General features: G+C 34.9%; 1 long non-coding RNA gene across 1 annotated transcript; it reads right to left on the reverse strand.

Annotated features, from left to right (window-relative positions):
* Positions 1–74,173: 74,173 nt before the first annotated feature.
* Positions 74,174–210,562, reverse strand: LOC127538672 (uncharacterized). The gene is made up of 4 exons (XR_007947752.1): positions 210,426–210,562; positions 92,429–92,511; positions 92,029–92,125; positions 74,174–74,403 (listed from the first exon to the last, which is right to left on the reverse strand). It is a non-coding gene; the product is annotated as an uncharacterized LOC127538672 (long non-coding RNA).
* Positions 210,563–288,358: the final 77,796 nt, after the last annotated feature.

The following is a 288,358-nucleotide window of genomic DNA, read 5'->3' on the forward strand; positions in this document are numbered from 1 at the left end:
GTCACTCAAATAAGTAATTCTTTTTTTTTTTTTTTTCTGAGGCAAAAGAAGTGTTAAGTGTTTTAGACCAGATTTAAACTCAGAGCCTTCTGACTTCAGGATTAGTGCTCTATCCACTATGCCACCTGGCTGTCCCTCAAATAAGTAACTAATAAGGAAACACAACACACATAGAGTGGAAAAAAATGAATGAGTGACTGAAAGAAGTATTTATTCAGCATTGGACTTCTGGGGATACTGAAAAATTAGATAGTCCCTGCTTTCAAAAAACTCACATTCTAATAGGGAAGAAAACATATGGAAGGTTTCAGCTGCAAAATAGATGAAAGGTTCCATGACCCTTAGGGTGTAGTAGCAAAAGAAAATGGCAATACTTCTTCTTTAATGTCATTTAGGCTAATAAAATCCTATTGGTTTCTGATACTGACAGTGTCATCTGACAGTGCCAAGGATTTTAGTGATAAGAACTTTCTATTGTGGGTACTTACAGGAGCAATTGCCAGGCTGCATGTCTATGAGCATTACTTTTCAGAATGATGGCTGAGGTTCATGGTCCTGGACTATCTCCATCATGTTCTGAGAGGAGATAGTGATCAAGATGGTGATGATGGTTTGATCTGCCTTCTAACACTCCCTCATGGTGCCTTTTTGCTTTAACTAGACTTGTTTGTCTGCACTGTGAGTGATAGTTGGTTGGCATTTTGCTGGGTATGACTGGTCCCTTCTTCATAGGAGTCATTTTCCCAGATGATGACCATCAGGCCTGACCTGGAAGCAGAAAAAGGATTCCTGCTCCTCTCTAGAGTTCTGGTAGCCAAGGACTTGAGTCTGGGGAATAATAGGAAAAATAAAGAGCAACAGCACATGGCTAGGCTATTTAGTTGATACCCATGAAATAATAAAGGCTTCCTTTAAGAGAATTTCCCACCCCCCCATTCCAAAATAATTTAATATTTATTTCATAATATTCTGTATTTACTCATTGTAAACATGTTGTTTTTCTCCAGTAGAATGCAAGCTCTTTGAGATCAAGGATTCTCATTTTTGTATTTGTGTCTCTAGCAACAAGTTCAGTGCCTTGGCACATAGTAGGTACTTAATAAATACTCATTGATCAATTCCTTGTTTAAAAGAACCAAAGAAAGACCTTTATTGTGTTAGGCGAATTATGCTTAGTTTCTTTTTCTTTAAATTTTTTTTTAGGTTATAGATGAACATTCCTTTTTTTTTTTAACTTTTTATTTTCAAAACATATGCATGTATAATTTTTCAACATTGATCCTTGCATAGCCTTGTGTTTCAGATTTTCCCCTTCCCCCCCCTCAACCCCTCTCCCTAGATGTCAAGCAATCCAATATATGTTAATACATGTTAAAATATATGTTAAATCCAATATCTGTAAACTTTTATAAAATTCTCTTGTTGCATAAGAAAAATTAGAACAAAAAGGAAAGAAAATGAGTAAGAAAACAGAATGAAGGTGAACAACATGAAAAACAAGGAGAAAGTTATGTTGTGATCCACATTCAGTTCCCATAGTCCTCTCTCTGAGTATAGATGGCTCTCTTCATCACAAGATCATTGGAACTGGCATCAATCATCTCATTTTTGGAAAGAATCATGTTCATCAGAATTGATCATCATATAATATTGATGTTGCTATGTACAATGATCTCCTAGTTCTACTCATTTCACTTCACATCAGTTCATATAAGTCTCTCTTGGTGTCTCTAAAATCATCCTCCTGATCGTTTAGAACAATAATATTCCATAACATTTACATACCATAATTTATTCAGCCATTCCCCAACTGATGGGCATTCACTCAGTTTCCGGTTTCTTGCCACTACAAAAAAGACTGCCACAAACATTTTTCACATGTCTGTCCCTTTCCCACTTTTAAGATCTCTTTGGGATATTAGCCCAGTAGAAACACTGCTGGATCAAAGGGTATGCAATTTGATAACTTTTTGAGCATAGTTCCAAATAGCTTTCCAGAATGGTTGGATCCTGAACATTTCTTTTCTCTCTCTCTCCCTCCCATCTTCCCTCCCTCTCTCTTTCCCTCCCTCTCTCCGTCCCCCCCTCTCTCTTTACATATTTCCATATGAGTCATGTTGGGAGAGAAAAATCAGAACAAAGGGGAAAAAACAGAAGAAAAAAAAGGTGAAAATAGTATGCTTCAATCTACATTCATTCTCCTTAGTTCTTTCTCTGGATGCTGATGGCATTTTTTTCCTTTTTTTAAATTATGGCTTTTTATTTACAAGATAGATATATAGGTAATTTTTCAGCATTGACTCTTGCAAAACCTACTGTTCTAACTTTTCCCCTCCTTTCCCCATTCCCTCCCCTAGATGGCAGATAGACTAATACATGTTAAATATGTTAAAGTATATGTTAAATACAATATATGTATACATATCCATACAGTTATTTTGCTGCACAAGAAAAATCCAACTTAGCCATAAGGTATAAATAACCTGAGAGGGAAATCAAAAATGCAAGCGGGTAAAAACAGACGGAGTGGAAATGCTATATTGTGGTTCACACTCATTTCCCAGAGTTCTTTTGCTGGGTGTAGCTGGTTCTCTTCATTATTGAACAAATGGAACTGATTTGGTTCATCTCATTGTTGAAGAGAGCCACATCCATTAGGATTGATCATCATATAGTATTGTTGTTGAAGTATATAATGATTTCCTGGTCCTGCTCATTTCATTCAGTTCATGTAAGTCTCTCCAGGCCTTTCTGAAATCATCCTGCTAGTTATTTTTTACAGAACAATAATATTCCATAACATTTATATACCACAATTTATTCACCCATTATCCAATTGATGGGCATCCATTCAATTTCCAGTTTCTAGAAAGAACCACACAAAGGGCTGCCACAAACATTTTTTGCACATACAGGTCCCTTTCTCTCCTTTAAGATCTTTTTGGGATATAAACCCTGTAATAACACTGCTGGATCAAAGGGTATGCACAGTTTGATAACTTTTTGGGCATAGTTCCAAATTAATCTCCAGAATGGCTGGATGTATTCACAATTCCACCAACAATGTATCACTGTCCCAGTTTTCCCATGTCCCCTCCAACATTCAGCATTATCTTTTCCTATCATCCTAGCCAATCTGAGAGGTATGTAATGGTATCTCAGAGTTGTCTTAATTTGCATCTCTCTGATTAATAATGACTTGGAGCATCTTTTCATATGGCTAGAAATTGTTTCCATTTTTTTCATCTGAAAATTGCCTATTAGTATCCTTTGACCATTTATCAATTGGAGAATGGCTTGATTTTTTTTATAAACCAGAGTCAATTCTTTATATATTTTGGAAATGAAGGCTTTATCAGAACCTTTGACTGTAAAAATGTTTTCCCAGTTTATTGCTTCCCTTCTAATCTTGTCTGCATTAGTTTTATTTATTCAAAAGCTTTTTAATTTGATATAATCCAAACTTTCCATTTTGTGATCAATAATGCTCTCTAGTTCTTTTTTGGTCACAAATTCCTTCCTCCTCCACAGGTCTGAGAGGTAAACTATCCTATGTTCTTCTAATTTATTTATAATCTCATTCTTTATGCCTAGAGTTGATGGCATTTTGCATCCAAAGTTTATTGGAATTGCTGAGAAGAGCTAAGTCTATCATAATTAATCATCACATAACCTTGCTGTTGTTGTGTACAATGTTTTCCTTGCTCTGCTTTCTTCATTCAGCATTAGTTCATGTGAGTCTTCTCCAGGCTTTTCTGAAAGCAGCCTATTTATGATTTATTATAGAAAAATAATATTCCATTATATACTTATTCAGCCGTTCCCCAGTTGATAGGCATCCACTCATTTTCCAATTCTTTGCCACTACAAAACAAGTTGCTACAAATATTTGTGGATCATTTTCCCTCTTTTATAATTTCTTTGGGAATACAGACCCAGTAGTGGTACTGCTGGATCCAAAGGGCATGCACAATTTTATAGTCTTTTGGATATAGTTCCAAGTTGCTCTTCAGAATGTTTGAATCAGTTCACAACTCCACTAACAATGCATTAGTGTCCTAGTTTTCCCACATTCTCTCCAACATTTATCATTAGAAAAGCCAATGAAAAATATGGAAAACATAAGATGAAAAAGCATGCAAAGAGCTGAGATTGATTGCAGTTAGGTAGATTTTGAATAGTTTGAATGTCTTAACCCCAAAATGAATCATTTTATGATGGTTTGTAAGACCACTTCTTGTCTTCTAGAGGGAAGCTTTAAGAAGCTGAAATTAGTTCTCTTTGTCTAACCAAAAAAAAAAAAAATCAGTGACTAGGACAAAAGCATAGATGGAATATTTATCTGAATGGGAGATAAAATAAAGCTAAGAGCAAGATTTTGTACATTGGGGGCTGGAATCAGGCTCTGAAAAGATCTTGGCAGGATTGATCACTGACTGAAACTAATAACATCAAATTGAAATACAAAAATTTATTTTAGAGAGAAGAGATAAGGGAGATAAGGGAAGAAGGATAAGGTGAAACTATTGTCTGGGGGTGGAGCCAAGATGGTGGAGAAGGCACACAGGACTTTCTAAGCTCCTCTCATATCCGAATTACCCATTTCTAAAATCAGCCTCAAAAATAGTACTTGACTGGTAAAATTCACAAAGACAGGAAGTACAACAACTTACCAGCTGAAGATAATCTGGAAGATCACCAGAAAAGGTTTGTCCTGAGTGGCGGGAACAGACCAACACAGGCAGGGATAGAATGAGAGCTAGCATTTGGGGAGAAGCAGGAGTGGGGGGGGAGGTAAAGGGGGGCCCTCCATGGTTAGAAGGTTTATAGAGAGCTCTCTGCCATACCCTGACTGCTTTGCTTTGCTTGCAGAATAGTGGATCAATAGAGAAATTAGAGCCTAGGGTAGAGGGTATTCTGAAGAATGCCAGAGTCTAACAGGTCTGGCTGTATCCACCCTGGATTGGAAATGACTCAGCGTAGACCATAACACAGCTCTGCAGTGGCATTCTACAGCTAGGGGTTTTTGTGGGGGCAGTCACAAATCTGCATGGCAGGGGGCACAGCCAGGGCAACCTCTAATCTGCATCTTGTGGGGCTCGGCCTGGGGCAGTGAAATTTCTCCAGCTCAACTACACTCCCCAGGCAGAGACACTTCCAGTGGTGTGAGGGATAGGCAACTGTTAATACCCAAAGCAAGCTTTTTCAGAGCAGGGCCGGGGTGGGGGGAAAAGGGGAAAGAGGAGTGATACTATTGCTGCTCAGCCTCTAGCCCCAAGGCAGTGCTAATCTTCATAGCAGGGCTCCTTGCAGGGCACTTCCACAGCTCAGCCTGTGATACCCAGGCCTAGTCACTTCTGGTGTGGAGCTTTTCCCAGAGCACTCCCACACCTTGGTCACTCTTTGCAGCCTATTGGCAGGACAGCTACTGTCCCTACACCTATCTCTGCTCTGCAGCAGAAGCTGGTAATCTCCTTGCCCTGAAGGCCCTAAAGACTTTTTAAAAACTGTGTAAAAAAAATCAAAAGGACTATTGATAGCTTCTATACAGAAAAAGATCAGGTTTTCAACCCTAAAGAGACTAATAGCAGATAGTCTTCAGACAATACCCCAAAGGAGGATATAACCTGGTCCCCAACACAAAAGGCTCTCCTAGAAGAAACTATAAAAAAAATCTTAAAAGAAAACTAGAAGAAAAATGGGGAAAAGAAAGAGAAGCTATGCAAGAGAGCAACAACTTCCTGAATTGTGAATTGGAAAAGGTAAAGAACTCCCAAGAAAGTCGAATTTGTAAATTGTAACTCTCCAGGCCTTTCTGAAATCATCCTTTTGATCATTTTTTGTAAAGTAATAATATTCCATAACATTCATATACTATACTTTATTCAGCAATTCCCAACTGATAGACACTACAAAAATTGCTGCTACAAACATAAAACATTATTTTTTTTAAAAAAGAAAGAAATGTTATCTGGCATCTGATACACATTAGACATCAGGAAGAAGGATCAATGATGACATTCTCATATATCATAGATCTTAGAGCTAGAAGAAAACTCAAATTTACGTAAAAAATAGTGAAATGGAAAAAAAAATTCCATTGAGCAAAACAACTCATTTAAAAACTTAATTGGACATATACAAAAAGAAGTTTAAAAATCTTATGAAGAAAATAACCCGTTAAAAATCAGAACTGAACAAATAGAAATGACTGATTCATTGAGACATCAAGAATCAGTTAAGTAAAACCAAAAAAATGAAAAATTAGAAAAAATGTTAAGTTACTTGGAAAAACAACAGATCTGGAAAATAAATATAGGAGAGATAATCTGAGGATCATTAGACTTCCCAAAAATTATGATAAAAAAAAGACCCTAAATACTATTTTACAGGTATCTTCAAAGAGAACTGTACAGATGTAATAAAATCATAAGGTAAAATAGACACTGAAAGAATTCATTGAACACCTTCTGAAAAAGACCCTAAAATAAAAACACCAAGGAATATTGTGACTACATTTCAAAACTATCAAACTAAGGAAAAAATATTACATGCCAGGAATCTGAAATTCTGAAAGGCAAAAGAACTTGGAATGCAGCCAAGAATAAACTACCCAGCTAAGCTGAGCATTTTCTTCCATGGAAGAAGATGGACATTTAATGAAACAGAGGAATTCCATTTGTTTCTAAGGAAAAAAAAACAGATCTAAACAAAAAATTTGATCTCCAAACATAGGACTCAAGAGAAGCAGAAAAAGATAAAAAGAATTCTTGAGAACTGTATTTCTGTTATGGATATACATAAAGAGTACATGTATAATTTGATTTTACTAATATAACATAAAAAAGGGAAGTAGAAATGGAAAGGGGATAGTGTCAGGAAAAGGAGAGATAAAAAGAGGAAAACTACATCCCACAAAGAGGCAAAGGAAGCCTATCATATCTCAGGGGAATTTAGAGAGGGGGAGGAACATTGTGGGAATCTTACTCTCATCAGAGTTGGCTCAAAGAGAAAATAATTGACATATTTGCTTTACAGAGAATCTTCTCTCACTTCATTGAAAAGTGAGAGAAGAAAAGGCAAAAGGAAAAGTGTAATAAGGAAGGGATTCAAAGTGGAGAGGGAAGGATCCTAAGGAGGGAGAGCTGCGAGACGCAAGTGGTGCCCATAAGTTTAATACTGGGAAAGGGGGTAAAGAGGGGCAAGAAAAAGAAAAGCATAATCTGGGGATAATAAGATGGCAGAAAATGCAGAACTAGTAATTTTAACTGTAAATGTGAATGGGATGAACTCTCCCATAAAGCAGAGGTGGATAGCACACTGGACTAAAAATCAGAACATTATAATATGTTGTTTACAGGAAACGCACTTGAAGCAGGGTGATACATACAGAGTAAAGGTAAAAGGCTGGAGCAGAATCTACTATGCTTCAGGTGACATCAAAAAAACAGAGGTAGCTCTCTCAGATCAATTAGAAGCAAACATTGATCTAATTAAAAGAGATAAGGAAGGAAACTATATCTTGCTAAAGGGTAGCATAGATAATGAAGCAATATCAATACTAAACATATATTCACCAAGTGGTATAGCATCTAGCTTTCTAAGACGAAGTTGCAAGATGAAATAAACAGCAAAAACTATAATAGTGGGAGATCTCAACCTTGTACTCTCAGAATTAGATAAATCAAACCACAAAACAAATAAGAAATAAATTAAAGAGGTAAATAGAATATTAGAAAAATTAGATATGATAGATCTTTGAAGAAAACTGAATGGTGACAGAAAGGAGTATACTGTGCATGGATGTTTGTGGCAGTCCTCTTTGTAGTGGCCAGAAACTGGAAACTGAGTGGATGCCCATCAATTGGAGAATGACTGAATAAATTGTGGTATATGAATATTATGGAATATTATTGGTCGGTAAAAAATGACCAAAAGGATGATTTCAGAAAGGCCTGGAGAGACCTACACAAACTGTTGCTGAGTGAAACGAGCAGGGCCAGGAGATCATTATAAACTTCAACAACAATATTATATGATGATCAATTCTGATGGACCTAGCCATCCTCAGCAATGAGATGAACCAAATCAGTTCCAATGGAACAATAATGAACTGAACAAGTTACGCCCAGCGAAAGAACTCTGGGAGATGACTAAGAACCATTACATTGAATTCCCAATCCCTATATTTTTGCCCACCTGCATTTTTGATTTTGTTCACAGGCTAATTGTACAATATTTCAAAGTCCAATTCTTTTTGTACAGCAAAATAACAGTTTGTTTATGTATACTTATTCTGTATCTAATTTATACTTTAATATATTTAACATCTACTGGTCATTCTGCCATCTTGGGGAGGGGGTGAGGGGAAGGAGGGGAAAAATTGGAAAAAGAGGTTTGGCAATTGTCAATGCTGTAAAGTTATCCATACATATAACTTGTAAATAAAAGGCTATTAAAAAAGAAAGAAAGGAGTATAGTTTCTTCTCAGCAGTTCATGGAACTTATCCAAAAATTGACCATATATTAGGACATAAAATCCTCAAAATTAAATGCAGGAAGGCAGAAATAGTAAATGCTTTCTTTTCCAATCACAATGCAATAAAAACTACATTCAACAAAAAGTACCAAAAAGTAATTGGAAACTAAAATGATCTCTGTGGATGAAACAGCAAATTATAGACACAATTAATTATTTCACTCAAGATAATGACAATGATGAAACATTACACCAAAATTTGTGGGATGCAGACAAAGTGGTAATAAAGGGAAATTTTATATCTTCAGAGGCTTACTTGAATAAAATAGAGAAAGAGAAGATCAATGAATTGGGCTTGCAACTTAAAAATCTAGAAAAAGACCAAATTAAAAATCCCCATTCAAATACTAAACTTGAAATTCTAAAATTAAAAGGAGAAATTAATATTGAAAGTAAAAAAATAACTATTGAATTAATAAGTAAAACTAAGAATTGGTTTTATAAAAAAAAACAATAAAATAGATAAACCTTTGGTAAATCTGATTAGAAAAAGGAAAGAGGAAAATCAAATTGTTAATCTTAAAAATGAAAAGGGAGAACTTTCCACCAATGAAGAGGAAAGTAAAGCAATAAAAAGGAGTTACTTTGCCCAACTTTATCCAATAAATTTGATAACCTAAGTGAAATGGATGACTACCTCCAAAAATTTAGGCTTCCCAGATTAACAGAGGAGGAAGTAAATTGCTTAAATACTCCCATTTCAGAAAAAGAAATAGAACAAGCTATTAATCAACTCCTTAAGAAAAAATCCCCAGGACCAGATGGATTTACATGTGAATTCTACAAAACATTTAAAGAACAATTAACCCCAATGCTATATAAACTATTCGAAAAAATAGGGAATAAAGAAATCCTACCAAATTCCTTTTATGACACGGACATGGTACTGATATCTAAGCCAGGTAAGTTGAAAACAGAGAAAGAAAATTATAGACCAATATCTTTAATGAATATTGATGTTAAAATCTTAAATAAGATATTAGCAAAAAGACTACAGAAAATCATCCCCAGGATAATATACCATGATCAAGTAGGATTTATAGCAGGAATGCAGGGCTGGTTCAATATTAGGAAAACTATTAGTATAATTGACCATATTAATAAGTAAATTAACAAAAACCATATGATCATCTCAATAGATGCAGAGAAAGCATTTGCTAAAATTCAAAATCCATTCCTATTAAAAACACTTGAAAGTATAGAAGTAAAAGGATGTTTTCTTAAAATAATCAGTAGCATCTATTGAAAATCATCAGTAAGCAGCATATGTAATGGGAGTAAACTGGAGCTATTCCCAATAAGATCAGGAGTGAAACAAGGTTGCCCACTATCACCACTATCACCTTTACTATTCAATATTGTATTAGAAATGCTATCTTTGGCAATAAGAGTTGAGAAAAAGATTAAAAGAATTAGAGTAGGTAATGAGGAAACCAAATTATCACTATTTGCTGATGATATGATGGTACACTTAGAGAACCCCAGAGATTCTGCTAAAAAGCTATTAGAAATAATCCACACCTTTAGCAAAGTTGCAGGCTACAAAATAAATCCACATAAATCATCAGCATTCTTATATATCACTAACAAAATCCAACAGTTAGAGTTACAAAGAGAAATCCCATTTAAAGTAACTACTGATAGTATAAAATATTTAGGAATATATCTGCCAAGGGAAAATCAGGAACTATATGAGCAAAATTACAAAACACACTGTGCACAAATAACGTCAGATCTAACCAATTGGAAAAATATTAAATGATCTTGGAAAGGGCGAGCAAATATAATAAAGATGACAATACTACGTAACCTAATCTATTTATTTAGTGCTATACCAATCAAACTCCCAAAAACCTATTTTAATGACCTAGAAAAAATAACACCAAATTCATATGGAAAAAACAAAAGGTCAAGTGTTTCAAAGGAATTAATGAAAAAAAAATCAAATGAAGGTGGCCTCACTGTATCAGATCCAAAATTATATTATAAAGTAATGGTTATCAAAACCATTTTATATTGGCTAAGAAATAGACTAGTTGATCAGTGGAATAGATTAGATTGAAAGGACAAAACAGTCAATAACATTAATAATTTAGTGTTTGACAAACCCAAAGTCCCCAGCTTTGGGATAAGAACTCACTGTTTGACCAAAAATTGCTGGGAAAATTGGAAATTAATATGGCAGAAACTAGGCATTGACCCACACTTAACACCGTACACCAAGATAAGGTCAAAAATGTGTTCATGACATAGGCATAAAGAATGAGATTATAAATAAATAAGAAGAACATAGGATAGTTTACCTCTCAGACCTGTGGATGAGGAAGGAATTTATTACCAAAGAGGAATTAAAGATCATTATTGATCATAAAATAGAAAATTTTTATTATATTAAATTGAAAAGGTTTTGTACAAACAAACCTAATGCAGACAAGATTAGAAGGAAAGCAATAAACTGGGCAAACATTTTTACAGTCAAAGGTTCTGATAAAGGCCTCATTTCCAAAATATATAGAGAATTGACTCTAATTTATAAGAAATCAGGCCATTCTCCAATTGATAAATGATCAAAGGATGAACAGACAATTCTCAGATGAAGACACTGAAACTATTTCTAGCCATATGAAAAGATGCTCCAAATCATTATTAATCAGAGAAATGCAAATTAAGACAACCCTGAGATACCACTATACACCTGTCAGACTGGCTAGAATGACAGGAAAAGATAATGCGGAATGTTGGAGGGGATGTGGAAAAACAGGGACACTAATACATTGTTGGTGGTATTGTGAATACATCTAACCATTCTGGAGAGCAATTTGGAACTATGCTCGAAAAGCTATCAAGCTCTGTATTCCCTTTGACCCAGCAGTGTTACTACTGGGCTTATATCCCAAAGAGATTTTAAAGAAGGGAAAGGGACCTGTATGTGCAAGAATGCTTGTGGCAGCCCTCTTTATAGTGGCCAGAAACTGGAAACTGAGTGGACACCCATCAATTGGAGAATGGTTTGGTAAATTGTGGTATATGTATGTTATGGAATATTGTTGTTCTGTAAGAAATGACCAACAGGATGATTTCAGAAAGGCCTGGGATACTTATATGAAATGATGCTGAGTGAAATGAGCAGGACCAGGAGATCATTATATACTTCAACAACAATACTATATGATCATCAATTCTGATGGACTTGGCCCTCTTCAATAATGAGATGAACCAAATCAGTTCCAATAGAGCAGTAATGAACTGAACCAGCTACACTTAGGAAAAAAAAAACTCTTGAGAGATTACTATGAACTACTACATAGAATTCCCAATCCCTTTATTTTTGTCCACCTGCATTTTTTATTTCTTTCACAGGCTAATTGTACACTAATTCAAAGTCTGACTCTTTTTATACAGCAAAATAACTGTTTGGACATGTATACATATACTGTATTTAACATATTTTAACATATTTAACATGTATTGGTCAACTTGCCACCTCGGGGAAGGGGTGAGGGAAGAAAGGAAAAAGTTGGAACAAAAGGATTTTCAACTGTCAGTGCTGAAATATTATCTGTGCATATATCTTGTAAATAAAAAGCTATAATAAAAAAAGAAGAAAAAAGAAAAAGAAAAAAATAATGTATTGCACAGAAAAAAAAGCAACTGGCTTTATTTTGACGGGCCCAAATAAATTCATTACCCATGCTTTCCCCTAATACAACAGAACATTCCCTAGGGAAAACTTGCTTTCCACCAGTCTAATGGTTTTTCTTTTCTTTTTGGTTTGATTCTATCCTGTTTTCTGCTAACTAATGACCTGATAATAGATCTTAAATCATGTGGGACCTAAATGTATTTTAAATGATGAAGAGGCATTTTAATAAAAAGTGAGTGGCATTGGAATCCACCCCACAGTATTGGAGCTTTCAGTCTCATAAAAGCTGCCAAGTCCATGAAAACAGCTTTTGTACTTCTCCTGTTCCAGTGTGTCAGAGAGGTCCCAGGTTTCCTATGAATTAGGAGGAATGGAGAAATTTGGCTGTGTGAGGTGACACATACCAGGTCTTTGAATCGCCCATAAAATAAGGGTATTTAGCAAGGGATATTTAATGTGCCAGCAAAGAGAGGAATACTTTCTTTTTCTCTTTTTGACTGGTTGTTTGAGAAGAGAGCTACATAAGATAGAGATGGGAATCTATGGCTCAGAAACATCAAAGGAGAATTTAAATTTAACTTTTTGATGGATGCAGTTCAGTAGTTTTGGAAGGATCAGAAACTTCACATCAGGCATAAGCTTAAAAAAATTTATATCTATCTATCTATCTATCTATCTATCATCTATCTGTCTTTGCAATGACAAATAACCCATATAAATGTTTTTTTTTTTCATTTGCCAAAACCTGTTAAGCTGCTTGACATGAACCTCCTTTGACCTTCCCACTTTGCAAAATGATCAGCATTCTGGTACTCATTTCTTTGGCCATCTGCTTTGGGACAGTTTATCTTGACATGATCCGTCTCTCACTTCATTGCATTTAACAAAATTGGTTTCCCTATTTTGCCTAATGTCATCTCAATATCCCTCCTAGTTCTTTCTCCTATTGGCTTAGGCAAAAGCTTTCCCCATAATTGCTTCTACCTTTGAAATTCCTCAAGTTGGAAAGGGGCAATTAGGAAGAATTAAGTAATTAGGCAAAAAGGGAAAAGAGAGCCAAGATCCAAATGGGTCCCACTGAGATAGTTTGCTATGGCAATGGAGATATAGCACTTGGTCATGGGCCTGAATGGGACAGGGTTATGGGTGATATGTGGATGACCTTTATCTCCTTACCCCATGTAATGAATTGTACTCTTATGAATATATGCTGGTTTTACTGTCCAATCCATTGGAACATAACCTCCAAAAACAAAGAGGATATAGTCCACTTGTGCATTCTCTTAGTAGAATCGCAACAAGCATTTTTGTATACAATTGTAGAAAGGAATGGAAAACTCCAAACTCTCTCAATTTATGTTATAAACTCTCACAATTCATTTTAGGAGAGGTTCTGTGTGATGATTTGGGATCATATAATTCCTATTAACCTATATGCAGAAAAGCTTAACAGAGTTTGTCTTTGGGAGAAATGTGAAGCTAAAGATATGCCATCTATGAAAACTAGGGATTCTGAGAATCAGATTGAGTAGATAGCCAATTAATTGCCTAGAAATCATGGAATTCTTAACCTATTTTGAATCAGGGATCCTCCTTTTCAAATTAATATTTTAAAATACATAAGATAAATTATATAGAATTATAGAAGAAACTGACTATTTTGAAATAGTTTTCAAAAAACTTACAAGTTTATGGACCCACAAGTTAAAAGACCCTGCTGGAAATTGTTCTTATAGATGTATTTTAGTCTTCTTTTCAGGAATATGTATCAAATCTCAAAATTAGATATAAATTCCCTATTTTCCCTAATAGTAATAACTAGAGTGGGATGGCAAAAGAATCATCCATTAGGGCACCAAATTTGGAAATTCTTGACAATAATTGCAATTTTCAAGCAATGCAGAAGCAACAGAACTTGGAATCTAATTAACAAGAATTAGGTGGTAATTGTGAGTGAATGATGCCCCCTATGCTGCCCCAAATGATAGTTTTATTGGCAGCCTTCCTTCAGCTCATAATAGTGCCCTTTTGATTTCTCTCTTCCAACTACAGTGGAATCGCCTTCCTTCTTTCTCTTCACACTCTCCACTGAAGACATGCTTCAATTGCTTTCTCCCACTTTTAATAATTCTTTTAAAAAATTCTCTCTCATGAGACATTTCAACAATAAAAAATAATAAATTTCTTTTTCTGGAGAGAGACAAGGTAGCATAATAGAGTTATGGCCTTTGAATCAGCAAGATTTGGTTACAAATCTTATCTTTAGTTCTTTATAACTATGTAATCTTATGCAAATCACTTAACCTGACTTATTTTTCCACCTGTAGTAACAGTAACAGGAAATAGTATAGTTAAACATGGATTGACTGGAACAAAATTAAATTTTTATACATATTGACATATAATAAATCTTATAATAATTTTATATCTTAAAATAATTTTATGTATAACATAATACTACTAATAATGATATTATCTTATTTTATTATTATTACAATAATCCTAGGAGATAGGTATATTATAATTCTCATTTTTCATTTGAGGAAACAGAGGAAGAATCTAAATGACTTGCCTAGGCTTACACAACTAGTGTCTGAAATAGATTCGAATTCACATCTTTCTGACTTCATGACTGATTCTATCCACTGTACCATTTATTTACCTACATTATTTCATAATTATAATCAAGTAAAATATAATTTGACATAAAGTTCATGAAATCTGGCACATATTCTTTAATTCATCATGAATGCATATCTTTATCACAGTGAATATCAAATATTCCTTTCACAAACAATCTGGTTTTTGGAATCTAACCTTGATTAGAATCTATTTCTTTTTTTAAAGAACATTTTTAAATTTAATTTTTATTTTCAGTTCTAAATTCTCTCTCTCTAGACACCCTCAATCCCACACATCCCCCATATTTTATAAGGCATGAAATATGATACTCATTATATCTATGCAGTCATACAAAACATATTTCTACATCAACCATATTCTGAAAAAGTAGACAAGAAAAATTTTAAAAAGAAAAATATAAGCTTTAGTCTGTATAATAAATCTATCAGTTCTCTGTCTGGACATGGATAGAATTTTTCATCATGACTTCTTTTGTAAAATATTAATTTATTTAATATTTTCCTCAGTTACAATTTAAAACAAATTTTTTTCATTACTTTTTAAAAAAAGTTGAGTTCCAGACCTCTTGCTTAATCCCATCCCTTATTAAGAAATCACATGTGAAGTTATTGAAATCATTCTAAAAAAAATCATGTTTTAAAAGAAAACATAGATTGCTCACCCTAAAAGAAAAGAAAAAACCCTCAAAGAAAAAAAGTTAGAGAGAAAAAGAGAGAGAGAGAGAGAGAGAGAGAGAGAGAGAGAGAAGAAGAAGACAAAGACAGAGAGAGACAGACATAGAGACATGGAGAGACAGACAGAGAAAGAGAGACAGAGACACAGAGACACAGAGACACATACATACAGAGAATGTTTCAATCTGAATTCAGACAGAATCAGTTCCTTCTCTGGGTAAGGAAAGAATTTTTTATCAGAAATCCTTCAGAGTAATAGTGGATCATTGTAGTGCTTGAGAATAGCAGTCATTTACAGCTGATCATCCCAGAACACTGCTTTTGTATTTTGCTTGAGTTTATGGAGAATTTTCCAGGTTTATCTAATGTTCATCATTTCTCATAGAACAATAATATTCCACTGCAATCACATACCACAATTTATTCAGTCACTCCCCAATTGATGGACATCCCCTAAATTTCCATTTTTTTGCCCCGAGATGCAAGCTGTTATACATATTTTTGTACATATAGATTCTTTTCCTTTAAAAAAAAAAAAAACCTTTTTTGGGGAGGAGGATTTTGGGAAGATGATGGAGTAAGTTGGTAAATTTCAAGCTCTCCCAATTTCCCCCACAAATAAAACAAATTTGCACCTCAGGGTGAACATTGATGAAAAACCAAGAAGCTTTGGGTTAGAACAGGGGTACTCCTGATACCACTAGACAAGATCTGAAGAAAGACCCTGGTTCAGGATTAACCTGTCTGAAGTGCTAGCTTCTGGGCTAGCTCTACAGAAACATCAAATACAGACTTTCACTGATATGGCTGGGATCCCTCAGCAGGAACCAAAGATACTTTCACCTCCTGGACTATTTATGGAATGAGAGTTTGAGTTGTGGAAGACAGAGTGAACCTCAACTGATTGGAAATGTTAGGCTCTGTTGTGCTGCTGAGATGCAGCCCCGAGCAAGAAAGAACTAGCACTTGGTGAATGCAGAAGCAGAAAGGCAGAGGCACTGCTGGATGTGGGCATATGTAGGAGAATGGAACTCTTGGTTTGGGGTTTGGGGTCAAGTGGAGAGCTGAAGGGAAGCTTGAGGCATCATTCCCCTGTCCCTCCCCCCTCTGCCCCCCCTACTCCTCTCCACCCCGGCCTGCGATTGCAGGTGCTTAGGCTAATATCGCTTATTATTTTTTTTTTAAATGAACCAGCAAAAAAGAAAGAATCCTGTCATTGAAACATACTGTGAGAATAGGGAAGACTGGGATTCATCTTCAGAGGAGGACACTTTAGTAAACTTATTATGCTAAAGAGTAATGTGAAATGGCTCCATGCCCAGAGAGAATTTATAGAAAAACTCAGAAAAGAATTCAAAAATTAAATTAGAGACACTGAAGAAAAATTAAAGAAAAAATTAAAATCATCTAAGAAAAATAAGAAGGTTATGGAAAAAAAAAGTTAACCAATTAGAAAAGAAAGTAGAGTCTCAAAGATGAAAATAACTCTTTGAAAATTAGAATTGATCAAGGGGAAGCCAGTGAAAGAAACTATGAGAGACCAAGATATAACAAAACAGATTATGAAGAATAATAAAATAGAACAAAATGTGTCTCATAAGGAAGACAGATCAAGAAAAGAAAATATAAGAGTAATTGGACTGCTATAAAGTTATGCTCCAAAAGAGAACATGGAGACAATAATGCAGGAAGTAATCAAAAAAATTGTCCTGGAGTGATAGAATATGAGGGGAAAGTAGAAATAGAAAAAATCCACCAATCACCCCCTCAAAGAGATCCTTTGTGAAAAACACAGAGGCATATTATTGCCAAATTTTGAAACTCCCCTATAAAAGAGAAAAAAATTGCAAGAAATAAGAGAAAAACAACACATAAATTTCCTGGAGCTACAATTAGAATTGTATGAGATTTATCAACAGGTAGGTCTTAGAATCATATCTACAGACAAGCAAAAGAACTATTCCTGTGGCCAAAAATATATATCCAGTAAAATTATCTATAATTTTCTTTTTTTTGTTTGCTGAGGCAATTGGGGTTAAGTGACTTGCCCAGGGTCATATAGCCAGGAAATGTTAAGTGTCTGAGACCAGATTTGAACTCAAGTCTTCCTGACTTCAGGGCTGGTGCTCTCTCCATTGTGTCACCTAGCTGCCCCTTTTAATTTTCAGTGGGTAAAAATGGACATTCAACAAACTTGCAGATATTCAGGACTTTCTATCAAGCAAACCTGAACATAGCAGAAAATTTAACATATAAGAACTAATATCAAAGAACACTAACTTTTTAAACATAGACAAATTGTTTATGCTTTTTCTACATGGGAAACGAATACCTTATTTTTAAGATTTATGTCAATAATACAATAAGCTCAAAATTAGGACTGGCAGAGTAAAAGTAAAAATGATAATCATGTTAAACAAATGAGGTGCAGAGGAAGAATAGACACAGAGGCATTAGAAGGGAGAGGAAGGCTTGTAGTTCGAAAACCTAACTCACATCAGGAATGGGTTCAATAGACACCACTACATATATACCATGAAGAATATAGTACCCCACAAAATCTATAAAGAAATAAGGGGGGAGGATGGGGAAGCAAAAGGTAGAGAAAGAAGATAAGGGAGGAATCCCTGAGTAGGGAAGGTTAAGTAATAGTAAACCAAGTTATGGAGCAGAATTTAATGAAAAAATCAGCAGGGATAGGAAAGACATATGCATCTGGTGTGTGTGTGTGTGTGTGTGTGTGTGTGTTTGTGTGTGTGTGTGTGTAAGTGTGTGTATGTCAATATATATTTACATATGTATACATAAATATCTTTTCTTAACTGGAGCTTGCTTAGGTATAGTGAGTTGAATGAAAGGGAGATATATGTGTCCATGTGTATATATATATATCTACATATGGCATATATATATATACATATATATATATCCTTTCTTAATTATTGCCTGCTTGGTAGGGAATGAAAATGGGAAAAAAGAGTAAAGTAAATGAGTTGCGTAACAGAGAAGAAAAGAACAATTTACAAGTAAGTAAAGAAAAGATAGACATTTGTGAATATAATTTCTTCTACTAACATATATGTACTTTTTAAAATTGCTATTTGTTGTCATATATTTTGAATCTTTCCAGATGTTCTGCTGGGCACATGATAATGTTCTCTTTTGTTTTGTTTCATTTTGTTTTATATTGCTTTTCTGTTTTTTCAAATTAAAAAAAAATTAAAAAATACTATATTTGTTTCCAAAGCCAAAAAATAATCTCCTTTTGGATTCATGCCTAGTGGTAATGTTGTTAGTTCAAAATGATACATGTGAATTTATAATCCTTTGGACATAGTATCTTTTGATCATTTATCAATTGGAGCATGGCTGTTAATTTTTTATAAATTTGACTTAGTTATCTATATTTCAGAAATGAGGCCTTATCAGAGAAACTTGCTTCAAAATTATTTTTACAATTACTATAACTAACTGTATTCCCCTGTCTCCCATTTATTCTATTCTTTCTCTCCTTTTACTCTGTCTCTCCTCATAAATGTTTTGCTACTGATCACTTCCTCCCTCAATATGCCCTTTCTTTTATCATCCTCCCCTTTTCCTATGTCCTATTCCCCTCCTACTTTCCTACAGGATTAGATAGATTTCTATACCCATGTTGAGTGTGTATGTTATTTGCTCTTTGAGCCAATTTTAATGAGAGTAAAGTTTACTCACTCTTCCTCTTTCCCTCCATTGTAAAAACCTTTTCTTGCCTCTGTTTTTAATTGTACAACACAGATTTATTCAAGGGAATGAAAAGTTTCCCAATAAATTGTAATAATAAAAAGATACCAATAAGATAAAGGGGACCTATTAGCACCTAAGACCCCTTGGGGAAAAACAAGACCCCCCAAAACTATTTTAGAGTAAAAGTCAAAATAAGGGAAAAAAAAGTAAAAGAAACAAGAAAGCTCCAAGGAATGGAACCCATTTCAATAACAATAACAACAAATAATAATAACAACAAATACAAAGTTTCTCTCCATCAGATAGATATGATATCCAACTTTAGAGGCAAAAATGTAGCATGACTTCCAATGTCCCTCCATTACATATGCTAAAGAGACAAATGCCCAAAGCACACACAGAATAAAAGAACTATATGCCAAGTATCTCTAATTTCATTTTCATTTCTTTTCTCTTTTTATGGAAGATCATAGTAGCAATCATAGTAGGAATGGTAGGAAATTACCATTCCCCTTCTCCCTTAATTTCATTTTTTTAAAGATATTATCTCTTTATATTCAACTCAGAACTGTGTCCTCTGTCTTTTTAAAATTATAATAATAATAAGAAAGTTCTGAGTTACAAGTATCATCCAATGTAGGAATGTAAACAGATAAACTTTAATAAGTTCCTTATGATATCACTTTCTTGATTACCTCTTTATGCTTCTACTGAATCTTATTTTTGAAAATCAAAATTTCTATTCAGCTCTGGCTTTTTCATGACAAATGTTTGAAAACGTTCTATTTTACTGAATTTCCGCCTTTTCCCCTGAAGGATACTTGTAACTCAGAATTTTCTCATTATTATTACTCAGTTTTGCTAGGTAGGTAATTCTTTGTAGGTAATCCTAGCTTCATTGCTCTTCAGAATATCATATTCTAAGTTCCCCAGTCCTTTAATGTAGAAACTCCTAAATCTTGTGTTATCTTACTACTTGAAATGTTTCTTTCTAGATGCCTGCAATGTTTTTTTCTCTACAAGGGAATTATGGAATTTGGCTATAATAATCCTGGGAGTTTTCACTTGGGATTTCTTTTAGGAGGTGATTGATGGATTCTTTCAATTTCTATTTTTTTCCTCTTGTTCTAGAATATCAGGAAAGTTTTCCTTGATAATTTCTTTTTTAATACAGTTTTTTATTTTCAAAATATATATATTGATAATTTTTCAACATCGATCCTTGCAAAATCTTGTGTTCCAAATTTTTCCCTTCCTTCCCCCCACCCCCTCTCCTAGATGGCAAGTAATCCTATATATGTTATACATGTTTAAATATATGTTAAATCTAATATATATATAAGTATATATACATATTTACACAATTATTGTGCTGCACAAGAAAAGAGATTAAAAAGGGAAAAAATGAGAAAGAAAATGCAAGCAAACAACAAAGAGTCAAAATGCTATATTGTGATCTACACCCAGTTCCTACAATCCTCTTTCTGAGTGTAGATGTCTCTCTTCGACACAAAATCACTGGAATTGGCCAGTCATGGAATGGCCATCTCATTGTTGAAAAGAGCATGTCCATTAGAATTGATCATTATATAATCTTTTGTGAATGTGTACACTGATCTCCTGGTTCTGCTCATTTTACTTAGGATTAGTTCATGTAAGTCTCTCCAGGCCTCTCTGAAATCATCCTGCTGATTGTTTCCTATAAAACAATAATATTCCATAGCATTCATATATTGTAACTTATTCAGCTATTCTCCAGTTGTTGGGTATCTACTCAGTTTCCAGTTTCTTGCCACTACAAAAAAGGCTGCTACAAACATTTTTGCAAATGTGGGTCCTTTTTCCTTTTTTAACGATCTCTTTGGGATACAGGTCCAGTAGAAATACTGCTGAAGAAAACTCCTTTAAAAATAGACTTGATGAAATCTTTCAGGGAAAAAGATGGACATTCAATGAAACAAGTGAATTTCATTGATTTCTGATGAAAGGACCGGAGCTGAATAGAAAATTTAATCTTCACATATACTCGAGAGAAGCATAAAAAGTTAAAAAGAAAATAAAAAAAAACAACTTTCTTTTAAAAGTTAAAAAGCATATATCCCTATATGGGAAGATGATATGTTTAATTATTGAGATTTGTAATTCTGATTGTTATAGGTATACTTAGACGGTGCAGGTATAATGTGATTTTATTGTGATGATTTAAAAAAGAAACCAGAGGAGGAAAAGTGATTCTATTAAAAGAAGAGGAAAATGAGGAGGCAAAAATTTGCAATTGAGGGAAAGAGGAGAGGGGGGTGAGCATTGTGTGAATCTTAGTCTCATTAAATTTGGCTCAAAGAGAGAATATCAGACACATTTAGCTTCACAGAAAAACTTGTTTCATCCTATTGGGAAGTAGGAGGGAAAGTGGGAAAGAAAGGGGGGAAGACTAATAAAAGGTAGAAAAGAAGTAGAAGGGGAAAGGTATAAAAAAGGGGATAAAGCTGCAAAATGGGAGGGCTATTTGAGGGAGAAGATGATCACTGACAAAATAATGGGGAGGAGAGAAAGGGGGAAAGGGAAGAGGAAAAATAAACTGGGGGTAAACAAGATGGCAGGAAATAGTTATTTTATTTGTGAATGTGAATGGGATGAACTCTCCCATAAAATGGAAGTGGATAACAGACTGGATTAAAAGCCAGAATCCTACAATTTGTTGTTTATTAAAAAACTCATTTAAAGCAGAGTGATACATTTAGAGTAAAGGTCAAAGGCTGGAGCAGAATCTATTGGACTTCAGCTGAGGTAAAAAAAAATAGAGATAGCAATCCTGATCTCAGTTCAAGCAAAAGTAAAAATAGATGTAATTAAAAGAGGTAAGGAAGGAAACTACATCCTACTTAAAGGTACCATAGATAATGAAGTAATATCAATACTAAACATACAGGCACCAAGTGGCATAACATCCAAGTTCCTAGAGAAGTTAAGAGAGATGCAAAGAGAATTAGACAGCAAAACTATACTAGTGGAGGATCTCAACTTTGCTCTCTTAGAACTAGATAAATAAAACCACAAAATAAATAAGAATGAAGTTAAGAAGGTAAATAGAATTTTAGAAAAGTTAGAGATGATAAACCTTTGGAGAAAATTAAATGGAGAAAGAAAGGAATATAATTTTTTCTTGGAAGTACATGGAACTTATTCAAAAATTGAACATATATTAGGACATAAAAATCAAATGCAGAAAGGCAGAAATGGTAAATGCATTTTTTTTTCCAGATCACAATGCAATAAAAATTATATGCAATAAAAGGACAGGGAAAAATAGGCCAAAAATTAATTGGAAACTAAATAATCTGATCTTAATGAATGAAGGGGTAAAACAACAAATCATAGACACAATCAATATTCATCCAAGAGAATGACAACAATGAGACAACATACCAAAATTGGTAGAATGCAGTCAAAGTGATTATTAGGGGAAATTTTATATTTCTAGATGTCTATTTGCATAAAATAAACAAAGAGAAGATCAATGAATTGGGCATGCAACTAAAAAAAAATAGAAAAAGAACAAATTAAAGTCCCCAATTAAATATCAAATTTGAAATTCTAAAAATAAAAGGATTAATAAAATTTAAAGTAAGAAAACTATTAAATTAATAATATAACTAAAACTTCATTTTATGAAAAACCAACAAAATAAATCTTTAGTTAATTTGATTAAAAAAGAAAAGAAGAAAATCAAATTGTTAGTTTCAAAACTGAAAAGGAAGAACTTTTCATCAATGAAGAGGAATTTAGAACAATAATTAGGAGTTATTTTGCCCAACTACATGTCAATAAGTTTGATAATCTTATAAAGGGCTGAAACTCTTAAGTCGATGTATTGAGGTTGGTTCCAGTACTTAAGGCTAATTACTGATTGGACAATACTCTATAAGCATATGCTTGGAAAATGGTCCTTCCCATTATCCTGTGCTGGCTTGATAATTGGTGTATACAGAGAATTATAGGAGGGACTAGGGGGTGGAGTAAGACTAGTGAAGGTCACTTCTGGGTGGGAGACAAGAAAGGAAGTCGAGGAGATTCTGCTTCCACCCAATTCAATCCTACCTCTAAAGACCAAGAATAAAGATCAAGGACTTTTGCTTATCCTGACTCTGGCTGATTCTAAGGTATCCGGGCTGCTAACACGGTCATCACATTTGGTACCCAACATGGGACCAAGGACCCTACTTTCACTGAAGAAGTCCCCGGTGACCAGGACATAGGGTGAGTATTGTAACAGACAAACAGGGAATTTACTTTGTTAAGGGCTAAACTAGTAATTTTTTCTAGCTGAAATGGGGCTTCAAGAAGCATACTCAGACTGATAAAGAGACAGGGTTTAATTATGACTTGGGAGCAGATTGATGGATTCCTGGATACATTAGAACATACGTCTCCTTGGTTCTTCAATGAAGAAGATATAAGGCCAAATAAATGGAAAATTGTAGGAGATCAACTATGTGAATATTATAATGATAATGGTTCCAATTCAATTTCCAAAGAAACATTCTATATATATACAACATAATACAATTGGCCTTAAATAATCCTGCAAGTTATAGAAAAAAGAAAAGTTTTCAGAACAGCCAGATAAGGAAGTGTGAGGAAAAAGAGAAAGACAAAGAACAGTTTAATGACCAGATCACCAGAGATAATTGACATGCCCCCATCAACTAAAGGATAGTTGATCCCTCCCTGGATAGAGGGAGGAGGAGTAGGAAGAAGGACAGTGATACCACTAGCACCACCCTCCCAGAAATCACCCCCTCCTATGAGTAGATTGCAAAAGGCACTACTTAAAACCATAGAAGGACATAATGCAGCTGATTTGAGGCTAAAAATGTATCCTATAATTCAACAGTTTAACTCTTCAGGTCAAGAAAGTAGAAGATACACTCCTTTTGATATAGAAATCCTCCAAGACCTGAAAAAGGCTTGCACTCTTTATAAGGCTACATCATCTTATGTTAAGATGTTATTACAGAATTTGGCTTATGAAATCTTAACCCCTAATGACTGGAAACCTGTAGCAAAGATATGCTTAGAACCTGGACAAACTTGTTGTGACTTTCTGAATATAGTGAGCTCTGTAGGATACAAGCCCAACAAAATAGTCAAAGTGGAGTTAATATTACAATCACCTATGACCAATTAATAGGTGTAGGTTCTTATGCAGACATTTCAGTACAGATTAATTATCCCATAGCAACATATGAACAAATTGCTGCTACTGCTATCAAAGCATTGGGCTTTTATCCCCAATAATACTGACAAGGGTCAGGCCTTCACAAAAATTGCACAAGGATCAAATGAACCCTTTTCTGATTTTGTGGGATATTTGCAGACAGGTATTATACAAACTAATGGTGAAAACACAATAACAGACATTTTGATAAGGCAACTTGCTAAAGAAAATGCTAATGAGGCTTGTAGAAGAGTTATACTAGGACTATTCAAGGATGTTCCTTTAGAGGAGATCATAAGATGCTGTGCCAGAGTGGGCACAAATGCCTTTTATAATAAGGTTGTCATGCAGACATCCCAAGATCCCAACATAGAAAGGCAGGGTCCCTTTTGCCAATGGATTTCCAGAAGAGACTCATCAATGCTTTCAATGTGGTTAAGTAGGGCATCTGAAAGCCCAATACTTGGCATAGAGACAGAATGAGAAAACAGGGTGGGAGAACAAGACCCAATACCCAATGTCCAAAATGAAACAGAGGCTTCCATTGGGCCTCAGAATGTAGACTGATTCAGGGAAACAAGATGAGGGGCCCAGCTCCAGGGCCCCAGGCAAAAAAAATTGGGGTATGATGGTAGCTGATGGTACACTAGGGAGTGCCTAGAAGTCCAGTACCCAGATATGACCAATCAGCCAGGAAGCCATCTGATGGGGGAAAGGGATTATGCAATCAATCAGCCAGGAAGTAATCTGATGGGAGAAAGGGGTTACAATTGGGGAGAATAGAGTTGTATGAAGCTGGGACAACTGAGATACCCCCTGGAGAGGTGAAATCTGTTCCTCTCCAGCCTATGGATCCCTTGCCTCCAGGCACAATAGGTTTGACCATTTCATCTCCTGAGAGCACTTACAAAACAGTGTCTATCCATACACTGATGTGGGAAACTGGGGAATATGTAGATAATATCCCAGTCACTAATACAGGTAGACAATATGTGACTTATCAACCAGGAGAAGTAGTAGCATCAGGTTTACTGATACAGACTCCTAATAACCAATCTGGTGATAGTCACCCAGATTCTGACTCCAAACCACAAAATCCAGGAATATTCTGGACTGCAGATGTGACAGCTGACTGACCTATGCTCACTATCTATATAAAGGGCTTATGATTACAGGGATTGGTAGACACGAGTGCAGATCCTACAGTAATTAGAGGTGCCAACTGGCCCAGTCACTGGGCAAAGATTAAGGCAGACACCTACATGTCTGGCATAGGAGGATCAATAGCAGCTAAAGTTAGTGCTATCCCTTTGAGGTGGACTTTTGAAAGTGAAACAGGAGTTTTTACTCCTTTTATAGTTGAAAAATCCCCATCAATCTGTGGGGAAGAGACATTTTACAACAATTAGGGTTACAAATGAGTACTTTGCTTTTTAGGCAGGGCTGCTGTTGAAGGCTTGCCAACACTTTCACCTGTTCCTATCCAATGGAAAACTAATACACCAGTGTAGACAGAACAGTGGCCTTTAGCTAGCAATAAAATTCAGGCCTTATTAGATATAGTACAGAAGCAACTTGCCCAAGGACACTTACAACCTTCTGTAAATCCTTGAAATTCCCCAGTATTTGTTGTAAGAAAGAAATCTGGAAAATTAAGGATGTTGATTGATTTAAAACAGGCAAATGAACAGATGGAAACCATGGAAACTCTTCAGCTTGGACTTCCATCTCCTATTCAATTGCCTGGGAATGGCCTCTTTGGATTATCGATATTAAAGATTGTTTCTATTCTATCCTTCTAGATAAGGAGGATATGAAAAGATTTGCCTTTTCAGTGCCCAGCATTAACTTAGCTAAGCCTTATAAAAGATATGAATGGACAGTTTTGCCACAGGGAATGAAAAACAGCCGTATTATGTGTAAAATGTATGTTGTTGCTGCTTTTACTTCAGTAAGAAAAGCATTTCCAAAAGTAATATTATTATATTACATGGATGATATATTGGGATGTGCACCTGAGGAACAAATGTTAGAAGCATGTCTACAAAAGACCATAGAAACACTATGGAACTACAAATTGTATATAGCTCCAGAAAAAATTCAAAGACATGCTCCTTTTTAATATTTAGGATATGAAGTATATCCTAAGGTGCTTACATAATCTAAGAGAAATGGAGAGATATCTATAAAAATATGGACTTCCCAGATTAACAGAAGAAGAAATAAATTATTTAAATAGTTCCATTTTAGAAAAAGAAATGGAACAAATTATTAATCAACTCCCTAAGAAAAAATCTACAGGGCCAGATTGATTTACATATGAATTTTACAAAACATTAAATTCCAAACAATTAATTCTGACATTATGCAAAGTATTTGAAAAACTCAGAAAAGGAATACTATCAAATTCCTTTTATGGCACAGATATTGTGGTGATACCTAAACCAGGTAAAGTGAAAACAGAGAAAGAAAGTTATAGACCAATTTCTCCAATGAATATTGATGCAAAAAATCTTAATTAAAACATTAGCAAAGAAATTAGAGAAAATCATCCTAAGGATAATATACACTATGACCAAGTAGGATTTATACTAGGAATGCTGGGCAGGTCCAATATTTGGAAAATTATTAGCATAATTGATTATATCAATAACCAAACTAACAAAAATCATATGATTATCTCTATAAACACAGAAAAAAAAATATGATAAAAATCCAACAACTATTCCTGCTAAAAACACCAGAGAGTATAGAAAGAAAAGGAGTTTTCCTAAACATGATCAGTAGCATCTATTTAAAAACATCAGCAAACATCATATGTAATAGGGATAAACTAGAACAATTCCCAATAAGATCAGTGATGAAACAAGGTTGTCCACTATCACCATTAATACTTAATATTATATTAGAAATTTAAAAATAAGAAAAGAAGAAAAAGAGATGAGAGGAATTAGAGTAGGCAATGAGGAAACCAAATTATTACTCTTTGCAGATCATATGATAATATATTTAGAATCCCAAAGAATCAATTAAAAAACTACCAGAAACAATTCACAACTTTAGAAAAGTTACAGGATATAAAATAAATCAATAGTAAATCCACAATCATCAGTATTTTTATATATTACCAACAAAATCTAGCAGCAAGAGATACAAAGAGAAATTCCCTTTAAAGTAACTGTAGATAATGTAAAACAAAACCTGCCAAGATGAAGTCAGGAACTATATAAACACAACTACAAAACACTTTTCACACAAATAAATTTAGAACTAATTAATTGAAAAAATATCAAGAGCTCATGGGTAGGTTGAGTAAATATTAAAATGACAATACTAACTAAATTAATCTACTTGTTCAGTGCCTTCCAATGAAACTCCCAAGAAATTATTTTATGGTTGTAGAAAAAATATTAACAAAGTTTATCTGGAAGAACACTAGATCAAGAATTTCAAGGGAATAATGAAAAAATAAATGCATATGAAGTTGGCCTAGCTGTGCCAGACCTAAAACTATATTACAAAGCAGCAGTTATTAAAACCATTTGGTAGTAGCTAAGAAATAGTTAATCATTGGAAAAGGTTAGGTTCACAGGACAAAATACTTAATGATTATAGTAACCTAGTGTTTGAAGTTGGCCTAGCTGTGCCAGACCTAAAACTATATTACAAAGCAGCAGTTATTAAAACCATTTGGTAGTAGCTAAGAAATAGTTAATCATTGGAAAAGGTTAGGTTCACAGGACAAAATACTTAATGATTATAGTAACCTAGTGTTTGACAAACCCAAAGACTCAACTTTTGGGATAAAAATTCACTATTTGAAAGACTGCTGGGAAAATTGGAAACTAGTATGGCAGAAACTAGGCACTGACCCACACCTAATACTGTATACCAAGATAAGGTCAAAATGGGTTCATGATGTAGTCATAAAGAGTGATATTATAAGCAAATTAGAAGAACATAGGATAGTTTACCTGTCAGATCTGTGGAGAAGGAAGGAATTTGTGAACAAAAAAGAACTTGAGTTCACTATTGAACACAAAGTAGATAATTTTGATTACATCATGTTAAGTTTTTGTACGAACAAAACTAATCCAGACAAGATTAGAAGGGAAGCAATAAACTGGGAAAACATTTTTAAATTCAAAGGTTCTGATAAAGGCCTAATTTCTAAAATATATGCAGGGGTCCTCAAACTTTTTAAATAGGAGGCAGTTCACTGTCCCTCAGACTGTTGGAGGGCCGGACTATAGTAAAAACACAAACTTTGTTTTGTGGACCTTTTAATAAAGAAACTCCATAGCCCTGGGTGAGAGGGATAAACATCATCAGCTGCCGCATCTGGCCCGTGGGCCATAGTTTGAGGACCCCTGATATAGAGAATTGACACAAATTTATAAGAATTCAAGCCATTCTTCAATTGACAGATGGTCAAAGAATATGAACAGACAATTTTCAGATGAAGAAATTGAAATCATTTTTAGTCATATGAAAAGGTGTTCTAAGTCACCATTGATCAGAGAAATGCAAATAAGAAAACTCTGACATACCACTGCACATCTCTCAGATTGGCTAAGATGACAGGAAAAGATAATGACAAATATGGGAAGTGATGTGAGAAAACTGGGACACTTGTTCAACCATTCTGGAGAACAATCTGGAACTATGCCCAAAGAGTGTTTCTACTGGGCTTGTATCCCAAAGAGGAAAGAGACCCACATGTGAAAAAAAATGTTTGTGGCAGCTCTTTTGTAGTGGCAAGAAACTGAAAACTAAGTAGATGCCTATCAGTTCAAGAATGGTTGAATAAGTTATGGTATATGAATGTTATGATATGTTATTGTTCTACAAGAAAAAATCAGCAGGATGATTTCAGAGATGCCTGGAGAGACTTACATGAGCTGATGCTAAGTGAAATGTGCAGAACTAGGAAATCATTGTACACGACACCAACAAGATTATATGATGATCAATTCTGATGGACATGGCTCTTTTTTAACAATGAGATGATTCAGATGAAAAGGATATCTACACCCAGAGAGAGAACTGTGGGAACTGAATGTGGATCACAACATAGTATTTTAATATTTTTGTTCTTCTTTGTGTGCATCTATTTTCTAATTTTTTTCCTTTTTGATTTGATTTTTCTTGTGCAGCAAGATATTTGTATAAATATATATGCATATGTTGAATTTAGCATATATGTTTACTGTGTTTAACATATATTGGATTACTTACCATCTAAGAGAGAGGATGGGGGAAGGTAGGGAAAAATTGGAATACAAGGTTTTGTAAGAGTCAATATTGAAAAATTATCCATGTATATATTTTGAAAATAAAAAAAAAACTTTAACCAAAAATTTAAAAAAATGATTGGATCAGTTCACAACTCCACCTACAATGTATAACTGTTTTAGTTTTCCCACATCTCTTCCAACATTCATTATTATTTTTTCCTGTTATCTTAGCCAATCTGAGAGGTGCAGTGGTATATCAGAGTTGTCTTAATTTGCATCTCTCTGATCCATAGTAATTTAGAGCACCTTTTCATATGACTAGAAATGGTTTCAATTTCTTCATCTGAAAATTGTCTGTTCATATTCTTTGAACACTTATCAATTTGAGAATGGCTTGAATTCTTACAAATTTGAGTCAATTTCCTATATATTTTAGAAATGACTCTTTTATCAGAACCCTTTAATGTAAAATTTCCCCCTAGTTTATTGCTTCTCTTCTATTGTCTGCATTAGTTTTGTTTGTACAGAATCTTTTTAAATTAACATAATCAAAATTATCTATTTTGTGTTCAACAATGTACTCCAGTTCTTCTTTGGCCATAAATTCCTTCCTTCTCCACAGCTCTGAGAGTTAAACTATCCTTTGTTCTTCTAATTTGATTATAACATCACTCTTCATGTCTAGATCATGAACCAATTTTGATCTTATTTTGGTATAGGGTATTACATGAGTGTAAAGTCTGGGCTAGCTGCCTGGAGACCTCAGAATCAGCCAGTTACTATAAGCAAAAGTCCTTAGTCTTTAGGGGAGAAGTAAAGGAGATGGACAAAACTGCCAGGAGTTTTGCCAAGAATCTAGAATTCAGAATCTCCACTCTTTTGTCCTCTCTGTCCCGCAACCAAGTGAGTTTGGCCCATCTCACTCCACTTCCTAATCCCTCCTATGATTATTTGTATACACCAAAAAATCAAGCCAGCACAAAATAGTGAGAAGGGCCATTTTTCCAAGCATATGCTAATAGAGTTATTGTCCAATAGGTAATTAGCCTTAAGTGCTTGGTTGTCTGATTCAAGCACAGCTTTTAAGAGTTTCAGTCCTTTACATCTCCCGCTTTCTTTTGTTTTAGAACACAGGTGGTCAAGCCATCCCCTGACTTCTCAGAGAAAAAGGTAAAAACACCAAAAAGAAAGTGATCACCCCTCCCCCCACTTCTCAGGAAGGGAGGTGAAAGCATTAAAAAGAAGATGATTAATCCCTCCCTGACTTCTCAAGAAGAGAGATGAAAAACACCAAAGGGAAGTGGGAGTCAAGCCAGATATTGTTAGTGGGTTTCTGGGCTGAAGGATTTTAACTAAAAACAGGTATGCACAAACCCATCAGCATGGAAGGTATTACTCAAGCACATAGGAATAAAGCACAGGCTATTAGTGATGATTCTCCCCAAAGCCGGTGCAGGCTCAATGTGGGGTAACAAACATGAATTCTACATGCAAGTGGTGATATAATAAACAATATAAATCAACAAAGTGTTGTAAAAGATTTCCTGAAGTCCTACAAGGAGGATATGTAAACAACAATCACACACATACACCTCCTTCAGCAGCCAAGAGAGTCCAAAACCAATCTATTGTCCACTTCTTCACGTGTCATGGAATCCAATGATCCCTGGAAGTTTTTGAAGTCCTGCAACAGATGTGTTAGTGAATCCAATGATTCCTGTAGATTTTGAAGTCCTGAAACAGTCTTATCATTTCTCAGAAAATCCAATGATTCTTGAAGGTTTTCAAGTTCTACAACAGTATTATCATGTCTCAGAGAATCTAATAATTCCTGAGGGTATTCAGATCCTATAACAGTCTTATCATGTCCCAGAGAATCCAATGATTCCTAAGGGTTTTGAAGTCCAACAATTTTTGATGTCCATGAGTGAATTGCCATAACTGCCATACTCTTTCAGTGGTGAGCACAATCAGCGATGGAAACACCCAATGTTTCTTGGGTTTTCTCCTTCATTTCAAGGGTCTGCTCCATCTCTCTCCAATGGACAAGGTGAATACGACTCATTGACACCCATCGGATTCCTTCTCCATTTGTAGAGATACAAATAAACCTTCTCCCCCAAGCAGTTAACCTATCTGGTCCCTTCCATTCACCACTTTTTGGATCTCTCCACATCACCTGGCAATTATCTAAAGATAGTGGAACTGCTTACACTGGACACTGCCCTTCTGGTGGGTTATAAAACCTACCGGAGCCAGTGCATCTTTGTCAAAAATCAAGAAGTTAATAGTATAGATAGCTAGATTTAGAAGTTCTCTAGGGTTACCTGTGACTCCCCCTTTCTTTTGTTTTTGGAGGAGCTTCTTAATGTCTCTGCTTCTCCTCTCTACTATTGCCTATTCTTGAGGATTAAAGAATATGCCGGTGGTGTGTAAAATCTTATCTTGTGCACAAAAGTGTGTAAAATGTTTAGAAGTATATGGAGCACTATACCAATCAGATTCCCAAAAAACTATTTTAATGACCTAAAAAAATAACAACAAAGTTCATATGAAAAAACAAAAGGTCAAGAATTTCTAGGGAAGTAATGAAAAAAAAAATCAAATGAAGGTGGCCTAGCTGTACCTGATCTAAAACTATGTTATAAAGTAGTGATCACCAAATCATTTAGTATTGACTAAGAAATAGATTAGTTGATCAGTGGAATAGGCTAGGTTCACAAGACAAAATAGTCAAGGACTATTGCAATCTAGTGTTTGCCAAACCCAAAGAGTCCACCTTTTGGTGAATGCATACCCATCAATTGGAGAATGGCTGAATAAATTGTGGTATATGAATATTATGGAATATTATTGTTAAGTAAGAAATGACCAACAGGATGATTTCAGAAAGGCCTGGAGAGACTTACACGAACTCATGCTGAGTGAAATGAGCAGGACCAGGATATCATTATATACTTCAACAACAATACTATATGATGATCAATTCTGATGGACCTGGCCATCTTCAGCAATGAGATGAACCAAATCAGCTTCAAGGGAGCAGTAATGAACTGAACCAGCTACACCCAGTGAAAGAACTCTGGGAGATGACTAAGAACCATTATATTGAATTCCCAATCACTATATTTTTGCCTGCCTGCCTATTTTTTTTTTTAAATTTCCTTCACAGGCTAATTGTACAATATTTCAGTGTCCAATTCTTTTTGTACAGCAAAATAATAGTTTGGACATCTAAACTTATTTTATATTTAATTTATACTTTAATATATTTAACATGTACTGGTCATTCTGCCATCTAGGGGAGGGGTAGGGGGAAGGAGGGGAAAAATTAGAACAAAAGGTTTGGCAATTATCAATGCTGTAAAATTACCCATGCATATAACTTGTAAATAAAAAAGCTATAATTAAAAAAAGAAGTATATGGCAATCCATTATCTATTTTTATTGCTTGTGACACACCCATAATTGCAAATGCTTGTATAAGAAATTCAGTGACCACTCGGGCTATTTCTTTTGCTACTGGTATTGCAAAAGTGAATCCTGAAAAGGTGTCTACCACAAAATGGATAAAAGACAGACAACCAAGAGATTTATAATGGGTCACATCCATTTGCCAAATTTCATTGGGTCTCAAACCACGAGGGTTCTTCCCTGGAGGCAGTGTAGGAGTGTGGAAAGGAAAGCAAGCTGTACAGGTTTTTATTATGCTCCTAGCTTCCTCTCTTGTTATTCCAAATTGTAAACATAAAAGCTCAAGCAGACTGATGATATTTAGAATGAGATTCCTGGGCTTCTTGGAATAAAGGAGTATTGACCAACATAGTTAGAAGGCTATCTGCCTTTGAATTACCATCAAAAATAGGACCTGGAAGTCTGCTATGAGAGTGGACATGCAAAATATAAATCTTAACTGGATGCTTTCTCACTTGCTCTTGAAGTTTCTTAAAGAGCTGATAATAATAGAAACTACAAATTTTATTTGGGCTGTGGCAATTCTTTGTATCATGCCTACTGAATAGGCTGAATGAGATATTATATTTATATCTCCTGGATAATAAGTAAGAGCTAGAATGATTGCATACAATTCATTCTGCTGAGTGGACTGAAAAGGAGTTCTAACTACTCTCTTTATAGTTAAATCATGAGAGTATACAGCACAAGTATTATGTTTGGATGCATCTGTAAAGATAATTGGTCCTTTAAGAGAAACTTTAGAAACCTTTTCTTCAAGAACCCATCACCAATTATGTAATAGTCTGGTTATCTTTAATGGAGATCTATGTGTAAAATTTGGAGCCATGGCCAATAAAATTTGCTACTCTGAGATGATTTCACAGCATACATTAATTTTTTTATAAGTGCTTAAAATTTTTTTTAATAGCTTTTTATTTACAAGTTATATGCATGAGTAATTTTACAGCATTGACAATTGCTAAACCTTTCATTCCAATTTTTCTCCTCCTTCCCCCCACTCCCTCCCCTAGATGGCAGGATGACAATACATGTTAAATATCATACATTAATTTGTGCATTAGTATAAAAGGTGTAGATCTTGTCAGGTTTTATCCCAGATAATTGTACTGCTTGCTTAAAGGCCATTAGTAAAATTCTAGCCACAAACATTAAGTAAGGAGTAAGGCTTTGTTCTGGTTGTGCTGGCAGGTTCACCCACTCTATCACACTGTCTCTTTGATGAAGGACTGCTGTGGGTGCCTCTTGTGTAGCAAAAAATGATATTTCCAAGGGCTTTTGAATGACTCTTTCAACCACATTGCATAAAGCCTTCTCTCAACTTCTCTCAAAGACTTTTGAGCTTTTGTAAGCTGGTGTGGTGAGTTGAAAGCACTACTCTCCCTAAAATGTCATATAATGGTTGTAATTGATAGGTAGTCAAGCCTAACACTGGACATATCCATTGGATATCTCCTATCAATTTCTGAAAGTCCTTTAAGGGAAAGTTTTTTGCCGTAAGCACCTTAGGCTATACTTCATATCCTAAATATTGAAAAGGAGCATGTCTTTGAATTTTTCTGGACCTATGTGCAATTTGTAGTTCCTTAGTGTTTCTATGGTTTTTTGTAGATATGCTTCTAACATTTGTTCCTCCCCAAGATATCATCTATGTAATATAATAACATTAGTTTTGGAAATGCTTTTCTTACTGGAGTAAAAGCAGCAACAACATACATTTGACACATAGTAGGGCTGTTTTTCATTCCCTGTGGCAAAACAATCCATTCATATCTTTTATAAGGCTCAGCTAAGTTACTCAGCACTGAAAAGGCAAATCTTTTCATATCTTCCTTATCTAGAAGTATAGAATAGAAACAATCCTTAATGTCTATAACCCAAAGAGACCATTCTCTAGGTCACTGAATAGGAGATGGAAGTCCAGGGTGAAGAGTTCCCATAATTTCCATCTGTTCATTTACTTTTCTTAAATCAGTCAACATCCTCCATTTTCAATTTCTTTCTTACAACAAATACAGGGGAATTCCAAGGAGTTAGAGAAGGTTGTAAGTGTCCTTGGTCAAGTTGCTCCTGAACTATAGCTACTGTACTATATCTAATAAGGCCTGAATTTTATCTCTAGCTAAAGGCTTGCCTAAAAAACTGAAGTACTCATTTGTAATTCTAATTGTTGTAAAATGTCTCTTCCCCACAGATTGATGGGGACTTTTTCAACTATGAAAGGAGTAAAAACTCCTGTTTCACTTTCAAATGTCCATCTCAAAGGGGTAGCACTAACTTCAGCTGCTATTGATCCTCCTACGCCAGACATATAGGTGTCTGCCTTAATCTTTGCCCAGTGACTGGGCCAGTTGGCACCTCTAATGACTGTAGGATCTGCACCTATGTCTACCAATCCTTGTAATGGTATGTCTTTTATATAGATAGTGAGAATAGGTCGGTCAGCTCTCACAGCTGCAGTCCAGGATATTTCTGGATTTTGTTGCTTAGATTCCGAATCTGGGCAACTGTCATCAGATTGCTTATTAGGAGTCTGTATCAATAAATCTGATGCTACTACTTCTCCTGGTTGATAAGTCACACAGTGTCTATCTGTATTAGTGACTGGGATACACAGTCCCCAGTTTCCCACATCAGTATATGGATGGACACTGTTTTGTAAGTACTCTCAGGAGGTGAAATGTGGTCAAGCCTACTATGCCTGGAGGCAAGGGATCCATAGGCTGGAGAGGAAAAGATTTCACTTCTTCAGGGGGTATCTCAGTTGTTCCAGCTGCATACAATTCTATTCTCCCCAATTGCCATCCCTTTCTCCCATCAGATGGCTTCCTGGCTGATTGGTCATGTCTGGGTATTGAACTTCTAAAGGCTTATCTTGGGGCATTGGCTGCCATCATGCCCCAAGTACTTTTTTGCCTTGGGCACTGGGGCTGGGCCCCTCATCCCATTTCCCTGAATCAGTCTACATTCTGATGGCCAATGGAAGCCTCTCTTTCATTTTGGACATGGGGTTTTGGGTCTTGTTCTTCCACCCTGTTTTTTCACTCTGTCTCTATGCCAACATTGAGCTATCAGATGCTCTACTTTACCACATTGAAAACATTGACAAGTCTCTCTGGAAGTCCCTTGCCAAAAGGGACCCTGTCTTCCCATGTTTGGATCTTGGGAAGTCTGCATCATAGCCTGGCTATAAAAGGTATTTGTGCCCACTGAGGCACAGCATCTTATGATCTCCTCTAAAGGAGCATCCTTATGTAGTCCTAGTATAATTCTTCTACAAACCTCATTAGCATTTTCTTTAGCAAGTTGACTTATCATAATTTCTGTTGCTACATTTTCACGAATAGTTCATATGAAAGCTATCTGCAAACATCCCACAAAATCAGCAAAGGGTTCATTTGTCCCTTGTGCTATTTTTGTGAAGGCTTCTTCTTTGTTCTGTTTACCTGGGATAAAACCCCATACTTTGATAGCAGCAGCAACAATTTGCTTATATGCTCATATGCTCATATGGGGTAATTAAACTGTACTGAAATATCTGCATAAGAACCTACACTTGTTAGTTGGTCATAAGTGATTGAAGTATTAATTGCACTTTGACTATTTCATTGGGCTTGTATCCTACAGAGTTCACTAAATTCAGAAAATCACAACAAATTTTGTCCAGGTTCTAAGCATGTCCTTGCTATAAATTTTCAGTCACTAGGGTTTAAGACTTCATAAGCCAAATTCTGTAATAACATTTTAACATAAGCTGATGTAGCCCCATAAAGAGTGCAAGCCTTTTCAGGTCTTTGAGGATTTCTGTTGGAATCTTTACAAATTGCTAACTCATGATCTTACAAGAAGATGTTTTGGCCAGAACCTGAAACAAGGTACTAAGTAGAACTAATTAGTACAATGCTTGTGTTTACACCTTTACTCATCGGAGTTCACAAGTATGCCAGATTCACAAAGTAAACTTTCTAACTTGGTGAATTCACACCTCCCTTAAAGCACTTAGGGCCAGAGAGCACTATGGGAGAAACCCCATAATCCCATTCTCTCAGAAGAGTCTTATATAAGGCCAGTGATGAGAGATCTATTCGAGAATATTTTCCACTTGGCTGGCTGGTGGCAGAAGAAGAGTTTTCAGAGGAAGAAGCTACGAGTGGAGAGTTCAGTGGACAACCAGATTCATCTTCATCTCACACCACTGTAATTGGTGGCTGGGCTCCTGCACTTTCCCCACTGAGACCAAGCTGGTCTGAAAGACTCACCAGAAAGCTAGCCGAACCCCAAGTGAAGGAGACAAGAGATTCATTCCATCTTTGTGCTGGCTGGAGGCAGAAGAAAGCAGAGGCAGAGGCTGAAGGACAAAACCCTTGGATTTGGAGATATTTGGAGGGCTCTAAGCTAACTGGGCTATATTGGAGATAATAAAAGATCTGAAGAAGATCACCACAGATTTCTATATCAAAAGGAGTGTATCTTCTACTTTCTTGATCTGAAGAATTAAACTGTTGAATTACAGGATACATTTTAAATTCCCAAATCAGCTGTATTATGTCCTTCTGTGGTTTTAAGTAGTGGCTTTTGCAATCTAGTCATAGAAGGGGGTGATTGTTGGGAGGTGCTGGTGATATCACTGTGTCTCCCACTCCTCCTCCTCCCTCTACCCTAGAAGGTGAAGTTGATGGTGTGGTGTCAAGGACTGCTCTGGTGTGGAAGGAGTTGAAGCTGGGCTGTGAGAGTGAGAATCATCATGCCCTTCAGGTTCACTTAACTCCTCATGCCCTCTGGCAATATTGCCATGAATCTGTTTTGTTTCTGGCTGTTCTTAAAACTTTTCTTTTTTCTATAATGTGTGGGATTCTTTAAGCCCAATTTTATTATGTTCTATATATAGAATGTTTCCTTAGAAATTGAATCAGGACCTTTATCATTGTAGTATTCACATAATTGATTTCCCACTAATTTCCAATTATCTGCCTCTATTTCTTCTTTTTTGAAGAATCAAGGGGACATGCATTCTTATGTATCCAAGAATCCATCAATCTGCTCCCAAGTTACAAGCAAACCTTGTTTCTTGATCAATCTAAGGGTGCTTTCTATAGCACTAGCTCAGGGAGGGGGTGGGGTTGGACATGTGGGTAGGGAGACAATCTTTTCCTATTATCTGCCCCATTTGAGTTAGAAAAGGTTACTAATTTAGCCCTTCACAAAGTAAGTTCCCTGCTTGTCTATTCAAATATTCTCCCTATTTCCTAGTCAGCTAGGGCTTCTTCAGTGAAATTAGGGTCCTTGGTTCACAGGTTGGGCACCAATAAAGTTTGGGTTAGCTCCCTGGAGACCTCAGAGTCAGGATAAGCAAAAGTCCTTGGTCTTTAGGGGGAAAAGTGAAGGAGATGGACAAAACTGCTTTGCCAAGGATCTAAAGTTCAGAATCTCCACTCTTTTCTCCTCTCCATCCTGCGACCAAGTGAGTCTGGCCTGTCTCATTCCACCCCCTAATCCTTCTTACAATTATATGTATACACCAAAAGATCGAGCCAGCACAGAATAGTGAGAAAGGCCATTTTTCCAAGCATATGCTAACAGAGTTATTTTCCAGTGGGTAATTAGCCTTAAGTACTTGGTTGTTTGATTCAAGCACACCTTTTAAGAGTTTTAGTCCTTTACAGGTGTGGGTTAATGCCTAGTTTCTGCCATACTAGTTTTCAATTTTCCCAGCAGTTTTTGTCAAATAGTGAGTTCTTATCCCAAAAGCTGGGGTCTTTGGGTTTGTCAAACATTAGATTACTATCATCATTGACTATTTTTTCTTGTGAACCTAACCTATTCCACTGATTGAACACTCTTTTTTTTTTTTTTTTTTTTAAGCCAAAATCATATAGTTTTAATGACTGTTGCTTTATAATAACATTTTAATTCTGGTAATTTCATTTACCTTCATTTGCATTTTTCATTAATTCCCTTGAAATTCTTGACCTTGTGTTCTTCCAGATGAACTTTGTTATTTTTTTCTAGATCTATAAAATAATTTTTTGGGTGTTTGATTGTATGGCACTGCATTGACTTAGGTTTAATTTAAATGGTATTGTCATTTTTATTATATTCACTCAGTTTACCCATGAACACTTGTTATTTTTCTATTTGATTAGATCTGACTGTGCAGTGTTTTGTAGTTGTGTTCAAATAGTTCCTGACTTTGCCTTGGCAGATAGAGTCCCAAATATTTTGTAACATCTAGTTATTTTAAATGGAATTTCTCTTTATATCTCTTGCTGCTGGACTTTATTGCTAATATATACATTAAATGCTGATGATTTATGTGAATTTATTTTGTATCCTGCAACTTTGCTAAAGTTGTGAATTGTTTCTGCTATTTTTTAGTTGATTTTCCAGAATTCTAAATATTCCATCAAATAATTTGCAAAGAGTGATAATTTCGTTTCCTCATTACCTATTCTAATTCCTTTCATCTCTTTTTCTTCTTTTCTTATTGTTAAAGATAACATTTCTAATGCAATATTGAATATTAATGGTGTTTTTGTTTGTTCTTGTTTTACTGGTCTTCTTACTGTTCTTCTAGATTCAAGAATTCTATGCTATACTGTGGAGAAGTTAATAACAACTTGTTGAGTTATTCTAAAAATTTTTAGTCATTTTCCAAGGATTAAGCAGTTTATTTTATAGTTATGGTTTGTGAGTTCATTGAAGTGTGTTTTTAAAGAATTATAACTTCTGAGTTGTGGGAGCCACCTTAAAAAAAACACAGAATTGAAAATATGAAAAAAAGGAGGAGAATTAAATTAATATATGTTCAGAACAAAATCAAGGACTCAAATAAAAGAGAAATAATACAAAATGGGAAAAACAGCTTAATCCAGCCTCATCTAAGAAGAAAACCAGATGTTTTGAGCCAACCTAAATGATAGAATAACACACATATGGTCACTACTTTCATAAAAATAAAACAATATTAAAATTACTTGACCCAAGTAAATTCAAACACCATTGTAATAAGTAATGTTCAATTAAAATGTGAAACATTTTACTTATAACATCTTATAAGTTGTTGATACTCAAAACATTTATGTTAGAAAGAGGATTTTTATTATCCCCATATTAAAGAAAAGGAACTGAAACTTATAAAAGTCAAATAATTTTCTTAGGGTCACATAACTAGTAACTGTCAAGTTAGATTCAAACTCAGATGTTCCTAGTTCAAAAGCTACCAATCATCCCCTACATCAGCTAGTTACAGTGGTGTTAGGAAGCTCAAATGACTCAATATGTTTAAAGTGCTATATCAATGTCAGCTATTATTAAATAAAACTTTTCCTTTCTGCTGACTGTTCTAAGGAAGAAAAATTATAATTCATTGATAGTAATGATTTTTGAATTCTTATCTTTGCTTCAAGATTAGGCTCATTTCAACTCCCCCCCACCATTATCCCCATAGTTTAACCTTGGTGAATATACCCATTTCACACATTATGAAATTTTAATCTTGTTCCTCTGATGGAGGCAATATTTTCATTTGAATTTTGTAAGCAAGAAATCAAAATGATAAAACTGTAGGTTTTTCATTGTACATTAATTTTCTAGTGTGGTCTTAGCACATTATCAAAAACAGAAATAAATGAATATTTCATTTACTACCTTGAACTTCAAATCAATAAGTTAAGGAGGAGTAAAATATAAAATTAGAAAGATGCAAAGAGTTCAGAATATTAAAGACTTTAATTGATAAATGAAATTTCTTTAATTAAGGAGGTCATTTAATAATCAGACCTGCACTTTAGAAACATTATTTTGGAAGATGAGTGGAGAATGTAATGGAATTGAAAAAGCCTTGAGTTTGAGGGTGGGGGTTACGTGAATGTAGAAAAGGCCATAGAAAAGAAATGATTAAGAAATAAAAACAAGAAAAAAAAATTACCTCCGCTAATTGTTTATTTCTCCAGTGGAATGTAAGCTACTTGAAGGTAGGTACAATTCAATTTTTGTCTTTGTATTCCCAAAGCTTAAGGGATATTGTACTTACATATAGTAGGTACTTTATGAAATGCTCCCATGCTTTCTAAAGAACTCTGTTACAGCATTAACATCATCCTGTTATTCTTATCTTTTCATCTTTCCCTCCTACTTCTCTTCCTTGGACCTTGTCTTCCTAATGCCTTTCTATTCCTTAAGAAAGAGTTCTTATTATTGGCTTGGCACTGTCCATGATGTTGTGCAGGGCTATGTGCTTTTATGGCATTGCATAAAAATTGAATAACAATAAATAACTACAAGAAAGGAGGAATATTACAGGCTGGGGATAGCAAAAATGCTGAGCTCATTATTTGAAGGCCAATCTCAGGGTTCTTGGCTATCCCCTTCAAAGAGATTTGTTTGCCAGCTGTATTGAAAAATATACTTTCCATATGATGAGCTAGAGATGGAGCCAGTTCCTTCTTCCCCTTTCCCCTCCCCACAAAACACTTTCCTCTATCCCCTTGTGAGTAACCAGAGTTGTTAGTGGTGTTTGGGAGAGGATAACCCCTCAAGGATATGCCTCCTTGGCAGCTGGGCCAGAGAGAAAAGCCCTGGGGAGCATGGCTGTAGTGAGATGATGAATATTAGGGGCATGGGATGGATCCTTCTTTATTGCATTTCATTTCCTGATTGCATGTGCAAAAAAGGCAGCTTTCCAGGCCTTTAATGGAGGTTTGAAGGTCACTGGCTTTTATCTTTGGAATTACCTTGGCCTAGAGAGGGCATTTCTTTTTTAATATGTAACTGAGGTTCAGCATGTCAATCAGAGGCTATCATCCACATCTTGAAAACTGGTTTTTTTTGTTTAGTGTTTATGAACAAGTTAAGAGAGACAAATGAAGTCATAAATTTCAAGTGCAAGGAAAACACTGGGTAAATATTTGCAAGGTTTGATCATTAGAGGAGTTGGGAGTTGGAATGGCAATATGCAAACCAGTTGGACATATGGCCTTTGTAGCTTGGACCAGCCACTGGCCTGCCTTGCAGAGGCTGTATTTAGTCAACATAGCTAATACCTTCTTTATAGCATGATCAGAATCTGAGTTCTGGGCTGGAAATGTTTCTATCATTTGTGAACAAATAGTTTTCATTCACACAGAATGTCACAGATGAACGATGCACAGGATGGGTGAGACATTCCAAACCAGTCTAGAGCAAACAAGACAATTCATCACTTGTCCTCCAGCAGACAAAAAAAAAAAGGGAGTTGGAGTTTCCTCTATCCTCATTGCTAAGTGGCTGCTAGATTTGGCCCACTGTGGGTACAAGATGAAAAGGTGTGGGGGGGAGGGGTGGTGAGGAGAAAGGAAGATGAAGACAAATAGAAATGTTGATTTTAGCAACAGCAGCTCAACACTGGCTTCTTTGGTTTCAAGGCTGAGGAAAAATCAAAGCATGTGTTTAGTTGCTCCTCAGCCTTAGCTGGCAGCAGCTGGTGCTGTTTGGGTTCTAAGTAGGAGGGGTATTTGGCTGTAGAATGTAATAGATTTTGAAACCAGATTCAAGAGGATCAAATGGTTTCATAGAGAATCACAGGAATATAGATTCAGAGCTTTGAGAGCACTTTTAGGTCACCTGGTTCCAATCCTTTATTTTATAAAAATAAATAAATAAATAAATAAAATTTAGGAAAAAATAAAAGGTTGACTTGTCTTCACTGAGATGGTGAGTGAAAGAGCCAGGATTCAGACATAGAACTATGGCACCAAATCCTATTCTACTGGACCACACGTTGGAAGTCACATTATATTACCTATTTTGGCTTATTTATCAAATTCAGGTTCTTTATTTTCATTAAATAGTTTCTGAAGCAAAAAAACTATGAGAGTTTAATGTTCAGTTCAGACATTATATTTTGATTATTTAGTTTTATAGATGATCTTTTCTCTCCCCATCATCATATTCATTTCCCAATATACCTTATATATGTGGAACCCTTCCTTGTAATAAAGAAAAAAAGCAAAACTATTTAATAAAGCAGCTATATGTTATTGTACATGTCACATTCTACACTCTAAGATTCCCTCTCCCCTCCTCCTGTATAATGAAGAGAAGTATGTCTCATTATCTGTTCTCTGGGACTGGCTATTGCAATGAAGCAGAATTGGGCTGTCTTGCAGCATTTTGGAGAGGGGTTGTTGTTTGATTCATTGTGTCTTTTGGTTCTGATTTATTTTGTCTTGAGGACTGTGTTGGAGTCTTCCTATGTTTCTCTGAGCTCCTAACATATGCTATTTCTCACATCACTCTAATATTCCATTGCATTAAAAAAAAAAAAACACCATTATTTCCAGTTATTCCCTAACTAATGTTTGTTTCCATTTCTTGCTGCCACAACAGGACACCACATTTGAAGAACAACAGAGAAGCTGGAAGGAGAAAAATTAGAGTAGATACTGAAGCACAAAGTACAGAAATACTACCTAACAAACAACACACTATAAAATTGGAATGAGCTGCCCTGGGAGCCCTTTGCGCTCTCAGTTGAGGCCTTTAAGAGAAGACTACTCGCTGGGGATTATGTAGAATAGTGATATCAAACTCAAAGATAAATAGGTATCATCAAACCATATAAAAGGATCTGTTAGACTACATATTGACTTAGTTTTAAACTGTAATATTGTCTTTGTTTTACTGTATTTTATTTATTTTGTTATATGTTTCTCAATTATATTTAAATTTGGTTCTGGCTATAGTCAGGAGAATTGTGGGCCAGATATAACCTATGGGCTGCATGTTTGACACATATGATATAGATGGATTCTTGATTATATGTCAGATGATGTAGATTCTTCGACTAAATAGCTGTTAAGGATTCTTCTTATTCCAAAAGGTTGGGAAATTTGCCATAAAGTTCAGAGTAGTTGTGGAAGATATTGAAAGTATACATATTATAAGAAGGCCAATTGAAGAAACTAGTGATTGGGTTTTGAATATTATCTCATTTGATTCTCATAATAGTACTGTTTTTATAATAATAATAATAATTATTATCATTTTTACAGATGAAGACATTGGGGGAAACAGTTCAAATGACTTGCTCAGGGTCTCACAGCTAATAAATATTGGAAGCAAGATTTGAATTTAGGACTTCAAGATCAGTATTTTATCCAATTAATGTTCTATCTACTATTACATCCAGATGCCCTTAAAATAGAAGATTTACAAAGGATATGACAGATATCTTCAAATATTTTTTAATGTGAAGTAGAAGTCTTCATGGTATACTGTCACATTCTATTTCTTGTGATTATTGTTTTCTTGGACAAGTTATTTAATGTCCCTGAATCTCAGTTTCTTAAGCTATAAAATGAGATAGTCAAACAATATGGTCTCTGAAGTACTCTGTAGCTCCTTTTAGAGTTCCAAAGAGCAGGATTAAAATAAAATGAGTGGAAATTTCTGGGTTTCCAAACCTGAGAATCAGTTTTAGAATTACTGGATAATTCTGATCCTTAGGAATTAGTGAGTTTCTTCTCATTGGAAATACTTAAGCAATCACTGCTCACTACCTATTAGGGAAATTCGAGGGGGAAATTTCTCCATTAAATGGAAGGTTGGACAGTCTGACTTTAAGATTTTATTAGCTTGGTACAAAGAATATCTTTTGTGTAAAGAAGTTCTGCCTTAGTACTAAAATGCTTAAACCCTTAACTCTAATTAGAAGAAATATCACTGAAATAGTTGAATTTACAAGTTTGAATAACATGTTTTTTTTTTTTTTAACAGGAAAAGAAATGATTGAGATCCCAGTGATTTAATTATGTTCTATTCAATTTGTTAGCATCTACTATGTGATAATAATTGCAAACCTAAAAATAAAGATTTGATCTAAAATTGAATATTGAAATGATCAATTGTGAGAATATAATATAATAACATAATATATACTGTGATAATATAATATACATTTAAGATAATTTATTTAAAAATGTAAGAGAATATAGAAGTCATGTAGTCTAACCCATCATGAGGGAACAGTGGCCCATGTAGAGATTAATTGATTTCTCTAGGTTCACAGAAATAATAATGAAGAGATGGGATTCGAACTCAGAACATTTGACTCAAAATTCATCATGTTTTCACTGTATCATGTTGCTTCTTATATTCCATGCTGCCTCTCATAGATGTATATCCTGAAGGGATCCCAGAGGCCTGTTCTCTAATATAACAGTTGAAGGAACTGAGTCAAAGAAAAGAGGATTTACCCAAAGTCACTTTCATAATATATTTCAGAGTGAGGTTTTGAACTGAGATCATCTAACTCCAGAACTAGGGTTCTTTCCATTGTACCACACAAGTCAGTGAAAAAAATGTCAATCCATTTCACAGACAAGGAAAGAAAGACAACAAAGAGAAGAATGAATTCGGACACTGAATTAGTGAGAAATCTAAGATTATTCTTTAAACTCTCTGACTCCTATCAATGCATACCAGTACATAAAATAAAAGCATATATCAAAATGAATATTGAATGTGAACGATATTATGTATTGTTCACTTTATACATTGAGAAGAAGAAATTAATAGTTTGATTCTTTCTCAGGATGTTTTTTCACTGTACAAAGTCATGAGAATGAGTGCTACATTCTTAATCAATTTTTGACCAAAAACATAATGATGTATGATAGAAATTCCAAGGATTGAAATCCCATGTAACCCAATGGTTTCCATTCTTATCATGCTAGTCATTCTTCATAAATCTATTTGAGATCCTTGTCTGTTTCAGTAAGTAGCTGTTGTGCTGCATAGAGTGTTAGTTTTTGAGACAGGGAAAACTAAGTTCAAATTAGGAACTTCTTTTAGCCTTCATTTTCCCACCTATAAAATAAAGATTTTTAAAAAATTTCATAATGTTCTTGTGAGGTTCAAATAAGATTCTATGCCTGCATAATCTTTGTATAACACCTTAAAGTTTACAAAGGTACATACACACACACTCACACACACACACACACACACACACACATATCTATGTGTGTGTGTTTATGTATATATATAATTTAATGTAGATTAATATTTCTCTGATATTCCTCTGTCGATATATTTCTATATCTATATAAACACAATCATGTAAAGATATATGTAAAGATTAAATATATACATATCTACTTGTAAAGATTAGCTATATGTATGTACCATCTAGATAGTTATTTTGAATGGAGATATATCTTAAAAACAAGCTTTAAGTTGTCATGCAAATATTACATATATATGTTTATATAAGACCTCTATGTATCTACATATAGATTATATATATATATATATACTTACATATAAAGATATATATTTAAATGTGTACATATATAAAGAACTTGCAAAATTTAAAGTATTATAGAAAGGTCAACTATTATAATATTAGGACTGTTGAAATTTAAAACTTGATATGGGTGAAGAAAAGTGATTTTTATTCCATTTTAGTCTTTGGCAAAATATGAGCATGCATATACTCCCAATATGAGTCGGCAAGTACATTGGAATAGTCAAAAAAGCTGATACAATTTTGGACTTCATTAAAAGAGCCAAAGCTTTCAGGAACAGGGTGAAGATAGTTCTGTTGTTTTCTGCTTTAAAAAAAAAATAACATATATGAAGCATTGTAATATTGTGTTCAGTTGTGAGCACCATGTAAAAAGTACATTGATAAATTAGATAGTGTCCAGAGAAGGACAATCAGCTTATTGATTTCATCCATGTTAGATGAAATTCAGTTGTAGAAATTAGGCATATTTAGACTAGAGAAAAGAAGACCTAAGGGGAGGTTTGGGAGAGGGATCTTCTCTAAGTATTTGAAACATTGCCATATGAAGTAAGAATTAGACATATCTTCTTTGGACACAGAGGTCCAGATGATGAGGAGAAATCCCAAATTTGGTGAATAGAAGGGAATTAGGTTAACTGCTTGGGGAAGAGAATCTGCTTATATTTCCACAGATGGAGAAAGAATCAGATGGCTGACAATGAGACTGTTAAAAGGACTCTTAAAATCTTCAGGAATCATTGGATTTCCTAAGACAAGATGAGACTGTTTCAGTTCTTGAAAAAACAGCAAGAATCATTGGATTCCTTAAGATGAAAAATTGTTGATGAGACTTTTGCAGTACTTCAGAGCTTACAGGAATTATTAGATTCCTGGCACATGAACTAATGGACAATGGATTCCTTATGGACTTTTTCTAGGACTTATGGATATGTGTAAATTTTCAGGTTGATTCATGTTATTTGTTACATTACTACTAGCCTGTGTTATAGTGCTATGTGCTTATGTAAATTATGTGTAATGCCTCCCATATTGATGGATTTATGTATACCTATTTCAAGTGAGCCCCTTCAGAAACCCACTAATCTGATTTGATTTCCTATTTCCTTTGGTGTTTTCATCTCCCTTCCTGAGGTGTCAGGGAAGGCGTGATCACCTTTTAGGTGGGGTCAGAGCCAGGGCAATGGAACGAAATTTCAAAGAGTACAATAAAAGACATGTTGTCAGATAAAACTTCCTATCAAGCAGAGATGTCTCAAAATGGAATGTATTACCTCGATTGGTAATGGGTTATTTTTCCTTGACTTCAGGTTTCTCAAGGGGCAAATTTGCTCTGATTCCAGAGTATTGCAGTTCTGAATATATCATCCTCTGGTCCTTGTAAGTCTTTAGACAAAATGAATGGCCACTTATTTGGAATGTTGTAATGATGATTAGTTTTGGATGAGGGTTGTACTAGATAGTCACTAAGGTCCCTTCCAGTTTCCAAATTATGTGATTCCATTTTCCTGTTCCATACATTGAAGAAAACAGGAGCCTTTCCTTCCTATGGGTCAATAGGAAAACCTTGCCATAACGATAAATAGTTTTTCCCATGTTAAGTTATTCAGGAAAAAAGTATTTTGTTATACATAAGACCTTTTTTGCCACCCCAGAAATCATACCAAGTGAGTGGTCATCTACTTATATGGCTAGGATAAAGGCCTGAGCAGACTCATTCTAAGTGGAATGTATATGCAAAGCTGATGGGGAAAAATGTTTTCTCTCTCAATGTATATGATGATGGGCCTGTATTGAAGAGTCAATTCTGTGATAGGAGGAAATAAAGGAGATCTTTACTTAATTGTTCACATTTATGTAGGCACCCATTTGTCCCTGTATTCAGGCTTAGCTTAGCATGGGACAGTGAGGACAGGTGAAATCTGGTTATTCAGGTTGTTGCCAAAATAACAGATGGACTTGGGTGTGGCTCTCAAATCATCTAAAGGGGGAGGCAAGGTTCCTGGAGCATGGATTTAACTCAATTCAGTTAGGCAATCCTCATTATATCAGCTGTTTTAAGTTTACTATTAGTATTTTCATTTGTTACCATGTGCTAAGTAATAATTAACAGAGGAAATTTTTGATGAAATGACTTTAAGCCTTTGGGGATAAAAAGTACTCAAGCAAACTTCCTCCCTGCCCTTCTCCCCCTTTTCTCTTTTCCCACCTCCTGTTCTCTGCCACAGTGTTGACAGGTAACTTATTTATGTTACACTAGAAAACACTGTGACAGGTAAATGTTCTTTAGTATATTAATTTACACTGGTCGCCTTCCAAAGGGGATTATGGGTAACCAAACTCTGAATTTGGAAGGAGAGTTATATGTTCCCTGAAATTCTTATTTCACATAGCTAATAGACACTAGATGTATGTGCCAGAGGATTGTTGTTCGGCTGCTGCTCTTGGGTGGCTGCCTTATGGTTTGTACTGGAAACAGAGCAGAAAGTACAGATGTAGTTAGGTCCTTTTTAGTATCCAACCCCCATCTGAAAAGCTCCATTTGGCACCATTATAGGAAGAGGGCCTCTAGTGGCCAAGTTCATTGCTCATCTGTGAAATCTGCTTAGAGAAAAAGAGAATCTAATGACTAACCTTATATTTGTAGGTTTTGAGGTGAATCCTTAAAACATGAAAAATAATGCTTCCTCTCCCTCCTCTCTTCCCTCTTTGCAAAAGTACTATGGGTATAGAATGGGATATTTTCTCATCCTCAGTTATATATTGGTTAGTTTTGCTGAACTGTTTCCTTTCCCTCTTTTTAAATTTGTTCTTTGTTATAAGAGATGACTTGATGGGTAAGGAAGTGAAAAGAGGGCAATTCTTGGCCATGAAGATGACATAAAAGATACCCATAAAATACTTTAAAAGAAAAAAAAAATCATGCTTCTACTTTCATTTTCTCTCAGTGAAGTTTCTCTTATTTTGGTTAAAACACACATTTGATAGCCATGGAGAAAGCAATTAAAATACAGATTTAAGATGAACATATGTGTAGAAACAAACATATATAAATTTGCTTTTTCATAAAAGAAGTTCTTAGAGACTGGGAGGGAAAAAAGAGAGAGAGAAATAGAGAGGGAGGAGAGAAAGAGAGAGAAAAGGAGAAAAAGAGAGAAAAGGGGAGAGAGAAAAAGAGGAAAAGAGAAAGAGAAGAGGGAAGAGAGAGACAGAGACAGAGAGATATAGAGACAGAGAGACAGAGACAGAGACAGACAAAGACAGAGACAGAGAGAGACAGAGAAAGAGAGAAAGGGGGAGAGAGAGAGAGAGAGAGAGAGAGAGAGAGAGAGAGAGAGAGAGAGAGAAGGAAGGAGGGAGAAAGTGAATAAAGGGATTTCCTTAAAGTAATGAATTCCTAGGTTCAAAACCTGCCTCTGATACATATTAATTATAAGATTATGGTCAAATCACTTAAGGCAATAAATTTGAGATGGAAGACAACTCAGAGGCATAAACTCTAATTCCATCATTTTCCAACTGAGGATCACAGAGGTTAATGACTTGTCTAGGATTTCATATATCTTTTATGTTTGAGCTGATATTAACATTTCCAATCTACAATAGTCCTCCAAGACTTTAAGTTGCAGACAAGTTGGCAATCAACACCAGTAGAAACAGTTTTCATATTAGGAACTCCTAAAGAAGCTTATGAAATTTTAGGTTCAAATGACCACTTCCTATTGTTGCCCTCCTTCTTCCAAATTAGAATGAGAAAGGCAACAAGAACTGGTGGGAGTCCAGAACTCTGACTTGAGATTTAAGTGCAAATTGTGATCTTAATGGTAAGACCATGGTCACTTCGAGATTCTTTTTTTTTTTTTTTTTCTTTTATAAAATGGATTTCCAAGTTTTTTTTTCCCCCCAAGCTCTAAATTTTATGAGCTATAAAATGGCTAAAATAAGGTTAACATTACCTATCTAAATGGCACTGCTGTGACTGATTGCATTGTTAATTTTAGTCTCATATATGTAAGAGTAGAGTCAGAAACTATGATTTCCTTAGTTTAAAGGACTCTTAGATGAGAAACTTCCTCTACCATTAGAAGCTGGCATCTTCTTAGAGAATTGCTTATGGCATTGGTAGGCTAAGAGACTTGCCTCTCCTCTAATTGATGATCTATCTGAAATTTTTATTGTGAGGAAGTGCCCAGACTAACCATTCTTCATTCCACTCCTTTTTTAATTTTTTTTTTTTTCCTGAGGCAACTGGGGTTAAGGGACTTGCCCAGGTTCACACAGTCAGGAAGTATTAAGTGTCTGAGGTCAGATTTGAATTCAGGTCCTCCTGACTTTAGGGCTGGTGCTCTATTCACTACAACAACTAGCTGCCCCCTCCACTCCTCTTCTGATCCACTCTCAAGCCTCTAGGCTTGTCCCCCCAGCTCTATGCTTCATTTTATTTGTTGTTATCCTCCCTTAAAATACAAGCTTCTTGAGTGCAGGACTATTTTTCTTTTTACTTATGTTTGAATGGTGCATGGATAAGCCTAGCCTCAGCAAACCTGAGTTCAAATCTGGTCTCAGACACATACTAGCAGTATTTATATAATCCTGTTTTCCTCAGTTTCCCATCTGTAAAATGACCTGGAAAAGGAAATGGCAAACCACTCCATTATTGTTGTCATGAAAACACCAAATGGAGTCAAAAGGAGTCACACACAACTGAAATGACTGAACAACTAAAATAAATACTTTTGGAAATCTAGATGATCTTTGCTTTTCCTTACTGGGGGCAAGGGGAGGGAATCAGAGAAGAGATGATCCAAGACAGTTAGCACTCATTAAAGGACAACAAGGGAAGCTTTTCTTCTGTTCTTTTATCTTACTCTGCTAGTTTTGTCTTACTTCTTCAGGACATCCATGAGTCCCATGAGAACACCATCTATTGACAGAGAGAACAACTCTTCCTCTTTCTTTATGTGAGTTGTGGCTGAAAAATAATTATTATCAAATGATTAATCTATTACTGATATGCCTTTTTGACATTAGGCTAGTTAGCCCTTGAAAATTAAGGATCTCTTTCACAGAAAATCATAGGGTTTTCATTGCTATAGTTAATAATAATATGTATTATTTTTCAGCTAAGATTTGTAATTTCTTTTTTTTTTTTGAAAAAACAAAAACAAAACAAAACTCCTTTCTACTGATGTAGACAGTTGTTCTGTAAGTAATAATATTAGTTGCATGATGGTCATAGGGAGATTGGAATTTGAACCTGGATTCTTCTGATTCTAAAACTGTCACTTTTTCTAGGACAGCATACTACTTAGAGAAAAGCAGAGTCTAGAGGGCTAGATCTGGAGCCTTAAACATCTAAGTGTAACTCCTATCTCATTTATTCATTGAATTACCTTGCATAAGTCATTTGATCTCTCCGATAATCAGTTTCCTTATCCATAAAATAGGGATGATAATAGTGTCATTCTCTTAGGGTTGTTGTAAAGATCAAATGAAATAACATAATAAAACACTTTGCAAACCTTAAAGTACTATGATATGATATATCATATGATATCAAATGATAGTTACTATAACCTTATTAAAAATTGCTTATCTAGAATTCTCTTTAAAAGTCATATTTTGCTGAGAAAAGCTAAATTATTCACAGTTGTTCATTGTACAATACTGTTGTTACTGTGTACAATATTCTTCTAGTTTTGCTCACTTCACTCAGCATCAGTTCATGTAAGTCTTTCCAGGTTTTTCTGAAATCATCCCACTTGTCATTTCTTATAACATAATAATATTCCATCACAATCATATGCCACAGCTTGTTTGGCCACCCCCAACTGATTGCCATCTCTTCAATTTCCAATTGTTAGCTACCACATAAAGAGCTGCTATAAATATGTTTGTTTATACAAATAGATGCATCTCTCTTGTCCTTCCCCCTCTTTAAAATCACTTTGGGATATAGACCTAGCAGTGGTATTATTGGCTCACTGATGTTAGGGAAGGAGGGATAGAATTTGGAAATCAAAATTCTAAAAATACACCAACAAATGTTAAAAATTGTTTTAACATGTATTAGGGAAAATAAAACATTATTTTCAAAAGAGCATAAAAATCAGATGCCTTGCTTTTCACTCAATAAGCTGGAGAACTAATGAAAATCATAACCTTTAAGCAAGTAGTTGTGATGATCTATGTCTCTGATCTATGTACTCTGATAGAGTAGAAACAAGATAAGGCTCTTGTACTTTTGCAATGTTCTATATGATATTCTAGGGAAAATTCATAATCTTGTTCTATTTTTTGGCTCCTGACACTTTTAAGATAAAACAACATCAAAAGTACAAGAACTGTTGTGCCATTTGCTAAAATAGACATACAGGCTTTTAAATGGTCAAATATATAAATATGAATATATGGGTATCCAGAGATACTATGAAACTTGTCTTGTTGAAATCAGTGATTATAATCCAGGTATTGCTTATTTGCATTTAGGCCATAGTTGTCTATCTTTGGGAGCGTAAATTCTGAAATTCCAGAGAATAAGCCATGGTGACATCAGGGACTTCTTTATTCAGAGGTTTGAGCCAAAGAATCAAAGAACTGGAAGAGACCCAAGAACACAGAAGACAGAATGTCAGAGCTAGAAGTAAACCTAGAGGTCATCTAATTCCATGGTGTCATTTTATAGATGAAGAAACTGAACCTGAGAGAGAAGTGACATGATTGTAGGCAGACTTTAAGATTTTTATGAAGTTTAAAAAAGAACAAAAGAAGGTTTGTTGAGGATAGATGTAAATAATAAAGGAAGTAATGTGGGCTAGCTGGATGAAGATCAAGAACCTCGATAGATCACTATTTGTTTTATGGCTTAAATTTCTTTGTATTCAAACCAGAGTGGATCTTGGAAGAGTCTAACCTTAAATTAGATAGCTTTGAACAAGAGGAGGGGAGATCTTTCAGGATAGTTGTGAAAATTGAGGAAAGGCTTCATCTAATTCAGAGTTGGAATAGGCCTGAAAGAACTTGAGCATTGACTCAAAGGGCATACCTAAGTTCCCTTCCAGCTATCCTCCTATGACATCATTTTCTCCCTACTTCAATCAGTTTTGGGCAACTATGTATTTATTAGCCAAGTTCAATTTCTTGGGTAGTCCCCGCATTTAGAATGTAAGACCCTCAGCCAATGAGGATGATGGTCAATGGTAGGAGGGGTGTTTGCTTTAGGGACTATTTAAGGTGTAAAACCTGTCCCAGAAGGTGCCTTCTCCCTTCATTTCCTGCTTGATGGGTGGGACACCCAATTCTCCCGAGAATGTACAATAAACTTTTGTTTTGCTCCTAGAGATCTCTCCAGCTTTTTATTAAGTGGTGACCCCTCACCATTCTGAGCCACACAGCTTCCTATAACAGGAAACTTCCATTCTATACATAGACTAAACAGTTAAGTGGCACTATGAATAGAACCCTGGGTATGAATTCAGGAAGATTTGAATTAAAATCCTACTTCAGACACTTTATTAGATATGTAACTTTGGTCAAATCACATAAACTTTCTGGGCCTTAGTTTTTTCATATGAAAATGGGGATCATAGTAACAATAACCTTTCAGGGTTATTGTAAAGATGAAACGAGATAATATTTTTAAAGTGCTTTGCAAGGTTTAACACAGTAGGTTTTAATAAATGATAGGAGCCATCATTACCATCATCATTATTACCATTATCATCACTTTCATCATAGCAATTGAAAATATTTTTACTTTTTCCAACTCTTGTTAGCTATGACAAAATAGTTGTCAATCTATCCTGAATAAGAGCTGTGGTTTGGAGATTTTTGTCCCTGGGTTAGCCATTCTCTCAGGCCCATGTGCTGCAAGGCCAAAAGGTTATAGAATGAAAGCTTGAAAAAGCTTTAAAGGTCATCTGGTCCAAATCTTCATTTTAAAGAGAGTAAATTGAAAACTGACTTGCCAAATGTCTCACAAGTAGTAAGAGGTAATGTTTTAATGTTTGAATCTGAGTTCTCTGACTCCCAATCCAATTTTTATATCCTTAAAATGCTGCTTCTTATGACTCAAGATGACCAAGCTGCTAAGTGAAAGAGCCAAGAATAGATATCTCTATGCATGGTATTTCATGTCCCACCTCCATGCCTCTGCACAAGCTGTTCTTCATCCCTGAAATGCTCTCTCTTCTCACTTCTGCCCTTGGGGATCCAAACATCCCTTCAAGGATTGGTTCAATTGTCACATCCTATTCAAAGACCTTTCTGATCTCCCTAGGTATTGGCGATCTCCCTTAACTACAGAATTGCATTATGTTCTATTCTATGCTATTCCATTCCATTCTATTCTACTCTATTCATATGTGGGTATATTTGTTGCCTCTTAGCTATTTAGTTCCCTTCTTCCCTGACCCCTCAAATTAGCTTTAATGTTAGCTTTTTGTAAGCAAGGGCTGTTGTTATAATTTGTTTTTATATCATTAGTCCATAGCATAGTGACTGGCATAAAATTAGCACTTGTTAAATTCTTTTTAGAATTAGAAATTTATTATTTATTTTAAACATTTTTCCTTTTAAATTTTGAATTCCATGTTCTCTCCCTCCCTCCCACCTTTCCTCTACAATTTGAGAAAGCAAGTAAGAGGGTATCAATTATACATATGAAATTATGCAAAATATATTTCCATATTGTCATGTTGCAAAAAAATAGGCAAAAAGAGAAAAGTGAGAAAATTATTCTTGAATTCGCACTGAGATTAACCCATTTCTTCTGATTTCAAATATGGATATCTTTAAACTGCTTTATGTTTGAAAAAAGGAAGTGATAATTTTGTATGCATTGAGACTATTCCTTTATGGGGGGAGAAAGTATTGGTAGAAGAAGGGACCAGATAAGGAAAGAAGAGAAAGGATTAGTTTGCTTCCATGAAAGACAATCAACAAGCATTAAGCATTGTACTAAACTGGGGAAACGAAGAAATGAAAAAAAAAAAAAACAGTTCCTGCCCTGAGGATGTTTGCAATCTAAAATAGGGAACAATATGCAAATAATTTATAGATTGTAAAAGGTAGAAATAATACAGAAAAAGGCACTAACTAGCATTGAGATTTTCCATAGGAAGGACTGAGAGAAATTGAAAAAGGATCCTTGTGGAAGAAGAAATTTTAGGTGGAAGGAAGGGAAGCCAGTAGGCAAAGATGAGAAACGAGTCATTCAAGAAGACTTGATGATTCATATCACATTTCTCCTGGGATGAGATACCCATATTCCAAGTTCCAAATATCTCTTTCTATAGTCAAAAACATGGTACCAGTTGTTCCCAACATATGAAAACAGAACTACTGTTTCTCTTATCCAGTGCTTCGAACAGTTTAGGCCTAATTAGTTCTCAAGAGCATCTGGAAGGTCAAGCACCAGGTGCTCCTTTGGCCTTGACAGAAATGGTCAACTCTAATGGCCAAATTAAAAAAAAACTTTTTTTCATTTTTAAATGAAGCAGGGGGAGAACATAAAACTCAGAGAGTACTTTCAAGATTTGAGAATTTTATAAATAAAGTACATAACATTTGTAATGAATGTGTGCAACAGATATTCACAGCTGCATCTATATAACTGACTAGTCCTAAGGAGAAAAGGACATACACTGGCTATTTCATTCAGGGGGTGCTTTAGGGGATAAGGAATAGATTTTTTTTTTTTTTGAAGAGTGAGAAAATATTAACATTGATTGTCATTGTGATTTCTCTGCTTTCTTTAAGTTTTACAGAATGGAACCATTTAAAATATTTATTCATTTTTATGGTTCCATTATGTACTTTTGAGGTACTATATTATCCTGGATAGACCATTTATTATGGCAGTAAGAAAACCTGGATTTAAAACCAATCTCTGAGGCTTACTGTGTGATCTTAAGCCATAGAAGCAACCTAGGTCTCTGTTTCCTTATCTGAAAATGACAAAGTTGGACTAAATGGTTTTTGAGAGCTCTTTCAGATCTAAATATCATCTCATGGTCTTTCAAATTTTTATTTTAAAATTTGATTTCTCAAATGGTCCTCATTTAACCTACCTTTTAAATGAAATGGTGAAGTTAAACCACAAAGAAACTATGTAACAGAGGCATAGACAGTGTTCAACAATGTAGTCCCCTACTTCTCTAGAATGGAGATCCATTTCATCACCTGTTCTTCAAGACTAGGATTGATCCTTACAAGTCACAGTACTGTTTGTGTTTATATTATTGGGTAAATTGTTCTCCTTTTGTTGAGTTTGCATTTTTCAGTCTTTCCGCATTTCTCTGAATCCTTCTGGGGCCATTACTTTTGAACTTGTTTCTTTATTTTCAAAAGGGATGATTTGACCAGAGGTTTTAAATTTAGGTGGCCAATGCAAAGGTTTTAATTAGGATTTATAATGCTTATTTAAATGGAATATATAATACAAAGGGACAATACTAAAAATCTTTACTCAAAAGGATTGCTTTTATATTCATAACTTTAAAAATGTGAGGAAAGAGGATATTTTTAAAAATATCAGCAAAAAATTCTATTGTTAGTAGATACTAATAGAGTAAGACTAACTTTTCTCTATGAAAGGCAGCTTGCTGAAAACTATTGAGACTTATCCTTTGTTGTAGAAAACATTTAGGTTCTTTTAAAAAGAATAACTTTGTAACTTTGTCATGTATAACTTATCATTATTTACAGTTATGGGTTGTTCTTATGAAAAATGTTACACTGATTGAAAATATAACTCATAAAAGCAAAGTTATTTGGGAGGTGAGATGGAAAGAGGAAGTATGCAGTGAGAAAAGTATTAGAAAGATTTCAGAGAAGTGGGTTTTAATATCATCACTAAAATTTACCAAGTATGAGAACCCAAAGATTGGAAGATCCAGATCTAGAGATGGAAGAAACTCTAGAAGTCATCTAGTCCAATCCTCTAATTTTAGAAATGAGGAACCTTTATGGAAATATGTCATAGAATCAGGATTTGAACTTATGTCTTTTGACTTCAAGGTCAGCCTTGAAATTGCAACACATTTTCTATTGACACTATGTATCTCATAGACTAAAAGTGCTTTGTAAACTTTAACTTTGGGCTATAACTGTAAGAAGCAAGGTACTAGCTCCTTTTTATCCCATATGACAAAAAAAGGAAGATGATCACTATTGGAGGGGATGAGAGAAAACTGAAATATCAATGCACTATTGATAAGAGTTGTAAACTGATTCAAATATCTTGGAGAGAAATTTGAAAATTTGTTCAAAGGATTATAGAATTGTGTATACTCTTTGATGCCACAATTTTGTCTATATCCTAAAGACATATATATCCTAAAAAGGGAGCAGAAAAGAAAAGAATCTATTCATGCAAAAGATATATAGCAGCTCTTTTTTGTGGTGGTTAAGAATTGGAAACTGAGGGGATACCCATCAATTGGGGAATGGCTAAACAAGTTGTAGAATGATTTTAATGGAATATTATTGTGCTATAAGAAATGATGAGCAGGATGACTTAAAAAAAAAAGCTGGAAAGATTTACATGAACTGATACAAAGTGAAGTGAGCAGAACCAGGAAAACATTGTACACAGTAACAACAGTATTGTACAATGAACAACTTGTGTATGACTTAGCTAATTTTTTTTTAACAATACAATCATCTCAAAGAGATGTTTGTCTGAATACAAAGACTGATGTTGTCTAAATACAAATTGAATGAAGTTTACTATTTTCCATTTTTTTTGAGGGGGTTTGAATTTTCTTGTATAAAATGACTAAAATGGCAATCCTTTATATAATTTCACATGTATAACCTATATCAGATTGCTTACAACCTCAGGTAGCAAGGAGAGGAAAAAGAGAGGAAATTAGAGAATTTGGAACTCAAAACTTAAAAAAAGAAATTTGTTAAAAATTGTTTTTTACATATAATTGGAGAAAAATAAAATATTATCTAAAAAGAATTGTATGTACTACCTACACAGTCCCTTTTTGCATTAAATTCAATCCTTGCTCTCTCTCACCTCCCAAATGAAATCAGTTACTAAACCTTGTCATTGCTATTTTCACATTCTTCTAATATATTCCCTTTTTCCCATTCATGTAGCCACCACCCTACTTTCATCCTTTCTAGCCTGGTTTATTAAAATGTCTTACTAAATGGACTCCTTGCCTCTAGCCTCCTTCCACTTCTACTTATCTTCCATATAACTACCAAAATTATTTTTCTGGATCTGTCCATTTTATTCCCCTATGAAATATATTTCATTTATTCTCTTATTTTCTCCTATGTAAAAGATAAGCTCTGGTCTTTAATGTCCTTTATAGCTGAGCCACAACTTACTTTTCTAGATTCATAGTACATTACTTCTCTTTGCTATTTAATGAGCCAGTCAAATTAGCTTTGATGCTTCTTATATGTGGCTGTATGGAAGGCTGGAAACCTCCCATTTCCATACCTCACTGCTCATCATCCTCTAAACACAAACTGTGTCCTCTTTTTACTTCTTCCTTTTAAAATTACTTTATTGAAGAGACCCTACCCAAGCACTACTTTCTGTATGGATCTTCTAAATGCTATTAATTCCTCTGACTACTTTGTATTTATGTTGTACATACTTGTTTAAAGGATATCTTACACATGTATAGAGCACTTCATATAGTATCTCCCCATGTGGAGAAGCCAAGGAGCCTATTGCAGAAGGGAATCAGTATTTTTTTTTTTTAAGAATGGGAGAGCCTAGGATGGAGCAGACATAAATGTTCTGTAACTGTTTCCTTTCTGCTAATCATGTGATTGGGAAAATTTATTTTGATTACACGCATAGCCAGAATTGTGAGCATCTTAATTAAAACTGAATCAGTCTTTCTCTAGACTGTGGCCATTTTTCTCTAGCAACCTGCAAATTAAGGCATTCAAAAAATAAAATTTTTGGATGGAGAAGCTCTCTACCAATTCCTAACAAATTGATCAGATCATAAATCCACTTGAATCAGGAAAAAACCCAGCAAGAACTTCCTAACAACTAAAGCTGTCTCAAAGTAGATGTGGTAGCTTTGTAAAATCAGGTGTTTCCTCTCATTAAAGATGTTGAAGCAAAGATTAAATGTCTACTTGCCATGTATACTTCGGTAGAAAATTCTGTCAGCTATAGTTTGAGCTTCATTATTAGTGGGATGCATTCAGAATTTGAAATTCTGTTATTCTACAGTGATTTCTATTTTCTAGTTAATGGTTGAGCCTAGATCTAATGGCTCTGTCCATCTGAAAAATATACTTGAACAGATCTTTGGTATCTGCCTTGAAAGAAAAAAAAAAGATCCACTTTTGCTTTTGATTTTAAGATGTGCTTTTGTCCTTCCCTGCTACTATGGAGGTAAGCAGATATTTCCACTAGATGACCTCTTTCCTTAGTTGATCAATCTGTTCTATGCTCTTAAGCACACTTAACTGTCAAAATATTTCACAAGGAAAATATTGTTATGGGCCAGAACTTTGTACTTGAAACAAGAACTCTTAGTTAGCAAATAATGGAATTAGTAAGACAATGATTGTCTAGTTTAGCATGGTGATTAATAGTTCTCTACTTCAGTATGATTGATTTAATCTTACAACAAATAATGATTCCCTAATGTTATAATGATCAGTTTATACTCAGTATACTGTAAATGATCTAGTTATAATAGAGCATATAAACTAGGACAAACTCAGCCAGGGCAGACTCAGAGACACATTTGTTCCATTTCCCACCTTTGTGGTGGCTGGAGGCTGGAGCACAAGCCCTCCGACTCAGAGACAGATTCACTCCATCTCATATCACCGTGGTGGCTGGCCTGTCCTCCTGCTTCCGCCATTGAGATCAAGGTTGGTCTGAAGGACCTCCAGAAAGCTAGCTGAGTCCTAGACAAGGAGACAATAAAAAATTTGGACTCTAATACTTGGCTATTCTTGTGGTGATTAATCTGTTAAAACGAAGGCTGGTCCAGAGACTTCCAAAAAACCAACCAGAACACTACAAAATATCATATGAGAAAGGGCAAAGCTGATGAAGTGAGATAACATGCTAACAAGCTTTGCTGAAAAGAGTAATCTCTTTTTTTGGAGCAGAGATACATCAAAAAGCCTGCAGGTTTCTGGATAAGTCCACAAGTCTGAGGCCTAAGGGGAAGTCTGGGTTCTTGCAAGAGCAAAGGATCACTGCCACCTGTGTACAACAGCTAGCATCAACCTAGGAATACACAAAGACTAATGTCTGGGATGGACATTTGCTCTTCTAGGCAAAGGCTTTTTGCAGTCAGATGAACTATTGAAATGTGGCTCTTTTTGAGTTTACTGATATGGTCTTTTCCCATCATACAATTTCACGAAGCTGGATTATTACTTAATAATTTCTTAATAATTATTAATTTATTAATATTCATTAATTATTAATTTCTTAATAATTATTAATTATTACTTAAAACTTAATATTCAAAAGCAAAAAGGGAATATATCCAACTTTTATTTGAAAAGAATTCCTTCCACCACATATACGAAGGATTGTCACTTGGAAGATTATACAAATTCTGCTTAGTCCCAGAAGACAAAACTAAGGCAACTGGGTAGCAGTTACAAAGAGGAAATTTTAGGTTTGATATCAGGAAAAACTTCCTAATAATTAAGAGTTATCCCAATTGATCACCTTAAGAGATAGTATGCTCTCTTTCAATTTAATTCTTTAACTAGGGGTCCAAGAACTATTTTTAGGGTGTGTTGAAGTTGGAGCTCTTGTTTATTGAATGAATGAAAAAAAAAAAACATTTAACTGCTTACTTGTGTATCAGTCACTGTGTTAAGTGTGCTGGGAATAAAAATGCAAAAATGAGACAATCCTTGCCCTCAAGGAGCTTAATTTCTAATAGGGCAATACAGTAGATATAGGAAAGTGGGGACTGGGAAGGGAGATTTTGTATAAGGAATCACAGGGAGGACAAGTTAATCCATACAACAGTTAACTGCTATATACTGAATAGAAACAATTATATCATCTATTTAATTATATCAGAATGACATCAGAAGGTGATGTCGTAACATGCAAGTGAATTGGATTTAAGTGAGGGAGGGCTGAGCAAAGTCACCTGCCTTACTTTTCCCTTTAGAGCTGTCTTGGGCCAGTGACAAGATGATTGGAGATGGCTCTGGGTGAAATGGAATACCTTGACCTTTTAAGCTAAGGTCTTCAACAGGTCTGTTTGACTGAGGTGGCACTCCATTCAATGATTAAGGTTAGGTTGCAATTGAAGCAGAGAATCTTCTCTTTTATCTAGTCCAAAAAAAATCTAAATAAATAAATGAATCTGGAAGGGTTTTTGGCCAAAAGTAGAGAATGACTGCTATTTACATTCAATTTGAGTCAATCAGTACCCAAACCATGACCAAATGGGGCTTGGCCTAGGACCTATGAATGGCCAATTAGAATTGGATTAGGTGGTATGGGAGTAGGATAGGCTGGGAATGCTTGCTGTAATATGAAGCATGCTTTTGATTTGAATTAAGTGGTTCCTAGGGTACTGTCTAGCTCTAAAGTTCTGTGGTTCTATGCTATAATACTTTCTGGAGTGAATTCAGGTCCTAGACATGGGCTACTTTATATAAATTAATGGAATCTAAGCAAAAACTTGACCTAGGATAGTGACAGTGTAGGTGGTCTGATGAGTTCAGATTTGAAAGATTCGATGAAAATAGAAGTGGCAAAATTTGGCAGATGATTGAAGACTCAGTTACCTTGTCTTTCACTGTCATTGGCTAAAGGGAAGGTGAATAATGGAGAAGAAGTCTATAACTATGAAAAAGATTCATGACTGGGTATAAATTTCTTTTTGGCAAATTTCTTTATGTGCCCTTCAGCCTTTGGGTCTCTAATTAACACAGACAACTATCTCTATTATATTTCCTTCAAAGTTCATCTTTTTCTAGAATACCCTATTTATGTCAAAAGTATTGCTATTATTCTACACTTCCTACTTCATAGTGTTGATATTATCCTTAACTCTTCATTCTGCCTCACAACATATATCCATCATCTACCAAATTTTACCATTTCTATGCCCTTCTGTCTATTGCAATAACCTACTAATTTGTTTCTTTTTCTAGTCTCTCCCCACTCTAATCCATCCCCACCATGGGTGCCAAACTGATTTTTCTAAAGTAGAAGTCTGGTAAGACACCCCCTGTCTCTCCAAATCCAACTAACTAGTGGCTTTCTATTTCCTTTGGATAAAATAAAAACTCCTTGATTTATAGTTTAAAGTTCTTCACAACTTGACTGCTACCTGTCTTTCCAGTCTCAATTATACATTAATGTTTTAATCATCATAAAGAGTCCAAATGAGGTTTCTTAGTGTTACTTACACATTCCGTTTGTTGTTTTCCTACCTTTATTATGGTTATACAGCATCCTCACATCATAAAATCCTTCACTTCTTTTGAGACATAGTTTCTACAAGAAACTTTTCCTGAGATCCAAATATATTAGTGATTTCTCTTTTTCTTTATCTGTGTATCAATGGGGTTAAACCAGGGGTCCTCAAACTTTTAAAATAGAGGGCCATTTCACTGTCCCTCAGACTGTTGCAGGGCCAGACTATAGTAAAAACAAAAACTATGAACAAATTCCTATGCCCACTGCATATATCTTATTTTGAAGTGAAGAAACAAAACAGGAACAAATACAATATTTAAAATGAAGTAAAGTTAAATCAACAAACTTACCAGGATTTCTATGGGAACTATGGGCCTGCTTTTGGCTAATGAGATGGTCAATGTCTGGTTCCATATTTGTCATTGCTAGTCGTAACAAGTGATACAAGTATGCAAGTGATACAAGATTTCAAATGTTTCATTTTAGAAAAAGTCTGTTCACAGACATAAGTGCTGCCAAAGATAGTTGCCATTTTGAGTGCATGGTTGCTATGTCTCAGAGGGGAGAGATGCATAGAAATTATGAAGGCTGCTTGACTTGAATGTGTCTTTCAGAGAGTTACAATTCTACAGTTCAGCCAGTTCCATTTGGTAAATTGTATCCACATTTTCAATGTCAATAGAAAATGGGTTACGAAAAAGCTGTATGTCCTGTTCATGGAAATGAAGCTCTTTAAATCTAAATTGGAACTCCTTTTGCAATTTTTCCAGTGAATCCACACATGTGGTGTGGAATTCAATCAGTGGTTTTTCCACTAACAGATTTTGAGTTGTGGGGGAGATGGCAGAAGTTTATCTCCTTCACTTGTTTGATGAGGAGGCCTAATTTTACTTCAAATGCTTTGACATGTGATTGCATATCACAGATGAGCTTTCCCTTTCCTTGAAGTTGCATATTGAAATTGTTGAGTAGCTGTGTTACATCTGTCAGAAAGGCAAAGGGCCATTTCCATTCTGCATCATTGAGCTCTGGTACTTCTTTGTTTTTTGAAAGCAGAAAAGTTGTAATCTGTGGAAGTAAGTCATAGAAATGTTTCAAAATTCTCCCTCAACTCAGCCAATGGACTTCTGTGTGATATAGAACATCTTCATACTCAACATTTAGCTCAGACAGAAATTCCTGAAATTGTCTGTGATTTAGTGCATTAGCCCTAATGAAGTTAACATAAGATACCACAATTTTCATAAGTGAGAACCATTTCAGTGATTTACTACACAGCACTTATTGGTGGATGAGGCAGTGTATGGCTATTGGATGGGAGAATGATTATGTTTGTCCATCTCTTAGTTAATGCGAGCAGTTACTCCTTTCTTAGATCCCACCATTCTAGGAGAACCATCAGTTGTCATGTTGGCTAGTTAAGCCCAATCCAGCTCCAAACCATTCATAGTTTGGCAAACCTTTTCATGGATATCCTCTCCTGTAGTTGTTCCTTTGATGCTTTGCAGTGCAGCAAGCTCTTCTATAACTTCAAAATAATCATTCATCTCACGAATAAAAATTAGAAGTTGTGCAGAATCATGAACATCATTGCTTTCATCAAGTGCCAAGGAAAAATATGAAATTTTTTTTATGGAGTTTTGCAAATGCTAATGCAGATTGTCTCCATTTCTTCAATCCTCTGTGTAATTGTAGGTCCTGAAAGACTCACTGTACTAAATAAATCAGCTTTCTCTGGACACATCTCTTTGGAAACATAAAGAAGGCATTCTTTAACAAATTTTCCCTCCAGGAATGGTCTGGCAGTGTGTGCTATTAGCTTGGCAACGTGAAAACTCGCTCCCAGTGATGAAATATTTAGCTGCTTCTGCTTTACAAAAGTATTTTGCTGAGTTGTCAATGTATTTTTCAGTTTTTTTTTTAAATTTTATTTTATTTAATAATAACTTTGTATTGACAGAATCCATGCCAGGATAATTTTTACACGACATTATCCCTTGCAATCACTTATGTTTCGTTTTTTCCCCTCCCTCCCTCCTCCCCCCCCAAAAAATGGCAAGCAGTCCTATATATGTTAAATATGTTGCAGTATATCCTAGATACAATACATATTTGCAGAACCGAACAGTTCTCCCGCTGCACAGGGAGAATTGGATTCAGAAGGTAAAAATAACTCGGGAAGAAAATCAAAAATGCAAATAGTTCACATTCATTTCCCAGTATTCCTTCTTTGGGTGTAGCTGTTTCTGTCCATCATTTCTCCAATGAAACTCAGTTAAGTCTCTTTGTCAGAGAAATCCACTTCCATCAGAATACATCCTCATACAATATCGTTGTCGAAGTGTATAATGATCTCCTGGTTCTGCTCATCTCACTTAGCATCAGTCCATGTAGGTCTCTCCAAGCCTCTCTGTATTCATCCTGCTGGTCATTCCTTACAGAGCAATAATATTCCATAACATTCATATACCACAATTTATCCAGCCATTCTCCAATTGATGGGCATCCATTCATTTTCCAGTTTCTAGCCACTACAAACAGGGCTGCTACAAACATTTTGGCACATACAGGTCCCCTTCCCTTTTTTAGTATCTCTTTGGGGTATAAGCCCAATAGATACACTGCTGGATCAAAGGGTATGCACAGTTTGATAACTTTTTGGGCATAATTCCAGATTGCTCTCCAGAATGGTTGGATTCGTTCACAACTCCACCAACAATGCATCAGTGTCCCCGTTTTCCCGCATCCCCTCCAACATTCATCATTATTTTTTCCTGTTATCTTAGCCAATCTGACAGGTGTGTAGTGATATCTCAGAGTTGTCTTAATTTGCATTTCTCTGATCAAAAGTGATTTGGAACACTCTTTCATGTGAGTGGTAATAGTTTCAATTTCTTCATCTGAAAATTGTCTGTTCATATCCTTTGACCATTTATCAATTGGAGAATGGCTTGATTTTTTATAAATTTGAGTCAGTTCTCTATATATTTTGGAAATGAGGCCTTTATCAGAACCTTTAATTGTAAAGATGTTTTCCCAGTTTGTTACTTCCCTACTAATCTTGTTTGCATTCGTTCTGTTTGTACAAAGGCTTTTTAATTTGACATAATCAAAATTTTCTATTTATTTTTCAGTTTTAATATTTTTTCTTTTCTCACTTCTCCAACCAAACAATCATATTTGTCTTTATGTTGAGTTTCATAGTGTCCAAGCAAATTATATTCTTTGAACACAGACACTATATTCTGGCATATCAGACATACAGTCTTTCCTTGTACTGCATGAAAAAGTAATCATAAGTCCATCCTTCTTTGAATATCCTACACTCTGAGTTAGTTTTTCTTTTTCTTGACATCATTATTTCCTAGGGATTCCAAATTGCTATTAGTAAAATACATATATATATGTGTGTGTGTGTATATATATATATAATATATATATATATATATATATATATATATATATATTGCTACAAAAACAATATACCAGCAATAACTTTGCCCACACAGAGACATACAGACTGCAATGCCCAACTTCCTTCAAGCTGCCTCTGTGCTGTGATGCCTCCATTTCCTGCACTCTCTCTCCTGCTCTTTGTGTTCCCACTTCCAACCTTCACTGCTGCAGTGAATTCCCCCTGCAGCAGCTGTGACATGCGCAGCATGCACTGTACATCCCCCGCGCCTGTCTGTTGTGGTAGCTGCTGTTACAAGGCCACGGGCCGTCAGTTCTCTGTCTTCTGCAACTCTTTCCCTTCCCCACACCACACACCCCAGCCTGGGAACTCACCTCAACTCAGTATCACCTCACACTCTGTCTCCACCACCTCAGCCCAGTGCTGGGTGTGCGTTTAGGTTGAATGTCACTTCTGGTCTGATTTTGTCACAATCTGGAGGGCCACATAAACGTCCTCAGTGGGCTGCATCTAGCCCGCAGGCAGTAGTTTGAGGACCCCTGGGTTAAACCAAGAACATTTGCCTAATATTTTCCTCATTGGTGATAACACAGTATGTCTTCTTGAGGGGTAAAGAATTGGTGAGAGAATTTGGGAGAGGAGATTCTTTCATGAAGAGAGAGACACAGACAGACACACTGAAAAAGAGACACACACATAGAGAGACAGACAGACAGACAAATACAGAAAGAGACAGAGACAAAAAGAGACAGAGAGAGGCAGAGAGAGATAGAGAGAGGGAGGGATACAGATACAGAGACAGAGACAGAAAGACAGACAATGAGACAGAATGACACAGAGACAGAGAAACAAAGAGACAGACACAGAGAGATAGAAACATGAGAGAGAGAGAGAGAGTGGGTGAAGAAGGGGAAGTCAGATAGAGGCAGAAGAGAAACAGAGACAGCAAGAGGAAGAGAGGGAGATTGGGAATTAGAGGAGCCAACACCTCAACATGTGTCTGATTTCTACCCTACCACCCTGGAGACTGGGGAATTTCCCTCTGGGTGAGATCAGGGACTCTTTAGGTACTTTGGCATATTATCCTGTATTACTTTTCTTATTTCTACTAACTAGTTGCTTGAACAAATGTTTACCCACTTTTTATTATTTGGGATGGTTGTTTGTATAAGTAGCAGTTTGTGGAAAGTGATTAAGCCTTCAGATATAAGTTTGAGCCACACCTTCTTCTCCATTGGAAGCTTGAACTAAGAAAAATCATTTCCCTTAGACTAGAAATTCTTTTTTGAGGGGTGGTGCATATGTATATAATATATAATATAATATAATATCACATATATATATATATTTCTATTAAAATATCTTTTTTTTTCCCTGAGGAGATTTGAGTAGTTATCCTTGTATTCCTTCTCCTGATCCTATTCTGACAAGAAAATGACAGTCTCCTTCCTAGAGTGGTGAGTAAGATTCCAGAGAAATAATACCGGTACACATACATGTAAACTACGTAAACAAACTCCCCCTACACATACATACTTGTACACTCCCATATCCCCATCCCCACCAAACATACACTCACACTTTTTCTCCTCTGATCTAATGTCAGCTATTTGAGAGTAGGCACTATTTCATTTAAAAAATTCCTATTTACAGCTCTTAGTACAATGCTTGGCATATAGGATGCACTAAATAAATAAACACCTTGATTGATTAAATCTTCCTCTGAGAGTTCTGGGTTGCCTGGACTGTTTAGTAATAACTGAAAGCTAGCAACATGTGAGATTAACTCTATGAAAAGGCCATCTACAAGATGTGCTGCCACTTTCCCTTCTCTCATTCTCTTTACAATTTAGCTTCCAACTTTCTTATTCCACATACTCCATTCTCTTTCTAAAACTGCTAATGATCTCTTAATTGCCAAATCCAATGGTTTTTTCCTCAGTCCTTTTACTTCTCTCTAGTTCCTGATACTACTGATCACTTTCTTTGGTACTCTCTTCTTTCAGGGTTTTGGAGGTACCATTTTCTCCTGATTCTCCTCCTATCTTTCACTCCTCTGCCTCCAGTGCTGGCATCTTCTAACTGGAGGTGTCCCTAATGGTTCTGCCCGGAGCCCCCTTCTCTTCTCCCTCTGTTTCCTTCCTTCATTTACTGATCTCATGCATTCCTAAGGATTTAATTACAACTTCTATGCTTATCATTCTTAAATTTATTTGCCCCAGTTCTTTACCAACCTCCAATCTTGCATCTCCAACTTCTTTCAAACATCTCTAACTGGATGTCCAGTAGACATCTTAAGCTCAATATGTCCAAATAGGGATTCATTATCTTTACCTCCCCCCAAAGTTCACTCTGCTCCTTTACTTTTTACTATGCTTTTTTAATGAGAACTTTTATTGTAGAAACAACACCATTCTCCAAGTTCCTTAGGCATGCAACCTCAAGTCATTCTTGACTCCTCACTAACTTTTACTTCCCTATCCAAGCTTTGTTAAAGCCTATTGATTTCCCCTTTTCAATGTCTCCTGACATTGTTATCTTCTCTTCTCTGACACTGTCACCTCTCTAATGGAGGCCTTCATCACTTCAAACCTGGTTTGTTGCAACAGTTTGCTGGTAAGTCTGTCTGCCTTAACTCTCTCCGCATTCCCATCCATCCTGCTATTCAGCCATTAGATTTTATTAAAGCACAGATCTTAAAAATATCAATAAAACTCTAGTGTCTCCCTATTAGCTTTGGGATCAAATTCAGAATTCTTGGCTTTCAGAATCCTTCTTTTTACTTTATACTTTACTTCCCAGCATGTACTCTTCAATACAGTGACAGTGTTCTTTTTGCTATTCCACCAACAAGGTACTCTATCTCTCCACTCCATTTTTGAGGGCTGCCTTTCATGTCTATACACTTTTCCTCCTCCACTATGATTTAATCTCAACTAAAATCCCATCTTTTACTGGAAGCCTTGTCATGATGAATTTTACAAAAGACAAAAATCTAGCTTGGTCTATATAAATTTAAACTGATCTCCTACACTTTCTCTACCTATATCTACAATGACATACTGAGAGGTAGCATCAGGTTGTCTAAGGAGAGGTCAGAAGACCTGACCTCTAGACTTCTTAATGTGACTTGGTTTCTTTGTCATCCTGGATTAAATCATCTAACTTTCCAGGCTGTCAGTTTCCTCATTTGTTAAGTGGAAAGAATAAGACAATACTACTGTTCTCGCAGAGTTAGAATGAAATAAATTTTTTGAAAACTTTAAAGAATTAGAGACATATGTTATCATTATTATGTTGCTTAATGATCACTTATGTTAAGAATAATGACCCTAAGAAATAAAAGCATTGGGGCAGTGAAGTGATGCAGTGGACAGAGCATCAGCCCTGAAGTCAGGAGGACCTGGTCTCAGCCACTTAACACTTCCTAACTGTGTGACTCTGGGCAAGTTACTTAACCCCAATTGCCTCAGGGGGGAAAAGAAATAGAAGCATTTAGTTGTCTTTATTATAATTGTAATATAGGTATAAATACATACAGATAACTATAGATATTAAATAGCAAAAGTGCAATTTTAGGCACATTTTTCCTAAGTGTTGAGATTTTTTTTTAGCCAAGTTTCAATTAGTCAGAAATTCTTATTAGTCAAAATACCCACTTTCTGAGCATCCCTATGGACTGGCATTTAAAAATTATATTTTAGATTTTTAAAAGAAATTTAAAAGTCAATAATATGTGAATATTATCTTTTGGGAATTATTTGCCTATATCCCTTATATGCTGATCAGCCCCCAACCACAAAATAAAGAATCTGAAATTTAATTCAGTTTTGCTGTTAAAAATGAGTGTAGTACAAAAGCAAGCAGATATTTTCATGGCACATAAAATTTGAAATGGTCTCTGTTTTAGACATTATTTGAAACACAGGCATGAATCTTTTCAAATATGATTTTTATCCAAATGGTGTGCCTTTAAACCATGTATTAACACCCAAATGATCCCCAGCTGTTCCAGCAGATCAGCCCCTGCTGTGTCTATTTCTCAACACATCCCATATTCCATCCATAAATATTCATGACGCAGTATTCACGCTACCCCAAAGGGGGAAGAATTCATTTTTTATGAACTCCTCTCAACTGGGATTAGCATCTTTCACCTATTACCCAACTGCTGAATTACTATATTATGATGCTGCCGACTCCATTTTCTTTCGTTTCGCTGATATCTGAGATGGCTGTGCTGAGCCCAGGGTGTTAGAACAACTGCTAATCCCAGGAAGTTTGCACAAGGGGTATACAAAATCAATTTTTAAATACAAGATCTTATTCAGATATTACATACTAAACTGTGTGAAACCATGGCTTTTGACTTTGCCAGATTTCCTAGGCAGAGGGCAATGCTTCTGCAAGTGATCTGTGATCTTAGCTGGGTTGTAGGCGGTGGGGGGCGGGAGGAGAAGGGGGTGGGAAGGAGAAAGACTGTATCATTTTTACAAAGAGTATGTGTTCTGGTTACAACTCCCACACTCCAAATGGCTTTCTGCTTTTTGGGCTAATAAAATTCATATATGTCTGTCTGTCTATCTATCTATCCATCTATCTTTCTATTGTTCTATGTATCCATCATCAACCTATTTTCCTTCCTTCCTTTTTTTCCTCCCTCTCTTCCTTCCTTCCTTCCTTTCTCTCTCTTTCCCTCCTTCCTTTCTTATCTCTTTTCTCTTTTTCTCCTCCCTCTCCCCTCTCTTCTTTTTATTCATCTATTTCATTAAAACTAGTAAAATTCAAAGATTTTTATTTTATTATTAAAGATTTTTATTTTCAAAACATATGCATAGATAATTTTCAACATTCACCCTTGCAAAACCTTGTGTTCCAAAATTTTTCCCACCCTTTCCTCCAAATGCTCTCCTAGACAGAAAATAACCCAAAAGATGCTAAACATATGCAATTCTTCTATGATATTTCCATAATTATCATGCTGAACAATAAAAATCAGACCAAAAAGAAAAAAAAAGAGAAAGAAAACACAATGCAAGTAAATAACAACAAAAAGATCCACACTCAATTCCCCCAGTCCTCTCTCTGGGTACAGATGGCTCTGTTCATCACAAGATCATTAGAATTGGCCTGAATTATCTCATTGTTGAAAATAATCAAGTCCACCAGAATAGATCATTGTATAATCTTGTTGTTGCTGTGTACAATGATCTGGTTCTGTTCATTAATTCATATTCATATATGAATCAATTCATATAAATCTTTCCAGGCCTCTCTGAAATCATCTTGCTGATCTTTTCTTATAGAACAATAATATTCCATAACATTCATATTCTCCGACTTATGGACATCCACTTAGGTTCTTGTCACTACAAAAAGAACTATAACAAACATTTTTGCACAAGTGGGTTCCTTTCCCTCCTTTATGATCTCCTTGGGATACAGGCCCAGTAGAAATACTGCTGAATCTAAAAGTATGCACAGTTGAATAGCTCTTTGAGCTTAGTTCCAAATTGCTCTCCAGAATGATTGAATCAATTCACAACTCTACCAACAATGTATTAGTGTTCCAGTTTTCCCATATCCCTTGCAACATTCATCACTATCTCTTCCTGTCATCTTAGCCAAACTGAGAGGTATATAGTGGTACCTCCAAATTGTCTTAATTTGCATTTCTCTGATCAGCAGTTATTTAGAGCACCTTTTCATATGACTAGAAATGGTTTCAATTTCTTCATTTGAAAATTGTCTGTTCATATCTTTTGACCATTTATCATTTGGAGAATGAATTGAATTCTTATAAATTTGAGTCAATTCTGTACATATTTTAGAAAAGAGATCTTTATCAGACCCCTTGAATGTAAAAAATTTTTCCTAGTTTATTGCTTCTCTTCCAATCTTATCTGCTTTGGTTTTGTTTATGCAAAACCTTTTTAATGTAATATTATCAAAATTATCCATTTTTGCATTTCATAATCTATTCCAGTTTTTCTTTGGCTACAAATTTCCTTCTTTCTCCACATCTGAGAAGGTTAAGCTATTCTTTGTTCTTCTAATTTGCTTATAATATCACTATGTCTAAATCATGAACCCATTTTGATCTTATCTTGGTATTGTTAGGTGTGAGTCAATACCTGGTTCCTTCCATACTAATTTCCAGTTTTTCCAGCAGTTTTTGTCACATAGTGAGTTCTTATTCCAGAAGCTGGGGTCTTTGGGTTTGTCAAACACTAGATTACTAGATCATTGGCTAATGTGTCTTATGAACCTAACCTGTTTTACTATTTCTTAGGCAGTATCAAATGGTTTTGACAACTGCTACTTTAGAATATAGTTTTAAGTCTGGTTTAGCTAGGCCACCTTAATTTGCATTTTTTCATTAATTTCTTTGAAATTCTTGACCTTGTGTTCTTCCAGATGAACTTTGTTATTATTTTTTTCTGGCTCTAAAATAATTTCTTGGGAGCTTGATTGGTATGGCACTAAATAAGTAGATCAATTTTGGTAGTATTGTCATTTTTATTATTTTAGTTTGGCCTACCCATTTCTAGTTGATTAGATCTGATTTTATTTGTGTGGAAAGTATTTTGTAACTATGTTCATATAGTTCATGACTTTGCCTTTACAAATTCCCAAATATTTTATATTATAGACAAATATTTTAAATGGATTTTTTCTTGGTATCTCTTGCTGCTGGGTTTGTTGGTAATATATAAAAATGCTGGTGATTTATGTGAATTTATTTTGTATTCTGCATTTTTTCTAAAGTTGTGAATTATTTCTTGTAGTTTTTTTAGTTATTCTAAATATACCATCATATAATCTGCAAAGAGTGATAATTTGGTTTCCTGATTATCTATTCTAATTCCTTTCATCTCTTTTTCTTTTTTTTCTTATTGTCAAAGCTAACATTTCTAATATAATATTGAATATTAATGGTAATAGTGGGCAAACTTGTTCCATCCTTGATCTTATCGTGAATGGTTCTAATTTATCCCCATTACAATATGATGCTTGCTGATGGCTTTAGATAGGTGCTATTGATCATTTTAAGGAAAACTCCATTTATTCCTATATTCTCTACTGTTTTTAATAGGAATGAGTGTTGGATTTAGTCAAATGCTTTTTCTGCATTTATTGAGATAATCACATGATTTTGTTAGTCTGGTTATTGATATAGTCAATTATGCTAATAGTTTTCCTAATATTGAATCAACTCTGCAGCCTTAATATAAATTCTATTTAATTGTGGTGTATTATCCTGGGGATAACTTGCTATAAACTTTTTGCTAAAATATTCTTACTTTTAAAAAACTAGTTTCTTCCCTCCTTCCCCATAACAGGTGTTTTTTCTAAATTAGAATCTACATATTTTAAACATCTCTTTTGAAAGGCCTGATATTGGAAGGCATAATGTTGGAGACTTGATATAAGGGAAAATGAAAAAAAGTGTCCAAGAGATAGAGCTATACAAGAGTGAAGCAGGCTCCCTTGGGAGATAATGGGTCTTTCTTCACCTGGGATCAATATGCAGAGGATGGATGCTAAGGATTCTTTTCTGGGTACAGGTTGAACTAGAAGACTTCTAATGTGTCTTTCTACCCTGAAAATTCTATTTTTATTATTCAGTGTTTATAAAGTGGTGGAAGTGCTGGTCTTGCAATCTGATAACATATGAATTTCTACTTCAAGCTCTGATACTTACTAATTAGGTGATCTTGGTGAAGTCATTTTATCTCTCTGAGCCTCTTCTCTTACCTGTAGAAATAATATCACCTGCCCTATGTTGTAATGATTGCAATTTGCTTCTATTTATGAAACATTTATTAAATATTTAACTATGTGCAAACCTTGGTTCAGCTTTTTCTTTTTTCTTTTTCTTTTTTTTTTTTGAGTTTTTTTAAAGGAGCCATTCCTATTCCCAAAGGGATTACATTCCATTGGAATATTATAATGAATGTTAAAAAAACTACTCTACAAATATGAGTTATTGATGCACAAAAGAAAACTAGAAGACATTTGCCCCTTGACTTCTTTAGTTATAACTTTCTTTCCTAAAACAATACCCAAAACAAGGATATCTTTGCCAAGTTGTTTTCCTTTTTCTTCTTTACCAATAGGATGAAGAAAATCAAAGTTGTCGGCTGGCAATGGAAAGATACAGAATGAAAATAGGTAGACTTCAAAATAAAAGCACAGAATGATTTCCTAAAATATACTGTTAAAAATGAAGCCAGTAATATGACTGCTATGTGGATTAATTTACTATCTCTGTAACTTGCCAAACTCCCTTCACTGTCCACTAATCCCTTTTATATGTTGCCATTCTACTTTAAAATATAAGCTTGTTGAGGCCTGGGATTATCTTCAATCAATCAACAATTTATTTACACACATTTATTAAATACCTACTATGTGCCAGTCATAGTGTTAAGGTTGGGGATACAAAAGAAGGCAAAATGTATTCTTTACCTTCAAGAAGCTTACAATCTAATCTTATTTTTTATATTTTTCCTTAGCAGAGTAAATACTTAATAAATATATTTTCATTCTTTCATTTTTTAAACATTTCTAAATTTCAGTCATGAGATTCAAGGAGGTTCTATACGATAAACAAGTATGAAAATAACAAAGTAAACCCTTGCCTTCTACCCATGTATACACATACACACACACACACACACACACGAATATAAGATATTTTGCTAGTATAATAAATGATAAATGTCTGAGTAGCAACAAAGACAAGTCTCTCAATGATTATAACACAAAAATGTATATGTGAGTTTACTCTACTTCCAGAGTGAGGAAGACAAAGAGAAGGTGGCATGTGGATAAAGCTTTCCTACCCAGCTTCCTCTTTCCCTCTCTGGGCAGTTGGGTCCAATTATAAGGCCCTTTTCTGACTTGTTCCATTCCAGCTTTCTAAGGAACATTGCGATTTCTCTTCCTTTTCTTTTAGCTTTTGAGAAAAAAAATTGGTTGGGGGTAAAGCAAACTTTATTTATTTTTCTGTCAACAGGGCTAAGCCTTTCTTCCCTTTTCCTCTTCTTGCCCCACTGGGGCTAGGAAAGATTGTCAACATAAATAAAGCAGTGTAACTTCTTCCTCCTTGGCCTACACAAACAGCAGGAACTCTTAAGAAGCCCCATTCAGCAAATCAGGGCCTTTCATAGATCCAAAGGAAGCCGGAAGATCACATCTCACTGTTTTCTCTTCAGTCTTTCTAAGATTGGATTTTCTATTAGTATACACTCTAGACAGATCCTAGCTGTTTGTAACTCTCCCAGAGTTACATCCATCAACTCTTAGCTATTTTCAATTCCCCTAGGAGCATCAGTGGCCAGCATCTCAAAAGACTGGGCTAAAATTGGGCTTTATAGGAAATCAAGATGTCCAGTTTTAAGTAATTTAATGTGACTCCAAATACAAATTGGTTATCTTGGTAATTTGGGTCCTTCATTATCTCTTTCTAATTTATCGTTTTTATCTTCTACTGTGATCCTTTATCTATTTTCTGGCATGTGCAAATCAGGCTACTCTCTGTCCCCAATAATTTTCTTGTCAATTCCATTTCCATGTCTTTTCTCTCAATTTCTTCAAGATCCAAATCAAAGAATCTATCTTTTAAAGGAGGATTTCCCTGAATATTGACTTTTCTCTTCCTCCCCCAAATTAAAATGAACTTTTCCTTTTCAAATTTTTTTCTACTTATCTTCCTGAATCTTTCCTTAGCATTAATCTCACTCTCTCTTATATTATAGTTATTTGTGTACTTTACCTTATGCTTGATTAGGCCATAAACTACTTGAGTGCAAGGCCTGTGTTTGTCTTGGTAGTCTCACAACAAGCATAAGTCTATATTAGATTTTGAATAAATGTTTTCTTTTAAATTGAAAAATAATCAGAAGTAATTGATCAACACAATGACTTCATATTTGTAACTTTTTTTTTTGCCTCTTCTTTGGGTAAAGGAAGGAGAGAGGAAAGAAGAGAATTTTGAAATGAAAATAAAATATAAATTTAAAAAGTAACTAGGAGAGGCATCAGGAATATAATATCAATTATTCATATGAAATCATTCAAAACATATTTCCATATTTGTTTTATCATGTCAAAAAGTGAGAAAATAAAGTAAGAAAACTATATTTCAATTTTCCCTCAGAGTTCATCAGTTTTTTCCTTGGTTGTAGGTAGTATTTTTTTAAATCATAAATCCTTAGGAATTTCCTTGGATAATTGTATTGATGAGGCTATCTAAGTCTTTCATAATTGATCATAATTATAATATTGCTATTACTGTGTATAATGATCTCTTGGTTCTCACTTCACATTGGTTCTTTAGATACTCTCTTGTTCTTTTGAAACTATCCCCTTTATAATTTCTTATAGCACAATAATATTCCATCACAATCCTATGCTGTAACTTGTTCAGCCATTCCCCAATTGATAGGCATTATCTAAACTTCCACTTCTTTGCCATCACAAAGGAGCTGCTATAAATATTTTTGTACATATATGTATATCTTTTTCCAGATTTAATTTTATTGTTGGATAAAAGATTCATAGTTCTTAATGACTCTAGAATGGTTGGATCAGGTCACAACTTCACTACTAGTTCATTACTGTACTGTTTCCCCTTATTCTTTCTAGCATTTGTCATTTCTGACAGGTATGGGGTGGCACCTCAGAGTTGTTTTAATTTGTATTTCTCTAATCAATAGTGATTTAGAAGATTTTTTCATGTGATATTTGATATCTTTCATATAACTTTAATATTTCATATGATAATTTGATATTGGTAATGTCTGAAGGACCTCTGGATCAGCCTGAATCCTTGGTCTTAGTGGAGGAGTGAAGGAGGCAGGAGAGTAACCAGCGAGACTGGTCAAAGATGGAGTCTGGTGTCTAAAGTCTTCTCTGTGTCTGTGACAGTGATTCTTCTTCTGTGTCTGCGGTTGAGAGAGTCCTCTGTATCTGAGACTCCCTTAAATACCTTAATAAGATTACTTCACTACAGCACACTAAGCATGCGCCAACCATTAGAAGAGCCATTACATTACCATATCACATGAAGTATATTTTTAGAGAACCATTATCTTACACTGAGTAGGTGCTTAACTATAAGCACTCTGTTGCCCTTGATTCAAGAGTTCTGGCCCTCATAGATATCTTCTGAAAATTACCTATTCACATCCTTGACAATTTATCTCTTGGAGAATTACTTTTATTTCTTTTATTTTATTTTTATTTATTTAGCTACAACTTTTTTTTTTTTTTTTTTTTTAATGTTACTTTATCGTCTATGGTATCTTTTATTCAAAAGTAGTTTCCCTGATTTTTGCTTTTAACTAAGTCTATTTTTGCTTTTGTTTTTAATAAGATTGTGATTATTCTTGACTTTTTTCAGCTGAAATAGATCCTGTTCTATCTTTTATTTTAGTTCTGCATGTATGTCTTTCTGTTTCAAGTGGGTCTCCTACAAACATTATATTGTTGAATTCTAGTTTCTAATTCATTCTGCTATCCACTTCCATTTTATGGTGAACACATCCTATTCATATTCAGTTGTGATTAGTAACTATATATTTCCTTCCAACTTATTTTCTTATCTTATCTTTTTATTCTATCTAACTTCCTTCCCATTTATCATCTCCCTATCTCCACTTTTATCTCTTTCCCCTCCTATTAACTTTTTGGGTAAGATATATTTCTATATGTGTGCAAGTATTTGAATCAATTCTGTTTTTTCTTTCTTTTTTTTTCTTTTGAGAGGCAATTGGAGTGACTTGCTCAGTATCACACAGCTAGGAAGTATTAAGTGTCTGAGGCCATATTTGAAGTCAGGTCATGAACCAATTCTGATGAGAGTAAGGTTCAAAAATTGCCTACTGTTCCCTCTATTCCTCTATTTTTCTCTTGCTTGCAAAGTCTCTTTTATGTGAGATAATTTCCCCATTGTACATCATCCCTCTCCCTTCTTTTAATGCATCCTTCTTTCTTACCTCTCTTTTTTTGAGATTATCCCAATATATTTGACTCACACCTGTACCCTCTATGTAAGCTGTTTCTATGGTAAAGTTCTCAGGAATTCACATATTATCTTCCCAAATAGAAATATAAGCATTTTAACTTTATTACTAAATATTACTAAATAATATGATTTTTATGATTTTTCTTTCTTATTTATACTTCTCCTGAGTCTTATGTCTGAATGTCAGATTTTTATATAGAGTTCTAGTCTTTTCTTCAGAAATGCTTGAAAATTCTTGATTCCATTAAATGTTTATTTCTTTTATCCTGGAGGATTGTACTTAACTTTATTGGGTAGATGATTATTGATTGTTATCATCCAGCTCCATATTTCAAGCTTTCCATTCCTTTTATATGAAAATATTGTGTCATACTGACATGCCAGAATATCTGAATTCTTTCTTTTTGACTGCTTGAAATGTTTTCTCTTTCACCTGGGAGCTCTACTGTTCATCTCTCTCTCTCTTTTTTAACTTCTCTAATAATTCTTCTTAGCTTATGTTCAATTAGCACTTTTCTTTGAGATTTTGGTTGTACCTGTTATTACATCTTCTTTTGAATTTGTGTCTTGGTTTTTCTTGCTACCATGGTAGCTTTTATGGTCAATTTTGTTGTTATTGTTCACTCATTTTCTCAGCCTATTTCTTGACTCTGATCAAAGTTCAGCTCTACTCACTTGGGGCTGGAGAAGCACTATCCTGAGTTCAGGCTTTTTTCATGTTACTGTTTTCAAAGGTAATTTAGGGGGGCTCTGAAAGATGTTGAGATTTTCAGGGTGACATAATCTAGGGAGAGGTATGACCACTGTTTTTCTGATCTGTAATCTGGGTTTGGAATGGCCCCTGCTTTTCCTATAGCACAAGTGCTAGAGCTCTTCTCTACCTTGGCACTGTGACTATAATCTTTGCTCACTTGTGATCAACTGCAAAGTATTTTCTCTGCCCTGTAACTGTGATCCAGAACTGCAGATGGACAATATACTTTCCAATCAGCACATTTACTGCTAGCAAAGCATTCCCTGTATTCTCTTTCTGATCAGTTGTCTTACCAACTCTGACTAAGAATTCCTGAAGCTGCTGCTGTTATTGCTGCTGCTATGGTAGCCTGCAAGACTCTGCTTGATGCTACTACCTTACTCCTGGCAGGGCCCCCAGGTTCTCAAGAGGCTTCTGGAATCCCATATTGTTGTTAAGAAACAGCTGATCTCATAAGATTTCTTAGATTGGAAAAATGTATAGCCTTGACTTTTTATTGGCTTTGCTGCTCCAAAATTGGATTTGAGATATTATTTTAAAGTTCTTTAAAAGGGATTATTGGGAGAGATTGGATAGGTTGCTGCGTTAAATCCACCTTTTTTGGTTTCAATTTGTTGTATTCTTGAACTCTGTTGATAGGGAACTTGCCTTACTGTTTAAAGATAAAATATCTCATAAATAAGACTAATGTAATTGCTTGAGAAGTTAGGTACCATTGATTGGAAAATGATAAACTTTGGTTCATGAATCTAATCAACATTATGAAGGTTAATAGAAAGAGTTCAGAAACACAAATTAAGTCTGATCTAACCAACTGGAAAAATATTAAATGCTCTTGGATTGGGTGAGCAAATATAATAAAGATGACAATACTACTTAAATTAATCTATTTATTTAGCACTATACCAATCAGACTCCCAAAAAACTACTTTGATGAACTAGAAAACAACAAAGTTCATATGGAAAAACAAAAGGTCAAGAATTTCAAGGGAATTAATGAAAAAAAAAATCAAATGAAAGTGGCCTAGCTGTACCAGATCTAAAATTATATTATAAAGCAGCAGTTACTAAAAACATCTGGTATTGGCTAAGAAATAGACTAGTTGATCAATGGAATAGGTTAGGTTCAAAGGACAAAACAGCCAATAACTTTAATAATATAGTGTTTGACAAACCCAAAGACCCCAGTTTCTGGGATAAGAATGCACTATTTGACAAAAATTGCTGGGAAAATTGGAAATTAGTATGGCAGAAACTAGGCATTGACCCACACTTAACACCGTACACCAAGATAAGGTCAAAATGGGTTCATGACCTAGGCATAAAGAATGAGATTATAAATAAATTGGAAGAGCATAGGATAGTTTACCTCTCAGACCTGTGGAAGAGGGAGGAATTTATGACCAAAGAAGAACTAGAGATCACTATTGACCACAAAATAGAAAATTTTGATTATATCAAATTGAAAAGTTTTTGTACAAACAAAACAAATGCAGACAAGATTAGAAGGGAAACAATAAACTGGGAAAACATTTTTACAATCAAAGGTTCTGATAAAGGCCTCATTTCTAAAATATATAGAGAATTGACTCTAATTTATAAGAAATCAAACCATTCTCCAATTGATAAATAGTCAAAGGATATGAACAGACAATTCTCAGACGAAGAAATTGAAACTGTTTATAGACATATGAAAATATGCTCAAAATCATTATTAATCAGAGAAATGCAAATTAAGACAACTCTGAGATACCACTACACACCTGTCAGATTGGCTAGAGTGACAGGGAAAAATAATGTGGAATGTTGGAGGGGATGTGGGAAAACAGGGACACTGATACATTGTTGGTGGAATTGTGAACACATCCAGCCATTCTGGAGAGCAATTTGGAACTATGCTCAAAAAGTTATCAAACTGTGCATACCCTTTGATCCAGCAGTGTCTCTACTGGGCTTATACCCCAAAGAGATACTAAAGAAGGGAAAGGGACCTGTATGTGCCAAAATGTTTGTGGCAGTCCTGTTTGTAGTGGCTAGAAGCTGGAAAATGAATGGATGCCCATCAATTGGAGAATGGTTGAGTAAATTGTGGTATATGAACGTTATGGAATATAATTGTTCTGTAAGGAATGACCAGCAGGATGAATACAGAGAGGACTGGCAAGACTTACATGAACTGATGCTAAGTGAAATGAGCAGAACCAGGAGATCATTATATACCTCAACAATGATACTATTTGAGGATGTATTCTAATGGAAGTGGATCTCTTCGATAAAGAGAGCTAATTCCGTTTCAATTGATCATGGATGGGCAGAAGCAACTACACCCAAAGAATTCTGGGAGATGCATATAAACTGCTTGCATTTTTGTTTTTCTTCCCGGATTATTTATACCTTCTGAATTCAATTCTCCCTGTGCAACAAGAAAACTGTTCCATTCTGCACACATGTATTGTATCCAGGATATACTGTAACCTGTTCAACATGTAAAGGATTGCTTGCCATCTGGGGGAGGGGGTGGAGAGAGGGAGGGGAAAAAATAGGAACAGAAGTGAATGCAAGGGATAATGCTGTAAAAAATTACCCTGGCATGAGTTCTATCAATAAAAAGTTATTTATTTATTTTTTTTTTAAAAAGGAAGAGTTCAGAAATTGTGAATAATTTTATAGCAGTTTAGTATATTTGTGTCTTTCAGAGTGCTTGTATAAAAATAAAAAGAACCCTTCCCCAAAAGATTGGTTGCTTTGCTTTAGTGGTAAATAGGTCAAATAGGGCACTAGCTTTTCTAGATTATGACCTACTAGGTCAGATAACAGATAACCTGTTATCTATGAACTTAATTTTTTTTTGATAATGATAATAATAATAGTTAACATTTATATATGTTATATATATGCAAGGCACTGTGCTAAGCACTTTCCAACAACTCTAGAAGATAGTTGCTATTAATATCTCCTTTTTACAGTTGAGAAAATTGAGGCAAATAAAGTTTTAATGGCGTGCCCAAAGTATTAGGTGTTTGGGGGTGAATTTGAACTCATATGTCCTTTTGATTCCAGGCCAAATGCTCTATCTACTGTGTCACTTAGATTCTAATATTATTGGTTTCCTTTGTTCACATGTTTATTTTATTTTATGTATTTTAAAAACATTATTCTGAGAAGAATGAGTTTCACCAGGCTACTAAAAGGCTCCATGACACAAAATGTTTAAGAACCTACATTATCATGGAGTAGGCATAAGAACTTAATGAACACTCAAACATATTGTCAAAATTAATTGTAGAACTCCCAAAGTAAGTATATTGTACAAAAGTGGTAAATCTAACTCTTTATTGAACATCTTCCTCATCAGTATTCATCATGGTGGGTGTATCACCTAGTAGAAGAGTAAGGTCACCTAGTCCTTTGATGACACAGTTCTAAAATCAGATAGTTAATGATGACACTATGTAGATTGGGGAGCCTTGGAAAAAAGCAACAATCTGATTGAAAAGGCAAGCCTTTGTAGTTATATTTCTGCAAAAACAAATTCTCTTCAGAAGGAAGTTTAAGAGAATAGATTACCCAAATTGGTTTTGTTCAGTGCCAAGGCACTGTTCCATTCATGTCTGAATAATTCATGTGTAGGTAATGATTTTTTGGTATGATTTCTACTATTATTATTTCTTAGGAAGACTACTAGTGGTATTTTGTGCTTCCAGAACGCTTAAGGTTTTCACTGAATAAGGTCTACCAAAGCATAGCGGCTTTGAGTCACATTAGACTTCAAAGGGAGTAAATACAATCCTATTATTTTCATTGTCTCTTAACCATTCTGTCAATATAATTTATATGAGATTATAATTATATGCTAAGAGGTGTCACATTATAAAAGGTCAAAGAGTTGCCCTTTAAATCAGGAAGACTTGAGTTTAAGTCCTGTTTAGGACATATAATAGTTATGCAATTTTAAGCTATAATTCAATCTTCAAGGTGCCAAGAACATTCCCATCTGCATTAGTGGAAGAGTTTCCTCACTGGGAACTAATTACACCAACAAAGTCAGGGTCATATCCAGGTATATTTATAATTATACATTTATGTATTTGTAACTTTACCTAAACTTTTATTTATATATTTGCCCATTAATGTTTTTATCTTTATATCATCTCTGTCCATGTCTAAATCTATATCATTCATTTCCTATTTAAAGCTCTATGTCTACAGCTACAGTAATATACTTATATCATCTATATATTTCCTATACCTAATCTAAATATCTATTATCTCTAGGAATCTATATCTATACCTCTAGCTCTGTACCTATATATCTGAAAGGAGATAACATTTGTGAAATGCTTAGCATAGTGCTAAGGATCTGTGAAGAAAATAATTGGCAATCTCTGAAGAACTATGTAAATATTAGTTATTATGCATTAAGACCCCAATGTTGACTGAACAAGTAACTTAAGAATTCTCATTTATGATAGTGATTTCAAACCTGTGATCTTGAATCCAGTGATGATCTACATAAATTCTACAATTAGTCTGTGAACTAGTCTCAGTAACTTTTATCTGAAGCAGTCTCTAACTTATACAAAATCAACTTATCCTTATGTCCACTTTCATCACTATTATTAAACTATTGCTATTAAAACATTTCCTGCATCGTAGCTATGAGAATATTAGCTTATGACCAGCCCCTACTCTCATGGCCAGATCTGCACAGGCCACTGCTGTTGTCTAGCTACTGTTTACTTTAATGATGAAGTCTTGCCATCAACTTCCTATGGAACTTTCCCAATTCTCTGAACTTCCACCTACCACCTACCCTTACTCATCCATTTCAACATATGAGAAGGTTTAGGGATCAAGTTGGAAGAAACTCTCAGAGCTTTTTGGGGTTTTGGGTTTGGATTTGTAGTTATTATTTTCATTCTCATCAACACCTCTCTCCTGCTATTGCAATAGCATCTTAATTGGTATACTATTTCAAGTTTCTCCCCTCTCTAATCTATCTTTCACATTAAAATAATTTCCCTGAAGTACAGGTCCAATTGCCTCTAGAAATAGATATGACCTCTTGCCTTTCGTTTTTAAAGTCCTTTACAACCCAGACCCAACCTATCTTTGCAACTTTAATCATCCCCTTTTCTATATTTAATATATCCTGCAGAGGTTCAGTCAAACCAATCTTCTCGGTGAGCTATCTCACCCTACCCTGCACCCACCCGCATCCCCAGACATACTACTTTGCACTGGCTAAGCCCATCACTAAGCTCCACCTCAAATGACACCTATGTGAAACCTTTCCTTAGCCTTCTTGCTACTAGTACATCCCTCCCCTCCAAAGAATTACTTTGTATTAAATTTGTAGACATTTGTTTTTTGTATTTTGCATTTTTTTGCTCTTGAAATTTCCATTATTTGTAGTTTTCAAACTTTTATAAAGTTTTATAAAATTTTGAATTCCAAATTTTTTTCTTCCTTCCTCCTTCCTCCTCGCCAATACAATAAACAATCTGATATATATTATGTATATATAACCATGTTAAACACATTTACAAATTAGTCATGTTATAAAAGAAGAATCAGGTCAAAAAGGAAAAAAAACACAAGAAAGAAAAAACAAAAAAGTGAAAATGGCATGTTCAATCTGCATTCAAACTCCATAGTTCTTTCTCTGTATATGGATAGCATTTTTTATCATGAGTCTTTGGGATTATCTTGTATTATTGTATTGCTGAGAAGATATAAGTCTATCATGATTTCTTGTAGAACAAATGTTTTTCCATTACATTCATATACTACAACTTGTTTGGCCATTTCCCAAATAATGGACATTTTCTTAGTTTCTAATTCTTTGCCACAACAAAAAGATCTGCTAAATATATTTTTGTGCATGTGAGTCCTTTCCCCATTTTTGTAGATATTTCACATATATTTATGTTAATGTATCTTGTTTAGTGTAATATAACCTCTTTGAGACAAAAGAGCATTTTATCTTTATTTTTGTATACACAATGCCTAACAAATGATAATTATTTAATAAATTCTTCTTTATTGATTGATTATGTGCCAAATTTTTCTGTTTAGCTTTTTTTGTTAGCTGAATATTATAGCATTCTTTTATAGGAAAATGTCCTTTGAAATTCAAACAGACTTATAAATGGCCTTTGGAAACAAAGTCAGAAAATGCTTATAACATAAATAATGGTTACAGTTTTATATATGACATGAAATAGTAAATTATTCACAATATCTTTTCAAGCCACGTTCATATATATGCACATACATACATACAAACATGCATGTACACACACTTATCATCTCTCACCTGGCCAATTGCAGTAGCAACCTCTTAATTTGTCTTTCTACCTCTAAACTTTTCCTCCAGTTCATTTTACATACAGTTGTGTATGTGTGTGTATGATTTTTGTTTTAAATCAATAAAGACATAGAAAATGTACTGGGCTATGCAGAGCTATGATTTCCAAAGTAAGAGTCTTGGACTCATCCCAAATGAAGGTGATCAATCAGTGAGAGTTTGGGAAGATGGGCTGCATCCTACCCTCCCCAGAGAAATGATGGGTCTACTCAACAGCACAAACAACCAACACAATCAGTCTTCAATTTCTCTCAATTTTCCCTCCCTCTGCTGTATGTGTATCAAACCTTTTCTTCTGAGTTTAGGATTAGGACCTCATAATAGTTATAACCTTACTACTTCATGGGTACCAATAGCAAGAAATGTCCAGGTATCTTTTACAAATCTCCTTTTCCTCTTTCCCCAAGTCCAGCATACTCATTGCCTAATGCCCAAATAACCTTGTGCTTTCAAAAAGCATCCTTGAACTGTTACAGTCTGTAGTTGTCACAGAGCTGTAACCAAAAGCAAAAGCTCTGTCTTCTTTGTTCTCTCTGCATTTCTCATAACAACTAGCCTAGAGCCATAACAACAATAATAACAATTACAATTATAATAGCCTAGAGCCATAATAATAATAATAATAATAATAATAGCATTTATATAGTGCTTTGAGATGTTTTATATATATTAACTTATTTTATCTTCAAAACAATGCTGTGGAGAATTTGTTATTTATTCTAATTATATATTTAGGAATTCTCCTCCCCCTTTTTTACTACTCACACAACTTCTACCTGAGTCTAAGTCCTTATCATCTTTCACCTGGCCAATTGCAGTAGCAGCCTCCTAATTGGTCTTTCTACCTCTAAGCCTCTCCTCCAATTTATTTTACATACAATTGTCAAAAATGTAGATTGCCTAACACACAAGTCTTACCATTTCCAGTGGTTTCCTATTGGCTCAGGAATAAAATATTATTTCTTCTTTATCAAATCTTTTTATTGTTATGTTGTGTGTTTCATAATGTATGTAATTAATAATAAAAGTGGTATAGAAACAGTGAGAGTAAGTGAAAGTGAATGAAAGAGTGAGGGGAAATGAAGAGATACTAAAAGGGAAAGAGGGAAAAATAGAGAAAAGGAGAAAGAGAGAGAGAGAGAGAGAGAGAGAGAGAGAGAGAAAGAGAGAAATAGAGAAAGAGAAAATAGAGATAAATAAGGAAAGAGGGAGGAAGAGATCAAGGAAGACAAAAACAGAAAGAAGAAAGGGAAAGGGAAGAAAGAGAGGCAAAGTGAAAGAGAGAGATTCAGAGACAGAAAGATAGAAAGAGAAACACAGAGAAAGAGAGAGACAGAAAGCAAGAGAGAGATAGAGACAGAGAGACAGAGAGACAGAGTCAGAGACAATGATGGAGACAGAAATAGAGAGACAGACAGAGAGACAGAGAGAGACAGAGACACACACACACACACACACACAGAAAAAATAGACCAGGAAAAAGAATGTGCTAATTATTTTTTCCTTGTATAATGATCTCTAAGCATCCTTTGCACTCTTAAATTCTGTCATATTCTACTTCTGCACTCATATTATTAAACTATTATTTAAACTGAACTATTATAAGCACTATCCATTTGGTACTTATACATTACTTGGATTATTATTTAGCTTTTCTTGATAAACATCTTGCAAAGTAGTTTATAAATGTTGAAGAAATCATTTTTTCTTTGTATCTCCTACAGCAATTAGCCTGGCATTTTATGTATATTAGATGCTCAAAAATATGAGATTAATAATCATGCTATCTTTTTAGAGTCTTCATTATTCTCTCTACCTAGTTTCAATCAATGAGAATGTTAAAAATTAAACATAAACAGCCATGTGTAGTCTTGTAGTGTAGTCTTAATAAGCAGATGCTACTTTAATCAATCAGAGCTGCCAGTTTACTAAGGTATATGTAAACAAATTGTTGGAACAAATTCAAGATGAAATGATAATTTTGGGCTATCCAAACTGTCATCCCTCGTACCATTTTTCATGCTTTTGATGATTCATCATATGAATGAATGAATCAAAAAAAACATCACATGATTACTATGTACAAAGCATAGTATTATGTTCTGAGAATGAAAAAGAGAAAAGGAAGACAGCCTCTGATCCCAAATAGATCATAATTTAATGGGGGAGACAACATATATCAATTGTAGTTGCAAATAGTACAGAAAAGTCCCATAGTCCTTAGGGTTCAGTGTTCAGCAAACAGAAATGAAAAACCCTTAATGCTATTTCTACTGATAAAAATATTTTTAATTTCTGGTACTGAATCATTTGATGGTACCAAGGACTTTAGTAACCAAATTTTTCTTTTCTGGATAGCTGTGACTAGTTCCTAAAGGAGCAGTTTCCAGGTAGCATCTCTACCAGGATTTTTGCCCAGGACAATGGCTATGAGGGCTGCACAATAAGTGGACCTAGTCATCTGAATGGCATTGCTCTTCCCAAAGCTATTTGGTTCAAGATCCTGGATTATGTCCCTTGGGGTCAGAAAGGAGATAGAAATTGATATGCTGGTGGTGGTTTGATGACTTGATACATATCATCTTCCATCTTTCTTTCAGGGTGCCTTTTTACTCCAGCTAGATTAGTTTGCTTACAATGATTTTTGTATTGCATATTATTGTCATTTGTAGTTGTATTATATTCCACTTTTGTAGATTTGGAGCTCAAGGAGGACAAGAACAATTTCTTGTTTTGGAAACATGAGTTTTTTCTTTGCAGGCAAGTGTGTTCATGATATCCACCAGCTGTACTATTTCCCAGACAGCATGAGTCTTGAAGTTTTACTTATTGGAGTTGACCAAGATAATTAAAATGTTTTTTGACATATTACTTCTGACTTCTTGGAAGCTTTTCCTCCAATCCTGAAGAAACATCCTTCTTCCAATCTCAGCAAAGTCAATGAGTATGGCTTCTCTTTTTTCAAGGAAGGAGATAGTTTTGAAACAAAGAAGAGGATATCCTACCCCATAAATTATCAGAAAGTTATCTCCTCAATTCAATCAACCAGAATGTAATAAGATTGATGATCTTATTTGGAAGGTGAAAAAGTGAGACAAATACTGGAGTTTCCAGGGTTTTATAGTTTGATAACAAGAAGTGAGCCAATGAGATTTTTATGAGAGGTATCCTGCAAATTATACTTGGTTCCTCATTTCTGGAAGGATGCTCTGACATCTGGTTATATCCTAAATACACTTTGCAATTATTGCAGGCCTTAGTATAGACCTTGGTACATAGATGCTGCCCAATAAATGTTGAATACATTTGTTATAGTTAATCATGTAACAGTACCTAATAGTGACTATATTCAAAGTGGTTCTTTTCCTTAAAAGATATCCTCTTATCTTCAGGGGATAATGATATGAGACAATATGAGAGAAAAGAGTCAGAATAAGATTATGTCCTATAATATAAATAAAATACAGGAAAAGAGATTTCTTAAAGAAGATTTTTAAAAGGAATAGGAAGTATGCTTAGAAAAAGGAAGAAAGAACCAATTATTGGTTATAAAAAATGTAATTTAAAAAATCATCCTGCATATTTATATGACTGACTTGATGAGTTCATAGGATCATACATACAGTTATAGATCATAAGTTTAGTGTAAAAGGTTCCAACCCTCGAGTCTGATAGTTGGATAGCACCACAGTGCACAGTGTTGAGCCTGGAATCAGGAAGACTTCTAGAATTCAAATCTAGCCTCAGACATTTACTGGCTGTGTTACTCTGGGCAAATCACTTTATTCTGTTTGCTTCAGTTTCCTCATCTGTAAAATGAGCTGGAAAAGGAATGGCAACCTACTCTAGTATCTGCCAATAAACCCTCCAAAGAACTTAAAAATGACTGAACTGAATGAGTGAACTGTTCATTTTTGAACTGATGATTGATTTGCCCAGGGTTACATAGCTGATAGTATCTTGGGCAGAATTTGAATCCACGTTTTCCTGATTCTAAATCCAGTATTCTATCCACTGACTAAATTTGAATAAACCCCTTGAGTTGAATTCAACTTGAATCTACCTGATTTAATTCCTAAAATGTAGTAGCCAGCAGTCAGTTCTGTTTGTTAGTTATCTCTTTGGTTGATAATTCCTGATTTATCTTTATATAATCTTGTTTATCCACAGTTGTTTGCATGCTGTTTCTACTATTAGACTCTGAACTCGCTGAGATAAGGGAAAACTTTTTCCCTGAGATATATATTAGTGTCTTCTGTCTGTGGTTCAAGGTATTTTACACCCTTTGCAAACCTCCCTGTTATATTATTGGAAGGGAGTCTCTGGGGGAATAGGTAGGGATTGGGGGGAGGGGGAAAAGGTGACTTTACTATTGACACATGTATACTCATAGTTTTTTCTTTCTTTCTTTATATACTCAGGGCTTACCCCACTGTCTGGCACATAGTAGTTATTTAATAAATACTTGTTGAATGGTTAACATGGAAATATGCTTTGTATGACTTCACATGCATAATAAATATCATATTACTTATCCTTTCAATGGGTAGGGGAAGGATTTGAGGAAAGAAGAGAATTTGGAATGCAAAATTTTAAAAAAGTGGACTATAAAAAGATAAATAAAATCGACTTCTATAAAATTTCTAAAAAATTACTTGTTAATTGACTGAGATAAGTTGTACATAATGAGAAATTGCCAGCATACTTAATTTAAGTCTAAGTTAGAAAACTAGACTTGGCTTTTTCTTTCTTTTCCCTTTTCAGCACCAAAACAACTAAAGTATGTTCTGAGAGTTTTCCTTCCCATGCTTAGCATTCTAACTCTACAGTACTTTGCACTGACAGACCAGAATACCTATGTGCTTGGGGGAGGACTAAGGTCATATAAAGTAAGGCAAGAATGAAAACTCTATTTCCTAATCAAAGAAACATTTTTTCCTGATATAGTAGTATCTTCTGTCTATGGCTCAAAGTGTTTCAACCCTTTGCAGACCTCCCTGTTATATTATTGGAATGGAATTTCTGGGGGAATAGGTAAGGGTGGGGGGGAGGGGAAAAGGGTAACTTTACTATTGACACATGTACACTCATAGCATCATAGATTTAGAGTTGGATCTTAAGATTGGGCCTAATTATTCATTGGACAGGGAACCTATTATTGTAGTGTGAGCATTTGTTTCTCAGAAATTGGCAAATTCCACAAACCAAGACTTGATTTATTGTTTTGTTTATTGTCTAGGTTGAAGAAAGTTATGGAGAAGATGCTAATAATGTATATTAAACTTAAAAGTATGCTGTACATACCTTCTAATTTTTTTTTGTGAGACAGTCAAACATTTACCAATATGCCCCTGCTTATATATGTATTAAGTGGCAAAACTATAATCACTAGTAAGAAAGTATAGAGGATTAAAATCAGACCTTTTCAAGACCAGTCTAAAGATTTGCAGGGGGCTTTATTTTCCTCTTTTCCTTCAATTACAGATTTCATAATGGCAATGACCTTCTATTAAGAGACCTCAGGAACATTTCCTTCTCTCAGACGGAAATGCTCAACATACCCAAAAGTAATATTTGGGCATTCAAAAATGCTTGAGAAAATACTTGAGAGAACTAAGTAGTCTATCCATATCAACAACCACCTCTCCATGAAAGTCTTGGTCAAATGGCCCCAAAGCTACTGCTGGGACTCTATACCAAAGTAATTGCCCATTTATCAGCAGCATGCAGGCCTTTTCATTTAGCCATGGTGAGATGTATAACTGAGCCTAGAAGGAAAACACAAGGGGAAAAAAAAGACAAATCTGGTCCCCATCTAGCCCCCAGCTCACCCTCCCCCTTTTATCTGTAATGCTGGAGAAACTGAGCAAGATAGAGATTAGAGAGTATTTAATAATTTATTAAATGGAGAGATATACTGGAGCCATTGGATCCATGTCTTGATCCCAGGGCTGAACGAGACTATCATCTCCAAGAATCCAGCAATCAAGAGTTCTCAATGACATATATACACATGGCTCAGACGCTGGGGATAGACTAAGGCAGGGGCGGAGTCAGGGTTCTGAGAGTGGGAATGGTATTCTGACAGGGTGGGGTGAGCCTCTGGAGAGGGGGATGACATCATCAGGGGGAGGCACCCCAGTCATGGGAGAGGCATCTTGATAAGATGATATCTGACATTCCAGTAGTTTGGGATGGGGAGAGGCATTTTGATATTCTAAAACATAAGATCTTTTATCTTTATCAAGTATTCTAATAAAGAGGGAAAGGGAGGATTTGCAGAACTGAGAAGCAGGGAAACTGAGGCAGGACTGAGTCAGGATAATTAGGGAAATTGAGTCAGGACAATAAAAGAGAATTGTGGCATAACATATCCTTTCTGAATTTTAATTCTATTCTTTAAAAATGAAAACAAAACTACCACTCTGTTTTTTCTCTTTGGGTAATCCCCTGTCAAAAAGCTGTTTGTCACTTTTTCCACCTCAATGAAAATATTGTCAGTTCTTTCATTTAAAGTGTTGATTTGGGAGAAAACCAGTTCTCATTTGGGTCTTAATGTTCATCTAGAAAGGTTTTAAAACAAAATTTAAGACTTGCAGGTTTATACTCACCAAGTATCCCATGCTCAGTGGGCCAAAAAGGTTAGGTAGAATTGGCCTCTCTCTCACTTAAGCATTCATTGATTTGATACAGTTTCTTTTGTTACTTCTGAAATTGGAACAGGGAAAACTTGGATGAATAAAAGCATGAAATAAAATACACATGTAAAATGTGCTAAATTACAAGGGAGAGTATGGGAGGTGAGAGGCACAAGGATTGAAGAAACTAGGCTGTGTGAATGTTGAAGTTTCTGTGACTGCTAAAGTAGTCTGTTGAGAGGGAATTATAAAATACAAACTCATCCCCCCAAAAAGTCACAGAGAATGTGATATCCTTGTGAATTGCTTAAGGCACACAAACAAAATCGTCTTATAGGATTCACAGGTGAACTAAGATGAGCTGGTCCCTTACCATGTTTTCAACATTCATCTGTGAAAGTTAAAGGCACTCCAACAATGTTGAGTTTCCTCATGGTTACTGTTGGAAAGATGCTTCTGTCAAAAAAAAAAAAAAAAAAAAGATAGGCTATCTAATACCTTCTATTCAAGCATAATGGATTACTTGTAAAATAATGTTATATGTACATATACATATACACATATATGCAAATAAAATAATAATATATTTATTTGTTTAATAATAGCTTTTTTATTTTCAAAATACATGCAAAAGATAAACCATTTTAATATTAATCCTTGCAATTTTTTTCTCCCTCCCTTCCCTCTACCTCCCTCCCCTAGATAGCAAGTAATCCAATGTAGTTTAAACATGTACAATTTTACTAAATATGTTTCCACATTTATCATGCTGCATACACACAAAAAAATCAGATCAAAAAGGAAAAAAAATGAGAAAGACAAAAAGCAAGCAAAGAGCAACAAAAATGGGAAAATACTATATTGTGATCCACATTCAGTCCCCAATCTCTTTCTGGAAGCAGATGGCTCGCTCCATCAGAAGTCTATTGGAATTGGCCTGAATCACCTCATTGATAAAAAGAGCTGTCCATCAGAATTGATCATCACATAATCTTGTTATTGTGCACAATGTTCTCTTCACTTAACACCAGTTTATATAAGTCTCTTCAGGTCTTTATGATATCAAGCTGCTGATCATTTCTTATAAGAACAATAATATTCCATAATATTCATATAATGTAATTTATTCAACCATTCTTCCACTGAGGGGCATCCACTCAGTTTACAGTAAGGATCATATGTTTAGAAATGGAAATAACTTCAGAGGTCTCTTGGACCAATATTCTTATTTTTCTGATGAGGAAATTAAGAATCTTTTGATGGAGGGACTACTGGACCTAGAGTCAAAGAAACCAGAATTAAAATCTGCCAAAATCACTAGATGTGTGATTCTGGGCAGGTCACTTAATTTCTGTTTGTCTTAGTTTCATCATCTGTTAAAAATGGTAATATTAGCAGCACTTCCTTCCCAGCAAGTTGAGAGAATTCAGTGAAGTAATGTTTAGAAAACCCTTAGCAGGTCACCTGGCACATAGTTGGAACTTCAATGTGTGTTTCCTTCCCACTTTGCCAAAGGTTACAGAGGAGTAAGTGGCAGAACTGGGAATCAGACCCATGTTCTTTGACATTAAATCTTCCATTCGTGCTATGATATCACAGCAAAATGCACTTTTTCTTAGAAAGCACTATAAAATCCAACAAAACAAAGTTCACTCTCAGTTTATAGGAAATGATGTTTCCAATAATGTAATTTAGATCTTATCACTACTCATCGACAGACATTTTTAAAGTGTCCATTCATGCAGACCTGAATTCTAATGTTGGGTGACACTGGGAAAGTCCCAACCTCTTTGGACAAAAAATTCCTTTGATTACAAATCACATAGATAGAATTCTTGCCTTCTCTAGTTGTCTTCAGTTGAAGATGGGTGATGCTGATAACATTAAGCTTGGGAAAGGGTAAACAGACAGTTAAAGTGGCAAGTAATTTAGGGGGATTGATGTACAAAGCCATCAGGTTGTTTTCTGATAAATGAGATATGTAAAGGACATATCCCTTCCCTAGCTATAAAATCCTATAAACTGAAAAAAAAAATTAGTAGGTTTGCCTAATTGAAGTGGATGAAAAATGTTGGAAGTAAGTTTTTGAAATTTAAAAGTTTGGAGTTTAAAACTTTGTGAGAATAAAATGAAAGAAAGTTGTTAGTTTTATGGACTAGAGGATCTGATTCTTTGGGGATTTAGGGTGAGATAATTAAAGCTCACTTGGAGAAGTAATTTAATTAAGAATCATTTCATAAATTCAAATTAATTTCTCCAAATACATTTTTTTTTTCCTATGCAGAGATGGGCACTGTGGGTATATATACTGAATATATTGTTCAAGGAGATTAATGCAACAAGTGATTTTTAAAAAAAATTTTTTTCACTTGAACTGGGATGGGGTCATTTAACAAGCACATAACTTAAGTGGCTACTCTATGCCAAGCTGTGGGATAAGTGCTGATAATACAAAGAAAGGTAAAAGAAGTCCTTGCTTGGAGTCTATGAGGCTGAGATATCTAGAAATAACAATGATAGTGAAAAGCACCATGAAATAAACAAGAATAAAAATTTTAAATGGGTACCTTCATGGAGGTAGAGAGGAAGAAAGTGAATTTATAAAATTTCTTTAGCATAAATTCAGTCACTGAAGATTCCTAAACTATGGGTGAAGAATTTCCAAACCTCTCTTCTCAGCAATTTTCTCATAGATTCTCACTGGAAACTACTAAATTCATTTTCTTTCATTTTCATTTTAAAAGGCATATTTATAAGAACCAGTCCAGCATCACCTTCACTTAAGAGTAAAAATAAATTTCATTCCCTCATCTTTTATTACTCTTTGAGAATTCTTTTTTTTATCCAGTCTGTTCACAGTTTTTTCTTTGTAGCCATATTCTCAATAGTTCTCTAGTTATTGCAATTAACATTAAGTAGGGATTATGCCTTTTCACATTTTTGTCACATCTTTTATTTTTATCCTTAACCTTGAAAATATGTGCTTTCCTATGTACATGTATATCACTTTTTTTTTTCTTTTGGAGGATATGTTTGGTCATTTAGCCTCTATTTTGCAGACTACAAAATAAAAAACTAAATATTTGGAAATCAACTGTCTAATATATGGGTCAAATAAATAAATCAGGATAGAAAAATCTTAGGCTCAGAGTCAAATAGGAAGTTTGTCAATTGGCCTACCAAGTCATCTGCACTTTCCCAGAGGCAAGAAAGCAAAAATATTCTGCTGTCCTTGGAAGCTCTGCTTAGTGACTTAGCATTGTGAAAAAAATTTTTTTCCCAGGGTTTTTCTTTTCTTTTTCTTTCTTTCTTTCTTTTTCTTTTCTTTTTCTTTTTCTTTTTCTTTTTCTTTTTCTTTCTCTCTTTCTTCTTCTTCTTCTTCTTCTTTTTTTTTTTTTTTTTTGGTGGGGTTATTTGACCTAGGATTGAACTATGATTTGGCAATGTCCATTGATCTGGATAATTCTCAAAATATCTCCTGTAAAATTTTGTTTTGTAAATGTAGCCAATATCTGCTTCTATGTGTGAAGTGAAAAGACTTTTGGCTGCTTTTTTCAGCTCAATGTTCCAAAACTGAGCTTGTATTCTGAACTGGTGTTAACTTTGGCAGCAACACCTTTATGGCAGGAAGATCATATGTTTGCTATTTTGAGCAATCATTGTGATGATTGCTTTCTATCAGTTAAATTTCTCTAAAAAATAATAAATGCCTATTTTTATTAATTTCCCAATTTTTCAGTCAAAAGCTTATTTAAATACATTGGGATAAAACTATACTTCTTAAAGATGAGGACAGTTTTGTCCTTTTGGTATTGATTTTTATTTATAGTCTCACTGAGCAACGATTTGACTATACACAGATAACTGATTTGGAAAAAAATTTCCACTTTGACATCAGTTGCTCCTTTGTATCAAGATATATTCAATTTTTCTCTTGTGAGTGGGATCATGTTAAATATCCATAATAAGTGTATCCTAATTAATTTTTTAATGAAAATATTAATGGTATATAGGTATCAGATTTTAGGAAAATCAACAAACTATTGGTTTCTTCCACTTGCTAATATCAAAATAAATGTTTATATGTATATTTTACACAATATTGTACATTTGTTTTTCAAAGCATTGGTCAGCCTTGACATTTTCCCCAGAATTCTACAAAGTAAATTAACATAATATTAATTCATTTTTGCTGTGAGATCCTGTGATAATAAATATTCTTTGATATGGTCAGGGAAAAACCCCAGTTTGACTCTGTTGACCTTTTTTGTTATCACTCCTTCAACTAGACTTGTTCTTTCTGGCTCTTCTTTGAAATTTTCCTGTCTTCTTTTGTATAGGGAATCATTACTGTTTAACTTTCATTATTCTTACCGATTCTTTCTTTTTAAATTCATTAATAAAAATAATGTTAGATGGATGCTAAAAAAAAATAATAAATTTTCTTTGTCACAATTCACATGTGAATACATTAATTTCAGTGTCTAAAATAAAATAACTTTCAGTATTTCCTCTACTTCAGAATGGTTCTTGCTCTTTTTCTTTCCATTCATTTTCTTTCTTATATTGTTGTACTTAGTACATACTCTATTCTTTTGGTTCACCTTTTTTTATATTTTACTTTGAGTTATTTCATAAAATTCCTTCCAGATTTGTTTATGGTTCTTAAGCTCAGTGATGTTGAAAGTATGATTGTATTCCATTACATTTTATACATCATATTTTAGTTAACCATTGCCATATCATTGGGCATTTAGGTTGCTTCCAATTTTTTGGAATTTCAAACAATGCTGCTTAAAAATGTGTTTGAAGAGATAACTTTAGAATTTCTTTTGAAAACATTCTCAGGGTAAAAAGAACTTCTAAAACTTTCTTTTTATAAACAGTCTCAGGGTAAATAACCAACAGTGAAAGTATAGGGTAAAAAGAGTATGATTATTTTTATAACTTTGATTATATGCAGCCAGATAATTTCCAAAAAGACTTGTAATTCCATCAACAATGACTGAGTATATCTATTTGTTTACAGCCGAGAACATATTGATTCTTAGCTTTTGAATATTAGTGCCAATTTAGTGAATGTGATGCATTTAAGAGTGGTTTTAATTTGTACCTCTTTAATTATGTATCAAATTGACCCTATTAAAATTGAGTATTAACAATTTGAGTTTTCTCTTTTGTAAGCTATTTTTATATCCTTTGACCACTTAAAATCAGCAACTAAGAAATGTCTATAAAATTTTAATAGTCCATTTTATATTGTCATTTTTTTTTTGTATTCCATTGGATAACAATCTCTTTTTCCATATGATATTTTTCTTTTTATTTGAATCATATCATTTTATGAGGATTTTTATTTTTAGTTAAGGCTATCTATCTTGTTTCAAATAATTCCTTCTGAGTTTTTTTTTTTTTTTTTTTTTTTTTTTTTTTGTATTAACAAACTTATCTTCCTCCCCCTGAATTGAGATAAACACTTTATTCCATTACTAAGACTAAGTTGTCTGAACTATGGATCAAAATCCATTTCATGAATATTTCTAACCAGGTTTCCCAAACACATATGTTAAGTAATAAATCTTCATTTTAGTTTTTACTTTTTATAGGGTTATATAAACCATTAAAAAAAAAAAAAAACCTATGTTGGATAGCTGACATCTCTTCCTCTCTTTTTTCTTCCATTCTTCTTCTTCCAATACCATGTGGCTTTGATGATAACTTCTTTATAGAGCAAGATTTGTTATTTCACTGATATAAGGAAACTTTACAAATGCAGATCCTTTGTGACTTCTAATCTTAGAGAGTTGATCTTTCTTGTGGATTAAGTGGCTTGTTCAGGATCACAAAAAGACAAGACTGAACCTATGTTGTCTTCCTGACTTTGAAGTCATGTCTCTATTCCATCCACATTGTTATCCACATTTTTATATATCCATATCTTTATATGTTCGAAAAGTGAGGCTTTTATCAGAGATACTTTTTGGGGTCTGCTACCAGTTTTCCATTTTCCTTATAATTTTGGTTACAGTTTTGTTTTTGCAAACCTTTTTTAATTTAATATAATCAACATTGTCTGTTTTACATTTTATGATACTCTGTATATCTTCTTTCTAAATTCTACCTCATTTCCTCCCTCATTCATAGATCTGACATAATGGGTTTATGGTATTAACCTTTATGTGCAAATCATGTACCCATTTTGACTACACACACACACACACACACACACACACAATATAACAGTTGGCCTAAATCTAGTATCTGCCATACTTATTTCCAGTTTTTGTTCCAAAAGTCTGGACCTATGGGTTTATCATATGGTAGTTTATTATGGAAATTTAAGTTTGTATCTAATTTATTCCACTGATCTATTACTCTATTTCTTAGCCAGTACAAGATTGTTTTGGTAATCATAATAACCATTTTGTAATAATAATTACCATTTTTGCTTAAACAGTTTGAGATCTGATACAGTTAGACTACCCTTTTTTCATTGATTCTCTTGATATCCTTGAGCTTTTGTTCTTCCAGAAAAAAATTTGTCATTTTTTTCTAGCTCTACATAATGGATTTTTGATAGTTTGGTTGGTATGGCACTGAATAAATAGATACTTCAGGTAGAATTGTCATTTTTTATTATATTGGTCAACCTACCCATGAGCAATTAGTATAGCTTCAATTGTTTAGATCTGACTTTATTTGTGTGAAAAAAGAGGGATGGTTCAATATCAGGAAAACTTTTGTATTAAGCATATCAATAACAAAACTAATAGAAACCATCTGATAATCTCAATAGATACAGAAAAAGCTTTTGACAAAATTCACCAACCATTCCTATTAAAAACACTTGAGATCATAGAGATAAAGGGAGCTTTCCTTAAAATAATAACCAGTATCTATCTAAACCAACACCAAGCATTATTTATAATGGAGAGAAATTGGATTGATTTCCAATAAGATCAGGGGTGAAACAAGGATGCCCATTATCACCACTATTATTTAAAATTATGCTAGAAATGTTGGCTTCGGTGATAAGAAAAGAAAGAAATTTTAAAAATTAGAATGGGCAGAGGAGATAAGACTACCACTCTTTGTAGATTATATGTTATGTTTAGGGAATCCTAGAAAATCATCCAAAAATCTACTGGAAACAATTAACAACTTTAGCAAAGAAGCAGTATATAAAAAATAAACCCACACAAATCAGCATTTCTACATATTACTAAACAAAATTTAGCAGGAAGAGACAGAAAGAGAAATTCCATTTAAAATAATGGTAGACAGGGCAGGGGTGGGGTGGGGTCAGAGCCAAGATGGCAGAGAACAGACTGATCTTTATCTGAGATCCTCCTAGTGTTCCTCAGATCAACAACAAATCAAGACAAAATTCACAAATATATTGGAGTGTAACAAATTTTCAGCAGAAGATATTTTGGAAGAACTTCAGAAAAGGTCTATTTCAATGGGGTGGAGGGAGGGAGCAGGGAAGGGGTAGGCAGCCCAGTCATTTGCAACACAGGGACCCAAGATGTTGTAGGAATCTACTTTGGAAACTGTTAGACAAAATACAGCAACATTGGCTACTCTGTCCTGATTAGAAGCCAGTGGATCAGCAGGTTAGCTGTGAGATATCCAACACAAATACAAAAGGCAATTAGTAAGCCTCTTAACACCAAAATAACACAGGACTTGGCCATGCCCATCCAGAACCAGAAGCAAGTCAGCATCAATGGTCCAGGGCACCATAAAGCTGCTGTCACTTATAGAAGAAGCTTGGAACAATCTCCCCTTTGCCTTAAAAGCAGACCTCAATTTAAAAAAAAAAAGGATGAAATAGGAAAAAGAACTCTGACCATAGATAGCTTTTTATGAAGAAATAAAAGAACAGACCTTAAACCCTGAGGATCCTAAATGCAAATCATCTCCAAATGAAGACCCAATAGGTGATACGAGTTGGTCCCCATCTTACAAGGCTCTCTTGGAAGAATTTAAAAAGGATCTTAAAAGAGAGTTAGAAAAAAAATGGGGAAAGGAAATGAGAACTTTTCAAGAGAGTTTAGAAAAGGAAATGCAGATTTAGTGAAATGGAAAAAATCATATAATTCCTTACAAAATAGATTTGAAAAAGAAACCAATTCATTGGAAAACAGATTTTGTGAAATGGGAAAAAAATTCAATAAACCAAACATCCCATTTAAAAGTTTAATTGGTCAAAGGCAAAAGGAAATAAAAAAATAACTAACTGAAGAAAATAATTCACTAAAAATTAGAATTGAACAAATGGAAGTGAATGATTAAATGACATGTCAAAAATCAGTCAAACAAAACCAAAACAATAAAAAGTAGAATAAAATGCAAAATATCTTACTGGAAAAACAACTGATCTGGAAAATAGATCTAGGAGACAGAATCAAAGAATTATTGGAATTTCTGAAAAGCATGATGAAAAAAAGAGCCTAGACATCATCTTTTAGGAAACCATCAAGGAAAACTGTCCTGATATCCTAAAACCAGAGGGTAAAATAGTCACTGAAAGAATTTACCAATCACCTACTGAAAGAGACTCCCAAACTTTACTTCAAGGAAGATCATACCTAAATTTCATAATTATCAGATCAGGAAGAAAATATTGCAAGCAGCTAGAAAGAAAAAATTCAAATATCGAGGAGCCACAAACAGAATTACCCAGGACCTTGAAACTTCCACTTTAAAGCATCCAAGGGACTGGAATTTTATATTATGAAAGGCAAAGAAACTTGGATTGCAACCAAGAATTGACTATCTAACAAAATTAAGCATAATCTTTCAAGGAAAAAGATGGACATTCAATGAAACAGTGAATTTCATTCATTTCTGCTGAAAAGACCAGAGCTGAACAGAAAATTTGAACTTCAAATAGAGAACTTGAGACAAGCATAAAAAGGTAAAAAGGAAAGAAAAAATAATTTTCTTTTAAAAGTTAAAAAATATATAGAAATATATATATAGTTAAATATATTTTTAAAAGGAAAAGACATGTTATGGAAAGATATGTTTTACTCTTAAGATCTGTATCTCTGTTATGGGTATATTGAGAGGATGCAGGTAAAATTTGATTTTATTGTGATGATATAAAATAGGAACTAGAGGAGGAGAGGGAATTCTACTGGAAGAAGAGGGAAATTAAGTTAAAATGGGGTAAATTATATCTCATGGAGTGGCAAAAAAAGACCTATTACAATTGAGGGAAAGAATGGAAGGGAATGAGCATTGCATGAATCTTACTCTCATCAGATTTGGCTCAAAGAGATAATATCAGAAATATTTAGCTTCACAGAGAAACCTGTCTCACCCTATAGAGAAGTAAGAGGGGAAAGGGGAAAGGAAAAGGAGAGGCTAATAGAAGTGAGAATAGAAGTAGAAAGGGAAAGGTACAAGAAAGGGGGAAAGGTTGTAAAAGGAAAGAGCTATTCGAGGGAGGTAGTAGTCAGAAGAAAAATACTGGGGAAGAGGGAAAAGGGAAAAGGAAAAAAAACATAACTTGGGGAAAACAAGATAGTGGGAAATACAGAGTTAGTAAATTTAAATTTATGGGATGAACTCTCCCATAAAACAGAAGCAGATAGCAGACTGCATTAAAAGCCAGAGTCCTGTAATAGGTTGTTTACAAGAAACACATTTAACCAACAAAATCCAACAGCAAGAGATACAAAGAGAAATTCCATTCAGAATAACTGTTGATAGCATAAAATATTTGGGAATCTATCTACCAAAGGAAAGTCAGGAATTATATGAACAAAATTACAAAAAAGTTTCCACACAAATAAAGTCAGACTTAAATAATTGGAAAAAATATCAAATGCTCTTGGATAGGCCGAGCGAATATAATAAAGATGACAATACTCCCTAAACTAATCTATTTATTTAGTTCTATACCAATCAGACTTCCAAGAAAATATTTTAATGATCTAGAAAAAATAACAACAAAATTCATATGGAACAATAAAAAGTTGAGAATCTCAAGGGAATTAATGAAAAAAAATCAAATGAAGGTGGCCTAGCTGTACCTGATCTAAAATTATTTTATAAAGCAGCAGTCACCAAAACCATTTGGTATTGGCTAAGAAATAGATTAGTTGATCAGTGGAAAAGGTTAGGTTCACAAGACAGAATGGTCAACTATAGCTATCTAGTGTTTGACAAACCCAAAGATCCTAACTTTTGGGATAAGAATTCATTATTCGATAAAAACTGCTGGGATAACTGGAAATTAGTATGGCAGAAATTAGGCATGGACCCACACTTAACACCATATACCAAGATAAGATCGAAATGGGTCCATGACCTAGGTATAAAGAGCGAGATTATAAATAAATTGGAGGAACATAGGATAGTTTATCTCTCAGACTTGTGGAGAAGAAAGAAATTTGTGACCAAAGATGAACTAGAGACTATTACTGATCACAAAATAGAAAATTTTGATTATATCAAATTAAAAGGCCTTTGTACAAACAAAACTAATGCAAACAAGATTAGAAAGGAAGCAACAAACTGGGAAAACATCTTCACAGTTAAAGGTTCTGATAAAGGCCTTATTTCCAAAATATATAGAGAACTGACTCAAATTTATAAGAAATCAAGCCATTCTCCAATTGATAAATGGTCAAAGGATATGAACAGACAATTTTCAGAGGATGAAATTGAAACTATTACCACTCATATGAAAGAGTGTTCCAAATCATTATTGATCAGAGAAATGCAAATTAAGACAACTCTGAGATACCACTACACGCCTGTCAGATTGGCTAAGATGACAGGAAAAAATAATGATGAATATTGGCGGGATGTGGGAAAACTGGAACACTGATGCATTGTTGGTGGAACTGTGAATGAATGCAACCATTCTGGAGAGCAATCTGGAACTATGCCCAAAAAGTTATCAAATTGTGCATACCCTTTGATCCAGAAGTGTTTCTATTGGGCTTATATCCCAAAGAAATACTAAAGAAGGGAAAGGGACCTGTATGTGCTAAAATGTTTGTGGCAGCCCTGTTTGTAGTGGCTAGAAAGTGGAAATTGAATGGATGCCCATAAATTGGAGAATGGCTGGGTAAATTGTAGTATATGAATGTTATGGAATATTGTTCTGTAAGAAATGACCAGCAGGATGAATACAGAGAGGCTTGGAGAGACTTACATGAACTGATGCTAAGTGAAATGAGCAGAAGCAGGAGATCACTTTACACTTCGACAACAATATTGTATGAGGATGTGTTCTGATGGAAGTGGATTTCTTTGACAAAGACTCAGTTTCAATTAATAAATGATGGACAGAAGCAGCTACACCCAAAGAAAGAACACTGGGAAACAAATGTGAACTATTTGCATTTTTGTTTTTCTTTCCGAGTTCTTTTTACCTTCTGAATCCAATTCTCCCTGTGCAATAAGAGAACTGCTCGGTTCTGCAAACATATATTGTATCTAGGATATACGGCAACATATCTAACATATATAGGACTGCTTGCCATCTAGGAAAGGGGGTGGAGGGAGGGAGGGGAAAAATTGGAACAGAAGTGAGTGCAAGGGATAATGTTGTAAAAAAAAATTACCCTGGCATGGATTCTGTCAATATAAAGTTATTATAAAATAAAATAAAATATTAAAAAGAAAAAAAAAAGAAACATTTAAAGCAGAATGATACATTCAGAGTAAAGGTAAAAGGCTGGAGAAGAATCTATTATGCTTCAGCTGAAGAAAAAGAGCAGGGGTAGTGATCCTGATCTCAGAGCAAGCAAAAGCAAAAATAGATACAATTAAAAGAGATAAGGAAGGAAGTAATACAGATAATGAAGCAATATAAATACTAAACATATATGCACCAAGTGGTATAGTATCCAAATTCCTAGAGAAGAAGTTAAGAGAGATGCAAGAAGAAAAAGACAGCAAAACTAAACTAGTGGGGATTTCAAACTTGCTCTCTCAGAACTAGATAAATTGAGCCACAAAATAAATAAGAAAGAAGTTAAGGAGGGAAACAGAATGTTAGAAAAGTTAGGTATGATAGATCTTTGGAGAAAATTGAATGGAGACAGAAAGGAGCTTACATTTTTCTTGGTGGTTCATGGAACCGGTACAAAAATTGTCATGTATTAGGGCATAAAATCCTCAAAATCAAATGCAGAAAAGCAAAAATAGTAAATTCATTTTTTCAGATAATGATGCAATAAAAATCACATACAATAAAAGGGCAGAGGAAAAAGACCAAAAATTAATTGGAAATTAAATAATCTAATCTTAAGAAATGAGTGAGTTTTTACAGCTAGTGTTTCTGCTAAAAGTCTCATTTCTAAAATATATAAAGAACCATGTCAAATTTATTAGAATGCAAGTCATTCCCAAATTGATAAATGGTCAGAGGATATGGATACATAATTTTCAGATGACAAAATTAAAACCATCTATATTCACATGAAAAAGTGCTCTAAATCACAATTGATTAGATAAATGCAAATTTAAACAACTCTGAAGTACTATTTCACACCTCTCAGATTGCCTAAAATAATAGGAAAAAATATTGATAAGTATTGGAGTGGATGTGGGAAAACTGGAAAATTGATACATTGTTGGTAGAGTTGTGAAATGATTCAACCATTTTGGAGAGCAATTTGGAACTATGCCCAAAGGGCTATTAAACCCCTTGATCCAGCAGAGCTGGTCCCCTGTATTCCAAGGAAATCATGAAAGAGGAAAAAGACCCACATGTGTAAAAATATTTGTGGCATTTCTTTTTGTGGTAGCCAATGTTATGCCACAGTTCTCTTTTATTGTCATATCTTAATTTCTCTAATTATCCTGACTGAGTCCTGCCTTGGTTTCCCTGTTTCTCAGTCCTGCAAAACCTCCCCTCCCTCTTTATCAGAATACTTGATAAAGATAAAAGATCTTATACTTTAGAATATCAGAATTCCTCTCCCAATCCCAAGCTCATTGGAATGTCAGATACTGTCTTATCAAGATACTCTCCCCATGACCAGGGTGCTTCCCCCTGATTATGTCATCTCATCTCCAGAGGCTCACCCCACCCTGTCAATCCCATTCCCGCTCTCAGTACCCTGACTCCACCTCTGCCTCAGTCTACTCCTTGCATCTGAGGCATGTGTATATATGTCTTTGAGAACTCACATTGTTTGCTGGATTCTTGGAGACTAATGTCTCATTCAGCCCTGGAATCATGGCTCCATTGGTTCCAGTATATCTCTGCATTTAATAAATTATTAAATACTCTCTAATCTCTATCTTGCTCAGTTTCTCTGGCATTACACCAAGAATTGGAAAATGAGTAAATGCCTATCAGTTGGGATTGGCTGAACAAATTGTGTTGTTTCCAGACTAGTTCTCTGGAGAATCTCGGGGGCAGCCTGAATCCTTGGTCTTAGAAGAGAAGTGATGAAGTGAGACTCATGAATGGTCAAACATGGAGTCTATTTATTACAAATTCTCTCAGCATTATATACCCTAATACCCTTATGTAATTATAACAACACTGTGCATGCACTAATTAGATACTTCACATGCAGGACCACATAAACAACTTGCTATTGTATGTAGATGACTCTTTGCCACTTGGTATCACTCTGCTTTAATTACAGCACAGGTTGTCACTACCTCTGGACTTCTCAGGAAGGCCAAGAGCCCTTAGGGAAGATGGGGAGCCAAACTAGACATTGTTAGCAGATTCCCTCTGGTCTGGAGGGTCTTATATCTCACCCAGAGTTCCCCCACTAGCTGTGGCCCTTTACAAAGTTGTAGTATGTGAAGGTAATAGAATATTATTGTTCTATAAAAAATGATGAGCAAGCTGATTTTAGAAAGGTCTGGAAAGATTTACAAGGCTGATGCTGAGTGAAATAAACACAATCAGGAATACATTGTACCCAATAAGTGCAAGAATGTGGGATGATCAACTATGAAAGACTTGGTTCTTTTCAGTGGTTCAGTGATCCAAAGCAATCCCAATAGACTTTGGATAGAAAATACCATCTACATCCAGAAAAAGAACTATGGAGACTGGATGTAAATCAACACATATTATGTTCCACTTCTTTTTTCTGTTTTTTTTTTTTTTTCCTCTCTCTTGTGATTTTTTTTTTTTTTTGGTTTTGATTTTTATTTCCTGAAATGATTCATAAAGAGATGTGCATTAAAAAATTAATATACATGTAAAAAAAAAGAAATTATGAACTGGTTTATCTCTTCTGAAAAACAATTTGGAAATATATTTTAAAATATAGTCTTTGATTCATTAAAAGATATGGTAGGCAAGTAGCCCATATAAGTTAAAGACAGAGAAAAGGGTTAAATATATAAAAAAATTGTCTGTAGCAGAATCTTTGTAAATAACAAAGCTTTAAATCCAAAATACTCAGACTTCCATTGATTATCCAACAATAGGTTTCAGGCCAAGCCTCAAGTGGTCATGATTTGGATTCTGATTCACTCAAGAGTGAATGTAAATAGCATTCATTTCCATTTTGGCCAGAAACCCTGAGGGTCTTCTCCTTCCAGTTTAATTATTTAGGTTTTTTTTTTTTTTTTTTTTTTTTGACTAGGTGAAAGAGACCTTTCTTTGCCTTAATTGCTTCCTCATCTTAATTACAAAATAGGTGTGGCCTCAGTCAAATTGAGACTCCTTAAAGATTTTATCTTAGAAAGATCACGGTCTCTCACTGCATCTTTGGCCATCTCTAGGCTTCCTGATCTAGATCTGGACCCAGGTGACCCTGGAGGAGAAAATGAAGCAGGTGATCTTGTACAATTTGGTGAAAGTTTTAATATTATAGCTTAAAACTTTTCAAACACCCTAATGAAACCTTATACCATAAGAAATAGCATCAAACAAGAGGATGATGGGCAATGATATTGAGAGAAATTATTATTAATAACTAATGATTTGAGGAGATTCAGAGTTACCCCCTTTTTCTAAAGTTCTCATTTCAAAACTCTATCTCTGAAGGTTGAATTAATTTTTCTTCTCAATCTTGTCAGACTCCACCCAACTTTACAAGGAATTTAATCCAAGGTGAGGAAGCCTATTGTGCTCTTCACAGGTTTGGCTGGTGACAAATACTTTGAACAGATTGCTGGTCAATTTAAAGGAAATGACATAATCAAAGTTCTTTAAAATAAATTCAATTCCTCCTTATAATATTTTCTTTTATTACTTGTTAACCTGTCAGAATTGATCACCATTCCATGGAACAAAGACTTAAAAGAGCATTCTAAATATGAGTATACCACTGTGGGAATCTTTGGCATTGAGAATGCCATTGACCTTTTTTGTTAAAATGCTAATGCCGTGGTCTAAGAGAATAATTGCTGCTTCCAAATTATGTGATTTAGGATTTAGCACCAAATAATGAAATTGTAGGCACTAAATGTTGGGGTTGGGTCTCCTTGGGAAAAGGTAAGTTTATTGAGGAGACACTAGAATTTGTAAATATGAAACAAAGTTGGAAAAGCACATAGCAAGGAAAGGGGTTTTAACAATTAATGATGTAAAAGACGAGTTCTCTAATGGAATTCAAAATTAACCAGGAGAAAGGGAACACCCTATAAGGTTGGAGTATGCCCTTACCTGGCAGGCTAAATCTATAGAGAAGTTTAGCACCCTAAAAGAGCTAGTTAGTTATAAGAAGATACCATGAGGCATGGTGAAGTGAGAAAAGAGAGCATGAGGCACAGTGCCATGGACTGACCCAAAAGGGATTCAGCATGGATGGCATGAGCCACGGATAGATTTACAGAGGAGATTCAACCTCAGAGATTTGATATAACTTGGAATTCTGACCAGACTTAGCAAGATAGGGCTGCCCACAACCTCCACAGAGAATGGGACTATGAGGCTAAACTGATCCCAACCAGTGCTCTTCCCTGCCTGCCTTAGGGAGCAATTCTATTAATAGTCCAGTCCCTCTCTGCCAACTATAGCAACTACTCATGATATTATCACTAGTATCATTAATAAAATGACCAATTATCCAGAAATTATGTCTCTTAAACTTTAAAAATGTCACAATAAGTACCTCATACTGTGGTACTCTGAAATTTTTTTCTGCTTTGTGTTACATGTGAAATGGACAAAAGACTGGCCCCCTCATCCCTGGGTCAAGGGGTCTCAGGCTTATAGGCAGATGTTGCTCAAACTAAATTTAAGGGAAGTGTTATGTTCAGACTGGGCCCCATCCCCTGGTTCATGAGACCCTAGAAAACATTGCAAAACATGTTGACAGGTTCCATTGTGTGCTCACTCCCATCCAGACATTTCCCTATTGTAAACCAGAAACTGTGTTAGTGATTTCCAAAATCTGTAATCGCAAGGCTGTACCAGGATGTGGTAAGTGCACTTAAAAGTGTACCTCACTAAAGGTTTGGGGCTGATCTCTTCTAGCCTGTCTAGTGGAGGTCAGTCCTGGCAGGCCAGCTATTAAAGGATGCTTTAAATTAAATAATCTGGTCTGAGCTATCTATGTTATGTCTGTCCATTTCATTTGTCTTTGGCTCAGTCTAATGGCCAGTCCCTTTCCCTGAAGGGTGAAAGAGGTTATGGATCCTAGGGGGTGGTCACCGAGAGATGTCCTTAGCCCCAGTTTCCAGAAATCTCTTTCTGCAGACCAGGAGAGTGAGACCCAAATTTTTGAATTCGGTTCAAAATTGGCACACAACATCCTAAAAGCCAGTTCTGGTTAATAAGATTTTGAAGAGCCCCTGCAGCTGCTGTAGCAAGTGGGATAAGCTGGACGCAGCGCTAAGCCCTCTTGCCGACCTTCACAGGATGCTATGTGATGGTCATGGGTGTTTAAATCTGGATACTTCTGGTCTGATCTGATTTTGAGTGCCTTTTGATGGCACTCTGCTAGTTATATGTGTACTGTGTGATTTGTCTGTCTGTTTTGTTAATTTAAGAGCTCTGTTAAGTTTTAAGAACAATGATTAAAAAATTTGGGAATTGGTTATTTGAAAATTTGCTTGTGATTTTAAACTTTTTAACCTGTTGTACTAATTTGTAAGTAAATGGAACATGGCCATTCTAAACTGACAGGAAAGTTTTTTTCCCCTTTAAAGCAGTTTTCAGAGCCTGCTAGTGTAGAGGGCAATAAAACCTTATCTGATTGAAACTCAGAAAGAAAAAAAATTGATTAGGAATATTGGGATGATTCTGAAATTATGGGAAATATAATTTTACTATTGCCTTTGCATATCTATACCTTTATTACTAAAGAAAAAAAAGTACCTGATTTAATTAAAGAGGAAGAGAAAGGGCAATACGATTCAAGCTCTGACTGGACAGATAAGAGAGATGCTAATTGTGGTCAGACAAACACTCAGGCAGGAAAAAACAAAGGAAGAAGAAGAAGTTTGGTTTGATTCAGTTTAAATGTTAACATTGTTAGTTATGTTTTATGGAGTTATCTAGCTATTCACTATATTGTGAATCTTAAAAGTTTTGAAGAGAACTGGAAAGAAGAATGCAGGTGATTTATGAAGGACTGGTTTGTAGGAACAATTAAAGGTTTGCATGATTTTAGGAAAAGAAAGGTTTTTGGCAGCAAGAAGAAGAGGTGTGGGAGAGAGAAATGGGAAGAGGATATTTTGTCTTCAACGATAAAGATTCAACTCACCCACCCGCCACTGCTTTCTGCTACTTTAGCTAGTTAAAGTTGTTGGAGACTGTTTAAGTATGTAGCATAAGAGAAGGAGAAAGTTGGGAAACTGATGGATTTGGGAAGAAACTTGATTTTGGGAGAAAATAAATAAACTGATGGGTTAAATCTTGAGAAGGATTCCCATGTAAGAAATTGAGTAGGGAATCTGAGGAAATTTTTGTCTAGGAGTACAGGAGTGGGAGAAGGATGGCCAATTGGAATCCTCTCCTCCTCTCATTTCCCTAAGTGTGTTCCAGCCATTTTTTAAAAAATCAAGTTACTGCCAGTGCAGCAAACTAATTTAAAGGGACAGACTTACTTTTAGGTTAATTGACTGAATATTTGTTTCTTGATACATAATGGTTTTCTTGTTTGAGGAAAATGGTCATAAATGGGATCCATACTTTGGTAGGAAGTTTTAACTGGTTGTATTGGGTCATCCTGAGGTTATTTAAAGGGCCTCTGAAAATTTTCTTTGTTCTTTTGAAAATGTTTCTGTTATGGACAATATGCAATTTGGGATATTTTCTATGTATTGGATATTTTAAAAGCAAACTGATTTGTATGTATAATATTCACTTATGAAACATCGACTTGGATAATTGTTTAAATTGTGAACTTATTGGGACAAATTTCTTACTGTTATCACTATAAGGTTATGGTAAATAATTGTTTAGGATTTACCGGACATTTGATTAATGGAATCTGTTATTGGAGAAAAAAAATTTCTTGGGCTTATAGTTAATTAGTTAATGCTTTATGGGAGTTTTAGAGCACCACTCTCTGACAGTTAGGAGGACTATTTATTGGAATAAAACTGGGTTAAAGCTATTTTATCCTGTATGTGCTGAAGGTTCAGTTTTGACTGCTTATGTTATGCTATAGTTAAGTTCTTGCAATTTTTCCTCCCATAACTGATTTCTATGGTCAGAGCAATGGTCAATAGGATTGTTAATGCAATTCAATTATGTCATACCTTGTTGTGTTCAGTCTTACTATATATAATCGTTGTATCCTAAATGCTTAGGCAAATAAGTATTTAGCCTGGTCATCTGTCTGTTATTGGGTATTTGTGTTTTGTTTTTCTTAAGGTTTCTAAATGATAAGAGGACACCTGACAATGGTCTGTGAGATCTAACTGTTGTTAAGACTTGAGACTACAGCTGGTGCCTGTCCTGTAAAGCAGTCATCTCTTTACATAGGAAGCTGCTGGCTCTTCACATTCTGCAGCAGTCTTGTGGACCAGTCTTTTTATCTCAGACTGTTCTAACCTTTATTTGTGAGATTTGTGTCAAATCATGGATATTGACTTGTTTCTGGGACCTTGATCATCTTTGATTGTCAGCATGGCACACCTACCCTCTGCATGGACTGGGAGCCACTGACCATCTTCGCCAGGATGCAGTTTCAACTGAGAAGCTTTGTTCCCTCACACCTGATGGACTGATATGGGGAACTGTGGGAATGGTTGATGATTGACTGTTAAACCTTACTGGGTCATCTATTACTGTGTGTTTAAGATTTGGGATGAGATCTGTTAAAACTATGCAACTGTTGCTGTTATATTTGTGGGATTTTTAGGAAATGCTACTGTACTAGTCTGTTATGTATAGGGATTTTGATTCACTCTTGGGATTTATATGTGGAATGGTCATTTGATAATTCCTTTCCATGAGAAAAAAAAGGAGGATGAGATAGAACATTGGGGAAACTGGTATATTTTTCTAAAAATACCTGACAGAATAGGAATCCCTTATTCTGTCAGAATTGTCCTGGTGGACTCAGTTCTTGGGATTATTATTATTATTATTATTTTAGAAACAACCAGAAATCAGACACCTGTCTTGGGACTGGCAGTCTCTCTGATCTGTTTTTCCAGTTCATTACTAGTTCATTAGCTCCAGCTAATGAGTTACATTAGCTCATGACCCCAGTAACCCCAGTTCATTAATTAGTATTTCAGCAATCTCAAAGGACCTTGTAGTTTGATATCAGGCTCTAAAAGTTGGGGGTTTGCCTGCCTTGATGGTCTAACTGTGCATAATCTGCTCTGCAATCTGATCATTTCTGCAGCCCTGTCTGTTCCTCTGGGTGGGGACAGGTGAAGCTGCTCCAAGGCTCACCCTTCTCCCGTGGAGCAGGTTGCCCCTCTGAATGGACCTTAAGCCTTTGAGCCCTGCTGCATTGTAAGCAGATACTGAGTTAAGTGCAGAAATGAAAAATCAGTGGATTCCCTAGCAGAAGTTGTGCTGCAGAACCACCGAGGGTTAGACCTGTTGTTCATGAAGCAGGGAGGTTTGTGTATGGCCCTAGGGGAGGCTTGTTGTTTCTATGCAAATCGCTCAGGTATTATTAGGGAGTCTCTAGCTTCCCTAAGAAAGCGGTTAGATGACCCGTGAGGCTGGTCGCAAGGCTTCAGTGCCTTGGCTCGCCACTGTCCTCTTGGGGATTGCGGGTCCTATTCTTCTGTTCCTACTCCTTCTCCTCATAGCCCCCTGTGTTATTAAGTGTCTTGTCACCTATGTCCAGGACCGTATACAGGCTGTCAAGTTATTTACCCTCCATATGACCTATTCCCCTGTGGCCTTGGATGAGTCACATGTCTGACCATAAGAAGGGGGGAGTGAAATGGATCAAGGGGCCTCAGGCTTATAGGCAGACATTGCTCAAACTAAATTAAGGGAAGTGTTATGTTCAGACTGGGCCCCATCCCTTGGTTTATGAAACCCTAGACAACATTGCAAAACATGTTGACAGGTTCCATTGTGTGCTCACTCCCATCCAGACATTTCCCTATTGTAAACGAGAAACTGTCAATGATTTCCGAAATCTGTAATCGCAAGGCTGTATCAGGATGTGGTAAGCGCGCTTAAAAGTGTACCTCACTAAAGGTTTGGGGCTGATCTCTTCTAGCCTGTCTAGTGGAGGTCAGTCTTGGCCGGACAGCTATTAAAGAATGCTTTAAATTAAATAATCTGGTCTGAGTTATCTATCTTGTGTTTGTCCATTTCACATGTATCTTGGAGTTGATGAGTATTTGACATGGTAACACCTATTTCTAACTCTTCATCTAGGACCACTTCCCAACTCAAAGCCTCTTGATTAAAATTGGATAGTGATTTTAGACTAGAAGTGATTTCTAATTGAATCAAATAACCTAGAGATAAAGTTCTCATTTCTTTCCAGGTTGTTCTCTGGATTTCTACCATGTTTCAGCTCTTCCTCCTGAAGCCTCATTTCAGCCTTGGAATTTTCACATTGTATGGGCAGCAATGCCTCATTTCTCTAAGGATGGACTCCAGTCTTCCCTAGGGGCTCCTGTATGAGACACCTTCCTTTCCCTACTGTTCAGCTTCCTTTTATGTGTTATTATGTCCCATTAGAATGTAATCTTCTTGAGGAAAAAGACTCTTGTATTTCAATTCCTAGCATAAATGCTGTTGACTGATTGACCAGAAACCACAATAAAAGTAAGTAAATCTTGAACAGTTGATTAAAAGTAAACATCTTTTAAGTATCCTCCTTTCTTAGGGAAGTCATTTAGTAATTAACCTATGCACCAATACCATCTCAAATTAATTTTAGGTTTATAAGTATATATAATAGTGTTTCACATATGACAATACTGCCATATTAACAATGCTGGTGAAGTAGAAAGGTCCATGATGTGAAAAGAGTTCTGAGAAATCAGTGACACAAAGCTAAAAACATTTCTCATCAGGGTGTATTTTAATAAACTATAAAGATTTTTCTATCCCACTTTTCAAATTCAGGAAAAGACAAGTCCTAAAAATAACAAAGAATTCAGGTTAATTAGAGCCAAAACAGTTTCCTTTCAAAAACATTCTATTTCCCAAATGATGCCTCTCATGTTCAGAAACTAGAGTGTTGAATTAACAAAGAAAGGCTACTCCAAATTCATTTTATTATAAGTTAAAGCATCAATCTATTGTTTAAAAAATAAGATTTCTTGAAATATCAAACTACTTGTTTTTTCTTATTATCTAAAGATTTTTACAACAAATAGAATCATTGAACCTTAATGCAGTTCTCAAGTATTCTGAACTTGACTTAATAAAAATGTTCTGGGTCTTATTGCTAATGTAAAACTGCCTTCCCAAGTAATCACCCCAATTTAATGATAGGAGAAAAACTCTGGAAGGGGATGGAGAGAGTTTTAAAGTTATTATGCTTATTGGATGCTTAAACACAACAGGTTTCAGATAGAAAGAAGATTGATGATCACTAGTTAAGGCTATTGTAGAAGACACTGGTGCACTGATCACATGATTGGACTTGATGAGAAATTGTCAAACATTTTGGTCTCAAGGACTCTTTACATTCTTAAAAATGATTGAGGATCTCTTATATTCTTAAAATTATTGGAATTTCGGGGACTTCCGGTTAAGATGGCGGAGAGGAGGCACACAGTTGTGTAAGCTCCACGCTTTCTCTCACTATCCACCTCATTACAAGCCTCTGAATTAATGCTTGACTGAAAAAAACCCACAAATAGTTACCAAGAGAAGCCATCCTTGAGATTCACCAAGAAAGGTTTGTCTTTACTGGAGGGCTGGGATGGTTTTAGATCGGGCGCAGTCGGCGGGCAGCGGCAGTGAGAGTACGGGAGCAGACTGGAGAGGGGGTGGGGAGTGATCTCAGCCGTCTCTGCGGGGAGAGCTTCGCTACAGGTTTGGATACTTTGCTCCGGCAGCAAGTCAGCAGCCCAGCAGAGAAGCTAAAAACACCAGGGCTGACGAATACAACCCCAAACAGCTGGAGTCTCTCGGGACCTGGCCGCCCCCCCCTTCCCCTGCCACAGTGACTCAGCACGCTCTGGGATCTCAGAGCGCAGGCGCACACAGTCCTGCTAGTGCCTCACTGCTTCCCCCTGCAGTCTGTAGAGGAAGCTCGATAACATACCCAGCCCCTCCCCCAAAGAAAGACTCGAGTTTTTTCTGTTTTTCTTTGGTAGTTTGTCTCTGATTATTAGACAGAATGAGCAAGAAGCTGAAGAGGACTTTAACCCTTGACAGCTTCTATACAGATAGAGAGCAGACTCTAAATCCTGAGGAGACTAAAAACAGACAGTCCCCAGGTGAATCCCCAAAGGAGGAGATCATCTGTTCCTCAGCACAGATGAACCTCATAGAAGTAATTAAAAAGGCTCTCACAAGGGAGCTAGAGGAAAAATGGGGAAAGCAGAGTGAGGCTTGGCAAAAGGAGAGGGAAGCTTGGGAAAAGGAGAGGGAGGCTTGGCAAAAGAGCCTGGAGAAAGTTAAAGAGAGAGTGGATAAAGAAGTAAAATCCTTGAAAAATAGGATTAGTGAACTGGAAACAAAAAACAGCTCTCCAAAAAACAAAATTGGCGAAATGGAAAAAAATTCCACAGAACAAAAGAACTCAATTGGACAATTAGAAAAAGATTTTTAAAAAGTGAGTGAAGAAAATACTTCACTGAAAATCAGAATTGAACAAGTGGAATTGAATGACTCAAGGAAACAAGAAGAATCAGTCAAGCAAATGCAAAAAAATCAAACAATGGAGAAAAATGTGAAATACCTTCTGGGGAAGACAACAGACCTGGAAAACAGATCCAGGAGAGACAATCTGAGAATCATTGGACTTCCAGAAAAACATGATGAAAAAACGAGCTTGGACACTATTTTCCAGGAAATTATCAAAGAGAACTGCCCAGAAGTCATAGGAACAGAGGAAAAAATAAACATTGAAAGGATTCATCGATCACCCACTGAAAGGGATCTTAAAATCAAAACACCAAGGAATATAGTGGCCAAATGCCAGAACCCTCAGATGAAGGAAAAAATATTGCAAGCGGCTAGAAAAACGCAATTCAAGTATCAAGGAGCCACAATAAGGATCACCCAGGATCTGGCAGCATCCACATTAAAAGATCGAAGGGCCTGGAATATGATATTCTGAAAGGCTAAGGAACTTGGTATGCAACCAAAAATAACTTACCCAGCGAGAATGAGCATCTTTTTCCAGGGAAGAAGATGGACATTCAACGAAGTAAGCGAATTTCATCTATTTCTGATGAAAAAACCAGAACTTAACAAAAAGTTTGATCTACAAATATAGAACTCAAGAGAAATCTAAAAAGGTAAAGATTAATCTTGGGAACTATATTTTGACTATATAGATGTATAAAGAATACATGTATACCTTGTTCTAGAAATTGATGTGGAAAGGACATTGTATCAGAAAAAGGGTAAAGTGGGGGTAGTACATCTCATGAAGAGGCATAGGAAACCTATTATATCTGAGAGAAAGAATGGAGGGGGATGAATATAGTGGGTATCTTACTGCCTTCAGAATTGGCTTTAAGTGAAAAATCTTAAGACATATTCAATCTATGATGAAACTTCTCCCACCTCATTGAAAAGTGAGAAGGGAAAAGTGAAAAGGGAAGGAATAAGCTAAGCGGAAGGGAATACGGGAACTGGGAGGGAAAGGGGTAAGATAGGGGGAGGAACTCTAAGGCGGGGGGAGGGATACTAAAAAGGGAGGGCTGTGAGAAGCAAGTGGTGCTCACAAGCTTAATACTGGGAAGGAGGGGAAAAGGGAAAGAAGGGAGAAAAGCATAAACCGGGGTTAACAAGATGGCAAGTAATACAGAATTGGTCATTCTAACCATAAACGTGAACGGGGTAAACTCCCCCATAAAGAGGAAGCGGTTAGCAGAATGGATTAAAAGCCAGAATCCTACAATATGTTGTTTACAGGAAACACACCTGAAGCGGGGAGATACATGCAGGTTAAAGGTAAAAGGTTGGAGCAAAATCTACTATGCTTCAGGTGAAGTCAAAAAAGCAGGGGTAGCCATCCTGATCTCAGATCAAGCTAAAGCAAAAATTGATCTAATTAAAAGAGATAAGGAAGGACACTATATCTTGCTAAAGGGTAGCATGGATAATGAAGTACTCTCTATATTAAACATATATGCACCAAGTGGGGTAGCATCTAAATTCTTAAAAGAGAAACTAAGAGAGCTGCAAGAAGAAATAGACAGTAAAACTATAATAGTGGGAGATCTTAACCTTGCCCTCTCAGAATTAGATAAATCAAACCACAAAATAAATAAGAAAGAAGTCAAAGAGGTAAATAGAATACTAGAAAAGTTAGATATGATAGATCTCTGGAGAAAATGTAATGGAGACAGAAAGGAATACACTTTCTTTTCAGCAGTTCATGGAACCTATACAAAAATTGACCATATATTAGGACATAAAAACCTCAAACTCAAATGCAGTAAGGCAGAAATAGTAAATGCATCCTTTTCAGACCACGATGCAATGAAAATTACATTCAACAAAAAGCAGGCGAAGTAGACCAAAAAATAATTGGAAACTAAATAATCTCATACTAAAGAATGATTGGGTGAAACAGCAAATCATAGACATAATTAATAACTTCACCCAAGAAAACGATAATAATGAGACATCATACCAAAATGTATGGGATGCAGCCAAAGCGGTAATAAGGAGAAATCTCATATCTCTAGAGGCCTATTTGTATAAAATAGAGAAAGAGAAGGTCAATGAATTGGGTTTGCAACTAAAAATGCTAGAAAAGGAACAAATTAAAACCCCCCAGTCAAACACTAAACTTGAAATTCTAAAAATAAAAGGTGAGATCAATAAAATTGAAAGTAAAAAAACTATTGAATTGATTAATAAAACTAAGAGTTGGTACTATGAAAAAACCAACAAAATAGACAAACCCTTAGTAAATCTGATTAAAAAAAGGAAAGAGGAAAATCAAATTGTTAGTCTTAAAAATGAAAAGGGAGAACTCACCACTAACGAAGAGGAAATTAGAGCAATAATTAGGAGTTACTTTGCCCAACTTTATGCCAATAAATTCGACAACTTAAATGAAATAGAAAAATACCTCCAAAAATATAGCTTGCCCAAACTAACAGAGGAAGAAGTAAATATCCTAAATAGTCCCATCTCAGAAAAAGAAATAGAACAAACTATCAATCAACTCCCTAAGAAAAAAACCCCCAGGACCAGATGGATTTACGTGTGAATTCTATCAAACATTTAAAGATCAATTAACTCCAATGTTATATAAACTATTTGAAAAAATAGGGATTGAAGGAGTCCTACCAAACTCCTTTTATAACACAGACATGGTACTGATACCTAAAACAGGTAGGCTGAAAACAGAGAAAGAAAATTATAGACCAATCTCCCTAATGAATATTGATGCTAAAATCTTAAATAAAATATTAGCAAAAAGATTACAGAAAATCGTCACCAGGATAATACACTATGACCAAGTAGGATTTTTACCAGGAATGCAGGGCTGGTTCAATATTAGGAAAACTATTAGCATAATTGACTATATCAATAACCAAACAAACAAAAACCATATGATCATCTCAATAGATGCAGAAAAAGCATTTGATAAAATCCAACATCCATTCCTAATAAAAACACTTGAGAGCATAGGAATAAATGGACTTTTCCTTAAAATAGTCAGGAGCATATATTTAAAACCATCAGTAAGCATCATATGCAATGGGGAAAAACTGGAACCTTTCCCAGTAAGATCTGGAGTGAAGCAAGGTTGCCCACTATCACCATTATTATTTAATATCGTTTTAGAAACACTAGCCTCGGCAATAAGAGTCGAGAAAGATATTAAGGAATTAGAGTAGGCAATGAGGAAACCAAACTATCACTCTTTGCAGATGATATGATGGTATACCTAGAGAACCCCAGAGATTCTACTAAAAAGCTATTGGAAATAATTCATAATTTTAGCAAAGTAGCTGGCTACAAAATAAATCCCCATAAATCCTCAGCATTTTTATACATCACCAACAAAACCCAACAGCAAGAGATACAAAGAGAAATCCCATTCAGAATAACTGTTGATACCATAAAATATTTTGGAATCTATCTACCAAAGGAAAGTCAGGAATTATATGAGCAAAATTATAAAAAAGTCTCCACACAAATAAAGTCAGACTTAAATAATTGGAAAAATATTAAGTGCTCTTGGATCGGCCGAGCGAACATAATAAAGATGACAATACTCCCTAAACTAATCTATTTATTTAGTGCTATACCAAACAGACTTCCAAGAAAATATTTTATTGATTTAGAAAAAATAACAACAAAATTCATATGGAACAATAAAAAGTCGAGAATCTCAAGGAATTAATGAAAAAAAAATCAAATGAAGGTGGCCTAGCTGTACCTGATCTAAAATTATATTATAAAGCAGCAGTCACCAAAACCATTTGGTATTGGCTAAGAAATAGATTAGTGGATCAGTGGAAAAGGCTAGGTTCACAAGACAGAATAGTCAACTATAGCAATCTAGTGTTTGACAAACCCAAAGCCCCTAACTTCTGGGAAAAGAATTCATTATTTGATAAAAACTGCTGGATAATTGGAAATTAGTATGGCAGAAATTAGGCATGGACCCACACTTAACACCACATACCAAGATAAGATCAAAATGGGTCTATGACCTAGGCATAAAGAACGAGATTATAAATAAATTAGAGGAACATAGAATAGTTTATCTCTCAGACTTGTGGAGGAGAAAGAAATTTGTGACCAAAGATGAACTAGAGACCATTACTGATCACAAAATAGAAAATTTTGATTATATCAAATTAAAAAGGCTCTCACAAGGGAGCTAGAGGAAAAATGGGGAAAGCAGAGTGAGGCTTGGCAAAAGGAGAGGGAAGCTTGGGAAAAGGAGAGGGAGGCTTGGCAAAAGAGCCTGGAGAAAGTTAAAGAGAGAGTGGATAAAGAAGTAAAATCCTTGAAAAATAGGATTAGTGAACTGGAAACAAAAAACAGCTCTCCAAAAAACAAAATTGGCGAAATGGAAAAAAATTCCACAGAACAAAAGAACTCAATTGGACAATTAGAAAAAGATTTTTAAAAAGTGAGTGAAGAAAATACTTCACTGAAAATCAGAATTGAACAAGTGGAATTGAATGACTCAAGGAAACAAGAAGAATCAGTCAAGCAAATGCAAAAAAATCAAACAATGGAGAAAAATGTGAAATACCTTCTGGGGAAGACAACAGACCTGGAAAACAGATCCAGGAGAGACAATCTGAGAATCATTGGACTTCCAGAAAAACATGATGAAAAAACGAGCTTGGACACTATTTTCCAGGAAATTATCAAAGAGAACTGCCCAGAAGTCATAGGAACAGAGGAAAAAATAAACATTGAAAGGATTCATCGATCACCCACTGAAAGGGATCTTAAAATCAAAACACCAAGGAATATAGTGGCCAAATGCCAGAACCCTCAGATGAAGGAAAAAATATTGCAAGCGGCTAGAAAAACGCAATTCAAGTATCAAGGAGCCACAATAAGGATCACCCAGGATCTGGCAGCATCCACATTAAAAGATCGAAGGGCCTGGAATATGATATTCTGAAAGGCTAAGGAACTTGGTATGCAACCAAAAATAACTTACCCAGCGAGAATGAGCATCTTTTTCCAGGGAAGAAGATGGACATTCAACGAAGTAAGCGAATTTCATCTATTTCTGATGAAAAAAGCAGAACTTAACAAAAAGTTTGATCTACAAATATAGAACTCAAGAGAAATCTAAAAAGGTAAAGATTAATCTTGGGAACTATATTTTGACTATATAGATGTATAAAGAATACATGTATACCTTGTTCTAGAAATTGATGTGGAAAGGACATTGTATCAGAAAAAGGGTAAAGTGGGGGTAGTACATCTCATGAAGAGGCATAGGAAACCTATTATATCTGAGAGAAAGAATGGAGGGGGATGAATATAGTGGGTATCTTACTGCCTTCAGAATTGGCTTTAAGTGAAAAATCTTAAGACATATTCAATCTATGATGAAACTTCTCCCACCTCATTGAAAAGTGAGAAGGGAAAAGTGGAAAGGGAAGGAATAAGCTAAGCGGAAGGGAATACGGGAACTGGGAGGGAAAGGGGTAAGATAGGGGGAGGAACTCTAAGGCGGGGGGAGGGATACTAAAAAGGGAGGGCTGTGAGAAGCAAGTGGTGCTCACAAGCTTAATACTGGGAAGGAGGGGAAAAGGGAAAGAAGGGAGAAAAGCATAAACCGGGGTTAACAAGATGGCAAGTAATACAGAATTGGTCATTCTAACCATAAACGTGAACGGGGTAAACTCCCCCATAAAGAGGAAGCGGTTAGCAGAATGGATTAAAAGCCAGAATCCTACAATATGTTGTTTACAGGAAACACACCTGAAGCGGGGAGATACATGCAGGTTAAAGGTAAAAGGTTGGAGCAAAATCTACTATGCTTCAGGTGAAGTCAAAAAAGCAGGGGTAGCCATCCTGATCTCAGATCAAGCTAAAGCAAAAATTGATCTAATTAAAAGAGATAAGGAAGGACACTATATCTTGCTAAAGGGTAGCATGGATAATGAAGTACTCTCTATATTAAACATATATGCACCAAGTGGGGTAGCATCTAAATTCTTAAAAGAGAAACTAAGAGAGCTGCAAGAAGAAATAGACAGTAAAACTATAATAGTGGGAGATCTTAACCTTGCACTCTCAGAATTAGATAAATCAAACCACAAAATAAATAAGAAAGAAGTCAAAGAGGTAAATAGAATACTAGAAAAGTTAGATATGATAGATCTCTGGAGAAAATGTAATGGAGACAGAAAGGAATACACTTTCTTTTCAGCAGTTCATGGAACCTATACAAAAATTGACCATATATTAGGACATAAAAACCTCAAACTCACAGACATTGTTTAATCTATTTTATCTATATTGGAATCTCTTCAATCTCTGACTTAATAGAAGACACCTGAAATCTCATATCTGCTTCTTGATTTCATCTTGATTTCTTCTTGATTTCATCTATTGGGATATGTTAATTTTATTGAAATAAATAAAAGCCTTACTCATGCAAATATGTAGTTGGAAAATGAAGCAGTTTAATAAGCAAGCAATGTCTTTGTATTAAGAAAATAATTTTGACCTTGCCCATCCTTCAAAAAAATCTCAGGAACCCCTAAAGATCCAAGGATTATACATTGGGAATCACTGGACCATCCAACTTCGTGAGTCTTTATTTTATTACTTTTAATTATTCCATTACATTTCACATATGTATATCATATATCCCCCAATTTTATTATAGGGGAAAGGAAGATCTATTCTATATAACTATTATTTGTTTGACCTTAGACAAGCATTTAACCTTTGTTTGTCTCAATTTCCTCATTTGTAAAATGGAAATAATAAAAGCACCTACCTCCAAAGGTAGTACCTGTGACCTATAATAACTGTAATGTACTTAGCAGAGTACCTGAAACATAATAAGCTATATGAATGTCAATTAAAATTATTATTATTATTATGTTTTAAAGCCTCTCATGAAAGAGAGCATGTAGAGGATAATGGCTACAGGATTAGCCTTGGAGTCAAGAAGATCTGTGTTTAAACTGTACCTCCTAGGCTTATGATTGTGTTTCTGACAATGGGCAAGTCATATAACCTTTCAGTACCTTAGGCAACGAGCTAACACAAGTTACAGACACATTGCTATTGAGTGTACATGGAGGGAGTTTATGCACTTGCAATTCCCTAAATGGATGAAATCAGGATGGGATTGTTCCACACAGATCTACTCTTCACAATTTTATTTATGTGGTAGACATTTAAAAGATACAATTGTTAAATGGCTATTGAAAGAATGAGTTATCTTAAATAAGACATTTTCCAATGGAGAAAGGTTTGAATTCAGTACAGCATACTTATTACTCTGTGGAAAATGCTTTTTGAAATCCAAATGGCAATCAAATGATGGTGGCCTAGCTGTACCAGATCTAAAATTATAATAATGATTTAAAAAAATTTATAATAATAAAGCAGTAGTTACCAAAACCATTTGGTATTGGTTAAGAAATAGACTAGTTGATCAGTGGAATAGGTTAGGTTCAAAGGACAAAATAGTCAATAACCTTAAAACTCTAGTGTCTGACAAACATAAAGACCCCAGCTTTTGGGATAAGAACTCACTGTTTGACACAAATTGCTGGGAAAATTGGAAATTAATATGGCAGAAATTAGGCATTGACCCACACTTAACACTGTACACCAAGATAAGATCAAAATGGTTCATGACCTAGGCATAAAGAATGAGATTATAAATAAATTAGAGGAACACAAGATAGTTTACCTCTCAGACTTCTGGAAGAGGAAGGGATTTATGACCAAAGAAGAACTAGAGATCATTACTGATCACAAAATAGAAAATTTCGATTATATCAAATTGATAAGTTTTTATACAAACAAAACTAATGCAGATAAGATTAGAAGGGAAACAATAAATTGGGAAAACATTTTTCACAGTCAAAGGTTCTGATAAAGGCCTCATTTCCAAAATATATAGAGAATTGACTCTAATTTATAAAAAAAAATCAAGCCATTCTCCAATTGATAAATGGTCAAAGGATATGAACAGACAATTCTCAGATGAAGAAATTGAAACTATTTCTAGCCATATGAAAAGATGCTCCAAGTCATTATTAATCAGAGAAACACAAATTAAGAAAACTCTGAGATATCACTACATATCTGTCAGATTGGCTAGATTGACAAGGAAAGATAATGCACAATGTTGGAGGGATGTAGGAAAACAGGGACACTGATACATTGTTGGTGGAATTTTGAATACATCCAGCCATTCTGGAGAGCTATTTGGAACTATGCTCAAAAAGTTATCAAACTGTGCATACCCTTTGATCCAGCAGCATTACTACTGGGCTTACATCCCAAAGAGATCTTAAAGAAGGGAAAGGGACCTGTATGTGCAAGAATGTTTGTGGCAGCCCTCTTTGTATTGGCCAGAAACTGGAAACTGAGTGAATGCCTATCAATTGGAGAATGGCTGAATTAATTGTGGTATATGAATGTTATGGAATATTATTGTGTTTGGTAAGAAATGACCAGGAGGATGATTTCAGAGAGGCCTGGAGAGACTTACATGAACTGATGCTGAGTGAAATGAGCAGGACCAGGAGATCACTATATATTTCAACAACAATATTATATGGTGATCAATTCTGATGGCATCTTCAGTCATCTTCAGCAATGAGATGAACCAAATCAGTTCCAATGGAGCAGTAATGAATTGAACCAGCTACACCCATCGAAAAAACTCTGGGAGATGACTAAGAACCATTACATAGAATTTCCAATCCCTATGTTTTTGTCCACTTGTATTTTTGATTTCCTTCACAGGCTAATTGTACAGTATTTTAGAGTCCGATTCTTTTTGTACAGCAAAATAACTGTTTGGACTTTGTAATGACTGCATATTTAAAATCAGCCCGAGTCAGGAATTCAGGTTAAGGGAAAAATCTTCAATCTTTATTGAAGTGAAGAGATGAATAAGGATTGCGATAGCAATATGGGCAGCTGCGATAGGAAGCCAGCTAACAGAGGGAGATCTGAGCTGAAAGGTCATCGCAGTGGCAAAAGCAAGCAGTGTCTCCTTCCCCTTCCTTTTCCACTCCCCTGCCTCCACCCACCAAAATCGTCATTTCCTATACAACACATCAGGACTTGCACAAAGAGTGGGCGGGGGCCATTCTTTCTCCGAGCTTATATATTAATAGAGTATGGTCCAATTACTATTTAGCCTCATGTGCTTGGGACCTCAGTGCATCAGCTCAAGCCCATTACATCTCCCACTCCTACACTGCCTCCAGGGAAGAACCCTCGTGGTTTGAGACCCAATGAAATCTGGCAAATGGATGTGACCCATTATAAATATTTCGGTCGTCTGTCTTTTATCCATGTTGTGGTAGACACCTTTTCAGGATTCACTTTTGCCATACCAGCAGCAAAAGAGAGCCCGAGTGGTCATTGAATTCCTCACGCAAGCATTTGCCATTATGGGTGTGCCACAAGCAATAAAAACAGACAATGGTCCTGCATACACATCCAAACATTTTGCACACTTTTATGCACAGTATAAGATTTTACACACCACCGGCATACCCTTTAATCCTCAAGGACAGGCAATAGTAGAGAGGAGAAACAGAGACATTAAGATGCTGCTCCAAAAACAAAAGAAAGGGGGAGCCACAGGTAACCTTAGAGAACTACTAAATCTAGTACTTTACACTATTAACTTCTTGATTTTTGACAAAGATACACTGGCTCCGGCAGACAGGTTTTATAACTCACCAGAAGGGCAGCGTCCAGTGCGAGCAGCTCCACTATCTTTAGATTATCGCCAGGTGATGTGGAGAGATCCAGAAAGTGGTGAATGGAAGGGACCAGATAGGTTAACTGCTTGGGGGAGAGGGTTTGCTTGTATCTCTACAGGTGGAGAAGGAATCAGATGGGTGCCAAAGAGCCATATTCACCTTGTCCATCACAGAGAGATGGAGCAGACCCTTAAAAAGAAAGAGAAGACCCAAGAAACATCGGGTGTTTCTGTTGCTGATTGTGCTCACCATTGAAAGAGCGTGGCAGTTATGGCATTTGACTCATGGACATAGAAAATCATTGGACTTCAAAACCCTCAGAAATCATTGGATTTTCTGAGACATTAGATTGTTGTAGGACTTTAAGTCCCTCAGGAATTATCGGATTCTTTGAGACATAAGACTTGAAAGCCCTCAGGAATCATTGGATTTTCTAAGAAATGATAAGACTGTTACAGGACTTCAAAATCTGCTGGAATCATTGGATTCCCTAAGACATAAAAAGACTTTTGCTGGACTTCAAAAACTTGGGGGGATGATTGGATTCCCTGATATGTGAAGCAATGGACAATAGATTGGTTTTGGACTATCTCTTGGCTGCTGAAGAAGGTGTATGTGTGACTGCTGTTTACATACTCTCCTTCTAGGACTTCTGGCAATCTTTTACAACACCATGTTGATTTATATTGTTTGTTATATCGTTACTTGGGTGTATAATTCATGTTTGTTACACCACATCAAGCCTGCACTGACTGTGGGGAGAGTCATCACTAATAGCCTCTGTGTTGTTGCTATGTCCTTGTGTAATGCTTCCCATGCTGATGGGTTTGTGCATAATAAGCCCCTTCAGCCCAGAAACCTGCTAGCAACCCCCACTTCCCTTTGGTGCTTTTCATCTCCCTTCCTGAGATGCCAGGGAGGGAGTGATTATCTCATTTTTAGTGCTTTCACCTCCCTTCCTGAGAAGTCAGGTAGGGTGTGATCACCCCCTCTTGGGGGCTCTGACCTTCCTGAGGAGTCAGAGATGGCATGATCACCTGTGTTCTAAAACAAAAGAAAGCAGGAGATGTAATGGGCTGAGGCTTGAGTTGACGCACTGAGGTCCCAAGCACATGAGGTTAAGTAGTAATTGGACCATACTCTATTAATATATAAGCTTGGAGAAAGAATGGCCCCCGGCCCACTCTTTGTGCAAGTCCTGATGTGTTGTATAGGAAATGACGATTTTAGTGGGTGGAGGCAGGGGAGTGGAAAAGGAAGGGGAAGGAGACACTGCTTGCTTTTGCCATTGTAATGACCTTTCAGCTCAGATCTCCCTCTGTTAGCTGGCTTCCTGTCGCAGCTGCCCATATTGCTATCACAGTCTTTCTTGCTCATATTGCTATCGCAATCCTTATTCATCTCTTCATTTCAATAAAGATTGAAGATTTTTCCCTTAACCTGAATTTCTAACTCTGGCTGATTTTAAATACGCAGTCATTACAGGACATGTATACTTATTTTGTATTTAATTTATACTTTAAAATATTTAACATGTATTGGTCAACCTGCCATCTAGGGGAGGGGGTGGGGGCAAGGAAGGGAAAAATTGGAACAAAAGGTTTGGCAATTGCCAGTGCTATAAAATTATCCATGCATATAACTTGTAAATAAAAAGCTATTTAAAAAAAAATCCAAATGATGGCACTGTCTTTCTAAAGGAGCAATTGTTTGAGAGATGGTGGTTCCACATGTAATCAAATTGTGATTACCCTTTGTTCTAGGAAAGATAAAGATAAATAAATCATACTTTATTCACACCAGTCTTTCAGTAAGCCTGCATCTGAATGGATCTTAATGGTAGGTTGGCAACTTATTTAAGACCATCTTGGGACTAAGGCATGAGGAGAAATTAGTCAGAGCCGCAACAGATGTTACTGTTCACTCTCACCCTTAAGGTGACAAGTCTTAAATTGTGATTATATTTAAAATTCAGAGAAAGCACGTTTTGGAAGCTCTTCCAACACATAAATTTGATACATGGAGAAGCAAGGACCCTGATAAGCATACTTGGCTTTACAAGACTTGTTATAATTGAACTCAGCTGGAAGGCAACTATATAACCAAAGAAACAAGTCAAGATTATCCACTCTTCTTTTTCTACCAGCCTTTTCATTCTTCTCTTTGTGGGGAATGGGGAATAGATGAGACTGTATATATTTATACACACATGCACCTATTTATACACATATATGTGTGTGTGTGTGTGTGTGTAATATACATATATATGTATGTAATATAATATATATATATATATATATAATATATGTATGTGTATGAGTGTGTGTGTGTATATATATCATATATAGATAGATAGATATAGATATAGATAGATAGATGATATATGTATATCATCTATATATATGTAGATATGTGGAACTACAATTTCAGTGATATAGGGAACTTCCAGAAGAGAAACTTCCTTTCTCAATGCATATTAATAGTCTCACAGATCTACTTTGGGGAAGTGAAATGTTAAATGAGTTACCTAAAGCATTATAACCAGTATTTGTCAAGCAGAATTTGAATCTAGGTCTTCCTCAATCTAATGTTAGCTGTCTTATGTTTGTGTGTATGTCTTTTTGTACAGCAAAATAACTGTTTGGACATTGTAATGACTGCATATTTAAAATCAGCCCGAGTCAGGAATTCAGGTTAAGGGAAAAATTTCAATCTTTATTGAAGTGAAGAGATGAATAAGGATTGCGATAGCAATATGGGCAGCTGCGATAGGAAGCCAGCTAACAGAGGGAGATCTGAGCTGAAAGGTCATCGCAGTGGCAAAAGCAAGCAGTGTCTCCTTCCCCTTCCTTTTCCACTCCCCTGCCTCCACCCACCAAAATCGTCATTTCCTATACAACACATCAGGACTTGCACAAAGAGTGGGCGGGGGCCATTCTTTCTCCAAGCTTATATATTAATAGAGTATGGTCCAATTACTATTTAGCCTCATGTGCTTGGGACCTCAGTGCATCAGCTCAAGCCCATTACATCTCCACTCCTACACTGCCTCCAGGGAAGAACCCTCGTGGTTTGAGACCCAATGAAATCTGGCAAATGGATGTGACCCATTATAAATATTTCGGTCGTCTGTCTTTTATCCATGTTGTGGTAGACACCTTTTCAGGATTCACTTTTGCCATACCAGCAGCAAAAGAGAGCCCGAGTGGTCATTGAATTCCTCACGCAAGCATTTGCCATTATGGGTGTGCCACAAGCAATAAAAACAGACAATGGTCCTGCATACACATCCAAACATTTTGCACACTTTTATGCACAGTATAAGATTTTACACACCACCGGCATACCCTTTAATCCTCAAGGACAGGCAATAGTAGAGAGGAGAAACAGAGACATTAAGATGCTGCTCCAAAAACAAAAGAAAGGGGGAGCCACAGGTAACCTTAGAGAACTACTAAATCTAGTACTTTACACTATTAACTTCTTGATTTTTGACAAAGATACACTGGCTCCGGCAGACAGGTTTTATAACTCACCAGAAGGGCAGCGTCCAGTGCGAGCAGCTCCACTATCTTTAGATAATCGCCAGGTGATGTGGAGAGATCCAAAAAGTGGTGAATGGAAGGGACCAGATAGGTTAACTGCTTGGGGGAGAGGGTTTGCTTGTATCTCTACAGGTGGAGAAGGAATCAGATGGGTGCCAAAGAGCCATATTCACCTTGTCCATCACAGAGAGATGGAGCAGACCCTTAAAAAGAAAGAGAAGACCCAAGAAACATCGGGTGTTTCTGTTGCTGATTGTGCTCACCATTGAAAGAGCGTGGCAGTTATGGCATTTGACTCATGGACATAGAAAATCATTGGACTTCAAAACCCTCAGAAATCATTGGATTTTCTGAGACATTAGATTGTTGTAGGACTTTAAGTCCCTCAGGAATTATCGGATTCTTTGAGACATAAGACTTGAAAGCCCTCAGGAATCATTGGATTTTCTAAGATATGAAAAGATGCTTCAAGTCATTATTAATCAGAGAAACACAAATTAAGAAAACTCTGAGATATCACTACATATCTGTCAGATTGGCTAGATTGACAAGGAAAGATAATGCACAATGTTGGAGGGATGTAGGAAAACAGGGACACTGATACATTGTTGGTGGAATTTTGAATACATCCAGCCATTCTGGAGAGCTATTTGGAACTATGCTCAAAAAGTTATCAAACTGTGCATACCCTTTGATCCAGCAGCATTACTACTGGGCTTACATCCCAAAGAGATCTTAAAGAAGGGAAAGGGACCTGTATGTGCAAGAATGTTTGTGGCAGCCCTCTTTGTATTGGCCAGAAACTGGAAACTGAGTGAATGCCTATCAATTGGAGAATGGCTGAATTAATTGTGGTATATGAATGTTATGGAATATTATTGTGTTTGGTAAGAAATGACCAGGAGGATGATTTCAGAGAGGCCTGGAGAGACTTACATGAACTGATGCTGAGTGAAATGAGCAGGACCAGGAGATCACTATATATTTCAACAACAATATTATATGGTGATCAATTCTGATGGCATCTTCAGTCATCTTCAGCAATGAGATGAACCAAATCAGTTCCAATGGAGCAGTAATGAATTGAACCAGCTACACCCATCGAAAAAACTCTGGGAGATGACTAAGAACCATTACATAGAATTTCCAATCCCTATGTTTTTGTCCACTTGTATTTTTGATTTCCTTCACAGGCTAATTGTACAGTATTTTAGAGTCCGATTCTTTTTGTACAGCAAAATAACTGTTTGGACTTTGTAATGACTGCATATTTAAAATCAGCCCGAGTCAGGAATTCAGGTTAAGGGAAAAATCTTCAATCTTTATTGAAGTGAAGAGATGAATAAGGATTGCGATAGCAATATGGGCAGCTGCGATAGGAAGCCAGCTAACAGAGGGAGATCTGAGCTGAAAGGTCATCGCAGTGGCAAAAGCAAGCAGTGTCTCCTTCCCCTTCCTTTTCCACTCCCCTGCCTCCACCCACCAAAATCGTCATTTCCTATACAACACATCAGGACTTGCACAAAGAGTGGGCGGGGGCCATTCTTTCTCCAAGCTTATATATTAATAGAGTATGGTCCAATTACTATTTAGCCTCATGTGCTTGGGACCTCAGTGCATCAGCTCAAGCCCATTACATCTCCCACTCCTACACTGCCTCCAGGGAAGAACCCTCGTGGTTTGAGACCCAATGAAATCTGGCAAATGGATGTGACCCATTATAAATATTTCGGTCGTCTGTCTTTTATCCATGTTGTGGTAGACACCTTTTCAGGATTCACTTTTGCCATACCAGCAGCAAAAGAGAGCCCGAGTGGTCATTGAATTCCTCACGCAAGCATTTGCCATTATGGGTGTGCCACAAGCAATAAAAACAGACAATGGTCCTGCATACACATCCAAACATTTTGCACACTTTTATGCACAGTATAAGATTTTACACACCACCGGCATACCCTTTAATCCTCAAGGACAGGCAATAGTAGAGAGGAGAAACAGAGACATTAAGATGCTGCTCCAAAAACAAAAGAAAGGGGGAGCCACAGGTAACCTTAGAGAACTACTAAATCTAGTACTTTACACTATTAACTTCTTGATTTTTGACAAAGATACACTGGCTCCGGCAGACAGGTTTTATAACTCACCAGAAGGGCAGCGTCCAGTGCGAGCAGCTCCACTATCTTTAGATAATCGCCAGGTGATGTGGAGAGATCCAAAAAGTGGTGAATGGAAGGGACCAGATAGGTTAACTGCTTGGGGGAGAGGGTTTGCTTGTATCTCTACAGGTGGAGAAGGAATCAGATGGGTGCCAAAGAGCCATATTCACCTTGTCCATCACAGAGAGATGGAGCAGACCCTTAAAAAGAAAGAGAAGACCCAAGAAACATCGGGTGTTTCTGTTGCTGATTGTGCTCACCATTGAAAGAGCGTGGCAGTTATGGCATTTGACTCATGGACATAGAAAATCATTGGACTTCAAAACCCTCAGAAATCATTGGATTTTCTGAGACATTAGATTGTTGTAGGACTTTAAGTCCCTCAGGAATTATCGGATTCTTTGAGACATAAGACTTGAAAGCCCTCAGGAATCATTGGATTTTCTAAGAAATGATAAGACTGTTACAGGACTTCAAAATCTGCTGGAATCATTGGATTCCCTAAGACATAAAAAGACTTTTGCTGGACTTCAAAAACTTGGGGGGATGATTGGATTCCCTGATATGTGAAGCAATGGACAATAGATTGGTTTTGGACTATCTCTTGGCTGCTGAAGAAGGTGTATGTGTGACTGCTGTTTACATACTCTCCTTCTAGGACTTCTGGCAATCTTTTACAACACCATGTTGATTTATATTGTTTGTTATACCGTTACTTGGGTGTATAATTCATGTTTGTTACACCACATCAAGCCTGCACTGACTGTGGGGAGAGTCATCACTAATAGCCTCTGTGTTGTTGCTATGTCCTTGTGTAATGCTTCCCATGCTGATGGGTTTGTGCATAATAAGCCCCTTCAGCCCAGAAACCTGCTAGCAACCCCCACTTCCCTTTGGTGCTTTTCATCTCCCTTCCTGAGATGCCAGGGAGGGAGTGATTATCTCATTTTTAGTGCTTTCACCTCCCTTCCTGAGAAGTCAGGTAGGGTGTGATCACCTCCTCTTGGGGGCTCTGACCTTCCTGAGGAGTCAGAGATGGCATGATCACCTGTGTTCTAAAACAAAAGAAAGCAGGAGATGTAATGGGCTGAGGCTTGAGTTGACGCACTGAGGTCCCAAGCACATGAGGTTAAGTAGTAATTGGACCATACTCTATTAATATATAAGCTTGGAGAAAGAATGGCCCCCGGCCCACTCTTTGTGCAAGTCCTGATGTGTTGTATAGGAAATGACGATTTTAGTGGGTGGAGGCAGGGGAGTGGAAAAGGAAGGGGAAGGAGACACTGCTTGCTTTTGCCATTGTAATGACCTTTCAGCTCAGATCTCCCTCTGTTAGCTGGCTTCCTGTCGCAGCTGCCCATATTGCTATCACAGTCTTTCTTGCTCATATTGCTATCGCAATCCTTATTCATCTCTTCATTTCAATAAAGATTGAAGATTTTTCCCTTAACCTGAATTTCTAACTCTGGCTGATTTTAAATACGCAGTCATTACAGGACATGTATACTTATTTTGTATTTAATTTATACTTTAAAATATTTAACATGTATTGGTCAACCTGCCATCTAGGGGAGGGGGTGGGGGCAAGGAAGGGAAAAATTGGAACAAAAGGTTTGGCAATTGCCAGTGCTATAAAATTATCCATGCATATAACTTGTAAATAAAAAGCTATTTAAAAAAAAATCCAAATGATGGCACTGTCTTTCTAAAGGAGCAATTGTTTGAGAGATGGTGGTTCCACATGTAATCAAATTGTGATTACCCTTTGTTCTAGGAAAGATAAAGATAAATAAATCATACTTTATTCACACCAGTCTTTCAGTAAGCCTGCATCTGAATGGATCTTAATGGTAGGTTGGCAACTTATTTAAGACCATCTTGGGACTAAGGCATGAGGAGAAATTAGTCAGAGCCGCAACAGATGTTACTGTTCACTCTCACCCTTAAGGTGACAAGTCTTAAATTGTGATTATATTTAAAATTCAGAGAAAGCACGTTTTGGAAGCTCTTCCAACACATAAATTTGATACATGGAGAAGCAAGGACCCTGATAAGCATACTTGGCTTTACAAGACTTGTTATAATTGAACTCAGCTGGAAGGCAACTATATAACCAAAGAAACAAGTCAAGATTATCCACTCTTCTTTTTCTACCAGCCTTTTCATTCTTCTCTTTGTGGGGAATGGGGAATAGATGAGACTGTATATATTTATACACACATGCACCTATTTATACACATATATGTGTGTGTGTGTGTGTGTAATATACATATATATGTATGTAATATAATATATATATATAATATATGTATGTGTATGAGTGTGTGTGTGTATATATATCATATATAGATAGATAGATATAGATATAGATAGATAGATGATATATGTATATCATCTATATATATGTAGATGTGTGGAACTACAATTTCAGTGATATAGGGAACTTCCAGAAGAGAAACTTCCTTTCTCAATGCATATTAATAGTCTCACAGATCTACTTTGGGGAAGTGAAATGTTAAATGAGTTACCTAAAGCATTATAACCAGTATTTGTCAAGCAGAATTTGAATCTAGGTCTTCCTCAATCTAATGTTAGCTGTCTTATGTTTGTGTGTATATATATGTGTATAATATATATGGGTGCATTTATCAGCTAGATGGCACTGTGGAGAAAGTGCCATGTCTAGAATCAGGAAGACACATCTTTCAGAGTTCAAATCTAACCTTAGACATTTCTTGTGGACAAGTCAAATAGCCTTGTTTGCTTCAGTTTCTCATCTATAAAATGAACTGGAGAAAAAAGTGGCAAATAACTCTAGTATCAAGGAAAATTCAAATGGAGTCACAGAGTCAGATGTGACTGTTAAATGACTGAACAACATATACACATGTGTATAAATATAATTGTATAAATATATTTTATATATGTGCAGATGTATACATAATTATACACAAAATTATTTATATTCTGAATAGTGTTCAATGAAAATGGATGGAAAAAGAAAAAAAAATTGGAGAAATCTTTGACTATCCAAATCATTTGAAGCCCAGACTTTTGGGTTTGCTTTCTAATACTGAGCACAAGAGCAAAATCTTGAAAACATGTCTCCACAGCATTAAAAAAATATACTAAATGCATTTCTAATAATAGCCTTCTGTATTCTTCCTGTTTTATGGATAGGCCATAGAAGCTCTTAGAGGTTAAATAACTTGAGATCAAATAACTAAAGACACACAGAGTTAGAGATCCAGGTCTCCTGACTCTAAATTCAGTGCTCTTTCCACTAAATCACAAATGTTGCAGTTCTCTGAGAGAGAATATTGTCAGATCCAGTTCCTTGTACAGCTTTTAGCTATAAAATTGCCACAGAGAGGGACTGATTGGTTGGGTAGAGTGGCTGCATTAATAGATAGGGTGTGAAATTCCTTAGGTGACATAGCAATGCCCCAAATAATTATACACTATTATCTAGTTCCCAAGATCAAGTTTGCTTATGATATTATTGGATATCCATGTAAATCCTAGAGAGGAGGCTTGCATTTCCTCAGCTGCTTGTGGTTAGAAGAGAAAGGTGCATGGGAGGGAAAGCAATCAGATTTCATGGTATGTCTCAGAGTCATGGAAAAATCCCATTAACATTGTGTGAAGCATTTGTTAAACTCAAACAAACAATTATCCAGGCTTACCTAGATATTATGAAAAGCAATAGACGAAATAGGCTTAAACATTTGGTGATGGGGTAAATCATTCAAATCTAGCACATCACCTATTAACAGCAGTTTCTAAGAAGCTCTGAATGGAAAACACCCCCATGAGACTCTTGAAATTTGATGCAAAATAGTCAGATAAATGGAAACCATACAGATTTTCATTGTTAAGGTTGCTATATACTATTATTTGTTAAAGAAAAAATATAATAAGATAATACCCCTCATCCCCCTCATTCCCCATGAAGCACTTCCTAATTTCATGGATTCTATCCAATTGTCTGTCAACCCAGAATCCCTAAGGATACTCATGTACAGGCACCTTTCTTTTCCCAGAATATAGAAACTCTGTCATTCCCATGTAATTCTTATCCTCCAACACCAGCATTATTTTGTATACCTTCTCTTCTGTACTATTTCTTGTGCTCAACTGGACCATCGAAGATGGAGACCGGAAATCCAAGTTATCACAAGGCAATGCAAATACACGTAAACCATTTTAGTCTCTCTTTTATGGTTATAATGGCAAAAGAGAAATATTGTTGGACTGAGAATCAGGAAGATCTAAGTTCAAATACAATCTCATGAATTTTAATAGCTTTGTGAATTTAAGCTCTGCCTCAGTTTCCCTATCTATAGGAATAATATCATTCACCTCATAGAGGTGGTTTTGAATATTAAATGAAAGAACATATGCAAAATATTTTACAAACCTCATAACACTATTTAAATATTCATGATTCATTGTTATTCATCATCATCAGGGAATTGCTTTACACATACCAAAGGACATTGGTAGTGGCAGGGCAGGGGTTATTATGCTCACACAGTTAGAGGTGGGACTTCTAGGTGCCTTTCTGATAGTTATCCCTAATATGAAATATGTTTCTTCTTGATGGGACCAGGAGGCAAACAATGGGGACTAGAGTTCAAAAATATGCAAGAAATAGTAATGCAAAACCTAAATGTTTATTAATGATTATTATGCATGGAGAACAGCCTTTGCTTGCTGAACATGTGAGAAACAAGGATATTTTATCTTATGCAATTCCATGTTCCTGAAGTTTTCTTCCAGCAAAGGGGAACATGGTAGCCAATAGGGACAAATTACTCTTCTTTTAAACTTGGAACATATGAACAAAGCTCTCTAGAATTTCTGAAAGGATGCTGGAAGCAGAGGAGAGGCCATTATTTAAGAAATAGTTATAGAAGTATATCAGAGCAAATATCTAGTTTTCACTAGTGTAAGGTAAAACAGAATGACCACTCCAGGAAGAATGACTCAGATCAGCAGTTAGATATAATGACTCAGGGGCATTTGGTGGGGAGAAGTAGAAATATCTAGCAGCTGGTGCTCAAAATGACTAGAGGCTTACTGCACACACACACACACACACACACACGCATATATATATATATATATGTATATATATATATATATATGCGTGTGTGTGTATATATATGTGTGCATATATATGTATGTATATATGAATATATATGCATGTTCAAATATATATGAATATATTATATTAATGTATAATCAATATATGACTACGTAACACATATTTACATAAATATAAGTATTAATATATTCAATATTAATTGGCAATTAATATTAATATATTTAAATACATACAAATATTTTTTAATTTGATCACAACAATCATGGAATAGGTGCTGGGGTTATCCTGTTTTGCAGTTGCAGAAACTAAGGCAAACAAGAGTTAAGTGCCCAATATCATATAGTAAGGTCTGAAGCTGAATTTGCACTCAGACCTTCTTGATTTTAGATCTCAGGGATCTATACATGGCACTGCCTAACTACTTTTATGAATAACCACCTTAAAAAACGCAAACTATTAAGAGCAATATGAAAGAATGATACAAATCCCTTACAGTAAGAGAAATGTAAATTAAAACAGAAACTTAATAATTATGGATGAGAAGGTTACAAGGGAAGATCTTTTGCTTTTTACTTTCAGAATACAAAAAAACTAGACAAGATTTTTTGTTAAAAGCAACTAACTGCATTGCCTTTGTCAATCACCTCAGTATTACATTTCTACTGCAAAGCCTTGGATTTTACTTTATTTTGTACTGGGCTTCTTCATTTAAAAAAATCCTGATTTTGACTTTGCTTCTATTTTATCTACTACAAGATTTCTTTCATGAGGCTTCTGTTTCTTGCCTGCACAGGAACCTCTTGTCTATGGCTTTTTTTCTGGATTCCCAAACTAGAAAGGCTTTAACTACTGTTGTGAAATACATGCAGACATAGCCTGTGGTGAGTTGGGGAGTAGCAATAGCAACAACAAAACAATTCAATAGATTTTTTTGAGAAGTCTTTTTCCCTTTCAAGAGACATTTGGTATCCATTTTAACTTCAAATAATTATAAAAATAGAGGATGACTTGGGAAGCACTCAGTATGATTGACCTGAATCTACCTAGTCACCACAGCATATCTATCTATGTATCTCTCTATCTACCTACCTATCCATCAATCTCTCTCTTTCTCTCTGTCTGTGTCTCTCTCTGTCTCTCTATGTATTTATGTGTACACACACACACATTTGTCTGTCTGTCTGCACTTGCATCTAAACTAGGAGTTCTTATTCCTTCCTCTACACAAAGCTGCCTCTCTCATCATATTCAGGAAGAAAAAGCTTGAGTAGCATGCCTGTCAATCACCTTTTTAGCCTTGTTTAAATGGTATTAGACAATGGCACAATTCTACACCTATATGTAATTTTTCACTCTCAGTGGGATTATTTGAAAGGATAGTGAAACAGCTGGAAAGGGGATCTGATTCTTGAATTTGAATTACCTGAGCTGAATCTAAAGTTAGATCATTATAATATGAAGACACACTCATAGAAACTGGTTTAAATACAAAGTCACTCCGTGTTGATCTTTTCTCATTTCATTGTTCAAATTCCTCTGAACTTATGCAATTTTCTCATGATTAAATGCTATATTATGCAACTTCCAATGGACTGCATGCCTTGACTTACTCCATCTCCAGCCCTAGCCAAATCTAAGGCAGGTGCTCAATAATTGTGAATTACTTTGAAACTATAATGTGTGAGATAAATACATCAATAAAATAACATACTCAACTAACTGCTCTAGTTTCAGGAATCAACTAAAGACCATGAAATTACTTCACTTCCATTAAATTTGAAGTTCTCTATATAAATAGAAAACATTAAAGAAAAAGCCAGATTTAATGTTGGCAGATTGACACCTCAGAGGGAGGAAAGCATGAGCACACATTTGGATTATTTTATGGATTACTTCATGGAAGCCAAGGATTTTCATGCAGGATATGAGAGGAGGAAAAAGAATGGCTTCTTATTCAACACATCTAATCAACTCTCCGTTTTTGTATTCTTTGGGAGGTTCACTTGTGACCAAGTTTTTCTGACCATGCCAAATTCCATTATAAACATCTGACTTGGCAAAGAAGTATTTTTTTTTTCCTTCCTGAATTGACTGTGATTGATTCTAGAGTTATGCCTAATTCTATTCAAATTAACTTGTAATTAACAGTAGTGGTCAAATTGAATTTGAATCCAGGACTTCTAACTCTAGAGAAAGGATACTCAATTTCACTCAATCACAATGTCTCTCCATTTAAATTGATCGCTGCATCAGCAAGTAGTTTTTAAAGTAGCTACTATGTGCCAAGCACTGTGTTATGCTGGGGATAAAAATACAAGGAATGAAATAATACTTACTCTGAAAGAGTTTATATATCCAAATGAGAGAAACAAAAGCATAGAAAACATACACACATATATGCATGTATTGTGTTGAGTTGTTTCATTCATGTATATTTACATAAATATAAAGTGAATAAATGTAAATATATACAAAGTAGTTAAAAGCAAAATGTTTTAGGAGGGAATTAGCAGTTGAAGCATTCTAGAAGGAATTTAAAAATTTATTTGTGCTCTAATACATGTGTTATTTACCTCTTAAAATTACATACCTATGTATTTTTACCATTTCAACAATAAGATTTATTGTGGATCCAATATAGTCCTTCTAGATACCCTCTTCCTCCCAAATGACACTTTTCTCATATCCATAAATATTATAACAGCTCCATGGTGATTTCCTTCCTTCTTTATTCCTTTTCTCCCTCTTCCTTCTTTCTTTCCTTCCTTCCTTGTGCAACTTTCTCACGATTAAATGCTATATTATAACCTGGGGAGAATGTGCAAGTAGTCCACATTCATTTTCCAGTGTTCCTTCTCTGGGTGTAGATGATTCATTTCCATTTGTTCAATTCTGATTTTTAATGATTTTCTTCATTTACTTTTTAAAATTTCTTTTTGTAATTGTCCAATTGAGTTTTTAAGTGAATTGTTTTGTTCTATGGAATTTTTTTTTTTTTCATTTCACCAATTTTATTTTTTAGAGAACTATTTTCTTTTCCCAATTCACTAATTCTATTTTTCAGGAAGTTGATTTCTTTATCCACTGTACCTTCTGTTTTCCTTGGAATTGTTTACCTTTTCCAATTCACTAATTCTGTTTTTCAGGGATTTGATTTCTTTATCTATTCTATCTTTAAATGAGTAGGATGACTTATCTGGACCCTCTTGACAAGTTTCTCTTTCTTTTCCCCATTTTTCTTCTAGCTCTCTTGTAAAGAGCCTTTTAAATTTCTTCTATGAGAGTCTTGTGTATTGGGGACCAGATTACATTCCCCTTTGGGGATTCATCTGGAGACAAGGAAATAATCTGTTCTTAGTCTCCTCAGGGTTTGAAGTCTGCTCTCTTTCCATATAGAAGCTGTTTATAGTTAGAGCGTGCTTTAATTTTTTGCTCATTTTGTCAAAGAATAATCAAAGAAAACAAACAAACAAAAAAGAAAATGCAATCAACTTTTTTGGGCCTATGGTATTACCAAGCTTCCTCTACAGACTGCAGGAGGTAGCAGTGAGGCAGCAGCAGGACAGCAATGACTGAGCTGCGTCTGTGCTCTGAGTCTCTGAGAGCATGTTGAGTCACTCCTTGTGCTGGGTGAGTGTGGCCAGGTCCGGAGAGACCCTAGTGTTTTGGGATTATGGTCTTTACCCCCTTTGTTTATAGCTTCTAGGCTGATCTACTGGTTTGCTGCGAGGGCAAAGTAGCCACACTGTGATAAAATTCTTCCTGCAGATTTTCTGCTGACTGAGATCACACCCCACCCCACTCTGGTCTGCTCAGTCTGAGCTGCCTTCCGTGCTCTAACTACCTGCCTGCAGTCTGCACCTGATCTACCTATCCCTGGGCCCATGAGCAAAAACAGACCTTTTCTGGGAAATTCCAAGGATTATCTTCTGTTGGTAATGATTTGTAGGTTTTTTTAGTCAAGCACTAATTTTGAGGCCTTATCATAAAAAAAAAAAAAAAAAGTATTCTGAGGGCAAGAAAGAACTTGGATAGATGTGTCTGTCCTCTCTGCCATCTTGGCTGGAAGTCCCCAAAGATAGTTTTCAACATTCACTCTTGCAAAAACTTGCATCCCCAATTTTTTTCCTTCCTTCCCCCCTTCCTCTGCCTACTTTAGACAGCAAGCAATTCCATATAGGTTAAAATGTGCAGTTCTTCTAAACATATTTCCACATTTATCATGCTATGCAAAAAAAAAAAAAAATTAGATCAAAAACAGGGGAAACGAGAAAAAAAAGCAAGCAAACAACAAAAAAGGTTAAAATACTATATTGTGATCCACATTCAGTTCTCATAGCCTTTTTTCTGGATCCAGATAGCTCTCTCCCTTACAAGTCTATTGGAATTGGCCTGAATCACCCTCTTGTTGAAAAGAATCAACTTCATCACAGTTGATCATCAAATAATCTTGTTGTTGATGTATAAAATGCTCTCTTGGTTCTACTCACTTCACTTAGCATCAGTTCATGTAACTTTCTCCAGGCCTCATTGAAATTATTCTGCTAATCATTTCTTATAGAACAATAATATTTCATTATATTCATATACCATTATTTAACCAGCCATTCTCCAACTGATGGCATCCACTCACTTTCCAGTTCCTTGCCATTACAAAAATGGCTACTGCAAACATTTTTGTACATGTGGGTCTTTTTCCCTTTTTTATGATCTTCTTGGGATACAGACTTAGTAAAAACACTGCTGGATCAAAGGATATGCAAAACCTGACCGTTTTTGGTCATAGTTCCAAATTGCTCTTCAGAATAGTTGGATTAATTTATAACTCCACCAACAATGCATTAGCGTCCCAATTTTCCCACATCTCCTCCAACATTCACCATTATTTTTTCTGTCATCTTAGCCAATCTGAGAGGTATGTAATGTTATCTCAGAGTTATCTTAATTTGCATTTGTCTAATCAATAGTTACTTAGAGCATTTTTTCACATGACTAGAAATGGCTTTAATTTTTTTTTCTGAAAATTGTTCATGTTCTTTGACCATTTATCAATTGGAGAATGGCTTGTATTCTTATAAATTTGAGTCAATTCTCTATATAGTTTAGAAATGAGGCCTTGGAAATAAAATTCCTTCCCCCTCCCCGTTTTCTATTTCACTTCTAATCTTGGCTGCATTGGTATGTTTGTATAAAACCTTTTTAATTTAATATAATTAGAATTATTCATTTTGCATTTCATAATATTCTCTAGTTCTTTTTTGGTCTTTCCTTCTCCACACATCGGAGAGGTAAACTATCCCTTGTTCTTCTAACTTGCTTATGGTATTACCCTTTATGTCTAAATCATTAACCCATTTTGACTTTATTTTGATATTGTGTGTTAGATATTAGTCAATGCCTAGTTTCTGCCATACTATTTTCTAATTTTCCCAGCAATTTTTGTTAGATAGTGAATTCTTAACCCAGAAACTGGACTCTGGGTTTATCAAACACTAGATTATTCTAGTCATTGCCTATTGTGTCTTGGGAACCTAACCTATTTCGCTAATCGACTAGTCTATTTCTTAGCCAGTACTAAATGATTTTGATGTTTGCTGCTTGATAATGCTTGATTTTTTTTTTCCAGATGAATTTTGTTATTTTTTCTAGTTCTGTAAAGTAATTTATTGGTAGCCTGATTGTCATGGAACTTAATAAAGAGATTAATTTAGGTAGAATTGTAATTTTTATTATATTAGCTTGGCCTACCCATGAGCACCTTTCCTTTCTTCCTTCCCTCTCTCTCTCTCTCTCCCTCCTTCCTTTTTTCCTTCCCTCCTTCTCTCCCTCTCTCCCTCCCTCTTTCCTTTGTTTCTTCTTCCCTCCCTCCGTCCTTCATTCTTTCTTCCCTCCCTCCTTCCTTCTCTTCCTTCCTTCTCTTCCTTCCTTCTCTCCCTTCCTCCCTCCCTCCCTCCTTCCTTCCTTCCTTCCATTTTATTTTTATTTTTTTACTTATTAGTATTTTATTTTTCCTAACACATGCAAATATAGTTTTCAACATTCATTTTTGTAAGATTTTGAGTCCCAATTCTCTCTCTCTCTCTCTCTCTCTCTCTCTCTCTCTCTCTCTCTCTCCCTTCCCTCTCCTCTCTCCAAGATAGCAAGCAATCTGATCCATGTGCAATCATTTTAAATGTATTTATTTTAATCTCCAAGATGGTTTCTACTGGTTTCTAGCTACCAGTATCTTTCCTCTCTAAATTGGAGTCCCTTTGTCACTCTCAACCTAAAGAAAACATAGACTTTTCCTTATCATTGTTCACAGAAAATAGCATGCCATTTTCAAAGGCTAAGGATATCATAACCCCAGTATGAATCTGTTACTTATTAATTTCCCCAATGCCTTCTTGAAAAATTTTTTAAAACATTTTTACTATGTTTAACTTCAGAGAAAAGAAAAATAACAACAATGTATAGTCAATTGAGAGGGGAAGGAAACAAGCACTTATAAAGTACTTAATATGTTCTAGACATTCTATTAAATATTTTACAAATATTATTTCATGTGATCCTCATCCTAACTTTGTGAGCTAGGTGTTATTGTTCAAATTTTACATTTGATAAAACTGAGGAAGACAGAGTGGGTTGTTCAGCATCACATAGTTGGTGAATGTCAGAGGCTGAATTTAAATCCAGTTCTTCTAGACTACAGGCCCAGCGCTATATTCACTATGTCTCTTAGAAAGCTCTGAGTTCAAATTCTGCCTCTAAATAATTGGCTATAGAATCCAGGGTTAGTCACTTAATCTTTTACTGTTCTAAGTGACTTGATGATATGATAACTTGCCAAAAAAAAGGTTCTGAACTGAATTGACAAAGGGAGGTTACTCATCTGAGAATTTCCCATAACAAGGAAATCAAAGGTTTAGTTCTTCTTCAGTAAAATTTGATACAATTTGAAGATTAAAAGCAACTGTGGCTTAAGGGATGAAACAGAACAGAAGACAACTAAAAGAAACAAAAAGAGTGGATGCTACCAGCTACAAGATAAACCAGTTACTGCAATTGAACAATGAATTTGCTATAAGTATTCTGGTTGAAAAGATTAACCTGAAAAATATATCAATACATGAATCTTGTTTTCTGACTAGAGAAAACACAAATTCATCAGTAAAGACAGAAATTCTCTCACTGGGACAAAAGTTAAACATGAATTTATTACATGAGTCCTTGTATAACTTTGTATAATGATTCCTTGTATAACATTGACTAATAATTGAAAAATAGCTTCAAGTAAGATTTTACATAAAATACAGACACAATCCTGAAGTGGAGCCAAGATAGTGGATTAGAGGCAGCAATTCAGCTAAACTCTCTCAATATCTCTTTTCAGTAATTCCTCAAATCAAATTTTGGAGTGGCAGAGTAAATAAAAAGATCAGGGTGAGGCATTTTTCCAGACTAAGACAACTTTAGGTGGTCCACAGAAGATGTCTTTGATACTAGTGTGGAGACCTACCTAAAGTTTGGTCATACAGAGGCAGCAACAACAGCAGTAGCAATATCCAGAAGCATTAAGGGAGATAGACAATTGGTCACAAAGAGATTTCTTTGTTGACACTGGGTGCAGTTGGCACAGACTGGCAATTCTATTACTCATCTGCAGTTCTGGATCAACTGTGAAAGTGAATGTGAATGAGATGAACTCTCCCATAAAATGGAAGTGGAGAACAGAATAGATCAAAAATACATTGTTTAGCTATATACAATATATAACAGGATATATATAATACATTGGATATAATAATACATTGTTTAGAAGAAACAATGAAACAGGGAGACATGGCAGAGTAAAGGTAAGGGGCAAGAGCAGAATCTATTATGTTTCACCTAAAGTAAAAAAAATGCAAGGGTAGAAATCCTGACCTCAAACAAAGTAAAAGCAAAAATAGGAAACTACATTTTGCTAAGAATTACCATAGACAATAAAACAATATCAGTACTAAAGACATACCTACCAAGTATTAGAGCATCCAAATTCTTAAGGAGAAGTTAAGTTAATTACAGGAAGAAATAGACAGCAAAACTGTACTACTGAGGGACCTCAATGATACTCTCTCAAAACTTGATAAATCCAATCAAAATTTAAACCAAAGAAACTAAGGAGGTAAATATAATATTGGATATCATATCATTCTAATTTTAGAAGAGCAAGGTAGTCTACCTGTCAAATCTATGGAAAGAGGAAAAATTCACAACAAACACGAGATAGAGAAAATTACAAAATGCAATATAGACAATTTTGATTATATTAAATTAAAAAGCTTTTATACAAACAAATTTGAGCAAGGTGAGAAAGCAAATAGAAAGCTAAGAAACAATCTTTATAGCAAGAGTCTCTGATAAAGGCCTTATTTCTCAAATATATAAAGAGAACTGAATTAAATTTCTGAGAATACAAGACATTTCTCAATTGATAAATGATCAAAGGATATGAAGAGGCAGTTTTCAGATGAAATCAAAGCTATCACATATGAAGAAGTGTAATGTCAGGACTAGCTCTCTGGAGGACCTCAGGATCAGTCCAAATTCCTAGTCTTAGTGGAGGACTGAAAGAGGTAAGAAGGAATGTAGGAGTGTGAAAAGGAAGGCAAGCTGTACAGGCTTTTACTGTGCTCCTGGCTTCCTCTTTTGTTATCCCAACTTGCAAATGTAAAGCTCAAGTAGCCTGCTGATATTTAGAATGAGATTCTTGGGCTGCCTGAAATAAAGAAGTATTGGCTAACATGATTAGAAGGCAATCTACCTTTGAATTTCCATAAAAATTAAAATCGGGAAGTCCACTATGAGAGGGGACAGGCAAGATATAAATCTTTCTCATTTGCTCTTGAGGTTTCTTAAAGAGCTGATATATATTAGAAGGTACAAATTTTATTTGGGCTGTGACAATTCTTTGTACCACACATACTGAATAAGCTGAATCAGATATTATGTTTATATCTCTTGGATAATAAGTAAGAGCCAGCATAATAATAAGTTCACATGATTGCATACAATTCATTCTACTGGGTGGACTGAAAAGACGTTCTGACTACTCTCTTTATAGTTAAGTCATGTGAGTATACAGCACAAATATTATGTTTGGATGCATCTGTAAAGATAGATGGTCCTTTAAGAGGAACCTTAGAATTTTTTTTTTTTTTAATCAAAAATCCGTTGCCAATTATATAATATCCGGGATCTCTTTAATGGAAACCCATGTGTAAAATTTGGAGCTGGGGCCAATAAAATTTGCCACTCTGGGATGGTTTTACAGCATACATTAATTTGTGCATTGGTATAAAAAGTGTGTATCTTCTCGGGTCTTGTCCCAGAAAATTGTACTATCAGGTTAATGGCCTTTAATAAGATTCTAGCCACAAGCACTAGGTAAGGAGTAAGGCTTTGTTCTGGTTGTGCTGGGAGGTTCACCTACTCTAACACACTATCTGCTTGATGAAAAACTGCTGTGAGTGCCTCTTTTGTAGCAAAAACTTATATTTCCAAGGGTTTTTGAGTAACTCTTTCAACCATGTTGGATAAAGCCAAGTTCAGCCTCTCACAAAGCTTCTTGAGATTCTTTTGTAATCTGGCATGATGAGTTTAAAGCAGTGTCTTCCCTTAAAATGTCATATAATGGTTGTAATTGATAGATAGTTAAGCCTAACACTGGATACATCTACTGGATATCTTCTATCAATTTCTGAAAGTACTCAACTTCTCTGTTCTTAAAGCTTTTGTACTGTAATCACTTTAGAATGTACATTATATCCTAAATATTGAAAAGGAGCATGCCTTTGAATTTTTTCTTGAGCTATATGCAATTTGTAATTCCTTAGTGTTTCTATGGTCTTTTGTAGACATGCTTCTAACATGCACACCCCAAGGTATCATTCATGTAATGCAATAAAATAACTTTTGAAAATGCTTTTCTTACTGGAGTAAAAGCAGCAGCCACATACATTTGACACATAGTAGGGCTATTTTTCATTCCCTGTGAGAAAACTGTCTATTCATATCTTTTATAGGACTCAGCTAAATTAATGCTGGGCACTAAAAAGGCAAAGCTTTTCATATCCTTCTTATCCAGAGAGATAGAATAAAAACAATCCTTAATGTCTATAACCTAAAGAGGCCATTCTCTAAGCAACTGAATAGGAGATGGAAGTCCAGGATGAAGAGTTCCCATAGTTCCCATTTGTTCATTTACTTTTCTTAAATCAGTCAACATTCTCCATTTTCCAGATTTCTTTCTTACAACAAATACAGGGGAATTCCAAGGATTTAGAGAAGGTTGTAAGTGTCCTTGGTCAAGTTGCTCCTGTACTATATCTAATAAAGCCTGAATTTTTTCACTTGTTAAGGGCCACTGTTCTACCCAAACTGGCATATCAGTTTTCCATTGAATGGGAACAAATGAGAGCTCTGGCATGCCTTCAATAGTAGCTCTACCTAAAAAGCCTAAGTACTTAATTGTAATCCTAACTGTTCTAAGATGTCTCTTCCCCATAAATTGGTGGGGATGTTTTCAACCACAAAATAAATGAAAACTCCCATTTCACCTTCAAAACTCCATCTCAAAGTGGTAGCACTAATTTCAGTTGCTGTTGATCCTCCTATGCCAGATATATAGTAATCTTTGGCCAATGACTAGGCCAATTGGCACCTCTGATGACTGATCAGCACCCATGTCTATCAACTTTTTCAATGGTATGCCATTTACATAAATAGTGACCATTGGATGGCCAGCTATAACAGTTGCAGTCCAGAATATTCCTGGATTCTGTTGCTGGGAGTCAAAATCTGGGCAAATATCATGAAATTGCCTATTAGGAGTATGTATCAGTAAACCTGATGCTACTACTTCTGGGTGATGTCACACATTGTGTACCTATATTAGTGACTGGGATATTAGTTACACATTCTCCAGTTTCCCAAATCAGAGTATGCATGGAAACTGTTTTGTAAGTACTCTCAGGAGGTGAAATGGTCAAGCCTACTGTGCTTGGAGGCAAAGGATATATAGGCTGGACAGGAACAGATTTCACTTCTTAAGGGGATATCTCAGTAGTCCCAGCTGCATACAACTCTATTCTCTCCAATTGTAATCCCTTTCTCCCATCAGGTTGCTTCTTGGCTGATTGAGCATGTCAGAATACTGAACTTCTAAGGACTCTCTGGGGGTAACATCAGCTACCATCATGCGTTAAGTGTTTTTTGTCTGGGATCCTGGAGCCAAGCCCTGCTTCCTGTTTCCCTGAGTCAATCTACATTCTGATGACCAATGGAAGCCTTTGTTGCATTTTTGACATAGGGTTTTGGGTCTTGTTCTCCCAACCTATTTTTTCACTCTATCTTTATGCCAACATTGAGCTTTCAAATGCCCTTCTTTACCACACTGACAGCATTGACAAGTCTCTCTGTAAATCTCTTGCCAAAAGGGACCTTGTCTTCCCATGTTCAGATCTTGAAAAGTCTGCATCATAACCTCGGTATAAAAGGTATTTGTGCCCACTGTAGCACAGCGTCTTATGATCTCCTCTAAAGGAGCATCCTTTTGTAGTCCTAGTATAATTCTTCTATGAACCCCATTAGTATTTTCCTTAGAAAGTTGTCTTATCTTAATTTCTGTTGCTACATTTTCACCAATAGTTCATATGACAGCTGTCTACAGATGTCCCAGGAAATCAGCAAAGGGTTAATTTGAACTTTGTGCTATTTTCATGAAGGCTTCCCCTCTATCTTGTCTTTCTGGGAAAATACCCCATGCTTTGATAGCAGCACAAGCAATTTGCTAATTTGCTGTTATAGGATAATTATTCTGCGCTAAAGTGTCTGCATAAGGATTTAAACCTGTTAGTTGATCAATTATTCCAGGTATATTAACTCCAGGTTGCCTATTTTGTTGGGCTTGTATTCTACAGAGTTCACTGTATGCAGAAAGCCACAAGAAGTTTTGTCCAAGTTCTATATTGGCTATAGATTTTTGTCTTTGCTTTTGCTTTGTGCCTCCTTTACCAAGCTATAGATTTCCAACCACTAGGGGTTAAAATGTCAAAAACCAAATTCTCTAATCTTTTTTTTTTTCCCTGAGGCAATTGGGGTTAAGTGACTTGCCCAGCATCACACAGCTAGAAAGTATTAAGCATCTTGAGACCAGATGTGAACTCAGGTCCTCTTGATTTCAGGACTGGTGCTCTATCCACTGCACCATCTAGCTGCCCCCTCTAATATCATTTTAACCTAAGACAATGTAGACCCATAAAGCCTGCAAGCCTTGTTTAGATCTTTGATAGTTTCCAGATTAAAAGGAATGTATCTTCTTTTTTCTTGACTTGAAGAGTCAAACTCTTCAATCACAGGGTATGCTTCTATTCTCAAGTCAGATATATCCTGTCCTTCTTCCTTCTTTTTTCTAATTAGTGCCTTTTGTAATCTTGTCATAGGGGATGGACTAAGCTGCTGCATGGTGTCACTGCCCATCCCACTCTTTCTCCTCCTTCCACCTAGGAAGGTGAAATTGTGGGAAGAGGGTCAGGAGATAGGAAATGCCCTAAAGATGCCTGCTGGGTGTAACTGAGCTGTGAAAGTGAGAAGCACCACACCCCTTAAGTTCATAAGCACTATACTTAATTCCTTTCTTGTCCAGTTCTATAGGCCAGACAGGAAAAGATTTAACCTCTCTGGGAGATATCTCAGCAGTCCAGTTGCATGCAACTCTATTCTCTCTAATTATAATTCTTTGTCCCATCAGTTTGCTTCTTGGCTGATTGATCATGTCGGAGTACTGAACTTCTAAGCATATAAATATGTACTGAAAGTATATACTTCCACTGCTTTGTCAGTACTATCTCCTTCTTGCTCTTTCTCCTCACACTTTCTTGTATGGCTGTCCACTTTAAATCTTTTCCCCATTTCAGCTGAGAAACAAAAGTTTAGCCCTTATGAAAGTTTCTTGCTTGTCTATTTTTATATTCACCCTATTTCCAGGTCACAGGGACTTCTCCACTTAGCTTATGATCGTATCAGTGGAACTGATATGTGCCCTGTTTTGCAAGGCCTTGCATTTCTGGGGTCCCGAGTTTTAGGTGCTGAAATGTAATGTCTGGATTGGTTCTCTGGATGACCTTGGGATCAGGCTAAGTCCTTGGTCTTAGTGGAGGAGTGAAGGAGACAGGAGACTCATGAGAATGGATGGTCAAAGATGAAGTCCGGAGTCTTCTTTATGTCTGTGTCTGTGGTTGAGAGACTTGTTCCCAGTCCTCCCTTAAATACTTCAGTACTATTACATGACTACAGCAACTGAGCTTGTGCAACCATTACATCACCATATCACATTAAGTATATGTTTAGAGAACCATTATCTCACACTGAGTAAGTGCTTAACTACAAGCACCCTGTTGTCCTTGATTCAAATATACCTTTTCAGGGTTCCTGGCCTCTACAAAAAAGTGTTCCAGATAACTTTGGATTAGAGAATTAAAACAACTCTGAGATACCATCTCATACCAATCAGATTGGCCAATATGACAAAAAAGAAAAGTGATAAATTTTGGAGAAAATTTGGCATTGCTGGTGAAGACGTGCATTGATCTAACCATTCTGGATAACAAGTTGGAATTATGCCCAAAGGGCAACCAAATTGTTTATACCCTTTGACACAGCCATATGGCTATTAGTTTTGCATCCCAAAGAGAACATAAAAAAGGGAAAAGGACCTACATGTGCAAAACTATTTATGGCAGCCTTTCCATGGTTGCAAAATACTGGAAACTGAAGGGATGCCCAGCAATTGGGAAATGGCTGAACAAACAGGGATATATGAATATAACAGAACACTTGTGCAATAAGAAATGACGAACAGGCAGATTTCAGAAAAATCTGGGAAATCTTGTACAAACTAATACAAAATAAAATGAGGAAGATGAGGAAAACGTTGTAATATTTTAGCAACATAATGATCCAAGACAAGTGCAAAGGACACAGGAAGAAAAATTCTATTCATAACCAGACCTGACTGAATGTAGATCAAAGTATATGTATTTTTACTTAAACTTAAGACTCAATTCAGAAGAAGACAAAATGAAAACAGCTACCAAAAACAAACAAACAAACAAACAAAAAACCCAAAACAAACCAACAGGTCTCAAAGAAAACAGCAAAACTTCCTGGAAGAGTTAAAGAGTTAAGAGAACTAGAGGAAAAATTGAGGAAAATAATGAAACAAGTCTATAGCTTGGTAAATGAGGCACAAAGCATATTGAGGAAAACAACACCTTGGAAAACAGAATTGGCTTATTGGTGAAAGAGGCACACAATTTCACTAAAGAAAAAAAGTGAAGAAGTAGAATAAATCAAATGAACATCTCTTTGTAATGGCATGGAAGCATCTGTTCTTCAGATATGAGCTGGGATAGGTGACCTCTGTGGTCCCTTCTAATTCTGAGGTATTATGATTTTAAATGCAGGTATTGGGCCAAAGATAACTGATCTGAGATTTCAACAAATAGAAGAAAGGATCTGGGGCTTTCATTTTTCTGCATGATGACATTTCACCATTACCTCCAATTACTGAATCATTTCATTCAGTTTAAAAAGTAAAATGTACTAAGCCAAGAGATTATCCTGTTTGACCAATGATTATAAAGGCTAAATGCAGAAGAACTTGTCTTGCCAAGTTTATAACCTACTCAAAATTCATGGATACGTTGTTTCGACTTGAACTCAAACCTTTTGGTGTTTGAGTTAATTTGCTCTTGGCAAAGAAAGTCCAATTTGTAAGCAAAAAAAAAAATAATCCTTCTTGGAAGCTTATTTTTAAAATTCACATATTTTTGGATATCTTAGAGCTTTTAAAAAAAATACCCCAATGTTTTCAGTGTAAATGAACCAGAAACATATGGATTAAATTTCCCTCAAACTACCACGGGGCTTAAAAATTAAAAATATAATTTTGGCAAATCCTGACCATGTTTTGGTTTTTACAAATCCCAAATGTTTGAAGGACATGTAGAAATCTAAAACATATCCCTGAAATGGACTTCTCTTTATGCCAAACTTAATCATGACATAGTCTGTTCAGACAATAATTTAAATTCTAATTTTTTGTTTTATAGCTGAAGCACATAGACACATAATAATAATAGACATAGAAATAAATAATAGTTCATTTATCTCAGGGCTTCTTCAACTTTTTTTCACTTACTATCCTTTTTCACCCAAGAAATTTTTGTGCAATTCCAAGTTTATAACTATAAAATAGTTATAAAAACCAAACGTTCACTGCTAATCATAATTTTGTGATCCCTGCATTCAGTTATGTAACTCCAAATGGGGTTGTGACTCACAGTTTTAGAAGCTTTGATCAATCTAAAGGTTCTTGAGGAAATGAGTGATATAATTAGACTTGAACTTTTTTTAAATATCAGATTATTTTGGTGGCCAGGTGGAAGAATGGAAAAATTAAGGAGAGTTGGGAAATTAAATGAGGTCATTGTGATAGTCCAAGCAAAATGTAATATGGGTCTGAACTGGACTAGTGGATATGTGAATGGGGAAGGCAATATTTTTTTAATAGGTCAGCAAGACTTTACATCTAGTTGAATATAGGGGGAGAGAAAGAGAAAGAAATCAAGGAACTCAATGAATTCTGTTTTAAACATTTAGAATTTGAGATGCTTTTGGAATGGCAAGAAAGGTTTTGGGGGAAAGAACACAAGGAATGAGATTGGAGAACTGGTACCTGTAACCCTAGTCAAGTCAATTGACCGTTTTGGGCCTCAAGTTACTCATCTGCAAAATGATGAAGGGTATGTCCTAGGAATCCTTGGTGTAGTGACTTGGCATCATGAGACTACTTGCTTTGTGAAGTTCAACTCATTTTGGATTCTCTTCCCCTCCCTTCCATTTTCTTCCCTTCTCTTCTTTTTTCCTTTCTCTTCCCTTTTTCCTTCCCTAATTTTTTCTTTGACCTCTTGTTCTAAAAGATCTGAATAATTTTCTTTTCTTATTTCTTGAAATATGATATTCAGATTACTTATCTGGTCTTGGCTTTCAGAGAGTCTGATGATTCTAAAATGAAATCTCTTTGACTTATTTTCTAGGTCAGCTGATTTTGATAGCAGATGACTACAAATTTTTCTCATTTTTTGATTTTTGACTTGATTCTAATATTTATTATTGTCTAATTGAATCATTGAGTTCTTTTGTCTCAATCATATTTTTCAAGTAGTTAAATACTTGGGTTATGTTTTCTACCTGTTATTTTAAACTAATTATTCTCTTTCCATTTTTTTTCTCATGAACTCTAATCACATTTTTAAAACAAACATCTGGCTTCTTTTTTTAACCACACTTGGAGTTGTTGTGGCCAAATCATTCTCTCCTTCCAGATTATAATTTTTCTTATTATAGAATCACTTTCTTTGCCATTTACCTTTGGACTTTTTTAATCTATAGCATTTCTTCATTGTTTTTGGAGTTTTCTTCTGTTTATTGTCTTTAGCTTGGATTCCTGGATTAGAATTTTGTACTAGGGACAGATTCAGCTCCTTCCCTATAATCTCACTTGTGCTCTTAGATGAGTGGGCAGAATTTGACTGGTCTATTTACTCTATAGTCTGCATGGAGCTGCTACTGCTTTGTCACAATTCTGGATGGATTTGATTCCTATCCACTGCAATGCCCAATGTGGCAATCTTGTTTGAGACAGGGAGCTAGAACTCAGGCCCCATTTTCTGTTTCAGTGCCTGATTTCTAAATTTGATTTTTGATGGCCCAACTCATTTAACAGACTTGGTCATCCCTATATCTGGTATAATCTCTTTCTACTGAAAAAGAGAACAAGCATTTATTAAATATCTACTATGTGCTAATCAATATGCTGATCACTTTACAATCATTATCTCATTTGATCCTTACAACCATCCTTGGAAGCAGGTACTATTATGATCCTCTTATAGTTGAAGAAACTGAGACAGATAGCAGTTAAGTGACTTGTTCAGAGTCACACTGCTAATCTAAGACTGGATATGAATTTAAATCCTCCTGACTTTATCCACTGAGCAATCTAACTGCCTCTGGGAGTTGACTTAATCCCCTTCCCAGAATAATCTTTTTAAAAGTATAAAAAAATTGAATATCTAAGATTATTAAGATATATAATTATGCTGAAATGTTATCATAATTTTTAAAATTCATAAACCCAAGTTTAAGAATCTCTGGTTTAAGTGTTCTTACAATTGTAAATCATTAAAATATACCACAGAAGGCACACTGTTAAAGACAATTTGGCATAATAAGAACAACAGAGGATTTGGAATCAGAGCACTTGGTTTAAATCCCGATTCTATTACTTGGATAATTACTATCCACTGCTACTATTACTATTATAGTAGACAAGTCATTTCCTCTATCAGGAATTTAGTTGTCTTATCTGTAAAACATAGATATTGGATTGAATGATCTTAAAAATGTTTTAGAGTACTAAATCCTACGATCATATGTACCAGTTAATCGACAAATATTTATTAAATACCAATGTATTACAGGAATCATGCTAAGTTGTGAAGAAAAAATACAAAGAATGAAACAAGTCCTATTCACAAAGAGTTTACATTCTAAAAAATAAGGGGAATTTATCTTTTTTATTATTTTTTATTTTTTAGTGATTTTACCTTTCTTTTCAGATGCTTTTATTCATTAAAAGTTCTGTTCTCTTATGTGGGTCCCTAGGTCACCATCTCTCACTTTTTTCTGCAGGGCCCTGTGTTCTCCTTCTATCAATCTATTCTCTTGTTTTTTTAAGAAGTAAGTATCATATAGCTATGTTACAAAAGGTATAAAATAAACAAATAAATATATACAATATGTCTATATACATGCACTCATACCTACTATATATGTCATTTTGACATTTATTTTTAAAAGTCTTTAAATTCTGATTTCTCCTTCCCTCTCACTTTATCCTCACACATTAAGAAGGCAAGAAATGTGATGTCAATTTATATATGAGAAATCATGCAAGACATATTTCTTTATTAGTCATGTTGTTCTTACTATGTCCAATGTTCTCCTTACATCACTTCATATAAATCTTCCTTGGTTTTTCTGTAAAGTTTCAAAAAACTTTAAACTTTCATATATCACACAACTATTTGTTCCCCAATTGATGGGCATTCCCTCAATTTCTAATTCTTTGCTACCACAAAAAAAGAAGTTATAAATATTTTTAAATAAAAGTTTATTTTCTTTCCAATTACATATAAAACAATTTTAAACATTTGTCATTTAAAATTGTGTGTTCCTATGCTCAAAAAGTTATCAAACTGTGCATATCCTTTGATCCAGCAGTGTTTCTACTGGGCTTATACCCCAAAGAGATACTAAAGAAAGGAAAGGGACCTGTATGTGCCAAAATGTTTGTGGCAGTCCTGTTTGTAGTGGCTAGAAGCTGGAAAATGAAAGGATGCCCATCAATTGGAGAATGGTTGAGTAAATTGTGGTATATGAATGTTATGGAATATTATTGTTCTGTAAGGAATGACCAGCAGGATGAATACAGAGAGGACTGGTGAGACTTACATGAACTGATGCTAAGTGAAATGAGCAGAACCAGGAGATCATTATATACCTCAACAATGATACTGTTTGAGGATATATTCTGATGGAAGTGGATCTCTTCGATAAAGAGAGCTTTAATTGATCAAAGATGGACAGAAGCAGCTACATCCAGAGAAAGAACACTGGGAAATAAATATAAACTGCTTGCATTTTTGTTTTTCTGCCTGGGTTATTTATACCTTCTGAATTCAATTCTCCCTGTGCAACAAGAGAAATGTTCGGTTCTGCACACATATATTATATCTAGGATATACTGTAACCCATTCAACATGTAAAGGACTGCTTGCCATCTGGGGGAAGGGGTGGAGGGAGGGAGGGGAAAAATTGGAACAGAAGTGAATGCAAGGGATAATGCTGTAAAAAATTACCCTGGCATGCGTTCTATCAATAAAAAGTTATTAAAAAAAAATTGTGTATTCCAAATTGCCTCCTTCCCCTCCTCTTCCTTGAGAGGCAACAAACAATTTGATATAGCTTATTAATGTGCAATGATAAAACATATTATCATATTAGTCATGTTTGAAATAATCTTCTGAACAAAAATAAAATAAGCCAGACATATAATAAGTGAAAAATAGCTGCAATATGCATTTAGATTCCATTGAATCTTTATCTGGAGGTGGATAGCATTTTTCATTATGAGTTCTTAGGAAGTGTCTTGGATTATTGTATTTCTGAGAATAGCTAAGTATTCACAGTTTATCATTATGTTTTTGTTACATTGTTGTTACTGTATACAATCTTCTTCTGGGTCTGCTCGTTTCACTTTGCATCAGTTAATATAAATTTTCTCAGATTTCTCTGAAATCATTCTGTTCGTCATTTCTCATATTACAATAGTATTCTATTGCAATCATATATTACAATTTTTTTAGCCATTCCTCAATTGATGGGCATTCTCTCGATTTGTACTTCTTTACTACCATGAAAAGAGCTGCTATAAATATTTTTGTACAAATTTGTCCTTCCGCCCTTTTAAAAATCTCTTTGGGATACACACCTACTAATGATTTTGATGTATTAATGAGTATGCACAGTTTCATAGCCCTTTAAGAATAGCTCCAAATTGCTCTCCAGAATTATTGGAACAATTCACAACTTCACCAACAATGCATTTATGTCCCAATTTCCCTACATTTCTTCAAACATTTATAATTTTCTTTTTCTATCATATTAGCCAATATAATAGATATGGAACTGTACCTCAGAATTGTTTTAATTTGTAATGTACATAGGCATAATTGTACATATAAGTCCTTTTCCTTTTCCTGTAATCTCTCTATGATACAGACCTAGTAGTAGGATTAAAGGCTATACACATGATATATTGTTGATCAAAAGCAAAACGATGTGTTACCTTTCTCAGAATCATAGAATCAGAGCAGGTGTGGATCTTAGAGGTTATCTAACCCATTTTTACAGATAGATGAGAGGTTAAGGGTCTTATCTAAGGTCACAGAGCTATTAAATAATAGAAATGGAATTTGAATCGAGATTCTTTGATGCCAAATCAAATAATGTTTTAAATTTATTTGTCCATGTATTATTGTCCATTGTATTGTCCATTAATAAGAAAAAAAATTTTTACCCAAGGGAATTAGTTTCTGATGGTAGAATTTCACCTGTTACTAATAGGTTAATGGGGGAAAATGTAGGTAAATTTTAAAATCATACCAGGCATAGACAAGATTGTAAGAGTCATCATGTGATAACCAAGTTGCTTCTGGAGTGATCAGCATTTCATCAAGTGAAAAATAAAAGTGTATTCAAAGTTAAACCAATAGGATTCTGTCCTTTATTTTATTCTTCCTGTTTTGACAGATTTTTTCTCTTTAAAGGTGAAAGGGTTTTCTAATCAGACAGCATCCACATACCATACTCCACACCTTCAGCAACCCAGAATTCCTAAATGAATTTTCTTTTGACTTTCTAAGAAGTGAGAAATGAGAGTTGTCAGCAGGGCAGAATTCTTGGCATGTGACTTTTCTACTGAGGATGGAGAAACAGATTAAATGTAGACAAAGGAAGTCAGTATGTCCCAGAAGTCTTTGAATAAAATAATAATGATAATAAAAGTTAGCATTTATATAGTGCTTTAAGGTCTACAAAGCACTTTACATCCATCATCTCATTTAATTTTCACAGCAACCCTGGGAAATATGTGCTATTAATAATCACATTTTACAGATAACTAAACAGGCTGAGAGGTGAAAGGATTTGCCCAGAGTCTTACAGCTAGAGTTTGAGGAAGGATTCAAAATCATGTCTTTCTGATTCCAAATCTAGTATACCACCCAACTGCTCATATGGCTCAAAATAGCTATGTGTTGTTAAAATTCTTTCTCCTTCACTCACCATAGTTGAATTTCAGAAAGGAAAGCAAACAAAAAGGGAGATTAATTACCATGTATGGCAAATTTAATATACACTTAAAAAGCAGCAGAAGTTCACAATTTTGTATGCAATTTTATTTATTGTTTCTATACTGAAATGTTAATTAAAAATTATTAACATAATAATAACAAAAACATTAATTTGCAGAATTCAAAACAAATCCTGGGAGAAGAGAGGAGGCAATACTTGCAATTGATCTGACCACTGGCCCTTTTCCCTTAGTGAGCCCAATCAAACCAAATTTATATTAGTCATCCAATCCTTGGTTAATATAAGTATAAATGTGTTCTGACTATTCCAAAGAGATCATAAAAAAGGGAAAGGGATCTGTATGTACACGGATGTTTGTGGTAGCCCTCTTTGTAGTGGCCAGAAACTGGAAACTGAGTAGATGCTCGCTGATTGGAGAATGACTGAATAAATTGTGGTATATGAATATTATGGAATATTATTGTTCGGTAAGAAATGACCAACAGGATGATTTCAGAAAAGCCTGGAGAGACTTACATGAACTGATGCTGAGTGAAACGAGCAGAGTCAGGAGATCCTTATATACTTCAACAACAATACTATATGATGATCAATTCTGATGGACCTAGCCATCCTCAGCAATGAGATGAACCAAATCAGTTCCAATGGAGCAGTAATGAACTGAACCAGTTATGCCCAGCGATAGAACTCTGTGATATGACTAAGAACCATTACATTGAATTCTCAATCCCTATATTTTTGCCTGCCTGCATTTTGGATTTCCTTCACAGGCTAATTGTACAATATTTCAGAGCTCAATTCTTTTTGTACAGCAAAATAACAGTTTGTTCATGTATACTTATTGTGTATCTAATTTATACTTTAATATATTTGATATCTACTGGTCATCCTGTCATCTAGGGGAGGGGGTGGGGGAAGGAATGGAAAAATCGGAACAAAAGGTTTGGCAATTGTCAATGCTGTAAAATTACCCATACATATAACTTGTAAATAAATAAATAAATATATATATTATTTAAAAATTTTATTAAAAAAATAAATAAGTGTGTTCTGACTACACCAACATCTCCATGGGATCATTTGATTGGTTCTGTCCAACTCTGAGTAAAGTAAAATGATTTATGTCCTTCTCTTTTTCTGCTCTTCCTCTATGAATCTGATTACAGAAGGAGTCCAGCAGCTTCTTGGTGCCAGGGCTGACAAGATGATACCTTATCTTTGTCAGTGGAGAGAAAATAGTTTGCTATTTGCCAGAATGAAACTCCCCATTATCAGTGTCAGGAAAAGAAAGGAAGAAAAAGAAAGAAAGAAAGAAATCAAGAAAGCAAGAAAGAAAGAAAGAAAGGAAGAAAGAAAGAAGAAAGAAAGAAAGAAAGAAAGAAAGAAAGAAAGAAAGAAAGAAAGAAAGAAAGAAAGAAAGAAAGAAAGGAAGGAAGAAAGAAAACACATTTTTTTAGCCATTCCTCAATTGATGGGCATTCCCTCAATTTGTACTTCTTTACTACCATGAAAAGAGCTTCTATGATATTTTTGTACAAATATGTCCTTTCCCCCTTTTAAAAATCTCTGGGTTATACACCTACTAATAATTTTGATGTATTCATAGGTATGCACAGTTTCATAGCCCTCTAAGCATACAATTTTGTATGCAATGTTATTTATTGTGTTTTTAAGAAACTCAAAGAAAGAAAGAAAGAAAGAAGGAAGGAAGGAAGAAAAAGAAAGAAAGGAAAAAAAAGAAAGGAAGGAAGGAAGGAAGAAAGGAAGGGAAGGAGGGAGAGAGGGAAAGAGAGAGAGAGGAAGGAAGGAAGGAAGAAAAGAAGAAAAAGAAAGGAAGGAAGAAAGAAGGAAGGAAAGAAGGAGATAAGTAAGAAAGAAAAAACCCAATGCAGAAAGAGAAGATGGAATAAGAAAAATCAAATTGCTTCCTAAAGTCATTCATCATGGGCTTTAGTAACAAAATGTTCCCAAACTCTTAGTGCAGTCTCATGAAACCAGAGCTGACTTCTTGCTAAATTCCAATATTAGTCACAGTTCTGTGGTCATGAAATGCACTTATCTATTTATTTGGTTTGAATTTTTTTTAAAAGGAAAGTTTCTCATGCCTGTAACAATTCATTTTGTGTGGTTGGGGTGTGAGGATTAGAGGGATGAGAAAAGAAGGAAGGGGTGGGGGGAAAGATTGTTTGGATTTTCTGTTTACATGGCATCACAGAAAGCACTACAGGGGAAGAAAAGAATCTTCTCTTAGAGGCTGATAGAAGCCAAACTTTACCAAGTAGGAACAATGAAGGCAATGTTACAAGGGAACCAGAAGCTTTCAACAAGAGTGGGTATAGGGGGTAGTGATATTAAAAGTAAAACCCTGCACTATTAGCTAACAGAGTTGCTCCAACAGTCTTGACCAAAAAGGGACATACAAACTTGCTCCCATTAGCTTGTTAACAGAGAGCAATATATCTGATCAAGATGTCAAAATGGAATGATTCATGGGATTAATCACCGATAGGATAAACTCTATTTCCTTTCATACATCTTTGTCATTATGAGGCACCTGCTCTGTGCCAGTGGTGCATTACATCCAGATCTGCAAGTGGACCAAGGGTAAACTTGAGCAGGTTTTAGCAGAATCTAAAACCTTGTGACATATAGAAATGACATGTTAATACTTAATGTGGCAGAAAGCTGAGCTACAACATGCATACTGGTTGGTAATGCTGTTTGGGATCTTTGGTCAAAGAGGCAATATTTGATATCAAGAGATAAAAAAGCTTGGGCCCTAGAGTCAAGAAATCAGAGTTCAGGTTCCAGCTTTGTTTCATGCTAGCATTGGGAATGTGAACAAATACTTGGAGCCTTGACTTTAAAATCTCTCTCTGTCTCTGTCTCTCCCTCCCTCCTGCTCTCTTCCTTCTTTCTCTCCCTCCTGACTTCCTCTCCCTCCCTCCCTCCTTTCCTCTATCTTCTTCTCTCCTTTTTCTTCTTCCCTCTCTTCCTCTTTCTCTCCTTCACTTTCCTTCTCTCTGTCTCTGTATCTTCTCTCTTCAAATATATTCATATTCATATATTTTGTATTTATATTATAGTTTTCAAGCACATTTGCTCTTCCTTAGCCAGAAACTACCCTTTGTACCTTGTAAAAAAAGAGAGAAGGAAAAAAAAAACATTTAACAAAAACAACCAATATAGTAGCTGAGTCTGACAGCATATACTATATTCTACAACTATATTTTGTGGAAAAGAAGAAAGGTTGTATTTTTACAACCTCTCTCTAGGACTAAGCTTGATTCTTATAATTACTTTAATTCAGTTTCTTTTGTTGTTGCTGTTCTTATTCTTTCTTTTACATTGTTGTGGTCATTAGCTATGGTGCTTTCTTGGTTCATATTTAATTCTACATCTGTTCATATATCTTTCTATCTTTCTCTTAGTTCTTTATATCCATTTCTTATATGTCTCAGTTTTCATTTTGTAACATGAGGATAACAATAATACTTGTATGGTGGAATCTATTTAAAGTTTAAAATAAAGTTTCTCATAATAAAAGCAATTTTTTATATGGTAGAATAGGGCTTCTTTTAGAATCATTGTGGGAACATTGTTTTCTAAAACTTAAAATGTTATATGAATGATCAGTATTATTCCAACTCTCTTTTATCCTCATGTTTAATCTGCTGATAGTTTCCATAGATACTAAAGATCAGATAAGTCACTGATAGGACTGAGCTGAAGGAGCATTTGTCCATTTTGTTCTTCATACTGATCAAAATCATCATTTCCCTTAATGCTCATCTCTTACATGGATAACCTAGTAAATAACATAAGTGTTAAAATTTAAAATGGCTTGGGGTGAAAGTCATAGGAAGTCATCTTCACCCATAAAAACAAAACAAAATAAAACAAAAAGATCTCACAATGCCCCAGGAATTCTATTATAATTTATCTCCTTGGATTAATGAGCTTTCTTTTAAAATTCCAATAAATATGCTATATATAAGAGAAAGAGTTCTGGTGTCTAATCCTGACTTCATTGAATTGATGATGAAGCATTCCTCTTGTTTCTTGGGGAAAAAAGCTGATGGATTATAGATGAGGAATGGAGCATATACTTTCAGGCATGGCTAATATGTTGATTTGTTAACTGTATTTATTAAAAGAATAACAGGAAAGCATTGGGATTCAGTCATGTCTGACTTTCCATGACTCTATTTCAAGTTTTGTTTTTGTTTAATTTTTTTTTTCGTAAAGATGTGGCAGTGGTTTGCTATTTCCTTCTGCAACTCATTTTACAGTTAAAGAAATGGATGCAAACAGGATTAAATAACTTGCCTAGGATCACATAGCTATTGAAAGTCAAAGACTAGATTTGAATTTGGAGTGATTCCAGCTGATCTATCTATTGCATCATGTACCCCCATGATGAGAGGTAGAATGGGGGGGGGTGGAACCACTCTAGATTTAATTAAGATCTCTGGATTTGATTTCTGATTGTCATTACTAGGTAGGTAACTGAGCAAATCAGGCTATAACATGAAGTTGTTGGACTTTAAAGTCTCCCCTATTTTAATTTTTTTAAAAAAAGTGAGATTCTATCGAAATGCATCATCTACAGGTGGGACTTTGGGATTGTGACCAAATAGAGTATAACTGAAAGATTCCATTGGTCTAATGAATAGACTTTAATTGGTCCCGGGAAGTATTTTTTCTCCCTATTTGTCCACCTATGTTTCTTGATATATGATTGCAATGGAATACTATTGTGCTATAATAATGATGAACTCATTCATTGTAGAAAACAAAGGGTAGTTTTGCATGAAATAATGAAGAGGAAAATGAGCAGAACCAAGAGAACATTGTGTACAGTAACAGCAATATTGTTTTAAGAACAACTTTGAGTGAATAAGTAATTTTGACTATTAGAAATATCCAGATTAACTACAATGCATATAAATAAGTATCTTCAACTAGAGAAAGAACTGATAAATATAAGTATGTATATATATATATTTCTAGGGTGGGAGATGGAGGGTAGGAAGAGAAGGGGCAAAAACTTTCTATGATAGCTTTAAAAGGAATAACAAGTTGTGCATAATAATTTGCAGTTTCATATATCATTTTTTAAATAAAATATACCATGTTATAGAAATACTGGTTTTATCCAACAAATTAAAATTTTTAAAAAAGAATCATAGTGCCTAGAGCCTAGAGATCATATAATCTAACTTTCTCATTTTACAGTTGAAGAATTAAGACCTTGAGTCAATATCCATCAGATCTTTGGGGATTGTTTAATTCTTCCTCAATGATAGTATTAGTTGCTGTGATGCAGGTAAATGTGGAAAGATCTAGGGAAAATTGGGAAGGATAATTGAGCATCCTGTAGGAAGAGTAGTCCTGAGAATGTAAATGACACACTTGGATAGCTATTTCCTTTGTCTTGGGAAGGGGCTAAGAAAAAAACAGGTGACATTAGAATCAGGACAAGTGTCAGAGCTTTTCATTGTTATCTTACTTTGGAAAAGTATAAACAAACAATGATTTGCAGTGAATTAGAGAAAGATTGAATCATCATGCACTGAAGAATGTTTTATCTGATAAATAATTTAGGAAAGCTTGGTGCAAAGTTGAAAGAAATAAATCAAGATAAAATCCCAAATAAATGACAATAAAGAGAATGAGAGAATGGAAGGAAAGAAAATATTTTGTGTACCAAACATTTAAAGAACAATTAACTCCGATGCTATATAAACTATTTGAAAAAATAAAGATTGAAGGAGTTCTACCAAATTCCTTTTATGACATGGACATTGTATCAATACCTAAACCAGGTAGGTTGAAAACAGAGAAAGAAAATTATAGACCAATCTGCCTAATGAATATTGAGTCTAAACTAAAATATTAGCAAAAAGATTACAGAAAATCATGCCCAGGATAATACACTATGATCAAGTAGGATTTATACCAGGAATACAGGGCTGGTTCAATATCAGGAAAACTATTAGCATAATTGACTATATCAATAACTAAATTTACAAAAACCATGTAATCACCTCAATAGATGGAGAAAAAGCATTCGATAAAATCCAACATCCATTCCTAATAAAAACACTTGAGAGTAGAGGAATAAATGGACTTTTTCTTAAAATAGTCAGGAGCATCTATTTAAAACTGTCAGTAAGCATCATATGCAATGGGGAAAAATTGGAACCTTTCCCAGTGAGGTCAGGAGTGAAACAAGGTTGCCCACCATCACCATTATTATTCAATATTGTATTAGAAATGCTAGCCTTGGTGATAAGAGTCGAGAAAGAGATTAAAGGAATTAGAGTAGGTAATGAGGAAACCAAACTATCACTCTTTACAGATGATATAATGGTATACTTAGAGAACCCCAGAGATTCTACTAAAAAGTTATTAGAAATAATTCATAATTTTATCAAAGTTGCAGGATACAAAATAAATCCACACAAATCCTCAGCATCTTTATACATCACCAATAAAATCCAACAGCAAGAGATATAAAGAGAAATTCCATTCAAAATAACCATCGATAGCATAAAATGTTTGGGAATCTATCTACCAAAGGAAAGTCAGGAATTATATGAGCAAAATTACAACACACTTTCCACACAAATAAAGTCAGATCTAAATAACTGGAAAAATATTAAGTGCTCTTGGATAGGCTGAGCAATATAATAATAAAGATGACAGTACTCCCTAAACTAATTTATTTATTTAGTGCTATACCAATCAGACTTCCAAAAACTATTTTAATGATCTAGAAAAAATAACAAAAAAATTCATATGGAAGAACAAAAGGTCGAGAATTTCAAGGGAATTAATGAAAAAAAAAATCAAAGAAGGTGGCCTAGCTATACCTGATCTAAAACTATATTATAAAGCAGCAGTCACCAAAACCACTTGGTATTGGCTAAGAAATAGATTAGTTGATTGGTGGAATACGTTAGGTTCACAAGACAAAATAATCAATAACTATAGCAAACTAGTATTTGACAAATTCTTGTCTCCACTGCTTGACATATGTCAAATGCATCATAAATACTCATTGATTTTCTTGAAATTTCTACCTCACAAGGTGATTGTGACAAAAGATCTTTACAAACTGTACAATGTTATTAAAATGAGTTCATAAAATCATAGATGTAAAACTGGAAAGTATTATAGAGATCAGTGAATCCAACTCCTTCATTTTTACTTTTGAGGAATCTGAGGTCCTTTGCTTAGACTTATTTGTAGTAATCTTAGTTTCTCTGACATCACAGTTCCATATATTCTCCCTCTCTCCCTCAATCATACATAGTATAACATCTTTGAGAGAAGGGTTATATATTACATCTCTTTTTGTATTTCCAGTGTCTATAACAATATCTTGCACATGAAAAATGCTTAAAATAATTACTAAATTCAATTCAATGTGAGAGGAAATATGGGGGAAAGAGCCTTGGCTGTGGAGACAGAGAGAAAATGGGTCACAATTTTGCCTCTATCATTACCTGTGTGATTTTTGGGCAAATCACCACCTCTCTTGGCTTCAGTTTCTTCACCTGTAAAGTGAAGAGGCTGTATTAGTTGATATCTATAATATTTTTTGGCTCAAGATTTGTGGGTTTTTTTTTTTTTTCGAATTTGACAAATTCAGTTCAATGGAGAAAAGTCTAATTATCTCTTTGAAACAAAATAAATATGCTAACACATTCTTTCTTTATAGAAAACTGCCTTACTCAAACAGGAAGCATGTGAATACTGTTTCCTTTTAAAATGCAATAAGATCTCATTATAAAGAGCTTAGTTATTGTACAGATTTTATTATTGTGAATTGAGTCAGGTCTCCTATGTATATAGTCACTTAGAAAGCATTTCTCTCAGTGGAACAGGGATTATCCTCAGCTCTCTTCTCCCAAGATTCATCCCAACCCTCTGCCTTAACACAAACAAGAACATTACAATAAGGAACTCTTATTGTATTTTTAACTATACATACATCAAACACCATTTATCACTGAGTTCTAACAAAAAAGATATATATTTTTTTAAAAAACAGGACACAATCTAATCCTCAAAGTAATAAGCAATCACCCTATCCTTACATCTGCCTGTCTCAAATATACTTGCTATTTTTTTTAAGCTTCATTTCTTTTTGGACATGGAACCACTTGGAGTCATTCAATTCTCAACATAGTGTATACTATGGTGTTCTATGAGTTAGTACAGTGGTATGGACACAAATGATTAAATAGAGGCTATTAATAGAAAGTAGAAATCTCTATGTAACAGGGCAGATAATGGTAAAGAGTGAGGGCCTGGAGATAATTAAAAATATTTGTGAAGTACATAGATGTAAATGTCATGGAACCAGCCCAGGAGTATTTGAAGATGAGAGGAATGGGGGCAATCTCAAGACAGGGAGTGTACTGAAGATTGGCCTATTTAGCAGCTAATTAAGGGCAAGGTAACTACTTCCAAACACCTTTCTTTGGATTCCAGAATTTCACATTATATCCCTGATTGCATATCTTGTGTGGGCAGAGGCTTGCATAGAGTGGAATATATATTTTTAAAAGACAGTCCTTCATAAGGAGGTCACATGCCATTCAGGAAGCTAGACACAAAGATTATTACTGATGTGTACAAGAAAGTATTTAGTGTATATAAGCATTTATTAAATGCTAAATGTGTGTCATGTACTATGCTCATCACTGAGGATACAAAGAAAGGACAAATGAGCTGCTGCTTTCAAGGACCTTCTATTCTAATGGGAGAAATAAACATGAAAATAACTAAGCACACATAAATATAAATACAAAGCATCATCAGTTGAGGAAAGGAGGAAAAAAAGCCTAGACATAAATATTTAAAGGAGATACATAAAAATCAGGAAGTCACAATGGGTTCTTAAACTTGGTCAGGATTACAGAGTAGGTGTATTAGCTATGCCTAAGTGGGAACTAAAAAGAAAGTTGAAAAGGAAAGGAGAATCATCTATTAGACCTAGAATAACATTTAAAAATACATTTAAATATACTTGTAAGTAAAGGAAAATCACCTAATCATAATGTTTAAGACAATTTCACTTGAGCCTTTTTTTTATTATTATGGAAAAATACAATTTAAATTTAAAAATCTCAAGTGTATTTAAAATACCAATAAAGACATATTATCTTTTTGTAGTGTGAACCATTTGTGGGCAAGAGAAGTTCCAAAAAAGAGTGCTCTGGGTTACCCAAACTGATTGTTACCAGATGCAATAAATTCTTCTGCTTCCATTAAGAAAGGATCTAATTTTCCTAGGAGATCCTCTTAAACCTAGAAAGATTGTAGATTTACTTCTTTTCAATTATTAAGCATTTTTGGTAGCTACTTATTTCATATCAAGTGTTATTTCTGTGGACTAGGAAAAGGCAAATCTTTTCCTATACCATACTCCTCACTTCCTGTCCCCCACACCCAATTCTCACATACCAGGCAATTTAGAACACTCAATCTGTAATATGCCCCATTAGAAATCAATAAATATTTCTTGTGAGTAATTATCTTGACTTTATAACAGATCTTTGTACAAATTGACAATCAGATGTCCTACACTAGTGAAAACTCCAGAAACTGACCATCTTCAACAATGAGATGAACCAAATCGGTTGCAATGGAGCAGTAAAGAACTGAACCAGCTACGCCCAGCTAAAGAACTCTGGGAGATGACTAAGAACCATTACATTGAATTCCCAATCCCTACCTATATTTTTGCCTGCCTGCATTTTGGATTTCCTTCACAGGCTAATTCTATCATATTTCAGAGTCTGATTCTTTTCGTACAGCAAAATGATGGTTTGGTCATGTATATTTATTGTGTATCTAATTTATTCTTTAATATATTTAACATTTACTGGTCATCCTGTCATCTAGGGGAGGGGGTGGGGGGAAGGAAGGGAAAAATTGGAACAAAAGGTTTGGCAATTGTCAATGCTGTAAAATTACCCATACATATAACTTGTAAATAAAAATCTATTAAAAAAAAAGAAAACTCCAGAAACTTTTTGCAGAAAGGATTAGATGTGAATGATTCACAAAGCAATGACAAAAATTTGGTTCAGAGAAGAACTGTTCAGAGAAGAAGAGAACTGTCAAATTGTCATGTTAAATTGGAGTATCTGACTAATGTTAAATAAACTACTGTTACTTGTTTACTTCCAGCATCTCTACTTCCACATAGCTAGTCAGACATAAAACAGTATAAAGAACGTAGAAAAGTAAGCTTACATCCATTGGAAGCATTACTCCTGGGGAGGCATTAATATTTTCAGTTTATCATTATAAATGAATTTAATGATTTATTTAGTCTTGTTTTTTAGGAGTGGATTCTTTAGTTAGATCATATTCAGAATAAAGTATATAATAAAAATAGAATAAAGTATTTATAGAATAGTATAAAAAGTATTAAGGGAGCCATGGAAAATATTATGAGAAGGGTGACCATGATTGTCAGGGGACAAGAAATGGTGTCCTACAGGGAACAGCTGAGGGAGCTGAGAATATTTTCACTGTAGAAAAGATGACTTGGGCAAGAATACAAGAATAACTGGTGTCAAGCATTTCAAATGATTCCCATATGGAAGAGAAATTAGACTTGTGCTGCTTTCCCTCAGAGATTAGGAACAGCAACAATAGGTGCAAGTTTCAGAAAGGCAAAATTGTACTTAATTTAAGCAAACACCTAGCTAAAACTGGAAATGGTTCACAATTGTAAAGAGCTGTTTCAGGAGAGAGTGAATTTCTTGTTATTTGAAGTCCAAAAAACTTGATAGATATATCCTCAAACAAATCATTATCTTTTCTGAATCTCAGTTTTCATATCTGCAACATGAACGTAAGCCTATATATGAGAAACATCATGGCATAGTGGATAGGGGCAAACCTAGACATATAGGGAACTCACTAAAACTGTAAGTTATATCCAAGTTGCCAATCTGTATCAATAGAAGAAATTGCCACAGAGGAAAGTCAGCAAATCCTTGAAATCATGGTTCTAAATAAAAAAAGGAATAATAGAAAAAAAGGAAATAAAGGAAATAATGATAGTGAGGAAAGCATTTGATCATTTGATATTTCAAAGTAAATATAAATGTGATGCTATTAGCAAATAGATATTAAGTAGAGTACATTTACTGCTGGGATGCACCGGGTATTCAAAGACTAGCATCTCTGGTATGAGGGCTGCTCATCCACCTCTGCTCTCTACCTCTAGCCCAACTTTCACTTGTGACTCCAAGAAGCTATAGCATATTCAGCAGCCACATCCCAGGAAAATTATCTGGGCAGATGGGCCTCAAACCCCATTGGCAAGTTATGATTATGTATACCTCAACCATATGAAGACTTTCCACAGAGGAATGATTGAATGAGAACAATTTGTTTCAACAGCCACAAAGGATGCTGAAGGAAATGCTGTGAAGTGCCAAGAGCTTGGTCAGACATCAGAGATGACAAGGTCACCCATTGCCAGCCATCTTGACTTTTGTCCTGCCAATGGAGTGAGGCAAGCACTTTATGCAGCTCTACCTCATTTAAATGTTGTCAATACAACATCCTGTGATGTCATTTGTAGAGCAAACAACAACAGTTGTTTCAACAAATTGTAAAGGTCATTGCAACCTTAATTGCTATGTAAATACAAAATTTTATTACTATTATTCAGTTTACAAAACCTAAACTGATTTTCAAAGTCTTAATCATATCTGCACAAATTCCCACAATAATTGTTTTTTTAAACCATTATAAAGTATGTTATGTTAATAAAAGGTTATTTATTATTATTATTAATATTATTGGTTTCTTTTTGATAATATGATGAGCTGAGGAAAAGGTTAAAAATAATATATGATGAGATGTAAAATTCATTAATTATTCCACTTTTGCTCATCCTATTTTAATTATCAACTTCAGTCAGATATAAGAGAAGACAAAGTCTTGTAATCTGCAAGACTGATGGTGTTCTGGCATAACCCTAAGGGTAATATAGACACTATCCAGAGAGCGCTATCAAAGGAAAAAACAAAACAAAACAAAAACACAACAAACAAGCAAAAATCCAAAAACTATTTACTTGCTCCTAGTTTTTCTACACAGAAAATGTTTATTCTCCAAGTTCTGGAAACTGCAGAACATACTATGTCTGAAAAAATGATTTATGAATATGCTTTTCAAATAACAATGGAAGCTAAAGACTTGGACAGGGAATATTTTCTTTAAAACATTAAGTTTTAATCATTAAGTCATTAAGAATGAGTAAGCTAAACTTGGATTTTGGCTTAGCTGAATGCAGAGAAAAAGAAACAGTTTTCATTTCCCTTCCCTTCTCTTCCTTCCTTCCTTCCTTCCTTCTTTCCTTCTTTCCTTCCTTTCCTTCCTTTCTTCCTATCATCATTATCATCATCACCATAACATTTATATGGTATATTAAGTTTTATAAAGTTCTTTATATATATTAAGTTATATTATATTTTATATTATATTATATTATATTATTTGAGCTTTACGATAACTTTGGAAAGTAGGTACTATTATTACTTCCATTTCAAAGATGAAGAGATTCAGACTAGCAAAGATTAGATGATTTATCTAATATCACACAGCAATATCATGAGGCAGGATATACATTCCTCTCTTTTTAACTCTAGGTCTAGCACTCAACAATCTAGTTGTCCTTTTTCCTCTCTTCTTCCTTCCCTTCCTTCCTTTTTTCCTCCCCTCCTTCCTCCGTTTCTTCCTCCCTCCCTTCCTCTTTCTCTCCTCCTCTCTCTTTTTCTATCTCTCCTCGTTCCTCTCTTTCTTTCTCCCTCCTTCTTTCCGCCTTCCCTCTTTCCCTCCTTCCCTTCTTTTCTTTCTCCTTCTTCCTTCTTTCCTTTCTCTTCTTTTTTTTCTCTTTCCTCCTTCCCTCCTTTCTTCTTCTTGCCTCCTTACCTAACTGCATTCCCCTCCCATCTCTGCTTCCAACTTTCCTGACTTAGCCACCATTCTTCAGCAGCTGCCTTATCTGGACTTTTACCTCAGTGCTTCAAGTTGCCCTGCCTGGAACATCCACCTAACCTGAAGTCTTCTCATGCTAGAATAGCTTTCTATAACTCCAGGCCACTTTTTATTGATAAGTTTCTTTTGGAGTTTCCATTTTGTGAAGGGGTCCAAACTGGTCAACCTTCATACCTCTCTCCCCTCTAGATTCTGCTCCTGACTTTCAGGCTACCTCTTCCCTTCTCTCTTTCCTCTTCCCTCTCTCCCTCTTCTGTCTTTCACCCCTCCTCTATTCAGCTCCATTTTATGTGCCTTGTTCCACCATAATAATTTAAACTCCTAGAGGCTGAGCTCTGTTCTCTCTCTCTCTCTCTCTCTCTCTCTCTCTCTCTCTCTCTCTCTCTCTCTTTTTTTTTCTCTCTCTCTCTTTCTCTCTTTTTCTTTGTGTGTGTGTTCTTGAATTTGTATCCTTATTGTTTCAATTAGGACCTGACACATAAGTACTCAATAAATGCTTATTGACTTGAATTAACTGTTAGTTAATGGGGAAAGGAATATTCTTCCAAAATCTAGAATCTTTTCTCTCAAATCTGAGATAGGAAAACTCCAATACTGCTGTTTCCAGGCTGACCTATTCACACAAAAGAACTCAGAAACAAGGAAGAAATACCATATTACATCTGGGAATGGACTGGAGAGATTGGAATCATTCTAGTAATAATGACTGACTGAAACAAATTATTGTGTGACTGACATGAGTACTTTTCCCTCTTTTGTCAAAAAGAGGAGACCTGATTTTCATTGTGGCTTCTGCCACAAATTGGTTACATTAAGGGTCTATTTTTCCTCCCCTCCCAAAAAAAAATTCTCTCTCTTTCATTACACTATGCTAATGCTCCATGACTCTGATTAGGCAGAGATTATAACCAATTAATTAATCAATCAATAAAAACTTATGCATTGCCTACTACTCATGAGACCCTGTGCTAGGTGTCAAAGATACAAAGGCAAAAATGAAACTACATCATAGCTTTAGTTCCCCTAAAAAAGATTTAAGATGGGGATAATCTATGTAAATCCTATTCCTTCTCAGATTCACATTTATTCCACCATGATAGATTTCCTGAAGAACAGTCTAGTTCCTCAGCTTTCAACCAGAAACATTCCCTCATGCCCTTCTTACTTTCTATTGGAATCTCAGAGATTCAGGGAAGCATGTTCAGAGATATTATAGTAAGTTTTTTCTCTAGGTAACTGACACTCCCTGGGCTCTGAGAAGGAAGTCGTTTAAGGGAATATACAATGGTTTCCCTCCATTGAGTTTCCTTCCATCATCATAATAAATTCATCTAAAAAATCAAAAAGGATGGTTTTACAACTATCTTCAGGATGGTGGTATTGATAGAAGTGGAAATAAAAAGAAATGAAAAATGCTGCCCATTTTAGTTTCTTACTATACTATACTAACTATATTATAGTATAGTATACTGTACTAGGTTCTTAACTAGTTCTCTTATGAAATTGCTTACAAAAGCCCCTAAAGTAAAGCACTCAGTTCTCAATTGCCATCATCAAATGAAGTAAATTCCTTTCCCATAGTAGGTGATTGCCATACCACAGATTCAGTTATCTAACAGAACTAAAGCTATTTTGTATCTTGAAAAATTTTTATGTTGTATTAAACTAAGTAATGAAAGGAAAATGTATATATTTTATCATCATAGTTCAGTTATAATTTGTTCCACAGATCTTAACTCCAGTCATTGGAGAAATTTAGGCTTCTCTAAATATATTTCAGATGCAACTACTCAGTTCAAAATAAAAATTGACCCTCCATGTTTATTAAATCCTAAACTGGTAACCTGAATTTTACCTCTCACTCCCCCCAACCTTTTTTTTTTTTTTAAACAAAGTCTCTTTTTTTGTTTAAAAAAAAAATCCTTCCTTGGTTGTCCCTATGTTCCACATTTCTTTTAATAATTTTTAGAAATTTTAGTCTGATTTCCTCATTCAACTTATATTGATATTTTTTCTGACTTTTGTTTTGCTTTTTAAACTTTATAAAGGTTTTAAAAAACAACCTATAAAATTCCCTTTGCTTTCAACTCTTACACATATATTAAATTGCCTAATGATTGGTTCTTCACCCATCAGCAAGTTAATTTATTTCAAATGGTTAATTAAACATTGATCAACATACTTGAGTTGATGTTTTGAGGAGTGTGGAAGTAAGAATGTCAGCAAAGTAGTGAGTAAGAAGGGTAGATTTGGGGTGCTGAATCTTGGTGGTATGGCCACAGTCTGATTCCCATTCTTAAAAGTTTAAAAATATTTTAAAAATTCAACAACTCATTCAATGGTTACTCTGATCAAGGAAACAAAATCAGAGAACACATTAGGAAGACAGGCAAGACACTATTGAGTCAAATCAGTTTGAACTAGCCTGATATATGTGTGTGAGGTAGCCTGGTTGGTGAATATGGACTTTTCTTAAGAGCTGTGAATTTCAATTTCTTTTTTTCAGCTACTGGAATCTGAAAGTTCCACTTAGATCTCATGAAGGTGGCTCTAGTATTGTTAAACTCCACAAACATCTTGGAGCCTAATTTTGTTCAGTTCCTCAAAAGGAGCTACCACCAAGAAGAGAGATGCAAATGTCAGGATAGTGGAAGGGAGAAATCCTTTTTAGGTCAGAGAGGCAGAAAGGTTAAAAGGTTAGGCTATGTCTTTTGGCATTTCTGCCTGACTCTTCAAGTTCACTCAGGCATCTGTTCATAATAATATTCATATTAACAAGAACCCATAAATGGAGAGTGCTCTTGGAATTGTTTACATGTTACATAATTTTCTAAAACTATGAATGTCATAATTTACCTTGTATTCACTCATTAACAAAATTTAAACAATCTTGTGAGGTATTAATGCAAAGAACACTATTGGATTATATTTCCTTATAATATATACTTTAATATAAAATGAATTTGGCCTAATTCCTTTTGAAGCTGAAAAAAAATAAAATGAACTTGGATTTTTGAAACATAAGTTAAAATCATTATCAATGGTGACATTCATATTGTTGATTTTTAAAAAACATTTTGTTTTTTTTAATTACATGTAAAACATTTTAAACATTTTTAAAATTTTATTAAAGTTTTTTTATTTTTCAAAACATATGCGGGGACAATTCTTCAACATTAGCCATTGCAAATCTTCTCACTCTTTCCCCAAACCCTTCCCTAGATAGCAAGTAGTCCAATATATGTTAAACATAGTAGAAATATATTTTAAATCTAATGTATATATACATATTTATATAATTATTATGTTGCACAAGAAGAATCAAATCAAACAGTAAAAAAAAAAAAAAAAGAAGCAAAATAAAGTGCAAGCAAGCAACAACAAAAAGAGAATGCCATGCTGTGAATGACATTCAGTTCTCACAGCCCTCTCTCTGGGTGTAGATGGGCCTCTTCATCACTGAACAATTGGAACTGGTTTGAATCATCTTCCTGTTGAAGAGAGCCATGTCCATCAGAATTGATCATCGTATAATCCTGTTGTTTTGGTTCTGCTCATTTCTCTTCGCATCAGTTCATGTAGGTCTCTCTAGGCCTCTATGAAATCATCCTGCTAGTAGTTTTTACAGAACAATAATATTCCATAACAGTCATATTCCTTTATTTTTTCAGCCATTCTCCAATTGATGGGCATCTATTCAGTCTCCAGTTTCTTGCCACTTCAAAAACGGCTGCCACAAACATTTTTGCACATTTTCCTTTTCCTCATTTATGATCTCTTTGGGATATAAGCCCAGTAGAAACACTGCTGGATCAAAAGGTATGCAGTTTGATAACTTTTTGAGCATAGTTCCAAATTGTTCTCCCTAATGATCAGATCTGTTCACAACATGTATTAGTGTCCCAGTTTTCCCACATTCCTTCCAACATTTGTCATTAACTTTTCCTATCATCTTAGCCAATCTGAGAGGTATGTTGTGATATCTCAGAGTTGTCTTAATTTGTTTTTCTCTGATCAATAGTGATCCAGAGTACCTTTTCATATGATTAAAAATAATTTCAATTTCTTTATCTGAAAATTGTCTATTGACCATTTATCAATTGGAAAATGGCTTGAATTCTTATAAATTTTGAGTCAAGTCTCTCTATATATTTAGAAATGAGTCCTTTATCAGAATCCTTGAGTGTAAAAATGTAATAATAGTTTTCCTAATATTGAACCAGCATTTCTGGTATAAATCCTACTTGGTCATGTGCATTATCCTGGGGATGACTTTCTGTAATCTCTTTGCTAATATTTTGTTTTAAGATTTTTGAAGCAATATTCATTAGGGAAATTTGTCCATAATTTTCTCTCTCTGTTTTCATTCCACCTTGTTCAAGTATCAGTACCATGTCTGCAGCCTCTAAGGCCTGTGGTTGTGTTTCACCTGTGCTGACCTGTGCTCCATTCTCATATTAGTGAGCCAGATCTTTTCTACTGAAGTTCTAAGTTATCTTGGTTTGGAAAATTGTTTTACCCTCAATGTTTTGTTGGTTCTACTACTCCAGAATTTATTCTGAGCCATCAGAACTTTTTGGAAAAAAAATTAGAAGGAATACAGGAAACTGGAGAAAATTTTTGCTGCAGGTATCTTTGATGAAGGCTTCATTGCTCAAAAATATAGAGAACTGAGTTAAATTTACAAGAATACGAGATAACGACAATCATGATTGATTGGAGAAATATAAATTAAAAAAAACCCTCTGAGATACCATCTCAAACCTATCAGATTGGCTAACATAACAAAAGAAAAATGATAATGTTGGAGAAGATATGGGAAAATTGGGACAATAATGCACTGTTGGTGGAGTTTTGAACTGATCCAACCATTCTAGAGAGCAATTTGGAGTTCTATCCAAAGGGCTATAAAACTGTACATAATTTTGTATACAGAAATACCAATCCCACATCTATGTCCCAAAGAAAAAAAATTTTTAAATGAAAAAAATTAGTACATAGAAAATATTTATATAGCTTTTTTGTGTGATGTCAAAGAACTGAAAATTGAAGGGATGCCTGTCAATTGGGGAATAGCTGAAAAAGTTGTGGTACATGAATATAATGGAATATTATTATGCAAGTAAGATGATTTCAGAAAAACTTGGAAAGGCTTATGTGAACTGATGTAAAGTGAAGTGAAGAATGAGGATAATTCTTTAAACAGTAATAAAAATATCACACAGCTATTAATAACTTAGCTAATCCTAGTAACACAGTGAGTCAAGACAATCCCAATGGATTCATGCTGAAACCATGTTATCTGCCTCCAGAGAAGAATTGATATTGTCTGAGTTCAGATAAAAACATGCTTCTCTCCTCTTCTCTTCTCTCTTCTTTCTCTCTTTCAGGTTCTTATTTAAATATTCTTATACAAAATTGTTGTGATATGGGAGCCACCTTCCAGTGGCTGCTGAAGGTCTAACTCAGACTTGTAGAATGGATCTCTTCATGTGAGAGGATGATGATGATTCAAGGAGACTGAGAGGCAGTTGCTGTTCTCTGACCTCTCTACTGAGAGGCAGTTGCATTGTCTGATCTCTCTCCTTTTCCATCTGCCTCCAATTTATTTAATTCCCAGGCTACGAGCAACACCTGTGTCAGTAAAGGCTGCTTTGCAACTACTTCAGATGTTATGATTCACAGATGTGGAGGCTCTCGGAGAATTGATCTGCCTTTTCACCTGGGCACGATCCTTAAATGACTAATGGATATGTCTTATGCATTTGCACATATATACTCTATTAGATTGCTTACATTCTCAGGAAGGAGAGAGGGGAAAAAAGAAAAGTATTTGGAATTCAAAACCTAAAAAAAAAAAATCTCTTAGTGTTAAAAATTGTTTTAACATGTAACGGGAGAAAATAATATATATATGTATGTATAATAATAATTATTATTATTATTATTATAGCTTTTTATTTACAAGATATATGCATGGGTAATTTTTCAGCATTGACAATTGCAAAACCTTCCGACTTTTTCCCTCCTTCCCCCCACCCCTTCCCCCAGGTGGCAGGTTGACCAATATATGTTAAATATGTTAAAGTGTAAGTTAAATACAATATATGTATACATGTCCAAAAAGTTATTTTGCTGTACAAAAAGAATCGGACTTTGAAATAGTGTACAATTGGCCTGTGAAGGAAATAAAAAATGCAGATGGACATAAATAATGGGATTGGGAATTCTATGTAATGGTTCATAGTCATCTCCCAGAGTTCTTTCGCTGGGTATAGCTGGTTCAGTTTATTACTGCTCTATTAGAACTGATTTGGTTCATTTCATTGTTGAATAGGGCTATGTCCATCAGAATTGATCATCATATAGTACTATTGTTGAAGTTTATAATGATCTTCTGGTCTGGCTCATTTCACTCAGCATCAGTTCATGTAAGTCTCTCCAGGCCTTTCTGAAATAATCTTGCTGGTCATTTCTTACAGAACAATAACATTCCATAATATTAAAATACCATAATTTATTCAGCCATTCTCCAATTGATGGGCATCCACTTAATTTTCACTTTCTGGCCACTACAAATAGGACTGCCACAAACATTCTTTCACATACAGGTCCCTTTCCCTAAATGAAATATTATTTTAAAAATAAAGTTGTTTTGAAAGGAGTTTGGGAGAACTCAAATGAGTCCTTTCCTTTACTCTGTCATTTTGGCTCTTCCCCTCACTCATAGAAAGTAGGTTAATAGAAGAAGCTGTTTATTCAAAAATATTTATGTCATTCTTTTTGTGGTGGTAAAAAATTGGAAATTGAATAGTTACCCATCAATTGGGAAATGAATGAACAAACTGTGATTGCACTATTATATTGCACTATATTATAAGAAATAAGAAGGGAAGATTCTGGGGAAATGATGGTCAGTAAATTTCAAGTTCTCCAGATTTTTCCCAGAAACAAAACAAATTTGTGTCTCAGGAAAAACATAGACTGGTGGGGAAAAAAAAAAAACCTTAAGGCAGAACAGGGGTCCTCTTGGGACAAACCAAAAAGATCAGAAGAGCCCAGCCCAAGAATTAACCATTATGAAATGCAAGCACCTCTAGCCAGCTCCACAGAAACATCCAGTTGGAGCCTTGGGACTAGTTAAGTTGACTGTACTGTGAGGGATGTAGAAGACCCTTACCCAAAATAATTACTCAGAGATCACTCAGTAGAAGGCAGAAAAGTTGTTTATTGAAAACCTCTGGAGGATGAGCCGTCCCATCGCGAGATAAGAAGGAGAAAGCTCACAGTAGGAGGGCTAAAGAAGTAGTAAAGATACATAGCTTTTATACAAGAAATTACATCACAAGTAAGAGAGCATTGAGAAGTGGAGGGGAAGGCATTTAATTGGTTGTTACTATATGGGGAGATTGGAATGGAAGGTGTCTGTTTCCCTGAAATTTCCTGATTTTTAGGAAATAGAAAGTCAGGCCTTTGGGCTTAATCAAGCACATAGTGGTCCAGCTAAAAGACTAAATATCGATAAATATCAAATACCAATAAATGTCATCAGCTCAGGTTAAGTAAATATGTTCCTAGCTGGCCAAGGCTCAAGTAAATATGAGCCTGCACATATTATACAGGTCATAGGGGAAACACAGAAATAATAAAATACAGAAAAAGAATTCATACATTCCTGTAAGTTTTTCACCTTATCTCTATTCCCCACAATACCCTTAGCCCAAACTACAGGAAATTTCACCTTCAGGACAGTGTGGAAAGTAGGGAGTCTGAGTCCAAGAAAACTGAACACCTTGGCTGATTGGGACCATGAGGCCCAGCTGTTTTGCAGAGACATGACCCTGGGTGAAAAGGAATCTAAATACGTTGTGAGTGTAGAAATAGTGGGACAGTGATACTGCTGGCAGCGGACACTTGAAAGAGGATGGAACTTTTAGTTTGGGTTCCAAATCAGAGGGTAGAGCTGAAGTGAAGATAGAGGTACCATCTGCTTCCTTCCCTCCACACACACATCTTGAGAATACATTTGCTTATATATAATAATTCTCTCTTTTTTTTTAAAAGCAATCAAAAGAGAAAGAATTCAACCATAAAAATTTACTATGGGAATAGGGAAGACTGGGATTCATCTTCAAAGGAGGACAATAAAGTAAAAAAGCTACCCCAAAGAGTAATGTTAAATGTTACCTGCCCAGAGAGAATTTATAGACCTCAGAAAAGACTAAGAATCAAACGAGAGTGATTGAGAAAAAAAAAAAACTAACTAAATAAAAATCATCCACAAAAAACAAGATTATGAAAAAAAGTTAATAAACTAGACAAGGAGAACAGAGCCTCAAAGATGAAAATAACTCTTTTACAATTAGAATTGGGCAAGGGGAAGCCAGTGAAGCTAGAAGAGAGCAAGAAATAACAAAACAATATAAAGAATGAAAAAATAGAACAAAATGTAAAATATAAAAAAAACAACAGATCTGGAGAACAGATTAAGAAGAGAAAATATAAGAATAATTGGACTACCTGAAAATAACTTTGACATAACAATGCAAGAAATAATAAATGAAAATTGTCCTGGAGAAATAGAATAGGAGGGGAAAGTAGAACTAATTTTAAAAATCCACCATTTATTGCCTCAATGATCCTTCATGGAAAACACATAGGAATATTATTGTCAAATTTTGAAAACCACAGATCAAGGAGAAGATTTTGGAAGAAACAACCCCCCCCCCCCCAATTTGAAATATTCTGGAGCTACAATCAGAATTGCACAGGACTTATCAGTAGCCACAATAAAATCACACAGGTCCTGGAATCACATACCAAAAATCAAAAGAACTAGGCTTGTAGCCAAAAATATCATATCTAACAAAATTATCCATAATATTGAAGGAATATAATGGACATTAATGAACTTGCAGATTTTCAGGAACTTCTTTCAACCAAACCTGAACTCAATAGAAAATTTGACACATAATAGCCAATATTCAAGATTAATTTCAAGGAACTTAACATGAATAAATTGTTTATGTTTTTACATGGAAATGTCTACTATATGTTTAAGATTGACATCAGCAATTGGATAGCTAAGAAGAAAGATTGGGATAGAGTTGAGTATGATATGATTCTAAAAAGCAAAACCATCTAGATAAAGATAAAAATAGTAATTATGTTATTCAAATGGGGTATAGAGAAAGATTAGATACAGAGGCATTAGAGGGGGGAGGAAGGCTCATAATTCTGGAAACCTACTCACATTGGGAATGGATTAAATAGGCAAAATTACATATATATCATGAAAGGTATAGCACCCTCCAAAATTTATAAAGAAATAAGGGAGGAGGGAAAGAGGAAGAGAATAGGATTAAGTTGGGTATAGAAGAATGTGTAGATTTATGGCAGTTGGGACAAGGTGTGCAGATTATTGGGAGAGATAAAAGATAAGATGGGGTAGAGAAGTGGTACAAGGTGTGTAGATCAATAGGGTAAGGATAAAGGGGACAAAGAGTAGCATAGAATAAGAAGGGGATAAAGAAGGGTGCTTAGATCAGAATGGTGTTAAGTCTGTAGATTATTATAAATAATCCCATTTATAGAAGGGGATAAAGAAGGAAGGAAAGGGTGGGGGAGAAGATAAGGAGGCATCCATGGGTCTGGGGAGGTTTGGTAATAGCAAGGCAAGTTAAGGAGCAGAATTAAAATAGAAGAATTAGCAAGGATAGGGAATAAGAGATATATAGACACACTACAACAAGGACTAGGAGTAGTATTTATTAGGGAAAAAAAGGAAGGCAAGTAATCAATAATCTTAGATAAAGCCTAAGATTCAATCAGAGAAATCTGTATTATTTTTCAGACATGTTATTTTTGCTTTATATACATATTTACATAAATGCATATGTATATATAGATATAGATACAGATATATGTGTATGTATATATATATATGTGTGTGTGTAAGTATATATATATATATATATATATATATATATCTGTTATATCTGTGCTTAACTCTAGCCTACTTAGGGGCAGTGGGGGGATGAAAGGAGGAAAAAAGAATAAAGTAAAAAGTGCACAGCAAAGAATAAAAAAAAACCTATAAAGAAACAAACAAACAAAAAAAAGCTAGACATTCATGAATATAATTTCTTTAATTATTATATCTGCTTCTTGAAATGGAAATTTATTATTGTATTTTTGAATCCTTACTAATGTTCTTCTGATCACATAGTAATGTTTGTTTTGTTTTTTTAATTTTCTTCTTTTTTTCTTTTTCTATTCTTTTTTTCTTATTTTGTATTTAGTTCAATAAATAAAATTTAAAATTAATGAGCAGGATAATTTTATAAAAACCCGAGAAAATTTTAATGAATTGATGCAAAGCAAACAAAACCAGGACACTACTGTATATAGTAAGAGAAAGATTGTAATGATTATTAATTGTGAAAGACTTAGCTACTTTGATCAATAAATTCAAGCCAGCTACAAAGAACCCATGATAAAAAAAAAATGCTATCTCCAGAGAGAATGATAAACTTTTATTATAGATTTTTTATTCTCTTTTTATTGACAAAATCTTTATTTTATCCTCTCCCATTTCTCCCCCCCCATCTCTTCTTTTCTCTTTCCAAATACCTTCCCAATACTTTCTCTTACTCCCTAAAATAATCCAAACCTTTAATTGATCTACAAATCAATCCTTCATAAATCACCGGCATTCACATGTCCAGCAGAGCTGGATTTAAAGCGTTAACTTATAATGTTATAATATAATATAACAGATTATCCAATGGGTTTCAGAAGGTAACATACTTCACCTAATTAGATGTACATGATCCCTTTCAGGCAAGTTAACAGACCTTCTCTTTTTTTAATTCTCTTTTTATTACAGGTCATGATAAATATCTGTTTAGGATTTATTAGAAACTTTGGCTGATGGGATTTGTTGTTGGAGGTAAAATTTCTTGGGCTTGTAGGTAATATTATTTGGGAATTTTAAAGCTCCATTGGGACAATTATCTGGAGTAAAACTAGGTTAAAGTGGCCATTTATCCTGTATGAGTTTAGGAATCAGTTTTGCTTATATTGTTATAGTCATATCCCTGCATTTTTTTTTTCCCTCCTGTGAGGATATCTATAATCAGAGTAATGGGCGATAGAAACTGTCAATACAATTCAATTATGTCATACCTTGCTGTTTCCAATCTGATTATCTGTAATCATTATATCTTAAATACTTGAACAAATAAGTTTTTAGCCTAGTCATCTATCCAATAACAACTAGATATTGTGTCTATGATATTCAAGTGTTTTTTTGAGGACAATTAAGAGTGGTCTGTGAAACCTAACTGCTGTTTTACTTATTTATTGGGAATATAGCTGACAGCCATTTGCCTGTTCTGTGAAACAAACTCATCTCTTCACAAAGGAAGCTGCTGGTTCTTCACATTTTTGAAGCAGTTTTGTGAACCAAGTATTTCTATCTCAGGCTGTTCTAACCTTTATTTGTTAGATTTGTGTTTTTTGTTCTAGATTTTGATCAAATTATAGATTATTGAACTACTTCTGGGACATGGATTGGCCCATCTGAAACTTTGGTTGCTGTCAGTAGATCATACCCATTCCCTGCATGGACTGAAAGCCTCTGCCCGTTTCTGAGCCTGAAGCAGCTTAGATTGAGACATAGCTCCTGATGTAATTTGGATTGATATGGGGGAGTGGGATAGTGCTTGATGAATTATTGTTAAAATTTTTCCATTTTTGATTTGATATCAGTTTGCGTATCTGCTTTTAACATAGTGATAGCATAATATCCATGTTTGTTTTTCTATTTTGGCTTTTTGCTAAAGGTTGTTTTGCTCAGCTCTAAACCTATCAACCTAAACTGTGATCTCTTGAGAATATTGCCAATTGATGAATCAGAATATTTTGATTCTTCAAACACTAGATTTGTAATCTGGAGAGCCCTTGTGAATAGACTTTTGTGTCAATATCTGGCTCTCAAATAATACTTTACCTGCAACCAATATTTATCCATACTTATTCTGATGAGGTTGTGGGTAACCAGATTAGTGTTGGCAGAGAAAGCAATCTCTAAAAATTCTAGAAGTCTAGCTAATTCCTGAGGCAAGTAGGGAACATCATTGATAGGATTATAACTTGACTCTTGATTTTGTTTAGGTCTTTTGTTCTTAAGTAGACCTTTTGCTCAGATGGCCTTTTGATTACAGTCCTATTCAAGGTGGAGTTCTTTAGAAACCCCACCTTTACAATATATAATCAGAAAGCCAAATTATGATATGTATTCCCCCTACTCCAGGTTATATTTCCCCTATTAAAAATCTGCTAATACTGTAGATCCTTAAGCTTCTCTATGAATTTAGCCCCTCAGTCAGTGGCATACTCCTTATCATAGCTAAACTCCTTTTTAGGGTTAGCATTTCAATCAATGGTGTAATCTCACTTCATGGTATCTTCCTCTTAATGGTATCTTCCTCTTGGACACTTTTAGGGTACTTCTTCCTTGTTAATGGTAACAATGGTAACATCACTTTCCTTACTAAAAACCCTTATGGATTTAGCCTGCTCTTAGCAACTTAATAAATATTTTGTCCCTTGATTTGGAGGATGTCTATGCCTACAAATTCTCTTGAGATGGCTCATGACATCTTGTAACCCTAAGATACTTTTGGGGCATTACCTCATATTCCATCATTTTGGTGGCCTGGTATGGGGAGAGTCTGACTGTATTCTATAATATCAATAATTCTTTGCCAGTCTATATGAAACAAATGCATTTGAACATGCTTAGATTATCTTTAAGAAAGTTTATTCTCTGAAATCAAGAAAACAGAAAAGGATAAGCTTTTCATAGATAGCTTTCTTTTAGTGAAACAGTTGATAAAAAATACTTTGTTCCCTCTATCATTTTCTGAAATGTTTCTTAGGTGCCCCACTATGGCATTGAGGGGAATTTATGTTCAGCAAGCACCAGGCCAATGCAGTACAAACTGAAAAACATCAAATATATTCCTGCAAGTAGATGATTATCAACCAAAGACTAGCTAAGCTGAAGTCAGAGAGTTTCATCATCAGAGGGCTGGCAATTAGATGATGAATATTTTTGTTCATCACAATTCACAAAGAAGGTCTTGATGGGGGGAACCCTGAAACCGTCCTCCTTGAAACTGTCCTTCTTGACTTTTGGGGTGAGCCCTGAAACTCTCTTTTGACAGAGACCCACCCTTTGGGGCAGTTAAATGGTTTCATTATGATTAGCCCAGGACCATTCTCTAAGTAGCTCAAACTTAAGTAATTTCTTTTAGCAGATGATCTGCACCTTATATTTCTATTGAGTAACTGAGATGAAAATTAGTTCAGGACAATGTCTACTTAGTTTGAACTTAAGTGGTCTTATTCAGTTGGAACTCTAGGCCTGGGGGCAGTGAAAACATTGAAGGAATTTCATTCAATTAAAACTTCAGTCTCAGATTTCCTTTTAAAGAGCAATTAGGGGCTCATTTCTTGGCAGAGGCCTAAAAGCAGGAATCATGCCAGGCCAAGGGAACTCTCAAGGGCCCCTGCCCTCTGTGAAGACATTCTCTTCTCAATGTTAATCCCTCTTTATCTCTCTGCCAGGATTTCTCTGTTAGGTTCTTTATCTCTTTGTCAGGACCTTGTCACTGAAGAAGTCAGTTTCCTAGAAAAGCAGATTTCACAGTGCCAATAAACTTCCTTTTGCCAATTTAATATTTTGGGTTCATGATTTCTTTCACATTGGACCTGTATCGACCAAAGAGGGGTTCGCACAACTCTGAACTGCCACTAACTACATCATTTGGTTCAATAACCTCATTAGCCTATGAACATATAAAAAGGCCATGGACATTATTACTGATAGAGTACCAATAGAGATGAAATTTAATGTTTTTACGTTTCTGAGCTCAGATTTGAACTCAGGTCCTCCTGATTTCAGGGCTAATGCTCTATCCACTGTTCCACCTAGTGGCCCCTCTATCATATCTTCTAAAGAGATATGTTACATATAATAAGGTTCAATTAAATTCAATTTAACAAATATCAGTCAAATACCCATAATGTGTAAAACATTGTTCTTATTGTTGAGACAAAAAGAAAAAAAATCCTTATATAAAGACAAAAAAATGAATATTTACCAATTTCTTATTGCTTATAGTCTCCAAGCAAATCTTTTTTTCCCTAAAGATGAGAGAATGAAAAAAAAAATCCATACTAATGCATTCTCTATATCCTTTAAAAGTATACCTTCAATAAAGAAGGAAGGAATGAGGGAAAAAAGGAAAGGAAGAAAAGAGAATGGAAGAAGGAAAGATAAAAGAAAAGAAAGAAAAAAATACAAGAAAATGATACAAAAATATATTAGAAGGAAGGGAATAAGGAAGGATTGAGAAAAAGGAAAAGAAAAGAAAAGAAATAGGACTAAAATTATTAAAAAAAAAAGAAAACAGAATAAAATAAATAGTAAAAAAAAAAACAAAAAAGAACAGAAGCAAGGAAAAGCAAAGGGAAAATAGAAAAGCAGTGAAGGAGAGAAAAAGGAAGAAAAAAGTAATAAGAATACAAAGAATTAAAAGAGTGAAGAAGGAACAAGATTATGAAGAACAATGAAGTGTGAAAGAAATGGAAGGAAAGAGAAAAAAGGGAAAAAAAGAAACTGAGGGAAGAGAAGAGAAAAAACAAAGCAAAACAAAACAAAACAAAAAACTGAGAAAGAGGAAGAGGACAAAACAGAGAAAAAAAGAAAATAGAAGAAAGAAAGAGATTAAAAAAGGTAGATATGAAAGGAATTGTGGTAACCAAATTATTTGAATTATTTTTCAATTAAGACACAATGCTTTATTAGGTTTGTGATGGAAGTTTCCAAAGAGTACATATAAGGCTCTTTTTATTTGTGATGTATAACTTTTTTTTTTTGGATTATAGTTTATATTAAGTATTTTTTGATAAAAGCTAGACAGTGAAAAAAAAAAGAGATTATTTTCCCTGTAAAAAGTGTTGGATTTTTTGGGGGGAGGTGAAGATAGCGAGAATATTAATTTCTTGGCATCTAATCAAAGACATGTCACTATTCTCTGTAAGTTGAGATACTTGTTGGGAGTTCCTCTGTATTACCTCTAAATGGAAAAAGTGTTAAAGTATATTGTATTCATCCACATGAAAACTACAAGCCACTATATATCACATAAAGAGAATTATTATTGTTCCTTTCTGAAAGAGCTGGTATGTCCCATAGTGATGAGGTAAGGGGACAGAATTTCACTACCTTTATACCTGCTGGCTACTGGAGGCACCTCAGTTTTCTTTAATTCATCATTCAAATTGACAGTTGGAAACAAGTAAGTGACAGGAAAAGAAAATGACATCACAAGTTGGTGTTGAGACCATATTGAGGATCCTTTTGAATAAAATGATGGTGAGATTAATTTTCTATAAGGGCAGCTCTGTGGTTATACAGGGAGCCATTCCTGCTATATGGTTTCTGGAAAGACTAAACATGTATAAAATGGGGCTGGAACACCAAGATTTGGGGATAGAGATACTCAGGTTCAGCTGTATTGGGGCCTTGGAGTAATCCAATGTAACAAAAACAGAACCAAATATATTGATCCAGAAGTCTTATGAATATCTTTTTATTCAGCTATTAGAAGATCACAGATGTATTCATTCATCTGAAAGATATAATTCAAAATGCCCAAACTGTGCTCTTTCAGTCATTCATGGTGCAATTTCTTATTGGGGATATATGTCAAATTTCACATAGATCTATGTTTAGTAAATTTATGCCACAACATCCAAATTCAAGAGAAATAAATAAAGGCCATGAATGAAAAGCCAAATAAAACTCTTAATACTCATTCATGTGAAATATTTTCATAGTTTCTCTACCACCACTCATTTAATGTTTAAATTTAGCCATATGGAAAGTATTGCTGGATTAGGTCTTATGAGATAATTGTAATCATGATGATACGTCAACTGGTTGGCTTATTCTTATCTAAAAATGTCACTAAAGGTATAGATATTCAGCTCCTTCTTTATCCAAAAAGTAGAAAGTTTGGTATTTTCTTTTCTTTCTTTTTTTATTTTTTTGAAAGTTTGGTATTTTCAATATATACCCAAACAATTTTGATTTGGGAAAACTACAATGGCTTACTTTCTATTAATAGTAGGATTACATTACCTCATTAAAAGAACTCAAATACCTCCTCAATATTGTCAATATAATCAACCAACCATTTATTTAAAAAAAAATCATTCCCTACTCTCAAAGGATCTTTCATTCAACTTCTTGTTCCATTGTGCCAGATGATCTTGTGACTATCATGCCAAGAGATAGTTTAGTTTCATATGACTCCAACTCTATTTCCAGTATATTTGTCATATATTTTTATGATTCTGAGGCAACATCCACTTTGTTCTTCCTAGGAAAATCACTGAATCTTTAGCAGCTAAGCTTCTTTGTAGATGCTATGCTGATCAGCATTGACAGGGGGAATTTCATTTCCTTACTGGGAGCTCCCTTGTATCAGTGAAAGTCCAAGTCCAATATAAAAAGAAATACAAAAACAAACAAAAAGCAAACAAATAATATTTAGTAATAATGGTAAATATGGAACATATGATAACTGCAAAATTATCAAATACTTAGAAGTACATTATCAATAACAAAAGAGGGTAAGATCATCTTACATCCTATCCTCATCATAGTACTCAAGATATATCTTTTTCATTTAAGTATTACATAGATGTCTTTTTATGGTTTAAAAAAACAACCCAAATTCTACAAGTAAAGCACAACATCAAATTATCAGCTTCCCAATCAAGGAATTTATGATTTCATAATTCCTCACTCCATATAGCTAATCTATTAGACAACCGACTTTTCTCCTTTCTCCCTTCATAGAGTGAACTAAAGCTCCATCCTCCAAACTATCGAGAGAATAGAACCAGACTAAGAAGTGGAGAAGAGGGAGAAGGAAATTGAAAGAAAATAAACTTCCTCTCACACACATACACAAGTGACCAATCATTGTAGTTTTGCTTGCTTAGCCACATGAATGTCTTCTAACTTTTTTTTTCCAGTCTGTGACATACCTATGATCACATCAGAGAAAAGGGTTACAATTTATCCAATTATCTATGAGTTCACTCACACCAATTATTCCAACCACATCCTATAAGATACATGTATAGTCACTCTAACACATCACTCTATGCACTAGTTATGTTTTTCACCCCCAAAAGGTAGGTTTATCTAGGAGAAGAAGTTATAAACAAAATAAGAAATAAAATAGACATTAGGAGTGGCAAATATGAAACAGAGTTGGGAGAACAATAGAGTTATCATTATCAAGGAAAGGAGTTTAGAAGAATCCAAAAGGAATACAGCATGAAGCTTGGGTATGCCATTGATTAAGTTCATAGAGGAGTTTAGCAGAGTGACCATAGTTAGTAAGTTAGTACTAATTAGTAAGGAGAAAGATGCCATTAAAGGGAAGGCACTATAGAGGAGAGAGAATACCTCAAAGAAAATTAATAGAAGAGAAGGAGGAAACCCAGATGTTGTAGAACATCAATAACTTCTTTGTAATATAATCTTTCCAATTAAATGGTCTTTATAATCCAATGATCTTTTTTGAAAATAAGTTTTTAATAGGCTTTTGAACAGAATCTACTAGCCAAGAGAAAAGGGAAACTGTCTTAGATTTTTAATATTTTCCTTTCAAGCAATAGCTTATGTTTATACAATCATAGATTTGAAGATGGAAGAGAGTTTAGATATCAACTAGATCCAGAAGCATTCTGATAAATACTTAATAACTGGTTCTCTTAAAATATATGATCCACTTTCAGTCTGTGTTGTTAACATTTTCTATATCACTTTCATAAGCCTAGACAATCAGGAAAGCAATAAATCAAGCTCTGATTTGTAGAATTTGTTGATTTCTGAGGAGTAGATGTTCACATGGAAAATTTAACAACCAATTCAAGTGAGTTGATTGGAATTGGTTTTTGCATATCATTGGATTGGTCAATCCCCTCATTTAAAAGATGGACAAGCTGAGATCCAGAAAAGTTAAAGTGTCTTTCTCAATGGGTAGTAAGAAAAGTAGGATTCAAGCCCATGTTTTGGACTAATTAGGGAAAGTTAGCTTCACAAATGTACACTGGTGTCCAATTCTCTCATCCTAAAAAAAAAAAATGTTTCCAATTTGGACTGTTTTTAGAACTAACAAAACTCTGATACTTTCTATTTGTGTGGTATTTTATAGTTTTTAAATGGTTTTATGTAAATTATTTCTTTTGACCTCCATGAAAAACCTTGTGAGATTATCAGGTGGGCCTTGTTATGCTCATATTAAAGATGAGCAAAATGGAATTCCCACAAACTGTTAAGTTCTACAAATGGCCAAGCCAGAGCTAGAAATCAAGATTTATGACTTCTAATCCAGGGGTTTTTCTACTCTACCATTTAATTCAATTCAATTTAATTCTATTTAATAGATGATTAGATGTGAGGGAAATATAAAGTTTCAATGAAGTATTAGCCATGCTTTCCTGAATGTCTATGTTTATTATACATATGTTTTATACATCATTATGTATAAATTATGGCTTTTTAACAAGGTAGATAGGAAGTAGTTTCTATCTTATGACTATACTTACCTGTTGTGAGCTTTTTCTTCTCAAAAAGCAGCCAGGTGATAAAAGTTCAGATCTTTTATTATCCCAATATAGCCCGGTTAGCTTAGAGGCCTATCTCTCTGCTTGGTTCCAAGAGCTCTCTCCGAATGTCACCAAATCCAAAGGTCTGGTCCTTCAGCCTCTGCCTCTGCTTTCTTCAGCCTCCAGCCAGCTCCAACTCTTCATGTCATTCCGCTGAAATCTCGACTTGTAGCGTCTTCACTCTCCCGAGCCCTCTCCGACTGGCCCATTGGCCTATTTATGCTCCTTCCAGAGAGAGGGATTATGGGTAGTTCTACTTAGTACCTTGTTTCAGGTTCTGCCCAAAACATCTTCTTGTAAGATTAGATCAACTCTAATTACTTAGCAGTTAGTAAGGATTCCAACATCTCCCCCTTTCTTTTGTTTTAAAACATAGGGGGTTTCTGAGGGGGTACACATAAATCCATCAATATGGGCCAGAACTTTGTAACAGATATACATGGTATACATAAATCCATCAATATGGGAGGCATTATACATAATTTACAAAAGCACATAGCAATATAACACAGGCTAGTGGTAATGTAACAAATAACATGAATCAACATGAAAATTTAACTACTGCAAAAAGTCTCATCAACAATCTTTCATCTCAAGAAATCCAATGATTCTTGCAATTGCTTAAAATACATAAGCACATAGTAATATAACACAGGCTAGTAGTAATGTAACAACATAAATCGACCTGAAAATTTACAAATGTCCATAAGTCCTAGAAATAGTCCATAAGGAATCCATTGTTCATTAGTTCATGCGCCAGGAATCTAATAATTCCTGTAAGCTCTGAAGTACTGCAAAAAGTCTCATCAACAATTTTTCATCTCAGGGAATCCAGTGATTCTTGCTGGTTTTTCAGGAACTGAAAGCTGAAGATTTTAAAGTTCTTTTGACAGTCTCATTGTCAGCCATCTGATTCTTTCTTCATCTGTGGAAATATAAGCAGATCCTCTTCCCCAAGCAGTTAACCTATCTAATTCTCTTCTATTTACCACTTTTGGGATTTCTTCTCATCATCTGGTAATTACATTGGAGCTGTTTGCATTGGATATTGTCTTGTTGTCTTAAAAGGCCTGTATTCTTCCCAACTGTAATCCTGATTGCTTTTCTGTTGGTTGATGACATCAGAGTTCTGAATTTCTAAAGTCTCTCTGGGTGTGACCTCAGCTGCTATCATGCCCCACCTGTCCTTTGATTGATACTTTAGAGCTGGGCCCTGCCTCTTCTTGCTAAGGAATGACTTCCATTGGGCCCAATCGGTTACATTTTGGACATGGGGTTTTGGGTTTTCTCTCACCCTGTCTTCTCATTGTATCTCTGTATCTACATTGGGCTCTTAGATGTCCAATTTTTCCGCATTGAAAACATCGACGAGTTTCTCTAGAATTCCTCTGCCAAGAAGGACCTTGTCTTTCCATGTTCATCATAGTCTGGGCATAATAAGCATTTGTGCCCACTGTGGCACAGTGTCTTATAATTTCCTCTAAAGGAGCATCTTTGTCTAGCCCCCATATAATTCTCTTGCAAATCTCATTGGCATTTTCTTTAGCCAAATGTCTAGTCATTATTTCTGTTGCTGCATTGTCTCCAATGGTTCTTATTACAGCTGTTTGTAAATGTCCTACAAAATCTGCAAAAGGTTCATTGGGACCTTGCTCTATTTTTGTGAAAACATTATTTCCATCTTTCTGTCCAGGGAGAGAATTCCAAGCTTTTATTGCAGCCTTAGAAATTTGCTCATACACTGTTATGGGATAATAAATCTGTTCTGAACTCTCTGCATACTGACCTTCACCAGCTAGTTGGTCAAAAGCAACTTGTACAATAGCTCCTGTTTGCCTATTGCGTTGGGCTTGAATCCTACATAATTCATGAAACTCCGAAAGCCACAATAAATTTTGTCCCGGTTCTAGACAAGTTTTCGTTATGGATTTCCAGTCATTCGGGGTTAGGATTTCATAAGAAAAATTATCTAGTAACATCTTCACATAAGATGATGTAGCCCCATAAAAAATGCAACCCTTTTTCAAATCTTTAATTTTTCCCAAATTAAAAGCAGTGTATTTTCTCTCTTTTTGACCTGAGGAGTTGAGCTCTTCAATCACAGGATATGCATTTATAAAATCAGATATATCTTCTCCTTCATTTTTTGCTTTAATTAATGCTTTTTCTAATCTCGTCAAATTCTGCTTTACAGGAGAAGCTGACTGTGTTTCTGTCTCTCTCCCTCCCCCTTGTTCCACCCATGAAGGGTTAATTGCGGGGGGAGGGTCATGAGATGTGGAATCACCTAATTCCTCCTGCTGTGAAGTATCATACTCAGAATTGTAATTAACTCCATTCTCATCTGATTCATCCTCCTTTTCACCTAGTAAAGTTGGCATTTCTTCCTCCTGTACTTTCCTTTTCATCATTCTATCACTTAAATAACTTCTTATAGCCAATTGTATTACATTATATGTATTAATTATTGAGTTAGGCCCATTTTTATCATAGAATTGACAAAGATCCTCTCCAACCAATTTCCATTCATTTAGATCTAATTCCTTATCAAGAGAGAAACAAGGACATATGTCCTTTACAGTTTGTAAAAATTCAGTGATTTGCTGTAAACTTATAATTAAACCTTGGCTTTCCATAATTTTGACAATGCTGTCTAAACATTTTCCTTGAACAGAAACAGGCTGTTTTCTAAATATCTGTCCCATCTTAGCTGAAATTCTACTTTAACTCTTCTAACAAAATTTCTTTGTTGCACTCACCCTAATTTCTGGGTTGATGAGTCTTTTCCACTGGATCAGGATCAGAGGCTTTTCCACTTGAATCAGGATCGGAGCTTTTCCACTGAAATCCACTGAGGGGTCTGTTTGTCCCTGTTCGGGCGCCAAAATGTTGTGAGCTTTTTCTTCTCAAAAAGCAGCCAGGTGATAAAAGTTCAGATCTTTTATTATCCCAATATAGCCCGGTTAGCTTAGAGGCCTATCTCTCTGCTTGGTTCCAAGAGCTCTCTCCGAATGTCACCAAATCCAAAGGTCTGGTCCTTCAGCCTCTGCCTCTGCTTTCTTCAGCCTCCAGCCAGCTCCAACTCTTCATGTCATTCCGCTGAAATCTCGACTTGTAGCGTCTTCACTCTCCCGAGCCCTCTCCGACTGGCCCATTGGCCTATTTATGCTCCTTCCAGAGAGAGGGATTATGGGTAGTTCTACTTAGTACCTTGTTTCAGGTTCTGCCCAAAACATCTTCTTGTAAGATTAGATCAACTCTAATTACTTAGCAGTTAGTAAGGATTCCAACACTTACCTTAAGGATTAGTGATTTCATTGGTATGGATTTTCTCTTTATTTGTATGATGTAATGGGTTGAGGCTTGAATTGATGCACTGAGGTCCCAAGCACATGAGGCTAAATAGTAATTGGACCATACTCTATTACTATATAAGCTTGGAGAAAGAATAGCTCTTGCCCACTCTTTGTGCAAGTCCTGATGTATTGTATAGGAAATGACGATTTTGGTAGGTAGAGGCAGGGGAATGGAAAGGGAAGTGGAAAGGGAGACTGCTGGCTGGCATCTTGGCAGCTGGTCACATTGCTATCACAACCGCCCTTCACCTCCGATTCCCTTTTCACCTGCAATCCCCCTTCACCTCTGCTAGCTGGCTTCCTGTCGCAGCTGCCCATATTGTTATTGCAATCCTTCTTCACCTCTACTGAGAATAAAGATTGAAGATTTTTCCCTTAACCTGAATTCCTGACTCGGGCTGATTTTAAATATGCGGTCATCACAGTACATATCATAACCCCTGTCCCCACCTTGCATATTACCCCCTTCCCATGAAGTATGGGCTTCTTGAGGGCATGTACAGCATTTTGCTCTTTGTATTACTACTACTTAGCAGTGAATAAGTGCTTAGTATTGTTCATTCTTCTTTTTCAGAGGACCATGGAGTGATATTTTTCTTGGTCTTGGATTGAATTAAGTGAGACAGAATTACACAAAGTCATCAGCCTCACTCTCTCTTCCAAAGTCAGTCAAGTCCAATGGCAAACCTGCTTCAGCTATTTTCATGACTGTTGGAAGAAATTGTCATCTGTTCATTCCAAAGTGGGAAACCTTACTTAGAGCCAACATTCCCCTCACTCACCAATGAGTTTGAAACCTGTCAGTCACTCTCAACTTGGTGTCCGTCTGCTGAAAAAGTTTTATTGAGGTGTGACTGCTGCTGCTACACTTGCTATAGCTTCCTGAAGCCACAGGTGAGAGCTGGGTGAAAGGTGGGCAGCAAAAATGGATGAGCAGCCTGAAAAGGGCGTGGCAAGACTTCACACCAATGATGCTAGTCCTTCCTGAACACTCCACACCCCTGAGGAAGTAAATGCTTAATAAATGGCTGTGGACTGACTGACTGATTGATAATTTTTGTGGATTCTCAGGCTTGAAAACATAAATGATGATGACAACAACAAATTGCCTAGTAGTTAACTTTCTAGTGACAATCCTAACCAAATTTTTCTAGGTCCATCATTGGATAACAAACATAATCTGTCTAAATTCAAAGCTTTCCCCAGATTTTAGGATTTGCTAGAGATTTTGCTTTGCTAGCTTGGAATTTGAGATCCTAGAGTCACATCTATCTCTACAAGAGACATTGAAAAAGGAATTAAAACAAGATATACATACTTATGATAAATTTATGATAACTTTTCTTGTCAAGATGTGCCCACCCCAGACATACAAAATATTCCCATTAAATGCAAATATTTCTTTAAACAGTTGAGAAGAGAGGTCTTAAATAGTTACGACAAGTTAAATATCTGTATTTATGTTCAAGATAAGGAATGGGGATTGCAAAGGACTTGCAAGTTTCTGCAAGCAGAACAGAGGGGGTGAAGAAGTTCCTCTCCATCTGTGTTTATTATGACAAATACCATTTAATCTTCCATCTTGAATCCCAATTGCCAGATTTTTTGGAAGGGAAAAATGATGACAACATGAAAATAGAAGGTGGTGGCCCTATCTGAAGAGTCCATTGTCTGCAGAGCAATTCTGAACAAATCACAGTTCTGACTATATCTGTCAACTTTCCCACATCAACTCCAAGTGAAAAAGAAAGACAGAAGAATAGTCTTGAAATTTACATGTGAATAGGGAAATCACTTTCCAGTGCAGAAGGATCTCACCAGCAATTGTTAAAAGGCAGATTTGCAAGGTAGGGGATAAAGAACAAAAGAGGAATTGGGAAATTCAATTTCTCTGACAGGTAAGAAAAAAGCATTTTTAACCTCAAGAATAAAACAACAGCAGTCCTCAAAAATGAGTGATGAGGATAAAGAGCTTCCCTTTCTCCAATTTATAGAACTTGGTTTACAACTTTTTAAGTTAGAATTGTTAGAATCTTTCTCTTATTAGCTAGGATCAACCCACAGAATTCACTACATCTTCTCTGGAGATAAGGGGAAAGTCTATCTCAGTGCTCAAGCTGGACATTGCCACCCTATAATAGGAAATGGGGAGGAGTCCAAGTATAAATCAAGCAGCCTGGGACCATAACCAGATTTAGAGTAAGTTTTAAGTAGGAAGTAATCTCCAGTAATATGTCAAATCCCTGAATCAAAGCTTTGGCTGGTCATTCATTTTAGTTACAATTCTGACATGAATTTTGTTCAAATATGTTTTGAAAACTAGGGCCTTGGAGCTTTCTTCAGGTGAGTAAGAATAGAGTTGGCATATTAAACTCATACAGGGGAGAGACTATATAGTAATGAGATGGATTATTCTGTGTGATTTGTGGGTGGGGCTTTGACACATTTTGTGTTTACTAATGGGGATATCTATATGTTAGCATGTAGCCACACTCATACACACTCCTAATGCCTACACTTCTGCCTACACTGACAGATCAACCAAGCAAGTATTTTTAAATGTTTATTATGTGCCACAGACAAAAATGTAAGACCCTGCCCTTAGGGAGGTTGTAATCTATAGAAGGAGATCACATGTTTGTGCCTAAGTATGGGTTTTCTCTCATTTCAGTTATGTCTGACTTTTTATGACCCCCATATAGGGTTTTTTAGGCAAAGATACTGGAATAGTTTGCCACTTCCTTCTCATTTTACAGAAAAAGAAACTGAGGCAAAAGTGTTAAGTGGTTTGCCCAGTCACAGAGCTAGTGTCTGAGATCATATTTGAACAAACTATAGGCCCTGTCTTCTATCCACCTAGCTACCCCCATATATTAATATATATATGAAAACAAATACAACATAATTTTTTGGGAAGAGAAGCAATTATGGATGGGGAAGATTAGGAAAGACATCATACAGAGGTAGCATTTGAGCTAAGCTTTGAAAGAAATTTAGGACTCTAAAAGGAGTGAGGAGGAATTGAAATTTTGTGGCTCTTTGTTACCTCTACTTTCAAACATAAAATATTCTCTTTGATGTATAAAGCTCTTCAAAATGTTGCCATTTTTTACTTCTCCATTCTTACATTTAACTTCTCTCCCTGAATTCTAAAAACCAGAAACACTGATAAACTTGCTGTTCTTCACACAAAACACTGCATCTCTCAGGTCTTAGTGCCTTTGTAATATATATCTCTCATACCTTCTCACCTTTGCTTCTTCAAAACATCTAAAATTACACTTTATGCAAGAGACCTTTCTTAGTCTCCCAGATACTAGTGCCTTCCTCTCTGATGACTCCATCTGTTCTACATGTGTCTTGAATATACTTTTTAATTTACATGTTGTCTTGCCTATTAAAATGCAAATTCCTTGAAGGAAGTAAAACTTTTCTTTTATTTGTATTCTAAGTGATTAGTAATATTCGGATCACAATAAACATTCCATAAATACTTGATTTGAATTACAAGTAATTCAAGATCAAAAAACTCCCTTGACTCATCAGAATTACTGGCATCTGAATTCATAGATTTCTAATGCTGGTATAGTCAAATATACCACTGAACTGATCTCAAATGCCACTACAATACATGATTTTTTAGGTGAATTGATAGTCTTGTGAAATTAGTGCTAAGAAGTTAAATCAATCCTATAATGAATCAGAAAATTATCAGCAAAACATTCAAAGCCTAAAGATCTTTCTAGGCTCATTTGTCCCTCGAACACCCATCCTTGGCAAATAGAATGCATGTGTGTGTGTGTGTGTGTGTGTGTGTGTGTGTGTGTGTGTGTGTGTATGCATCCTCTTGAAGAGAGGAGAGGAAAAGAAAAAAAAAAAAAAGAAGGTGACCGAGACAAAGAAACAGAAAAATCTGGAGCATTAATTTGGTTGCTCAATCCAACATGCAGTTGGGTAGCAGATGTGGAAAGGAGTACAGTAGAAAGTATGATGTACAAATTTATCATAATGTCTTGTATAAAGTCAAAAAGAGCTTAACTTGCTGTAAATGGTAAAGTTGATGCCCTAGGACTATAGGGACTACATTTATTCTTAGAAGCCAGATTGTTCTGTGTTCTTGTGAAAAAGAAGAATTTTTTTCTTTTTTTCTGTCAACATACTTTTAATTTTTATTTATATATTTTAAACTTAAATACAAAATAGGAAAAGAAAAAAAAATATTGCCATGTGCACAGAACATAGGCAATAAATATCCATTTCAAGAAAGTCTATATAATAAGTTCAACACATTGTGTTTAGAGCTATCCGTATTTGCTTTCTTGCAGGTTTTCTTTTGTTCTCAGCTGTGCATTCTTTACTTTATTCTTTTTTTCCCTTTCTTCCCCCTCTCCCCCTAAAAAGCTATAATTAAGCACACATACATGCATACACACGCTTGTGTACATATATATATATATATAGTGAATATATACACAAATATATATGCACATATCCAGTATACTTAAAAAAATTGTCTGTTTCCTTTGTGCTTTGCTTATGTTCATCATCTATGGGTCTCAAGTTTCTTTTGAGCTATAAAAGTAAAATCTGAATCCCCCTGCTTCTTCCTGTCCCTTCTCTACACATATTTAATACTTTCAAATTTACAAAATACTTCAATCAGCACAATCCTTTGTTGTAAGATGGTAGATATCTTTCCAATCTATTGGTAACAAAGTAAGTAGTATAGGTCTAATTATCCCCATTTTACAGATGACAGATCTGAGGCAGGGTAGTGTAATGGAGGGGTCAAAAACTATCCCCTCCATTACACTATAGTTTTTGACCCATTTTATACAAATTTACTGACTACAAGTCCAAAGTGTTTTCCATTCTTACATATAATATCTGAATTGGCTAAGGGTGAGAGGCATCCTGGGTAAGTAGAAAGAGCACCGGCTATTGAATCAAAAGATCCCAGTTTAATTGATTTATCGGTTCCTTTTTCTTAAATCTTGAATGAGTAACCTTACTTCCCTGGGCCTCAGTTTTCTTATCTATAAAATAAATGGGTTAGGACTAGATAGTCTATCTCTAAGTTCCCTCTCAACTTTAGAACCTCTGAAATGTGATACCTTCATTAATAGCAGATGACATTGGAAGTGACCATGCTTCTTGGATTCTGCTACTGAATTGCTTCTCCATTTTTTTTTTTTTTTTTTTTTTTTTGGATCCACAGACTACTTTGGCAAAGGGTAAGATTTTTTTCAGGAGTAATATTAGGAGCAATTTGCATATATTGCCATAAATTCATAACAGAAACAAAGATATAAATGCTACCATATAAATAATATTCTAAGAACCTGTGAACTGCTTCAGCTAGTTCATAGTTCCCACTGTGGGAAATCTCTGGATGAAGCAATAGTGGATTTGATTAGAGAGTTTCATGACATACTAGGTAACCTCAATTCTCTTATCTGTTTCAAGGCAATGTCAGCAGGTAGTTCATATGTCTTCTATCCATGACATCTTGATGGAAAGGAGAATGGTCATAGGGAAACAGGAAGGTGCATAAAGGGAATAGGGAAGAATTTAGTAATTTTCCCCTTTTTACTGTATTCATGGAGGTCAAGAGAAAACAGAGTAGGATTATATGCATATCTCTTACTTCTCTCACTTTATACCCCACTATAATTTCACTTCTGACCACATTGCTCAATTAAAACCACAAAATTACCAATGATCTCTACATAGGTATATTTCATATTCATTATCTCAATCACCATTTTTCTTGAGTTTTCTGTAGCAATAAACCCTCTTGAACAGTCTCTCTTCTAGTATGCTATCCCCTATCAGTGTTTTTGTGACAAAGCTCTGTTTTGTTTCTCATCTGTCTGGTCTCTTCTCAGTCTCCTTTGCCAAGTTATAATCCATGTCCTCCCCTTACTTGGAGTCTTCCTTTCCTTTCTCCCTCCTTCCATTTCTTCCTTCCTTCCCTCCTACTTTCCCTTATTCCTCCTGGTCCTCATCCTCCTGGTCTTGTTCCTCCTCCACCTGGTCCTTCTCCTCTTTTTCTTCCTCCTCCTTCTCCTCTTCTTCTCTCTTTCTTCTTCTTTTTCTTTCTTCTCCTTTTCCTTCTCCTTCTCCTATCCCTCCTCCTCTTCTTTTCTTCTCTTCTTCTTGTTCTTCTCCTCCTTGTTGTTCTTGTTCTTTATTCTTCTACCTCCTCTTCCTCCTCCTCCTTCTTAATCATTTTCTTCATTTTTCATCTTCATATTTTTCTTTATCTTTGTCATATTTTCACTCTCCCTCCTTTCTTCCCTTCCCCCTTTCCTTCTTCCTCTTTCCTTTCCTCCTTCCATCCTTCCTTCTTTCCTCCTCCCCATTTCTTTCTCCCTCTTTTCTCTCCCTTCTTCCTTCCTCTCTCCCTCCTCTGTTTTATCTTGTAGGTATTTCAAACTCAACATATTCATAAGAGAACTCGTTATTTTTTATTTTTTTATTTAATTTATTTAATATTAACTTTATATGGACAGAATCCATGCCAGAGTAATTTTTTTACAACATTATCCCTTGCACTCGCTTCTATTCTGATTTTTCCCCTCCCTCCAGTCCCTCCCCTAGATGGCAAGCAGTCCTATATATGTGAGATATGTTGCAATATATCCTAGATACAATATATGTTTGCAGAACTGAACAGTTCTCTTGTTGCACAGGGAGAATTGGATTCAGAAGGTAAAAATAACCCGGGAAGAAAAACAAAAATGCAGATAGTTCACATTCCCAGTGTTTTTCTTTGGGTGTAGTTGCTTCTGTCCATCATTTATTAATTGAAACTCAGTTAGGTCTCTTTGTCAAAGAAATCCACTTCCATCAGAATACATCCTCATACAATATCGTTGTCAAAGTGTATAATGATCTCCTGGTTCTGCTCATTTCACTTAGCATCAGTTCATGTAAGTCTCTCCAAGCCTTTCTGTATTCATCCTGCTGGTCATTCCTTACAGAACAATAATATTCCATAACATTCATATACCACAATTTACCCAGCCATTCTCAAATTGATGGGCATCCATTCATTTTCCAGTTTCTAGCCACTACAAACAGGGCTTCCTTGATTACAAACACAAACATTTTGGCACATACAGGTCCCTTTCCCTTCTTTAGTATCTCTTTGGGGTATAAGCCCAGTAGTAGCACTGCTGGATCAAAGGGTATGCACAGTTTGATAACTTTTTGGGCATAATTCCAGTTTGCTCTCCAGAATGGTTGGATTCGTTCACAACTCCACCAACAATGCATCAGTGTACCAGTTTTCCCACGTCCCCTCCAACATTCATCATTATTTTTTCCTGTCATCTTAGCCAATCTGACAGGTGTGTAGTGGTATCTCAGAGTTGTCTTAATTTGCATTTCTCTGATCAATAGTGGTTTGGAACACTCTTTCATATGAGTGGTAATAGTTTCAATTTCATCATCTGAAAATTGTCTGTTCATATCCTTTGACCATTTATCAATTGGAGAATGGCTTGATTTCTTATAAATTAGGGTCAGTTCTCTATATATTTTGGAAATGAGGCCTTTATCAGAACCTTTAACTGTAAAGATGTTTTCCCAGTTTGTTGCTTCCCTTCTAATCTTGTTTGCATTAGTTTTGTTTGTACAAAGGCTTTTTAATTTGATATAACCAAAATTTTCTATTTTGTGATCAGTAATGGTCTCTAGAGAACTCATTATCTTACTCTCCCCACAAAAACCCATTGTTATTCTAAATTTCCATAGTTGAGGATACCATCCTCTTTCCACTTATTTAGTTTTATAATATCAGAGTCATTCTTGATTTTCCCCTCATTCCTCATAGTCAATCAGTTGCTAAGTTTTGCTGATTATTATTCCAATTGTAGCTATGACTTCTCTTGAATCTGTTCCTTATTCTCCACTCACACAATCACCAGCCTAGTTCGAATACCTTATCATTTAAAAGTATTTTAGTTACTCAGATTTGTTTTCCCTATCTCAAGTCTTTTTCATTTCCAATCTATCTTTCCCTCAACTGTATTATTATGAATTATTTCACTTCACACAGATTATTTATCATTCTAACCTGCTTATTTTATTTCTCACTCAGGACTTGTCATTTCATATCAATGCCTTAGCACAGATTGTTCCTCATGGTGCTTACAACGCACTTATTCTTCACTAACACTTTTTAAAATTGAGTTCTTTCAAAGCTCAGCTCAAGCATTCTCACCTACTTGAAATCTTTCCTAATTTTTCCTAGAATATTTTTCCTAGGAATTCCTAGGAACATTTCCTAGAATATTGAATTGAATTGAAAGAATTGAAATTAATGAGTTTATTCATTTTGCATGTATACTTGTTGTTTCCGAGGATACAAGTTCCTTCAGAGTATAGACTGTATTGGTAGCTGTTCTTTCTAGCACATAAGAATATACTGTGACTATTGATCGATTAGCCAGATGTGTGATTCTTTGGGAACTTGACTTAGGTTTCTGCTATTTCAAGCTGCTGCCCAGGACTGATGCATGTCATTAAACTTAGAAACATTTTGAGTCTTTGGTTCCAGATATACTTGTGTGGGCCCTAGTTCATCAAGGATTTTGCTTCTTGATGTTACCAAAATTAGAAAGACTCAAAAGTTCTAATGAAAACATTAGGCTCTTTTGTATTCCAAAGATATCTATAAACAGGAGAGTCCCCACTTCAAGTTAAACAGCTACATCTCCTATCAGGATTGTAGTGCAGACACTATTAGAAAGAAGGAAAGCAAAAGAACTGGATAGCATCTCTTTTTGTTAGTTGGATAGTTCTCAGTAGTTTAGTTACTTAGCTTGCTTTCCTGTTTTTTTCTTTGTGTTTGTGTCTTTAGCAAAGTTTTATTCATTGAGTTGAGTGTAAGATGCCTGAGATTTTAGTCACAGAAAGGTCCAAAGGGTTGGATTATGATGACCCCACATTATAAAGTCATTGACAACTGTGACACCTTCTGAGTCCTTGTTTGTTGGCTCCTGTGTGCCTGTTGGAGCTTACTGGATTCTTGTGATTAATGGTCATGGGATCCTAGTTATAGGATTTGCACTGGAATCAGAAAAACTAAACTGTCAGCAAAGATGACCTCTCACTAAACCATTAATTATATTTGTTCAATTTTCATAGTTTGCTACCCATGTATCTTGGGCATCTGCTTACAACTTTAAACAGAGGGCATATTTGTGAGAAGTGTGCTGCTTGGAACACTGCCATCTGTCTCTGTCCCCAACAGAGGTAATTAGTGTAACACAAATATCTTCTCTCTGGACCAGAGCTAGTATTTTAATCAAGTTTAATATTTTGTAATATTTTGAAATGTTTGTAATGTTTTGCAATATTTTGAAAGGTTTTTTTCTTATTAGCCAGATTCAGAAATTAAAAAGATAGTATCTTAAATATATTTTCTATTTGTTTCTTTTCTTTAATTTTTTCTCCTTTCTTTATTCCACTCCTTTAAAAAAATAAGATTCTGATTTTTTGATTCACTTTTTTTTTTTTGAGGCATCAGAAAAGTTTTATTCACTTTAGAGACTGCAGCACTCTCTCAAAACCATATTTCCGAGACTTCCGGTTAAGATGGCGGAGAGGAGGCACATAGCTGTGTAGCTCCACACTTTCTCTCACTATCCATTTCATTACAAGCCTCTGAATTAATGCTTGACTGAAAAAAAACCCACAAATAGTTACCAAGAGAAGCCATCCTTGAGATTCGCCAAGAAAGGTCTGTCTTTACTGGAGGGCTGGGAAGGTTTTAGATCGGGCGCAGGCTAAGGGCAGAGGCAGTGAGAGCACGGGAGCAGACTGGAGAGGGGGTGGGGAGTGATCGCAGCAGTCTCTGCGGGGAGAGCTTTGCTACAGGATTAGATACTTTGCTCCGGCAGCAAGTCAGCAGCCCAGCAGAGAAGCTAAAAACACTGGGGGTGAAGAATACAACCCCAAACAGCTGGAGTCTCTCAGGACCTGGCCGCCCCTCCCTTCCTCCCCCCCGCCCCCCATAGTGACTCAGCACACTCTGGGATCTCAGAGTGCAGGCGCAGCACAGTAGGGCTAGTGCCTCACTGCTGCCCCTCGCAGTCTGGAGAGGAAGCTCGGTAACACCACCCAGCCCCTCCCCCAAAGAAAGACTCCAGTTTTTTCTGTTTTTCTTTGCTAGCTTGTCTTTGATTATTAGACAGAATGAGCAAGAAACTGAAGAGGACTTTAACCCTTGACAGCTTCTATACAGATAGAGAGCAGACTCTAAATCCTGAGGAGACTAAAAACAGACAGTCCCCAGGTGAATCCCCAAAGGAGGAGATCATCTGTTCCTCAGCACAGATGAACCTCATAGAAGTAATTAAAAAGGCTCTCACAAGGGAGCTAGAAGAAAAATGGGAAAAGGAGAGGGAGGCGTGGCAAAAAAGCCTGGAGAAGTCAGTTAAAGAGAGAGTGGATAAAGAAGTAAAATCCTTGAAAAATAGGATTGGTGAACTGGAAAACAAAATTGGCGAAATGGAAAAAAATTCCACAGAACAAAAGAACTCAATGGGACAATTAGAAAAAGATTTTAAAAAAGTGAGTGAAGAAAATACTTCACTGAAAATCAGAATTGAACAATTGGAATTGAATGACTCGAGGAGACAAGAAGAATCAGTCAAGCAAACCCAAAAAAATCAAACAATGGAAAAGAATGTGAAATACCTTCTGGGGAAGACAACAGACCTGGAAAACAGATCCAGGAGAGACAATCTGAGAATCATTGGACTTCCAGAAAAACATGATGAAAAAAAGAGCCTGGACACTATTTTCCAGGAAATTATCAAAGAGAACTGCCCAGAAGTCATAGGAACAGAGAAAAAAATAAACATTGAAAGGATTCATCGATCACCCACTGAAAGGGATCCTAAAATCAAAACAGCAAGGAATATAGTGGCCAAATGCCAGACGAAGGAAAAAATATTGCAAGCGGCAAGAAAAACCCAATTCAAGTATCAAGGAGCCACAATAAGGATCACCCAGGATCTGGCAGCATCCACATTAAAAGATCGAAGGGCCTGGAATATGATATTCTGAAAGGCTGAGGAACTTGGTATGCAACCAAAAATAACTTACCCAGTGAGAATGAGCATCTTTTTCCAGGGAAGAAGATGGACATTCAATGAAGTAAGCGAATTTCATCTATTTCTGATGAAAAAGCCAGAACTTAACAAAAAGTTTGATCTACAAATATAGAACTCAAGAGAAATCTAAAAAGGTAAAGATTAATTTTGGGAACTATATTTTGACTATATAGATGTATAAAGAATACATGTATACCTTGTTCTAGAAATTGATGTGGAAAGGACATTGTACCAGAAAAAGGGTAAAGTAGGGGTAGTACATCTCATGAAGAGGCATAGGAAACCTATTATATCTGAGAGAAAGAATGGAGGGGGATGAATATAGTGGGTATCTTACTGCCTTCAGAATTGGCTTTAAGTGAAAAATCTTAAGACATATTCAATATATGGTGAAACTTCTCCCACCTCATTGAAAAGTGAGAAGGGAAAAGTGAAAAGGGAAGGAATAAGCTAAGCAGAAGGGAATATGGAAACTGTGAGGGAAAGGGGTAAGATAGGGGGAGGAACTCTAAGGCGGGGGGAGGGATACTAAAAAGGGAGAGCTGTGAGAAACAAGTGGTGCTCACAAGCTTAATACTAGGAAGGGGGGAAAGGGGAAAGAAGGGAGAAAAGCATAAACCGGGGTTAACAAGATGGCAAGTAATACAGAATTGGTCATTCTAACCATAAATGTGAACGGGGTAAACTCCCCCATAAAGAGGAAGCGGTTAGCAGAATGGATTAAAAGCCAGAATCCTACAATATGTTGTTTACAGGAAACACACCTGAAGCGGGGAGATACATGCTTAAAAAGGTAAAAGGTAAAAGGTAAAAGGTTGGAGCAAAATCTACTATGCTTCAGGTGAAGTCAAAAAAGCAGGGGTAGCCATCCTGATCTCAGATCAAGCTAAAGCAAAAATTGATCTAATCAAAAGAGATAAGGAAGGGCACTATATCTTGCTAAAGGGTAGAATGAATAATGAAAAAGTATCTATATTAAACATATATGCACCAAGTGGTGTAGCATCTAAATTCTTAAAAGAGAAATTAAGAGAGCTGCAAGAAGAAATAGACAGCAAAACTATAATAGTGGGAGATCTCAACCTTGCACTCTCAGAATTAGATAAATCAAACCACAAAATAAATAAGAAAGAAGTCAAAGAGATAAATAGAATACTACAAAAATTAGATATGATAGATCTCTGGAGAAAATGTAATGGGGACAGAAAGGAGTACACCTTCTTTTCAGCAGTTCATGGAACTTATACAAAAATTGACCATATACTAGGACATAAAAACCTCAAACTCAAATGCAGTAAGGCAGAAATAGTAAATGCATCCTTTTCAGACCACGATGCATTGAAAATTACATTCAATAAAAAGCCACAGGAAAGTAGACCAAAAAATAATTGGAAACTAAATAATCTCATACTAAAGAATGATTGGGTGAAACAGCAAATTATAGACATAATTAATAACTTCATCCAAGAAAACGATAATAATGAGACATCATGCCAAAATGTATGGGATGCAGCCAAAGCGGTGATAAGGGATAATCTCATATCTCTAGAGGCCTATTTGTATAAAATAGAGAAAGAGAAGGTCAATGAATTGGGCTTGCAACTAAAAATGCTAGAAAAGGAACAAATTAAAAACCCCCAGTCAAACACTAAACTTGAAATTCTAAAAATAAAAGGAGAGATCAATAAAATTGAAAGTAAAAACACTATTGAATTAATTAATAAAACTAAGAGTTGGTTCTATGAAAAAAGCAACAAAATAGACAAACCCTTAGTAAATCTGACTAAAAAAAGGAAAGAGGAAAATCAAATTGTTAGTCTTAAAAATGAAAAAGGAGAACTCACCACTAACGAAGAGGAAATTAGAGCAATAATTAGGAGTTACTTTGCCCAACTTTACACCAATAAATTTGACAACTTAAATGAAATAGAAGAATACCTCCAAAAATATAGCTTGCCTAAACTAACAGAGGAAGAAGTAAATATCCTAAACACTCCCATCTCGAAAAAGAAATAGAACAAACTATCAATCAACTCCCTAAGAAAAAATCCCCAGGATGAGATGGATTTACATGTGAATTCTATCAAACATTTAAAGAGCAGTTAACTCCAATGCTAAATAAACTATTTGAAAAAGTAGGGATTGAAGGAGCCCTACCAAATTCCTTTTTTGACACAGACATGGTACTGATACCTAAACCAGGTAGGCTGAAAACAGAGAAAGAAAATTATTGACCAATCTCCCTAATGAATACTGATGCTAAAATCTTAAATAAAACATTAGCAAAAAGATTACAGAAAATCATCTCCAGGATAATACACTATGACCAAGTAGGATTTATACCAGGAATGCAGGGCTGGTTCAATATTAGGAAAACTAATAACATAATTGACTATATCAATAACCAACCAAACAAAAATCATATGATCATCTCAATAGATGCAGAAAAAGCATTTGATAAAATCCAACAGCCATTCCTAATAAAAACACTTGAGAGCATAGGAATAAAAGGACTTTTCCTTAAAATAGTCAGGAGCATATATTTAAAACCTTCAGTAAGCATCATATGCAATGGGGAAAAACTGGAACCTTTCCCAGTAAGATCTGGAGTGAAGCAAGGTTGCCCACTATCACCATTATTATTCAATATTGTATTAGAAACACTAGCCTCTGCAATAAGAGTCGAGAAAGAGATTAAAGGAATTAGAGTAGGCAATGAGGAAACCAAACTATCACTCTTTGCAGATGATATGATGGTATACCTAGAGAACCCCAGAGATTCTACTAAAAAGCTATTAGAAATAATTCATAATTTTAGCAAAGTAGCAGGATACAAAATAAATCTCCATAAATTCTCAGCATTTTTATACATCACCAACAAAATCCAAGAGCAAGAGATACAAAGAGAAATTCCATTCAAAATAACTGTTGATAGCATAAAATGTTTGGGAATCTACCTACCAAAGGAAAGTCAGGAATTATTTGAGCAAAATTACAAAAAAGTTTCCACACAAATAAAGTCAGACTTAAATAATTGGAAAAATATTAAGTGCTCTTGGATAGGCCGAGCGAATATAATAAAGATGACAATACTCCCTAAACTAAATCTATTTATTTAGTGCTATACCAATCAGACTTCCAAGAAAATATTTTAATGATCTAGAAAAAATAACAACAAAATTCATATGGAACAATAAAAAGTCGAGAATCTCAAGGGAATTAATAAAAAAAAAAATCAAATGAAGGTGGCCTAGCTGTACCTGATCTAAAATTATATTATAAAGCAGCAGTCACCAAAACCATTTGGTATTGGCTAAGAAATAGATTAGTGGATCAGTGGAAAAGGTTAGGTTCACAAGACAGAATAGTCAACTATAGTAATCTAGTGTTTGACAAACCCAAAGCCCCTAACTTCTGGGAAAAGATTTCATTATTTGATAAAAACTGCTGGGATAATTGGAAATTAGTATGGCAGAAATTAGGCATGGACCCACACTTAACACCATATACCAAGATAAGATCAAAATGGGTCTATGACCTAGGCATAAAGAACGAGATTATAAATAAATTAGAGGAACATAGAATAGTTTATCTCTCAGACTTGTGGAGGAGAAAGAAATTTGTGGCCAAAGATGAATTAGAGACCATTACTGATCACAAAATAGAAAATTTTGATTACATCAAATTAAAAAGCCTTTGTACAAATAAAACTAATGCAAACAAGATTAGAAGGGAAGCAACAAATTGGGAAAACATTTTCACAGTTAAAGGTTCTGATAAAGGCCTCATTTCCAAAATATATAGAGAACTGACTCAAATTTATAAGAAATCAAGCCATTCTCCAATTGATAAATGGTCAAAGGATATGAACAGACAATTTTCAGAGGATGAAATTGAAACTATTACCACTCATATGAAAGAGTGTTCCAAATCATTATTGATCAGAGAAATGCAAATTAAGACAACTCTGAGATACCACTACACACCTGTCAGTTTGGCTGAGATGACAGGAAAAAATAATGATGAATGTTGGAGGGGATGCGGGAAACCTAGGACACTAATGCATTGTTGGTGGAGTTGTGAGCTAATCCAACCATTCTGGAGAGCAATCTGGGATTATGCCCAAAAAATTATTAAATTGTGCATATCCTTTGATCCAGCAGTGTTTCTATTGGGCTTATATCCCGAAGAAATACTAAAGAAGGGAAAGGGACCTGTATGTGCCAAAATGTTTGTAGCAGCCCTGTTTGTAGTGGCTAGAAACTGGAAACTGAATGGATGCCCATCAATTGGAGAATGGCTGGGTAAATTGTGGTATATGAATGTTATGGAATATTATTGTTCTGTAAGAAATGACCAGCAGGATGAATACAGAGAGGACTGGCGAGACTTACATGAACTGATGCTAAGTGAAATGAGCAGAACCAGGAGATCATTATACACTTCGACAACGATATTGTATGAGGACATATTTTGATGGAACTGGATTTCTTTGACAAAGAGACCTAATTGAGTTTCAATTGATAAATGACGGACAAAAGCAGCTACACCCAAAGAAAGAACACTGGGAAACGAATGTGAACTATCTGCATTTTTGTTTTTCTTCCCGGGTTATTTATACCTTCTGAATCCAATTCTCCCTATGCAACAAGAGAACTGTTCGGTTCTGCAAACGTATATTGTATCTAGAATATACTGCAACATATCCAACATATAAAGTGCTGCTTGCCATCTAGGGGAGGGGGTGGAGGGAAGGAGGGGAAAAAAATCGGAACAGAAACGAGTGCAAGGGATAATGTTGTAAAAAAAATTACCCTGGCATGGATTCTGTCAATATAAAGTAATTATTAAATAAAAATAAATAAAAAAAACATATTTCCCGTATTTTACTTCAGCAAAAGCATATTTCCATTAATTTGTATGTAATTTCTAGTCATTTAGATGACACATTAGCTGAAAACAGATAACAAATAGTCAAAGAGCATAGCAAATAAAGTGTAATTTATGGGGTACATGCCTTCATTAGTTACCATATCCATAGAGAGGAAAGATGTACATAAGAATATGTATCACCACAGAACATGTAGAAATTTGTACTTAGGGAGTACTTGTGACCAAGGTCCATATATGACTGAAATACACTTAGAACTACTGACATCCTCTAGTGATGATGTCATGCTTCTTTATGCTTTACCTTGTCTCTGTTCTCTGCTCTATACTAGGTTATCTCTGTAGTATGTCTCCACTGGTCCTTAGTCTGAGATAACTGTCTGACTTAGAGTTAGGAAATTATTTTCCTTATATTGCTGATTAGGTTAATGTATGTTAATGGTTCTTTAAATCTATTTTAATGATTGTGTTCCAATCTCACTCCTAAATTTCACAAGAATTATATATATATGCTGGGATAATAAAACTCCCTTTCTTCAGCAATTTATATTTGCATGGCATGTAATATCAATTGCTAAGTGAAAAAAGAATGTCTATCTTCCTGCACTCTTGCTTACTTCATTCATACTTTTATTATGTAAATCCACCAACAACAAACTATGGATTTTTGAGCTAGATTCTGATCAGAAGGACTTTTTACTATCTCTTTGTGTGCACATGGGTATAGAAGATAGGACTCAGGGAAGTAATGCTTAGAAAGAGAAATGGGAAAAGTCAGCCAACTGGCATTTTAATTGTACTCACCAACTAAATTCCCAATTAAGTCTGTCATTTTTTGGGTTTGTTTCTATGATGTAACTAATTACTTTGAGGAGGGTTTGGAATCTCCTTGACTATAGGTTGAACTATAGTTCAGCAACAGATAGTTGCTGATGAAACATACCACTGTAATGTTTAATGTAGCTCTCATTTAAAGACAAGAGATCCTTTTGCAGATCTCTACTTCTATTCTTCTCCATATTGTACCCTTCTCTAAATTCCCCTATAGGCATGGTGAAAATCCAAGTTTCCTAAACTTCCCTCCAAGGAATTTGGATGCACAAGTCTTGGAATATAATGCATATTCCTGTTCTCCCTCATTCCTCCTTGGTGGAAAGTTATCAATAGCAGCATATTCTCAAGTCGATTTTCTTCAGAATAGAAACCTCTTTTTTTTTTTTTTTAATAAATCTAAGAATATCTCTATCTGTATGTAAGGGGCTGAGGCTTGAGTTGATGCACTGAGGTCCCAAGCACATGAGGCTAAATAGTAATTGGACCATACTCTATTAATATATAAGCTTGGAGAAAGAATGGCCCCCGCCCACTCTTTGTGCAAGTCCTGATGTGTTGTATAGGAAATGACGATTTTGCTGGGTGGAGGCAGGGGAGTGGAAAAGGAAGGGGAAAGAGAGACTTTTGGGATTGCCTTGCCACGGTTTGCTCAGCTCACATCTCTCTCTGTTAGCTGGCTTCCTGTTGCAACTGTCCATATTGCTATCACAACCTTTCTTGCCTATATTTGCTATCGCAATCTTTATTCACCTCTTCACTTCAATAAATATTGAAGATTTTTCCCTTAACCTGAATTCCTGACTCCGGCTGATTTTAAATATGCTGTCATTATATCTGTGTTTCTATAGTATAGTTTATATATATAATCTCTAGATGAGCCATATTACAAGTAAAAAAAAATAGGACTTCTTGGTGGTGAATAGCATGGAAAGCACTGAGTAATTTCTCAAGTGCAACCTAGACTAATCTCTTTTTACTATTCATTTCTGTCCAGATCATTATTTATCTGAAGTATTTATACAATATTACATATACACAGACATTTGTAGGCATACACATATAAGCATATACATGTGTCTATATACAAACATACACATAACAAATAAAACATATGCATAAAATATAGACAATAATTATACATAAGCAATGAATGTTTAATTCAATTGATTCTTTTAAGGTGATTTAATGCCTATTCTTTTAAAATAAATATGGATTTCTTTGAGAAGGCTTTATAGTAGTCTAGGGTTTGATGCAATTGTACAATGCCATACCTGAAATGGGCTTTTTGAAGGAAGTAAGTATATATTAAATATTTATTCTATACTAGGTACTCTTCTAGGTATTTCACAGTTATCTCTTTTAATCCTTACAATACTAGGAGGTGGGTGATTTTACTATCCCAGTTTTACAGTTGAGAAAATTGAAACAGACATAGGTTAAGTGACTTGCTTGGGATCATGCAACTAGTAAACTAGTAAACATCAAAGGCAGAATTTGAACTTGGGTCTTCCTGATTCCAGACTCCATGTTGTACCTCCCACCAAGAAATTACTGATTGCTATTCTTGCCTAGTCCCAGGCCTTCAGAAATCTTACCCAATCACAGGTCTTCTCAGATTCCTGGCCACTTCCTCTCCGAGCAGTGGTTCTCATGTCCGACAGAGCGCCCAGTACAGTGGCTTACAATACAAGACTTTATTCCACGTGTTCACATTCTGTACTCTCCCGCACTCTTACTCACCTCCTCCTGAACTCCTGTAGAACTCCATCTACTTCCTGGTTCCCTCTGCTTATATAGGGTCTATGAGGTCACACACAGCCAATAAGAGAAGGAGACATCTCCTTTGATGATGTGTTCTCAATGTGACCAGAGCTTCTGCTCACAAAGGAGTCCAAGTTGGTCATAGATACCATATCTGGGGGTCTCAGACATTAAGGCCTCTCCCGATTGCACTGTGAGAGATTGCTTTCTGGACACTTACACAATGTTCTTTCCACCTAGCTGCCTCTCTTTGAAGAACTTTAATATCAGTATTGAAGCATTGGATTTGGGATCCGAAAAACATGTTCTCAACATCTCCGACATCTTATGAAATACATATGCATCCCACTCTGCCCAAACTCAATAGTTCACTGAATACAGTTGAGTCCATGTTAGAAAGTTTTCAGAGGTTTGTGATACTTCAATGAGAATTTTATGTATTTATTTATATCATTGATGAAAATATTAACCAGCATATGGTCAAGAATCAATCCCTGGGAGATTCCACCAAAGACTTCCTTCCAATTTGATTTTGCACCATAAATGACTACTATTTGAGCTTGGCAGTTCAAACATTTCTAAATCCAAACTCTCAGCTTGACTGAGGCAATCTGGGATTAATGCTAGGGAAGAAATGATGCAGCAAATGATGTCTTTTATATTATCTATCACCTATCTATCTATCTACCTATCTATCTATCTATCTATCTATCTATCTTTCTATCTGTCTGTCTGTCTGCCTTGAGTATGTTATATATTATTCTATTCTCCCTCACTCCTCTTCAGTAGAAAGATATCAGTAAAAGCATACTTTAAAGTCAGTTTTTCTTCAGGGGAAAAAAAATCTCCTTTTCTATAAATCTGACCACACACACACACACACACACACACACACACACGTACATGTACACCTTCACTCTTCCCCCCCCCCACAATAAATATAGAAGATAAGAGAATAGAAAAGCTGTGTTACTGAACTGGCCAGTTCCAGTTGGTCTCCAGTGATATAGCCCCTATTCCTAGCTTAAAAAGGCCAAGGTCTCCTGTTGCATCCTGGGCTATTTCCTGCCACCAGATCCAGATGGCTCTGGAGGCAAAAGAGGTCAGTCACCTTGCATGGTTATCCCTCATTTAAATCCAATTCACTTACATGTTTTGTGGCATCACCTCCCTGATATCATGGTCCTCCTTGAGAATTAAGAACAAACACGAATGACAAATCTGATCTAATATATTTTATTCAACCTCAGTCTCTCTCTTGTCCACAAAACCTGAATTAAAAACTTTTGTCAATATTTTGATTAAATTCACTATACCAACAACACATTCCTTATCTCAAGTCTTTATTTCAGAAGAAATAAAATGGAGGTTAGCATGATTTTTCCTTTGTGAAACCATATTGGTTCTTCATAATAACAGTTTTCTCTCCTAACTAGATGTTCACTAACCTATTTGATTATATATTTTAATTCAAAGTTAAGCTCTTTGTTTACTTGATTCCATTCTCTTTTCTTGAAAAACAGAACTACACAAGTTGACAGGGAAAATTCACATGTTGCATGGCAGAATCAGGATCGAAAGAGATTTTAGAAAGCTAGTATGTTGGACTGAAAACTGAAAACAATTTAACAAATGTGGTCTGACTGAAGCATATATACTACAAACTATACAGGAGATCATAGAGCCAGGCCAAGTATCCCAGGGAACTCTCTAACAGCTTTCTAAGCCTGAAGACATGAAGGTGATTACTGAATCTTCAAAATGGAAAGGATCAATGAGATCATATGAAGTCCAGTTCACAATTAAGTATCCTCTAAAATATGACCTAGAAATGATCACTGAGCCCTCTGGGGAGGGGGGACCTCACTTTACTGAGACCATTTCCATTTTTTAATAGATCTAATTATTAGGAATTTTTTTCCTTACATTAATGCTTATTCTACCAGAGGTCCTAATTTTCTTTTAGAGCCAAAAGACATTGACAGACTTCCAAATACTTGTAGATCTATCTACTCTAAATTTCCAAAATTCCTTCAATCAATCCCCATGTTGAAAATAATTTTCATGCTCTTCCCCATCTTGGATTCCTTTTTCTAGATTGGTCATGGGAATTGAGGGTCAAATATTTCAGGCTGCAAGAAAATATAAAAACAAATACTGAGCAGCTCGTTATTTTCTGGCTTGTCTCTTAAGAGTGTTAAGTGTTATTATCAGAGAGAGAGAAAGAGTGAAACCAGCCAAGTCCCAGGAATGTTTCTTCAAGTCTATTCTATTTTCATTCTCCTTCTGTTTCTCCTGCTGGTGGAAGCTTTGTTGCCAGAATGTAAAAGAAAGCTATTTAAGTTGGTGTAAAGAAATGTGGCACCTTTGTAGTTGTGTGATTTTTTTTCAAAAACCCCATTAAACTCCCCAAAATGTCTACTAGTGAAAAAGAGACCAAGATAAACAAGTACACTGACCTATATCATGGATGTGCACAAGTGAGTGATATCTCCCAGACTATTGATGAATAGAGCACATTCTTTTCTTCCATGAAATCCTAGTTTATATTACTGTCCTTCCATAACTATTGTCTGTTTTCTGAATTTCTTTATCTTTTGAGGATTTTATTGACCCTAAGAAGAAAATGAACTATAAAGATACTCTTCCTAGATAATAAATGAGAGAGCAGAAAGGGCCAAAGTCATCCATCTACCCCCAGGATTCACAGTGAGTTGATAATAGAGCAGGCCCATGCATAATATTAGATATTAGGAAGTTTTTCAAGATCTAGTTTTAGATTTTACTAATCTCAGGTGTTCTGTTTCCAGGAGACAAGGCTGGATTTCTGAGTTGAGCTGTTGAAGGCTTGGATATCTTCTCTGGTATTCTCTTTTTATCAAGTTCTAATGAAACTGACTTTTTTAATTGCCAAGCAATGTGCTAAATCCTAGAAATGGAAATTCAAAATGACTAAAATGTTAAAAATGGAAAGAGAATAGGAAAAAAAAAAGTAATGGCTCTCATGTTAGATAATGGGGAGTGTAGATGGTGGTGTTCAAATTCTCACTCTCATACTTATTTTTTGCATGACCTTAGATTTCTAAGCCATATTCAGCTTCAATTTCCTTATATATAAATGATCTCTGAGGTCCCCTTCTAGCTAAAGTTAAACTCTCTGTTTGAATCAACTGAAAGTAAAGACAACTTCAGGCATAGGAGAACAAAAATCTAAGTTTCTATTCACAAAATATTAACAATTCATTTCAATTGACATTTATTAAATTCCCATTGCGAACTCAGCACTGGAGAAGATATAGTGTTTAGGTAAGATGTCATCCCTTGCCTGCATAGAGATGACAGTCTAGTCTTTAGAATTCATTTGGGTAGGGTCACAATGAGGATGTTTTCACTTGATTACTAATGTCCTTAAGTCCTCCTTAATGGTTTAAGTTGAATGCTAGGTCTTTGGAAATCTTTCAACATCTCGTTTTAAGTTTGATATGAAATCTTATCAAAACCTCAGACAAATTCTATCACTATTCATTATTAATACCCTGGTCCTCTTTAAAAATAGTGTCAGCTAAGTGGCACAGTGGATAGAGAGCAGGGACTGTAGTCAGGAATTTTATCTTCCTGAGTTCAAATCTGGCCTCAAGTGCTTAAATTGTGTGACCCTGGGCAAGTCACTTAACCTTATTTGCTTCAATTTTTGCCAAGAAAACTCCAAATAGGATCATGAAGAATCAGTGGAAAATAACTGGAAAACAAATTAAAAAAAGTCCTAACCAAGTATCTTTCACTTGGATTAATTATGGCTGATTGGTAAACGAAAACACATCAGTAAAGGTTCATGGGCTATGGTTTTGAGTGGGTGTTGATATCCAGAATGCCTTAAACTTGATGTATTTTTCCTGGGGACCTACATATGAGGAATCCAGAAGCTATAGCACTAAAAAAATGAGATGTTGAGTAAGAAGACATAGAATCAAGTCCTCATTTTACATTTGTGATATAAAGCAAGTCATTTCTGCAATCTAAGCCTCAGTTTCTTCATTTGTAATGGATTGATAATTCTTTCCAGAACTAACATTCTGTGGTTTAGTTCCCTGGGATTTTGGGAGCCTGGAAATTTGCATACATTTCAAGAATTTCCCTTCAGTAGATAAGAAAAAGGAGATTGGGATTTGGGTCCATATTACAAAATGAGAAAGGGTTGGGGTAAGACTTCGAGTAACATAATTAATTCTCTTTCTTGCTTTCTATACTATGCTCCTCAGCTAGAAAGTCTGGGCCACAAAATAACAGGATTCAAAATTTCTTTCTAGCTCTATGCCCTGGGGGGTTCTGTCTCTTTCAGTCATCTTAACATTTTTTTCCTACCACAATCCTTTCCTTATTCCAAATCAAGAAGACTGCCTGTTATGGGGCATGTACTTTAATGCCCCCCCCCATCCCAAATGCTGGAAATTAAGAAATTCTTAAAGATCTAGCCTTAATTTAATGCTACAACCTACCAAGGCTCCAGTCAAGTTCCATTACTCTTCATTATTAATATCCTGGGTCTATGAAATAATATGATTTTTTTTTTTTTTTTAAGAGATGAGGGGTAAAAACAAGTCATATTATGCAAATGGATGGGGAAATTACAGGTATAATCTCAGTGGCTGTTGGCACTCTCTGTTTTGGCAGCATTGCCTGCTCCCTACCCTGACCTAGCTCTTTACAGCCAATGAGGAATATTTTTTGGAATTCATGGTGTGACATCTTTTTCTGCACATGAACTTCTACTTTGTATAGCTATCTGAACTTTAGCTTTGTTCATTCATTCACTCCTTCCACAAAAAAAAAAAAAAAATCATTAAGCACAAGTGTCTCTACCATGGAAGATATAAAAATGAATGACAGATTTTTTTTTTTTTTTTTTTTTTTTTTTTTTTTTTTTTTTGCTGAGGCAATTGGGATTCACACAGGAAGGAAGTGTTAAGTGTCTGAGGTCAAATTTGAATTCAGGTCCTCCTGATTTCAGGGGTAGTGCTCTATCTGCTACACCAACTAGCTGCTCCAATAGATTCTTTTTTTTTTTTTTTTGGTTGAGGGAATTGGGGTTAAATGACTTCCCCAGGGTCATATAGCTAGGAAGTATTAAGTGTCTAAAAGCAGATTTGAACTCACGTCCTCCTGACTTCAGGGCTGGTGCTCTAACCACTGTGCTACCTAGCTGTCCCCTAGATTCATTTTTTAAAAGAAAATTACAAGCTCCTTTTGTGGTGGCAAAAAATTGGAAAATGAGTAGATAACCATCAGTTGAGGAATGTCTGAATAAGCTATGGCATATGATAGTAATGGGATATTACTGTTCTATAAAAATTATGAACAAACTGATTTTAGAATGGCCTGGAAAGGTTTACACAAACGAAACAAGTAGAACCAGGGATACATTGTACATAGTCACAGCAAGATTGTGCAATGATCAATTATAGAAGACTTGGTTCTTCTCAGTGGTTCAGTGATCCAAGGAAATGCTAATAAACTTTGGATAGAAAATACCATCTGCATCTGGAGAGAGAGGAGACTGAATATAAATCAACACATGCTATGTTCATTTTTTTTTTCTTTTTCTTCTGGCTTTTTTTTTTTTGTCTTGTGGTTTTCCCCTTTTGTTCTGATTTTTTCTCTTCAAACATGATTCATAAAAAAATGTGTGTTGAAAAAATTAATGTATGTGTATAGCCAGAAAAAGAAAACAATAAAAAAAGGAAAAATAAAAAAAAAGGAAATTACATTTTATTGGTAAAGATGGCAGGTAAAAGTATAACTGTGATACAAAGTAGGATTTACAAAAAGGATAAAGGAAAAATATACCATTTTTTATTTAAAAATGGTACAGCTTATAAGCAATGCATGAGGTGCAGCAGTGTAATAGATGGCATTGACTTTAGAGGATCAGGACAAGATTCTTGAAGGTACATTAATTTTTAAGAATGGATATGATTTTAACCATGTCTATGACTATCAGACAATGAATTTTAGACTTTATTCAATTGGAAATGAAGTGGAGTCATTTATTCAGGAAACTGGTAGATCAATTGTTTTCTTCAAATCTCTTTAATTCTTGAATCTCAAAATAAAGGAATTATACATACACATATACATGCATTCATATCATCTGACATACATATTTATACACACATATATTTGTATCTCTCTATCTATCTTCCACAGGAGGACAGAATTCCTTTGCAAAGTAAGAAACTTACAAAGAACCAAAGGATTTTAATACCTAAAGTTCTCACTCAATTTCTTCTTCTTCCACTTGTCTCCAAATGCACCATGGCCATGAGCACTAGCTAACTTGTAGAGTTGGGTCTGAGGTCCACATCTAAAATCTAAATCTGTGGCTGTAGCAGTTTTACCTGTGCACTTGACCACTTTACTTTCATTGTATAAGAAATAACAAATGAGAGTAGACAGAGAGAAATTGGGATTTTTTTTTTTTTAAACCAGAAGGTTTAAATTAAACTTAAAGGGAGCTTAGTCAATTGGAGAAAAGCAGAAGAGTTGAACTGAAGCACCATAGTCCAAATTTTCTGACTACCTAAGAAAATCAATATCTTTTATGCAGAATGTGAAGTTACATAAATTGGGGAAAGGGGTAAAAGAGATTGTACCCCATCAAAGTTTATGCAAATTGATGAAAAGTGACTTTTGTGGCTTCCTGGATAATTTATCCTGGAAAATGGTTAAGGCATCAGTTGCTGACATTCTGAACTTTTCTATCTCCATCAAAGCATTATTTTCATCCTAAAAGATCTCTCCCATCTTTGTGTCCCCCTACTCCAATTGGTAAGTACTACTTTGGAATCTCATGTGAAGAAGCTCCCAAGCCAGGCATGCTCTCTTAGTTCCACCCCATGTTTTTTCTCCTTCTTATGTCTTGTCTTAATCCATTAGAATATAAGTTCTTTGCAGAAAGATGAGCCTTGTTATATCTTAATGGGTAGCATGCCATTCAAGGAAAAGGGTAGAGTGGGTTTCTATGTGCAAGTGTAACTCCAGAGTAGTGGGAAGAGGACACAGAAAGAAAGATGAGCCAGTACAGTTTTTAGGAAAGACACCGATAATAGTGAGATCAAGGGATTGTATATGAATGTACAGTTTGGGACACCAAAATAACTACTACTTAATGGTGATGCTTCTATCTTACATAGTTTCCCTCCTAAATTGATAAAACAAAAAAAAATGAGAGGAAAAAAAGACTGAGCAAGATCTATAAGGGCAATAACAAAGAAATCAGAAAGAAGGGAGACTTCAAATCTGATATTCTGGGAATTTTAAATGTATGAAGGACACAGAGAGAATAAAGAAAAAGAAAGAAATAATAAAGGTAAATCTCACAAATCAGAAATCAAAAAGTCAGAATATTAGAGAAAAAATGAATACAAAGTAAATAAAAACTTAGAAATGCTTGAAACAATTAAAAAAAAAACTAAGTGGTTGGAGGGTTTGAAGAGAAGGAAAAAGGTAAAGCAAACAGGGAAAAAGAAGAGATAAAAGAGGAGAAATAGATAACTATATAAATAAAAAATGATATAATAATGGAAGTATGATTAAGGACTTTAGGGAAGGATAAGAGAGCTAGCACAAGGGAGAGAAGCTCTTGGAAGAGACTTAACTAAAGGAGTTTAAACTGAATTTTATTATATGGACTTAAAAGAAGGAGATTAAAAATATTAAAGGAACAAATGAGAGAAAGAATGGTCTAGTGGATGGATAACAGATAGTAAATGGATACATGTTTTTCTGCATGTTACTTTTTTTTTTACACTTTTTTTCATCAACATATGTGGCAAAGGCAGTTCACAACTCCACAGATGCAGAATCTCAATTTTCCAGAAGTATCTTACAACATTTTTATGGTGGTGATGATGGCTGTCTGGGCCAATATGATCTAGCTCTTAGTGGCCGAGTTAACTTCCCACCAGACTGGGTTTCTGCTAAGCTGGGCAGTAGCTTTCAGAAAATGCCAGGTTTTTTTTTTTTTTAACACAATAATATTTTATTTTATTTACTTACTGCAATTTGTTTAGCCATAAATATTTTACTATATATAGATACTTTAGTTTTAATCAAAGAAAATCTAAGGGGATATATGCTGGTGGTGGAATCTCTGAGTCAAAGGACATAGACAATTTAATCACACCATTTCCATAATTTTAAATTGATTTCCAAAATGGTCGAGTTCATTCATCATTTTACTAAAAATGTGTTAGTGTGCCTTTCTTCCCACAACCCTTCCAACACTGATTATTTTCTTGTCACTTTTTATTAATTATTTTGAATGTGATATAAAACCTCTAGGATGTTTTGATGTGCATTTCTTTTGCTCTGAGAGATTTGAGCATTCTTTATATGTTATTAATATTTTGCAATTCTTTGAAACTTTGTTCAAAACCTTTGATCAGTTATCTGTTAAGGAATGGTTTTTGATTTTATATATTTCTTTTGGTCATCTACATATCTTGGATACCAAACCCTTATGTGAGAAAATTAAAACAGAAGTTTTTCCTTCTCTATCTAATTGCATGGTTCAGGTCATGTATGCATAATACTATTGAATATGAAATAAGATGTGATTCAGACTGCTTTTCAGCTTTCCCAGTTCTTTTTTCATCAAATAGAGGATATTTTCCTAAGTTATTTATATCTTAGCATTCATCAAAAACTTGGCTATTGAAGTACATTAAATTATACAAAATGATTTTGATGACTACTCCTTCATAATATATTTTGCAGTCTAGAGGAATTGTTCAGAAAATGTTTTAATCAGGCAATACATGGTTTAAATCAGTAAATATTTTGTTGTTTATTTAAAAGTTCTGGCCAATATTTTTTTCAATATTCAGGTTTTTTTCAATTATTATAAGCTATTCAGGATCTGGCATTTTATCTCTGTATGCTTGTCTTTAAGATTATTTACTTGTTTGTATAGACTCTTTGTATTCCTTTAAAGATAGTGTCTCTTGCTTCTCTTCTGCTAAATTTTCTTCAGCTTCTCTATTTTTGTATTCCAAATCTATTATTCTCCCTTTTGGAACTTCTATTTTATTAGAAAAACATTATATTCTATTTTTAAATTTTATTTGTTTTCTTATATTATTTTGCAATGAGACTATCATGACTGTAAGAAATCACCAATATGAAGAACTCAGAGACACATGAATGGAGAGAGTAAAACAGAGAAGGAGTATTTTTTAATATGATGACTACAATAATGTAAAAGAAAGCAATATTGAAAATCTTCAAAATTCTAATCCAAAACCAACTGTGATTTTAGAACACTTGATTAGTTAAGTAAGTCTCTCCCTCCAAACAAAAACAAAAAGCATTTATTTAGGCATCTATTTGCTGTGCTAAGAGTACTGGGGATTCAAAGAAAATCCTTACTTTTTTTTTTTTTTTTTTAGAAAAGTTGAAAGAAGTTTATATTTTTAAATTTTATTTTTATTAGTTTTTATTTTCAAAACATATGCATAGATAATTTTTCAACATTAACCCTTGCATACCCTTATGTTCCAATTTTCCCTCCACCTCCCCTAGATGGCAAGTAATCCAATATATATTAAATATAGTAGAAATATGTTAAATCCAATGTATACATATATATTTATATAATTATCTTGCTGAACAAGAAAAATTAAATCAAACAGGATTAAAAGGTGGTAAAGAAAATAAAATGCAAGCAAGCAACAATAAAAAGAGTAAAAATGCTATCTTGTTAATCACACTCAATTCCCATAGTCATCTCTTTGGGTGCAAATGGCTTTCTTCATCACAAGATCATTGGAAATGATCTGAATCATTGCATTGTTGAAGAGATCCATGTCCATCAGAACTGATCATCATATAATCTTGTTGTTGGTGTGTACAGTGATCTCCGGGTTCTGCTCATTTCACTTAGCATCAGTTCATGTAAGTCTCTCCAAGTCTCTCTGAAATCATCCTGCTGATCGTATCTTACAGAATAGTAACATTCCATAACATTTATATACCATAACCATCCAACTAATAGGCATCCACTCAGTTTTCAATTTCTTGCCACTATAAAAAGGGCTGCCACAAACATTTTTGAACTGTGGAGCTCTTTCCCTTGAAAAGCTATACTTTTAAGGTTAATTACAGTAAGGAGTTCATAGTCAATTGTGAGCGATGGCATGCAAACTCAAGCTGCATACACTCCAAAAGCAAAGTGATGGTAGAACTTAGGTAGAGAGTGGAAAAATATATGCATTTTCACACATGGGCACTGGCTTGATTTGTTTGTATTATATACTCATTTGTTATAAGAAAGGTTCTGTTAGGGATGTTGAGAAAGTCATTGGAAAGTGACAGTGGCATTACAAAAAAAATACACTATTAATACATATTTAAAAATTTCATTGAGAGCTGCTTTCTCACAAAACTTCTATCTTGTGAAATATTCTTTAATTTTATGCTGCATAGGGAATCTTAAGAATTCTTTTTTTGATTGGGGACTTGAGGTAGTCGCCAACTGGGGACTTCATAACATATCTATTCAAGGTATTATTACTTTAAAAAAAATTCCCATTTTACTTCCTGTCTGACTCTTACTATTTGTTTACTTAAAAGATGGGTTTATAATCCTGATTGTCTTCATTGGACATTTTTGTCTTTCTGCATTTTTTAAATATCCTAGTAATTTGCCTCTGGCTGCAGATATTCTTTCCTTCAGTTTTTCCTACCTTTTGCTTGACTGAACAGAATAGTGCCTTCTGCTTTCTGTGTTAATGGAAGCATATATGATCTCTAGTAAAGGTAGGTAAATTATCTGATCATGAGATCAAAAAGATGGAAAACTATGCATTTTCTCTGATCTTCACAACCTCTCATATCTCTCAAAAATTATGCATCAAAGATAAAGCAACATCAGATGTTTCCTCACCTTTGACCTCCTCCTAAGGTCAAAACTAAACCAAGAAATTATGATTGACAATCACTGACTTCACATTCATTCATTACCCCTTCCCCTCTGATACTACCAGTCTACATCTTTTCACAAATGATTTTCCTCATGTCACATAGGTAGAATAGGAGGATTTAGGATTTAAAGTCAGGATTCTTAGTTCCATAACATTCCAATAGATAGGTCCTGTTATGTGCAAATAGTGAATTTTATGAAATGATCAAATAATTTGAATGCACACTCTGTATTTCTATTGAGCTAGTACCAGTTACATATTTATCATTTAGAAACTGTAAATATGAGTATATGTGACTATTACACAGTGGTTCTATACAATATTAGTTTTTTATAATAATTTGCACCTAAATACTGTCTTTTTAAATACATGCATTTTTTCCCAGAGTCAAATATAAGAACTAAAACCAAGTCAAAATGGGCAATTCCTAATGATGGTGGAGACCATCGTACAAGAGTCTGGGATCATCAGAATCTCAGATCTAGAAGTAATCTCATATATATTCCTTCTGTGACTCCCTGAAATGAGGTAATTTAGGTTATCATTTAATTCAACTTAGCAAATAATTATTATGTGCCTAGTCTATACAAGACACTGTGCCAGGTGCTGAGGATTTTTATTCATTTATTTCATGATTTTAAGATGATTCATTTTTTGATTTTTTTTTTGAAAAACCTGTAATTATAAGTTAGGATTCTAAGGGGAAAATTTGGGGCATGGAAAGTAGATATGGATATAGTGATTTTCTATTTGGTATTAGTAAAATAACCAGAGATATTTCCAACTTTCTCAAAGACATTCTGAAAACATAAATTATTTTTTAAAATTAAAGTTAATCAAAAAATAAATCCCCTCTCTCCCAGTTCCCTTCTTCCTTTCCCTCCCCTCTCTCTAATTTAAACTTTGGGATTTAAGTGTCATAGGAAATTTCTGTTGAGAAAAATTCTTGTACCAAAGTTGACATCTTCTTTGCAACTTTTTGCACTAGATATTGTCTAAAGCAGTGGTATCAAACTCATAGAAATGTATCCTTGCAGGTCACATATTGACTAAGAAAACCAGAAATTAATCTATGAATTTTTATTTATTTTGTTACATATTTTTCAACTATATTTCAACTATATTTTAATTGGGCTTCTTGGTATTGATAGGTCATAAAACTGACACCTTTGGACTAGAGTTCTAAACAATTAATTTACTTAAGATTATGCATCTAGTATGTGTCAAGATTTCCTGACTCTGAAACTTGCAATTTCATTCACCATGACGCATTGCCTCTTATCTATATATTATCTGTTATTCTACTATTTGTAATTTCCCAGAAAGCATTGCTTCCATACAACTAAAGTATAGTTATAACTGCTTTGGATTTTTTTGGGTTGTAGTTTTCTCATCTTTAAAAATGAGAGGATTGGACTAAATGATATCTCAAGTACCTTTGAGTTCTAGCATTCTCTGTTGCTGAATCAATGTAAGATAGATGAAATCTTTTTTTTTTTTTTTCTTTCTTCTTTTCCTTTCCTTCTCTTTGTCCACATAGGGTATTATACCTTTACTGGTGGGTACTCATGGGACAGAGAAAAAAGAATGTACCTTCTACACTTAGAATGCAAATTTTGATTACTGAAACCTTCTAAGATATCTTTACAGTTTATAAACTAAATTTTTTTCTTAAGGTCCATACCTCAACTTCAAATCACTCTGGCTTTCATTGATTGACCAAAAGAAGGTCCTAGGCCAAGGCATACTTTGTTATTATTTGGGCTGGATGAATGTAAATAGCAATTGTTTTTGTTGGGATCTCCTCCCACATGATTATTATTTTTTCTTTGATTAGGTAAAAAAAAGGCCATTTTCTGCCTCATTTTTTTAACCTAACTTTAATCACTGGTTGGATATTGCTTCAGTCAAAATGAGACCTCTTAAAGACCTTAGCTTAAAAAAGCCAATGTCTTCTATTACATCCTGATGTTTATCTTGCCCCTGGTTCTCAGATGGCTCTGGAGGAGAAAGTGAGGCTGATGACTTTGCACAGCCCTCCCTCATTCAAATCCAATTCACTTGCATGTCATGTCATCATCTCCCTATGTCATGTCCCTCTTCAAGAATGAAGGAAAAACAACTGTGCACCAGACAGTGTGCTAATTATCTGGAATACAAAATAAATTGTTTTTGTCTTAAGGGGCATACATTGTAATAGGGTAAAATGAAACATAAATGGGAGCTGAAAAGAGGCTATAAAAAGAGAGATAAGATAGCTGCTGTAGAGATGAAATAGACCTGGGAGTGACCCAAAAATGAAGCATGTGACAGGAGCTTCTTATGATATGGAAGTTCCAGGGAGAGATGCTCTAATCAATGAGTAAACTTCAAGGTCAAGTCATCCTCAGAAGACCAAGGTAGAGGAAGATGGCAGTAAATAATTGACTGTTGTTGTTGTTGTTAAGTCATATCTCACTCTTGGTGACTCCATTTGGTGTTTTCTTGGCAAAGAGACTAGATTGGTTTGTTATTTCCTTCTCTAGCTCATTTTGTAGATGAGGAAATGGAGGCAAAGAGATAGGGTTATGAATTACTAAGTATCTAGGGCCATATTCAAACTCAAGAAGACAAATCTTCCTTACTCCAAGCTCAGCACTCTATTTACTGTACTATGTAATCCAGTTGACTACAGTGCATTTTAATAAATCCATATTTTGGCTCTTTAATTGAAGAAGTAGCCTAATCTCCCTGTTCCTTGCTTTTGTTAGCTTTTTGTTAGCTATTTTGTTAGCAAAATGTAGACAAAAAGACTTTTAAAAACTTCTTCCCGGGATTACACAAGATAATATATACAAAGTGCTTATATAAATATATGTTGCTTCTCCAATTACTTATCTCAGGTAGTTTCATGTTTCAGTTTAAGCAATAATAAATATTTAAACCTTTGAGACAGTTTTCATTATTTTTAAAGCAAACTATGTTTTAAGTTTTTTTAAAATTGAAAACAGAAATAAATGTATGTTGTTTTAATGCAAATATTTGTTTCATGCTTGGGAAACAGATCAGGTATATATGTATGTTCCCTATTCCTTCAGATAAAACAACAGCTGTTCTTTCCCCAATATTTCCATGTGCTTAAAGTATTTGAATCATAGGATTCAAAAAGTAGAAGGAACTTTACAAACCCTTCTTATTTTAAGGATAAAGGAACTGAGTCCCTGAGAGGAATGAAAGATTGAAGATCACACATTCAGGGAGCAGAACTGAGATTTAGACTCATGAGACAGAGAGGAAAGAATGTACCTTCTATAGTTAGAGGACCTATGTTTAAATTAATTCCACCTTTGGTACTTACTGTCTATATGACTATGGGTAAACAACTTTTAGACCTCAGTTTCCCAAACTGGAGAATGAGGCATTGAATTTGATGGCCTTCAAGGTTTTTTTTTTTTGCCAATTCTAAATCTGTAATCTTATTCTGTGACTCCAAAACTGGCTTACTTTCTGTCTTTGTCTTCTATGACTGATGACATTTATGGTTTATAAACTTGTTCATAAATATTATCTGATTTGATACTTGTAACAGAGTCAGTATGATACAATGAATAGAGATCTGAACTTGGAATCAGAAAGATAGGGTTCAAATTTCACCCCAGACAAAGAGATACAAATGTGTCTCTGGGAAATTCTCTGTACTTTACTTTCTTTGTTTGTACAATAAGTGGATTTAAACTTGATGGCCTCCAAGATCCTTTCCAGATCTCTGATCTAAGAACAGTCCTGTGAGATTGGTAGTGCAAGTATAATGTGTAACTTGGGGCTACTCAGGGAATATTTTGAGTAGGCCCAATTTGCCCTGCATGTGTTCTACCACAAATGGTAGGGGTAACCTTCTCTGATTGACTGCCTATATCTTTGAAATTGGTGAGACTGAGCATATGTTCTCTTTTCCTATCATCTTTCAATTGCAGTTTTAATTCTCATCTGCTACCTCCAGCATGAATGTCATAAACTAAACTGGTGAGAGAAGAACTTCTTCTCTCTTTTACTTCCTCTCTCTTTTACTCAAGCTCAAAGAAAAGGGGTTTGTGGTGTCTATTTCTATACTGTCATTTGTTCTTAGCACCTCATTGATGATTTGAGCCATGAAGACCTTGGCAGGCACTAATATTATAGGGAAGGAGGTTGCAGCAAGTCAGCCTGGTGTGGAAACCTTGAGAAATCAGTCAGAGGGCCTAAGACTTGTGTATGAGGGAGGCTTTGGATTTCGAACAAGGACTGGGAGCTAAACTATGGACCTAATCCTCTTCCCCTTTTCAGAGAATGAAATGGTGAAAGAGGGGAGCGATTATGATTACCATATTTTGGGGAAGTAAGCATGTTTATATCTTCTGAAGTAAATATTTCTTTGTAAATAGTCCTGTGTTACTTATAATTCTCATTTTGCAAATGAGGAAACAGAGATACAGAAAGCCTGATAGTATGTTTAGAGTAATCCTATTAAAAAAGTGATGAGATTAAAATTTGAATCCAGATTTCCTAGTAGCAAATCCAGTTTTTTCCCCCAAGATCATCATTCAGTTAATTAGAAAACATTTTAATGCTAAAAGGAAGCTTGGAGATAAATGGCTATATTCCCTTCATATTACAGATGAAGAAAATCAGATTAAGTTATCAAGTACTTATTGTGTGCTAGGCATTCTGTGAATACAAAAAGGAGAGTTCCTGCCCTTATCATGTCTACCTTCTAGTTTTGTTGTTGTTGTTGTTATTGCTGTCGTTCACTTGTTCGAGTCCTGTCCAACTCTTTGGGACCCCTTTTGGGTTTTCTTGACAAAGATGCTGGAAAGATTTGCCATTTTCTTCTCTAGATCATTTTTACAGAGGAGAAAACTGAGGAAAGCAGGGATAAGTGCCTTTCCCAAAGTCACACAGCTAGTAAGTGTCTGAGACTGGATTTGAACTTATATCTTCCTGATTCCAGGCCCAGCAAAAAGATAATATATAAAAGGAAGCTTTAAAAAAATAGAGGTAGGTGGTGGAAAGAGGCAAAGAGAGGAGAGAGACAAGGTAGAGAATGTTCGGAAAGTTAAGTCATTCTTTGAGAAGAATGAAGATGTGGCTGGCTTGGATACTTCTCTTAAAATGGAGGTTTTGGGAGGAATTAGCTAAGCAGAGGAAGAGGTGCTGTGCCACAGCTAGAAGCCTAATTTGAATCCAGGAAGAGGATTCATTACTGACTTCAGGAAAGAATGAATCTTTTCAATTTCTTATTTTTTCCATAGCTCCTAGGACATAAGTTATTGAGTCATGACAATTTTATTGTGTAGTTATCATTTACTATTCCATATCTGTAAAATATAAGAGAGAAGTAAATCTAAGGGAAACCCCATGCTCTGAGTTATGTAGGATACAAAATTAGGTAAAATGCAGTCCCTATCCTCATGGAGTCTACAATCTAGCACAGAAAACATAGAGCCAAGTGTCTGATAAATATTTTTTGTTCAATGAACTTTGGTTCAAAAGGATTAATTGCTTCTGCTGTTTTCATGGCTGAGATTCCAATTCTTGACTTCAACTGTTCAGGACAAGAGACAAAGAACAATTTTTCAATCACAGTGTGTTACAGGCCAGAACTTGAAACAAAATTCTAAGTAAGTGGAATTGAGGAGACAGTGATTAAATCTAGTTTAGCATTGATTTAATCCTACAACAAATAATGGTTTCCTAGTGATATAATGATTGATTGTATACTCAGTGTGGAACATATAAAGAGGAGCTGTCAGGGCCAGAAAGGACAAGAGCACTAGAAGCTTTCTGAGGCTGAGACAGATTCATTTTCCATTGTCCATCTTTGTTGTGTCTGGAGGCTCAAGCACAAACCTTTGGAAGTCGAAGAGATTCAGAAGCCAGAAAAGAAAGGGCAGAACTAAGGAAGACAGAGAAGTGGTGGCAGGCTGTCCTGTGGAGAACACTGAAACCAAGATCTGGAAGGCCTTCAGAAAACTAGTCGAGCCCCAAGTGAAGGAGATAAGACTTTGAAGGAGACAATAAAGGATTTGGACTTTAACTCCTTGCTGCATTTGGCAGGATTACTGAACTGAAACTAAGGCTGCCTCTAGAACCCCCCAAGAAACTTGCTCCTAGAGAACATTACATTTTAGAGAAGAATATTACAACAGTGGGGTTATTTGGAGTCTCTTATCCTGGGCACAATCCCTGATTAACCCAAGGGCAATTCATGTTAGGAGCCATTTAAGAAGCATGCATAGAGGATATTAAGACCTGTATTTTGTGATTCCCACAGTACAACTCTGCCTTTCCCCTTCCCAAGGTTTCCCACACCTGTTCACAGTTCTCAGCGTAGACCAAACCAACACCTCTCTCTTCTGTCATTCTTGTCCCCAACAACATGGGGAGAAGAGGGATGGAAGGCAAAAAGAAAGCTGTAACAGACTTTCTTTGTGAAGGGAAAGACAGAGGTGCATGGAAGATGCCAAACAAATTCTCTGACCACTGATAAATTTCAAGAACAATGCAAGAGGAACTTCCAAAGGATTTATGGTGGCTGGGATTAAGGAAGCATGTGAGAATGCCCACATTAAGCCAATTTGACATAGAAGAAACATATGGAACATTTCAATGAGACATTAACAAATGCTTTTCTGCACAGGTGCAGCTAAATGAAGCTAACACCTTTATATTAACGTTCTGACCATTTGTCTAGATTGTCAATTGATAAACAGGGAAAGATGCTATAACTCAACAGGCCAGGGGATTGAAACTCTTTTCATTGTATTTATAAACAAATCATGTTTTTTTTTTTTTTTTTTTTTTTTTTTTTTAAGACACTCCTCCCTAGGTTTAGAAAGGAAGTTTCTAAGTCTGAAACTTTGTAACAGGGCTTACCTAGACTAAGACTAAAGGAATACTTTTCAATCTCACCTGCATATATATATATAATAAATACACCAAAAAAAGTGGCTAGGTAACACAGTGTGTCACAGAGTGCCAGGTTTGGAGTCAGGAGACTCATCTTCTTGAGCTCAAATCTGGCCTCAGACACTCATTAGCTGTGTGACCATGTGAAAGTCACTTAAGTCTTTTCACCTCAGCTTCCTGTGAAGTAAGTTGGAGAAGGGAATGGCAAACCAATCCAATATCTTTGTCGAGAAAATCCCAAATTAAATCATGAAGAGTTGGCACAATGGAAACTACTGAACCACCACAACATAAAGAACCTAATCCTCCTCTTCTCTGAGTCCCAGTGAGGAAACTCCTCATATAAAGGCATATTGGCATATGCTCTGCAATTTGTATTCTTGGAACTACCTGAGCCTTGAAGTTAAATATGACTGATTTACCCAGGGCCATGCAGTCTATTTATGTCAGAAGACAGACATTTACCTAGGACTTTCTGATTCTGAGGCCAGTTGCTTGTCCGCTATACCAAATTTCTTATACTATGGGCCACAAAAAAAAAATTGGAAATAGTAAAAGGCATCAAATATTCCTCAAAGATTTAATTCTTTATATAAAAATAAATAAGTACTTTCATTTCATTAGTATACAAATTTGATTTCATCTTTAATAGTTAAGTTATATATATGTACATATATATCAAAGAATTGTTTAAAAATAAATTTCTTTATGATTTATTATCAGTAAATGTTTGATTTGTATACCTATTTTATATATCTATATACCCAGGGTTATAGAAAAATTTCTTGGGTGAAAACAGGCCATAAGTAGAAAAAGTTTAAGAAGCCCTGTCACTCTTATTTGCTCTGCCTGGTACATAATAAGTGCTTTAAAAATATTAGTTGAGTTGAATTGAATTGAATCTTGATTGAGGTAGTTTTAGAGTAATGGTGATTTACTGGTTCAGAGTCAGAAAACCTGTATTAGAAGCCTGATTCCTCCTTGCATGAGCTTGGATAAGGGACTTTGTAATATCTGGATCTTAATTTCCTTTCTTGTAAAAAGGTAAGTGTTGGTAGATCTTTTCAATTTTAAACTCAATGATTCTATGCTCTTGTGAGAAATTTCCATTTATCATCAACCTTTATTCCTTAACATAGACTATAAGTATAAAGGTCTCTAAGCCAGGTTGGAGAAAGCAATAATCATTGGCTTACAAATACTTGGTTCTTTAGATGTTACAAAATACTTTCCACCAGGTCAATCAAAACTCTTAGGGCAGTTTTAAGTTTTGTATAAAATAATGGTTTTAATAGCTTAGAATTACATTAAGAGTTTTAGAACATCCAATATATATGTGTGTATATATATATATATATATATATATATATATATATATATATATTATTTACTTTGATTTTCACAAGGACACATGAGGTGATCAATGTTTGTCTCTATTTTACATAGGAGAAAACTGAAGTTCAGAAAAGTCAAGTGTTATTTCCAAAGCTTTCTAGTGAGTGACAAAGTCAGATCTTGAGTCCAGGCCTCCAGATTCCAAATTTACTTTACAATGTGCTTTCTACTGTATAAGATTTTTTTTTTTAAATGATACATCCCAGCAATAGAGAATACAGTGTTTACTGTATTTGATTTAATCCTTAGAAAAATAAAGCCTTCTCCTAAATTGTATTATCACTACTATGGGGAGAGACTCCATTTATTCAGGCAATAGATAGCCTATTCATTTATTTATATTTATTTATCTATCATTTATTCCGATATTCATTTTGTTATTCAGCGCTTACAAAGCACAAAGCACCATGATATGGAGGGGATAAAAAATATATGAAGATGATTTTCCAGAAGGAACAATTTTGTTGGGAAGATAAGACATTTATATATTTAACTATGCCAGATATATGGTGAAGACTAGAGCCATGTAAAGTCATTATTAGCAATCTGAATTTAATTATGAGATATTTCTTTCCACTACTGATTGCTCAAAATCTGACCAATTTGTAATAGGCAAAAATAGGGGTAATATAACAAACAGATGTCATTTGTTAGGCTGTTTGATTAAGCCCTTATATCTTTGCTCAAAATGAGATCACTTTATTTTGAATATGAGTCATTTCTCCTTTCAGAATATGAATATACCCAACTTGCTATAAAGCAACAAGATTCTGTGAAAGGAAAAAATTATTTTAAAGAGATCATTGTTGCTAATCCAGCCAATTGATGGAACTGAGAAGTGATTAAAATTAAATTATTTGCTGTAAGGATTATACCAGATATGTCAAACTTAAGACCAGCAAAATGTGAACTGGAACTAAATTAAAACATAACTGAGAAATATTTAACAAAATAAGCAAGAATATCATAATTTGTGGTTTTATAAGTCAATGAGTAAACTGAGGTTACAGAAAGTCAAACCATCACACAGGTCCCATGACTCCTAATCTAGAGCTCTTTCTACTGCTTCTTCCGCCTCCTCCTCCTCCTCCTCTTAGTTAATATTTAGATAATGGTTTAACATTTGCAAAGCATTTGACATATGTTGTCTCCTTTGATTCTCACAGCAATCTTGTAAATTGGGTATTGTTATTATCCCAATTTTATAGTTAAGGAAATGGAACCAGAGATATGTGATTCGACTTGCTTAGGGCTGCATAGAAACTGCCTGATAAAAGATTTGAATTCAGGCCTTTCTGATATCCAAATTAACATACTACTCACAGTGCAACCTTAATGCCTCCAAAGGATACTTGCATATATGTCATAATTTTTAGCATTACAAATTAGACATTATTCCTTTGTTTTATAAAAAAAATGCTATATGAGTTCAGAATGCTATTAGTCTTTTTATATTTGATTAATATGATAGGTAGCAGAAAAATGGGGTTAATTTTTGAAGAATTCTTTTTAATGAGTCTCTCCCCTGAAAACAAATCAACCTTCTTTTTTCTTAATTTAACATGTGTTGAACAATGGCTTTCTGGAAAAAAAAAAAACTGACAAGTTTTGTTTCTGCTGTTCATTTGATACCTACCACTTTAAAACTGAAACATGATATGTGATTTCAACTTGTTAACAATGGCATCTAGCATAAATACATGATATTCCTGACATATTTTTTTTTGCAGTAACTTCTACAAAAATAAGCTCAAAATAGTCCAGATTCTTACCTATTAATTTTTTAAAGATTGCCATCAGAGTAAAGCTAGGTACACCATAATTTCTATGATTCTTCCCACCAATGCACTTAACCAGTTTCCACATTAATGTAAAAGGATAATGCACCCAATAACATATGTACCAGTAAAGTAAAATACAGCAAGAGAAATAAAAAAGCTATAAAAAGGAAAAGAGAAGGGAGCCTAAATCTAACCCAACTACAGTGAGATGTGAGGCATCATTTGAAATATTCTGTGGGCTTGAGCAGTTTGTCTCCTTAAAAAATGATGTGATTGAAAGCTGAGATCAGATAATTATCTTCTGAAGTAGATAAGTATTTTTCAAAGGCCACACATGTAGAGATGACTAAATTTCTTCCTCATGGAGAACTGGCTATGAAACAGGTGATTAAAAATAACAACAACTTGTTTGGTAAATATAATGTGGGTGTAGAAGAAATAGAAAAAAATGATCTAATGCTTTGAACTGCTCCTTAACCTCTTACAGAATCATAACATCTCAAAATTAAAATGCACTTGTAAATTCATCTAGGCCCAATCTAAATCCAAGTTAGTTTAGAATCCCTTGTGTGATGAACACATTAGCATCCTGGATACCTTAAAATCAGCCAGAGTCAGGATAAGCAAAAGTCCTTGGTCTTTATTCTTGGTCTTTAGAGGTAGGATTGAATTGGATGGACACAGAATCTCCACAACCTCCTTCTTCCTCCTCTATTGCCAAAGTGACCCTGATTAGTCTTACTCCATCCCCTAGTCCCTCCTATAATTCTCTGTATACACCAATTATTGAGCTAGCACAGGATAGTAGGAAGGGCCATTTTCCAAGTATATAGTGCTTGGTTGTCCAGACCTCAGTGCATGAACTCAAGAATTTCAGCCTTTTACATCTCCCACTTTCTTTTGTTTTAGAACACAGGTGGTCACTCCATCCCTGACTTCTCAGGGAGGTGAGAGCCCCCAAAAGGAGGTGACCACACCCTCCCTGACATCTCAGGAAGGGAGATGAAAAGCACCAAAGGGAAGTGGGATTGCTAACGGTTTCTGGGCTGAAGGGTCTTATTAGAAACAGGTATGCACAAACTCATTATAGCATGAGAGGTATTACACAAGAACATAGCAATAATACACAGGCTATTTATTAGTGATGACTCCCCCCACACCTAGAGCAGGCTCAATGTGGTGTAACAAAGATGAATTGTACATGCAAGTAGTGATATAACAAACCATATGAATCAACATGGTGTTGTAAAAGATTTCCAGAACTCCTAGAAAGAAGATATCTAAACAACAGTCACACATACACCTTCTTCAGCAGCCAAGAGATAGTCCAAAACCAATTATTGTCCATTGCTTCACATGTCAGGGAATCCAATGATCCCCACAAGTTTTTGAAGTCCTGCAACAGTCTTTTTATATATTAGGGAATCCAATGATACCAACAGATTTTGAAGTCCTGCAAGACGGTTGTCTTATCATTTCTCAGAAAATCCAATGATTCCTGAGGGCTTTCAAATCCTACAACAGTCTTATCATGTCTCAGAGAATCCAATGATTCCTGAGGGTATTGAAGTCCAACAATTTTTGATGTCCATGACTGCCATGTTCATTCAGTGGTGGGCACAGTCAGAAACAGAACCACATGATGTTTCTTGGGTCTTCTTCTTCATTGCAAGAGTCTGCTCCATCTCTCTCCAATGGACAAGGCAAATACAACTCATTGGCAGTCATTGGATTCCTTCTCCATCTGTGGAGATACAAGCAAACTTTCTTCCCCAAGCAGTTAAACTATCTGGTCCCTTCCATTGACCACTTTCTGGGTCTCTCCACATCACCTGGTGATTATCTAAAGATAGTGGAGCTGCTCTCACTGGACATTGCCCTTCCAGTGGGTTATAAAACCTGTCTACTGGAGTCAGTGCACCTTTGTCAAAAATCAAGAAGTTAATAGTATAAAGGACTAGATTTAGAAGTTCTCTAGGGTTACCTGTGGCTCCCACTTTCTTTTGTTTTTGGAGGAACATCTTAATGTCTCTATTTCTCCTCTCTACTATTGCCTATCCTTGAAGATTAAAAGGAATGCTAGTGGTGTGTAAAATCTTATACTGTGCACAAAAGTGTGCAAAATGTTTAGAAGTATATTCAGGTCCATTGTCTGTTTTTATTGCTTGTGACACACCCATAATTGCAAATGCTTGTATAAGGAATTCAGTGACCACTCAGGCTGTCTTTTTTGCTGCTGGTATTGCAAAAGTGAATCCTGAAAAAGTGTTTACCACAACATGGATAAAAGACAGATGATCAAAAGATTTATAATGGGTCACATCCTTTTGCCAAATTTCATTTGGTCTCAAACCATGAGGGTTTTTTCCTGGAGGCAATGTAGGAGTGTGGAAAGGAAGGGAAGTTGTACAGGTTTTGACTATGCTCCTTACTTCCTCTCTTGTTATTCCAAATTGTAAAGGTAAAGCTCGAGCAGCCTGATGATATTTAAAATAAGATTCTTGGGCTTCTTGAAATAAAGGAGTATTGGCCAACATAGAAGGCTATCTGCCTTTGAATTACCATCAAAAATAGGACCTGGAAGTCTGCTATGAGAGTGGACATGAAAGATATAAATCTTACCTGGATGCTTTCTCACTTACTCTTGAAGTTCCTTAAAGAACTGATATATATTAGAGGCTACAAATTTTATTTGGGCTACGGCAATTCTTTGTACCATAACTACTGAGTAGGCCAAATGAGATATTATATTTATATCTCCTGGATAATAAGTAAGAGTTAGAATGATTGCATACAATTCATTCTGCTGAGTGGACTGAAAAAAAGTTCTGACTATTCTCTTTATAGTTAAGTCACGAGAGTATACAGTGCAAATATTATGTTTGGATGCATCTGTAAAGATAATTGGTTCTTTAAGAGGAACTTTAGAAACCTTTTCTTCAAGAATCCATTGCCAATTATGTAATAGTATGGTTAAATTTAATGGAGACCCGTGTGTAAAATTTGGAGCCATGTCTAATAAAATTTGCCACTCTGGGATGATTTCACAGCATACATTAATTTGTGCATTAGTATAAAAAGTGTATATCTTGTCAGGTCTTATCCCAGATAATTGTACTGCTTGCTTAATGGCCTTTAATAAAATTCTAGCCACAAGCACTGGGTAAAGAGTAAGGCTATGTTCTGGTTGTGCTGGGAGGCTCACTCACTCTATCACACTGTCTCCTTAATGAAGGACTGCTGTGTGTGCCTCTTGTGTAGCAAAAACTGATATTTCTAAGGGCTTTTGAGTGACTCTTTAAACCACATTGGATAAAACCAGTTCAACTTCTCTCAAAGCCTTTTGACCTTCTTTTGTAAGCTGCTGGGGTGAATTTAAAGCACTGTCTCCCCTTAAAATGTCATATAATGGTTGTAATTGATAGGTAGTCAAACCTAACACTGGATGCATCCATTGGATATCTCCTGTCAATTTCTGAAAGTCATTTAAGGTGTTTAACTTCTCTGTTCTTAAGGAAAATTTTTGTACTGTAAGCACCTTAGGATATACTTCATAACCTAAATATTGAAAATGAGCATGTCTTTGAATTTTTTCTGGAGCTATGTGCAATTTGTAATTCCTTAGTGTTTCCATGGTCTTTTGTAGATATCCTTCTAACATTTGTTCCACAAGTGCACATCCCAATATATCATCCATATAATGTAATGATATAACTTTTGGAAATGCTTTTCTTACTGGAGTAAGAGCAGCAGCAACATACATTTGACACATAGTAAGGCTGTTTTTCATTCCCTGTGGCAAAAACTGTCCATTCATATCTTTATAAGACTCAGCTAAGTTACTCAGCACTGAAAAGGCAAATCTTTTCATATCCTTCTTATCTAGAGGGATAGAATAGAAATAATCCTTAATGTTTATAACCCAAAGAGGCCATCCTAGGCAACTGAGTAGGAGATGGAAGCCCAGGCTGAATAGTACCCATAGTTTCCATATGTTCATTTACCTTTCTTAAATCAGTCAACATTCTCCATTTTCCATATTTCTTTCTTACAACAAATACAGGGGAATTCCGAGGACTTAGAGAAAGTTGTAAGTGTCCTTGGGCAAATTGCTCCTGTACTATATCTAATAAGGCCTAAATTTTATTGCTCCCTAAGGGCCACTGTTCTATCCACATTGGTGTATCAGTTTTCTATTGGATGGGGATAGGCGAAAGTGTTGGCAGGCCTTCAACAGCAGCCCTGCCTAAAAAACCGAGGTACTCATTTTTAATCCTAATTGTTGTAAAATGTCTCTTCCTCACAGATTGATGGGGATTTTTTCAACTACAAAAGGAGTAAAAACTCTTGTTTCACCTTCAAAGTCCATCGCAAAGGAGTAGCACTAACTTTAGCTGCTATTGATCCACTACACCAGATATGTAGGTGTCTGCCTTAATCTTGGGCCAGTGACTATGCTACTTGGCACCTCTAATTACTGTATGGTCTGCACCTGTGTCTACCAATCCTTCCAATGTAATTCCACTTAGTACCTTGTTTCAGTTCTGGCCCATAACATCTCCTTTTAGGATTAAATCAATCACATTGAACCAAGCTAAATTAGATAACTATTTTCTCTATCAATTCCACTGACTTAGTACCTTGTAAGAATCCTTTGTTTCAAGTTCAGAGCTCTGGCCTATAACATCCCAGATTAATAGAAGTGGAAATAAATTACTTAAATAGTCCCATTTTAGAAAAAGAAAAAAAAAAACCCAGCTATTAATCAGCTCCCTAAGAAAAAATCTCCAGAGCCAGATGGATTTATATCTGAATTATAGCAAACATTTAAAGATAAATTAACTTTAATACTATAAAACCTATTTGAAAAAATAGGGAAAGACTCCTACTAAATTTCTTTTATGATACAGATATGATACTGATATCTAAACCAGATAGGATGAGAACAGAGATAGAAAATTATAGAACAATTTCCCTAATGAATATTGATACACAAATCTTAAATAAAATATTAGCAAAGAGATTACAGAAAGTCATCTCCAGGATAATACACCATGACCAAGTAGAATTCATACCAGGAATGCAGGGCTGGTTCAATATTAGGAAAACTATTAGAATGATTGACTATATCAATAACCAAACTAACAGAAACATATGATTATCTCAATAGAGACAGAAAAAGCATTTTATGAAATACAACACTGATTCCTATTAAAAACACTAGAGAGTACAGGAGTAAATGGACTTTTCCTTAAAATGATTAGTAGCATCTATTAAAAACCATCAACAAGTATTATATGCAATGAGGATAAACTGGAACCATTCCCAATAAGATCAGGGATGAAACAAGGTTGCCTGCTATCACCATTACTATTCAATATTATATTAGAAATGCTAGCTTTGGCAATGAGAAGAAAAAGAGATAAAAGGAATTAGAGTAGGTAATGAGGAAAACAAATTATCACTCTTTACGGATGATATAATGATATACTTAGAAAACCTTATAGAATCAATTAAACTACTAGAAACAATTCAAAAATTTAGCAAAGTGGCTGGATACAAAATAAATCCACAGAAATCATCAGCATTTTAATGTATTGCCAACAAAGTCCAGCAGCAAGAGATATAAAGAGAAATTCCATTTAAAATAACTGTTGAAAATATGAAATATTTGGGAATCTACCTGCCAAGACTAAGTCAATAACTATATGAACACAACTATAAAACACTTTGTACACAAATAAAAGTCAGATCTAAGCAACTGGAAAAATATCAAGTGTTATTGAATAGGCTGAACAAATATAATAAAAATGATACCACCTATTTAGTCTATATTAATTTAGTGCTATACCAATCAGACTGCCAAAAACTATTTTAATGACCTAGAAAAAATAACAACAAAATTCATCTGGAAGAACAAAATGTCAAGACTTTCAAGGGAACTAATGAAAAAAAATCAAATGAAGGTGGCCTAACTGTACAAGACCTAAAACTATATTATAAAACAGCATTCATCAAAACCATTTGGTACTGGCTAAGAAATAGAGTAGTTGATCTGTGGAATAGGTCAGACTCACAGGACAAAATAATCAATGATTATAGTAATCCAGTGTTTGACAAACATAAAGAACCCAGCTTTTGGGATAAGAACTCACTATTTGACAAAAACTGCTGGGAAAATTGGAAACTAGTATGGCATAAACTAGATATTGACCCACACCTAACACCATATACCAAGGTAAGATTGAAATGGGTTCATGGTCTAGACATAAAGAATGATATTAGAAGTAAATTAGAAGAACATAGGATAGTTTAACTTTCAGATGTGTGGAGGAGGAAGAAATTTGTGACCAAAAAAGAACTGGAGATCATTATTGACCACAAAACAGATAATTTTGATTATATTAAGCTTAAAAGTTTTTGTACCAAAAAAAAAAAAAAAACCCAAAAACTAATACAGACAAGCTTAGAAGGAAAGCAATAAACTGGGAAAACATCTTTACATTCAAGGGTTCTGATAAAGGCCTCATTTCCAAAATATATAGAGAATTGACTCTAATTTATAAGAAATCAAGCAATTCCCCAATTGATAAATGGTCAAAGAATGTGAGTAGACAATTTTCAGATGAAGAAATTGAAAAAGGTGTTCTAACTCATAACTGATCAGAGAAATGCAAATAAAGATAACTCTGAGATAATACAACACACCTCTCAGATTGGCTACGATGACAGAAAAAGATAATGATGAATGTTGGAGGGGATATGGGAAAATTGGGACACTGATACATTGCTGATAGAATTGTGAATGGATCCAACCATCCTGGAAAGCAATTTGGAACTATGCCCAAAGAGTTATCAAACTGTGCATACCCTTTGATCCAGCAGTGTTTCTAGTGGCCTTATATTTCAACGAGATCTTAAAGGAGGGAAAGGGACCCACATGTGCAAAATTGTTTGTGGGATTCCTTTTAGTAGTGGCAAGAAATTGGAAATTGACTGATTACTCATCAGTGGGAGAATGGCTGAATAAGTTATGGTATATGAATACCATATGTTATGGAATATTATTGTTCTGTAAGAAACGATCAGAAAGATAGATGATTTCAGAGCCTGGAGAAACTTATATGAACTGATGCTAAGTGAGATGAGTAGAACTAAGAGATAATTGTACATGGTAATAACAAGATTATACAACAATCAATTCTGATGGATGTAGCTCTCTTCAATAGTGAGATGATTCAGACCAGCACCAATGACCTTGTGATGAAGAGAGCCATTTGCACGCAGAAAGAGAACTATGGGAACTGAATGTGGTTCACAACATAGCATTTTCACTTTTTTTGTTGTTTGCTTGCATTTTATTTTCTTTCTCATTTTTTCCAGTGTGATTTGATTTTTCTTGTGCAGCAAAAAAAAAAAAAATGTATAAACATGTATACATATATTGGATTTAACATATATTTCTATCATGTTTAACATATATTGGATTACTTGCCATCTAGGGAAGGGGGTGGGTGAAGAGGGATAAAATTGGAACACCAAGTTTTTCAAGGGTTAATGTTGCAGAATTATGCATGCATATGTTTTGAAAAATAAAAAGCTTTAAATTAAAAAAATCCTTAAAAAATGCAACTAGCCAAATGTTAAAAAAAAAAATACAATGAAGAAATCAATTCTTTAAAAATACCAATAGGCCAAATGAAAAAAAAAATCTACTGAAGAAAACATCTTGAAAAATAGAATTAAGGGGCAGCTACTTGGCATAGTGAATAGAGCATCAGCTCTGAAGTCAGGAGGACCTGAGTTCAAATCTAGCCTCAGCCTAGTCAAGCCATTCTCCCACTGATGAACATCCAGTCAGTTTCCAATTTTTTTCTTTTTTGCCTCAGCAAAAAAAAAAAAAAAAAAAAAAAAAGGTAGTATCAACCAAATGGAGAAGACATACAAAAGCTACGTGAAGACAATCACACATTCAAAACTAGAATGAGGCAAATGGAAGCTAATGATTCTATGAGATATCAGGAATCAGTTAAACAAAAAAAAAAAAATGGAAGAAAATGTAAAATACCTCATTGAAAAAAAAACACTGATTGAATAATAGAGCCAAGAGAGATAATTTTAAAATTTTTGCCCTATCTGAAAGTCATGACCAAAAAAGTGTCTGGATAGCAGTCTCTCTCAACATACTAAAACTAGAGTGGGAAAAAGTCATTGAAAGAATCCATTGTTTATTTACAGAGAGAGATTCCATAAGACAAATCCCAAGGAACATTGTTGCAAAACTCCAGAACCATAATTTCAAGGAAAAAAATACTGCAGGCTGTCAGACAAAACCAATTCAAGTATCAAGGAGCAATAGTCAGGTAGGTAGGGTCTGATAGGCTCTATAATAAAGGAAGGCAAATGACCTAGGATTACAACAGAGAATTAAATACCTAGTGAGACTAAGCATCATCTCTCAGGAATGGAAATAGATCTTCAATGAAGTAAGAGACTTTTAATAATTTCTGTTGAAAAAACTAGTACTAAACATAAAATTTGATCTTCAAACACAGAATTCAAGAAAAAAATAGAAAGATAAACCGGGGGAAATATATATATATATATATAATTTAAAGATTACACTGTTTATATTCCTAGATGGGAAAATGATACCTGTAACCCTTTCCCCCCCATTCATTATAGCTTTCTATTGACAAAACATATGCATGGGTAATTGTTCAACAGTGACTCTTTTTTGGGGGGGGTGCGGTTTATTATAGCTTTTTATTTACAAGTTATATTTATGGGTAATTTTACAGCATTGACAATTGCCGAAGCTTTTGTTCCAATTTTTGCCCTCATTCCCCCACACCCTCCCCAAGATGGAAGGTTGACCAATATATGTTAAATATGTTAAAGTATAAATTAAATACAATATATGTATACATGTCCAAACAGCCATTTTGCTGTACAAAAAGAATCGGACTTTGAAATAGTGTACAATTAGCCTGTGAAGGAAATAAAAAATGCAGGTGGACAAAAATAGAGGGATTGGGAATTCTATGTAGTGGTTCAGAGTCATTTCCCAGAGTTATTTTGCTGGGTGTAGCTGGCTCAATTCATTACTGCTCTATTGGAACTAATTTGGTTCATCTCATTGTTGAAGAGGGCCACTTCTATCAGAATTGATCATCATATAGTATTGTTGTTGAAGTATATAATGATCTAGTCCTGCTCATTTCACTCAGCATCAGTTCATGTAAGTCTTTCCAGGCCTTTCTGAAATCATCCTGCTAGTCATTTCTTACAGAAGAATAATATTCCATAATATTCATATACCACAATTTATTCAGCCATTCTCCAATTGATGGGCATCCACTCAGTTTCCAGTTTCTGGCCACTACAAAGAGGGCTGCCACAAACATTCTTGCACATATAGGTCCCTTTCCCTTCTTCAAAATCTCTTTGGGGTATAAGCCCAGTAGAAACACTGCTGGATCAAAGGGTATGCACAGTTTGATAACTTTTTGAGCATAGTTCCAAATTGCTTTCCAGAATGGCTGGATGTATTCACAATTCCACCAACAATGTATCAGTGTCCCTGTTTTCCCACATCCCTTCCAACAATGGGCATTATCTGTCCTTGTCATTCTAGCCAATCTGACAAGTGTGTAGTGGTATCTGAGAGTTGTCTTATTTTGCATTTCTCTAATTAATAATGACTTGGAGCATCTTTTCATAAGGCTAGAAATAGTTTCAATTTCTTCATCTGAGAATTGTCTGTTCATATCCTTTGACCATTTATCAACTGAGAAATGGCTTGATTTCTCATAAATTAGAGTCAATTTTCTATATATTTTGGAAATGAGGCCTTTATCAGGACCTTTGACTGTAAAAATTCAACACTGACTTTTGCAAAAACTTCTATTCTAACTTTTCCCCTCCTTCCCTCCATCCCTTTCCTTAGATGGCAGGTAGACAAATACAAGTTAAATATGTTAAAATATATGTTAAATGCAATATATGTATACATATTTATATGGTTATCTTGTTGCACAAGAAAGATTGGATTTAGAAAGAAGTAAAAATAACCTAGGAAGAAAAACAAAATGCAAGCAAACAATAGCAGAAAGAGTGTAAATGCTATGTTGTGGTCCACATTCATTTTCCAGTGTTCTTTCTCTGGGGATAGCAAGTTCTGTTCATTACTGAGCAATTGGAACTGATTTGAATCATCTCATTGTTGAAGATAGCCACTTTCATCAGAATTGATCCTCATATAGTATTGTTATTGAAGTGTATAATGATCTCCTGGTTCTGCTGAGTTCACTTAGTATCAGTTCATGTAAGTTTCTCCAAGGCTCTCTGTGTTCATCTTGCTGGTCATTTCTTACAGAACAATAATAATCCATAACATTCATATATCACAATTTATTCAGCCTTTCTCCAATTGAGGGCATCCATTCAATTTCCAGTTTCTAGTCACTGCAAAAAGGGCTCCCACAAACATTTTTGCAGGTCCCTTTCCCTTCTTTCAGATATAAGCCCAGTAGTAACACTGCTGAATGAAAGAGCATAAACAGTTTGATAACTGTTTGAGTATAGTTCCAAATTGCGCTCTAGAATGGTTAGATCCATTCACAACTCCACCAACAATGCATCAGTGTCCCAGTTTTCCCACATCCCTTCCTACATTCATCATTATCTTTTTGTATCATCTTAGCCAATCTTCCAGGTGCGCAGTGGTATCTCTGAGTTGTCTTAATTTGCATTTCTCTGAGAAATAATGATCTGAACACCTTTTCATATGAGTAGAAATAGTTTCAATTTCATCATCTGAAAATTATCTGGTCATATCCTTTGACCATTTTTCAATTAGAGAATGGCTTGATTTCTTATAAATTAGAGTCAATTCTCTATATATTTTGGAAATGAGGCCTTTATCAGAACCTTTAATTCTAAATATGTTTTCCCAGTTTATTACTTCCCTTCTAATCTTGTCTGCATTAGTTTTGTTTGTTTAAGAGCTTTTTTAACTTGATATAATCAAAATTTTCTATTTTGTGATCAATGTTGATCTCTAGTTCTTTTTTTGTCACAAATTCCTCCCTCCTCCACAGGTATAAAAGATAAACTATCCTATGTTCTTCTAATTTAATTAGGATCTCATTCTTTATGTCTAACTCATGAACCCATTTTGATCTTATCTTGCTGGATGGTGTTAAGTGTCAGTCAATGCCTAATTTCTGCCATGTTAATTTCTAATTTTCCAGCAGTTTTTGTCAAATAGTGAATTCTTATCCCCAAAGTTGGGGTCTTTGGGTTTGTTAAAAACTAGTTTGCTTAATTATTGATTATTTTGGCCTGTGAACCTAAGCTATTTCACTGATCAGCTAGTCTATTTCTTAGCCAATACAAAATGGTTTTGGTGAGCACAGCTAGGCCACCTCCATTTATTTATTTATTTATTTTTTCATTAGTTCCCTTGAAATTCTTGAACTTTTGTTCTTCCAGGTGAATTTTGTTATTTTTTCTAGGTCATTAAAATAGTTTCTTGGGAGTCTGACTGGTATAGCACTAGACAAATAGATTAGTTTAGGTAGTATTGTCATCTTTATTATATTTGCTTGACCTATCCAAGAACACTTAATATTTTTCCAATTGAAAAGCCTAATTCATTGATCTTCTCTTTCTCTATTTTATTCAAATAGGCTTCTAGAGATATAAATTTCCCCTTATTAGTACTTTGGCTGCATCCCACACACATCCTATACTGCTTTTGCTGCATCCTGCACACTTATTATTGCCATTCTCTTGGGTGAAATTATTAATTGTATCTATGATTTGCTGTTTCACCCATTCATTCTTCAGGATGAGATTATTTAGTTTCCAATTACTTTTGGGTCTATTTACTCCTATCTTTTTGTTGAATGTAGTTTTTATTGCATCGTCATCTGAAAAGAAAGCATTTACTATTTCTTCCTTTCTGCATTTGAATTTGAGGTCTTTATGTATATGAGCAGTTTTTGTATACGTTCCATGAACTGCTGAGAAGAAAGTGTACTCCTTTCTGTCTCCATTCAGTTTTCTCCAAAGATCTATCATACCTAACTTTTCTAGCATCCTATTTACCTCTTTTACTTCTTTCTTATTTATTTTGTGACTTGATTTATCTAGTTCTGATAATGCAAAGTTGAGATCTCCAACTATTATAGTTTTGCTGTCTATTTCTTCTTGCAGCTCTCTTAGCTTCTCCTTTAGGAATTGATATGTTATACCACTTGGTGCATATATGTGCATAGTCTGATTGGTGTAGCACTAAATAAGTAGATTTAGGTAAATAGATAAATTAGATAATAAATTAATAAATAATTTAAAATTGGATAATAAAATAATAAATTCAACAATAAATAAATAGATAGTTTCAGTAGTATTGTCATCTTTATTATATTTCCTTGACTTATACAAAAGCGCTTAAAATTTTTTCAGTTGGTTAGATCTGACTTCATTTGTGTGAAAAGTGTTTTGTAGTTTTGCTCAGATAGTTCCTGTCTTTCCCTGGTAGATAGATTCCCAAATATTTTATACTATCAACACTTATTTTAAATGGAATTTCTCTTTGTAACTCTAGCTGTTGGATTTGCTTAGTGTTATATAAGTATGCTGATGACTTATGTGGATTTATTTTGTATCCTGCAACTTTGCTAAAGGTGTGGATTACTTCTAATAGCATTTTAGTAGAATCTCTGGGATTCTCTAAGTATGCCATCATATCATCTACAAAAAGTGAGAATTTGGTTTCCTCATTACCTACTCTAATTGCTTTAATCTCTTTCTCAACTCTTATTGCCAAAGCTAACATTTCTAACACAATATTGAATAGCAATGGTGATAGTGGGCAACCTTGTTTCACTCATGATCTTATTGGGAATGGTTGCAGTTTATCCCCATTACATATGATGCTTACTGATTGTTTAAATAGATGCTACTGATTATTTTAAGGAAAAGACCATTTGTTCCTATACTCACAAGTGTTTTTTAATAGGAATGTATGCTGGATTTTATCAAATGCCTTTTCTGCATCTATTGCAGTGATCATAAGGTTTTTGTTAATTTGGTTATTAATATGGTCAATCATGCTAATAGTTTTCCTAAAATTGAACCAGTCTTGCATTTCTGGTATATTGTGGTATATTATCCTGGGGATGATTTTCTGTAATTTTTTTTTGCTAATATTTTATTTAAGATTTTAGCATCAATGTTCATTAGGGAGATTGGTCTATAATTTTCTTTCTCTGTTTTCAACATACCTGGTTTAGGTACCAGTACCATGTCTGTGTCATAAAAGGAATTTGATGGGAGTCTTTCATTCTCTATTTTTCCAAATAGTTTATATAACAATGGAGTTAATTGTTCCTTAAATGTTTAGTAGAATGCACATGTAAAACCATTTGTTGCTGGAAATTTTTTCTTAGGGAGTTGATTAATAGCTTATTCTATTTCTTTTTCTAAAATGGGACTATTTAAGCAATGTATTTCCTCCTCTGTTAATCTGGGAAGTGTATATTTTTGGAAACAGTGATCCATTTTACTTAGGTTATCAAATTTATTGGCATAAAGTTGAGCAAAGTAATTCCTAATTATTGGTCTAATTTCCTTTTCATTGGTAGAAAGTTCTCCCTTTTCATTTTTAAGACTAACAATTTGATTTTCCTCTTTCCTTTTTCTAATCAGATTTCCCAAAGCTTTATCTATTTTGTTGGTTTTTTCGTAAAACCAATACTTAGTTTTTTTTACTTTCAATTTTGTCAATTTCTCCTTTTAATTTTAGAACTTCAAGTTTAACATTTGATTGAGGTTTTAAAATTTGGTCTTTTTCTAGCTTTTTAAGTTGCAAGCCCAATTCATTGATCTTCTCTTTCTCTATTTTATTCACATAAACCTCTAAAGATATAAAACTTCCCCTTATTACCGCTTTGGCTACATCCCACAAATTTTGGCATGTTGTCTCATTGTTGTCATTGTCTTGGGTGAAATTATTAATTGTGTCTATGATTTGCTATATCACCCAATCATTCTTTAGGATGAGATTATATAGTTTCCAATTAACTTTTGGTTTATTTACTATTATCTTTTTGTTGAATGTAGTTTTATTGCATTATGATCTGAAAAGAATGCATTTACTATTTCTTCCTTTTGGCCTTTAATTTTGAGGTCTTTATGTCCTTTTATATGGTCAATTTTTATATAGGTTCCAGGAATTGCTGAGAAGAAAATGTACTCCTTTCTGTCTCCATTCAGTTTTTTTTCCAAAGATCTAGTATACCTAACTTTTCTAATATTCTATTTACCTCTTTAACTTCTTTCTTATTTGTTTTTTGGTTTGATTGATCTAATTCTGAGAGTGAAATATTGAGATCTCCCTCTATTATAGTTTTGCTGTCTATTTCTTCTTGCAACTCTCTTAACTTCTCCCTTAGGAAGTTAGATGCTATACCACTTGGTGTATATATGTTTATTATTGATATTGTTTCATTGTCTATGCTTTCCTTTATCAAAATATAGGAACAAGATATAGTTTCCTTCCTTATCTCTTTTAATTAGATCAATTTTTGCTTTTGCTTGATCTGAGAAAAGGATTGCTACCCCTGCTTTTTTGACTTCATCTGAAGCATAATATATTCTGTTCCAGCCTTTTACCTTTTACCTCTCCCTGCTTTAAATGTGTTTCTCAAAGACTAATGGATATGAGTATAATAAGTTATCTTTGAATGTCAGGGACAGCCTAATAGAGTTTTTATTTCATTTTATCACATCTGAGTTATGTGTCAAAAGCAAATACCATTATCACACCCATTTACCACTCTGTGTACACATTGTCTTTATAGTCTTAGTAAGTACTTACAGGTTTCTGATCAAACCATTTTATAGAAAGTAAAAGATTATATGATGGAAATGGCTAATAGTTCTGACATTTAGAAACCCAATTTAAGATAGCCCAGGAAAGTATGTAAATGAAGCATTTGTTGAACAAATTACACATACACATGTTTGTATGTATATATGCCTCTAGCAATAGCAAGACTGACAAATGGTATATGTGGAAAAGTGGTTAACAAAATAGTATTTAAATGTAAATTAAGCCAAAGTATCACTATTTAGACACTAGACACAGTTTTCTTTCCTCAACCCTTTTTCCCTTCCCAACTTTTTTGGCCTTTAGTGCTTTTGTGTTCAAAGTTTTTCAAATATATATATATATATATATATATATATATCAAAGTTTGAAAAACTTTGAACACAATATATATTGCAGCTTTAAGTGTTTTTATTTTTCTTTACTGTCCATAGTTTTCCTGTCCTTCCCCGTTTAGATCTCTTACATGTGAATGTAGCAAACAATCAGAAATGGTTTTGCTTTTCTCAAAGGAAAAACTGAGCAAAGTTAATCGACTTTTTACTTTGCTAGAATAACAAACTATCTTATTTTACTACAAACTGGTTTACGTTGTTATCAATGCAGAGCAGCATGTTGCCTGAGCTTTATAGTCTTAGAAAATTGCCTAGACTACTGAGAGAGGTTGCCACCTCCCCAAAGTCATGTAGCTAATAAGTGTAAGAAATAAAACTTGGACTTAGGTTTTCCTGGTTCTAAAGCTAGTTGTCCAACCAGTTCACTTTCCTTTTTTTTTTTTTTTTTTTTTTTATTACAGAAATCCAATATTGTTAGATGGCCAGGTTTGGCTGTGGGAAGTTACACTTAACAGTTTTCTGTTAAAAAGGAACGTTTGAGGCAGTGGAGAGGAATATATCTAGAAATGACTATAATGTAAAAACAAAAGGCACCATTAAAATATATGTGTATATATTGAATTTACCTGTCCCTCTTAAAAAAAATCTATAAAATATTCTGGCCTGATAATTATGCTTGAGAACATTCAAGTCATGTACCAACATGTAGTAACAGAACCCAACAAAGAGTAAGAGATCAATTTTCATGGAAGAAAACAGGGTTGAAAGCCTTTGCAAAATTCTGTGCACTGACATACTGATAAGAATTTTTTTTTTTTTAAGTAGATGAACAGATCTCAAAAGTCAGCATGTGCTGTCAGATGCATATTGACACCACACTGTTAACTAGACATCAAGTTTCAACCAAGTTATGGTCAGGTCTAGACCTGCTAAGATCTAGAGACCACACTGAGGCACTGTTTGTATTTAATATAATGCAGGTCTAAGATGTTCTCTTCACTGTGTGCAGCCAACTTAACCATATCCCTACTAAATTGCTAATAATCTTTTACAAGGTTTCATTTTTGACTCTGGCTCTGATTATTATTGTTCAATTGTGCATTGAATGGTTTAGAGTATAAACAGGGAAAATATCACAATTTGTACTCAAGAGCTTTAATTGCAAGTGTTTATATAACACTCAAAGGACAAAAGTTAGAACTAAAGATATTTCCTATTTCAATACAGCTCACTTATCTAAGACTCAGTTTCCTTAACCACAAAATGAAAGGAGAAAAAGCAGTGGAAAGAGAATTGGCCCTGGAGTCAGGGGTTTAAGTTTATATTCTGTCTCTATAACTTATGTGATTTTGGACAAATCTCACTTAGTTTTTATGGTCTTCAGTTTCTTCATCTGTAAAAAGGGGTTAAGTTACATGGTGGCTGAAGTACATCCTACCTCTAGGTCTATGAGAGAAGACACTAAGTCATGGAGACATCTAGGAGGCATAGAGAAGGGAGTGTCAGGCCTGAAATCACAGAAGCCTCATCTTCCTGAATTCAAATCCAACCTCAGGCACTTATTCATTATGTGATCCTAAGCAAGTTACTTAACCCATTTTTGCTTGAGTTTCCTCATTTGTAAAATGAGTTGGAGAAAGAAATGACAAACTACTCTAGTATCTTTGCTGAGAAAGTCCCAAATTGAGACATGAAGAATTGGACATGACTGAAACAATTGAACAACAGTAATAAAGAGGCTCATGGAGTTGGAAAAAGGAATACTTTGCTGCAAATCATATTATAATGCTTACCAGGTTCAGAAACATAAGTATGTCATTTAAGTGGTCTCAGCCTAAGTTTCCTGATCTGTGAAATGGGATTAATAATAGCTTCTACCTATAGAATATTGTTGTAATCATCAAGTGAAAATTTTATTGTCATTATTGTCTTTATTTATTTCATTTGTATTATATTCATTGTATTATGTACAATAAAGGGCTTAATAAATCCGAATGAACTCTACAAATGTTGGCTGTCATTTTTATCCTGTAGCTACTAGGTTGATTTTGGAGCTTGTTCAATATTTCCTGTCTTTCTCCTCTCTTTTCCTCTCCTCTCCTGTCCTGTACTGTTCTCTCCTTTCCTCACCTCTCCATTCTTCTCTTCTCCATTCCTCTCCTGCTGTCTCTTCTTCTCTCCTCTCCTTTCCTTTCTCCTTTCTTTTCCTTTTTTCCTTTTAATTTTTCCTTCCTCTTTCCTTTCCATTGCCTTTCTTTCCTTCCTTCCTCCTTCCCTTTCTTCCTTCCTCCTTCCCTTTCTTCCTTCCTCCCTCACTTCCTCCATCCCTCCTCTCTTTCTTTCTTTCTTCTTTCTTTCTTTCTTTCTTCCTTCCTTCCTTCCTCCTTCCTTCCTTCTTTCCTTCCTTCCTCCTTCCTTCCTTCCTTCCTCCCTCCCTCCCTTTCTCCTTTCCTCCCTCTCTCTTTTCCTTCCTTCTTCACTCCCTCCCTCTTTCCTGACCTCCCTCCCTTCCTCCCTCCCTCCCTTCCTTCCTTCTTTCCTTCTTTCCTTCCTTCCTTCCTTCCTTTCTTTTTTTCTCTTTCTGTTCATAATGATCAAGAAAAACCTGAGATTCTGTGACTTTTTAACACAGTTTAGTTTTTTTTGTATAGTTGATATAAAATTTTTTAATCTTGATTCAATACATTTTACTCCCATTGTTTTGATCTCTTTTGATTTTCTCCATACCTTGTTTTTCAAGAATTTATTAAGCCCTGTTATTTAAGGGCAGCATGATGGGGACTGCAAGTACTAGGTTCAAATGATTTCTTTGAGAAATACTATCTGTGAGATTTGGGGGAAGTTACTTAACCTCTCATTTTATTGCTATTCTTCCTTTAGTGTTTTATTAGCTTGAAAAATGTGTAAATAGCCTTAACTAATTTGAATTCTCATTATGAGAAGAGTATTTCTTTTAGATTATCAATATTGGAGCACATTTTAAAAATTTATCAATTTTAAACATAAAATGTAAATTTTGTTACAGAGGGATAAATTATCAGTTTTCTGATAAAAGATAATTGGGAAAATATTAAAATTCTATTTGCTGAAAATCTGAGGGGACACACCTATACTGTAGTAAGTTATTCTGTATTACATTTTGTAATACTTGATTATTTTCAATTCAATTAAGTCTGCTTTTATTAAACTGATAAAAGTTGAAGATTTTTTTTTACACACAATAATGCACAATGGATCAAGAAACAAAACAGTTGTTCTATAGGTTTGTAAATACTATGATAAGCCATATGCTTAAGATAGAAACTTTGAAAAATCATTTGAACAGGTTATTTTTGTCATTTCTCTTGTTAGTGATTTGAAATATTTCAAATTTAATTCATGATAATCTCTATTTGTTTCTTTTTTGAGAACTATTTTTCACATCTATAAGAAACTGCTCTTCTTATATATCTGTGCAAATCTTTTATATAACAAAGATCTTTTATATATGTATCATATCTTTATTAGATTTTTGTTATAAATATATCTCAGTTAATTGTTTTCCATTTAAGACAAGTCATTGTTCTTGCTTATTCAAAAGCTTTTCATTTTTGTGTCATTTTGTATTTTATTCTTTATGATCCTTTTTACCCCTTGCTCAAGAATTCTTTTCCAGTCCATGAATTTTAAGTTTCTCCTTGCCGAGTTCTTTAATTTATTTAAGATACATGATCCTGTATATTTAAGGCTTCAAGTTTTTGGGACCTATTTTAATATATGGTATCAGGTGTTGGTTTGAACCTATTTTCTGCCAGACTTCTTTCCATTTTCATTGCAATTTATGTTGAATAGTTGAGTACTAAACCCAATGATTGGGGTCTTAGTGTTAATAGAATACCATGTTACTATTCTTATTTGGTTCTTGATCTTATGTTGCTTACCTGTTCTAATGATCAATATTTTCTGTATTTTTAAAAAGCCAATAACAAATAATTTTAATGTTTACTGATTTGTTATATATGATTGGAGATTTGTCACTTACTAGGCTTTTTAAAAGTCGCATAACCACTTTATTTAGCTGTCATTCTTCCTTTTTGTTATATTGTTTCATTTTCACTTATGGATAGAAATAATGATATTTTCTACAATTTTTTTGGACACTTATTTAAAGGATTAAATTATTTAGTCTTCATTTAAGATCGAATCACTTTAAATGCTCCTTATTGATTATTTATTATAATTTTTATCATATGATTAGAAAGGGAAATATTTAGTATTTTAACTTTCTACATTTGTTTATTTAGTTTTTGTATCTTAGTACATAGTTATATTTTGTAAACATGTCAAGTACAGTCAAGAGACATGTCTTTCCATTCTTATTTCTATTGGGTAATTGCCAGATATTTTGTTGTTGATGTTGTTGTTGAGGTGATTATTAAGTTACTTGCCTATGGTCATAAAGCTAGTGTAAGCAACTTTTAAAATGGATTTCTTCAAGTCTTTTTCCTCTTGTCAATATTTTCATTAAATTATTTAGGACTAGGAGAAGAACATCAGGCTCACCAAATATTATAGCTTTGCTATTTCTTCCTAGAATTTGGTGACTTTTCTTCTAAGAATTTAGAAGCTATGCAATTTTGACGAATATATATTGTGTTAATATTATTTGTCTATGATCCCTTTAAAGATGATGTAGTTTTCAGTACACACACACACACACACACACACACACATCTATATACACATAAATAAAAATAAACATAAAAAATATAAATATAAATAAATATATACATATATGGTTATTATCCCTGTTTGTCTTTTGTTTTTTCCCTGAGGCAACTGGGGTTAAGTTGTAATGTTCTGGTGCTTTCTGGAGGTCTTGGGACCAGCCTTCTTTTCAGCAGAGTAATCACCATGGGAATAGCCAGGATAAAGTCCAAAAGTCTTTATTGTCCCCTTCATAGTCTGTCTCCTTGCCTGGGGCCAGCTAGCTTTCTGGAGAACCTTTAGATGTGCCTTGATGTCAGTGGAGGAAATGCAGGCTGGTAGAGTCTTTTTTGTGAAAGTGCAGGAAACAGGAGAGCCACCAGGAGCCTGATCAAAGATGGAATGTCTCTGAGTCCAAGAGCTTAAGCTTCAGCTTATATACTCTATTACAATTACATCATTACAGTATAGTATAAACCAATCATTATATCACTAGGGAATCATTATTTGTTGTAAGATTAAATCAATCATACTGAACATGCTAAACTACATAGCCATTGTCTTATCAATTCCACTGAGTTAACACCTTGTTTAAATCAATCATACTGAGTTTTAAATATATTTAAGTATATTTCTCCAAAGTTCCTTACCTTTACATTAAGTGACTTCCCAGGATCACATAGCTAGGATGTTTTTTGAGTTCAAATGAAGCATAAGAAATTCTCTTCCAGTCTCCCCATTGTAATTCTGAATGAATCTTTTTTTCAAGTGTGTTTTTTGTAAGCAACATTTTGGATTCTGTTTTTTTTAACTGTTTTGCTTTTCGCTTTCATTTTATGGGTGATTTCATCTCATTCACATTCTTTTGTTCTGCCATTGTGTACTTTCCTCCATAAAATTCTCTTATATTTTCTACTTCTTTGCCTCATTTCCATAACTTTTTACAAATAAGAATAGGGTTTTCATAGAGAAGGAATTTGGTCAAAACTAGTTATTTGCATTTGGAGTAATCTGATGCTACCCCATTGTGTCACCTTTATTCTCATAACTCATACACCAATAAATTATTTTTATAACTTTCTTTTGCTTTCCTATTTATGTTACATCCTTTTTGTTTTTTGTTTGTTACAATTACTGATTTACTTAACTATATTTCCTCTTCAATATTTCTAATTAGAATGGGAAGGTAACTTAGATAGTGACTACAACCTCATTTTATACATGAGGAAGCTGAAACACAACACATGAAGCTAGAACCTTTTACTCCAAATCTAGTATTCTTTCTTCTATAATATAGTCTTTCTTCTGTTTGCTCATTTTTTTAAATCTTGCTATAAGTGGTAAGTACCTAATGTTTTCCTCTCTACTTCCTTCAAACTTCATTTGGTTTTATAAGTGTTGAAGTTATTGACAATCAGAATCTATCAGTACAGGAATAATAATTATCAATTGCTTCTTTGATAAGAATAAAAGCTCTTGTTTTTGCTGCTTAAAGGCCTCCAAAAGCTAATTGCAGAATATCTTTTTAGTATGATGGTAGCATCTGGTCTCAGATGCTTCCATTATTTGTGTAGAGAAAACATTACAGATAGTATTGATTTTTAGGGTCACATTTGAATAACTAAATTACAGCAGTAATTCAACTTAGCTAAGTTTAGAAAAAACCAATTAACTTGGGAAAAATAAAATTCATGCCACAAGTTTCATTATTCCACTCAGTTTCCAGTTTCTTGCCACTACAAAGAGGGCTTCCACAAACATTTTTGCATATACAGGTCTCTTTCCCTTCTTTAAGATTTCTTTGGGATATAAGCCCAGTAGTAACACTGCTGAATCAAAGGGTATGTACAGTTTGATAACTTTTTGAGCATAGTTCCAAATTGCTCTCCAGAATGGTTGGATGCATTCACAATTCCACAATGTATCAGTGTCCCAGTTTTCCCACATCTCCTCCAACTTTCATTATTTATCTTTTCCTGTCATCCTAGCCAATCTTAGAGGTGTGTAGTAGTATCTCAGAGTTGTTTTAATTTGCATTTCTCTGATCAATAATAATTTGGAGCATCTTTTCATATGGTTAGAAATAGTTTCCACTTCTTCATTTGAAAATTGTCTGTTCATATCCTTTGACCATTTATCAATTAGAATGGCTTGATTTCTTATAAATTAGAATCAATTCTCTCTATATTTGGAAAATGAGGCCTTTATTAGAACATATAACTGTAAAAATGTTTTCCTAATTTATTGCTTCCCTTCTAATCTACAAAAATATTTTTAGAAGCTCTCTTAGTGCTTTTAGTGTATACTTTCTCCATAAGCTGCGAATCATCATGAAATGGAACATCCCAGATATCAATGAGCAGAATTACAATCTTGTATTAGAGACAAGTTCTGGGACTGCTGAAATCATTCAACATTTACAGGTTTTCAATTGTTTTTCAGAAGAAGAAAAACAGGAAGATAGACTGATGGTGACTTGCCTCATAGTTCTAGGCAAGACTCTTATTTTAAGAGTAGCTAAATAAGACAATGGATAGAGTACCATACTTGAAGTCAGGATGACCTGAGTTCAAATTTGGCCTCATAATTAATACTTCCTCGCTGTGTGACACTGGGGGCAAGTCATTTAATCTCAATTGCCTTAGGAAAAAAAGAAAGAAAGAAAGAAAGAAAGAAAGAAAGAAACGAAATGAAAAGATTCTTCTTCTAGCTTTGTCTCAGTTCCTTCATCTGTAAAGTAGAGGATAATAAAAACTTACTTCACTGGGGTTACAAACAAAGACAATAAAGGTGTCCCTGTCCTAAAGAATCTCACAGTCAAATAGGTAAAGAAAGGAAATCGCTAGGACATATTTATACAGCTTTCACCAATTTAGGAACTCTCAAGCTCAATGGAATTCGAGATGGACTGGAAATAACCATCTCTGAGTGTTGGAATCTTTACAAACTGTTAAGTCATTAGAGTAGTTAGAGACAATAATTATGTAATTTAGCATGGTTCAGTATGATTGATCTGATCTTACAAGGAGATGTTATGGGCCAGAAGAAACAAGGTACTAAGCAGAACTGATAGAAACAATGCTTGTGTTCACACCTTTAGAGAGCTCATATATGCAAGAAGCTCTTGGGGCCAGAGAGCACTCTGGGAGGAAACCCATAATCCCCACTCTTTCGTGTCCCACAATCCCACTCTTGGAGAAGGAGCATAAATAGATCTTCAGGGAGCCAGTTAAATGAGTTACTTCAAAACATTGCCAGGAGTTGGAGAGGAGCACTCTGGGAGAAAGCCAAGAGAGATGCATTCCATTTTCCACTTGACTGGCTGGAGGACTGAAGGACAAACCTTTGGATTTAGAGACATTTGGAGGGAGCTTTGGAAGCAAGCAGAGAGATAGGCCAAGAAAACTAACTGGGCTATTTTGGAGGAAACAGTAAAAGATCTGAACTTTTATCAGCTGGCTGTATTTGGGTGATTATTACTTTTAACTGAAACTAAGGCTGCTTCCAGAAAACCTCCCCAAGAAATCTGCTCCCAGAGAGAACCATTATATTTTAAAGAAGAAGAACACCACATCTGAGCATCACTGTTCAGTCATCTAGGGAAGAAAACACAAAATAAGAGGAGAAAGGGACAGACTTTTGGTTTAGTCTTAGGCTCTTTATTTCATGCATTTGTGTTCAAATTGTAGCTGATGTAGGTAGGAAGGAAAGGAGAAAGTAACCAGAAATTCTTTTCCACTTTCTAGAAGTCCAAGGGAGAAAGTGCGTAAATCCCAAAGACATGTATTCAAAAGAAAGAGTGGTGGAATTTTTCTACAATTCTAGAATTTTTATGGCTCAATGAAAATATTGCCCTTCTTGGCTCCACATGCAAACTAGCAAACATGGGGCCAGGAAGCTTCTCAAACTCTCAATTTCCCTCAAAAACCACATGAAACCAAATCTCTGAACAGAATTTGACAAAATGAAACCATTCTCCAACTCCAGATAAAACTTCAGAAAGGTCAGTCTCACTGGAGTGAAAAGGATGTTCAGCCTAGGTCAGAGAAACTCTGGGAAAGACAGTGAGAGGGTCTTAATCACATCTAATTATATTAATTACTTATTTGCTTAATCACTTATTAATTAGTACACAAATTTTAAATTATTAATTATATATGACATTAATTATTTACTTATTGATTAGCACACAATTACTTATTAATTGATATACAATTACCTAATTACTTATTACAATTAGTAATTACTAATTAATTACATTAAATCAGCAAATAAGATTCTCATTCCTCACTCAGTAAAGAAGCAAATCAGTGGGGAAGCTTCCAGGTCCACAAACACAAGACCCATGTGCTCAAAGCCAGGGCTCAGAGATGAATAGGAAGGTAAGGACAGCACCTTCTTTAAACACCAACTCAGATAAAGACAAAATGACCACATAAAAAATCTAAAAGAGTGATATGAATTGTTCTCAAGCCCAAAAAGGCTTCTTGGAAGTGCTCACAAAAGATTTTAAAAGGTAACTAATAGAATTAAAAGAAAAAAAATGAGAAAGAAATGAGAGGTTTGCATGAAAGAGTAAGTAACTTAGAAAAGGAAGGGGAAAAAAGTCTGAAGAAAACAACTCCTTAAAGAGTAGAATTAACCAAATGGAAAAAAGAGATATAAAAGCTAAGAAAATCACACATTAAAAACTAGAACATGGCAAAGGGAAGCTAATGACTAGGTGATGGATTTTCAATAAAGAGATTCTCAATCATTTCTATTGAAAAAAAATAACAGAACTAAACAGAAAATTTAATCTACAAACACAGGACTCAAAAGAGAAGCATAGAAAGGTAAACAGGGAGAAAAAATATATTATTTAAAGGTTAAAAATCTCTAGATGTGAAAATGATATTTTTAACTCTTGAGAACTATATCTGTCACTGGGGCAAAAGAAGATGTCTGTGAACTGGGGGTGTGGTTCTTCCAGGGAAGAAGATGGACATTTAATGAAACAAATGAATTCCATTTGTTTCTTAGGAAAAAAACCAGAACTAAACAAAAAATTTGATCTCCAACCATAGGACTCAAGAGATGCAGAAAAGGTAAAAAGAACTCTTGAAAATTGTATTTCTGTTGTGGATATACAAAAAGACTACATGTATAATTTGATTTTACTGATATAAAAAAAGGGAAGTAGAAATGGAAGAGGGATAATGTCAGAAAATGGGGAAAGGAGGAATAAGAAGAGGGAAACTACATCCCACGAAGAGGCAAATGAAACTTATCATATCTGAGGGAACTCAGAGAGGGGGAGGAACATTGTGTGAATCTTACTCTCATCAGAGTTGGCTCAAAGAGAAAATAATTGACATACTTGTTTTACAGAAAATCCTCTCTCACCTCATTAAAAAGGGGGAGAGGAAAAGGGAAAAGAAAAAGAGTAATAAGGGAAGGGTACAAGGAAGGGAAAGAGATTCAAAGGAGGGGAGGGAGGATCCTAAAGAGGGTGAGCATCGTAATACAAGTGGAGTGCTTAAGTTTAAAACTGAGAAAGAGGGTTTGGGGGGGGGGCAAGAAAAAGAAAAGCATAATCCGGGAATATTAGGATGGCAGGAAATACAGATTTAGTAATTTTAACTGTAAATGTGAATGGGATGAACTCTCCTATAAAGAGGAGGCAGATAGCAGACTGGATCAAAAGTCAGAACCGTATAATATGTTGTTTACAGTAAACACATTTAAAGCAGGGAGATATATACAGAGTGAAGGTAAAAGGCTGGAGCAGAATCAATTGTGCTTCAGATGAAGTAAAAAAAAAACAGGGGTAGTCATCCTTATCTCAGATCAAACAAATGCAAAAATTGATCTAATCAAATGAGAAAAGGAAGGAAACGATACCTTGCTAAAGGGTAGCATAGACAATGAAGCAATATCAATACTAAACATATATGCACCAAGTGGTATAGCATCTAACTTCCTAAAGGAGAAAATAAGAGAGTTGCAAGAAGAAATAGACAGCAAAACTGTAATAATGGGAGATCTCAACCTTGCACTCTCAGAATTAGACAAATCAAACCACAAAACAAATAAGAAGGAAATTAAAGAGGTAAATAGAATATTAGAAAAATTAGGTATGATAGATCTTTGGAGAAAACTGAATGCAGATAGAAAGGAATATACTTTCTTCTCAGCAGTTCATAGAACCTATTCAAAAATTGACCATATATTAGGACATAAAGACCTCAAAATTAAATGCAAGAAGGCCGAAATAGTAAATGCTTTCTTTTCAGATCACAATGCAATAAAAACTACATTCAACAAAAAGTTAGGGGTAAATAGACCAAAAAGTAATTGGAAACTAAACAATCTCATCTTAAAGAATGATTGGGTGAAACAGCAAATTATAGAACACTTAATAATTTCACTCAAGATAATGACAGCGCTGAGACATCATATCAAAAATTGTGGGATGCAGCCAAAGCCGTAATAAGGGGAAATTTTATATCTTTAGAGGCTTACTTTCAACTGTTAATGCTGAAAAATTACCTATGCATATATCTTGTAAGTAAAATTATATAATTAAAAAAGGGGGAAAAAGCAATAATTAATGTCAATACTATATAAAAAATTTGGAAAAATAGATGAAGGAATCCCACTAAATTCTTTTACAACACAAATATGCTACTAATACCTAAACCAAGAAGAATCGAAATAGAGAAAGAAAATTATATTCCAATTTTACTAATGAATATTATGCAAAAATTTTAAATAAAATATTAATAAAGAGATTCCAGCAATCTATCAAGAAGATGACATATTATGACCAAAAATAATGCAGGATGGTTCAAAATAAGAAAAAATATCAACATAATTGACTACAATCATATCAAAGCTAACAAAAATCATCGTATTATCTCAATAGACGCAGCTCTTGACAAAATCCAGCACCCATTCCTATTTAAAAAAAAGCATAGAAATAAATGGAGTTTTCCTTAAAATGTTAAATAGTACCTATCTAAAATCATTAGTAATAGTAATAGAATTAGTAATGGAATAGTAATAGTAATTACTATTAATTAGAATGATAATAGAATATTAATTAGTAATAGAAGTTTTCCCAATAATGTCAGAAGTGAATCAAGGATATCCATCATTACTATTATTGTGCTAGAAATCTTAGTTTTAGCATAGGAGAAGAAAAATTCAAGCAAAAATGAAATAAAACTATCACTCTTTGCAGATGATATGATAGTATACTTAAAGAATCCCACAGAATCAACTAAAAATGTCTTGAAATAATCAACTTTAGCAAAGTTTTAGGATGTAAAGCAAACCCATATAAATCACCAGCATTTCTATATATTTCCAACAAAGCCCAGCAACAAGAGATAGAAAGAGAAATCCCATTTCAATTAGCTGTAGACAGTCAAGAAAAACCCAAGAATTATATGAACACAATGACAACACACATCACACAAATAAAATCATATCTAAACAACTGGCAAAATATCAATTATTCGTGGTCAGGCCTAGCTAATGTAATAAAAATGACCTTTCTATCTAAATTGGTCTACTTCTTCAGTGCCATCCCAACAAAAATGCCAAAACATTATTTAATAGAACTAGAAAAATAGCAAAATTCATCTGGAAGAACAAAAGGTTAAGGATATCAAGGGAATTAATGAAAAAAATAAAGGAAGGAAGCTTAGCAGTACCAAATCTAAAGCTATATTATAAAGTAGCAGTCATCAAAACAATTTGGTACTGGCTAAGAAATAGAGTGATGGATCAATGGAATACATTAGATACATACTTCACAATAATCAAGGCTTAAAGCAATCTGGGTATTTGATAAACCCCCAAACTCCACGTTCTGGAATAAGGACTCACTATTTGACGAAAATTGCTGGGGAAACTGGAAAATAATGTCAGAAATTCAGCATAGACCTACATCTCACATTCCATACAAAATTAAGGTCAAAATGGATCAATAATTTGGGCATAAAGGATGATACCATAAACAAATTAGGAGAACAAGGCATTATTTACTTTTTAGATCTGTAGAGAAGGGAGGACTTCATGACTAAGGCAAAATGATCAATTTCGATTACATTAAATTAAAAGGCTTTGTACAAACAAAGCCAACAGAAACAAGATTAAAAGGGAAGTACAAAGCTGGAAAAAAATCTTTACATCTAGTATTTCTGATAAAGATCTCATTTCTAAAATATATAAAAACTATGTCAAATTTAAAATATGTCATTCCTCAATTGATAAATGGTCAGAGGATATGAACAGACAATTTTCAGGTGTCAAACTTAAAACTATTTATAGTTATATGAAAAATGCTGTCAATCACTATTGATTAGAAAAAAATATAAATTAAAACAACTCTGAGGTACCACTTCACACCTCTCAGATTATCTAAGATGACAGGAAAAGATAATAATAAGTGTTGGAGGGGATATGGGAAAACTAGAATAGCGATGCAGGATTTGTGGGAGTTGTGAACTAATCCAGTGATTCTGGAGCAATCTAGAACTATAAGGGCTATAAAAAGGATATTGTATATCCTTTAACCCAGCAGTGCAATTACTGGGTCTATATCCCAAGGAAATCATAAAGGAGGGGAAAGTACTTACATACAAAAATATTTGTAGGAACTCTTTTTGTGGTAGGAAAGAATTGGAAAATGAGTAGATGCCCATTCATTGGGGGATGGCTGAACAAGTTGTGGTACATGAAGATAATTGGAGTATTATATTTCTATTAAAAAATGATGAACAATCTGATTATAGAAAGGTCTGGAAAAATTTATATGAGTGAAACAAGCAGAACCAGGAATCCATTGTACACAATAACAGCAAGAATGTATAAAGCTCAACAAGGAAAAGCTTGATTCTTTTCAGTAGTTTAGTGATCCATAGGAATTCCAGTAGACTTTGGATAGAAAACGCCATTTGCATCCAGAAAAAGAACTAAAGAGATTGAATGTAAATTAACACATGCCATGTTAGCTTCTTTTTTCTATTTTTTTTTAAATCCCTCCCATGGTTTTTCTCTTTTGCTCTGATTTTTCTCTTCCAACATGATTCATAAAGCAATGTATATTAAAAATAAATAAACTTACTACAATAAAAAAAGAAACTAGGAGAAAAAATAGCTGTAGATAGTATAAAATATAAGGCAGTCCACTTGCCAAGACAAACTCAGGAACTATAAGATTTTTACACAAATAAAAGTCAGATCTATACAGCTGAAAAAATATCATTTGCTCATGGGTAGTCCAAGCTAATATGAAAATGACAATTCTACTTAAATTAATTCACTTATTCAGTGCCATATCTATCAAAACATCAACAATTATTTTGTAAAGTTGAAAAATGATATAAAAATTCCAAAAATGGAATTTGGAACATTAAAATGTTCTTCCATTTGGAAGAACAAAACATCAAGAATAGCAAGGAAATAAATGGGAAAAAAAATGTAAAGAAAGGTGGCCTAGCCATACATGATCTAAAATATTCTAAAGCAGCAAAATAAAAACTATTTGATACTAAGAAACAGAGTGGTGGAGTAGTGGAATGCATTAAATATAGAAGACATATAATCTACTGTTTGACAAAACCCAAAGACTGCAGATTCTGGGAAAAGAATTTAATATTTGAGAAAAACTGTTGGAAAAGCTGGAAAACAGTATGGCAAAAAGTAAGCATAGGCATACATTTCATATCATATGCCAATATAAGGTCAAAATGAGGACATCATTTGGACATAAATGGTAATGCCATAAACAAATTAGGAGAGCAAGAAATAGTTTACCTGTCAGATCTATGGAAAAGGGAAGAATTCATCACCAAACAAGAGAGAGAGAACATTATTAAATGCAAGATGGATAATTTTCATAACATTGAATTAAAAAGATTTTGCACAGACAAAACCAATGAAACCAAGAATAGAAGGGAAGCAGAAAACTGGGAAACAATTTTTAAAGCCAGTGCTTCTGATAAAACCTTCATGTCTCAAATAATATGGAGAACAGAGTCGAATTGTATTAGAACAGAAGTCATTTCCAAATTATTAAATAGTCAAAGTCTATGAACAGGCAGTTTTCAGATGAAGAAATCAAAACTGTCTTAGAGAAAGCATATAAAGAAGTGCTCTAACTCACTTTTAATTAGAGAAAGGTAAATTAAAACAACTCCGAGGTACTACTTCACACCTATCAGATTGGCTAATATTATAAAAAAGGGAAATCTTGAATGTTGGAGAGGCTGTGGAAGTTGTGAAATGATCCAACTGTTTTGGAGAGCAATTTCAAACTATTGCCAGAGGACTACAAAATGTGCATAACCTTTTACCCAACAATACCACTACTAGGTCTATATCCTGAAGAGATAATAAAAAAAGGAAAAGTAATCACATGCTCAAAAATATTTAGAGCAGTTCTTTTTGTGGTAGCAAAGAATTGGAAATTGAGGGAATGTCCATCAATTGAAGAATGACTGAACAAGTTATGGTATATGAATATAATGGAATGCTATCATTCTAGAAGAAATGCTGAGCAGGTAGATTTAAGAAAAAAAAAACAACAACTTGGATTTCAGGAACTGATGCTGAGTGAAGTGAGCATAACTAGAAGAACATTGTACACAATAACATTCACTTTTGAAAATGTCAATCATGATAGACTTAGCTCTTCTCAGCCACACAATGATATATGACAACTCTAAAAGACTTATGATGGAAAATGCTATTCACATCCAGAGAAAGAACTGGAATGTAGAACGACGCATACTATTTTCACTTTTGTTTTTTTCTTATGATTTTTACTTTTTGTTTTGGATTCTTCTTTTACAATATAACTAATGTGGAAATATGTTTAATATTATTGTACATGTATAAACGATATCAGATTTCTTGCTGTCTTGGGGAGATATGGGAAGGAAGGGAGAAAAATTTGGAAATTGAAATCTCATAAAAATGAATGTTAAAAACTATCTGTACATGAAAGTTGAAAAAATACTATTAAATGAGAAAAAAATAAATCATTATAGGAAACTAAAAAATAGTGAGTGATTGGTTTTACTGGGAAAAAATGGACAAAAGACAAGAAGTATTACAGCACTTAAATTTTCCTTACAGAATTTAGTTTTCTTTACTCCAAGTCTTTAATTTTTATTTTTACTATGCCAACCTGTCTCTAAGAATACATAGTAGAATTTTAGACCTAGAGGGACTCTTGAATAACATTTATTTTATTCTCATTTGATGAATGAAGAAAGGCATAAGCAAATTATCAAATTACCTTGTAATGTGGCCTAAGGCCACACATTTCTTTAGTAGCACAATCAGGACTCTTAAGTAGGTCTTTCAACCTAGAATTCTTTCCATGGCAATATGAGAAAATCTCTCTTATGATTGTTTAAGTAAGAAATCTGAACCATGCTAGGAACATGCTTAGGACAATCTCAGAGAGAAAATGTTGACCAGTCATGCCCATGCTTAGGATCCAAACCCTGGGCCACTGCAGCCATGGGAGCATTGAACCTGTTTTCAGTCTCTGTTTTAGTCTGTTTAACCCAAGATCATGGGAAGCTACGTGGAGTAGTGGATAGAATGCAAGACCTGGAGTCAAAAAGACCTGAATTCAAATTTAGCCTCAGATACTTACTAGCTGTTTAACCCTGGGAAAATCATTTAATCAATTCTGTTTGCCTCAATTCCTCATCTGTAAAATGAGTTGGAGAAGGAAATGACAAACCACTTCAGTATCCTTGCCAAAACCCCCCCACAAATGGGGTAAAGGAGAGTTGGACATGGCTGAAAAATGACCAAACAAACGCAAGATCAGCCTTTCTAGCAACCACAGAAATGATACGCATGATAGCAATGGACCTGAGATTTAACATGTTTCAATAACAGCTCAGACATAATTGCTTAACTGAATTATTCCTAACAGGGCTTTTTCTTGTTTCATTTTCAAGTAAGGATTATCTTTTCTACTTCTTTTTTCCTCTCAAGTTTCTTTAATATATGGTCCCCAGTGCTCAATAAACCATGGTTGCCGGGAGTTCTCCCACTGAATAGCTTTCTCTCCATTTAAAAACAGTTATTATGTCAGGCAACAAAAAAGGGTTATATTTCTTTAACTATGAAACCCCATATTCTCTAGAGGAGCTAGGACTGTTTCCTGAATCGGTCAATGCTATATCTCAGTGGAACTTATGGAAGTCATTAGTCCCCAGCTTCCTTCCATTTTAACAATGTCCCATATCTAGTAAGTGTTGTAGATTGTTAAGGGAATTCTTGGGCTCACATTGTAACAGTTTTTGTTGATTTTTTTGTTTGTTTTCACTGAAATGCTCTTTGAGCAGATTACTTAGTCTCCATAGCCCTCAGTTTATTTTTCTATTAAATGAGCAAGATGTAGTAGATAACCTTTGAGTTCTCTTGTAGCTTTAAAACTGTAATCATTTGAATCAAAAGTCATTTTGCTTATGAAGCCAGCAGAGATTAACTGTTTTTCCAACTAAGGTCATAAAAGTAATAATTGGAAAAGGATGGACTTCTGTGGTCTTAGGATCCAGAATTGGAAGGATCATTATAGATTATCTCCTTTAACCCTCTTATTTTGCACATGAGGAAACTGAGCTCAAGAGTGGTTCAATTAAGTGTCCCAAGTTGCATAATAAGTGACAGTCAAGATTCAAAAGCAGGTCCTTGGGATCAAAACTGATATATGCCAAATTGTGTCTGAAGCCCCCGACTCATAACTCTCAGGATTCTTCCACTACATGACACCATCTCCTTCTTTTTGCTTGTGACTAAATAGTACCTTGAAAGATTTTTCAAAACTTTTTATTTGTTATAAAGTTTTCTGTCAAGTGATGTTCTGCTCTAATTGCTTTTTATTACTGGTTAGAGCCACATGGACTATTCAAAGAGATTTACACTTGATAGTTTTATTTTGGTTCTTAAAAATATTAACATGAATATGGCTATATCATTAAGATGTTCTTTTGCGCTTTTTAGATACCCATACAGTCAATTTCCTAAAGAAAAATTTAATTGGGAAGAGAGTGATATAAAAGAACTTTGAACTTCCTTACCCAAAGATTGTTATGAAATATTTTTTTCCTGCCAAAAGCATTCCAAAACTATAGATGTTCATTCAGAGTAAAATTAGTTGTGAAAATGACCAAACTTCCTCTAAAACAACAACCAACAAAATAATAAACACTGCCTGCTCTCCAGGCAATTCAGAAAAAAAAAAACTTTATTTTCTAATATTTAACATAATTTTTATATTTATTAGCTTTTACAATATTTTAATGCACATTTTTGTGACCTTGAGGTCATGCAACCTCTCTGAACGTCAGTTTCCTCATCTGTAAAATGAAGAGGACATAAATGATCTGTGTGGTCTAGTTCTTTCAGATGGTATAAAGACAGATGGTATAAACTGTTTTGTTCACAAAACACTAACCATATTTGGGGAAGACATGAGAAAAGTGGGGCTTGGGGAATAAATGGCATTTGTAAAACTCTCTTTCCTTCTTTGCTAATTTTAAAGAAAATTCTAATGAATCTTTTTTACAATATCATTATCATAGTATAATGGTCCTAGCACTAAAAGAGACTTGAGGTATCATTTTGTTCTCTTCCTTCATTCATGAGAAAACAGGCTCAGAGATGTTAATGACTTGCCCAAAGTCACATAACTAGTATCAGAGGCATGTTTTCAACTGGGGTCTGATCCTTACAGAGCCAATGCCCTACTGCTCTACAAACAAGTTATCAACATCCAATTATGTCAGTGGAATAGATACACCTCACCTCTTCTCAATAAAGCATGCAAACCCAATGTCATGACAGCTGAAAGTTTCATCATTTGCAGATGGCCCCTGATTCCAAGCCAGTGGATCTTAATCTTGGCTTGGCAGCAGTACAAAACCCTGAAGTATCTCCAATTACCTTAAAAATATCACAAAATTCTCAAAACTTAACCAGTAAAAAGCCATCTTAGTTTTAGAGTGAAATATATGCCATACAACACATTAAAGGGACTAAGAGTAGGAATGATGTCTATGAAATCAAGAAATAATTCTTAAAGGAATGAAAAATTGTTCCATAACCTTTGAATTTAATTTGCAGGATCATTTGACTAGATCCACATGAATTGCAAAATGTACTCTCTCTTGTAGTTTTAATATAAAATTTCCTTTTAAGATAGCATGGAGATGTGTGAGCTCTGGATTTTGAGTCAGAAAGATCTGGATCCAAAACCTGCCCCTGAAACTATTTCACTATGGGGAAGTGATTAATTTCTGTGAACCTAATTTTCTTCAATAATAAAATGGGGTTAGTCATAATATTTACCTCATAGATTTCTTTTATGAATTTAAGTGGGATAATTATATATAAAGTGTTCTGTAAATTTTAATTTGTTGTTATTGTTCGGTTGTTTTTCAGTTGTGTCCAACTCTTCATGATCCCATTTGGAGTGTTCTTGACAAAGTTACTAGAGTAATTTGTCATTTCCTTTTCCAACTCATTTTATAGATAAAGAAAATAAGGCACACAGGGTCAAATTATTATTATTATAAATTATTATGTGTGTCAGGCTCACACACAGCAAGTAAGTATTTGAGGCTTGATTTGAACTCAGGTGTTTTTGACTTCAGGCTCAGCACTATTCATTACACCATCTAGGTATACTGTAAATTTTGTATAAATGCTGTATAAATATTGTTATTATTATCTATTTTTTGTTTTGTTTTCTTTCATTTTCTCCATCCTTTAAAATAGTTAACATAATGCTCCATAGTTCTTAATATTTGCTGAATGATTAGAAGAAGCCATGGTATGTGGCATAGGTATCAAAGTTGCATTACATAACACTCTTGTGTGGACTTAAACTAGATTTAAATGTAATTTGGAAATAGTAAATGAAATAAGTAAAACTATGATATAGTATAGATGTTATTTTGTGATTTTTCCAAATTAACATGCAGCTGGTAGGATTCCATTTCTATTTGAATTTGACATCACTGGTGTAATCATTGGGTTTTAGAGCCCGGGGTGCTAAGTTTGAATCTTGGCCTTGTTACTGAGTTACGTGGTGCAATACACTTATTGTCTCAGAACCTAAATTTTCTCATTTGTAAATATTATAATGGGAGCAGTAAGGTGGCTTTAGTGAATCTGGGTCTGGAGTCAGGAAGACTCATATTCATGAATTTAAATCTGGCCTCAGATACTTCTTAGTTGTGTGATGATAGACAAGTTACTTATCTCTGCTTGCCTCATTTGTAAAGTGATTGAAAAAAATGATTGAAGAATGACAACAACAAAAACATGTTAATTAATTCTTTCGTTTTCAGTCCACTCCAATAAATAGTACATGAAAGGCTTTTTCTTGAAGAATCTTGCACACTGTTGGGTTGGGGTGAGAAGAGAGCAAAGGATAGAACTGATAAGGTGAAGAAATACAAAATAATTTGAAAAGAGAATAAGAGAGTACTAAAATTGGAAAAGAAATAAAATAATTCATGCTTCAAAGGAAGCTAGGAATTCTTTTTTTAAAAAATTTTTATTATAACTTTTATTGACAGAGCCCATGCCTGGGTAATTTTTTTTTTTTTTACAACATTATCCCTTGCACTCACTTCTGTTCTGACTTTTCCCCTCCCTCCCTTCACCCCTCCCCCAGATGGCAAGCAGTCCTATACAAGTTAAATATGTCACACTGTATCCTAGATACAATATATGTGTGCAGAATCAAACAGTTCTCTTGTTGCACAGGAAGAATTGGATTCAGAAGGTAAAAATAACCTGGGAAGAAAAACAAAAATGCAAGCAGTTTACATTCATTTCACAGTGTTCTTTCTTTGGGTGTAGCTGCTTCTGTCCATCCTTGATCAATTGAAACTGAGTTAGATCTCTATGTCAAAGAAATCCACTTCCATCAGAATACATCCTCATACAGTATCGTTGTTGAGGTACATAATGATCTCCTGGTTCTGCTCATTTCATTTAGCATCAGTTCATGTAAATCTTGCCAATCCTCTCTGTATTCATCCTGCTGGTCATTTCTTACAAAACAATAATATTCCATAACATTCATATACCACAATTTACTCAACCATTCTCCAATTGATGGGCATCCATTTGTTTTCCAGTTTCTAGCCACTACAAACAGGGCTGCCACAAACATTTTCGCACATACAGGTCCCTTTCCCTTCTTTAGTTTCTCTTTGGCGTATAAGCCTAGTAGTTGCACACTTCCAAATTGGTCTCCAAAATGGCTGGATGCATTCACAATTCCCCCAACAATGTATCAGTGTCCCTGTTTTCCCACATCCTCTCCAACATTTTGCATTATCTTTCCCTAGCCAATCTGACAGGTAGTGTACAGTGTAGTGACAGTGTAGTAGTATCTCAGAGTTGTCTTAATTTGCATTTCTCTGATTAATAATGACTTAGAGCATCTTTTCATATGGCTAGAAATAGTTTGAATTTCTTCATCTGAGAATTGTCTGTTCATATCCTTTGACCATTTATCAATTGGAGAATGGCTTGATTTCTTATAAATTAGAGTCAATTCTCTATATATTTTGGAAATGAGGCCTTTATCAGAACCTTTGAGTGTAAAAATGTTTCCCCAGTTTATTGTTTCCCTTCTAATCTTGTCTGCATTAGTTTTGTTTGTATAAAAACTATTCAATTTGATATAATCAAAATTTTCTATTTTGTAGTCAATAGTGATCTCTAGTTCTTCTTTGGTCATAAATTCCTTCCTCTTCCACAGGTCTGAGAAGTAAATTATCCTATGCTCTTCCAATTTATTTATAATCTCATTCTTTATGCCTAGGTCATGAACCCATTTTGACCTTATCTTGGTATATATGGTGTTAAGTGGGGGTCAATTCTAGTTTCTGCCATACTAATTTCCAATTTTCCCAGCAATTTTTGTCAAATAATGCATTCTTATCCCCAAAACTGGGGTCTTTGGGTTTGTCAAACACTAGATTATTAAAGTTATAGGCTTTTTGCCCTTTGAACCTAACCTATTCCATTGATCAACTAGTCTATTTCTTAGCCAATACCAGATGGTTTTAGTAACTGCTGCTTTATAATATAATTTTAGATCTGGTACAGCTAGGCCACTTTCATTTGATTTTTTTTTTTCATTAATTCCCTTGAAATTCTTGACCTTTTGTTTTTCCATATGAACTTTGTTGTTATTTTTTCTAGGTCATTAAAATAGTTTTTTGGGAGTCTGATTGATATAGCACAAAATAAATAAATTTAAGGGTTTTTTCCTCAGTACTTATCCTTACTGACTTCTCTATAAAATTTGACAATATTGATGGATACTCTCTTTTCTGTAAGTTTTGGCAAGTTTTTTGTTCTCTCTTTATTCTTCTGTCTGACTGCTCCTTCTCCATCTTCTTTGCTGGATCTTCATCCAAGTCATTCTTAGATCATTAATTGTAGATGTCTTGTAAGGATTGGTTCTAGACCCTCATCTCTTCTCCTTCTATATTGTGTCAGTTGATGATATCACCAGATCCCATAGATTCAATTATTATATCTATGCTGCTAATTTGCAGATCTACTTATATAGTCTTAACATTTATAACTTCTAAGCTCACATCTCAACTGCTTATTCAACATCTCAGGTTGGATGTCCTAGAGACATCTGAAACTCTGTGCTTGCAAAACAGAACTCAATATTTGTCCTCCTCAAATCTTCCTCTTCTGAGCTTTCCTATAATTTATAACATCATCATCCTCCCAGTTATCCATGTTCACAAAAACAGTGTCCTTCTCTTTTCCTCATTCTTTTTAACCTTATTTGGCCAATCTGTTACCAAATATTTGAAGGCCATTTCTTCACATCTCTGGTACATCTCATTTTTTTTTTTTTTTGATCCATCCACCAAAGCTAGTCTATGGCAATATTCTTTTAGCTAGTATTCCTATTACAAGTTCCTTTCCACTAGAGTTCATCTTCTATTACATTACCAAAAATCTCAGTGTTTGACCACTTCATCTTCCACTCCACCCCAATAAATTCCAGTGGTTTTATATTATCACCAATATAAAATACTCTATCTCATGTTTAAAGTCCTTTCCAATATTTCAACATCTGACTCCTTAGTACCTAATCTACAATTCAGTGATCCTGTCCTTTTTGCTTTTTCTTACACATGATACTCCATTTCCTTACCCCTTATTTTTTTATTGGCCATCTTTCATGCCTGGAATGCTCTCTTTTCTCTTCGCTTCTTGGCTTTTTTCAAGATTGACCTCAAATCCCATCTTTTTCAAGAGGTCTTTCTTAGTCCCCCTTTTTTCTCTTACTTTCCATATTACAAGGATGTGTGGTTTTATTAATGTGGATACACTTTCTACCACTGCAGAGCTCACACCTTTAGGGTGTAGGAAGCAGCCTTTGAGAATGGCTCAGTTCTTTAGCCACTTTGGGGTAGCAAGGTGGTCAGTGGATTGAATTCTAGGCCTGAAGTTCTGAAGTCCAGTTCTAGTACTTTCCCTCTGAAATTATCTCCCATTTAGCCTGTATATAGTTTGTACAATTTATATGCACATTGTTGTTCAATTGTGGTCTTTCCTATTGGAATCTGAATTTCTTGAGAGCAAAGACTCTTTTTTTCCCTTTCTTTGTATTCCTAAACATGGTACTTAATAAACACATCATTAAGATGATGATGATGACAATGACATTTTAGAATTCATTTCTCTATTTATTGTACAAGATTGTTAGGAAAGTATGAGCGAAGGGAAAGGATTCACAAGGTAGATCCTTATAGGATTTGAAATCAAGACCTCTAATTTCAGCAAAGTCTCTACTATATTTCTTGATGGCTATTCAGTAGTAAACAAGCTCTTCCAGGTTTCATACAGAAAGACAAAGTATCATATAAGGTCCTAGTTACAGATTGTGTCCATCAACAGTGTAGATAAGTGGCTTCTCACTAAGGTAACTATGCTGTTTTGTTCAATCATGTCCAATTTTTCATGCCCCATTTAGACTTTTCTTAGAAAAGTTCCTTTTTTCAGATGAGAAACTAAGGCAAATACAATTAAGGGATTTGCTTAGGGTCACACAGCTAGCACACAAGGTTAACAAATAAGTATCTGAAACCAGATCTGAACTCAGGATGAGGAGTTTTGTTGACTCTAGGCCTTGAGCTCTTATCCACTGGCCACCTAAGTTGCCCCAAAGTGGCTATAGAGTGAGCTATTCTCAAAGAATGCTTCCTACATCGTAAAGATGTGAGATTCTCCAGTAGTAGAAAGTATATCCACACTAATAAAATTATAAATCCTAGGAGTATGGAAATATTGTGGTACAGTTTAGCATAAAAGATGATGACTAAGATTCAAAGTCAACATTAAGGAGGGTCTAAACCAGTTTTTAAATTAGCCCATATTATCAAGATAGGAAATTCAGAAGAGGAATTCACTCCGTAAAAGCCCTGAACCCCTGTGAAGACATGGAATCTTTATTATCTTTGAAGCCTGAGAAGAATAGATCTCTCTTTGCCATTGACCCTATTTTGAAATTCCCAGCTGTTCTCAGCTAAGATTAGAAGAATGTCAGGATATAACTTTGGCAGAAGTGAGATATATTCCATCCTCCCCCAGTATTCAGATGGTTAAAATTAAATTAGAGTCATAAAATTTACTATGATATTAAAAGTTACCTGAACCAGGAAATGCTTTTCACTCATTAGAATTGTATTTTATGTGTAACTATTTTTTATAGGACATTTGCTATACAGATGTTGCACAGAAAGAGCAATTAAATTAAACTCAATGAAGATTTGCTAATAACTATGGAGAGGAGAAATATGAAGCATTGTAAAGTCCTCTGGTTTGGAGTCAAGAGCCTAGGTTCAAATACTAACTTAGCCATCACTGCAAGTTTGAATAAGTAATACAATCTATCTGGAACTATTTCTTCAGCTATAAAATGAAAGGTTAGACTAGATGAGCTCAAAAACACCTCCTACTCCTAAGTTACAAACCATTTCTAGCCCTGTGTTTTAACTTTCATTCTCTGCCCACTAATTCCAATGTCCTCTAATCCTATTGAATATCCTTTTATTAACAAACTTGAATTAGTTTGAAAAACTTCAGCAATCTTTTGTGGACCCTGCATGGATATATATATATATATAATATATATATATATATATATATATATATATATATATATATATATATTGCTTACTTGAGGGAAAAATGTAAATGCCTTGTTGCAGCACTCATATCCTTGGTAAAGTTTTCTTTATATATTGCAATATTATTCATTTTGTAACAGAGAAGAATCCAACTGAGGTACTAATAATGGAGACTCTGAATCATATCCATGTCTTTGTGATTTGGCAAAGATATCAGAGTGTTTTGCTATTTCCTGATTCAGCTCATTTGGCAAATGAATAAACTGAGGCAAACAAGGTTAAATGACTTGACCAGGGTCATAATCTAAAAATGTTTGAGGACAAATTTAAATTCAGGCTTTCTTGATTCCAGGCCCTGAGCTCTAATAACTTTGCCACCTAACTGCTTATTATCATCACAGTTAAATATATGGCTTAGAAAGTTAATATCCATTTATAATATTGGATTAAAACACATACTCTCTTTAACTCTATATCTCTCTGTCTCTGCTTCTCTCTCTCCTTCTCTCTCCCTCCCTCCTTCCCTCTTTGTTTCTCTGTCTCTGTCTCTCTCTTTCTCTCCTCCTTCTCTGTTCCTCTCTCTCCTTTTCTCTCTGTCTCTCTTTTCCTTTCTGTCTGTCTCTTTCTCTTTCTCTCTGTCTCTTTTGTCTCTCTGCCTCTGCCTTTCAGTCTCTCTCTGTCTTTATCTGTCTGTCTGTCTCTGTTTCTCTACACATACACACAACCAAATTCTAAATTCTGAAGAACAGTGTTACAAAATAATTTTAATGTAGCTTACTGTAGTTTAAATCTTTAATTATTCACTGGAATGCATGATGACAATCATAAAAAAGCATGGCTATAAAATCTAAAATAAAAAATAATAAAATGTATATGAAGGAGGAACATTTCAAGAGTATTGACATAGTAGCTATACTTGTTAGTTACTGCCACTACTGCTTTCTGACAAAGTAATAACTAAAGCTGACATTTATATAGCTGTTTCAGGTTAGCAAAGTGCTTTTTACAGCCATTATCTCATTTGATCCTGGCTTTTCTGCCTTAATCTTCTTTAGTATTTTTCCAAATGGATATCCTTGGATACCTCATAAACCTCAGGGTAGCCTTAAACAGCTATTTTTAATTTTGACTTGCTCTCTGTGTGTAGGTACATGAGTATGTATATATGTATATATGTGCAAGTGTGTGTGTGTGTGTGTATTCACATGCAAAACATATATTTACACCCAAATACAGTCAAACATATATGTGTGTATGTATGTATGCATATATATACACTATATTTTAAAATAGATGTTTATTCCTGAAGATATAATTTTAAATTCCACGAAACATTGATGAAATACTTTCTCCTTGATCAATGAATTCTGGAATTTGGTATGATGTTTCTGGGAGTTTTCATTTTGGCATTCCTTTCAGATGGTGATTGGTGGATTTTTTCAATTTTTATTTTGCTATTTGGTTCTAATATTATCAAGGCAGTTTTGTTTGATATTTTCTTTCTTGTTTTTCCTTCTTTTTTTTACATAAACACAGAAGCCATGGTTATTTATTTTCTTTAAAACATCCATTTTGGGGGAGAAGAATTTTACTTTTTTTTCATAAATTAATAATTAATTCATAAAGGACCTTATTTCTCTGTTTTTTTTTTTAAAGCTTTATATTTTCAAAACATATGCATGGATAATTTTTCAATATTGATCCTTACATAGCTTTGTGTTTAAGATTTTCCCCTCCTTCTCTCCACCCCATCACTTAGATAACAAGCAATCCAATAGATGTTATACATGTTAAAATATATGTTAAATCCAATATATGTAAGCATATTTATACAATACTCTTGGTTGCTCAAAAAAAAAATCAGATCAAAAAGGAAAGAAAATGAGTAAGAAAACAAAATGTGACAGAACAACAACAAAACGAGTGAGAATATTATGTTGTGATTCACATTCAGTTCCCACAGTTCTTTCTCTTCATGTAGATGGCTCTTTTCATCAGAAGATCACTGGAAATGGCATCAGTCATCTCATTGTTGGAGAGTCATGTTCATCAGAATTGATCATCGTATAATCTTGTTGCTATGTAATATGATCTCCTGGTTATGCTCATTTCACTCAGCATCAGCTCAAGCAAATCTCTCCAGGCCTCGCTAAAATCATCCTCTTGATTTTTTCTTATAGAACAATAATATTCCATAACATTCATATACTATAACTTATTCAGCCATTCTTCAACTCGTGGGCATCTATTCAGTTTCCAGTTTTTTGCCACCATGTAAAGGGCTGCCACAAACATTTTTGCACATGTGGGTCCCTTTCCTTTCTATAAGATCTCTTTGGGATATATAGACCCAATAGAAACACTGCTGGATCAAAGGTTTTAACACAGTTTGATAACTTTTTTTTTTCCCCTGAGGAAACTGGGGTTAAGTGACTTGCCCAGGGTTACACAGCTAGGAAGTGTTAAGTGTCTGAGGCCAGATTTGAACTCAGGTCCTCCTGATTTCAGGGCTGGTGCTCTATCCACTGCACCACCTAGCTGCCCCAGTTTTAATATAGTTCCAAATTGCTCTCCAGAATGGCTGGATCTGTTCTCAGTTCCACCAACAATGTATTAGTGTCCTAGTTTTCCCACATCCCCTCCAACATTCATCATTATCTTTTCCTGTCATTTTAGCTAATCTGAGAAGTGTGTAGGGGTACCTCAGGGTTGTCCTAATTTGCATTTCTCTGATCACTAGTGATTTGGAGCACCTTTTCATATGATTAGAAATGTTTTTAATTTCTTCATCTGAAAATTGTCTGTTCATATCCTTTGACCATTTATCAATTGGAGAATAGCTTGAATTCTTATAAATTTGAGTAAATGTCTATATATTTTAGAAATTAGGTTTTTCTCAGAACCCTTAAATATAAAAATGTTCTCCCAATTTATTGCTTCCCTTTTAATCTTGACTGCATTAGTTTTGTTTGCACAAAGACTTTTTAAGTTAATATAATCAAAATTATCTATTTGTTGTTCATTTATGAGTTCCAGTTCTTCTTTGGGAATATATTCCTTCCATCTCCAGAGAACTATCCTATGTTCTTCTAATTTGCTTATAATATCACTCCTTATGTCTAAATCATGAACCCATTTTAACTTTATCTTGTCATGTAGTGTTAGGTGTGGGCCAATGCCTAGTTTTTTACATACTAGTTTTCAATTTTCCAGCAGTTTTTGTCCGATAGTGAGTTCTTATCCCAAAAGCTGGTGTCTTTGGGTTTGTCAAATACTATAATTGCTATAGTTATTGATTATTTTGTCCTGTGATCCTAACCAATTCCACTGATTGATTATTCTATTTCTTAACCAGTACCAAATGGTTTGGATGATCACTGCTTTATAATATAGTTTTAGGTCTGGGACAGCTAGGCCACCTTCATTGGTACTTTTTTTTTTTTTTTTTTTTTATCAATTCTCCTGAAATTTTTGATCTTTTGTTCTTCCAGATGAACTTTGTTGTTATTTTTTTTTCTAGGTGATTTTTTCTTAAAATATGTTTTCCAGGTTTTTTTTTTTTTTTTTTTAAATCATGGCTTCCCAATAATCTAATAATTTTTACCTTATTTCTTCTGGATCTATTTTCTTAGGTCAGTTGTTTTTCCAATAAGAAATTTCATATTTTCTTCTTTTTCTTCTTCATTTAAATTTTTTTAAATTTTGTTTTATCATATTCTGATGTCTCATAGAATTATTAGTTTCTATTTTTTCAATTCTATTTTTTAAGGAATTATTTTCTTCAGTGAGCTTTTGTACTTCCTTTTCCATTTGGTCAATTTTATTTTTTAAGGTGTTATTTTCTTCATTCAATTTTTGTATATTTTTTGCCATACTGTTGTAGCTTTTTCATAATTTTCTTGTAATATACTCATTTCCCCTTCCTCTCCAAATTTTTCTTTAATTCTCTTATTTTTAAAAATTGTTTTAAAACTCTTCCATGAATTCTTTTTGGACCTAAGAACAAATTACATTTTTCTTTGAGGTTTCACATAAAGTCATCTTGCTTTGGTCCTCTCTATTATCACAATAATTTTCTTTAGTCACTTTTTTTTTTGCTCATTTTCATGCTTTTTTTGGTGATAGCATATTTTTATGTGAGCTCTGGTTCTACACTGTTTCAATTTTTTTGTGCTGGAGTTTAAAATCTTACCGATGACTTCCTCTGGACTTTAGGATTTAAACAGCTGTTTGGTGTATAGTTCTACTCTTCTGGCTTTAGTGGGAGGTGGAGGTGAGGGGCTTCCATATTGGCCTCTTTTGCATGTTGGTTGCTCTAGATATGGGATTGCTATTGTAACACAGAGTTACAATAGTGGCTAACCCTGAAGAAAGGATCTTGTTGCTGGTCTTAACCAGGAGTTAAGTTGCTGTGGAAACAGGGTCTGAGTGGTGATAGACTTCAGGTACAGGGTCTTGCTAGTGGCTAAGGCCTGGGGTGGGCCTTTACTACTGGTCAACAGTGAAGTCAGGTCTTCACTGGTGGCTTGTGCTGAGTAAGGCATTGTTGTACTGCGCAGACTATTCATTTGCCGAGGGGGCTGCTGATTTACAAAAGGGTGGTGTCTTGCTGGTGGAGAGACCCAGGTTTGGAGAGCTCCTTGCTGCCCATCCTTTGTCATGAGGCTGTCTTCTTCTGCTGCTGCTCTTGGACCATATTCTCTTCTTACTCCAGTGAGATAGACCTCTCTGATGCTACAGGTAAGCTGGTTCCTTTTTCTTATATCAATTTTGAGGCAGTTTTTTAGTTGTTTGGAGGGGAATTTGGGAAATCTTCAGAGCATTCTTCCCTTCTCCATCTCGACATCAGAAGTTCTAACTTCACATTTTTTGAAAAGCTTAATAATTTAGGCCTTTGTGAACTAGTCCAAGTGGACAGAATATCATAAGCATTTCATTATGGAGTATTTCTGTCTCTTCATATTTCCAGTGCTTAAATATGAAAATAATTCAAAAGAAATAAAGGAAAGGTAAAAAAGAAAACTAAAGAAAAAGAGAAAAAAGGAAGACAGGGAGAAAGAAAAAGGGAGGAAAGAAGCAAAAAGAGAAAAAAGAAAGAAGAAAAAGGAAAGGAGGAAGAAAAAGAAAAATGAGAAGAAAAAAGAGAGGGTAGAAGATAGGAAGGAAAGAAGAAGAGAGGAAGAAAAGATAAAAAAAAGAAAGAAAAAAGAAAGAGAAAGGAAGAAATTCCAGAGAAAAGAACTGAAAAATTTTCAAGTACGCCATTCAGTAAAAGAGTCATACAAATGAATAGTGTAACATCTGAACTATTTCAGCTCAGTTTAACTTCTTTACTCTATCACTGTTATCAAAAGCTAAAAATATTGAGTTGAAGGAATAAAACTGTCTAATACAGATGATCCATAAGGAAGTGAGGAAGAGTTGGAGGAGAGCAGGGAAGAAGAAAAATGAGAAGTGTAACTATTACTATATAACCATATAAATGAGGTTTAGGGGAGATGCAAACAAGAGAGGGAAGGGAGATGATTCTGAAGAACTTGGACCGAGAAAGAGATTTATTTCAATTTTATACAGTCATTCTGTATCTTGGTGATAATTTACAATATATTGGCAACAGCTGCTTCCAGGTCAGGTAATGATGGCATTGAATAACCTCATAATGAACAACAACTGTATGTTTAATATTGGTGTTAATTGCATTTCATTTTCTTTGAATGCCCCAATGACTACTGAGAAGGGTGGGAAGAGGAGGGAGAAAGGAGTGATGCAATACTTTTTAAACAATTTGATCTTCCTGAAAAAGCAAAACTAAAAGTTCAATGGTGAGGCAAGGAAGGCAGTCAGAAAGCATAAAATCCAGCAAGCAGAGTCTTCAAAAGTTATGCTACTACCTCTGCATAAAACTGCCTTTCAAGTGAATGAGAATCACAGATTGCATGGAGGGAGCAGCAAGTTTTGCTACCATATTGTCAGAAAGGACTTTTCATGAATGCATTCTTGAATTTCTCTATTAAGTTAATAAGCCTCGAGAATGACAATACATTGAGCTAGAAATACTCCCTTTATTATCAACACATCAGGGAGTATTTTTATCATTCTTTCCCTTGACTTTCCCATTGTAAGGCCCTAATAAATGCTTGCTGACTGACTGATTGACATTATGTTTAGGATGCTGCAGTTTTATCTTTAGAACAAAAGATGAGCTATGCACTGTATAGCTTAGAACAGGAACTTTTCATTGACATTATTTATTTATTTGTGTGTGTGTGTGTGTGTGTGTGTGTGTGTGTGTGTGTGTGTGTGTATGTGTGTGTTAAGAGAGTGAAGGGAGGAGGGTCATGAATTTGGATGAAAAAAAATTATTTATTTTCACTGATCTCTAACTGCAATTTAACATTTCCTTTATTTCTAAGTGTGGACAACAAACCTAGCAGATAGTTTACTATCAGATTATCGTTGTTGCAGATATTTCAAAATATTATTCATGCTCATTAAAATTCATTATGCTTTTTCAAAATTACTTTGATTTTTAGTCAGACTTACCACTACATCACAATGAATGACAGTCTTCCTAAATAGATTATATATTAATGGACCTGGTATACTATAAAATCCTATGTGTTTTTTTTGCATTGAAAAATATTATTATGAGATAGATTTCCATAGATTTCACCTGATTATGCAAGCAGCCTATGATATTAAAAATTATTAAAGAGCCCTGACATAGGTTAATTCTAATTATTGATTATAGAAAATGGAGAAATATTGAATGCTGTGGATAAATTTACTAGCTTCAGACACATTCTAGCTTCTAGGAATGTACACATAGATGATAAAGTTGACCCAATCATTGTCAGAACTAGCTCAATGTCTGGGAGGCTCTGAAAGAAAGTGCCTACCAAAGCCTACCAAACTGAAAATCTACAGAGCAGCTGCACTGATCTCATCATTGTATGCATGTGAAATGTGGACATTATATCAGAGACATACCAGTAAAATGAAGTTCTTCAATTTGAATTGTCAAAGGAAGGTTCAGAAGATCTCCTGGGAAGATAAAGTACCAGACACTGGTGTTCTTTCTTGCGCTAAACTGTGAAGCATTCAGACTTCTTGCAGAGAATGTAATTGCTATGTTGTTTGACTATCAAACTTCATTTTGCCTTAAAGATTATTTTACAGAGAATTCACACAAGACAAGTACTCATATAGAGGACAGAAGTGATACAAGAACATTTTCAAGGTTGTCTGATGAACTTTGAAATTCATTACCTGATATGGGAAATCCTAGCAAAGGATGACCCAGTATAGTATGCTTGCATCAAAGAAATCACTGTAGTTCTATGAGTGAAGCAAAATTGCAGTAGCTCACAAGGAATGTAAAGATTTTCAGATTTAAACATCTTCACTCCAAATGTTCATGTGGATATTTGTGCCTAATCTATGGGAGAGTCTTTTATGCTCTTATTGGTCTGTCATTTGACTCCAATGTAATGATGCCATTTTGTTCCTCTTTGAGAAGTTAGGACAGGGGCAGCTAGGTGGGCACAGTGGAAAGAATACCATCTCTGAAGTCAAGAGAACCTGAGTTCAAATCTGGCCTCAGACACTTAACACTTACTGGCTGTGCAAGTCACTTAACCCCAGTTGCCTTAGCAAAAAAATAAAAACAAAAAGAGAGAGATAAGGTAGGACAGCAGCCAATCAACCCAAATTCCTTTAGCACTTAAGTTATACTATCTTCTTATCTGTTCATCTTGCCATGCTTTGTAGATGGTGGATACCAGAGACACCAATTATAGTTGCTTCTACAAATGTGTACTTGGGCATATAAGAAACTCCTCTGTATTTTTTTTTTTTTTTGAATAATGGTTTCATGGGTAGCTGACACTGCGGGAGGAGGTAGGAGTGGAGATGAAAAATGCATCAATTAGTGGCCAGTTCTCTAGTGATGAAACTCTCTGATTTACTGGCTCTTGGTTGAGTGGCGTACAAGGTGGTCCTATTACTGAATTTGAAGTTTTGCCAACTTGTAAGGACCTCCTGGAGCTCTGGCTCCATGCAGCAGTCGGGGTTTCATCCCTGCTAACAGGAGGAAGATTAAAAAAAATTCCAGGAAATGTTAATAAAATCCAGCACGAATTATGTTATTGATTCCTCCTCTGACAGCTAATAACATCTCCCAGAAATACAGGAAGATAAATTTCAAGCACTCATACACTTTCCCATTTAGCAACCTTATTAGCCCAGATAAATATTTATTTGAATTCATTTGTTATATTGTACAGAATAAGGGTGACAACATGATATATATGATAGAGACCCAGTCAAGAAGTTCTCAATTTAAATCTTATCTCCATTATATACTGGCTGTAGGACTATGTTCATTTTTAGTGTCCCCAAATAACTCCCTTAAGTTCTTGTAAAAAATTATAGGTGAATTAATAAACTGCTATTGTAGAAAGTTTTCACATTAGGAATTTCTTTTCTCATTTCTTTGTTTCTTTCTTCCTTCCTTCCTCCTTCTTTCCCTCCCTCTCTCCCTTCTTCCCTTCCCCTTCTTCCCTTCCCCCTTTCCCCTCTTCCCCCTTCCCTCCTTCCCCTCTTCCTCCTTCCATCCTTCCTCCCTTCTTCCCTTCCCCTTCTTCCCTTCCCCCTTTCCTCCCTTCCTCCTTCCCTCCCTCCTTTCCTCCTTTCCTCCTTCTTTCCCTCCCTCTCTCCCTTCCTCCTTCTTTCCCTCCCTCTCTCCCTTCTTCCCTCCCTCTCTCCCTTCTTCCCTCCCTTCTTTTCTTTCTTTCTTTCTTTCTTTCTTTCTTTCTTTCTTTCTTTCTTTCTTTCTTTCTTTCTTTCTTTCTTTTTTCTTTCCTTCCTTCCTTCCTTCCTTCCTTCCTTCCTTCCTTCCTTCCTTCCTTCCTTCCTTCCTTCCTTCCTTTCTTCCTTTCTTCCTTCCTTCCTTCATTCCTTCCTTCCTTCCTTCCTTCCTTCCTTCCTTCCTTCCTTCTTTCCTTCTTTCCTTCCTTCTTTCCTTCCTTCCTTCCTTCCTTCTTTCCTTCTTTCCTTCCTTCTTTCCTTCCTTCCTTCCTTCCTTCCTTCCTTCCTTCCTTCCTTCCTTCCTTCCTTCCTTCCTTCTTTCGTGAGGCAATTGGGATTAAGTGACTTTCACAGGGTCACACAGCTAGTATGTATTAAATATCTGGGGTTACATTTGAACTCAAGTCCCCCTGACTTTATGGCCAGATTCTATTTATTGCACCAAATGGCTGTCCCCACAATAGAAAATTCTTACCTATAAAATGAAAGGCCCAGTTCAAACCCCTTCCCTCCAACAATCACAAAAAATGTTATAAAGTAGAGAAGGTTATTTTCACACTGGAAATAACATATAATGTATGCTTTTATAAATGTTTTGCAATACTGTTTGAAGAAGCTGTTTAATGTCAATGATTTTTTAAAATTATAGACATTCCATTAATATATTGACTTGTTGTGGTTCTTGTTTCTTCAACTCTTCATTACCATATTTAGGGTTTTCTTGGCAAAGATATAGAATTGGTTTGGCATTTCATTCTTCAGCTCATTTTTAGGTAAGAAAAATGAGACAAACAGGGTTAAGTGACTTGCTCAGGGTACACACAATTAGTACATGTCTAAGGCTGGACTTGAAACCAGATCTTCTTGACTCCAGGCTTAGCACTCTATCCAGTTTGCTACCTAAATACCTTGCAAAAGATGATGAATATTATTTGTTTCCTGATTGAGTAGTGGTAGACTAAATATGCAGAATCAGACACACATTTTTGAATATATATAGTATGGAACTTTTTTATTCTTGACTATTAATGTTTGTTATAAGATTTGTTTGTTGCTTTTTTAAGGATAGGGATGGAGGGCTTGGGAAGAAGAGAAAATGAATGCTTCTTAATTGAAAATGTTTATAGCTATTTATCAAGAGCAATATAGAATATTTTCCTTCTGTTAAATTCAGAACTCAGTTAATGTAGTGTCTAAGATATAAGCTAAGAGGCAAAACTTAAGAACTCTGTTCAGACAGTGTTCAACTATGATTTCAGAAGAATGATGATGAGTATTATCAATTTTTAGACAGTATGATGATGGAATGAATATGAATGAAATGTTTGGGGGTATGGTTAATATGAGAATTTGGTATTCTTCACTTTGAATTTTTGTTATAAGGGTTATGTGTTTACCAGAGGGAGTGAGAAAGAAAATAAATGCTTCTTAATTTAAAAAAAAAAAAACTTTTTTCTCCCCTGAGGTAATTGGGGTTAAGTGACTTGCCCAGGGCCACATAGCTAGGAAGTGTTAAGTATCTGAGACCAGATTTGAATTCAGGTCATCCTGACTTCAGGGCTGGTGCTCTATCCACTGCATCACTTAGCTGCCCTAAAACCCCCAAATTTTATATTTTAATTCCTAAAGGCATCTCTTGTTCAACATAGGTCTCAATTACTGGTTTATTTGTAGTGTCTATTCAAGACTGAGAGAGAAAACTTAGGATCTCTGTTCAAAGAATTGATCAATCATGATTCTGGAAGATTGATGATAATCCACTCTCTGACAAGATGGTAATGGAATAAATATGCAAAATAAAGGACATGACCAAAAAAGAAGGACTTTTTATTTTTGATGTGAATAGGCAAATTCTATTGTGGAGGGATAAAGGAAAAAAAAAAAAAGCATGATTACAAAGTTCAGTGAATAGAATTGTGAACCTCAAGTCAGGAAGACCTAAATTCAAATCTATAATTCGACATCTACTAGTTATGCTACCTTGGACAAGTCACTTGACTCTTCCTTAGTTTCTTCATCTGTAAAATGATCTAGAGAAAGAAATGGCAAACTACTCTATTATCATTGCTAAGAAAACTCCAAATAAGGTCATGAAGAATCAGACACAATCAAAATTAATGAATAATAGTGGAAAGGGCCTCCTTATTACTTCTGATATTATATCTATAGCTAAATAGAACTTCTGTGGCTAGTTCCAATTTCTAATTTTGCTGATAAGAAAATGGAATTTTGCGGGATGTAAGCATCATAGGCATGATTGGGTGCATTATGATCCCAGGTAGTGGGTTTTCTTTTTCTTCACTGTACAGTGATTACTTTTGTGACATTAGGCAAATCACTTTTTCTTGTTTCATTTTCTATATCTCAAAATGAGGGAATTGGACTATGTGACGTTTGAGGTCTCTAGATCAATGATTTTGTCTTGTATTAGGGAAGGCCAACCATAGGATAGAGTTTGTGTATGAGATATTAGCAAAAGAATTTATGTGATTGAAAAAGTTATATGGCAGTTCTGGGCAGGCACAGCTACCCTAGTCTCTTTCCAATAAGGAGGTTGCTCACTGTGATCCAATACACTGATAGGGGTGGAAGCAGAGTTGCTTATTTAAGTACTTATTTAGTTGAAGCATCTGTTTAGTGTATATAAAGTCTAATCATTACATTATACCCAAAGCATGAAATATGTGAATTTGGTATGATGGAAATCAGAACTGGCCCATAATACCCTGACCCAAAGTTGGTATTGTTTCCTTTCTGTGCTTTCCATAGGAAGCTTAGAACCTTTATTTTTACTTGTAAATTGACATATCACAAAGTAAATAGTCACATGTCATATCCTTGGGATTTTCTGGCATTGAAGAGAATATATATTTATACAAAAAGTTATGTGGTATAGAGGTCTCAAACACATGGTCAAGTCACTTTCCCCAACACTCCCCTGTGCAAACTGAACCAGATTAAAGTATAAATGGAAAAATAGTAAACAAAACAAATAAAAATATAAGAGAACATAAATAATATTAATGTATGGTCCTTTAGTTGATATGAGACCAGTAAGGATTCTTAAGTACAATTAGTTTAAAGCTCCCTGTATCTGTCTGAACTGGATAGAACTTGTGTTGTAGATAGAGAGACAGTTTGGGAGACAAGCTTTTCTCTCTGAATTTAAATCAAGTCTTTATTATCACTAGCTACCTGATCCTGTTCAGATCATTTTACTTTTCAATAAAGGCCCCAGACATCTCTATAAGATTATAAATTGCAAAGGAGTTGCTGATCTTCATCAGAGGAAGGAATTTACTTTGTGGGATTTCTCCACATCAGTGAAATCACAGGTCTAGAAAAATGTATGTATAAATATATGCACACACACCTGTTTACATATACTGTATACACATAAATACTGTTCGATGTTCAATCATTACTCAGTTGTGTCCAACTTTATAGATATATTTATATCTATATAAATATAGATACATTTATTTGTCTTTGCCTTTGTTCTGCTGTCAGTAGTATTCTAAATGATTTACTATTGTCTCCAAATCTTGATCGGGCTTAATTTAATTCAATTCGACTTGCATTTATTAAATCCCTTTTACGTCAAAGACATTATTAGGTCCTGAAGATTCTGGAATCTGAAGGGTGATTCTATGTCCTGGTCAGACTTGGAATTAGAGATAAGTTAGATAGGTATCTATTATGTAGGCAGATGTGAAAGGAAGGATTAAGAGGTACAATATGAAACATTTTATATTATGATTTTTTAAAGTAAAGCCACATATTTAATTTCAGAAAGTTCTACTTTCTTAGGCTTCCAGAAATTTATATTGCATGTCAAATTGCATGACAAATATTCAAAATTCAATAATCAGTAAAAGTTACACAAAAATGCAGGTTTCAGATGCATGAGTACAATTTTCAAACCCAGACTAGAAGAGATAAATGACTTCTTGTTCCAAATCTTTCCCAAATCACCCCAAAATGGAATTGAACTTGTGGCAGTTTTGGTAAAGTCAAGTTTAAGTATGGGTGTGCATGCACCCATCCTCCCTGCCACCTCCCACACCTTTGGAGAAGTCACTTTACCTGTTTGGGCCTCTATTAAAATAATAATGTTGGACTAAATTGTCCCCTTTACCGTAGTTATTCAGAACTAGTGTTAATTTTGCTTAATCTTCTGACAATTGGATAATGGGGAAAATCCCCATGTTCCTTTGTAGTGTAGGGGATACTCCAACCTTCTTGCTCATCTAGGACTCACATTTATGTGACGGCATTTAGGATCTACACTGACAACCCCAAATCAGTTCCTTCCAACTTACTCTTCTTTAAATTCACAGGAATGTGTGCATAGAAATATAGTTTATATATTTTAAATATAAATTTTATAGTAACAGGAGATAGAGAATCCAGAAACTAAAATGAGGCAAGATTTAGCTACAATCTGGGCTGTAGATTTTTGCTGGAAATTGAACATAGTCCCATAGTAGACAATGCCATCTTGTGGTTCTTGAGAAAATCACCACCTGGAAAAAACTGAACCATCCATCTGTTAACACAAAGATCTGCAGAACTGGAGGGAATGATTCTTTGGTTCAATATATTCATTTTGCAGATGGAGAAACCGAGGTCTAGCATAGTGCAATGGGAAGAGGACTAGATTTGAAGTTAAATGATTATGATTTGAAAGCTGAATCTTTCATATATTATCTAGGAAGTATGTGGAACAATGGAAGCAATGCAGGATTGAGAATTTTAAGGGTCTGGTTTACTTAATTGTTTGATTCAGATAATTCATTTATCCTCTTCTGGATTTCAGTTTCCTTAATTGCAAAATGAACGAGCAAAAAATCTCTAGGTGGTCTGCCTCTGCTTCTGTAGTCCCTCTGCATTGGCTCTACTCTCTTTATTTTGCCAGAATTAAGCCTCCATGATATTGCTACTCTCCAGTCTATGCTCCCCCATATACCTTCCTCTCTCATTTCTTAATTTTTCCCTTTTATGTGTTGTCTTCTCTCATTTAAATGTAAGCTCCCTTCAGGCAGAAACTAACTTGATTACTTTTATTTGTATCTTCATAGGTTATCTTAGTGTTGACACAAAGTAAGCTTAATAAATTCTTTTATCTCTCTAATCTGTGTTTGTCTCTGTCTCTTTGTCTCTGCTTCCATGTTCTGGTCTTCTCTATCTTTTTTTCTCTGTCCACCTCTGTGTTCATTTCTGTCTCTTGTCTATATGGCCTTTTCTTTCTCTCTCTGTCTCTCTTTGAAGTGATTTAGGAAATTTAGAGAATATAGTTTTAGACTATAGGAAAGCATAGTTATTCACATGAAGAAATCATGATGAGGTATTTATCACAGATAACAAAGATTTGCCATTTATTCCATGAAATAGCTCATGGGCTCAACCAAGTAAGACCTAGACCCCAGACTTGTATATATGTGCTAATCAAGACAGTTTCCAAGGTTGGATAGGATGGATGGAGTAGAGCTACTGACAATAGAGGCTGGATGAGCTGATAAAAGGTTCTGGATTCATATCATCTCTGTTTCTAGTGACTGAGAGGCAACTGGAACCAAATTTTCTGATTTCTAGTCCAATTATGTTGCCTACTTTGTACAACAATATAAATCATTCTTTCATTCAATAAATACCGAATTAACTACTATCCTGTTTTTTAATCTTTACCTAATTCTTATTTTGACTTCAGCTAATTTTAAAGTCAAGGATAATATAGGTTTTCCTTGTTTGTCTGACTGTGAAATGATCTTTGGTCATTTTGAGATGTAAAAGGAAAAAAAAAGTTGTAATTGAGAGTGAGAAAACCTGAATTCAAATTTTGTTTCTGCTCCTTATTTACTCAGTAAAATGGGACTAACCACTTCATTTCTTATTCTGAGTTTCCTCACCTATAAAATTAGATAATTGAAGTAGGTGATTTGTAATGTCTAACTCTAAACTGTTTAGATTTCCTGGTTAATTCACTGGCACATTGGGGATAATAACACGAGCATGATTTACTTACTTCACAGATTTGTTTTGAATATATAATAAATTATTTTTTGTAAAACAGTTTGTAAATTTTAATCTTTTTTTAGGGATTTTCCTTTGCCACTCTAGAGAAGCCTAGAGATGTCACTGGAACTGGGGCTTAGAGACAGAGAATCTGAATTTAAGAATCAACTCTCCCACTCTCCATGTGACCTTGAACAAGTCACCACATTGCCTCTGTGAGCCTCAGTTTCTTCATTGGTAGAGTGGGAAAATGAGCACCTTTGTCAAGAAAGGACTTGCATTGATCCATGAAGAAGTCCCATATACCTACAAATCTTTATATCTATAATTTTTATAATTGGAAACAATGATTAGGGACAAATTGTAACACAAAAATGTAGTAGTCTTTTTGGCCAGAGCTATGGCGAGGAACTGCAGATAACAAAATATTTTCTAGCGTTGGGATCTTCTACCCAGTTTTCCACCTCAGCTCTACAAGATGAGCTCCTTCCTAAGGACGTCACTCAAAATGTCATTGATGTGTAGCCCTGGGAGTGATGTAGTGAGATATGAAATATTTCTTCCCTTAGGCTATTCTGCCTCAATTTATTCTATATGATCAGAATGCTGAGCACACAAATATTGTTGGTTGCTAGATTACAGCCTGTTGGTCTGTGGTAACAGGGTTTCTGAGACTAATGAGCAACAATAATGAGATATTTAAAGTTAATGCAGATGTAAAACAAAATTTGGTGTCTGCATCTTGACCTAATGACATTTCAGGCCTAAAAACACATCCTTGAAAGGTTTTCTCTACCCCTTTCTCCCCATCCAGGTCTGCCTAGAGAACTATGGATATCATACCTGTGCACAAAGTCAGAACCAGACTACTCAACTTCACCTCTGTCATAAAATTAACATATCAGTGACATTAGGTCTCTCAACTTTTCCCTGTAAATTTATCATCCTACTGGTTCTTTGCTAATTTTTTTTGGAATTTAGCAGTTTTAATTGGTATTACAGATAATAAGTTTTGCCCTTTGATGGATCCAAGCCTGTAAATTCTTTTGAGATACTTCATAGCACTGGTCTGGACTTTCAACATTTTTGGGGGTCATCTTGAACTCCAATATCATCATGCTGCTATTTCCAAGACCAAGCTAATCCCCACTGGCAATATAATAGTATGATTGCAGGTACAGCAAGTAGATAAAGAAATTGCTATTAGTAGCTCAAATTCCAATGCATAGTGCATTCTGAAGGAACAAATAGTACTTTCTTTCTGGTAGAATAATTTAGCACAAGACAAACATTTGCCTACTGAAGTCCTTAAGAGAGCTTTTTGAGGCATAAGCAGAGAGGAACACAGTGTTTTGAAGGTATTTTGTGAGTAATATGACCCATGTTACTGAATATTATTGTGTCAACAGAATGATTAAGAAAAATAGAGAAGCATTGTAAGATTTAAATAGAAATTGAAGGAACAATGAAGGATGAAATTCAATGATAATCATATTATAGTGTATATATACTATATATTATAGTTTATAGTATATGTGTATACCATATATATATTTCTAGGCTATATATTACTACGCATATATATACATACACACACTATAATGGAATTATAATTAATAAGCCTGGCTCTGAAGAAAAAAGAAGAAAATCTTCCTTCTGTACAAAAGATAGGACATAAAAGAATCTGTGAGTGCAGAACAATATGCACAATACACACACATATAAATATATATGTATATATATA

Source organism: Antechinus flavipes, chromosome 1 (assembly GCF_016432865.1).
Source record: "Antechinus flavipes isolate AdamAnt ecotype Samford, QLD, Australia chromosome 1, AdamAnt_v2, whole genome shotgun sequence".
Lineage (NCBI taxonomy): Eukaryota > Metazoa > Chordata > Mammalia > Dasyuromorphia > Dasyuridae > Antechinus > Antechinus flavipes.